Source organism: Thunnus maccoyii, chromosome 20, assembly GCF_910596095.1.
Source record: "Thunnus maccoyii chromosome 20, fThuMac1.1, whole genome shotgun sequence".
Lineage (NCBI taxonomy): Eukaryota > Metazoa > Chordata > Actinopteri > Scombriformes > Scombridae > Thunnus > Thunnus maccoyii.
The window spans coordinates 15,573,734-15,833,902 of record NC_056552.1 but is presented as its reverse complement, the minus strand read 5'-3'; the positions used below and the strand labels follow the sequence as shown (position 1 = coordinate 15,833,902).

Below are 260,169 nucleotides of genomic sequence, written 5' to 3'. Positions count from 1 at the left end.
CAACCGGCCTAGTGTTGGAGTTTCCCCATTGGCTGTTGCTTTTTCAAAATGAATCGGTGCAACAGCTTTCTATTACATCATTAGAAGTCGTTTACAGCTTCCACTGAAGAAGGGTCTATCTCATGGATGTATAAAAAGAGCTGGATAGGCACCGCTGCTCAGTCTCCTTGTCTCAGCCAATTTTTCCCTGTGGCCACTTGCAGTAGTGCAGTGAAAAATCCCTCTGCAGCCCAAGAAGCATTTTCCCAATAGACCACGATTGTAAAAGAGATGTCTGTAAAACTGTTCACAGGACACTTTGAACTGCAAAGAAGGTCAATTATGACTCTTTCTATTATGAACTTTTGATCCATGGAGGTTTTATATTTGTAAAACTTTCCTCATGGCAAGAAAAGCAATTTAAATATTTGTGACATCATCACAATGTAAAGTCTATGGCCCGAGCGGGAACTCCTGGGCAGGGTCAGTGGAGGAAACACTACTGCACATTTTCAGTGGGCCACACAACACAGAAGCAAACCCAGAAGCTAGAAACTTTTTTTGGCATATGCACCAGCCGAGCAGTTCCTATAGGACTGAATGGGTGCCATTTTTAGTCCGGTATCCAGCTCTTATAATACATCCATGGTTTATCTGCAGTCTTGCAGACCTACACAACACACCCACTTCACTACGTGACATGCCCCCCTGATCTCTAAGCCATCAGATCTCAATGCATCCTCAGTGCGTCTTGGGTGAGTTCACACCTGTGCTTAGAGCTGTCCACTTTTGATCAGATCACCCAAGACACATGTTAATGCCAGGTGCAAACATGGCCTAACCCTAAACATCTCACTCTTCATGCCCAAACCTAACCAAGTGGGTGTGTCATGTAGTAAAGTGGGTGTGTTGTGTAGATACTGCCAGTCTGTAGATAGACCTACTTGTTCCACTCACGCCCACGCACGGGAGTAGTATTACATTTTTAAAAGATCTGTATTGAATTTCAGAATAACATATAGAGTACATAAAGTGCAACCAGTGCCAAAGTGCAAAACATCCATAAGGTGCATAGAGTTCAGTGCTGTCAGTTCATAAATCCAAAATGATCCAGGGGAAGCACTGAGATTTATCCAGACTCCTCCTCCTCCTGAGGTCAGCAAGTATCTGTTTAATTACTGTGATGCTTTCGATTACAGTTTGTTGTATTACAGTACAAAATTGTTTTCCACAGTTTTAAACATACAATACATATAATTATCTGTATCAGCTCTGTATGTCTGGATGGCAGTTTATCTTCCATAATACAATACATGGCAGCTTTATACCATAAATCAAAATGTACACCATGTGTCTTTCAGTTTATATGCCCCCCCTCCCCCAACCGGCTGCCCCGCTCCCGCCCCTTCCCCTCCTCCGTCTGTGTTTTACTGGAATAATGACATTTCTGCAGCGCGACGCAGAGCGACTGCTTCCTGCTCTGAGCCCCTAGCTGCGGCTTGAAATACAGAAAAGTCGGCTGAACTTCTGCTGTATGTGTCAGTCATAACAGACACATAACAGCGTCTCCTCCTCTACCGCCAGTGTGATCGACTCTCTTGACTCTCTGGAGCTGAGTAGCCGGCAGGAGAGACGCCCAGCAGAGATGCCCTTTTAGATTTTATAATTGAATTAATTGAACTAATACCAGGACGCACACTTTTTATTTCTCTGACGTTTTCACACCACAAACGATGAACAACAGCATTAAAATACCATTTGAACCCAATGCTGCCAAAAATTTCATTTATAATTTCCACCACAGCCTCCAGATGAATATATAATATCCAGGAATTCACATTACGGACACTACCACTGATTATCCCTGTAACAAACTGGCCACAATTTTGCACACCCATACACCAGCCATATACTAGGTTTTGACCTAGTCTAGTTAAATTCTAAACATAGTGACTCAATTACTATACATGATAAATACTAAGACTTGAATATAAAGATACAGTGCACTACTTTACACAGCATCTATAGTTGCCTTATCAAGGGTTATCCTGTCATTGAGTGATATATTTGTTTAAATGTTGCAAAAACAAGGTCTTTCTTTTCACCTTTTTTTCTAAGATGGTCAAAGTTGTATAAACTCTTTGACCATCTGACAAGATATATACTCATGGCCGACAGCTTTAAAATGGTTAACTTCCTTTAATGGATCTGTTGAACCTCAGGCAGACACTTGCAGATGCATATGAATTAATTTTGGTAGCCATTAAATTTCAAAATGTTCTAAAATGACATCATGTTATACTTTTAATGTCACAGTCTTTCAAAAATAAAACAAAAAAACCCAGTAAATGCATAAAAAAATAATAATAATTTTATCATCACCCTCAAGTTCTGCTTTTTCTACTGTGGCTTTTATGGATTCAGGAAGACAATTACAGAAAATACTATATTGTAGATTTTATTTGTTAGTGTTAACCTGTTCATAGTTACCTATCATTTAGTTCATGTCATCCAATTCTTTTGTGTTTTTACACAGTCTCGATCATACTGCAATATATATATAGCATATATATGTATTATATATATCACCAAGGGGTTTGCAGGAAGTTTGTTACTGCCCTCCTACATGGCAACTTGTCACATTAGATACAGTGTTCTATAAAAACTGTTGAAAATTTGCATCAGCTTCCTTCTGGTGAATGAGATAGATAAGTAGGATGTGTTGTGTTGGTGTCTGATATGTTTCACAAGTTGTATACATTCAGCAAATGCTATCATGTTAACTTTCGAGAGCTGAGTAATGTCTGTTGCAGTATTAACAATTCAATTTGAATTCAAACATAATAATTTAGGATGTCTGTGTTTATGTGTCAGCCCTCTGAAAAACACCACCTTCAGTCCACCTTGCAAGCCTGCACAGGATGAGTAGGATATATATAAGAAATGAATGGATTTGATAAGAAATGTGTGGGGGGGGGGAGGAACTAGTATAAGTTTTAGGTGTAATTAGCGCCATATGAAGCACTTTGTCTGAGCTCCTGAACCATGAGAAATAAAAGTTAAGTAAAGCTGGATTTTGTAGACTGAGACAAAGACAAATCTGTGCAGTTTTATCTCCCCCCCCCCCCCCCCCACGCACACACACACATACACACACACACACACACACACACACACACACACACACACATTTTGTCTCACCTGAGAAGACTAATGTTGTAGATATTTTCCAGTCCATTGTGTTACTCCCATGAAAAGCACTAAAAGTATGACTTGGAGGGAGATGTCGAAAGTAAAATGCAGAAACAATAAGGTGTGTTCAAAGCCAAGGTAACCAAAACTTTGGGGGTAGGAGGGGTTACAATGTCGACAAACACTTTCTGTTGTATGTGAGCACATTGTATATACACATATACATACATACATATATATATATATTATACACATACTAGATTAAACCCAGAATGATGTTTTGGGTACTGATGCTCATTCTGATGTAAGTCTGATGAATAATGATTAAAATGATAAATAGCAAAAAAAACTTTACCACAAACCACAGCTCTTGTTGGCAGGCATGGCACTACATTTGTCACTGAGAAAAAACAAGAGGATGTCAGATACCAGTGTGAGGAAGTTTTATTCAGACCACGAAAGTGTTTTCAGACTTGAACATGTTTTCATCACTTTAAATTCGAGCAAGAAGGCTCACTGGGCATACAGTTGTAGACGCTATTGAGGGAAAATGCCAACGCAAATGGCACGTTTTTCTTGAGATATTTTTATGGTTCCCTTCTCCAACAGTGCTGTTGATGTCTTTGATTTCCTTCTGACATCAGCCAAGGAGAGAGGAAGTTTAAATTTCATATTACAAACACACCAAGTTTTACTATGTGGTCCAACTTCACCATGGGCAGATAAACACCTTCAAAGGCACTGTTTAGACAATCCTTCTCATGAAGGAAAAAATCTAAAAATAAAAAGGTCCATTTCTCCTTTCCTGCTGGACTTCCTCTGTGCTCTCATCCCATCTGCGTGCATCGGTGTAGTGTGCCATATAGAGGCAGACAGCATGAGTTGGTGGATCATAATTGGATTCAATCTGATAAATAACTTTGTCTCTATTGTTGGCTGTTTATTTGTATTTTTGACATTTAAAAACATTATAGATGTTTTTTGGAGGTACCTACTATATGTACAATGACTCTAAAGTTTTGTGTTATGGTGCCACAGGTATTTCACCTATCTAAGGAAACAAATAAAAGTCTGCTATATCAGAATCTCATTCTTCTTCATTAATTAGTTTCATCACAACTTCATCTGGAAAAAAGTTTTTTTCTTCTTCCTCTTATCACAACTATGCACATTGTCTCACTGAGGCCACTTAAGGAAGTGAGCCTGTTTTGCTGCTACTGCATACCAGTGAATTACCTCAACCCTAAAAACCCAATGCTCTGACCACGTCTGGTGCAAAATTTCACATCCTTTCACACGGTGTGACTTGTGTTTTCTGGTGAGCAATCTGAGTAAGAAAATTAAACTGATATATAATATTCATAGTTTTGTCATTTAAAAAAACATTGTTTTTTGGAGGTACCTACTGTATGAAGTGAATGTCTTTTACTGCTACGGCTCACCCCAAAAGCCTAATGCTCTGAGCACATATGGTGCAAATTTTCACATCATTTCTCGATAAAAAAATTAAACTGATATATAAGGCGTGCTTGACAGTGTGCTTGTGCAACCTGTGCAGTCACAAAATGGGTTTGAGGAAATGGATCTGCGTATTGGCTCCGGAAAGCCTTTTTTAAAAAAAAATTTCTTTGTCATTATGTATCTTTCTATCAAATGCCATATCATAATTTATTAATCAAATTTCTGTTTTGATTTTGTGATTACATCAATTTAAAGACCGTTGTATTTAATTTGAAAATGAATGCTGAATCACCTTTAAACCTTCACGACTCCCAGAGCAGGAAACAAAGGTTACAATATTGTAACCCTAGTTCTATAAGCAGCGGATGGGAAAGGGGTGACAGGGTCCATAGGTAGAGGGTTCCATCTGTGGTTATAGAACTAGAGTTACAATATCATAACCTTCATTCTATCTCACACAGGCTCTGCCCTCTACTGGACTCTTTGGGTACAGTAGGCAGAGTCCGATCAACGTATGCCTTGCCGCAACATGTCATCAGACTTCCTCACTGAGTCTGACTGGATAAAGGTTAGCCGCCGCAGCTCTTCTACTACTTTATAATCTAGCTGCTTAAGTGGAGCAGTAGGGGGCCCAACCCAGTCCAGTTAACATGGACCTGAGCTGAGTGAAAACATGGCCTAACCTCGCAGGGGTCATAGGTCATACACCAAACACCCTGCACACCCCATTTCCTGAGTCATCTTTGATCACAGGAGAATGCAAGTGTATAATTTCCCAGGGGGGTCAGGTGTACCACAGCTGACACTCACACCACCCTTTTCACAAGTCCTGAGTCACACCTGTGAGCATGGACCTTGAAAAGGAGCCTGTCATGTCTAAGAAATAGAACTTTATGAATGGACAAGGCATAGACCAGGACGCTGCCATGCATATGTCCTCGACACTCACCCCACTGAACAAGGCTGTCGACGCTGCCATGGCATGTATGGAATGTGCTCAGACCGCAGCAGGAGGTCCTTATTTCACGAGGGGGTGGGCGAAAATAGGTCTGTCGCCAAAACCCTCATGACAGGAGGAAACAACTGCTGCATACACTTAAACAGTGGCATAATACAGCCCCTTTTCCACCAGATATTGTAGAAAGGAGATAACCTCTCCCACTGCACGTCAGGGGGTACAGTCTCCTTTCCTCACACCAATAATGGAATCCCAACCACTTTGCCTTGTAGCAAGCAATGGTGAATCCCTCCCTTGGTCTGCAGCATCTGTGCAGACAGTCCAGCCTGCATCAGCCTGTTCCTCTCAGGAGCCAAGCCTGGAGAGGTTGGCCTAATGTGGGGAGCTTGCCTCCTGGGACAGAGCCCCCCACACTTGCGGGAGTGACCAGGGCTGCGCGCCAACATCTGGGTCTCTCTGCATACCATGGCACCAAACGGTGGTCCGGAGCTATCAGGATGATCGACAGCCACTCTTGTCTCTCTCGCTCCAGCAGCAGGGGAATGAGAGGAAGAGCAGGAAAGGCATAAAGCAGCCTCTTTGGCCAGGGCGTGTGTGCAAACTCATCCATCCTCAAGGGTGGATCGTCTTGCAGCGTCAGGGAGAACCTTAGCGGGCAGTGGGTGTTGTTTTGACTGGCAAACAGGTCCACTTCCGCTCACCCGAACCAGTCCCAAATCTGCTACACCACCTCAGGGTGTAGCACCCACTCGTCTGGCAGAAGGCTGCCTCTCAACATGAGGTCGGTGCCCCTGTTCTCCAGACCCGGAATGTGGAGGGCTCTCACAGACAGGAGGTGTTCTGAGACCCACACCAACAAGTTCTCCGCCATCTTCAACAGGGCTGCGGAGTGGACTGGATTTATTTCCCTACAGCCCTAATCCAAACATTGGGGACTGGAGTGTGTTTCTTGGCCTGCAACTAGTGGATGGCTCAGAGGAGTTTGAGATCTCAACGGTCTCAGGCTGTTGTGAAAATTACAGTGACCAAAACAGCTACAGTGATCTGGCATTGCTAATGTGTGTGTGGACATTAGCAATGCCAGATCTTCCCTGCTGGAAGTCAACGCTGGATGGCAGGCTGGGGGACAGGGAGCAAGAGCACAGGTAAGGTTAATATTGTTTGCATGACAAGTTTAATTTCCATACATCTTTGAGAGTTACTTTGTACTTTGTTGACTGTTTGTATTCACATGAGTAAATGGGATTCTTTTAGGCAGTGACAGAGCTTGCACAAGTCTTCATGATCTTGAAACCTGAGTAACAAATTGTGGGAATGTTTCTAACTCGGAGAGCATTTGCACGTATACCATGGATATTCAGCAGGTTAACTACTTTTTCCCATCCACCAGTTTCTAAACTCTGTTTTTCATCACGCCAAAACTTCAAGATTCGGGTCATTTTTAAAGGAGAAAGTGGACGACATGACATCTCCTGCTGCCACAGGAGGAGCACTAAGTTTCTCATTCCTGTCCTTCTTTTTCCCCATTACCTCTATGCTCCTGTTGTCAAGCTGTTAGGTCTTTTGTTAAAGGGATGCTTGAAGTAATTCATGATTGCACTTAAAAGTCAGGTTGATTGACAGTTTTAAACTGTAGGGTGAAGTCCCTGCATGTTTCGAAGGCAGACCGCAGAAGCCTCAGGTGACAGACCAGCTCTTTCTTCAATCCCCAAAGAATGCTGATAAGTGAGAGTCCCAAACTCCTCACAGACCAAACTCCTCACTGACCAGACCATCTAAACAACCTTGGGCTGGCACCAACTTTAATCCCACTGTGGATTTTGATTCTCAGGACTTGACCCAAGAACTGATCACTGGGCAAACCAGCACAATATGCCATGCCCCAATGACATACAGACACTCACAGACATTTACCAGAACACACACACACACTCAAATAGCATGGACCCCTGCTGTTTGCAGTCAGATCAAAGAGAACAGAGGACTGTAAAACCCATAGACTTACAAATATAGTTTTAGATTTCATGTAAGAACAATTAATATGTTAGTATGTGTGTGTATATCATAATATGTGTCGTTAGACTTTTATTCCACGCCTTTAACCCCCCCCCTTCCTACATAAAAATGTCATGATGAGCTTTGTATAAGGTCAATTTTCAAAAATCTCATTTTAATCACAAATGAAATAAACACTGATGAAGCATCAAATATGTCTTTTTACATACTTTCAGAACACAACATTGCACATTTTAAAAGCAGCTCACATAGGTCAATAAAAGTCATATCAAATACATGTTATCTTACTCTAAGCAAGTAAGATGCTCGCTCTTAAGTGTTCCACCTTGTATTTCAGCAGATTTACAGTGTATCACGTGATGAAAACCAGACTCCAGAGGATCATACTGTATTGAATTATTTTTCACTTAAAAAAAATTACAGATTAACACACATGGTTTGCAGGGATATCAGCACAAATATTTCATCGTAGACCAAGTAAGCAATTCAGTTCAAAATGTGGATTACAAAATCAGTTTTGAAGCTCTAAAACTCTTGCCACTCTATGTATGCATCACAAGCTCTTTTTCAGGTTAATCAAATGAAAGTGGTTGCACAAATATATTTTCCATTCAAATATCTATTCATGAAAATGGCAACATATTTATATATTTTCTATTTAGGACAAACTTATGGTACAACAACTTATGGTAAAGATGAAATAATCCAAGATAACAAAGCCAGTGTAGATGTTGGAACAGTTTTGGTGTTTTCTGGCTTGTATCAGCTTGTCTGTGGGACATCAACTGACTTCATGTTTGTCACTCCGGTGTGGGTTCGCCTCCCTCAACCCCCGGATCAGCTGTTTGTTCCTCATTAATCATCTCCTTGTATTTACTCTTGAAAAATCCAGCCTGAGAGTACAAAACAAAGGAAGTTAGATAAAAACACTGCAATCCTGCATTAGAGATGCACAATAAAAACATAAAAAGAACCAAACCAAATGAGAGAATAATGAAAATGTAAAGATGCCGCATTCAAGTTTTGTCACTGGGTGTATTTTGTGATAAAGGGTGCCCAATACCAGACTTCCATAACGCTGTGTAATAAACTGAAACAGTGCATGTAAAGTATCTCACCTTGTACAGGCCAGCAGTGAGTAAAGCCAGCAGAGCCAACCCTCCCAGAGATCCTCCAACAATCTCTTTGGTGAAGTCTGGTTCAGGATACACTTCTACCTCTGCCACAATCTGAGATGTGCAGTGACAGATTTTGGATCAGATCTCCATTCAAGCTCTTTTCAAACACAAATAAACAAATCCGATGTGTAATTACCTTGTGAATGGGAGGATTGTTATTTGACTGCACTGAAAAGAAGATGTACTGGTTTCTGTCATACTCCAGACTGGCCATGCTGGTCAAGAGGAATTTGGCAGAATCAAGTCCAATCTGTGTAAGAAAAACAGGGGAATTGGACATTTAATTTAATCTTTAGGATTGTTCATTTTCATTAGAACATTATTATTTTTAATACACACACATTAGTTACCTGCTTTATCCATTCAGAACTAAGGTTGGCAGAGATTGTGTACTTTTTAATCTCCAGAGGTCCCGTGAATCGATTGCACTTGAACACTCTGCAACTGGCTACAGAGCAGTCCTGTGGGTGATTAAAAGGAGGCCTAAATTTATTGCTGGAAACAGGGAAAACTCATGTTGTGTAATGCACTAAAATACCATACATTTCTAAATCTATATATGATTAGATTAAATTCCACCATGTACAGATGGTAGAGCCTCTGATACTTACCACTGACTTATTTTTCTGTATCTGAGCAACAAAATTTGTGACAGTGGGTTTTTCATCTTTATCTCTTTGGCAGTCTGGAATCTGAAATAGAGCTGATTCATGTCAGTTTAACGGAGAACAAATTCATCCACAAGGCTTTAGTTTCATAAAAAACAGCTACATTTGAGACATGTGGGGTCTCAGTAACAATGAGTTCCCACATGTTACCTGCAAACTGCTCGAATCCACCCAGATGTCTTTATTACCAAGCTTTACTGGCACCCTGATCACCACAGTGAAATTCAGTGCTCTGATGTCATTCACAACCTAAGAGCGGAGAAAAGAAAAAGACCTACTGAGCATTAAAGTCAAGTGTGAATAAAGTTAATCAACCTTTTTAAAAAAAAGTGATATTATGATAGGATAAGATTTTTTACCTTAATTGATTGTTGGACTGGTTTCTGCAAATTACTCTTGCCGTAAGTGAAATTGCTGTAGCTGAGGGAACTGAACAGAAACATTGAATGTTTCATTATCATATTTCATTTCATTAAGCTTCACAATGTCACTTTAAATTATTTTAAAATCTTTTTAAACTTATTAAATCACATGGAACACAAACCTTTCAATTGTCATAAAAATGCTGTACTTCACATCAATCCCTTTCATTTTGTAAAGTTCACTTGACTTGGAGTGCTCGTTCCCACTAAGAGAGGTGAAATTAATTGTACACATGAGTAATAATAATAATTGTCACATACACACATGTACAGTGATGTGCTTATAGGCTGGAAGATGAACACAACAGTACCTGGTGGCATTTGCAGTGATGAATAACTTCCTGTCAAGTTGACTGTTGCTTTCGATCCCATAGGACACAATGAAGAGCGCCTAAAACAAAACGAATGACAGAGATCAGATTGTCTCCTCTCTCGGTTCAGCTGCAGTGAGATGAGATGCTTCTGTACACACTACAAACCTTAGCGTTACTCTTGAAAATAGGCTTGTCAATAGTGCAGTCTGTCTTTCCCTGAGATAAGCCGGCTCCACTGTCCAAGGAGTTGCACTCAATTCTTCCCTTTATTAAAAAATAAATTAATTAAACAAAAGCACACATAATCCACAATCACTGCGTAACCTCAGAGAGCAGCTGACTAGAGTTGAATTGAAACAGACTTGATCCTCACCTGCAGGCCTGTAAACTTCCTGTAGGAGAGCCCAGGTGGGTACGTGAGAATGACATGGCTGTTGTAGGAGTTTTCCTCCCTGTTTTCCACTGACACAGTGACCTCCAGCAGTTCATCAATGCCTACTTTAACCTCTGAGGAACTGATAGAATAGGAGAAAATGGAAAAGTGAAGGTAGGAAAAAAAAAACATTGCACAAAGATGAAATTGTAACAAAGAGAGTCCGGGTGCATGTAACATTAGTCCAGCATATACAAAAAGAGTAACATGCCAAAAGCTATGCTTACAGAGTAAAAAATTAAAAGAGCATGCTGACCAATTTGGGAGTGCAAAGAGAAAAGTTAAACATGTCACCTGCCCACCAATAGTAAATCCACAGATAATACAGTAGATCCCAACACCTAAGTCAGGCTTCACATTTGAAACTCAGTCTCACCTGGTGAAGTTGAAATCCACTTTCAGGTTATCTATACAGTTGTTGTCATTGCCGCAGTTGATCTCAAAAGGTAACTGTTGAAGACAGTATTTAGTAAACCATTTTGTTCAGAAAGTGTAAGAGCAAATGGCCAAGACAGACATGACAAATGAATAGAATTACAATTGAACATTATTCAGAAAGCATGATGACGCCTGAGCATTTCATAGTACTGGAGAGCTCTTCACATAGTACCTAATGGTCAATTATGTGGTGATATCTGTCATGACCTGGCAACCATGTAATTAATCACAAAAAGTATTGTCAACATGTGACAAACATGAATCAGAAAGTCAAGTTGTTTTTCTTAACTTCGCAACCCTTGACCTTTATTGTTCAATCTTCAGTTCAGTTGAAATTCTGACAGTCAGTGAAGACCACATGTGAAAAGTATGAATTGAACTGGATCATTTTCCCCATTAGTGTGATTCTTCTGGGCAGATCTGAACACAGTAATCGTACTCAGGTGCAGACCAAAACAACTGCACCGAGACCATTTGAGGATATGGTCTCGGTCCAGTCCCAAACAAACTCTGGAGTGGTTTGTTTTTGGTGGGAACATAATGACGTAGCCAGACATTCTTCAGGAGTTTCTTTTGTGTTTATGTTCTTGCTCCCACCCCAGACACATGTAAGCAATGAGAGGAGTGAACGTTCTCTCATGGCTTGTAGTGATTTTTGGTTGGAAATCAAACCAACGGGAAAATGTACCAAGTTGACCAACTCATCCACTGATTCGGACCAGAGCAAACAAATACAGGTTTGAAAACACCCTCAGTGTGAAATAAAACTGACCAATAAATGAGGGTGTCTTTAAAGATTACTTACAGGATGAAAGGTTGTTGTCTGAGCCTGTTGGGCCAGACATGGCTTGAGATTTTTGTCAGAAGCCAAACCGTCAAAGGTGAATCGGAGCTCGTTGTCAAGTGGATTCAGAGCATCTTCTGGACAGGCCTGTGAGAGGAAGGTACTATTATGAATATCAAGGTAGTGAGGGTTGGTTGTATGAAAAAATATGTTTTTCACATTGAAGCTGTGTGGGTTGTAGTGGGTTTTCCTGATGTTATTAGGTTTTAAACAACTCACCTCAATGTGGAAGCTCACATCGAAGCATCGTTTCTCTAAGCCAAGAGTTATTGATCCACTCTGCTCTCGCTGTTTCTCCGTGATGTAAGCTCGGTTGTTTGGGACCTTACGTGTGGCATCCAGCGTTAAAGTATAATTAATCGTTGCTATAGCTGGAACAGATTAGAGTTTCATTTAAAGGTTACTCATGTACATACATACAAGTATGGACGGACAGTGGGTCTGTGGTTTAGAAACAGTGAAGAGAATCAGTGACCTTTATCTACTGTAGAGCGTCCGGTCATGGTAAAGCAGATTCTAGCTGTGTTGTCCAGTGGTTTTGAGCAGTCTGAGTTTTGAGTTTGGATTTTGTTTGGGTTGAATGTCACCGCAGCTTCTACCATTACTATAGGCTTTGATCTGGATATGGACAGAGTAGGAAAATACATATGAAAATTGTAAAGCAGTATACCAAAATGACAACTGGTAAATCTTATTTTAGCTGCCTGATACAATCCGCTATTGGTGAACAGTTCTGTCCTAAATTAGTAACAAGAGACTTAAAATCGTGTTACTGCGAAAGGTGGAAACCTCATGGTTATAAACCTTATGGTTGTATGATTATGTTGACACAAATGAACACAAATGGTAGAATTACATTTGGGAGTAATAATGTGTGACAGGAGCATCTTACCTGAGTAAGACAACTGTTCCCTTTGAACCCACTGCTAAATCAGGCAGATTGTCGTTACTAAGGTCAAAAGACGACTGACTGATCGACATGCCAAAGAACTTCAGTCCTGGCTGGACTTCAGAGGAAGCGATTCTCTACATAAATGAAAATACTTGAATCAATCAAAAATACATTTTGTCTAGATTATATATTAAATACAGTGGCAAACAAAAGGCCATACATATCATTCGAATCCTCTTGTTGCTTCTTTGTTCTCGCTCACCTGTGAGTAAGTAGGACTAATCCTTCCTCCTCCTGTTTCGCCGTGGAAGATGTAGATGCTACCTCGACCACCATTCTCCAAAGGTGCTCCAACTGCCAAATCATTGAGACCATCACTGTTAAGGTCAGGCAATACAGCGAGAGAAGACCCAAACCTTCCTTGGTCAGATGCATCCCCTCTCAGTACTAATGGATTATCGAAGCGACACTCAACTCTCTGGTGGAAATAGGAAAAAGGATGAGAGTCAATGTTTGAATTCTCATTGAAGAAATCCAATAGATTTTGGATAGAACTGTCATTTACCACATTTGATAAGCTGCAAACATAAACTCGTCCTTCTCTATCAATGTCCATGTACATAGGGGCAGATATGAGGACTAGGTCAGTGTACGTGTCACGATCCACATCCATGGCACAAACCACTGCACCAAAATATTCACCAATCTGAAACTGTGTGAGCAACAAAAAACAATTAGTAAAGTGAGAAAACAACAACCTTTAATTTAAGATTAAAAATATTAATTCTTTACATTGTCTTAATTGTGAGCACACACCTGCCAAGCAAGGGGATCAATTTTTTGGTCAATGCTGTCTTCAAAAACTGACATCACAACTCCTCTGTGTTGATATCTTGGAGCACCAACAATTGTCAGTGTGCCAAACCATGTTTTGGCGACTGCCATGGAGTAACCTAGAATTTAAGAGTCAAGCTCATTAGTATACAAAGGCTAGACCAACTGAGGACAAACTGTATCTTTTACTGATTTTTTAAGTGTTAATTACATAACATCATCATTATCTTTGTGGGAACAATCTTTAAAATTACTAATTTTCAGTAAGCTATTAATTACAAATAAGCATTATTTATTCTTTGTTTGATCTAACATTAAAAAACTTGCTTTGGGTCACCACCTACACACTTTTCCTTGCAGAATGCTTCTAGTTCAGAATATTCTTTGCTTTTCTTGTGTGCATTTAAATCTGGATACCATGAGGAGCCTTCACTTTGGTCTTCCCTGAAGACATTTTAAAAACCATCACAATTTCTATACAAGCTGTGCCTCCAGGATTTGTTGATATCTTACTGGCTTCTGCACAACTTTTAATCATAGTTTTCACTCCTTAGTCCTCATTTGTTTTTTCCTGTCCCTTTCCCAAAATCTTGTGTTTTCAAAAGATGGGAGGAAGGATTACAATACAACAGTGTAAATACACCATTGTTTGTACTGTAATATTCATACCCAGATAACTGTCAGGTTCCATATTTGAAGGCTCATAGGAGATCCTCTTCTGGCCTGTGCTTGTATATTTCTGGTAACCTCCCTTCCACTGGTTGGCACCAACAATACCCATCTGAATCCCCTGCAATTTAGACAGAAATGTATAGAAAATGTGTTTGGCACAAAACATTAGCCAAGGAAAGGAAAAGGCTAAATGCATCATACATTCATCATCTGGACCTTATATAGCTATATGCTTTTCAGCCACAAGGAGTAACACACAGACGTGTGTGTGTGTGTGTGTGTGTGTGTGTGTGTTTGTGTGTGTGTGTGTGTGCGTGTGTGTTTCTAAAACTATACTGTCCAGTGAGGGTCTGGTGTTTTTAATTACCCCAGGTACATAAGCTGCACTGAATCCCATTTGAGCCATTTCCATTTTCAATGACTCTCCACCAGTTTGAGATCCTGTAACAGCAACATAAATGAGTTAGTATACAGATTTGAAATTTGATTATAGCTCTGAGTTGTAATTATAAAGTATTTGCCAAGATATTTATGTATTTTTTTGTTAAAACAGTAAGTCTATATTTTCTAATATTGCCCATGTCACTTCTAATGACTGGCAGTTAAGTTTAAAATGGCACTTCGTAATAAATGACATAATAATTGTTTACTTTGGAACTATAACAATATCACAATGAAACACAAAAATGATGTGAAGCTGTCATGATAAGGTTACATATGTACCTTCAATAGAGAAGATTTTGTCCTGCAAATTCTGCCGTATTTGTTCAAGAGCGTCAAAGTTTGATACTTGAAACACATGATTTGCTGAGGGTTTAGATGCAATGGTGGCCAGTTCCTGTTTTGCTCTGTAATTTGTGAATGCACCCCCCACCTAGGGATGTTGAGAAAACATGTTTGAGGTGTTGTACTGTGCAACAAAATCGATTTGTATGCACAAAAGTAAAATATTGGCTCCATTTATATTACTGACTCTCAAATTGATTGTTTTCAGTACTGCTAAAGGTTTGTTTGTCAATGCCTGTAAATTTTGGAGTGTAGAAAGTATATAACTATTTTGGATTATTATCATTTTTCAGAAACACAAAAGGCAATTTTATAGCTATACCTGAAACTCCTAAATTATGGTTGAGAGTACAATTTGAATTTATATGATCAAAAAAAGAAAGATTTTGCCTTTAATGTGGACAAATAACATTTTGTGACATTTCATTTTTAAAACCCACAGAAAACAGAGTATAGGTAGCTGCTGTCACCTGAGCTGTATGTGATGTGTTAGTCAGATGTGCTTTAACTTTTTAACATGTTAACACAATACAGTATAAATGCAACTTACCCCAATAGCAAATCGAACAATCTTTTTCTTTTCAGCTGAATTTACTGCATTTTGCAAATACGCCCGGTCATGAGATTCTCCATCTGTAATGACTATTAAAATCTTCTTCACATCTAACCTGGAGCCTCTGCTTGCCGAGAAGACATAGTTGCTGTCAAAAGAAAAATCTACTTTTAATACATGTTCTTGTGGTACATTTTTAATGAAAGAAAATTAAATGTCTTTATAGGTTAAGAAATCACTTGTCACTTACCTCAGTAGCATCAAGTCATGCAAATAGTTTTGGTTTTATTCGTACAAGCTTTGAGATGTCTCTCTGAGATTTCTGAGTAACATGGACATTGTTTCTGAAAACATGTTGCTGGTGAATTTTTAACTTTTTAGTGCTATGAGCACAGAAAACAAAATCCCATACACTCTCCATTGAGGCAGAAATATCAGATCCTAGGCAAATAAAACCAAAACTCTCATGGCTTAATACCACTAGCTGTGCCATTTAATGGCTGTCTTGTTGCCTCTCAACAGTGTGCAGGCAAAACAATCCCTCAGGTGTCCAAACCCCAATTTAATATTTCCCAGATTAACCAATAAATATAATAGTGAGTGGTGTGAGATGTACTTAAAGTACTGTAAGTACTGTACTTCTAAAAAATTATTTTTCTGTATGTGTTGAGCTGATTTTAAATTACACCATTATATGTTGTGTTATAATTAAATTGGTAACAGTAGATTTTGGAGTATTTATTTATAGAAATGTTTTGAAAAAGTTTTGAAAGCCAGTTTAGATGTACTGCTGCTGATTTGTATCAAACTGGGCATGACTGTTGAAAATCAATATGAACAACATATCATAACACGATAGGAAAACTCTAAAATCAAAGAAAAACACATCGTTAACTTCTGAGGATGGTGTCACACATTAGCATCATGAAGGCACTTACACAACGTGTTCGATGGCTTCAGCTGTGTAAGTGGATCCACTTATCTGTCTTATTCCATCAATTTGAGATTTCCAGTTATTAGTATCAAAAGTATTAAAGTAGTAATGGATGGTGGGATTTGTGGAGAACTGGGCAATGGCAAACTGGAAAAAAGAAGAAAAAATGGAAATATGTATGGATATAAATTGAGATATGTATTCAACAGTCAAATAATCAAACAAGTTACATGGAGGGCTGAGGTATATTTTGAGTACAATCCTACCTTTGTATCCTGTCCCTGGAATGATCCGACCAGATTTTTCACAAAAGTCTTCATTCTATAAAAATCCTCTGCATCTACGCTGCCTGAGCCATCCAACAGAAATGCAATTTCTGCTTGGGTTCGACACTCTGTCAAAAAGGAGAAATACATCTGGATAATTATATACAGTTTCCTCTTAAGCACAGTGATTTAAAACATTTATGTCATCCTGTTGTGAACATTACACATTGCTATATTGTCTGTCTGCTTGTTCCAGTGCTCAGGCATACTGTTGTGCTGATCACTCCAGAAAAGCCTCTTGGCAATGTGAAGCAGTATAATACAAATAATCCACTGCTCAGATTTCTACCAATATGCATGTTGGGTTGTGTGTATGAAGTGATAAGTGTGTGAAGTGGTGCTCAAATATTACTAGACCTTTTTTATCACTACCTTTGAGATTGTAAAAAAAACTCAACCTGTGTACCTTCAGAAGAAGAAGGCATAGAGTGTCCAACACGATTATGACTGGATAACTGCAAGCATACACCACTATACAGCGTGATACTTTTGCAGTCCTTTGGGATGGTTGGACCACATGCCTGAAAAGAGACAAGGCCAAGTCCTGATTAATAGATGATTATTTTGCTGTTTTTAAAACAATACATGTTCAAGCTGAAAAAAAAATGGATTTACTGGTAAAGATACAAACCTCTGCATTTTTATCATCAATGACATGTAAATCTTTGCACTTCACAAACTTACCAGAGTGTTTTGTGTGGTGGGATCACTTGTCATTGTCAAACCAAGGGACATGTTGACTGCAAATTCTGGCACTGCATAAAAACATCAGCCATCAGTTATGTTAAAATCATCAAGATACAACACAACTACATGCTCAGTGACCAAACCACAGCCACCACTAGTAAAATATTTCCCTATCTGATCTGATAACTATTACAACATTACCCAGTCATGACTGTACAGCAGTGTCTCACAACTATGCATATTTTGTGCTTATATAACCAATTTACCACAAAATGGAATACAATCTCTATCTTAACAAGTCATTTTGTCAATTATTGAGTCCTAAAATTTTTAAAAAAACAAAAGGAAATGTTATGGGAACAAGTAGAATAACGTTATTATATTCAATCAGTTGGCAAGTAAGCCAGTAAGGATAAAGAAAGATGCCCCAGTATCTGTCTTACAAATCCCCTGAAACAATATCTATCAGATGACAAAAGCTAAAGAATCAATAAAGCATTTTGAAATGAGTAGTTGCTCACCTGGTACTGATACTTTCGTGCAGGATTCGGTGGAGCACTTAAATATTTGGCCTCTTTGACTTGATGAATATTGTGCAAGGGGGGCACTGACCAGCAAACTGAGGAAATAAAACCCAACAATCAAGTGAGAGCACCCGTCCAGGGAGTACAGTGTTGCTAAATAAATCCCACATTTTTAATATTAAGCAATGTTGCATGCTTATGACCTCATAACTGTGAAACTGGCATATGACAGAGATGCGGGCTGGGAAAAAAACCCTATCATAGCAAATTTGAGGCAGCATGTGCAAATTTCCCTGCTCTTCCTCACCATCGGGCAATCTAGGCACGATTATCAAACGGATCCAAAGGACTGTAACGTCACTTGACATGTTCAACTCACAAATTCAGCCGTCGTTCCTGAGAAAGATTGAATGAATGTGTGCCAAACAGTCATCAGTGATTTCTCTATTGTGCCTTAATTAAACTGTAAGTGTTAACTTATGCATCACTACACATTGTTGATAATTATATTAATATCAGACTGGTTAAAAAATAGCTTACAAATATATACGGTTCATTAATAGACTGTTTAAGTAGTTTTAGTGTTTTAAGATCTCTAGTTAAGAACTTATATTCTCTGTTCTGAATGTAATTTCAAGTAGATTGTCACAAATAGGTGGTGTGACTAGCCAGTAAAGTAAATGTTCAATGTAAACGTCGCTTGTTGTGCATTCCCTTCATGCTGCTCTCAGCGTCGATATACAACGGTGTGCTGTATATCCCTAGTAGCGGTCGAGAGAGACCCCTTGTGGTCATTTGGAGTACTGCTTATACAACGGTGAAGCTGACTGTTTGCAGCAGAGTAAGCTATTACGGTAGGTATTTCCTTGATTGTCCAGAACAGTTTGAACCCAATTATATATTTGTTGTTGCTTATGTTCCTTCAGATAACCACAACTTCAAAACTTGATGATTTGCTGTTTATCCATACTGGATACAGGACTCAGTGTACACATCTGCTTTTACTCATGTGGGACATGATTAAAGATCGTTGACTGAACTCCTGGATTGCCGCAGTTTTTCTGACAGAAGACTAAGGCCAGACCTGTGTATGCCAGCATTCAATCTAAATATATATTTCACACAGCAGATACAGTTACTGTAGACCCATGATCAACCACACTTACTCTGATTGTCTTTGTACCACCTGGTATCCAAAACCTGCAGCAGAGTTACTCAGGGACTTCCAAGCCACAGGATCAATATTGAAACAAAGTGCAGCTTGTAACACTGAGGAACAAAGAAGGAAGAACCACACAATTTATCTGATTTAAAGCCACCATGTGTAAGGTTATAGTATCTTTCAAGTTATTCTCATGTTTTTATGTGCAGGAAAAGGAGACAGTCCTGGTGAAAATCTGCAGTCTGTGTTACTTTCAGTCTATACAGTATATGAGGTGTAGTGTATGAAGTGTTGTCTTTTTTATACAACCACTGGCGGGTGCCAAAGTCAGATTGTTTTTTAAATTCTAAACATAGTGGATGTGAACAAATTACTCTACATGACAAATACTAAGACTTGAATGTAAAAATACAGTACACTACTTTACACAGTATCTATATTTGCCATCACAGGGGATATCCTGTCTTTTGTTTAAATGCTGCAAAAATAAGATCTTACTTTTGACCTTTTGAGGTTTTCTAAAAACATGAGGTTTTCTAAGAATGGTCCAAGTTATATAAACTCTTTGACCACCTGACAAAATATGTACTCATGGCCAACAGCTTTAAAATGGTTAACTTCCCTTAATGGATCTGTTGAACCTCAGGCAGACACTTGCAGATTGATATGAATAGATTTTGTTAGCCATTATATTACAAAATGTTCCAAAATTGCATCATGTACTTTTAATGTCACAGTCTTTCAAAATAAAACAAAAAACCCAGTAAATGCATAAAACAATAATAATTATTTTATCATCATCAATTTTATCCTCAGGTTCTGCTTTTTCTGCTGCTCTTAGATGATTGCGCAGTATCGGTGAAGCTATTTTTAAGACTGAGTTGGTCACATACTGAGGCAGGAAGTTTGACTCACAAAGGATGAACCATAGATGTAAAAATGATCATTTAAATTTTTTTTTCTAGATATTATGGAGAAATAGTGATTACAGTGATAGATAGTGATTACAATTATTGATCTATTATCCTTTGTGTTTTTTAAAATAAAACAAATGATAATTTATGATTATAAAAGTTATTATGATTGCAGTATGTTATAGAAACATAAATGCTGAAGATGTATATAAAATAAGATATTAAATGAAATGGCAGGATCCTATTTTCACTGCTGGCACAAAAACTCATAAAGGGACAATGAAAAACAAAATCAGGATGTACAAATTTTGTCTTACCTGACAAGAATAATGTGGTAGATATCATCCAGTCCATTGTGTTACTCCCATGAAAAATACTAAAAGTATGACTTATTCTCTGAGTTGTACAAATTAAACTATGGAAACTGTTTCTACTACTGAAGCTGTGATGGAGGGAGACGTCGAAAGCAAAATGCAGAAACAATAAGATGACCGTTCAAAGCAAAGGCAATCAGTTAGAGGAACTTTTATGTAGGAGGGGTTACAGTATTGACAAACACTTTCTGTATCTTACTATATATATATATATATATATATATATATATATATATATATATATATATATATATATATATATAGAAAGTGTAACATATTTTTCAAAGACTTTCGAAGTGTATGTCTAACACTTCTAAGACGTAGAGGCAAATTATTTTCAAGTTAGTTTCAGGGCAACTAGATTAAACCCAGAATGATGTTTTGGGTACTGATGCTCATTCTGATGTAAGTCTGATAAATAATGATTAAAATGTTACATAGAAAAATAAAACATTACCACAGCCCTTGTTGGCAGGTATGGCAACACATTTGTCACTGAGAAAAAACAAGACGATGTTGGACACCAATGTGAGGAGGTTAAATTTCATATTACAAACAACCTAGTTTGATTAGTTTGTTCAGGCAGACAAACACCCCCAAAGGCACTGTTTAGACAAGCCTTCTCGTGAAGAAAAAAATCTAAAAATAAAAAGATGCATTTCTCCTTTTCTGCTGGACTTCCTCTGCACTCTGATCCATCTGCGCGACAGAAATCTTTTTAGTGTGCCATATAGAGGCAGACACCATGAGTTGGTAGAACATAATTGGATTCAATATCTGATAGATAACTTTGTGTGTATTGTTGTCTGTTTATTCATAGTTTTGACATTTAAAACATTATAGATGTTTTTTGGAGGTACTTACTGTATGTACAATGACTCTAAAGTTTTATATTATGGTGCCACATGTTTTTCACCTATCTAAGGAAACAAACAGTCTGCCATATTAAAATCTCATTCTTTTTGATTAAATTAGTTTCATCACAACTTCACCTGGAAAAAAGTTTTTTTTCTTCTTCTTCTTCTTCTCATCACAACTCTGCACACTGTCTCATTTAGACTACAGCCTGTCTTCAGAAAATTCACCTCTTTTCCTGCTACTTCTCACCCCAAATGTTCTGACCATATATAGTGCAAATTTTCCGAGCCTTTCTCTGTAAGAAGCAGATATATAAAGCATATAAAGCAACCTTTGCCGAGTCACAAAATGGCTTTGAGGAAATAGATCTCCGTGTTCACTCCAGCGAGCCTTTTATCTGCAAGAAAGTCACACTTAGATCGGACCAACCTCTTTGTTGAGCTGCAGATGTTGTCAAAGTAGTTTAATATATAAGAGCAGCCTATTATTTAATCCTATATGTTTTTAAATGTCATATACAGTATTGATTTACCTACAATAAAATGTGTGAGCCTCCACATAATTCATTGTTTTTGTGGCAGTGATTTAAATATGGGTTTTGTTATTTGTATAATATCTATTTTGACTTATTAATAGTTATCACACATTTGGAGATCTTTTATGTAACATAATAAAGTAAGCTACTGGTTAACATGGAAACTTCACTACTTTTACTATAACTTTTTATGTTTTCCTTTAATAAATGAACATATCAGCATCCAAAAAAATTATTTTATTAATTTTCTTGGTGCATTGAGATTTATTTGAACATTTATAGAGGGCTTTGACATTTAATCTTTGTCATTATGTATCTTTCTTTCACATACCATATCATAATTTATCAATCAAAGTTCAATTTCGTTTTTGTGATTACTTTAATTTAAAGACAGTTGTATTTAATTGGAAAATGAATGCTGAATCACCTCTAACCTTCACGACTCCAAGAGCAGGAAACGAAGGTTATGATATTGTAACCCCAGTTCTATACGCACAGGCAGAGCCCTCTAGTGGACTCTATGGGTAATACTCTCTTCCTATCACTCGCACACAATCAACCGCTGAAATTTGCTTGTATGTAGCCGGCCAATCAGGACGCGCCTGCCGATTATGTGTGTCTTGCACACTATATAAGCAGTCCATAGGTTGAGGGCTCCGCCTGTGCTTATTGAACTAGGGTTACAACATCGTAACCTTCATTCTATCTCACACAGGCTCCACCCTCTATTGGACTCTATGAGTACAGTAGGCTGAGCCTGATGAATGTCATCAGAGTGCCTCACTGAGCCCCTCCTACTACTTTATAATCTAGCTGCTTAAGCGGAGCAGTAGGGGGCCCAACCCAGTTCAGTTAATATGGACCTGAGCTGGGTGAAAACATGGCCTAACCTCACAGGGGTCATAGGTCATACACCAAACACTCCGTCTACCCCATTTCCCGAGTCATCTTGGATCACAGGAGAATGCAGGCATATAATTGCCCAGAGGGGGTCAGGTGCACCACAGCTGACACTCACACCACCCTTTTCACAAGTCCCGAGTTGCACCCGTGAGCACGGACCTTGAAAAGGAGCCCGGATTGTCTAAGAGATAGAACCTTATGAACAGACAAAGCATAGACCAGGACGCGGCCGTGCATATGTCCTCGACACTGAACACTGAACAAGGCCATTGACGCTGCCATGGCAGGTGTGGAATGTGCTCAGACCACAGCACGAGGGTCCTTACTCATCTGCTTGTAAGCTTGGGAGATGCACTCTCAAAGCCAACTAGCTAGGCGCTTCTTGGATAGGGCTTTACAAGCCACTCCCTCTCCATAAGCACACAAACAGCTGTTCAGTGCACTGAAAGGGAGATGTGTGTTCAACATAACATGCCAACGTTGAAGTCTGGTTGAAGCAGCGGGTGTTGATGGTGCTCATGCCCTCTTTCACGCTGTGATGTTGCGGCAATGCACCTCGCCACACACCCAGACAGAATATTTTCTCAAAATAGTCCAGTGTGTCTCTGTCCTGCATGAGCGGAGGCTGCGGTTTTCTGCTCGCTGCCCAGCCCATCGAGTGGGGAATCAGTAGGGTCTCAAGGGCCTCTTTCAGAGGGAGCAAACTGGAACAACCTGACTCTGTGTGGCCCTGCACTCTCAGGAAGGAAACCAGTCCCGCCACTGGTGTCTTTGTTTTCAGCAGCTCCTTCCAGGACACTTCCACACACTACCAGATGTCCGGGAGAGGAAGCAAAACGAAGGCAGGTTGAGCCAGATGAGATCGATCTCGAGTTCCGGTTCGCTCTCATCACAGCAGAGTGAGACATAATAACACTCAAGTTTTCCTCAGGTTGACTCAGGAGGTCCAATGGTGAACAGGCAAGGCTCCATCTGGGTCCAGTCTGGAATTGTTAGTTTTGGTTTTGGCTGTGCTCGGCCCAATCTACCGGGAGTCTCTGCCGAATGTCCAGTTCAACTCCTTGATCAACTCCTTCATCACATCTGATAAGCCAGGCTTTGTCCAGTTCACCTCCAGTGGGCTGGATGCTGACAGCAGCTACATGTGTCCTCACCTTCCAGCTTCACCAACAACAAGACCAAGTACACCTACCCAAATTATAACTAGTCCGGCAAGTGAGTGTCTTTTATCAGCTCGAAAATAATTCTTTGAAGGTGAATTTTTCCATCTTTTACTTTGTTCTTGTGCATGTGTATTTTTTTGTCTCTAATTTCCTGCATTTTCTCATAAACGGTCAGTGTGTGGTCTTGTTCCTATGAACAGTCATGCAGTAGGTGATGGTGGTGTTGTACCTGGGGGAATGTGGCCCCGGATTGTGAGTCTCCACAAAAATGGGGTCTACACTTGTGGAGGAACCCTCATTGCTGACAACTTTGTCCTCACTTATGCCCAGTGCTTCTCTGCGTAAATATGCAGGATCTTTGTATTCTATATTTATATAAGACATTAATAAATGGACATTTATTTCTAAGGGTGCCATTTATGCTCCCTAGAGCCCCAATCCAACTGTCGGGGGGAGTGTGTTTCTGGACCCATGACTAGTGGATGGCTCAGAAGAGTTTGAGATTTCCCAGGTCTTTGTGGAAATTACAGTGACCAAAATGACTAGTTCTAATATTGCACTGCTGCAGCTAGCTAAAACAGTCAGCTACAGTGTGTGTGTAGACATTAGGGGTGTGCCCGAATACAAGTACGTTATTCGGCAAAGCACAAATAGTGTTTGTTTTTTTTTATATTTGTTTCATACAAATATTTTAAAAATAATTTGTTTTCAGGAAGAAAAAAAAACGTCAAATACCAGCACACAGGTCGGTTATATTGCTATCTCAGTCTCTCTCCTCTGCTCTGCTGTATCTATCAGCAGGTCTCAACAAGGGGAGTCACATCCACCTGCTACATGACGTACATTTTCCTAATTTGTAAATGCGGTCTGTCTGCCATGAGGTGGTGAGTAAAGTTTTAGCCCAGGAGCAGCGCAGTCATCTATGATCTTGGAGACTCCAGTTTGAGACCCGGTGTGGGGCCCTCCTTTGTAAGGTAGTTTATTCATGAACACTTATTTTAACACTTTAATTTTCTAAAAATTAAAAGCATAATAAGAACAAAAACAGGATATTTAAGCCTCTTTCCACTTTTATTTGAATACAAATACAAATAATTTTGCTGCTTCAACAAATATAGATACAAATATAAATACTGGGCTCTCTGCACATCCCTAGTGGACATTAGCAATGCCAGCTCTTTCACTGCTGGAAGTCAATGCTGGGTGACAGGCTGGGGGACTAGGAGCAAGAGCACAGGTAAGTTCATATTGCTTGCATGAGAAGTTTAATTTCAGTAGATCTTTGAGAGTTACTTTGTACTTTGTTCACTGTTTGTATTCACATGAGTAAAAGGGATTTTTTTAGGCACTGACAGAGCTGGCACAAGTCTTCGTGACCTTGAAAACCGAGTAACAAATTGTGGGAATGTTTCTAACTCAGAGAACATTTGCACATATAACATGGACAATAAGCAGGTAAAATAATTTTTCCCATCCACCAGTTTCTGAATTTTGTTTTTCATCATGTCAGAAGTTTGTAGATGTTAGTTTTCAGCTTTGGATGATCGATGATCATGTTTCTATCTGTTTTTACATTTACAGGGTGATCAGGGTGGCCCTCTGCTATGCAAGTCAGATTCATCTTGGTTCCAGGTGGCTGTTGTATCAACAGGTGGAAGCAAATCTCTCTGTGCATACGTTCAGATCTTTGCCAAAACTTCAAGATTCGGGTCATTCTTAAAGGAGACAGTGGGCGACATGCCTTCTCTTGCCGCCACAGGAGGAGCAGCAGGTTTCTCCATGTCCTCATTCCTGTCCTTCTTTTTACCCATTACCTCTATGTTCCTGTTGTCAAGCTGTTAGGTCTGTTGTCAAAGGGATGCTTGAAGCAATTCATTATTGCACTTAAAAGTCAAGTTGATTGACCACTTCAAACACTCCTCATAAGACTCACTTAAATTCTGTAAATGCACATACAGTAACGCAGGTCAAATAGAAGAAAAATGTTGAAGAAAATGTTGCATCATAAGGCCAAAGATGTTTATATTTTTTAACAATAAAATATATTTTTATGTGATATGATGAATTATTTTAAAAGACAATGTCATTTCCAAAATGTTCCACTGAATCCGCTTAAATGCAGGACAACCTTTGTTATTTATGCTCAATACTCATTTATACCTTTGTTTTCTTCCTACATAAAATTGTCATGATCAGCTTTGTATAAGGTCAATTTTCAAAAAAAAACTGTGATTTTAATCACACATGAAATAAAAATTGATGAAGCATCAAATATATCTTTTTACATACATTCAGAACACAATGTTGCACATTTTAAAATGTAATTAAAAACAAGGCAGCTCACATTGTCAATAAAAGTCATATCAAATACATCTATATACATCAAAATACATAAAATATATCTCAAGCAAGTAAGGTGCTCACTCTTAACGTTCCACTGTGTATTTCAGTAGTTTTACAGTACATCATGTGATGACACCCAGACTCCAAAGGATTATACTGTATTGAATTATTTTTCACTTAAAATAAAATGTACAAATTAACACATGGTTTGCAAATATTTAATTATAGACCAACAGTAAGCTATTCAGTTCAAAATGTGGATTACAATATCAGTTTTGAAGCTCTAACACTCTTGCCGCTCTATGTGTGCATCACAAGCTCTTTTTCAGGTTAATGAAATGAAAGTGGTTGCACAAATATATTTTCCATTTAAATGTGTATTCATGAAAATGGCAACATATTTATATATTTTCTATTTAGGACAAAAACGCACAACAATTTATGGTACAGATGAACTAATCCGAGATGACAAAGCCAGTGTAGATGTTGGAACAGTTTTGGTGTTTTCTGGCTTGTATCGGCTTGTCTGTGGGGCATCAACTGACTTCATGTTTGTTACTCTGGTGTGGGTTCGCCTCCCTCAACCCCCGGATCAGCTATTTGTTCCTCATTAATCATCTCTTTGTATTTACTCTTGAAAAATCCAGCCTGAGAGTACAAAACAAAGGAAGTTATATAAAAACACTGCAATCCTGTATTAGAGATACACAATAAAAACTTAAAAAGAACCAAACCAAATAAAAGAATAATAAAAATGTAAATATGCCACATTCAAGTTTTGTAACTGGGTGTATTTTGTGATAAAGGGTGCCCAACACCAGACCTCAAATTGTTGTATTGCCCCCATGATGTTGTGTAATAAACTTATATAGTGCATGTAAAGTATCTCACCTTGTACAGGCCAGCAGTGAGTAAAGCCAGCAGAGCCAACCCTCCCAGAGATCCTCCAACAATCTCTTTGGTGAAGTCTGGTTCAGGATACACTTCTACCTCTGCCACAATCTGAGATGTGCAGTGACAGATTTTGGATCAGATCTCCATTCAAGCTCTTTTCAAACACAAATAAACAAATCCAATGTGTACCTTGTGAATGGGAGGATTGTTATTTGACTGCACTGAAAAGAAGATGTACTGGTTTCTGTCATACTCCAGACTGGCCATGCTGGTCAAGAGGAATTTGGCAGAATCAAGTCCAATCTGTGTAAGAAAAACAGGGGAATTGGACATTTAATTTCATCTTTAGGATTGTTCATTTTCATTAAAACATTATTATTTTTACACACACATTAGTTACCTGCTTTATCCATTCAGAACTAAGGTTGGCAGAGATTGTGTACTTTTTATGCTCCTGTATTCCCATGACACGATTGCACTTGAACACTCTGCAACTGGCTACAGAGCAGTCCTGTGGGTGATTAAAAGGAGGCCTAAATTTATTGCTGGAAACAGGGAAAACGTATGTGTAATGCACTAAAATACCATACATTTCTAAATCTATATATGATTAGATTAAATTCCACCATGTACAGATGGTAGAGCCTCTGATACTTACCACTGACTTATCTTTTTGTATCTGAGCAACAAAATTTGTGACGGTGGGTTTTTCATCTTTGTCTCTTTGGCAGTCTGGAATCTGAAATAGAGCTGATTCATGTCAGTTTAACGGAGAACAAATTCATCCACAAGGCTTTAGCTGCATTAAAACAGCTACATTTGAGACATCTGGGGTTTCAGTAACAATGAGTTCCCACAAATGTTACCTGCAAACTTCTCGAATCCACCCATATGTCTTTATTACCAAGCTTTACTGGCACCCTGATCACCACAGTGAAATTCAGTGCTCTGATGTCATTTATAACCTAAGAGGGGAGAAAAGAAAAAGACTAACTGAGCATTAAAGTCAAGTCTGAAAAAAGTTAATTAACCTTATTTAAAAGGATATTATGTTAGGATAAGATTTTTTACCTTAATTGATTGTTGGACTGGTTTCTGCAAATTACTCTTGCCATAAGTGAAATTGCTGTAGCTGAGGGAACTGAACAGAAACATTGAATGTTTCAAAGACATTAAGCTTTACAATGTCACCTTAAATTATTTTAAAATCTTTTTAAACTTATTAAATCACATGGAACACAAACCTTTCAATTGTCATAAAAATGCTGTACTTCACATCAATCCCTTTCATTTTGTAAAGTTCACTTGACTTGGAGTGCTCGTTCCCACTAAGAGAGGTGAAATTATTGTACACATGAGTAATAATAATAATTGTCACATACACACATGTACAGTGATGTGCTTATAGGCTGGAAGATGAACACAACAGTACCTGGTGGCATTTGCAGTGATGAATAACTTCCTGTCAAGTTGACTGTTGCTTTCGATTCCATAGGACACAATGAAGAGCGCCTAACACAAAACGAATGAGAGAGATCAGATTGTCTCCTCTCTCGGTTCAGCCGCAGTGAGATGAGATGCTTCTGTCCACACTACAAACCTTAGCGTTGCTCTTGAAAATAGGCTTGCCAATAGTGCAGTCTGTCTTTCCCTGAGATAAGCCAGCTCCACTGTCCAAGGAGTTGCACTCAATTCTTCCCTTTATTAAAAAGCACAAATAATCCACAATCACTGCATAACCTCAGAGAGCAGCTGACCAGAGTTGAATTGAAACAGACTTGATCCTAACCTGCAGGCCTGTAACCTTCCTGTAGGAGAGCCCAGGTGGGTACGTGAGAACAACATGGCTGTTGTAGGAGTTTTCCTCCCTGTTTTCCACTGACACAGTGACCTCCAGCAGTTCATCAATGCCTACTTTAACCTCTGAGAAACTAATAGATTAGGAGAAAATGGAAAAAGTGAAGGAATGAAAAAAAACACAAAGAGAGTCCAGGTGTATGTAACTTTAGCATGTAGAAAGAGTAACATGCCAAATGCTCTGTTGAAAGAGTAGAATTAAAAGAGCATGCTGATCAATTTGGGAGTGCAAAGAGAAAAGTTAAACATGTCACCTGCCCACCAATAGTAAATCCACAAATAAAACAGTAGATCCACACACCTAAGTCAGGCTTCACATTTGAAACTCAGCCTCACCTGGTGAAGTTGAAATCCACTTTCAGGTTATCTATACAGTTGTTGTCATTGCCGCAGTTGATGTCAAACTGTAACTGTGGAAGACAGTATGAAGTAAACCATGTTTGTTCAGAAAGTATAAGAGCGAAGAGCCAAGACAGACATGACAAACAATTAGAGTTACAACTGAACATTATTCAGAAAGCTTGACGGACAATTCCTGAGCATTTCATAGTACTGGAGAGCTCTCCACATAGTACCTCAAGTATGTGGTGATATCTGTCATGACCTGGCAAACATGTAATTAATCACAAAAAGTATTGTCAACATTTGAAAAAACATGAATCAGAAAGTCAAGTTGTTTTTCTTAACTTCACAAACCGTGACCTTTATTGTTCAATCTTCAGTTCAGTTGAAATTCTGACAGTCAGTGAAGACCACATGTGAAAAGTATGAATTGAACTGGATCATTATCCCCCTTGGTGTGATTCTTCTGGGCAGGTCTGAACACAGTAATCATACTCAGGTGCAGACTAAAATAACCATACAGAGACCCTTTGAGGATATGGTCTCAGTCCAGTTCCAAACAAACTCTGGAGTGGTTTGTTTGTGGTGGGAACATGATGACGTAGCCGGACATTCTTCAGGAGTTTCTTCTGTGTTTATGTTCTTGCTCCCACCCCAGACACATGTAAGCAATGAGTGGAGTGAACGTTCTCTTGTGGCTTGTAGTGATGCTTTTTAGTTGGAAATTCAACCAACAGGAAAGCACACCAAGTTTACCAACTCATCCACTGATTTGGACCAGAGCAAATGAATATAGGTTTGAAAACACCCTCAGTATGAATAAAACCGACCAATAAACGAGGGTGTCTTTAAAGATTACTTACGGGATGAGAGGTTGTTGTCTGAGCCTGTTGGGCCAGACTTGGGCTGAGTTTTTTGTCAGAAGGCAAACCATCAAAGGTGAATCGGAGCTCATTGTTAAGTGGATTCAGAGCATCTTCTGGACAGGCCTGTGAGAGGAGGGTACTATTATGAATATCAAGGTAGTGAAGGTTGGTTATATCAAAAATGATGTTTTTCACATTGAAGCTGTGTGGGTTGTAGTGGGTTTTCCTGATGTTATTAGGTTTTAAAGAACTCACCTCAATGTGGAAGTTCACATCGAAGCATCGTTTCTCTAAGCCAAGAGTTATTGATCCGGTCTCCTCTCGTTGTTTCTCCCTGATGTAAGCTCGGTTGTTTGGGACCTTACGTGTGGCATCCAGCTTTAAAGTATAATTAATCGTTGCTGTAGCTGGAATTAGAGTTTCATTTAAAGGTTACTCATGTACACACATATCTAAATGGATGGACAGTGGGTCTGTGTTTAGAAACAGTGAAGAGAATCAGTGACCTTTATCTACTGTAGAGCGTCCGGTCATGGTAAAGCAGATTCTAGCTGTGTTGTCCAGTGGTTTTGAGCAGTCTGAGTTTTGAGTTTGGATTTTGTTTGGGTTGAACGTCACCGCAGCATCTACCATTACTATAGGCTTTGATCTGGATATGGACACAATACATATGAAAATTGTAAAGCAGTATACAATTCAAGCAATGACAACCAGTATATCTTATTTTAGCTGCCTGATACAATCCGCTATTGGTGAACAGTTCTGTCCTAAATTAGTAACAAGAGACTTAAAATTGTGTTACTGTGAAAGGTGGAGACTTCATGGTTATAAGCCTTATACATAAATTACATAAATGAACACAAATGGTAGAATTACACTTGAGAGTAATAATGTGTGACAGGAGCATCTTACCTGAGTAAGACAACTGTTCCCTTTGAACCCACTGCTAAATCAGGCAGATTGTCGTTACTAAGGTCAAAAGACGACTGACTGATCGACATACCAAAGAACTTCAGTCCTGGCTGGACTTCAGAGGAAGCGATTCTCTAGGTAAATGAAAACATTCTAATCAATAAAAAATAAATTTTGTCTAAATTGTATATTAAATACTGTGGCAAACAAAAGGCCATACATATCATTCGAATCCTCTTGTTGCATCTTTGCTCTCGCTCACCTGTGAGTAAGTAGGATGAATTCTTCCTCCTCCTCCTCCTATTTCGCCGTGGAAGATGTAGATGCTACCTTGACCACCATTCTCCAAAGGTGCTCCAACTGCCAAATCATTGAGACCATCACTGTTAAGGTCAGGCAATACAGCGAGAGAAGACCCAAACCTTCCTTGGTCAGATGCATCCCCTCTCAGTACTAATGGATTATCGAAGCGACACTCAACTCTCTGGTGGAAATAGGAAAAAAGGATCAGAGTCGATGTTTGAATTCTCATTGAAAAAATCCAATAGGTTCTGGATAAAACTGTCATTTACCACATTTGATAAGCTGCAAACATAAACTCGTCCCTCTCTATCACTGTCTATGTACATAGGGGCAGATATGAGGACTAGGTCAGTGTACGTGTCACGATCCACATCCATGGCACAAACCACTGCACCAAAATATTCACCAATCTGAAACTGTGTGAGCAACAAAAAACAATTAGTAAAGTGAGGAAACAACAACCTTTAATTTAAGATTAAAAATATTAATTCTTTACATTGTCTTAATTGTGAGCACACACCTGCCAAGCAAAGGGATCAATTGTTTGGTCAAGACTGTTTTCAATAACTGAAATCACAACTCCTGTGTGTTGATATCTTGGAGCACCAACAATTGTCAGTGTGCCAAACCGCGTTTTGGCGACTGCCATGGAGTAACCTAGAATTAAAGAGTCAAGCTTATTAGTATACAAAGGCCGGGAACAATCTTTAAAATTACACATTTCAGCAAGCTATTAATTACAAATAAGCATTATTTAGTCTTTATTTGATTTAACATTAAAAAACTTGCTTTGGGTCACCCCCTACACACTTTTCCTTGCAGGATGCAAGTTCAGAATATTCTTTGCTTTTCTTGTGTGCATTTAAATCTGGAGACCATGAGGAGCCTTCACTTTGGTCTTCCCTGAAGACATTTTAAAAACCATCACAATATCTATACAAGCTGCGTCTTCAGGATTCGTTGATATCTTACTGGCTTCTGCACAACTTTGAATCATATAAGATCCATCAACATGATCAGTACTGGGTGTGGTATTTGGTTTTTGATTTTCCCTTTGATGGAACTTTGGTGATTGATGTATTTTCTTTATTTAGAAGACATTAAAGTATAGGATCATCTTTTGCAAAAAAAATCAAAAACAAAAAAACTGTCCTTTTTGGCATTACATGCGATATCAAATATGTTGCTGTAAAGTTTTCACTCCTTATTCCTCATTTGCTTTTTTATGTCCCTTTTCCAAACTCTTGTGTTTTCAAAAGATGGGAGGAAGGATTACAGTACAGCAGTGTAAATACACCATTGCATGTACTGTAATATTCTTACCCAGATAACTGTCAGGTTCCATATTTGAAGGCTCATAGGAGATCCCCTTCTGGCCTGTTCTTGTGTAATGCTGGTAGCCTCCCTTCCACTGGTTGGCACCAACAATACCCATCTGAATCCCCTGCAATTTAGACAGAAATGTATAGAAAATGTGTTTGGCACAAAACATCAGCCAAGGAAAAGGCTAAATGCATCATACATTCATCATCTGGACCTTATATAGCTATATGCTTTTCAGCCACAAGGAGTGACACACAGACGTGTGTGTGTGTGTGTGTGTGTGTGTGTGTGTGTGTGTGTGTGTGTGTGTGTGTGTGTGTGTGTGTGTGTGTGTGTGTTTCTAAGACTATACTGTCCAGTGACTGTCTGGTGTTTTTAATTACCCCAAGCACATAAGCTGCACTGAATCCTTCTTGAGCCACTTCCATTTTCAGTGACCCTCCACCGGTTTGAGATCCTGTAACAGCAACATAAATGAGTTAGTATACAGATTTGAAATTTGATTATAGCTCTGAGTTGTAATTATAAAGTATTTGCCAAGATATTTATGTATTTTTTTGTTAAAACAGTAAGTCTATATTTTCTAATATTGTCCATGTCACTTCTAATAACTGGCAGTTCAGTTTAAAATGACACTTCGTAATAAATGACATAATAATTGTTTACTTTGGAACTATAACAATATCACAATAAAACACAAATGATGTGAAGCTGTCATGATAAGGTTACATATGTACCTTCGATAGAGAAGATTTTGTCCTGCAAATTCTGCCGTAATTGTTCAAGAGCGTCAAAGTTTGATACTTGAAACACATGATTTGCTGAGGGTTTAGATGCAATGGTGTCCAGTTCCTGTCTTGCTTTGGGGTCTATGAATGCATCCCCCACCTAGGGATGTTGAGAAAACATGTTTGAGGTGTTGTACTGTACAACAAAATCGATTTGTATGCACAAAAGTAAAATATTGGCTCCATTTATATTACTGACTCTCAAACTGATCATCATGTCTTTAGTATGCAAGCATGCAGCATTAAATCATTTGTTTTTTCAGTGCTGATAAAGGTTTGTTTATCGATAATGCCTGTAAATTTTGGAGTGTGGAAAGTATAAACTATTTTCAGAAACACAAAAGGCAATTTTCTAGGTATACCTGAAACTCATCAATTATGGTTAAGTGTACAATGTGTACAATAAGAGTTCTTAAATTCCACAGAAAACAGAGTATAGGTAGCTGCTGTCACCTGAGCTGTATGTGATGTGTTAGTCAGATGTGCTTTAACTTTTTAACATGTTAACACAACACATATTTATACAGTAGAAATGCAACTTACCCCAATAGCAAATCGAACAATCTTTTTCTTTTCAGCTGAATTTACTGCATTTTGCAAATCATCCCGGTCATTAGATGCTCCATCTGTAATGACTATTAAAATCTTCTTCACATCTGACCTGGAGCCTTTGCTTGCCGAGAAGACATAGTTGCTGTCAAAAGAAAAATCTACTTTTAATACATGTTCTTGTGGTACATTTTTAATGAAAGAAAATTAAATGTCTTTATAGGTTAAGAAATAAAAGGTTGTCACTTACCTCAGTAGCATCAAGCCATGCAAATAGTTTTGGTTTTATTTGTACAAGCTTTGAGGTGTCTCTCTGAGATTTCTGAGTAACATGGACATTGTTTCTGAAAACATGTTGCTGGTGAATTTTTAACTTTTTAGTGCTATGAACACAGAAAACAAAATCCCATACACTCTCCATTGAGGCAGAAATATCAGATCCCAGGCAAATAAAACCAAAACTCTCATGGCTTAATACCACTAGTTGTGCCATTTAATTGCTGTCTTGTTGCCTCTCAACAGTGTGCAGGCAAAAGAATCCCTCAGGTGTCCAAACCCCAATTTAATATTTCCCAGATTAACCAATAAATATAATAGTGAGTGGTGTGAGATGTACTTTAAGTACTGTAAGTACTGTACTTCTAAATGATTATTTTTCTGTATAATGTGTTGAGCTGATTTTAAATTTCTCTATTATATGTTGTGTTATAATTGGTATAATTGGTAACAGTAGATTTTGAAGTATTTATTTATAGAAATGCTTTGAAAAAGTTTTGAAAGTTTGCCAGTTTAGATGTAACGCTGTTGATTTGTATCAAACTGGGCATGACTGTTGAAAATCAATATGAACAACATATCATAACACGATAGGAAAACTCTAAAATCAAAGAAAAACACATTGTTAACTTATGAGGATGGTGTCACACATTAGCATCATGAAGGCACTTACACAACGTGTTCGATGGCTTTAGCTGTGTAAGTCGCTCCAGCTAACTGTCTTATTCTATCAATTTGAGATTTCCAGTTATTAGTATCAAAAGTGTCAAAGTAGTAATGGACTTTGGGATTTGTGGATAACTGGGCAATGGCAAACTGGAAAAAAAGGAGAAAAAATGGAAATATGTATGGATATAAATGGAGATGTGTATTCAACAGTCAAATAATCAAACAAGTTGCATGGAGGGCTGAGGTATATTTTGAGTACAATCCTACCTTTGTATCCTGTCCCTGGAATGATCCGACCAGATTTTTCACAAAAGTCGTCATTCTATCAAAATCCTCTGCAACTACGCTGCCTGAGCCATCCAACAGGAATGCAATGTCTGCTTGGGTTCGACATTCTGTCAAAAAGGAGAAATACATCTGAATAATTATATACAGTTTCCTCTTAAGCACAGTGATTTAAAACATTCTGTTGTGAACATTACACATTGCTATATTGTCTGTCTGCTTGTTCCAGTGCTCAGGCATACTGTTGTGCTGATCACTCCAGAAAAGCCTCTTGGCAATGTGAAGCAGTATAATACAAATAATCCAATGCTCAGATTTCTACCAATATGCATGTTGGGTTGTGTGTATGAAGTGATAAGTGTGTGCAGTGGTGCTCAAATATTACTAGACCTTTTTTATCACTACCTTTGAGATTGTAAAAAAAACTCAACCTGTGTACCTTCAGAAGAAGAAGGCACAGAGTATTCAACATGATCATAACTGGATAACTGCAAGCATACACCACTATACAGCGTGATACTTTTGCAGTCCTTTGGGATGGTTGGACCACATGCCTGAAAAGAGACAAGACCAAGTCCTGATTAATAGATGATTATTTTGCTGTTTCTTAAACAATACATGTTCAAGCTGAAAAAAAAAAATGGATTTACTGGTAAAGATACAAACCTCTGCATTTTTATTATCAATGACATGTAAATCTTTGCACTTCACAAACTTACCAGAGTGTTTTTTGTGGTGGGATCACTTGTCATTGTCAAACCAAGGGACATGTTGACTGCAAATTCTGGCACTGCATAAAAACATCAGCCATCGGCTATGTTAAAATCATCAAGATACAACACAACTACATTCTCAGTGACCAAACCACAGCCACCACTGGTAAAATATTTCCCTATCTGATCTGATAACATTACCCAGTCAAGACTGTACAGCAGTGTCTCACAACTATGCATATTTTATGCTTATATAACCAATTTACAACAAAATGGAATACAATCTCCATCTTAACAAGTCATTTTGTCAATTATTGAGTCCTACAATTTTTAAAAACAAAAGGAACTGTTATGGGAACAAGTAGAATAACTTTACTTCATTCAATCAGTTGGCAAGTAAGCCAGTAAGGATAAAGAAAGATGCCTCAGTATCTGTCTTACAAATCCCCTGAAACAATATTTATCAGATGACAAAAGCTAAAGAATCAATAAAGCATTTTGAAATGAGTATTTGCTCACCTGGTACTGATACTTCCCTGCAGGATTCGGTGGAGCACTTAAATATTTTCCCTCTCTGACTTGATGAATATTGTGCAAGGGGGGCACTGACCAGCAAACTGAGGAAATAAAACCCAAAAATCAGGTGAGTACATTCCCACATTTTATCTGTTAAGAAATGCTGCATGCTTATGACCTCATTACTGTGAAACTGGCATATGACAGCGATGCGAGCTGGAAAAAACCCTATCATAGCAGATGTGAAGCAGCAGATATGGTTACTGTAGACCCATGTTCCACCACACTACTTACTCTGATTGTCTTTGCACCACCTGGTATCCAAAACCTGCAGCAGAATGACTCAAGGACTTCCAAGCCACAGGATCGATATTGAAACAAAGTGCAGCTTGTAACACTGGGGAATAAAGAAGGAAGAACCACACAATTTATCTGATTTAAAGCCACCATGTGTACAGTTATAGTATCTTTCAAATTATTCTCATGTTTTTATTTGCAGAAAAAGGAGACAGTCCTTGTGAAAATCTGTACAGTCTGTGTTACTTTCAGTCTATACAGTCTATGAGGTGTAGTGTGTGAATTGTTGTCTTTTTTACTACCACTAGAGGGTGCAAAAGTCAGAAATTTTTGGATGGACTGCAACAGTAGGGCTTGAACAGCCCTACACATGCAGTGAGTGAGTGACTGAGTGAGTGATGGAGTTGCACCATTGGTCAACCGGCCTAGTGTTGGAGTTTCCCCATTGGCTGTTGCTTTTTCAAAATGAATCGGTGCAACAGCTTTCTATTACATCATTAGAAGTCGTTTACAGCTTCCACTGAAGAAGGGTCTATCTCATGGATGTATAAAAAGAGCTGGATAGGCACCGCTGCTCAGTCTCCTTGTCTCAGCCAATTTTTCCCTGTGGCCACTTGCAGTAGTGCAGTGAAAAATCCCTCTGCAGCCCAAGAAGCATTTTCCCAATAGACCACCATTGTAAAAGAGATGTCTGTAAAACTGTTGACAGGACACCTTGAACTGCAAAGAAGGTCAATTATGACTCTTTCTATTATGAACTTTTGATCCATGGAGGTTTTATATTTGTAAAACTTTCCTCATGGCAAGAAAAGCAATTTAAATATTTGTGACATCATCACAATGTAAAGTCTATGGGCCGAGCGGGAACTCGTGGGCAGGGTCAGTGGGGGATCCAGCTCTTATAATACATCCATGGTTTATCTGCAGTCTTGCTGACCTACACAACACACCCACTTCACTACGTGACATGCCCCCCTGATCTCTAAGCCATCAGATCTCAATGCATCCTCAATGCGTCTTGGGTGAGTTCACACCTGTGCTTAGAGCTGTCCACTTGTGATCAGATCACCCAAGACACATGTTAATGCCAGGTGCAAACATGGCCTAACCCTAAACATCTCACTCTTCATGCCCAAACCTAACCAAGTGGGTGTGTCATGTAGTAAAGTGGGTGTGTTGTGTAGATACTGCCAGTCTGTAGATAGACCTACTTGTTCCACTCACGCCCACGCACAGGAGTAGTATTACATTTTTAAAAGATCTGTATTGAATTTCAGAATAACATATAGAGTACATAAAGTGCAACCAGTGCCAAAGTGCAAAACATCCATAAGGTGCATAGAGTTCAGTGCTGTCAGTTCATAAATCCAAAATGATCCAGGGGAAGCGCTGAGATTTATCCAGACTCCTCTTCCTCCTGAGGTCAGCAAGTATCGGTTTAATTACTGTGATGCTTTCGATTACAGTTTGTTGTATTACAGTACAAAATTGTTTTCCACAGTTTTAAACATACAATACATATAATTATCTGTATCAGCTCTGTATGTCTGGATGGCAGTTTATCTTCCATAATACAATACACGGCAGCTTTATACCATAAATCAAAATGTACACCATGTGTCTTTCAGTTTATATGCCCCCCCTCCCCCAACCGGCCGCGCCGCTCCCGCCCCTTCCCCTCCTCAGTCTGTGTTTTACTGGAATAATGACATTTCTGCAGCGTGACGCAGAGCGACTGCTTCCTGCTCTGAGCCCCTAGCTGCGGCATGAAATACAGAAAAGTCGGCTGAACTTCTGCTGTATGTGTCAGTCATAACAGACACATAACAGCGTCTCCTCCTCTACCGCCAGTGTGATCGACTCTCTTGCTGACGGTGGAGCTTAGTAGCCGGCAGGAGAGACGCCCAGCAGAGACGCCCTTTTAGATTTTATAATTGAATTAATTGAACTAATACCAGGACGCACACTTTTTATTTCTCTGACGTTTTCACACCACAAACGATGAACAACAGCATTAAAATACCATTTGAACCCAATGCTGCCAAAAATTTCATTTATAATTTCCACCACAGCCTCCAGATGAATATATAATATCCAGGAATTCACATTACAGACACTACCACTGATTATCCCTGTAACATACTGGCCACAATTTTGCACACCCATACACCAGCCATATACTAGGTTTTGACCTAGTCTAGTTAAATTCTAAACATAGTGACTCAATTACTATACATGATAAATACCAAGACTTGAATATAAAGATACAGTGCACTACTTTACACAGCATCTATAGTTGCCTTATCAAGGGTTATCCTGTCATTGAGTGATATATTTGTTTAAATGTTGCAAAAACAAGGTCTTTCTTTTCACCTTTTTTTCTAAGATGGTCAAAGTTGTATAAACTCTTTGACCATCTGACAAAATATATACTCATGGCCAACAGCTTTAAAATGGTTAACTTCCTTCAATGGATCTGTTGAACCTCAGGCAGACACTTGCAGATGCATATGAATTAATTTTGGAAGCCATTAAATTTCAAAATGTTCTAAAATGACATCATGTTATACTTTTAATGTTACAGTCTTTCAAAAATAAAACAAAAAAACCCAGTAAATGCATAAAAAAAAATAATAATTTTATCATCACCCTCAAATTCTGCTTTTTCTGCTGTGGCCTTTATGGATTCAGGAAAACATTTCAGGGATAAGTGGCTAGAAAATGGAATAGGTCAACCACATGCTTGTCATGATTTTTTAAGGGGGTCAGATGTATGCAGGGTGGGGCAGAGGAGGGTGGAAGGGTCTCTGACACTGGATCCGCTGTGCCACTGCATATTGTGCCTGGGGGATAATGTGCAACCCCAGCACATAAGTGCCTTATGTCGCTGCAACAGTTATAGCTGCAACAACTGCAGTCACACTATCAGGACACCAGCTCATATGATTTTTTTTAGGCTGACAGACATACATAAGACAGGAAAGAGTCAAACCATACAAACAGGATCTCATTTAACCACTTCTCCCACAGTCAAACTAATGTTCTGTCTTACTTCCATCAGTCAGGTTCTCACGTATTCAGAAGACCACATTCTCAAATGTCAAACTTTGCAACCTGAATGTTGTTGAACTTTTGCCCTTGCACCTCTGTATAATTTTGACCCTGAGTATTCCCTATGAAAATGTTACCTATTTATCTCATCCTTTGTCTTCCTCCTCCTTCTACACAGTGTCAAGATGCCTCACGCATTCCCCTTCCTCACTCCTGAGCAGAAGAAGGAGCTCAGCATGGAAATTACAGTGACCAAAATGACCAGTTTAATATTGCAATGCTGCAGCTGGCTAAAACAGTCAGCTACAGTGTGTGTGTAGACATTAGGGGTGTGCCCGAATACAAATACGTTATTTGGCAAAGCACAAATAGTGTTTTTGCTTGTTTTTTTATGAATATTTGTTACATACAAATATTTTAATAATAATTTGTTTTCAGGAAGAAAAAAAATACCAGCACACAGGTCGGTTATATTGCCATCTCAGTCTGTCTCCTCTGCTCTGCTGTATCTATCAGCAGGTCTCAACAAGGGGAGTCACATCCACCTGCTACATGACGTACATTTTCCTAATTTGGAAATGTGGTCTGTCTGCAATGAGGTGGTGAGTAAAGTTTTAGCCCAAGAGCAGCGCAGTCATCTATGATCTGGGAGACTCCAGTTTGAGACCCGGTGTGGGGCCCTCCTTCGTAAGGTAGTTTATTCATGAACACTTATTGTAACAATTTTCTAAAAATTAAAAGCATAATAAAAACAAAAACAGGATTTTTAAGCCTCTTTCCACTTTTATTCGAATACAAATACAAATAATTTTGCTGCTTCAACAAAGATAGATACAAATACAAATACTGGGCTCTCTGCACATCCCTAGTGGACATTAGCAATGCCAGATCTTTCACTGCTGGAAGTCAATGCTGGGTGACAGGCTGGGGTACGGGGAGCAAGAGCACAGGTAAGTTCATATTGTTTGCATGATATGTTTAATTTCAGTAGATCTTCAAGAGTTACTTTGTACTTTGTTCACTGTTTGTATTCACATGAGTAAAAGGGATTTTTTTAGGCACTGACAGAGCTGGCACAAGTCTTTGCGACCTTGAAACTCGAATAACAAATTGTGGGAATGTTTCTAACTCAGGGAACATTTGCACATATAACATGGACAATAAGCAGGTAAAATAATTTTTCCCATCCACCAGTTTCTAAATTTTGTTTTTCATCATGTCAGAAGTTTGTAGATGTTAGTTTTCAGCTTTGGATGATCGATGATCATGTTTCTATCTGTTCTTACATTTGCAGGGTGATCAGGGTGGCCCTCTGCTATGCAAGTCAGATTCATCTTGGTTCCAGGTGGCTGTTGTAACAAAAGGTGGAAGCAAATTTCTCTGTGCAGATGTTCAGATCTTTGCCAAAACTTCAAGATTCGGGTCATTCTTAAAGGAGACAGTGGGCAACATGCCTTCTCCTGCCGCCACAGGAGGAGCAGCAGGTTTCTCCATGTCCTCATTCCTGTCCTTCTTTTTACCCATTACCTCTATGTTCCTGTTGTCAAGCTATTAGGTCTGTTGTCAAAGGGATGCTTGAAGCAATTCATTATTGCACTTAAAAGTCAAGTTGATTGACCACTTTAAACACTCCTCATAAGCCTCACTTAAATTCTGTAAATGCACGTACAGTAACGCAGGTCAAATAGAAGAAAAATGTTGAAGAAAATGTTGCATCATAAAGCCAAAGATGTTTATATTTTTTAACAATAAAGAGATATTTTTCTGTAATATGATGAATTATTTTAAAAGACAATGTCATTTCCAAAATGTTCCACTGAATCCGCTTAAATGCAGGACAACCTTTGTTATTTATGCTCAATACTCATTTATACCTTTGTTTTCTTTCTACATAAAATTGTCATGATCAGCTTTGTATAAGGTCAATTTTCAAAAAAAACTGTAATTTTAATCACACATGAAATAAAAATTGATGAAGCATCAAATATATCTTTTTACATGCATTCAGAACACAACGTTGCACATTTTAAAATGTAATTAAAAACAAGGCAGCTCACATTGTCAGTGAAAGTCATATCAAATACATCTATATACATCAAAATACATAAAATATATCTCAAGCAAGTAAGGTGCTCACTCTTAACGTTCCACCTTATATTTCAGTACTTTTATAGTACATCATGTGATGACACCCAGACTCCAAAGGATTATACTGTATTGAATTATTTTTCACTTAAAATAAAATGTACAAATTAACACATGGTTTGCAAATATTTAATTATAGACCAACAGTAAGCTATTCAGTTCAAAATGTGGATTACAAAATCAGTTTTGAAGCTCTAAAACTCTTGCCACTCTATGTATGCATCACAAGCTCTTTTTCAGGATAATGAAATGAAAGTGGTTGCATAAATATATTTTCCATTGAAATGTGTATTCATGAAAATGGCAACATATTTATATATTTTCTATTTAGCCAGTGTAGATGTTGGAACAGTTTTGGTGTTTTCTGGCTTGTATCAGCTTGTCTGTGGGACATCAACTAACTTCATGTTTGTTACTCTGGTGTGGGTGCGCCTCCCTCAACCCCCTGATCAGCTGTTTGTTCCTCATTAATCATCTCCTTGTATTTACTCTTGAAAAATCCAGCCTGAGAGTACAAAACAAAGGAAGTTAGATAAAAACACTGCAATCCTGCATTAGAGATGCACAATAAAAACATAAAAAGAACCAAACCAAATGAGAGAACAGTGAAAATGTAAAGATGCCGCATTCAGGTATTGTCACTGGGTGTATTTTGTGATAAAGGGTGCCCAATACTAGACCTCAGCTTGTCTTATTGCCTCCATAACGCTGTGTAATAAATTGAAACAGTGCATGTAAAGTATCTCACCTTGTACAGGCCAGCAGTGAGTAAAGCCAGCAGAGCCAACCCTCCCAGAGATCCTCCAACAATCTCTTTGGTGAAGTCTGGTTCAGGATACACTTCTACCTCTGCCACAATCTGAGATGTGCAGTGACAGATTTTGGATCAGATCTCCATTCAGGCTCTTTTCAAACACAAATAAACAAATCCAATGTGTAATTACCTTGTGAATGGGAGGATTGTTATTTGACCGCACTGAAAAGAAGATGTACTGGTTTCTGTCGTACTCCAGACTGGCCGTGCTGGTCAAGAGGAATTTGGCAGAATCAAGTCCAATCTGAGAGAGAAAAACGGGGGAGTCAGACATTTAATTTAATCTTTAGGATTGTTCAGTTTCATTTAAACATTATTATTTTTACACACACATTAGTTACCTGCTTTATCCATTCAGAACTAAGGTTGGCAGAGATTGTGTACTTTTTACCCTCCAGAGTTCCCATGAATCGATTGCACTTGAACACTCTGCAACTGGCTACAGAGCAGTCCTGTGGGTGATTAAAAGGAGGCCTAAATTTATTGTTGGAAACAGGGAAAACGTATGTGTAATGCACTAAAATACCATACATTTCTAAATCTATATATGATTAGATTAAATTCCACCATGTACAGATGGTAGAGCCTCTGATACTTACCACTGACTTATTTTTCTGTATCTGAGCAACAAAATTTGTGACGGTGGGTTTTTCATCTTTGTCTCTTTGGCAGCCTGGAATCTGAAATAGAGCTGATTCATGTCAGTTTAACAGAGAACAAATTCATCCACAAGGCTTTAGTTGCATAAAAACAGCTACATTTGAGACATCTGGGGTTTCAGTAACAATGAGTTCCCACATGTTACCTGCAAACTGCTCGAATCCACCCAGATGTCTTTATCACCGAGCTTTACCGGAACCCTGATCACCACAGTGAAATTCAGTGCTCTGATGTCATTTACAACCTAAGAGGGGAGAAAAGAAAAAGACCTACTGAGCATTAAAGTCAAGTCTGAAAAAAGTTAAATAACCTTTTTTTTAAAAAGTGATATTATGATAGGATAAGATTTTTTACCTTAATTGATTGTTGGACTGGTTTCTGCAAATTACTCTTGCCATAAGTGAAATTGCTGTAGCTGAGGGAACTGAACAGAAACATTGAATGTTTCAAAGACATTAAGCTTTACAATGTCACTTTAAATTATTTTAAAATATTTTTAAACTTATTAAATCACATGGAACACAAACCTTTCAATTGTCATAAAAATGCTGTACTTCACATCAATCCCTCTCATTTTGTAAAGTTCACTTGACTTGGAGTGCTCGTTCCCACTAAGAGAGGTGAAATTAATTGTACACATGAATAACAATAATAATTGTCACATACACACATGTACAGTGATGTGCTTACAGGCCGGAAGATGAACACAACAGTACCTGGTGGCATTTGCAGTGATGAATAACTTCCTGTCAAGTTGACTGTTGCTTTCGATCCCATAGGACACAATGAAGAGCGCCTAACACAAAACGAATGACAGAGATCAGATTGTCTCCTCTCTCGGTTCAGCTGCAGTGAGATGAGATGCTTCTGTACACACTACAAACCTTAGCGTTGCTCTTGAAAATAGGCTTGTCAATAGTGCAGTCTGTCTTTCCCTGAGATAAGTCAGCTCCACTGTCCAAGGAGTTGCACTCAATTCTTCCCTTTATTAAAAAAATAATAATGAATTAAACAAAAGCACACATAATCCACAATCACTGCATAACCTCAGAGAGCAGCTGAGCAGAGTTGAATTGAAACAGACTTGATCCTCACCTGCAGGCCTGTAACCTTCCTGTAGGAGAGCCCAGGTGGGTACGTGAGAATGACATGGCTGTTGTAGGAGTTTTCCTCCCTGTTTTCCACTGACACAGTGACCTCCAGCAGTTCATCAATGCCTACTTTAACCTCTGAGGAACTGATAGATTAGGAGAACATGGAAAAGTGAAGGTAGGAAAAAAAACATTGCACAAAGATGAAATTGTAACAAAGAGAGTCCGGGTGCATGTAACATTAGTCCAGCATATACAAAAAGAGTAACATGCCAAATGCTATGCTTACAGAGTAAAAAATTAAAAGAGCATGTTGGCCAATTTGGGAGTGCAAAGAGAAAAGTTAAACATGTCACCTGCCCACCAATAGTGAATCCACAGATAAAACAGTAGATCCACACACCTAAGTCAGGCTTCACATTTGAAACTCAGTCTCACCTGGTGAAGTTGAAATCCACTTTCAGGTTATCTATACAGTTGTTGTCATTGCCGCAGTTGATCTCAAAAGGTAACTGTTGAAGACAGTATTTAGTAAACCATGTTTGTTCAGAAAGTGTAAGAACAAACGGCCAAGACAGACATGACAAATGAATGGAATTACAATTGAACATTATTCAGAAAGCATGATGACGCCTGAGCATTTCATAGCACTGGAGAGCTCTTCACATAGACCTACTTCACATACATAGTACCTAATGGTCAATCATGTGGTGATATCTGTCATGACCTGGCAACCATGTAATTAATCACAAAAAGTATTGTCAACATGTGACAAACATGAATCAGAAAGTCAAGTTGTTTTTCTTAACTTCACAAACCCTGACCTTTATTGTTCAATCTTCACTTCAGTTAAAATTCTGACAGTCAGTGAAGACCACATGTGAAAAGTATGAATTGAACTGGATCATGTTCCCCATTAGTGTGATTCTTCTGGGCAGATCTGAACACAGTAATCGTACTCAGGTGCAGACCAAAACAACCGCACCGAGACCATTTGAGGATATGGTCTCGGTCCAGTCCCAAACAAACTCTGGAGCGGTTAGTTTGTGGTGGGAACATGATGACGTAGCCAGACATTCTTCAGGAGTTTATTTTGTCTTTATGTTCTTGCTCCCACCCCAGACACATGTAAGCAATGAGAGGAGTGAATGTTCTCTCGTGGCTTGTAGTGATGCTTTTTGGTTGGAAATCAAACCAATGGGAAAATGCACCAAGTTGACCAACTCATCCACTGATTTGGACCAGAGCAAACAAATATAGGTTTGAAAACACCCTCGGTGTGAAATAAAACCGACAAATAAATGAGGGTGTCTTTAAAGATTACTTACAGGATGAAAGGTTGTTGTCTGAGCCTGTTGGGCCAGACTTGGCTTGAGATTTTTGTCAGAAGGCAAACCGTCAAAGGTGAATCGGAGCTCATTGTTAAGTGGATTCAGAGCATCTTCTGGACAGGCCTGTGAGAGGAGGGTACTATTATGAATATCAAGGTAGTGAGGGTTGCTTGTATGAAAAATTATGTTTTTCACAATGAAGCTGTGTGGGTTGTAGTGGGTTTTCCTGATGTTATTAGGTTTTAAACAACTCACCTCAATGTGGAAGCTCACACTGAAGCATTGTTTCTCTAAGCCAAGAGTTATTGATCCACTCTCCTCTCGCTGTTTCTCCGTGATGTAAGCTCGGTTGTTTGGGACCTTACGTGTGGCATCCAGCGTTAAAGTATAGTTAATCGTTGCTCTAGCTGGAACAGATTAGAGTTTAGAGTTTAATTTAAAGGTTACTCATGTACATACATACAAGTATGGATGGACAGTGGGTCTGTGGTTTAGAGACAGTTAAGAGAATCAGTGACCTTTATCTACTGTAGAGTGTCCAGTCATGGTAAAGCAGATTCTAGCTGTGTTGTCCAGTGGTTTTGAGCAGTCTGAGTTTTGAGTTTGGATTTTGTTTGGGTTGAACGTCACCGCAGCATCTACCATTACTATAGGCTTTGATCTGGATATGGACAGAGTAGGAAAATACGTATGAAAATTGTAAAGCAGTATACAATTCAAGCAATGACAACTAGTATATCTTATTTTAGCTGCTTGATACAATCCGCTATTGGTGAACAGTTCTGTCCTAAATTAGTAACAAGAGATTTAAAATTGTGTTACTGCGAAAGGTGGAGACTTCATGGTTATAAACCTTATGGTTGTATGATTACGTTGACACAAATGAACACAAATGGTAGAATTACACTTGAGAGTAACAATGTGTGTCAGGAGCATCTTACCTGAGTAAGACAACTGTTCCCTTTGAACCCACTGCTAAATCAGGCAGATTGTCGTTACTAAGGTCAAAAGACGGCTGACTGATCGACATGCCAAAGAACTTCAAACCTGGCTGGACTTCAGAGGAAGCGATTCTCTACATAAATGAAAATATTTGAATCAATCAAAAATACATTTTGTCTAGATTATATATTAAATACAGTGGCAAACAAAAGGCCATACATATCATTCGAATCCTCTTGTTGCTTCTTTGTTCTCGCTCACCTGTGAGTAAGTAGAATGAATTCTTCCTCCTCCTGTTTCACCGTGGAAGATGTAGATGCTACCTTGACCACCATTCTCCAAAGGTGCTCCAACTGCCAAATCATTGAGACCATCACTGTTAAGGTCAGGCAATACAGCGAGAGAAGACCCAAACCTTCCTTGGTCAGATGCATCCCCTCTCAGTACTAATGGATTATTGAAGCGACACTCAACTCTCTGGTGGAAATAGGAAAAAAGGATGAGAGTCGATGTTTGAATTCTCATTGAAAAAATCCAATAGATTCTGGATAAAACTGTCATTTACCTCATTTGATAAGCTGCAAACATAAACTCGTCCCTCTCTATCACTGTCTATGTACATAGGGGCAGATATGAGGACTAGGTCAGTGTACGTGTCACGATCCACATGCATGGCGCAAACCACTGCACCAAAATATTCACCAATCTGAAACTGTGTAAGCAACAAAAAACAATTAGTAAAGTGAGAAAACAACAACCTTTAATTTAAGATTAAAAAAAATTAATTCTTTACATTGTCTTAATCATGAACACACACCTGCCAAGCAAAGGGATCAATTGTTTGGTTACGACTGTTTTCATTAACTGAAATCACAACTCCTCTGTGTTGATATCTTGGAGCACCAACAATTGTCAGTGTGCCCAACCGCGTTTTGGCGACTGCCATGGAGTAACCTAGAATTAAAGAGTCAAGCTTATTAGTATACAAAGGTTTGGCCAACTAAGGACAAACTGTATCTTTTACTGATTTTTTAAGTGTTAATTACCTAACATCATCATTATCTTTGCTGGGAACAATCTTTAAAATTACACATTTCAGCAAGCTATTAATTACAAATAAGCATTATTTGTTCTTTGTTTGATTTAACATTAAAAAACTTGCTTTGGGTCACCCCCTACACACTTTTCCTTGCAGGATGCTTCTAGTTCAGAATATTCTTTGCTTTTCTTGTGTGCATTTAAATCTGGGGACCATGAGGAGCCTTCACTTTGGTCTTCCCTGAACACATTTTAAAATCATCACAATATCTATACAAGCGTCTTCAGGATTTGTTGATATCTTACTGGCTTTTGCATAACTTTGAATCATAGTTTTCACTCCTTAGTCCTCATTTGTGTTTTTCCTGTTCCTTGTGTTTTCAAAAGATGGGAAGAAGGATTGCAGTACAGCAGTGTAAATACACCATTGTATGTACTGTAATATTCTTACCCAGATAACTGTCAGGTTCCATATTTGAAGGCTCATAGGAGATCCTCTTCTGGCCTGTGCTTGTGTATTGCTGGTAGCCTCCCTTCCACTGGTTGGCACCAACAATACCCATCTGAATCCCCTGCAATTTAGACAGAAATGTATAGAAAATGTGTTTGGCACAAAACATCAGCCAAGGAAAAGGCTAAATGCATCATACATTCATCATCTGGACCTTATATAGCTATATGCTTTTCAGCACCAAGGAGTGACACACAGACGTGTGTGTGTGTGTGTGTGTGTGCATGTGTGTGTGTGTGTGTGTGTGTGTGTGTGTGTGTGTGTGTGTGTGTGTGTGTGTGTGTGTGTGTGTGTGTGTGTGCATCTGTGGGTGTCTGTGTTTCTAAGACTATACTGTCCAGTGACTGTCTGGTGTTTTTAATTACCCCAGGCACATAAGCTGCACTGAATCCCATTTGAGCCATTTCCATTTTCAGTGACTCTCCACCAGTTTGAGATCCTGTAACAGCAACATAAATGAGATGAGTTAGTATACAGATTTGAAATTTGATTGTAGCTCTGAGTTGTAATTCTTAAGTATTTGCCAAGATATTTATGTATTTTTTTGTTAAAACAGTAAGTCTATATTTTCTAATATTGTCCATGTCACTTCTGATGACTGGAAGTTAAGTTTAAAATGACACTTCGTAATAAATGACATAATAATTGTTTACTTTGGAACTATAACAATATCACAATGAAACACAAAAAAGATGTAAAGCTGTCATGATAAGGTTACATATGTACCTTCAATAGAGAAGATTTTGTCCTGCAAATTCTGCCGTATTTGTTCAAGAGCGTCAAAGTTTGATACTTGAAACACGTGATTTGCTGAGGGTTTAGAGGCAATGGTGTCCAGTTCATGTTTTGCTGTGTATTTTGTAAATGCACCCCCCACCTAGGGATGTTGAGAAAACATGTTTGAGGTGTTGTACTGTACAACAAAATCGATTTGTATGCACAAAAGTAAAATATTGGCTCCATTTATATTACTGACGCTCAAATTGATCAACGTCTCTCAAGCATGCAGCATTAAATCGTGTTTTTTCAGTACTGCTAAAGGTTTGTTTGTCAATGCCTGTAAATTTTGGAGTGTAGAAAGTATATAACTATTTTGGATTATTATCATTTTTCAGAAACACAAAAGGCAATTTTCCAGCTCTACCTGAAACTCCTAAATTATGGTTGAGAGTACAATTTGAATTTATATGATCAAAAAAAGAAAGATTGTGCCTTTAATGTGGACAAATAACATTTTGTGACATTTCAGATTATAGGTAGCTGCTGTCACCTGAGCTGTATGTGATGTGTTAGTCAGATGTGCTTTAACTTTTTAACATGTTAACACAACACATATTTATACAGTAGAAATGCAACTTACCCCAATAGCAAATCGAACAATCTTTTTCTTTTCAGCTGAATTTACTGCATTTTGCAAATCATTCCGGTCATGAGATTCTCCATCTGTAATGACTATTAAAATCTTCTTCACATCTGACCTGGAGCCTCTGCTTGCCGAGAAGACATAGTTGCTGTCAAAAGAAAAATCTACTTTTAATACATGTTCTTGTGGTACATTTTTAATGAAAGAAAATTAAATGTCTTTATAGGTTAAAAAATAAAAGGTTGTCACTTACCTCAGTAGCATCAAGCCATGCAAATAGTTTTGGTTTTATTTGTACAAGCTTTGAGATGTCTCTCTGAGATTTCTGAGTGACATGGACATTGTTTCTGAAAACATGTTGCTGGTGAATTTTTAACTTTTTAGTGCTATGAGCACAGAAAACAAAATCCCATACACTCTCCATTGAGGCAGAAATATCAGAACCTAGGCAAATAAAACCAAAACTCTCATGGCTTAATACCACTAGTTGTGCCATTTAATTGCTGTCTTGTTGCCGCTCAACAGTGTGCAGGCAAAAGAACCCCTCAGGTGTCCAAACCCCAATTTAATATTTCCCAGATTAACCAATAAATATAATAGTGAGTGGTGTGAGATGTACTTTAAGTACTGTAAGTACTGTACTTCTAAAAAATTATTTTTCTGTATAATGTGTTGAGCTGATTTTAAATTACACCATTATATGTTGTGTTATAATTAAATTGGTAACAGTAGATTTTGGAGTCTATATTTATAGAAATGTTTTGAAAAAGTTTTGAAAGCCAGTTTAGATGTAATGCTGCTGATTTGTATCAAACTTGGCATGACTGCTGAAAATCAATATGAACAACATATCATAACACGATAGGAAAACTCTAAAATCAAAGAAAAACACATTGTTAACTTCTGAGGATGGTGTCACACATTAGCATCATGAAGGCACTTACACAACGTGTTTGATGGCTTTAGCTGTGTAAGTGGTTCCACGTCTCTGTGTTATTCCATCAATTTGAGAATTCCAGTTATTAGTATCAAAAGTGTCAAAGTAGTAATGGATGGTGGGATTTGTGGAGAACTGGGCAATGGCAAACTGGAAAAAAGAAGAAAAAATGGGAATATGTATGGATATAAATGGAGATATGTATTCAACAGTCAAATAATCAAACAAGTTACATGGAGGGCTGAGGTATATTTTGAGTACAATCCTACCTTTGTATCCTGTCCCTGGAATGATCTGACCAGATTTTTCACAAAAGTCTTCATTCTATCAAAATCCTGTGAATGTACGCTACCTGAGCCATCCAACAGAAATGCAATTTCTGCTTGGGTTCGACACTCTGTCAAAAAGGAGAAATACATCTGGATAATTATATACAGTTTCCTCTTAAGCACAGCGATTTAAAACATTTATGTCATCCTGTTGTGAACATTACACATTGCTATATTGTCTGTCTGCTTGTTCCAGTGCTCAGGCATACTGTTGTGCTGATCACTCCAGAAAAGCCTCTTGGCAATGTGAAGCAGTATAATACAAATAATCCAATGCTCAGATTTCTACCAATATGCATGTTGCGTTGTGTGTATGAAGTGATAAGTGTGTGCAGTGGTGCTCAAATATTACTAGACCTTTTTTATCACTAACTTTGAGATTGTAAAAAAAACTCAACCTGTGTACCTTCAGAAGAAGAAGGCACAGAGTATTCAACATGATCATAACTGGATAACTGCAAGCACACACCACTATACAGCGTGATACTTTTGCAGTCCTTTGGGATGGTCGGACCACATGCCTGAAAAGAGATAAGGCCAAGTCCTGATTAATAGATGATTATTTTACTGTTCTCTTTTCTGTTTTCAAGCTGAAAAAAATGGATTTGGTAAAGATACAAACCTCTGCATTTTTATCATCAATGACATGTAAATCTTTGCACTTTACCAACTTACCAGAGTGTTTTTTGTGGTGGGATCACTTGTCATTGTCAAACCAAGGGACATGTTGACTGCAAATTCTGGCACTGCATAAAAACATCAGCCATCAGTTATGTTAAAATCATCAAGATACAAAGCAACTACATTCTAAGTGACCAAACCACAGCCACCACTAGTAAAATATTTCCCTATCTGATCTGATGATCTGATAACTATTACAACATTACCCAGTCAAGACTGTACAGCAGTGTCTCACAACTTTGCATATTTTATACTTATATAACCAATTTCCAACAAAATGGAATACAATCTCCATCTTAACAAGTCATTTTGTCAATTATTGAGTCCAAAAATTTTTAAAAACAAAAGGAACTGTTATGGGAACAAGTAAAATAACTTTATTTTATTCAGTCAGTTGGCAAGTAAGCCAGTAAGGATAAAGAAAGATGCCTCAGTATCTGTCTTACAAATCCCCTGAAACAATATTTATCAGATGACAAAAGCTAAAGAATCAATAAAGCATTTTGAAATGAGTAGTTGTTTACCTCGTACTGATACTTCCCTGCAGGATTCGGTGGAGCACTTAAATATTTTCCCTCTCTGACTCTCTGAATATTGTGCAAGGGGGGCACTGACCAGCAAACTGAGGAAATAAAACCCAACAATCAGGTGAGAGCGCCTGTTCAGGGAGTACAGTGTAGCTAAATAAATCCCACATTTTTGCTATTAAGCAATGCTGCATGCTTATGACTTCATTACTGTGAAACTGGCATATGACAGAGATGCGGGCTGGAAAAAACCCTATCATAGCAAATCTGAAGCAGCATGTGCAAATTTCCCTGCTCTTCCTCACCATCGGGCAGTCTAGGCACGATTATCAAACGGACCCAAAGGACTGTAACGTCACTTGACATGTTCAACTCACAAATTCAGCCGTCGTTCCTGAGAAAGTTTGAGTGAATGTGTGCTAAACAGTCATCAGTGATTTCTCTATTGTGCCTGAATTAAACTGTAAGTGTTAACTTATGCATCACTACACATTATTGATAATTATGTTAATATCAGACTGGTTAAAAAATAGCTTACAAATATATACGGTTCATTAATAGACTGTTTCAGTAGTATTAGTGTTTTAAGATCTCTAGTTAAGAACTTATATTCTCTGTTCTGAATGTAATTTCAAGTAGATTGTCACAAATAGGTGGTGTGACTAGCCAGTAAAGTAAATGTTCAATGTAAACGTCGCTTGTTGTGCATTCCCTTTATGCTGCTCTCAGCGTCGATATACAACAGTGTGCTGTAAATCCCTAGTTGCGGTCGAGAGAGACCCCTTGTGGTCATTTCGAGTACTGCTTATACAATGGTGAAGCTGACTGTTTGCAGCAGAGTAAGCTATTATGGTAGTTATTTTCTTGATTATCCAGAACAGTTTGAACCCAATTATATATTTGTTGTTGCTTATGTTCCTTCAGATAACCACAACTTCAAAACTTGATGATTGGCTGTTTATCCATACTGGATACAGCACTCAGTGTACACATCTGCTTTTACTCATGTGGGACATTATTAAAGATCGTTGACTGAACTCCTGGATTGCCGCAGTTTTTCTGACAGAAGACTAAGGCCAGACCTGTGTATGCCAGCATTCAATCTAACTATATATTTCACACAGCAGATACAGTTACTGTAGACCCATGATCAACCACACTTACTCTGATTGTCTTTGTACCACCTGGTATCCAAAACCTGCAGCAGAGTTACTCAGGGACTTCCAAGCCACAGGATCAATATTGAAACAAAGTGCAGCTTTTAAGACTGAGGAACAAAGAAGGAAGAACCACACAATTTATCTGATTTAAAGCCATCATGTGTACCGTTATAGTATCTTTCAAATTATTCTCATGTTTTTATGTGCAGGAAAAGGAGACAGTCCTGGTGAAAATCTGCACAGTCTGTGTTGCTTTCAGTTTATACAGTATATGAGGTGTAGTGTATGAAGTGTTGTCTTTTTTATACAACCACTGGCAGGTGCCAAAGTCAGATTGTTTTTTAAATTATAAACATAGTGGATGTGAACAAATTACTCTACATGACAAATACTAAGACTTGAATGTAAAAATACAGTACACTACTTTACACAGTATCTATATTTGCCATCACAGGGGATATCCTGTCTTTTGTTTAAATGCTGCAAAAATAAGATCTTACTTTTGACCTTTTGAGGTTTTCTAAAAACATGAGGTTCTAAGAATGGTCCAAGTTATATAAACTCTTTGACCACCTGACAAAGTATATACTCATGGCCAACAGCTTTAAAATGGTTAACTTCCCTTAATGGATCTGTTGAACCTCAGGCAGACACTTGCAGATTGATATGAATAGATTTTGTTAGCCATTATATTACAAAATGTTCCAAAATTGCATCATGTTATACTTTTAATGTCACAGTCTTTCAAAATAAAACAAAAAACCCAGTAAATGCACAAAACAATAATAATAATTTTATCATCATCCTCAGGTTCTGCTTTTTCTGCTGTGGCTTCAAGAAGACAATCACAGAAAATACTATATTGTAAATTTTATTTGTTAATGTTAACCTGCTCCATCATTTAGTTAATGTCATCCAATTCTGTTGTGTTTTTACACAGTCTCAATCGTACTGTAATATATATCAAACTGAAATAAACCACCACTAGCAGAAAATATCATAAAGGGGGTAGCAGGAAGTTTGTTACTGCCGTCCCACATAGCATTTACATCAGCTTCCTTCTGATAAGTGAGATATATGTAAGATGTGTTGTGTTGGTGTCTGATATGTTTCACAGGTTGTATACATTCAGCAGATATGATCATGTTAACTTTCGAGAGCTGAGTAATGTCTGTTGCAGTATTAACAATTCAATTTGAATTCAAACATAATTTAATAATTTAGGATGTCTGTGTTTATGTGTCAGCCCTCTGAAAAACAATGCCTTCAGTCCACCTTGCAAGCCTGCACAGGATAAGTGGGTATATATAAGAAATTAATGGATGAATTTAAAATAATTGAGGCTCTTATAATCAGTTAGACAAGACACAGGTGGGGGACAATGAACCAGTATTTAGTTTTATAATTAGTGGCACTGTGTGGCTATTTATAAAAAAAAAAATTAGATGATTGCGCAGTATTGGTGAAGCTATTTTTAAGACTGAGTTGGTCACATACTGAGGCAGGAAGTTTGACTCACAAAGGATGAACCATAGATGTAAAAATGATAATTTTAATGTTTTTTCTAGATATTATGGAGAAATAGTGATTACAGTGATAGATAGTGATTACAGTTATTGATCTATTATTCTTTGTGTTTTTTAAAATAAAACGATAATTTATGATTATAAAAGTTATTATGATTACAGTATGTTATAGAAACATAGCTGCTCAAGATGTATATAAAATAAGATATTAAATGAAATGGCAGGATCCTATTTTCACTACCGGCACAAAAACTCATAAAGGGACAATGAAAAACAAAATCAGGATGTACAAATTTTGTCTTACCTGACAAGAATAATGTGGTAGATATTATCCAGTCCATTGTGTTACTCCCATGAAAAATACTAAAAGTATGACTTATTCTCTGAGTTGTACAAATTAAACTATGAAAACTATTTCTACTAATGAAGCTATGAAGGAGGGAGACGTTGAAAGCAAAATGCAGAAATGGTATGGTGACTGACAAGACAAGTCAGTTAGAGGAACTTTTATGTAGGAGGGGTTATTCACACTTTACACTATACACTTTCTGTTGTACATGAGCACATTGTGTGTATATATATATGTGTGTGTGTGTGTGTGTGTGTGTCACCTATCTAACACTTCTAAGAAGTAGAGGCAAATTTTTTTCAAGTTAGTTTCAGGGCAACTAGATTAAACCCAGAATGATGTTTTGGGTACTGATGCTCATTCTGATGTAAGTCTGATAAATAATGATTAAAATAATAAATAGCAAAATAAAACATTACCACAGCCCTTGTTGGCAGGTATGGCAACACATTTGTCACTGAGAAAAATAAGACGATGTTGGACACCAATGTGAGGAGGTTAAATTTCATATTACAAACAACCTAGTTTGATTAGTTTGTTCAGGCAGACAAACGCCCCCAAAGGCACTGTTTAGACAAGCCTTCTCGTGAAGAAAAAAATCTAAAAATAAAAAGATGCATTTCTCCTTTTCTGCTGGACTTCCTCTGCACTCTGATCCCATCTGTGCGTCAGAAATCTTTGTAGTGTGTCATATAGAGGCAGACACCATGAGTTGGTAGAACATAATTGGATTCAATATCTGATTGATAACTTTGTGTCTATTGTTGTCTGTTTATTCATAGTTTTGATATTTAAAACATTAGAGATGTTTTTTGGAGGTACTTACTGTATGTACAATGACTCTAAAGTTTTATATTATGGTGCCACAGGTTTTTCACCTATCTAAGGAAACAAACAGCAGTCTGCCATATTAAAATCTCATTCTTTTTGATTAAATCAGTTTCATCACAACTTCACCTGGAAAAAAGTTTTTTTTTTCTTCTTCTTCTTCTCATCACAACTCTGCACACTGTCTCATTTAGACTACAGCCTGTGTTCAGAAAATTCATTCATTCTCTTTTCCTGCTACTTCTCACTCCAAATGTTCTGACCATATATAGTGCAAATTTTCTGAGCCTCTCTCTGTAAGAAGCTGATTTATAAGGCATTATGGACCATGACAGTGTGCTTGTGCAACCTTTGCCGAGTCACAAAATGGCTTTGAGGAAATAGATCTGCGTGTTCACTCTGGCGAGCCTTTTATCTGCAAGAAAGTCACACTTAGATCGGACCAACCTCTTTGTTGAGCTGCAGATGTTGTCAAAGTAGTTTAATATATAAGAGCAGCCTATTATTTAATCCTATATGTTTTTAAATGTCATATACAGTATTGATTTACCTACAATAAAATGTGTGAGCCTCCACATAATTCATTGTTTTTGTGGCAGTGATTTAAATATGGGTTTTGTTATTTGTATAATATCTATTTTAACTCATTAATAGTTATCACACATTTGGAGATCTTTTATGTAACATAATAAAGTAAGCTACTGGTTAACATGGAAACTTCACTACTTTTACTATAACTTTTTATGTTTTCCTTTAATAGATGAACATATCAGCATCCAAAAGCTTTCCCTTTTAATTAGCATTAATATTTGTAATTTAGATGATTTTTCTCTTAGAAAAACTATTGTTAAAGAAGTTATTGTCCTGGGCAATATATTCCATCTATACATACTAAGTTATTTTATTAATTTTCTTGGTGCATTGAGATTTATTTGAACATTTATAGAGGGCTTTGACATTTAATCTTTGTCATTATGTATCTTTCTTTCACATACCATATCATAATTTATTAATCAAAGTTCAGTTTCGTTTTTGTGATTACTTTAATTTAAAGACAGTTGTATTTAATTGGAAAACGAATGCTGAATCACCTCTAACCTTCACGACTCCAAGAGCAGGAAACGAAGGTTATGATATTGTAACCCCAGTTCTATACACACAGGCAGAGCCCTCTAGTGGACTCTATGCGTAATAATCTCTTCCTATCACTCGCACGCAATCACCCACTGAAATTTGCTTGTATGTAGCCGGCCAATCAAGACGCGCCTGCCGATTGTGTGTCTTGCACACTATATAAGCAGTCCATAGGTTGAGGGCTCCGCCTGTGCTTATAGAACTAGGGTTACAACATCGTAACCTTCATTCTATCTCACACAGGCTCCACCCTCTATTGGACTCTATGGGTACAGTAGGCTGAGCCTGATGAATGTCTTCAGTGTGCCTCACTGAGCCCCTCCTACCGCTTTATAATCTAGCTGCTTAAGCGGAGCAGTAGGGGGCCCAACCCAGTCCAGTTAATATGGACCTGAGCTGGGTGAAAACATGGCCTAACCTCACAGGGGTCATAGGTCATACACCAAACACTCCGTCCACCCCATTTCCTGAGTCATCTTGGATCACAGGAGAATGCAGGCATATAATTGCCCAGAGGAGATCAGGTGCACCACAGCTGACACTCACACCACCCTTTTCACAAACCGGACCTTGAAAAGGAGCCCGGATTGTCTAAGAGGTAGAACCTTATGAACAGACAAAGCATAGACCAGGACACGGCCGTGCATATGTCCTCGACACTGAACACTGAACAAGGCCGTTGACGCTGCCATGGCATGTGTGTGTCCTTACTCATCTGCCTGTAAGCTTGGGAGATGCACTCTCAAAGCCAACTAGCTAGGCGCTTCTTGGATAGGGCTTTACAAGCCACTCCCTCTCCATAAGCACACAAACAGTTGTTCAGTGCACTGAAAGGGAGATGTGTGTTCAACATAACATGCCAACGCACATACTGGCCACAGGAGGTACAGTCCCCACAGGGTGGAGGACAAAATGCCTCTATCTGAATAGTTTTTGACCTTCAGCGGGGGACTGCACTCCACGGTCGTGTGCGGGCCGGTGCTGCAGAGTCTCCGTTGAAGTGGTTGAAGCAGCGGGTGTTGATGGTGCTCATGCCCTCTTTCTCGCTGTGATGTTGCGGCAATGCACCTCGCCACACACCCAGCCAGAATATTTTCTCAAAATAGTCCAGTGTGTCTCTGTCCTGCATGAGCGGAGGCTGCGGTTTTCTGCTCGCTGCCCAGCCCATCGAGTGGGGAATCAGTAGGGCCTCAAGGGCCTCTTTCAGGGGGGGCAAACTGGAACAACTTGACTCTGTGTGGCCCTGCACTCTCAGGAAGGAAACCAGTCCCGCGACTGGTGTCTTTGTTTTCAGCAGCTCCTTCCAGGACACTTCCACACACTGACAGATGTCCGGGAGAGGAAGCAAAACGAAGGCAGGTTGAGCCGGATGAGATCGATCTCGAGCTCCGGTTCGCTCTCATCACAGCAGAGTGAGACATAATAACACTCCAGTTTTCCTCAGGTTGACTCAGGAGGTCCAATGGTGAACAGGCAAGGCTCCATCTGGGTCCAGTCTGGAATTGTTAGTTTTGGTTTTGGCTGTGCTCGGCCCAATCTGCCGGGAGTCTCTGCCGAGTGTCCAGTTCAACTCCTTGATCAACTCCTTCATCACATCTGATAAGCCAGGCTTTGTCCAGTTCACCTCCAGTGGGCTGGATGCTGACAGCAGCTACATGTGTCCTCACCTTCTAGCTTCACCAACAACAAGACCAAGTACACCTACCCAAATTGTAACTAGTCCGGCAAGTGAGTGTCTTTTATCAGCTCGAAAATAATTCTTTGAAGGTGAATTTTCCATCTTTTACTTTGTTCTTGTGCATGTGTATTTTTTTGTCTCTAATTTCCTGCATTTTCTCATAAACGGTCAGTGTGTGGTCTTGTTCCTATGAACAGTCATGCAGTAGGTGATGGTGGTGTTGTACCTGGGGGAATGTGGCCCCGGATTGTGAGTCTCCACAAAAATGGGGCCTACATTTGTGGAGGAACCCTCATTGCTGACAACTTTGTCCTCACTTATGCCCAGTGCTTCTTTGCATAAATATACAGGATCTTTGTATTCTATATTTATATAAGACATTAATAAATGGACATTTATTTCTAAGGGTGCCATTTATGCTCCCTAGAGCCCCAATCCAACTGTCGGGGGGAGTGTGTTTCTGGACCCATGACTAGTGGATGACTCAGAAGAGTTTGAGATTTCTCAGGTCTTTGTGGAAATTACAGTGACCGAAATGACTAGTTCTAATATTGCATGCTGCAGCTGGCTAAAACAGTCAGCTACAGTGTGTGTGTAGACATTAGGGGTGTGCCCGAATACAAATACGTTATTCGGCAAAGCACAAATAGTGTTTATTTTTAATGAATATTTGTTTCATACAAATATTTTAAAAATAATTTGTTTTCGGGAAGAAAAAAAAACATCAAATACCAGCACACAGGTCAGTTATATTGCTATCTCAGTCTCTCTCCTCTGCTCTGCTGTATCTATCAGCAGGTCTCAACAAGGGGAGTCACATCCACCTGCTACATGACGTACATTTTCCTAATTTGTAAATGTGGTCTGTCTGCAATGAGGTGGTGAGTAAAGTTTTAGCCCAGGAGCAGCGCAGTCATCTATGATCTGGGAGACTCCAGTTTGAGACCCGGTGTGGGGCCCTCCTTCATAAGGTAGTTTATTCATGAACACTTATTGTAACACTTTAATTTTCTAAAATTTAAAAGCATAATAAAAACAAAAACAGGATTTTTAAGCCTCTTTCCACTTTTATTTGAATACAAATACAAATAATTTTGCTGCTTCAACAAATATAGATACAAATACAAATACTGGGCTCTCTGCACATCCCTAGAGGACATTAGCAATGCCAGATCTTTCACTGCTGGAAGTCAATGCTGGGTGACAGGCTGGGGGACGGGGAGCAAGAGCACAGGTAAGTTCATGTTGTTTGCATGATAAGTTTAATTTCAGTAGATCTTTGAGAGTTACTTTGTACTTTGTTCACTGTTTGTATTCACATGAGTAAAAGGGATTTTTTTAGGCACTGACAGAGCTGGCACAAGTCTTTGCGACCTTGAAAATCGAGTAACAAATTGTGGAAATGTTTCTAACTCAGAGAACATTTGCACATATAACATGGACAATAAGCAGGTAAAATAATTTTTCCCATCCACCAGTTTCTAAATTTTGTTTTTCATCATGTCAGAAGTTTGTAGATGTTAGTTTTCAGCTTTGGATGATCGATGATCATGTTTCTATCTGTTTTTACATTTACAGGGTGATCAGGGTGGCCCTCTGCTATGCAAGTCAGATTCATCTTGGTTCCAGGTGGCTGTTGTATCAACAGGTGGAAGCAAATCTCTCTGCATACGTTCAGATCTTTGCCAAAACTTCAAGATTCGGGTCATTCTTAAAGGAGACAGTGGGCGACATGCCTTCTCCTGCCGCCACAGGAGGAGCAGCAGGTTTCTCCATGTCCTCATTCCTGTCCTTCTTTTTACCCATTACCTCTATGTTCCTGTTGTCAAGCTATTAGGTCTGTTGTCAAAGGGATGCTTGAAGCAATTCATTATTGCACTTAAAAGTCAAGTTGATTGACCACTTCAAACACTCCTCATAAGCCTCACTTAAATTCTGTAAATGCACATACAGTAACGCAGGTCAAATAGAAGAAAAATGTTGAAGAAAATGTTGCATCATAAGGCCAAAGATGTTTATATTTTTTAACAATAAAAGATATTTTTCTGTAATATGATGAATTATTTTAAAAGACCATGTCATTTCCAAAATGTTCCACTGAATCCGCTTAAATGAAGGACAACCTTTATGTTATTTATGCTCAATACTCATTTATACCTTTGTTTTCTTCCTACATAAAATTGTCATGATCAGCTTTGTATAAGGTCAATTAAAAAAAAAAAACGTAATTTTAATCACACATGAAATAAAAATTGATGAAGCATCAAATATATCTTTTTACATGCATTCAGAACACAATGTTGCACATGTTAAAATGTAATTAAAAACAAGGCAGCTCACATTGTCAATAAAAGTCATATCAAATACATCTATATACATCAAAATACATAAAATATATCTCAAGCAAGTAAGGTGCTCACTCTTAACGTTCCACTGTGTATTTCAGTAGTTTTACAGTACATCATGTGATGACACCCAGACTCCAAAGGATTATACTGTATTGAATAATTTTTCACTTAAAATAAAATGTACAAATTAACACATGGTTTGCAAATATTTAATTATAGACCAACAGTAAGCTATTCAGTTCAAAATGTGGATTACAAAATCAGTTTTGAAGCTCTAAAACTCTTGCTGCTCTATGTATGCATCACAAGCTCTTTTTCAGGTTAATGAAATGAAAGTGGTTGCACAAATATATTTTCCATTCAAATATCTATTCATGAAAATGGCAACATATTTATATATTTTCTATTTAGGACAAAAACGCACAACAATTTATGGTACAGATGAACTAATCCGAGATGACAAAGCCAGTGTAGATGTTGGAACAGATTTGGTGTTTTCTAGCTTGTATCAGCTTGTCTGTGGGGCATCGACTGACTTCATGTTTGTTACTCTGGTGTGGGTTTGCCTCCCTCAACCCTCAGATCAGCTGTTTCCCCCTCATTAATCATCTCCTTGTATTTACTCTTGAAAAATCCAGCCTGAGAGTACAAAACAAAGGAAGTTAGATAAAAACACTGCAATCCTGAATTAGAGATGCACAATAAAAACATAAAAAGAACCTAACCAAATGAGAGAATAATGAAAATATAAATATGCCACATTCAAGTTTTGTAACTGGGCGTATTTTGTGATAAAGGGTGCCCAATACCAGACCTCAAATTGTCGTATTGCCTCCATGATGCTGTGTAATAAACTGATATAGTGCATGTAAAGTATCTCACCTTGTACAGGCCAGCAGTGAGTAAAGCCAGCAGAGCCAACCCTCCCAGAGATCCTCCAACAATCTCTTTGGTGAAGTCTGGTTCAGGATACACTTCTACCTCTGCCACAATCTGAGATGTGCAGTGACAGATTTTGGATCAGATCTCCATTCAAGCTCTTTTCAAACACAAATAAACAAATCCAATGTGTAATTACCTTGTAAATGGTAGGATTGTTGTTGATGTACTGGTTTCTGTCATACTCCAGACTGGCTGTGCTGGTCAAGAGGAATTTGGCAGAATCAAGTCCAATCTGAGAGAGAAAAACGGGGGAGTCAGACATTTAATTTAATCTTTAGGATTGTTCATTTTCATTAAAACATTATTATTTTTACACACACATTAGTTACCTGCTTTATCCATTCAGAACTAAGGTTGGCAGAGATTGTGTACTTTTTATGCTCCTGTATTCCCATGACACGATTGCACTTGAACACTCTGCAACTGGCTACAGAGCAGTCCTGTGGGTGATTAAAAGGAGGCCTAAATTTATTGCTGGAAACAGGGAAAACTCATGTTGTGTAATGCACTAAACTACCATACATTTCTAAATCTATATATGATTAGATTAAACTCCACCATGTACAGATGGTAGAGCCTCTGACACTTACCACTGACTTATTTTTCTGTATCTGAGCAACAAAATTTGTGACGGTGGGTTTTTCATCTTTGTCTCTTTGGCAGTCTGGAATCTGAAATAGAGCTGATTCATGTCAGTTTAACGGAGAACAAATTCATCCACAAGGCTTTAGGTGCATAAAAACAGCTACATTTGAGACTTCTGGGGTTTCAGTAACAATGAGTTCCCACATGTTACCTGCAAACTGCTCGAATCCACCCAGATGTCTTTATCACCGAGCTTTACCGGCACCCTGATCACCACAGTGAAATTCAGTGCTCTGATGTCATTTACAACCTAAGAGGGGAGAAAAGAAAAAGACCTACTGAGCATTAAAGTCAAGTCTGAAAAAAGTTAATTAACCTTTTTAAAAAGGATATTATGTTAGGATAAGATTTTTTACCTTAATTGATTGTTGGACTGGTTTCTGCAAATTACTCTTGCCGTAAGTGAAATTGCTGTAGCTGAGGGAACTGAACAGAAACATTGAATGTTTCAAAGACATTAAGCTTCACAATGTCACCTTAAATTATTTTAAAATATTTTTAAACTTATTAAATCACATAGAACACAAACCTTTCAATTGTCATAAAAACGCTGTACTTCACATCAATCCCTTTCATTTTGTAAAGTTCACTTGACTTGGAGTGCTCGTTCCCACTAAGAGAGGTGAAATTAATTGTACACATGAGTAATAATAATAATTGTCACATACACACATGTACAGTGATGTGCTTATAGGCTGGAAGATGAACACAACAGTACCTGGTGGCATTTGCAGTGATGAATAACTTCCTGTCAAGTTGACTGTTGCTTTCGATCCCATAGGACACAATGAAGAGCGCCTAACACAAAACGAATGACAGAGATCAGATTGTCTCCTCTCTCGGCTCAGCTGCAGTGAGATGAGATGCTTCTGTACACACTACAAACCTTAGCGTTGCTCTTGAAAATAGGCTTGTCAATAGTGCAGTCTGTCTTTCCCTGAGATAAGTCAGCTCCACTGTCCAAGGAGTTGCACTCAATTCTTCCCTTTATTAAAAAATAAATAAATTAAACAAAAGCACACATAATCCACAATCACTGCATAACCTCAGAGAGCAGCTGACCAGAGTTGAATTGAAACAGACTTGATCCTCACCTGCAGGCCTGTAACCTTCCTGTAGGAGAGCCCAGGTGGGTACGTGAGAATGACATGGCTGTTGTAGGAGTTTTCCTCCCTGTTTTCCACTGACACAGTGACCTCCAGCAGTTCATCAATGCCTACTTTAACCTCTGAGGAACTGATAGATTAGGAAAACATGGAAAAGTGAAGGGAGGAAAAAAAAAAACACAGAGAGAGTACAGGTGCATGTAACTTTAGTCCAGCATGTACAAAAAGAGTAACACACCAAACGCTCTGCTGAAAGAGTAGAATTAAAAGAGCATGTTGACCAATTTGGGAGTGCAAAGAGAAAAGTTAAACATGTCACCTGCCCACCAATAGTGAATCCACAGATAAAACAGTAGATCCACTCACCTAAGTCAGGCTTCACATTTGAAACTCAGCCTCACCTGGTGAAGTTGAAATCCACTTTCAGGTTATCTATACAGTTGTTGTCATTGCCGCAGTTGATTTCAAACTGTAACTGTGAAAGACAGTATGAAGTAAACCATGTATGTTCAGAAAGTGTAAGAGCAAACGGCCAAGACAGACATGACAAACAATCAGAATTACAACTGAACATTATTCAGAAAGCTTGACGGACGATTCCTGAGCATTTCATAGTACTGGAGAGCTCTCCACATAGTAGCTAATGCTCAAGTATGTGGTGATATCTGTCATGATGTGGCAACCATGTAATTAATCACAAAAGTATTGTCAACATGTGACAAACATGAATCAGAAAGTCAAGTTGTTTTTCTTAACTTCACAACCCTTGAACTTTATTGTTCAATCTTCAGTTCAGTTGAAATTCTGACAGTCAGTGAAGACAATAGTGAATGAATAGTATGAATCGAACTGGTAAATTTTCCCCCTTGATGTGATTCTTCTGGGCAGATCTGAGCACAGTAATCGTACTCAGGTGTGGACCAAAATAACCATACCGAGACCATTTGAGGATATGGTCTCAGTCCAGTTCCAAACAAACTCTGGAGTGGTTTGTTTTTGGTGGGAACATGATGACGTAGCCAGACATTCTTCAGGAGTTTCTTTTGTGTTTATGTTCTTGCTCCCACCCCAGACACATGTAATCAATGAGAGGAGTGAATGTTCTCTTGTGGCTTGTAGTGATGCTTTTTGGTTGGAAATTCATCAAAGCACACCAAGTTTACCAACTCATCCACTGATTTGGACCAGAGCAAATGAATATAGGTTTGAAATAAAACCGACCAATAAACGACCAATAAACGAGGGTGTCTTTAAAGATTACTTACGGGATGAAAGGTTGTTGTCTGAGCCTGTTGGGCCAGACTTGGGCTGAGTTTTTTGTCAGAAGGCAAACCATCAAAGGTGAATCGGAGCTCATTGTTAAGTGGATTCAGAGCATCTTCTGGACAGGCCTGTGAGAGGAGGGTACTATTATGAATATCAAAGTAGTGAAGGTTGGTTATATGAAAAATTTTGTTTTTCACATTGAAGCTGTGTGGGTTGTAGTGGGTTTTCCTGATGTTATTAGGTTTTAAACAACTCACCTCAATGTGGAAGTTCACATCGAAGCATCGTTTCTCTAAGCCAAGAGCTATTGATCCACTCTGCTCTCGTTGTTTCTCCCTGATGTAAGCTCGGTTGTTTGGGACCTTACGTGTGGCATCCAGTGTTAAAGTATAGTTAATTGTTGCTCTAGCTAGAACAGATTAGAGTTTAATTTAAAGGTTACTCATGTACACACATACAAGTATGGATGGACAGTGGGTCTGTGGTTTAGAGACAGTGAAGAGAATCAGTGACCTTTATCTACTGTAGAGCGTCCTGTCATGGTAAAGCAGATTGTAGCTGTGTTGTTCAGTGGTTTTGAGCAGTCTGAGTTTTGAGTTTGGATTTTGTTTGGGTTGAACATCACCGCAGAATCTACCATTACTATAGGCTTTGATCTGGATATGGACACAATACATATGAAAATTGTAAAGCAGTATACCAAAATCACAACCAGTATATCTTATTTTAGCTGCCTGATACAATCCACTATTGGTGAACAGTTCTGTCCTAAATTAGTAACAAGAGACTTAAAATTGTGTTACTGTGAAAGGTGGAGACTTCATGGTTATAAACCTTATACATAAATTACATAAATGAACACAAATGGTAGAATTACACTTGAGAGTAATAATGTGTGACAGGAGCATCTTACCTGAGTAAGACAACTGTTCCCTTTGAACCCACTGCTAAATCAGGCAGATTGTCGTTACTAAGGTCAAAAGACGACTGACTGATCGACATACCAAAGAACTTCAGTCCTGGCTGGACTTCAGAGGAAGCGATTCTCTAGGTAAATGAAAACATTCTAATCAATAAAAAATAAATTTTGTCTAAATTGTATATTAAATACAGTGGCAAACAAAAGGCCATACATATCATTCGAATCCTCTTGTTGCTTCTTTGTTCTCGCTCACCTGTGAGTAAGTAGGATGAATTCTTCCTCCTCCTCCTCCTCCTATTTCGCCGTGGAAGATGTAGATGCTACCTTGACCACCATTCTCCAAAGGTGCTCCAACTGCCAAATCATTGAGACCATCACTGTTAAGGTCAGGCAATACAGCGAGAGAAGACCCAAACCTTCCTTGGTCAGATGCATCCCCTCTCAGTACTAATGGATTATCGAAGCGACACTCAACTCTCTGGTGGAAATAGGAAAAAAGGATGAGAGTCGATGTTTGAACTCTCATTGAAAAAATCCAATAGATTCTGGATAAAACTGTCATTTACCTCATTTGATAAGCTGCAAACATAAACTCGTCCCTCTCTATCACTGTCTATGTACATAGGGGCAGATATGAGGACTAGGTCAGTGTACGTGTCACAATCCACATCCATGGCACAAACCACTGCACCAAAATATTCACCAATCTGAAACTGTGTGAGCAACAAAAAACAATTAGTAAAGTGAGGAAACAACAACCTTTAATTTAAGATTAAAAATATTAATTCTTTACATGGTCTTAATTGTGAGCACACACCTGCCAAGCAAAGGGATCAATTGTTTGGTCAATGCTGTCTTCAAAAACTGAAATCACAACTCCTGTGTGTTGATATCTTGGAGCACCAACAATTGTCAGTGTGCCAAACCGCGTTTTGGCGACTGCCATGGAGTAACCTAGAATTAAAGAGTCAAGCTTATTAGTATACAAAGGCTGGGAACAAATAAGCATTATTTATTCTTTGTTTGATTTAACATTAAAAAACTTGCTTTGGGTCACCCCCTACACACTTTTCCTTGCAGGATGCTTCTAGTTCAGAATATTCTTTGCTTTTCTTGTGTGCATTTACATCTGGAGACCATGAGGAGCCTTCACTTTGGTCTTCCCTGAACACATTTTAAAAACCATCACAATATCTATACAAGCTGCGTCTTCAGGATTTGTTGATATCTTACTGGCTTCTGCACAACTTTGAATCATATAAGATCCATCAACATGCTCATTACTGGGTGTGGTATTTGGTTTTTGATTTTCCCTTTGATGGAACTTTGGTGATTGATGTATTTTCTTTATTTAGAAGACATTAAAGTGTAGGATCATCTTTTGCAAAAAAAATCAAAAACAAAAAAACTGTTCTTTTTGGCATTACATGCGATATCAAATATGTTGCTGTAAAGTTTTCACTCCTTAGTCCTCATTTGCTTTTTTTATGTCCCTTTTCCAAACTCTTGTGTTTTCAAAAGATGGGAGGAAGGATTACAGTACAGCAGTGTAAATACACCATTGCATGTACTGTAATATTCTTACCCATATAACTGTCAGGTTCCATATTTGAAGGCTCATAGGAGATCCCCTTCTGGCCTGTTCTTGTGTAATGCTGGTAGCCTCCCTTCCACTGGTTGGCACCAACAATACCCATCTGAATCCCCTGCAATTTAGACAGAAATGTATAGAAAATGTGTTTGGCACAAAACATCAGCCAAGGAAAAGGCTAAATGCATCATACATTCATCATCTGGACCTTATATAGCTATATGCTTTTCAGCCACAAGGAGTGACACACAGACGTGTGTGTGTGTGTGTGTGTGTGTGTGTGTGTGTGTGTGTGTGTGTGTGTGTGTGTGTGTTTCTAAGACTATACTGTCCAGTGACTGTCTGGTGTTTTTAATTACCCCAGGCACATAAGCTGCACTGAATCCTTCTTGAGCCATTTCCATTTTCAGTGACTCTCCACCGGTTTGAGATCCTGTAACAGCAACATAAATGAGTTAGTATACAGATTTGAAATTTGATTATAACTCTGAGTTGTAATTATTAAGTATTTGCCAAGATATTTATGTATTTTTTTGTTAAAACAGTAAGTCTATATTTTCTAATATTGTCACTTCTAATGACTGGCAGTTAAGTTTAAAATGGCACTTCGTAATAAATGACATAATAATTGTTTACTTTGGAGCTATAACAATATCACAATAAAACACAAAAATGATGTGAAGCTGTCATGATAAGGTTACATTTGTACCTTCAATAGAGAAGATTTTGTCCTGTAAATTCTGCCGTATTTGTTCAAGAGTGTCAAAGTTTGATACTTGAAACAGGTGATTTGCTGAGGGTTTAGATGCAATGGTGGCCAGTTCCTGTTTTGCTGTGTCTTTTGTAAATGCACGCCCCACCTAGGGATGTTGAGAAAACATGTTTGAGGTGTTGTACTGTACAACAAAATAGATTTGTATGCACAAAAGTAAAATATTGGCTCCATTTATATTACTGACTCTCAAACTGATCATCATGTCTTTAGTATGCAAGCATGCAGCATTAAATCATTTGTTTTTTCTGTGCAGTTAAAGGTTTGTTTATCGATAATGCCTGTAAATTTTGGAGTGTAGAAAGTATAAACTATTTTCAGAAACACAAAAGGCAATTTTCTAGGTATACCTGAAACCCCTCAATTATGGTTAAGTGTACAATGTGTACAATAAGAGTTCTTAAATCCCACAGAAAACAGAGTATAGGTAGCTGCTGTCACCTGAGCTGTATGTGATGTGTTAGTCAGATGTGCTTTAACTTTTTAACATGTTAACACAACACATATTCATACAGTATAAATGCAACTTACCCCAATAGCAAATCGAACAATCTTTTTCTTTTCAGCTGAATTTATTGCATTTGGCAAATCATTCCGGTCATTAGATTCTCCATCTGTAATGACTATTAAAATCTTCTTCACATCTGACCTGGAGCCTTTGCTTGCCGAGAAGACATTGTTGCTGTCAAAAGAAAAATCTACTTTTAATACATGTTCTTGTGGTACATTTTTAATGAAAGAAAATTAAATGTCTTTATAGGTTAAGAAATAAAAGGTTGTCACTTACCTCAGTAGCATCAAGCCATGCAAATAGTTTTGGTTTTATTTGTACAAGTTTTGAGATGTCTCTCTGAGATTTCTGAGTGACATGGACATTGTTTCTGAAAACATGTTGCTGGTGAATTTTTAACTTTTTAGTGCTGTGAGCACAGAAAACAAAATCCCATACACTCTCCATTGAGGCAGAAATATCAGATCCTAAGCAAATAAAATCAAAACTCTCATGGCTTAATACCACTAGTTGTGCCATTTACTTGCTGTCTTGTTGCCTCTCAACAGTGTGCAGGCAAAACAATCCCTCAGGTGTCCAAACCCCAATTTAATATTTCCCAGATTAACCAATAATTATAATAGTGAGTGGTGTGAGATGTACTTTAAGTACTGTAAGTACTGTACTTCTAAACGATTATTTTTCTGTATAATGTGTTGAGCTGATTTTAAATTACACCATTATATGTTGTGTTATAATTAAATTGGTAACAGTAGATTTTGAAGTATTTATTTATAGAAATGTTTTGAAAAAGTTTTGAAAGTTTGCCAGTTTAGATGTAATGCTGCTGATTTGTATCAAACTTGGCATGACTGCTGAAAATCAATATGAACAACATATCATAACACGATAGGAAAACTCTAAAATCAAAGAAAAACACATTGTTAACTTATGAGGATGGTGTCACACATTAGCATCATGAAGGCACTTACACAACGTGTTCGATGGCTTCAGCTGTGTAAGTCAGTCCAGTTAACTGTCTTATTCCATCAATTTGAGATTTCCAGTTATTAGTATCAAAAGTGTCAAAGTAGTAATGGATGGTGGGATCTGTGGAGAACTGGGCAATGGCAAACTGGAAAAAAGAAGAAAAAATGGAAATATGTATGGATATAAATTGAGATATGTATTCAACAGTCAAATAATCAAACAAGTTACATGGAGGGCTGAGGTATTTTTTGAGTACAATCCTACCTTTGTATCCTGTCCCTGGAATGATCCGACCAGATTTTTCACAAAAGTCGTCATTCTATCAAAATCCTCTGCAACTACGCTGCCTGAGCCATCCAACAGAAATGCAATGTCTGCTTGGGTTCGACACTCTGTCAAAAAGGAGAAATACATCTGAATAATTATATACTGTTTCCTCTTAAGCACAGTGATTTAAAACATTTTTGTCATTCTGTTGTGAACATTACACATTGCTATATTGTCTGTCTGCTTGTTCCAGTGCTCAGGCACACTGTTGTGCTGATCACTCCAGAAAAGCCTCTTGGCAATGTGAAGCAGTATAATACAAATAATCCAATGCTCAGATTTCTACCAATATGCATGTTGGGTTGTGTGTATGAAGTGATAAGTGTGTGCAGTGGTGCTCAAATATTACTAGACCTTTTTTATCACTCCCTTTGAGATTGTAAAAAAAACTCAATCTGTGTACCTTCAGAAGAAGAAGGCACAGAGTATTCAACATGATCATAACTGGATAACTGCAAGCATACACCACTATACAGCGTGATACTTTTGCAGTCCTTTGGGATTGTTGGACCACATGCCTGAAAAGAGATAAGACCAAGTCCTGATTAATAGATGATTATTTTACTGTTCTCTTTTCTGTTTTCAAGCTGAAAAAAATGGATTTGGTAAAGATACAAACCTCTGCATTTTTATCATCAATAACATGTAAATCTTTGCACTTTACCAACTTACCAGAGTGTTTTTTGTGGTGGGATCACTTGTCATTGTCAAACCAAGGGACATGTTGACTGCAAATTCTGGCACTGCATAAAAACATCAGCCATCGGCTATGTTAAAATCATCAAGATACAACACAACTACATTCTCAGTGACCAAACCACAGTCACCACTGGTAAAATATTTCCCTATCTGATCTGATAACTATTACAACATTACCCAGTCATGACTGTACAGCAGTGTCTCACAACTATGCATATTTTATGCTTATATAACCAATTTACAACAAAATGGAATACAATCTCTATCTTAACAAGTCATTTTGTCAATTATTGAGTCCTAGCATTTTTAAAAACAAAAGGAACTGTTATGGGAACAAGTAGAATAACGTTATTATATTCAGTCAGTTGGCAAGTAAGCCAGTAAGGATAAAGAAAGATGCCTCAGTATCTGTCTTACAAATCCCCTGAAACAATATCTATCAGATGACAAAAGCTAAAGAATCAATAAAGCATTTTGAAATGAGTAGTTGTTCACCTGGTACTGATACTTCCCTGCAGGATTCGGTGGAGCACTTAAATATTTTCCCTCTCTGACTTGATGAATATTGTGCAAGGGGGGCACTGACCAGCAAACTGAGGAAATAAAACCCAAAAATCAGGTGAGAGCACCTGTTCAGTGAGTACAGTGTAGCTAAATAAATCCCACATTTTATCTGTTAAGAAATGCTGCATGCTTATGACCTCATTACTGTGAAACTGGCATATGACAGCGATGCGAGCTGGAAAAAACCCTATCATAGCAGATGTGAAGCAGCAGATATGGTTACTGTAGACCCATGTTCCACCACACTACTTACTCTGATTGTCTTTGCACCACCTGGTATCCAAAACCTGCAGCAGAATGACTCAAGGACTTCCAAGCCACAGGATCGATATTGAAACAAAGTGCAGCTTGTAACACTGAGGAATAAAGAAGGAAGAACCACACAATTTATCTGATTTAAAGCCACCATGTGTACAGTTATAGTATCTTTCAAATTATTCTCATGTTTTTATTTGCAGAAAAAGGAGACAGTCCTGGTGAAAATCTGTACAGTCTGTGTTACTTTCAGTCTATACAGTCTATGAGGTGTAGTGTGTGAGTTGTTGTCTTTTTTACTACCACTAGAGGGTGCAAAAGTCAGAAATTTTTGGATGGACTGCAACAGTGGGGCTTGAATAGCCCTACACATGCAGTGAGTGAGTGACTGAGTGAGTGATGGAGTTGTACCATTGGTCAACCGGCCTAGTGTTGGAGTTTCCCCATTGGCTGTTGCTTTTTCAAAATGAATCGGTGCAACAGCTTTCTATTACATCATTAGAAGTCGTTTACAGCTTCCACTGAAGAAGGGTCTATCTCATGGATGTATAAAAAGAGCTGGATAGGCACCGCTGCTCAGTCTCCTTGTCTCAGCCAATTTTTCCCTGTGGCCACTTGCAGTAGTGCAGTGAAAAATCCCTCTGCAGCCCAAGAAGCATTTTCCCAATAGACCACCATTGTAAAAGAGATGTCTGTAAAACTGTCCACAGGACACTTTGAACTGCAAAGAAGGTCAATTATGACTCTTTCTATTATGAACTTTTGATCCATGGAGGTTTTATATTTGTAAAACTTTCCTCATGGCAAGAAAAGCAATTTAAATATTTGTGACATCATCACAATATAAAGTCTATGGCCCGAGCGGGAACTCCTGGGCAGGGTCAGTGGAGGAAACACTACTGCACATTTTCAGTGGGCCACACAACACAGAAGCAAACCCAGAAGCTAGAAACTTTTTTTGGCATATGCACCAGCCGAGCAGTTCCTATAGGACTGAATGGGTGCCATTTTTAGTCCGGTATCCAGCTCTTATAATACATCCATGGTTTATCTGCAGTCTTGCAGACCTACACAACACACCCACTTCACTACGTGACATGCCCCCCTGATCTCTAAGCCATCAGATCTCAATGCATCCTCAATGCGTCTTGGGTGAGTTCACACCTGTGCTTAGAGCTGTCCACTTTTGATCAGATCACCCAAGACACATGTTAATGCCAGGTGCAAACATGGCCTAACCCTAAACATCTCACTCTTCATGCCCAAACCTAACCAAGTGGGTGTGTCATGTAGTAAAGTGGGTGTGTTGTGTAGATACTGCCAGTCTGTAGATAGACCTACTTGTTCCACTCACGCCCACGCACGGGAGTAGTATTACATTTTTAAAAGATCTGTATTGAATTTCAGAATAAGTAACAATTACATATAGAGTACATAAAGTGCAACCAGTGCCAAAGTGCAAAACATCCATAAGGTGCATAGAGTTCAGTGCTGTCAGTTCATAAATCCAAAATGATCCAGGGGAAGCACTGAGATTTATCCAGACTCCTCCTCCTCCTGAGGTCAGCAAGTATCTGTTTAATTACTGTGATGCTTTCGATTACAGTTTGTTGTATTACAGTACAAAATTGTTTTCCACAGTTTTAAACATACAATACATATAATTATCTGTATCAGCTCTGTATGTCTGGATGGCAGTTTATCTTCCATAATACAATACATGGCAGCTTTATACCATAAATCAAAATGTACACCATGTGTCTTTCAGTTTATATGCCCCCCCTCCCCCAACCGGCTGCCCCGCTCCCGCCCCTTCCCCTCCTCCGTCTGTGTTTTACTGGAATAATGACATTTCTGCAGCGTGACGCAGAGCGACTGCTTCCTGCTCTGAGCCCCTAGCTGCGGCATGAAATACAGAAAAGTCGGCTGAACTTCTGCTGTATGTGTCAGTCATAACAGACACATAACAGCGTCTCCTCCTCTACCGCCAGTGTGATCGACTCTCAGGAGAGACGCCCAGCAGAGACGCCCTTTTAGATTTTATAATTGAATTAATTGAACTAATACCAGGACGCACACTTTTTATTTCTCTGACGTTTTCACACCACAAACGATGAACAACAGCATTAAAATACCATTTGAACCCAATGCTGCCAAAAATTTCATTTATAATTTCCACCACAGCCTCCAGATGAATATATAATATCCAGGAATTCACATTACGGACACTACCACTGATTATCCCTGTAACAAACTGGCCACAATTTTGCACACCCATACACCAGCCATATACTAGGTTTTGACCTAGTCTAGTTAAATTCTAAACATAGTGACTCAATTACTATACATGATAAATACTAAGACTTGAATATAAAGACACAGTGCACTACTTCACACAGCATCTATATTTGCCTTATCAAGGGTTATCCTGTCATTGAGTGATATATTTGTTTAAATGTTGCAAAAACAAGGTCTTTCTTTTCACCTTTTTTTCTAAGATGGTCAAAGTTGTATAAACTCTTTGACCATCTGACAAAATATATACTCATGGCCGACAGCTTTAAAAATGGTTAACTTCCTTTAATGGATCTGTTGAACCTCAGGCAGACACTTGCAGATGCATATGAATTAATTTTGGTAGCCATTAAATTTCAAAATGTTCTAAAATGACATCATGTTATACTTTTAATGTTACAGTCTTTCAAAAATAAAACAAAAAAAAACAGTAAATGCATAAAAAAATAATAATAATTTTATCATCACCCTCAAGTTCTGCTTTTTCTACTGTGGCTTTTATGGATTCAGGAAGACAATTACAGAAAATACTATATTGTAGATTTTATTTGTTAGTGTTAACCTGTTCATAGTTACCTATCATTTAGTTCATGTCATCCAGTTCTTTTGTGTTTTTACACAGTCTCGATCATACTGCAATATATATATAGCATATATATGTATTATATATATCACCAAGGGGTTTGCAGGAAGTTTGTTACTGCCCTCCTACATGGCAACTTGTCACATTAGATACAGTGTACTATAAAAACTGTTGAAAATTTGCATCAGCTTCCTTCTGATGAGTGAGATAGATAAGTAGGATGTGTTGTGTTGGTGTCTGATATGTTTCACAAGTTGTATACATTCAGCAAATGCTATCATGTTAACTTTCGAGAGCTGAGTAATGTCTGTTGCAGTATTAACAATTCAATTTGAATTCAAACATAATAATTTAGGATGTCTGTCTTTATGTGTGTGTCTTTTAGGTGTAATTAGCGCCATATGAAGCACTTTGTCTGAGCTCCTGAACCATGAGACCTAAAAGTTAAGTAAAGTTGGATTTTGTAGATTGAGACAAAGACAAATCTGCGCAGTCCCCCCCCCCCCCCCCCCCCCCCCCCCCGCGCACACACACACACACATTTTGTCTCACCTGAGAAGAATAATGTTGTAGATATTTTCCAGTCCATTGTGTTACTCCCATGAAAAGCACTAAAAGTATGACTTGGAGGGAGATGTCGAAAGTAAAATGCAGAAACAATAAGGTGTTCAAAGCCAAGGTAACCAAAACCTTGGGGGTAGGAGGGGTTACAATGTCGACAAACACTTTCTGTTGTATGTGAGCACATTGTATATACACATATACATACATACATATATATATATATTATACACAAACTAGATTAAACCCAGAATGATGTTTTGGGTACTGATGCTCATTCTGATGTAAGTCTGATGAATAATGATTAAAATGATAAATAGCAAAAAAAAAACTTTACCACAAACCACAGCTCTTGTTGGCAGGCATTGCACTACATTTGTCACTGAGAAAAAACAAGAGGATGTCAGATACCAGTGTGAGGAGGTTTTATTCAGACCACGAAAGTGTTTTCAGACTTGAACAAGTTTTCATCACTTTAAAGTGATGGAAAATGCCAACGCAAATGGCACATTTTTCTTGAGATATTTTTATGGTTCCCTTCTCCAACAGTGCTGTTGATGTCTTTGATTTCCTTCTGACATCAGCCAAGGAGAGAGGAAGTTTAAATTTCATATTACAAACACACCAAGTTTTACTATGTGGTCCAACTTCACCATGGGCAGATAAACACCTTCAAATGCACTGTTTAGACAATCCGTCTCATGAAGGAAAAAATCTAAAAAAGGTCCATTTCTCCTTTCCTGCTGGACTTCCTCTGTGCTCTCATCCCATCTGCGTGCATCGGCGTAGTGTGCCATATAGAGGCAGACAGCATGAGTTGGTGGATCATAATTGGATTCAATATCTGATAAATAACTTTGTCTCTATTGTTGGCTGTTTATTTGTATTTTTGACATTTAAAAACATTATAGATGTTTTTTGGAGGTACCTACTATATGTACAATGACTCTAAAGTTTTGTGTTACAGTGCCACAGGTATTTCACCTATCTAAGGAAACAAATAAAAGTCTGCTATATCAGAATCTCATTCTTCTTCATTAATTAGTTTCATCACAACTTCATCTGGAAAAAAGTTTTTTTCTTCTTCTTCTTATCACAACTATGCACATTGTCTCACTGAGGCCACTTAAGGAATTGAGCCTCTTTTGCTGCTACTGCATACCAGTGAATTACCTCAACCCTAAAAACCCAATGCTCTGACCATGTATGGTGCAAAATTTCACATCCTTTCACACGGTGTGACTTGTGTTTTCTGGTGAGCAATCTGAGTAAGAAAATTAAACTGATATATAAGGCGTTGTGCAACTTGACAGTGTGCTTGTGCAACCTTTGCAAAGCTTGCCAGTTGACCCTTTAATGCCAAGCAAAGAGGATTGAGAAAGGTCATCAAAAGGTCAAGGATCAGCACACTGTGTTGATGTCTGGATTGGATTTCTAAGGGCAGGTTAGCAGTGTTGTCACATGCTCTGCAAGCCTCTGTGTGAGAGTGTGTGCGTGTGTGCGTGCTGTTAGTACATACTATATACACCGCACTTCAGAGTTATCTTCCTCTAGATACGTTTTCAAATGACCTCTGGGTGCTGAGATGCTCTTTACTGTTGAGACAGCAAATTCTAAATTAACTGACACTTCAATATCTAAGATCTATGCTATTTATGCTAGGCTATCTATAAGATCTATGCTTCTATTTGTCACAATATAAAGCTGAAAAAATGCTTAAAACTAGAATCTACAGGGTGCCAGTATGTGAATGGAATATGCATAATTTTATAGCGGACGCTGACGTCAAAGTGAAGCTAATTCCCTCATTCAAATATTTCTGGGAAATGTTCTCTATCTATCTATCTATCTATCTATCTATCTATTTATCTATCTATCTATTTTGTGCTATACTTCATTCTCATCTACTTCACTCTCATCTTCATATGTCTTGTCTTTTCCCTATACCTCCCATCTTCTCTGTCCCTCACTCTGTTGCTTTCTCTACTAGTCACTGAAACACTCTTTGCCCTTTCACTGGCTGCTCACCACCACGTTACTCCAGCTCCAGTCTCTCTGAATGTCACGAGCTGTCTCTGGTTGCGTCCTGTTCTTTTTATAGCTGGGCAGCTGAAATGTGAGGGGTCACAATGGGAGGATAAATACAAGGGCCAGCGGGCTGAAGGGGTGTCGCAGACGAAGGCCGGATCTCTACCATCCCTCTCTCTTCTCCCAGCACTCCTCCTAACCTCAAAGGTAAAAGAACTGAAAACTCGATTGACAAATACATGACTTCAGTTGACTTTTGTGCTACTTTTTGAATATTTTGTTCATAGCAAGAGGTGCATGGCTTTCCTCACACACTAGAGGTGAAAATCTTCACCTATTCTCATGGCTCGAGCAAAGTTGTGGTTACTGTGACAGCTAGAGTGTCATGAGACACATATGAGTGAAACATTTAACCCAAAGACACATTTCCTCTCATTTACTTCTGATACACTAAAATAGACATTACAAAATATTTTCACTACTACATTCACTATTCACTATTTGCACTTCTCATCTACGCTATGCATGACAATTCTCCCTCTGCATTATGTATTTACACAACACACTTATTTCCATGACTGAATACTTTAGCTCATCTGCTATCAGTGCATTACTGGCAGTTGCTATGACCCTCTTTTTTTCTGATGCAAGTTTCCATTGCACTGTCTCTGAGTAGGCGGTGTTGACTGAGTGGTTTGTTCTTGCTAAAAACCATGTGTCTAAATTGGTCCAGGCTTGCTGGTTATTAATATTGCTGTAGAATACATGATTTCTGAACAGTAGGGTGTGAATTGCACAATTCTCTTTTATATAACGCCTTCTTACTGAGCCATAGTGCTCCCATTGCTTTACAGTAGTACACTGTGTATATTTAGTTCAGCCTGTTGATAGGGGAGGCACAGCCAGGGGACATGTGGTGGGGGGGAGGGTGAAAGAGGAATGCAATAGAAGAGCAGGGAAGAGGAATGGGGAGGGAAGGGGGCTGTGAAGAGGAAGGGAAGGGTCAGGGATAAGAGGCTAGAAAATGGAATAGGTCAACCACATGCTTGTCATGATTTTTTAAGGGGGTCAGATATATGCAGGGTGGGGCAGAGGAGGGTGGAAGGGTCTCTGACACTGGATCCGCTATGCCACTGCATATTGTGCCTGGGGGATAATGTGCAACCCCAGCACATAAAGTGCCTTATGTCGCTGCAACAGTTATAGCTGCAACAACTGCAGTCACACTATCAGGACACCAGCTCATATGTTTTTTTTTAGGCTGACAGACATACATACAGACAGACAGGAAAGAGTCAAACCATACAAACAGGATCTCGTTTAACCACTTCTCCCACAGAGTCAAACTAATGTTCTGTCCTACTTCCATCAGTCAGGTTCTCACGTATTCAGAAGACCACATTCTCAAATGTCAAACTTTGCAACCTGAATGTTGTTGAACTTTTGCCCTTGCACCTCTGTATAATTTTGACCCTGAGTATTCCCTATGAAAATGTTACCTATTTATCTCATCCTTTGTCTTCCTCCTCCTTCTACACAGTGTCAAGATGCCTCACGCATTCCCCTTCCTCACTCCTGAGCAGAAGAAGGAGCTCAGCGATATCGCTCACAAGATTGTGGCTCCCGGCAAGGGAATCCTCGCCGCAGATGAGTCCACCGGTAAATTAATTATTTTTCTGTAGGTAGAAAAAATCATTACTCGGTCATTCATCTGAAAAGGAAGTGTAACAGATTGTAACAGGTTAAAAGTCTAAAAACACATCAACAGAGTCAGTATATAGTGTCCTAATGATGATTTATTCAAAATCTGTGTGAAATAATGAATATAGTTATGATATGAGTGGCTAAAATGTACATTTCTCAGAACTATTTCTTTAGGCACAGTGTTATCATATTGATGAGAAATTACTATCTTGATATGTGTTGTTAATGTCATAGCCTAATTGCAGAGGTTGGTCAGACTTAAAACTTTGAAACCATCTGCAAATCCTCGCACAAACACACCACGTCAGTCCACAATTGGATCCAGATTTCATCTATCTTATCTGTCTCCACAACCTGCAGGCAGCGTGGCCAAGCGCTTCCAGAGCATCAACGCTGAGAACACTGAGGAGAACAGGAGGCTGTACCGCCAGCTCCTCTTCACCGCTGATGACCGCGTCAAGCCATGCATTGGTGGCGTCATCCTCTTCCACGAGACCATGTACCAGAAGACCGATAGTGGCAAGACCTTCCCCGCATACCTCAAAGAGAGAGGCATGGTGGTGGGCATCAAGGTTGACAAAGGTGTTGTCCCTCTGGCCGGAACCAACGGCGAGACAACAACCCAGGGTGAGACAAGAGCAGATTTAGACACAAAGAGAGCAACATTTTTGATTACCTGTACCTAACTTATCCAATGTGTCCTTCCCTTTTTTGCACAGGTCTCGATGGACTGTATGAGCGCTGCGCCCAGTACAAGAAGGATGGTGCTGACTTTGCCAAGTGGCGCTGTGTGCTGAAGATCACCTCCCACACTCCCTCAAAACTGGCCATCCTGGAGAATGCCAATGTCCTGGCCCGCTATGCCAGCATCTGCCAGATGGTAAGAACCAACAGACCAAATGAGTGTAGTGTATAGTTTTGTAACTTTAAAGGACTACATGGCAAACACAGACCTGTGTAAATTATGAGTAGAAAAAAATGTCGCTTTAACAGTCCATGTATCTCTTTGCTTTGCAAATGTGAAACACAGAAATGTCAGTTCAAAAGACACTTCAAATGATTTGTTGATATTCCCAAAAGCTATATCACCTTCTATTACATCCACTTAGTATATCATGAAAAAAGCAGCATCAATGGTGTTTTTTGTTTCATGTGGCATATATTATGTCACTCACTTGCTGCATGGGTTTTGAGGGGTCATAATAAGTTATTTAAACCATTTGAACTTTCAAAACAAGCCACCACATTTTAATGTTTTGCACTATTGAAAGAAAAGTTATTTTTCTGTTATTTTTGCATAGAAAGTTCAGTATACTGTAGATAATAATGCTGATTAGGGAGCATGAAACCTCTTGTTTGTTTTCAAATGTGGACACAGTTTAGAAAACACTGAAACAATGAAGACATATTAAGTAATATATACAGTATGTCCTCACTGTGATTCTTATTTTAAGCCTCCTTCTTATCAACTTGCCTGTGTTGCTAACACAATCCTTGCCTTCCTCAGCATGGCATTGTCCCCATTGTTGAGCCTGAGATCCTCCCCGATGGTGACCACGACCTGAAGCGCTGCCAGTACATCACTGAGAAGGTGCTGGCTGCTGTCTACAAGGCCCTGTCCGACCACCATGTCTACCTGGAGGGCACCCTGCTCAAGCCCAACATGGTTACCGCCGGACACTCCTGCTCACACAAGTACACCGGCCAGGAGATTGCCATGGCAACTGTTACTGCCCTGCGCCGCACTGTGCCCCCTGCAGTCCCTGGTGAGCTGGATGCACATAATGATAATATTCTCTTGTTGACATGTACACTAACGTTATAAAATGCTGAATTCTTCATTGTGTATGACATTTACTCAAATGCCTAAAGTGGGGCATTGCTAAACTCTTACACTCTTCCTTTGCAGGTGTCACCTTCCTGTCTGGTGGCCAGAGTGAGGAGGAGGCCTCCGTCAACCTGAACCTCATGAACCAGTGCCCTCTGCACAGGCCCTGGGCCCTGACCTTCTCATACGGTCGTGCCCTGCAGGCCTCTGCCCTCAAAGCCTGGGGTGGCAAGAAGGAGAATGGAAAGGCATGCCAGGAAGAGTTCATTAAGAGAGCTCTGGTACGTGTGAATGTAATTAAAATGTTAATATAACAAAGTAAAGTGTGTTAATATATGGCAATGCAGCTGAGATTTCTGTAACTGTTAGTCTCAAAGTAAGTGGTACAGTATTGAATTGTGCATTCAATAATACTGGCCTTTTTTCCTCTTACAGGCCAACCACCAGGCCAGCGAGGGCAAATATGTGTCCTCTGGAGCCAGCGCTGCTGGTGGAGAGTCACTGTTCGTGGCTAACCACGCTTATTAAGCATGGAGACTCACCATTTTCCTTTCCATCACCTCCCCAATATTATTACATCAGTATGGAAAGGTTATGCCTGTGAAACTGTCTTACTGCTATTGAACATCAGCACTTAAACAGCATCTTGGTAGAAAGTGAAGGAGAGAGATGGAGATTAAAAAAGTCTTCTTTTCGGTTGTTGCCACAGCAACATGAAACTGAAAATGTTCTGCCTCCATTCCCTTACCTTTTATTTTTAAACACCTGTTTCCCACACTGTTTTTAGACAACTTTTACTTTTTTTCCTTGGTCTGACTCCACCAAATGCAGTATATGATATATGCTGATACCATGGAATAAAGTATTTACCCTAACATGTTGGTTTATGTCCTTTTTGTGTCATTGCAACAGTAACAAGCCACAGCCATTCTAGCCTGAAAACATAATACTCTGAGAGAAGTACCAGCAAAAGAAAAATACAAAAACTTACGTATAAAACAGAGGTACTTTTTCCCCTCATGAATACATTAAAAGTAAAACAATATTACTTGACTAAAGAACAAGGACAACGTAGACACTATGAGGAACTTAAATTATAGTTAGCTGTTTCTCAAAATGTGTTGTTATAAGTTCCTTTTCCTTCCTTTTTTCCTTTAGTAAATAAAGTATATAGATGATTCTCAACTTTAAAATTAGACTTTTTGTTACAGTGAGATGAAAAAATGAAAAATGAAAACAGCTGCCCTGTGCCCCTCACTGAGCATAGAATAGTATACTATTAATTATTTTGGAAAACATGGGGTTATGTTAAAAGAAAACATATATTAAGTCATGCTAGCAGTGGGGTTAGGGATAGCAATGTCAGGTAGATGATCTTTGACTTTGAGATAGCATTACTTGACATGTAGAGTGGATTATTGCCTTGTATTTTTATTCAACGTCCCCAGAGGATGAATCATGATGGCTTTAATGGGCCCCTGACTTTTCATCTAGTGTCCCTAACAGGTTAAACTTTATCCAACACTCTAAAACTAACATTAGCTAAAGTAACTGCATGCTAACGTCTGCTTGTCAATACACCACCCAGAATGAAGAATATGAAACACTCATCTACGGTTGGCTTAAAAGGTAGCTAACATATACGTTAACGTTAGTTCATTGTAAAAAGTTGTGAATGGAAAACAGCTTTGGTCAGCTGTCATGCACAATGGATTTCAATAATCGTAAATTCATTGTGCATTAATCCACTTAATGCACTACTCAGATGTCAATCCAGTAGTGTTATGTACATAATAAAACCGTAATATTTGTGGCGAAATATGGATAAACAGGTCTCTTATGTTTTATTCATCACACATCCATTGCACGTGTTCTTTTATGCAGTTACAGCCATGCATGTATTAAGTTAATTCAGTGTCATGTGCTGAATGCTTATATTTTATTTAATGATTTTTTATTAAATAATGTATATTTAAGTGCTGCTGGCTGTTCTCAGCAGCAATGTGTTCCACAGGATGGGAAATTTCACCACAAGGAGGCATACAGCTGTTGTGTCTAAAGATGCAACAATTAGTCTGTGAGAAAGCCCCTTGAATATAGACACTGGTAGACTTATGCTGCCCTCTACTGGTCACAGAGTGCTGAGTCAGGGTGGTAACCACATCATAATTAGTGCTATGGAGGAGCTAGCTTTGGCCAGGGACATATGCTCTCGCTGACTTTGCTTCTGAAACATCATGCATGAATGCCAGAAAGTCAGTATTGGACAACAATTCTTGTTTACCTCATATCTAAAAGCTATATGTAGCACTGGACTGACTAAACTGTAAATAATTGATGTTTCTAGATTTCTCTACTAGTGAATTACTGATTGTTCTGTTCATCTAAGCTAACTGAGTTAGGATATTGTTAGTAGGTATGCTAGACATTATGTTAATAATCCCTTTATCAATCTGTCATTTACTGAAGCAATAATCTACCAAATTTTCCATTTTGAGTTGAGGTCATCTGTATAGCAGTAGCACATGGACAAGCTCTATTAATGGCCTTATTGATAATAATTTGTGTTTGCTTTATGGTAGTTTATACCCGTACTGAGTAAGTTTACTTGTTGGATACAGACTTACTAGTTATCATTTATCGTTATTGTTTCCAGAACCACAACCACATGTGTAAAGTCCTGCACCTGGTTACATGTAAATGTAACAGTGATACAGCAAGAGTGGAAATTGGTTGACCAACAAAGGGCTAAACTGTAGGCCTGTTCCTGTGATTCTCTGCCTGGATTCGTACACCCATAATCTTCATCTATTCGAACCAGTAACCTCATTGGAGGATCCCTCATCCTTCATTATATGGTCCTTTGAGCCAGATTGAGTTACCAACCGAAGATATGGACCCTAATGACACAGAGCCCCCCCAACCACCTTTATGAGTCAGAGATTGAACATTAAACATTATTGCTCATAGCCAAACCTGTAACCAAGGCGCAATAGGATTCTGAAACTAAGTTTGCCCTACTTTGATAGTGGCTGTTAGAGTGACTTTGCTATCCTAAAAATGGGTCTAGACAATTTATTGAACCAACATAGTCATCTCACTGAGCAATATAAGTATCAGGTTCTTCTAGGACAAATAATAAAGGATAAATAAGGATAAATATGGACAACCACGCCAGCTTGTGAAATATGAGCTTGGTATAATCCTCAACTCCCCTGCTCTGAAATTTGGTGATGCAGAAGCCTTTGACACATTTGCCCTCTCTTTGTACACTCTGTGGGAATGTTGAAATCCCTTTAAAGACAAAATAGCTATGAACTAAGATGTGGATCCCATGCAGACCGGCTGTTTAGCAAGATGCCACCCACTTACTGAGAAGGCTTTGTTGAATACTGCCTGAACCGTGGTATCCTTCAGAGCAGCACAGACCAGACATACACCTTACCTGATCTGGATGCATGGTTGCAGATGAAATCACAGGCTAAACATATACCCAGCAGGGCAGCTGCACTTTATCACAGTGAGGTGCAGAAAAGACCAAGATCCATCTACCAGGCCAAAGGAGAAGCCTTCTACCTTCCTCTATAGCATTGGAGACGGACCCTGCAACTCAGAACCTACGGGCCAAACTAGGTCCACTCTTAAGCTGAAAGCGTATTGTAATAAGAAAGACCATTTCCTGAATGCATATGCTGAGTTCAAGAAGTTAACCACAGAGCAGGTGCTTAAGTGGATCCAGGACGGACAGCTTTGTTTGAGGTGTGGTTGGACCCATGCATCAGATGCATGTACACTCAAATAACCCTGAAAAGTATGTAAAGAGCAGCATCTCACCACCCTATGAGGTAGCTCAGCATAAGCAGAGGAGCATACTCAGGGTCTCTGCACCTACCACAAAGGTATATCTGGACAGACCAAACCATTCAACCAAGGTCATGCTCAAGACTTGAGATCTATGTGGTTCTAGATGATGGGTCAGGGAGGAGTATCATCCTGCCTCAAGCCATCAAACAACTGAACCTTCCACAGGAGCCAGAAACTCTTGCAGTCCAAACTATGCATCAAGAGGTTGTGCAACTTGATGGAGCTGCTGTTAGTCTGGTGGTGTCTTCCATACAGAGACCAGCTAAGAAATATCAGATATACAGGGCATTCACTGCAAAAAGCTAGGGCATTGCTGAACACACTTATCCTGTGGCTTCCATGCAAACCTGATACAAGTACCTCATTCAACTACCCTTTCCACAGATTGACCACGCACAACCACTTGCTGATAGGCTCAGATCTGCCTCATCCGATCACCTCTATCCAATCTGTGCAGACTGGACCTCAGGGAAGTCCTGTCATCATATGCACCAGACTTGGCTGGACTCTCCAAGGCCCAACAATCCTTGATGATCCCTTACATTCACAGCATCAATGTATGCACATCTCCACCATCTCTCCCTCGGTAGAGCTGCTCTAGCATGTAGAACGGTTCTGGCAGGTAGACAATCTCCCCTACACCCCTACATCAACAAGAAGCTCACCACATGATCAAAGTAAGACCAGAAAGCTCTGCTACTCCTGGAAACCTCCACCTCTCTGATTGAAGTTAATGGTGTGCATCATTATGCTGCCACTTTGCTTTGACATGCTGAAGCACTTCCCCTCAGGCTCAGAAGGATGCAGTAATGCATAGCCTCCGCAACATAGAAAGGAATTTGGCCAAGGATCCCCGATGTGCTGATCGGTATTACAATTAGATGAGGAAGCCAGAACAGGCAGGGTATGCAGCACGCGTGACACCTGAAGAAGCAGAACAGTCTGTTTAATCCTGGTATATAACTCACTATGTGGTGTCACATAACAACAAGGACCAGACTGTATTTAACTGCTCATTCCAACACAAGGGACAGTCACTCAACAATCTACTTCTGCCAGGATCTACATTAGGGCCATCACTCCTCGGTGTCTAGATTCCGCTAGCATGCTGTCACCATCAGCGGTGACATAAAAGGCATGTTCCATCAAATCTGCTTTTTGCCAGCTGAAAATCCCATGCCTCGTTTCCTGTGGAGAGATATGCAGTAGAGTGAGGAACCAACCATCTACTAATTGCAGGTGTTGCCATTTGGTACTACTTGCAACCCCTGTTGCACAATATACACTGTGACTCCCTATTGGAGAAATCTGTGGAGTAGTTGTTCTATGTGGACAATTGCCTTCACCCATTCAGTTGAGGAAGCAAAACATCTCATCAATGTTCTATGCCATTTGTTATCCATGGGAGGATTGGAAATCTGCCAGTGGGCCTCCATTGTACCAAAGGTCCTTGAGCATCTCCCACCCGAGGCCCGATCTTTTAGCACCAAGCTGTGGCTATCACAGCATAGCACAGACCTCCAGGAGTTAACACTGGGGCTGCATTGGAATTGTCTCCAAGACTCCCTGAGCTACCGACCTCAGAAGATAGAGAGATATTAACTAACAATGTGGAATGTGTACAAGGTCCTTGCCTGCCTCTTCAACCCCTTAGGTACTCATTCAAGACCTTTGGATAGGGAATACCAGCTGGGACAATGTGATCCATCCACCTGAGCTGCTAGAGAAATGGCACTCCTGGGAGCAAGAACTACCAACTGTTGAACACATTGAAATCTTCAAGTGTTATAGTATCGATGGATCACATAATACCTTCAGCCTCCACATATTCTGCGAAGCCTCCGAACACGCATATGGCTCTATAATCTACTTAAGGATGGAGAACAGCACCAAGCAGGTGTTAATCTCCTGTGTGCATACCACGTCCAGAGTGGCCCCAAAAAAAGAGTCTCTGCTTCTGAGCAAGACCGCATGGAGCTAAAAAAAATCTGCCTTTTGCAGTCAGATAACTATCGGTCCCATGCCCAAGCTTCCAGACATCAGTAAGTTCACCACCTGGAGGGAGCTTGTCAGTGCAACAGCTAGATACCTGCATGGGGTTGGGCCCTCACTCAGTCAGTACAGCACCATATGTAGCAGTTTCTATAGCTGCAGAGAACCTCCTTTTGGCATGAACATGAATCCTTCCCAAAAGAGTTTTAATGTCTTAAATCCAACAGACTGTGCCCTCCAACAGTCGTCTGGCATCACTGGCTCCTGAATATGAGGAAACCACTGGTCTTATTAAAGTAGGAGGAAGACTACGTCAGGCGGAACAGCTAGATATCAATGCCATCCATCCCACCGGATTGGACACACATCATGCACTGACTAAACACATCATCCAGGACCATGACGCTACTCTCCTTCACCTAGGTCCAGCACACCCCATTTCAGTGGGGTTTGGGAAAGAGTGGTCAAATCAATCAAAACTGCCCTTATAGTCATACTCAAAGAGCAGACTGAGACAGAGACTGTTGTCTGCACTGTGAACAGAAGTGGAAGGCATCCTTAAACTCAAAGCCATTAGGATACCTTTCCTCAGACATCGCAGATTCTGAGCCAATTAACCCAAACATTCTGATCATGGGTCGTAGACACTCATCTTTGCCCCAGGTTATCTATGATTCAACCAACCTCTTAGGTAACCATAGAATGAAACACAGCCAGGTATTGGCTGACCAGTTCCACATCCCCCCTTTGGTCCCAGGATTGCACCTGACGTGTGATCCTGGGAGCACAAACATACATGTACTGTATGTCCACAGTTGAAATAGTTCATTTGTCAGTTCATTCAAGTTTGTAATGTCTGGGCAGTGGTCGACACTATCAATCTTGGCTAGGCAAGAACAGTCAGAGTTACAAAACAAAAATATGACAGAAAACATCAAAGGCATAGTCCTAAATACACAATCTGTTTCTCATTACTCCTTGGGGTTAGTGAGAACAGGAATGTTAGTGGTGTAAATTTGTTATGAGATGCAGAGAGAGTGACACCTAAAATGATAAAGCCATTTCTGGAGTGTCCAAGAGTGTTTGTTGTTTCACTCATTGGATCTGATGACAATACTGAGTACTCAGTGTAGTAGTCTGATCTTGGCAGACTTTACAATTTTGTCCTTCAGGCAGGTGTTGCTGCAGAAGGATGTCATCGCATTTCCAAAAATCCCAAAGTCTTAATGGCTGTATCATTTTGTTTGGCACTATGTTAATGTCCTAAACTTGTGGTGGGTGAGGACATGTGTATGACTACTTCTGAAAGTACATAATAAGTTTCTTGAGCTAGTGTTTTGCAAAGTTTTGCATAGTCCTATCGACAAAATACTACCAAGGAGTTGATCCAATTGTCCAGTGGTGTCTGAGCTGAATTATAATTTAGGCTTTTCTCAACTAATAGCAGGCTGTCTGGCTATTACTGAGTTCAGAATTACTGAGGTTGCTACTGTTGCTAACAAACCCAAGTTTGCTTATGTAACTGCAGGAAAAGTAAGACACTGGTATCTGGCTTACTGTCAGCACAGGGGTGGACTGTGTTGTTATCTAGAATCGTGAGAAGTGAGCTCTAGAGCTCTTGTGCCTTAAGTTTTTAACTTGTGGCTCAGGGCTGTAATGCTCCGTGTAGCCAGAGGGAGAGAGACAGTCAGAGGCACTGTCACTGTCTGATAGATGGTGACCATGTACTGAACTGTGGTCAGAGATGCTGTGGTCATAATCTGATCTGTCCATTGTCTGGTCACACTTCTGGGCCAGAATCTCTGCGTATGGCCTTCTAAAGCTTCTACTGTGTGAATGCTGAATCTCAACACAGTTGGTGGACATGGCGGTTATGCTCAGTGTCCCTATGCTGCCTTTTGTCAACCCCCTTTGGACTGTTATAAGGGTGATCTTTTGAGGCAGCAGACCTGTATGACGCTTCAGTGTTTGAGCTGGCAGGCTCAATTGTTTTCCCTCCTGTTTTGTAAGTGACAGCAGTTTCCCAAGCCACCTGTGTCATCTTTCTTATCTCACGCAGTGAGGGGTTACCTTGGTGCGTCATAAGTACAACGTGAGTGCGTACGCATGGATGAAGGTTCTGCAATAAGATAGATAGAATAAGGACTTGAAGGTGGGGTTTTCTTCTAAGCCTGGTGCATTCTTGCCCTGGAAGTACGCATGCCTCAAATGTTAGTAATAATCCCTGGGATGCTCACAACGGGAATCTTTAATTTGGAGGGCTGCAACCATTGATGTGGTCTCGTCAGCAGGAAAAGAGAATTCTTCTACTAGTGCTTGACGGAGCTCTTGGTAGTCATTTCTGACTCTGGAAGGTTGTGATTGTATAAACTTGTGTACAGCTTTAGAGCTGGTTTTCCACACAAGTTTAACTTTCTCACTTTGGGTTGCATGGGGCAGGTCAACTAGATTGTACTCTAGTTCTCTAAAGTAATCTTCAGTGTGGTGATTACAGCTGTCTGGGTCAAAATGATCAATGTCCTTAGCTATAAGCTCAAGCACTTTAAGGCGGGGACACTGTGAATTCATCTCTGATGAAGACAAGACTAAACTAGCACTATCATGGACATGTGCATCACGTGCTACAATTCTCTCCGATTGAAGGGCAGGGGCTGAACAACTGTTATCACTTTCCATAGAATGAGTGCAGAGGAGAGGCTGAACAGTTCTGGGATGTTATAGTCCCCCCTTCGGAAGGATGAGCACGGATGAATGAATAGTGGTGGCTGAGAAAAACACTGGGCAGAATATCTTCTAGAGGATAAACCACATCTCTCTTCAGTGTCTGTTTCAGAGAGATGGGAAGTCAGGTGGCTGTTAGCTCTGTCTCTCAGTGGAGGTTGAGAAGCTGACTTAATTCCCAAGAACTTAGGGTCGGTTGGGAATTGTTCCCATCTACTGAGTGGAGAGGGAGTTAACCTTTCATTATGGGAGGAGTGTGAATTGGAGTAACTGGAATCACATTGGCTGAATGACTGTAGTGGGGCAGGACGTTCTGACCTAAGCCTTAACAATCCCTCCTTGTGTGAGCAGAGATCTAACTCTGCTGAGTGCAGGTCTTCTAAATAGCGCATGGATTTCTTATTGGTCGTCTGAACCTGGTCGAGGAGGCAAGCATTTTGCACTCTAAGGAAATCTATCTTCTTTTCTAGGGCTGCTTTGCTCTGACAGGCAAGGCTGGTTTGCCTGAGGAAGTTCAGAGGCAAGCATAATAATGGGTCTTTGGATGCGGTCTGTGCATCATTCCTATCTTTGAGTAGTGAGTCTATCTCTTTCCTACACTCACTGAAATTCAACCTGCTGATGAATTCTGGGTAGCCAGGTTCTAGGCTCTGTGCTAGGGAAGAAATAAACTGCTCTACTCAGGGGTTCTCCATTGTTGTCTCTGGAATGGAGGGTTAGATTAAACAGTTGACTATTACAACAAAACAATGTGGTTGGCTATGGTGTTGCATGGCAGACACTTTGTAGTGTAGTTTGGGCAGTACACTAGCCTAACCAAATAATGAGGTGGCCTACACTATGGGGGGTAGCTTCTTGTAGAAGAGTGGTAGCTACGGCACCGTCTAGTGGCTCTAGTGTGCACAACAGATTTTAACATGCACTAACAGATTTTAACATGCACTAACTTATCAAAGATAATCATTAATTATTAAAATCAATAAAATTATTAATAAGAATTAATAATAACGGGGCACCACCCTGGAGTCAGAGAAAAAGATAGCCAATTCAGTCTCAAAGTGTACTAATCTATCAATTTGAAACTTTTATTAACAATTAACTTAATAACTATAAACAAAATTACCGTATCAATAGCTGGTTAAGGTTGAAGGATTTTGGAGTTCTTTGCAGAGCAGAGGTTGGCAAAACTCATTCTTGTGCTACATGAAAACAGACAACAGGTATATCCAAAAGCATTTATTTAACAAAAGGTAAAACAGCAAAACACACAATTTTAAGGTAGCTAAGTGTACCTATATACAAGTGTATGTGTGTGAGTGTGTATGTGTGTGTGAGTGTGTGTGGAAAAGTCAATGGCAAGATGGCTGCAGTCACTTGGTGACTGAGCACATGGCATGCAGACAATAGGGCTGACAAAGAGAACCAGAGGGACAAAAGGCCAGACCATGTGGTGTCTTGAACCACATGTGCTGCCTGAACCAAAGTTTGCAAAAGTAGGTTTAAACCTCTTAACTGTGTGGTTCTCTGTTCAAGGCCAATTGGTGTAGGATCGAGGTGTCAGGTTAGGAAGAGGTTAGTTGCATGCAAGGCCTAGTTACTGGATGTAACATGTGTTAAGCATGCTAACATTAACCTAGCGGTGTGGCTATGCAATAACCTGACTATGCAACAACAAGGACATCACAACGATAGCTCAATGAATATCCTTAGCCAATTCAATACATATACAGTATATTGATTAAGTTAGACACTCTTGCTTAGCTGTGCTATGCTTCACTATGTTGCTAGGCTATGCCCAAATTTTACCAGTCAATGAAGAAAGAGATGCTTTGTGGTGCTCTGCTTCTTAGCTGGTGAATCCATGGAAGAGACAGGCTGAGAAGAATTTGGCTCCAAAGCTGAAAGGATGCAGAATTTGCTTTGTAGGTCTGGTGCTCCAGTCGTGCAGGTCAGAGGTCCCAGGTCCAGTCCTTTGTGTAGAGTTAGTGGCAACTAACTGTTGTAAACCAGCCAGCAGACTTGTGTGGTAGCTGCAGGCACAAGAAAACTTAGTTTCTGAGTCTTAGGCAGGCTCTCACATCTTCTGCCGTAAAGAAAGAGTTCTGTGTGTGTCTGCTGTGAGTAGGCCACACAAGAGAGCAGAGAGCTGTGAGGAGAAAAGAGGAGCTGAGAGCTGCTCCTTCAGCAGCTGGAGGTGAAAGAGAGCGATAAGAGGGGGATCTCTAGTTTTGATAACCTGGATCCATGGGTGGAGTTTCTTGAGGACTCCTGCTGTTTCTTAGTCTTGAAACATGTGGTCAGCTAGTGAGACCCAACATTATGATGGTATGCCTGTGGGCCTTATTCAGTAAGACTGTGTTTCTTGTCCTTTGAAAGCCTAATTAACATTATGAAAACTCTCAGACCTAGTAACTTGTAGTCACCATCTCGATAACTGACTTTAAATTCTTGATGCTACATAGATATGTTTTCATGAATGTAAAGCCAAGCTGAAGTATTCTATTGGATGTTTGTAGTGTTTTAACTAGGCCTACATTAATATCAGTTTATTACACAGTAGGGGTGTGCCCGAATACAAATACATTATTCGGCAAAGCACAAATAATGAGTTTTATACGAATATTTGTTTCCTACAAATATTTTTTAAATTTTTGTTTTTGGGAAGAAAAGTAAAGTGTTAGCTCAGTAGTCAGCGCAGTCATCGATGATCTGGGAGACTCCAGTTCGAGACCCAGTGTGGAGACCTTCTTTGTAAGGTAGTTTATTCATGAACACTTATTGTAACACTTTCATTTTCTAAAATTAAAAGCATAATAAAAACAAAAATGGGATTTTTAACCTTCTTTCCACTTTTATTCAAATACAAATACAAATACAAATAATTTTGCTGCCTCAACAAGTACAGATACAAATACAAACACTGGGCTCTCTGCACATCCCTATTACACAGTATGAACTTTATGTTATGCATGTCATGTTCTCCAGTGACTCAATTCCCCCAGGGATCCATAAAGATAATCTCCATCTTATAATGTTGAATGTATAATTTGTATTATAAAAGTCAAAATAACATCATCATCCCACATAAAGTAAACATCTCAGACATATTACGCAACTGATGAACCTTGCTGCACTGCTATCTTTCATTTTCATCTTGGAAGTCTGAAAAATCATATGAGAACAGTGTTTGCAGGAAAGGGTGGACTTGTAAGGTACTTATTAGAAGATATTCTGGTCTATACTTCTCCTTCCCCCACCAGATAGGTTGACACACCATCACAGATCTACCACAATATACCCATAACCTTGACCTGCTGAGTGTCTCCATGTCGCCTAGTAGGTAGTAGGAGAAACTTTTTTAGCAGGTGCAATTTTAAGGTGCTTGTGCTTTCCATTTTGTGCTACTTAATACTTGTACTTCACCACACTTGTACTTCGCCCCTAGCTACTCCTTACAGAAAAGATTTTTTGCAACAGTAATGTTAAGTTAATAGTGCAGCTTGTACAAGTTGTTAGTGCAAAACTGTGCTACAGAGCTAAAATGTGCTGTAGGAACAAAGTCAGCACGATGACAACAAATGACAATTCAGTGGCAATGGCTGATGCTGTGTTGGACGGGGTTGGAGCCGTTGTGTTTGCAGTGCTGAGACAAACAAAGCTGCTGTCTTGGTCGGCACCACTGGAGTTGAATGTCACAAAGTTAACCTTTGCCCCTGCCACTTGATCTGTGACCCAAGTCTGGTACTTGGACACTCGAGCGTAGACCTCAGGGAAAGCAGCCAGGGCACAAGGTACTCCAAAACTGGTAATGCCCGCCTGGATCCATACTGAGCCTTGTTTGCATTGCAAAGGTCCACCTGAGTCCCCCTGAAATGGAAAGGCAAAACACGAACTGTTGATTGATAATACTGGTAACATGCACCGAATAAGACTTGCAAACCACACAATCTCACTTACAATAACATTTTAATAGCAAAATATAAAAGTTTTAGTTTTGTTATCTCCAACGCATACATTGTGGTGCTAAAACTATCAATGAAGAACAGACCAGAACATAAGACCAGAGAAGTATTTTAACTGCATGTGTTAGGAGTTTCTTCTCATGTTCTGGGACTGTCAAGTAAGGAAAAAACTTTTAAAAAAAGTCGGTCCTGCTACTTCAGAAATTACAACAATAGGTTATTATTTAACCTGACATGTTCCTTTGTTCTCTTGACCCGCACAAATCATGTTGTTAGTGATGTTTGCAGATGGTACTTGGACATAGTTACAACTGCACTGCTTGTTTCCAATCACAGGAATCTGAACCTCCTGCAGTCTCTCAAAGGCTCCCATCGGCTCTGTGGGAGAGAGAGGGAAATCCTTTAATCATTCAGGTTCAGAAATTCCGAAATATTATTTATCACAAGATTTATGTCTTACAAATAAAATGATAAAAACACAAAATTATGACAAAATTGGTTCCATAGCTCTTCTTTTTTTAACAGCAACACGTGTTGCAGAGGCAACACACTATTTATTTCCTCCTTTTTTTGCACAGTTTTGAGGGGATATCTTTTTTGGGGAAGGCTGGATTTGAGTGAATTTTCTCTCAACAGAAAACCTAATGAATCACTCAAAGAGATAATGTCTGATTGTTCTGCATCTGTGAGAATCTTTTGGTATACTGCAGAAGGTATTAGTGCACTGACAACAACTTGCAATGAGACTATGGAAAGAAGAATTCAAACATCATCAGTACAGTTTCATAAATGTACTGTGTTTCCAAAATGATAAAAAATTTAATTTACAAAAAACAAAAACAGGTGTCTTCCCTGCTCCAGAAACGCTCCATTGGCTGAAAATAAATAAAAATGATGGTTTTACTTTTTCTCAAAAAAGTAACTTTTATTACTTTATTGTTAATTGATGATTTTTCATCACGCTAGCAGAATGGTATCGAAGACTAGATGGTCATACATAAATAAAATAGGCAACTAGAGAAATAAATCACTTAATAAATTGACAATGAAATAAATAAAAAAAATGTAATGAAATACAGTAATGAGAAAGATTGTAATTACATTTTTAAACTCTTAAACTTGTTTCATATCTGCCCTGAGGTAAACAAAACAAGAACAATGCAGTACGGTAGTTCCTGCACCATAAATTAATACTGATGTGTTTATCTGACAGTACAGCCCGTGCTGACCTGGCAAAAATTCAGTAGAGAAAGATGGGTTTGGTTGTGGAGGATTAACTGTCAAGAAGAAACTTAATTCAACAAATCAGCTAAACAACAACACATTTTAAAGGGAGACATTAAAAGCTAACTTGACAGGATACTCACCATCCTTTCCAAGTCTGCCCCAGCCAGTGGCCCAGCATGGGGTAGAGTTGTGGAACTGGCTGGAGTTACTTGCTAGGCAGACAGGTCTGATGTAGTCAGTGAAAGTGACAGGGTTGCTCAGCTTCATCAGGGCAATGTCATTGTTATACAAGGTGTTGTTGTAGTCAGGATGGACTATAATCTGGGTCAAAGTGCGGGATTCCTCATGAACATTAGTGCCAGTCTGAGTCAGTCTTCCGAAGTAAAGAGTCCATGAACCAGGAGAGTTTCTAGATTTTAAAAAAAGACTCTAATTTATTAAATCGGTCAGTGAATGCTGATTACATCTTTTGCCTAATTTATGATATAAATAATATCATATTTTCTGTATTTATCCAATGGTCCCTTTATGAGCATAATTGAAAAAAATGCTTTTTGATGAAGAACACTGTGGTCCAGTCAACTAGTGTGTGTTCAGGGGCAAGGACAATTCAATGATCACATTCTCACTGAGTTAGATAAACAATGAATGTGGCTGAATAGCTGAGAATTCAGTTGAACTTCCAGCCAAACCATTATATGTCAATCAGAACAAGCTTGAGTTTAGTTGGCCATGCCTGGCCATGCATCAAAGAGCATGAGATGTAGAGACAGTATGTCGAGTAATTTGTAGACTCCAGTTGTATTGGGTAACTTTGAAATTCAGAAGTGCCTGCTCAGACACAGCACAGAAGTGAGATGAGGTATTAGTCATATATGTGAGGGTGATTCAGTGTGGCTGTGTCTTTGGCAGCTATACACAAAGGGGGCGTTTGTTTTAGCTGTCGCGCTGTGTATTGTTTTCAAGTTATTCAGACTATATATGGTTAAGTTAAATCGGCAGACTGGTGGTTTGGCTGTTAAATTTCAGTTCCTCAGTTAAGTACAAGAAGACAAAATGCAAGAGTCTAAGCCACACCCACAGTCTGAGCCCTAACCCAAAACAAGAAACACACATGATCTGAGCTGTCCTGAAACATGTCTCAAGTGCACTTATTCAAGTTCTCATTCATTTCAGGTTAGGTCAGACTCAAATTGCTACCAGTTGTGGGTCTATGCAAAATTTGGAACAAAATCAACAGATACTGAGCTCAACGCAAGAAAAAGTCAGAGTAGCATTGTGTGTTCAGTCATGCAGTGTATTCCTCCACCAGCAGTTGGTTGCGGTTAGGTCCCCTGTTGCTTGTAGCTACCCTAACTGACACAGTTCATTGCCAGTTCATTTTGTCAGATATTTGACCAAGCAAATACTGACAAGTATCTGTTTTCCATCCCCCAAGTGTCAGTGTTAGTTATTCAAATATGTCCTCTTTTGGTTATTGCTGTTCTGTGACTGTTGATGTAACACCAGAAGAATTAATGTTAATCAAGGTAACTGTCAATTATTGTTGGGCTAACCTGTTATGTATTTTACTGTTTTTACTTTTACTCTTGTGGACTCAGTGTATGTTTACTAAAGAAAATACCATGCTGTATTTCCTGTAGGGACTAATCTGACTGATTGTCTATATTTTTGTGAACCCAGTTTCCTTGTTACTGTGCCAGCTAAGCTAATTAATTTTCCAATGCCCTTGCTCTAACTGTTTTTGTGGTATCATCTTTTTGTGATTGTAATCTTTCTGTAATATCTACTTTTTTATTGAATTTGTTTTCTAGTTCTGGCCATCTGCTGTCTTCAATCTTAATTAGGAGTACATTTAGCCCCCTGCACAGGCCTTACAAGGACAGACAACAGTAAAAATGCAACAAATTAGTGACTTGAATGTTATTTTAAAAGCATTGAAGACATGCTGGCTATAGATTTTCTTTCTGTAAGAATATACCTGCAAATTTCATTATAGGCATTTACATATTTGTGTGCTCTTTTTTTGTGTGTTGCTACCATGGAAAAAACAATACTGTTCTAAGAGAGAAAAGTTAGACTCCTGTAATGCTATATAATATAATAATATAGGTAATAATAATATTAGCTACAATAAAGAGGCAATCTTTTCTTAATCATAGGGTTTCCCATCTGGTACAGAGCTTTATAAGGCAACAGATGCAAATGGTGACTGTTCTACACTTTTTCTGGACTTTGGTTCATTCAGGCTTAGGTTTCTGTCCAGTCCAATCAGATTCAGGTCTATATTTTTGTAAACAGACGGATCCATAGTGAGTTCAGGAGAGAAGTTTAAGCACAGGAAATGAAGCAAGAACAAAAGAGAAAAATATCAGGGAATTTGAGGGTTTTATGAATTTGTCTTACGTTATGATGCAGTGGGCTGCCGTGAGTACCCACTGGTCACTGATAAGTGTCCCTCCACAGATGTGAGCCCTCGCATTAGTAAGGTGCACACTGACCTGCCAGGGCCATGACCCAGCTGTGGCATTCTCACCACCCACTATCTTTGTGTTCAGAGGTGCCACTCCGCAATCTGAGAGAACGTAGATGACTGTTTGTCAGTAGATACACAGTAAAGTTAGGATGATTCATGTGTGCAGCTAAAACTGTTTCTCATTTGTAGCTGTAGTTAGGGTTAGTTCTGTCATAGATTCAGTGCATTTCTTGATCAACAAGAGTATTTACATGACTGTATGAAATATATAAAATGTGACTGTACTTACCCTGAGCTTCTGACCCTGTAGGAAAGAGAAGTGAGAAATTTACTTTCATCTGTATCCCTCAATTTGTGTGTGTGTGTGTGTGTGTGTGTGTGTGTGTGTGTGTAATTACTTTAACCATTTTTTTAAAAATATGTTATTCTCAGTTTTCATATTTAATAAATCAATAAAGAGGGGAAGATGGGCAATCTCCTGTAAAAAAAATGAATGATAAAGATATCTCTTGATATATAGGTTCAAATTTCTACAAAATAGAATAGTCAAAGAAAAGCCTCCGAAATTAATGTAGCTGTTAAATTTGTATAATAAAATAGTATAATCTAATTTAACCATTTTAGAAAACAGGGGGAATCTAATGTTTTCCAGTTTTATATATAAATACATAAATACACACATATATGTAATTGTAAAATACACCTGCCATTCAATAAGCTTCATAAAGCTTATATTCACATCATATTTAGAGGTGTTTCTTATATTCTGTACTGTTATAAAAGGAAAGAAAAATGTTAGACAGACATTTCAACATATTACAGTCTAGAGCAACACCGCCACTAACCACTTCCTCAAAAATGACCATAACATTGAATCAACAGCTCCAACACAGAAACTAAAAGCTTGAAAACAGAGGATTTATTGCAGGGCTAATGTGTTGGTTTGCGATAGATTGTACAGGTGTACCTAACAGATTCAGTGTAAAGGCTCACCCTGCCCAGTTAGGACTGTATACATCAAGAGTGTCCATGCAGTCCAGAGTGCCATACTGTTCTGTCACCAGCTTTTTTCCTTCACCAAGTGCAGAGTGTTGCTTTACTGTATGTCCCATGACACATGCTCTGTTAATAAACCACTACCATTACCACTCCCTCTCCAAACCTGTTTTTCTTGATACCTGAGGCATCATGTTAACCAACCCAGTCCACTAAAGCCCCCATGTACTGTGATGTCTCAAAATAGCCATTAATCTGTCTGCATGAAATTGTAAAATCTTTATTTCTAGATACCAATGCACAGCAGGCCTTTTGTTGGATTTATTACTGACTCCAGCAGATTCTATACATTTGATGAAAAACAAACATTGAAAAAGTGGAATGAACAGAATTCGTGCATGGCTTTCTTTATTGTCTTACATAACCAGCCAATAGTTATTCTGTTCTTTATTCTCTTTGGTAAGAAACAGTTGGTAACAGTTTTTACTATAAGATGCAGCTTTCCTGTTAAACATTCTTCTCATTCTTGTGCCGTCTGTAATGATGGCTATCTGCATTATTGCACCGTTTGTGACTGGTGAATATGTGTAAGTTTTATTGTCATGCATTTTAATTTATTATTTTATTATTCAATTTTTGGTATTGTTGCTTTTAAGAATTGTCTCTGTTGTTTTACTTTATGTAATTTTGTATTGCGTCTGTGTGTTTTTGTGAACCTCTGACTAATGAATTTCTTTCTTTGGATAAAGATAATTCTATTTGATTATATCAAACTAACACTGCTTAAATGCCTGACCATATCATTAACCACCATGTTTACAGTAGCAGATGGCAGGACATACTGTAGGTTGAATGCATCCTTTGGTTTTCTTTTGGATTGAGGTTATTCATCTTTGGACTGAAAATGTTGTTCTTTGCATCATGAATAGTTCTAGTGTGAGCAGAACATCTGAGGTTTGATTAACCTGCCAATCTGTAAATGTCCTCTTGAACAAGACAGTTCTTCACCCAGATTGCAACACCCATGTGTTTTCATCACTTCAAATACACTACATTGACTTACATTAATTTCCTGCAGACTTACACCAACCCCAACCACTTCTTGCTGAACCCTAACATTAACCTAATCCCACGTCCTTAACGTTGAATCAGGTCTTCACCCTAAAATGTAATGGTTTACATTAAGGGAACTTGCTTTTTGACCTCAAAAGTGAGCTGAGTCGCCACCATGTGACTGTATAAACACATTCATACTTGCAATATGAGTAATACCTTTTACACACACTCACTTCCTGCTCTACTCCTTTTGTCATAACTGTGTTGGCTACTAACCTGAAATACCTGGTAAACTAACAACAACCAGCATCCACCTCTCTCTATTACACATCTTAAAGGGAAACACATTCCTCAAATATTGTATGTATACTGTAAATGTATGTACACAACATTGTAAATGAATATAACTGTTTTTTTTACAGTCAACCCAAAGCACTCCCCAATACTATTGCTTCCTGTTCATATCAAAATTTTAGACAAATGTCTATGTCATTTTCAGATCATTCTTAATTTGAGTGTAATTATTGAAATGGTTAAAGTGAAGTAAATAATACAGCTTGGAAACTGTATCAGCCCAACTGACGAGGTTAGCTGAGGTTAAATTGTTTAAGTTACATTCAAGCCAATGACTCTCCTTGCTACAGATGCCCCACCTTGTTAGTCTCATTACTTCTTTACGTCAGTTTTAACTGAGGTATGACAAAAAGATTTTCAGACGTTAAAGATGTAATCTGTAAACAGTATCAGTTTATTTAACCTGTTCTTGAATGCAAATTGTTGAACATTTTACCGTAGGGTAGAGAAAATGAGAGAATTTGTCAGTGTGCGTGTGAATACTAAGTACCAAACACAAACAGGGAAATGGAAGACATAAATCACCTGTTTTAACCCCCTTTAAGTCTCACTTTTGTTTCTACCTAAAGCAAAGCATAGCACAGAGGGAAACCGTCATAACCCCAGAATTCTTTTCAAACCATTGAATCCGTAATTAATCCTCCTAGCCAACAAACTGTAGCCACCCCCATGATCTGTGAGCAATTTTTATCCCTCTTCACAAACAAAATAAATTAAATAAAACTCTAGATTGGTCATGCCACCAGTGACCCTTCTTCTCCACACTGGAACCCCTCTGCCTTGTGCCATAACTTTGAGGCCCTTTCATTGTACACTTTAAAGGACACAATTAAGGTCATTAAGGTCAAATTAAAGCCTTCATCGAGTCCTTCAGATCTTATGCCTGCCAGATTTCTCAGAGGTTTTTAACAGTGTTGGTCCCATTATTTTATCTATTGTAAATAGCTCTCTGTTCACCAGCTGTGTTCCCTCTTGCCTTAAGCATGCAGCAGTGCACCCACTGCTCAAGAAACCTAACCTTGATCCTACCAATTTAAAAAAATTTTAGACCCATTTTTAGACCCTAAATTACCATTTTTATCAAAAGTTTAAGAGAAGAATGTCCACTCAGTTGATTTCTTTTATGAATAATTATGACATTTTTGACAAATTTCAGTCAGGTTTCCATGCACATCATAGTTCCAAAACTGCTCTCATCAAAGTGACAAACACCCTTTTACTTACGGCTGATGCTGGTGATTGATTGGTGATTAATTCTTCTTGATTTGAGCTCTGCATTTAACACTGTGATCACTCTATCCTATAGGATGGCCTTCAAAAGTGGGTTGGCACTTGTCTACAATCCTTGTCTACAAATATCAAACCTGCAGCCAGAAACCTGGGTGTAATATTTAACAGTGACCTTTAATTTGAAAAACAAATTACAATCGTTGTTCAATCATGTTTTTATCAATTAAGGAGCATCTCAAAAATCAGGTCTTTTCTTTCTTGGTCTAATCTCTAGATGCTTTTATTTCATATCAGTTATTTTACTGTAATTCATTGTATTCAGGGTTAAGCCAAAAAAATGATCTCACACCTTCAGCGGGTACAAAGTGCAGCTGCTGAGCTTTTAACAAATACTAGAAGACAAGATCACATCAGCCCTGTTTTAGCCTTTAGGTCACCAGTAAGTTTTAGGATTCATTTTAAGATTTTACTGATCACATTTAAAGCACTTCATGGTTCAGCTCCCAGCTACATTGCTCCCATATGAGCCAGAGCGTGGCCTCAGATCCTCAGGCAGGGCTATGTTGGCTGTTCCTAAGTCTCAGTTTAAGACTAAAGGTGACCAGGCTTTTGCAGTCAGGGCCCCTCAGCTCTGGAACTCCCTGCCCGAGAATCTAAGGCTTGCAGGATCAGTGACATCTTTTAAATCACTACTAGCCAACATGTCATCTATGCCTTGAAATGACAAATGAACTGTTGAATGAATGATCTTTATTGTCATTATATCCAAGAACAGTTAAATGTTGCAAGGCTTCTCCCAACAGCAGTACCAGAAAGCAGCAGTAATAGCAGTATAATGTTTAATGTTGTACATATTAACTTGGTGCTTGCTGATTTCGATAGCTGAGTTTCATTCAGTTTTGTGTTCCCCATTCACCAAGAGATCAGTCAAAAGAAGCCAACTCTGCTGTTGAAGATATTTCTGTTCAGCTGCTCTTTTTCCTTCTCTAACTGCGTGTGAAATCCTCATCTGATGGCTCTATTTCAGCATCCATTTGTTGTTCCTGTTGTTTTGTGCCAATAGTCTGCTGACAACGCAGAAAATGTATCTATAAGTAAAGGATTTCTTCACTGATCACATCTGGACATCCAATGATTGAGCTACCTGTGTCTTCAGCGTAACTCATTTCATTTTAATTTATTGGTTAATTTAAAACAGGGACAGTGTACAATAACTGTATTGCACCAGATATAGCACAATGCTTTTTTTCTAACTGTTGTCCCTGGACATGTATACATGCACATATAACATAACAAAGTGATAATTCCACATGACACTAATACATAAACCTGTGAAACATTTTTAAAGCATTGTAAGGTATTTGTGGTTCAATCAATAATTGGGCTTGTGAGGGTTTCCCCCTATCCCATTTTCCACTGGGCATCATATTGAATTCAGTATACAAGATCATCCATTTTTCATTTATTGTGTGCCTTTTGAGACATATGATAAAATCTTTAAATGGGTGCATAACATTGGACCAAATTACAACAGCCAGTATTCTTTTCTGAAGAACCTCATAACAAAACATAGTACATCATGTTAAAAAACTGACTTCAATCAGTAAATCAGTGTAACATATTAGCATTTTAATATCATCCATTGACAAGTGAAAAACAAATTAAGATTTTTATTAATGAAAAATCATAAAATAAATAAAAATATTCACCCCGGGATTGAAAATTCTTCCTTGGATTATATAATAATTAACATCAGCCTTCTTCTTCTTGTTTAGTGTGCTTTAGCAGCTCTGGAAAATAAAAAAGGGAAAATGCATTAATAAAGATTTAAAATATTTAAGCTTGCAACAAAATGAATCTACACTAGGATCTTGACATAAGGTGAAAAAGGTGGTGATTTTTAGAATATGGTTGAATTGTTTTACAATGTTAAATTACTCTGGATTCAAGCTATAGCAACATTGCCTTCATAGCCAAACTGCTGTATCCCTGTTGATATGTTAAACAATATTACATAACAATTGTTAGGAAAGACATTATACAACATTACTCTGACCTAATAATCCAACTAAAACATGAGTTTATAGTAAACACCTCCAATTCTTTCATTCAGAGCCCAACTATTCCCCTATGTACTCATTACTGAGGTAACTATTTGATGAGTGGTACAGAACAGATGATATTCTTTTCAAAGCCAGATCATTGCAGCATGTTTCCAAATAATTTGCAATAAATAAGATGAATCCATAGGAACGAGTCATACCTTCTTTCAGTCTCTGTATTTGCTGTTCAAGCACGATGCAGTTGGCACAACCTGCAATACAATTTTATTTATCGCATTACTGAGGACAAATAAATATTACTTTTTTTTCCCATTTACTGTACATCCGACTTGGGTTAACATGGGCAACTACCAGATTTATAACTTCCCTATCATAAGTATAATGCTGCTTCCTATGTGGTCATGGATGGCGATGCTGGTCAGTTGTAATTATCCACAGAATTTATTTTAATCTTAAATCTTAAACTGGTCTCTACTGTGTCATACTGTAGCAGTTTGACTCAGATGTGTTCATCTTACCATAATTTAAATAAATGACACTGCCATATAGAGTATGTTATGTTTGTGTCACTCTAACACAGACAAGCAAAACTGATGTAAACAAGAGTTTTGTAGCATCAGAAAACATGAAAACCCTTTATTTAGTTGTTGTTTATAGTTAGTCCTTGTCTCAAAAGAATTTGCAGCAGTGAAAGCAGGACTACTCTTGTTTAGATTCGGATCAAGGACTGTACTTTAACATCTTGAGCCATCACTGAACATTGTGATGGCTTGTAAAATGGCTGCTAAATAAAACATGTTTGATTAAATTAAATATCAGCAAGAAAGAGCTCTAATTCAGGAAAAAAAAATGTAACCAGCTTTCACCAAACCTAAAGATGGACACCTAACTACAAGATCTTAAAATGCAGATAGTCAGCCTGTACATGGAGCCTACCATAAAAGTCCTATTACAGCTGTCCATTTTGGCGTCTCAGCACTCCCAACTTACCATGGCCCTGGGCTTTAGCTAGTGTAGCTCTCTGGCTAGTTGCAGGCTGTTTCAGGCTTTTGTTTCGACTAGGAGCATCACAAGAGGTTGACTTTTCAGCTGTGCTGGCTGGCACTGCAGGATCGGAAAAGTCAGAAAGTCAATGTTACTGAATTCACTGGACCCATAAATCCCTCCAGTGGCATAGAAAGTACATTTTGGCATCACAAAATAATATTATAAAATCCAAACCTACCATCTCTTTGGATGTTAGATGTCAAAGCTCTCTGACCGGTTGTAGGCAGTTTCAGGGTTTTGGCTGTGTTTGCAACGTTACACACAGATGTTGAGGCTTCAACACAACCAGACGACAAGGGAGCATCTGAAAGGATGAGATAAAGAGCCTGAGGACATTTTCAGCTGTAAGGTGCAAGAATAGGTAAGTCATCTCTATTTAATGAGCTTAGAAAAGTCCAAATTTTGAACACAATTACAATAGGTTTTGTACAGTTTTGGTTGAAGGTGTCATCAGTTAGCTTTTGTGGATATTATAACCACAGACATCTTAAAAAGAAACAAAAGAAAAGCCCAATGGCAACAACCAATCTGAATGATTACAGTGTTCCTTTGCAGTGTTTGGGGGTAAAAAAAAAGCTCAGTATTTACCCAGCTTCTTCTTCTTCGCTGTTGGCAGAGTTTCACCTCTGGTTAAGAGGTGCTTCTTTGTTTGTGAAGTCTTCATCACAGGGTTAGTAGCTGTTTGTGTGTTTAACAAAAGAAAAAAGAAAGAAAGAAAGCAGATACAATATATTCAATTCAATTAGTATGCATGCCGGACAAGACAGTCTAATCAGTGATTAATTCCACAGTGCAGACAACAGATCACATGGGCTCCCAGTCCTCATTAAAGCATTTATTTGATTTTTTTTTTTTTAACGAGTTACATGAAAAGATCAATATCCTGATATGTCTGTTAAACATGAAGATACAGCCAGTTAGCTTAGCATAAACATTTTTTAGTCATATTTAAACTGAAAATAGATTACATCAGATTTTTTTTCAAGGTGAAGATGGAACATCTTTAGTCCTCATTTGAACCATTTGTAGTTAAAAAAGGTAAAATCACTAATATTTTAATCTTTTCACAAAATAACCATAATATATTACTAGAAGACAGGTAAACAAACGGTGATGTAGCTACACAACAGTACTCTCAAGGTGTTTTGCTAGCTGTTTCTTTTCCATTTCATGATTATTATCAGGGTTCAAAAAGACAATTACATATAAATATCACACATACATACAGCCAGACCCAATTTGAACTCTGTATTGTCAGATTTATTTTTCATATTTGCAACTAAAGACCAGAGTTAACAGTCAAAACATAAAGTCTGACTGTGTATGTACCTGTAGGTCCACGTAGTTTGTCAATATTTGAGGAAGCTGGGGCGTTGCTTCTTGCTGATGGCGGCCTGAGACCTGGTGCAAATCTCTGGATGCCTGACGGTATGCCACTCAACTGCGTTTTCCGCAAGCCAGAATTGGGCAGCTTGGATTCTAATGTTCATACAGAGGGAAGACAAGACTGTGTGTATTGTGGATACTATGCGCACACAGCATTATACTTAACTTCAGTCTTAATTTTAGCTAAGAACAGAAAAAATTCAGTAAAATAAAACAAAACTAAAACCTTTGTATAAAAATATTACATGAAACTAATTTTTAACTTTAGTTCATAGAGTGTACTGATGCTTACAATTCCCCTCACAATCTACCAACCCTTTTCTAAAAACAAGAACACACACTGCCTACCTGTTGTTGCAGCACGTAAGTTGTAGGAGCTTGATATTCCTGTGGTCTTAAATACACAAAAACAGATGAGGTCACATATAGGCCGTTATCAATAGATTCAGGCAAAACTTGTGTCAGTTACAAAGGTTAGAGTTAATTTAATCTATGTCATTAACTAGCAGATACTCTGAACATTACACTCAGAAGATAGAGAAAAGAGGAAACATTTCAATCCTACCTGCTGGGGTGCATTAGGAGCAGCTGCATTTCTTGAAGCTTCAACTTTAGTTCTTTGTCTCGTCATGGGCAGACCTGATAGCTCAAACCGTCCTGGAAGTATGGAGGCTGGCTTGTATTTCAACAGCTGCGATGTTTTCGAGGACGGCAATAGGGATTTAGCGGCAGGCTGTGTCAAGAATGTCTTTCGGTCACACACAATGTTCGATGGCACGTCTGGCGGCACCTGACCAAATGGCTTACTGGGACCATACAGTTTTTTCTGTGCCGCTATTGTTTTGCCCTCATCTCGTTCAATGTTCAAGTTGACAGTTTTGCAGTTAGTCATTGGGGTTGAAGTAATCAAATAGTCTGACTTCAAATCTAGGGTGTCATCCAAATTGAATGTGTTTGCTTTGTTGTTGTCCATATGCATGCTTTGATGACCCAAAGAGTCAGAAAATCCATCTGCCATAGGAAGACCTGATGAGGAATCATCCTTGGTCTCACATTGACCAGCTCCAGAGGCTACCTCTGCTGCAGGATTAGCTTCAAAGGTGCTCTCAGGAGGGTCATCCATCTTGGCATTAGTGTCTGTACCAGCTGGTGTCCCACTATGTTTTGACAGTTCAGGAGAGTGGACTTCAGACTTGTTGTCCTTTGGACTAGTGGTTGCATTACAGACCTCGGGAGGAGAGGGCTTATCTAAAGTGTTCTGGTGACCGTCACTTGAGCTAGTTTCTGACAAAATTATTGTGCCATTCTGTTTAGGAAGAGGTTTACTGTCGAAAGTGTTGTTCTGGAGGGAAAAGCTTGCCGCACCAGCTTCCCCTAAAATGGTATTACCACTGGATTTTTGAAGAGAATGCCTATCAAAAGTGGCATTCTGAACATCACTCGAACTGCTTGCCTTTACAGCTGCGCAATCCTGGCTCATATCAAAGGAAGGTTCAGCTGTGTTTTTAGGGACTGAACATGCCTGACCTGTCGCCTCACTCTCCACTGTGGGACTGCTAACATTTGATGGGGGAAGATCCAATGTTTTATTCTGAAGGCAGGACATTTGAGCAGAAGTGTTTAAATCGGTGGAGGTGCTCAGCTGGGAGGGCTGGAGAGTGGTAAACGTGCTGTTCACAGATCCAGTTGTTTTTAAGAGTGGCTGTGCCACCTTGCTGGTTAGTTCAGCATCATGGCTGGTGAGCAGCTCTTCATTGTTAGCTTCCACAGGATCAGTGGTCTCAACAGGTTCAACAGGAAGCTCAGACGAGACAAGCTTTGAACTGGTGTTACACTGCATACCTGAAGTTGAGAACTGTGACGCAGCACACTGAGCAGACATGTCACGAGAGGAGTTTATGTCATGAGTAACATTAGCAGGATGGGTAGTGAGTGTGTCCTCAATCGGTGTTTGAATCCTTGCCATGTCTTTTCCACTGAGCTCCAGTGAAGGCCTGCTGTTTTCCAAAACACTTTCCATAGAAATATCCCGAGTTACTTCCAAGCAAGCTTTCACCGTGTTTCCCTCTGCACACTTGTCAGATTGTTCACTAAATGAGCTTATGGTGTGGGTGACATTGCCATTAAGAGTGCTTGACAACTCTTCAGTTGAAATTTGAATCTTGTCCAATCTGCTAGTCTCTGCCATGATTTGTACACTGAGCTCTGAGGACAGTTTGTTGTTTTTCAAACTATCCACTGGTGAAATATCCTGAGTGACCTCCAAGGAGGATAATTCCCCTCCTGACAACAGCACTGAACTTATCTCAATCTTTGGGGTTAAAGTAGAACTCGTCTTAGAGTTTGGATTCATATCAGCAACCTGCTCTGGCCTCCTGACCAACTCCCTTGCAGATACTGGTGTCACAGACACACCGTCAGGAAAAGCTAGTCCATTACTAGTCAGCTCCATTGTGGAATCACATGTAACATCAAGGAGAGTAATTTCTGGGAAGTATTCCTCATCCAGCCATTGCACACGAGGGTGTGTGTCACCAACTGACCGCCCAGAATGGCTACTGGAGAAATCTGAGTCAGGATGTTGGGTGGCACTTCTGGTTGTTTTTTGACAATTTGCTGTGGTGTTGCCAAAGGGAAAAAAAGGCACAGTCTGACGAGGATTGTTTCCGTGTTTTAAAGGTTCTGGAGATGGACATTTCATGCCAATATGTTTTTCATTCAATTTATATATATCATAAAAGTATTTTAAAGTCGGTGTAAGACCAGTGATCTGTGAATTTGCCTGGACTCCACCCTTGTTTCTTGCTGGAGTTGCAAAGGTACACATGTCAGAGAGAGGCTTGTTTTCTCTACTTGGTTGTGCAGAGGAATATCCTTCCACATCTCCTCCTTGGACCTTGGGTTTCGAAGTCCGAGCTGCAGCGGTGGCTCCGGGTGGAATATTTTCAAGGCATTCGTCGGCCTCATGACTTTCCTGAATACACGAGGTCTGCGCTGTTGCCTTTTCGGCCATGCTAGACTATTTCTTGTGCTTTCACACAAAATAAACCGGAGTGTCTTGTTTTTTTTGAGACAGGGCACAATACTCAGACTCCTTGGCAAATATTTGTTCAGATTTTCTCAGATTCTCAGTGCCTGCAGCCTGTGAATGAAATGATTTCATTAATGCAAAACATCTTTACTCTTACATTACTAGATCATGTAAACTTACATTGGTCCAATATGTCATATTTGTTGCCAGCTCTGAGATTAAAATATTTTTAGCACTGTATTATGTCAGTGGCATTTGAAGCATAAACTGACGCTACTGTTTACCATTTTTATGTATGGACTACTTTATAAAAATGCCAAGCGGGTACAAGTAGACAAATCAAAACACGAACCGTTTCTAATCATAAAATAAAGCCAACTGATGACCTCTAACCACGTCATGACATTAAGCACTTTCAGTATATTATGAACTAAAACCATTAACAGACCGTTGCGTATATTGGCTGTTTGACTAACGTTAATTAACAGTAGCTAACATCACTGAGTTTTGTTGGGTCGAAAACATAAACTTTAGCAAGCAACGAGGTGTCGCAGACGGCCTAGGTAACATACACAATACGGAACAACATTACACACCATGGGAGTTTAAAAATATAATTAACCAACGTTGACTGGAAAGGTTAAAGAAAAGGAAATTTAAACTTATTAAAACATTTCGCTGCAATGTCACTTACGTTGCTAACTCTTTTCCAATGCTAGTTTGGTACACTGACACTGACTTACCCGTCCAAACTGGCACTGCTTGGTGGAGGTTTGTGTTATGTTATATCGGGCTTTTTTAGAGTTCAGGCTCTGTTGAATTAAAGATACATCCTCTATTGTTAACTAAATGCCAAAATAACCTCAAGAAAAGTCATACTATCGCCACCTCCAAAGCGCCGTTCTAGTTTGAATGTCAGCTCTCTTCACTCATTGGATAGAAAATTCCAACCAATCACAGCTGAGAGCTTCTTCTTCGTGTGTTTATCCATGCAATGTGGTGGTAATACTCCCACCTACTGTTATGAAAAAATCATTTCTGCAATATATTTTTCATTACTATTATTATTTTCCATTTCATCAAACTGTAGATACTATAAGCAATGCAGTCCACACATTTCATCATAATCCCCCCCACCCCAGGCCATAAACAAACAAACAGCAAAATCCCCCCCCCCCCCCCCCCCCCCACACACACACACACAAAAGAAAACAGTGCTTCGTTTATAAACAATTTACAACAAAGCTTTAAAAAAAAACAAAAAAAACTCTTTTTTGCATTTTGCATTTTCCAAATACGAGATAGAAGCTGACTAAAAATTTTACAAAGCATGTCCACAATTTTTGCTTTCCAATGACAACTTCTCTAGGGGAAGAGAATAATATATTTGATCATTAAATAAAGTGAAGTAGTTTTGTCTTTCCAACACAACAAAATCATGTTATTTCTGTCCTGTGCAAACTGTAAAATACTATTTATCGTAATCTTTTCTCTCTTATTCTACTATCTATTTACTTTCCACAATCCACAAATCGGTTCAAAAATTTTTTCTTCACTTTTGCTCAATGTAATGACCCTGAATTCCCATCTGATGCACATAAATAGCTTTGAAGCTCACACGCATCCCCTGATCATGGGCTGCATAATGGAGTATGTTTGAGGCTCTGAGCACATCCAAAGTATCAATGCTTTCTGCTCCTCCACACACATGCAGTCATGAACCCAGCCAACTTCAGTTAATTCTGTTTGTGTGCTCCAATCCCATAGATCTCCCTGTTAGAAATGAAGGTTATAAACTGAAGATGACATATTCACCAATAAGTGTCTCTGACATCAAAATATTAATACTAATACCAACATAGAAATGTTTCGCAATTTTGTGTTTTACTTATTGAAAAAATCGTTACAATTGGACATGGTCATGTTGTGAAGCAGAGTAAAACTACATTCATATTGATTATTATTATAGTATGGATGGCAAATTAAAGGAAAAACATAATTGAGTGGAGAACAAGCATCTTTTGGAAGAATCAAGGTCATTCCTCCTTTTAATTTGTTATCAATTTGTAGGACGTATAAATTGCAGGTCCCTGTAGAAATGTTCAACTTAGTTTTTTCCATGTCATTTCATTATCTCCTTTCAGTTTAATGTACAATCATGTGGGCCCAAGACTGTAGAAATCACCTCACTCTCTATCAGATTAGTTTTCTTTAGCATTATCAGTTATGTTGAGACATTTATTCAGCAACATCTGTCAGCATCTCTTTTCAATAATGTCTATCTACCAACATAGAGTGTAATTATTTCCTCAATCTGTGTGGTGGTTTAATGGGCTCTATTCGCATTTCAACAGCAAATTACTTTTACCAACAAAAGCTGTGCTTTTCCTCTTTTTTTAACCTCTTGTGTATTGCTTTCTGTTTGGGATTTGATGCAATGATGATTGTGTGTGCTAAAAGCCCAAAGAAGCCAGGTATAACCACATTTTGCACAGCATGACAACACCATTGCTTTCAGTTACAGTTTATTACAAAAGTTAAACAGCGCAATATATTGAAATGATAAACAGTTCATTACTATATTCAGTTTGATAAATACACCAAAAAGAAATTATTTTTAATAATACATTCAGATATTTACACAAAGCATTACAATTCATCTTCCTCTCACTCTTTTGTGGTTTTCTTCAGTTTGGTCTTGAGCTCAGACATGAGTGGATTTCCAAATCTGCGGAGAAAACACAGAGAATGAAGAAATGTCTGAACACAAGATGCATTTCTTGTGCTGAATAAAACAATGTCAATACTCTGACAGCTTGTCTGTCTTCTTTTTTTACCCTGGTTGTCTTGGTGGCATCCATTTAGGTTTTTGTTGTGCCTCATCTTGTTTGGGAGTGTCATCCTTCTCCTCTGGTTTTGTCTCAGATTCCTGTAGATATTGTGACATTTTAATGATGCATATACTTCCACACGAGATAAAAGTAGCATTCAAAGGTTATCAATAGTACCTGTGATGAGGTTTCAGGGTTATTTTCATCTCTCACAACCCTTGGTGTCTTTTTTAAAACAGGAAAACCAGTGCCAAGCCCTAAAAACAAACATGAGTATTATTCACTGACTTTGAACAATAACTGGTCATAAAAGACACAAGATAGTGGCTTTCCACATGTTGTAAGTGACCTACCGGGCAGTTTTATTCCAATGCCCAAGCCTCCCAAAGGCACACCTGCAGGCACTTTGACTGGCAGACGTGTAGAAGGCATGGGTTCCACTGAAGGCATATGCAGAAGGGAGCGGGGATCTTTTGGCGGTCTCACGTTAGGGTTTTTCACAGCAATCCTTGACTTTTGAGGGGTGAAGTCCAACACAGGGACATCTACCTGCAATGACGGAAAAAAGTGTAGGTTATGAATACTGTCATATTTACTTTATTGAGACATTTTTATGGTTAAATATGTTAACTGAGAAATGATACCTCCATCTGATCCTCAGACTTTGTCCTCGACTGTTCTGCCACCTCAGCCCCGTCCAGCCCAGATGATGATTCAGCGATGTCTTCTGACCACAGGGCCTGTGGTTTGTCCAGTGAGGGCAGCTCTGCTAACTTTTTCTCTGATTCAACACAGGTTTCATCTTGTAAATCAGAATCTGTTGACACAATTCCCTCCTCTAACGAAGCCTCTGAGTCATTTCTAGATTGTTCTGAACCGATTTCATTTAGAGAGTCTGACACGTTTGTCTCAAGGGGCTCGTCTTGAACGTTTGTTTGCTCTACATCATCATCTTCATCTTCAGGGTTCCTTACTTCAGCATCAATCTCTCTCTGTGATGCAGCTCCCATCTCAACTGATTCAACTCTTTCTTCTACTGTTTTTTCTTGCAATTTATCTGATTCCTGATCAGTGATCAATTCCTCCTCTTTCAGATACGATTGCCCTGCCTCAGCTGTTACTTCTATCAATAAATCCTGGGGTTCAGATGCAGGTTGTTTTATAGACAGTTCAGAGACGTTTGCTGATTCTGACATACTAGCCAACATGTCATCTGTGCCTTGAAATGATTCAGTGCTAGATGATTGCAGTAGCTGAGTTTCACTGTTTTCTGTTCCCAAATCACCAAGAGATTGGTCTAAAATTCCTGACTCTGCTGTTGATGAAGATATTTCTGTGTCACCCACTAATCCAGATCCCAGTGAATTTGACTCCCCCAACTGCTCCTTCTCCTTCTCTGACTGCATTTCTTCTTGTTCCTCATTTGATGGCTCGCTTTCAGTGTCCATTTGTTGCTCCTGTTGTTTTGTGCCAACAGTCTCCTCTGACAATGCAGTCTGTATCCACAAGTCAAGGATTTCCTCATCGATCACATCTGGACGTCCACTTACTGAGCTACCTGTCTCTTCAGCGTAACTCCCACCTGATTCATGCTTTTCCAGTTCTTCTGTTGACATTGTAGTCAAATGTTTTGGTCCTAACTCAGCTCCCATCGAATCTTCAGCTGTTTCAGTGTCTGTTAATACTTCCCCCAGTGCTTCACCTGATACTTGAACTTCTGTCTCCAACGTCTTAACTTGTAGCTCGGCTTTTATATGTGTAGATGATTCCAATCCTGCAATAGGAGTTTCTTTTTCATCAGTGTCTGTGGTTAGCTCAGTTGCCATTTCCACCACCTGAAGATTTAATATTTCCGTCTCATTTTTGTTCTGCGTTTCATCTTCTGCTACCTCCGCCTCAAACCCATAGCTTGTTTCTTCCATATCTATCCCTGCATCTTGCATTTCAATTGTTGCATCCTGTAATTCCGCAGTACAATCCTCAAGTAATTTAGGCTCCGTCTCAACTGACTGTTTCAGGAATACGGATTCAGCAATATCTCCTAGGAAACTGAAGGTCCCGCTGGTGGAGTTTATGGCATTTACAGATTCATCATAGAAACTTATCCTCTGTTCTTCAGCATCAAGAAGTTTTAAAGTTTCATCAGCCACATCCTCATCTGCTCCTGTTGTCTCATGACCAACTCCAGCAGCGTCAGCTTCTCTGGAATCACATAAACCTTCATCTACTTCAAATTCAACCAAAAACTCTTCAGTCACATCTTGTTGCTCTTTTGTCGTCCTATCATTTGCTGAGCCAACGTGTGTCTCAAATTCCTTTTCTGAGATCCCCATCTTCATTGAGCTGTCCAATAATTCTGCTTCCTCTTGCACAAATAAGTGCCCTGATTCTTGAATTACTGGTTCAGCAAGTGGTTTCTCTGATTCTTGTGCATCAGTAATGCTCAGTATCCCAACATCCTCATCAAAGATATTCTTACTCTCCTCTGTTGTTGTAAGTCTTGAGTCGTGTTCCTCCTCCATACGCTCCCTCAACAATAAATAGTCAACCCCACTGCTGCTGCCACTGTTCTGAAGGATCTCTGGCTCCTCACTCTCCACCTCTTCTGGTAATTGGGTGGTCTGAATTTCCTCGTCATCTCCTCCTTCCAGGATCCTTTGTATTGTGTTTTCATATGGCCTAGGCTCATTGTTGTACTCAGGAACTCCCTCTTGGGTTTCCTCGCATGTTATAGAATTTAGCTCCTGCGACACAACAGCCCGGCCTTCAGATATACCCGGGGGAATATTTTTAAACTCTCCACTTATTTCCTGTCCAACCTCACCATCAGGTTTTACTGTAACTGCAGCGGTTGCACATGCTATTTCCATGCAACCTTCATTGTTGTCACTTGCACTGAAACGCCTCTCCTGTTCTGCTTCAGTTTTATTCCTGTCTACATCAGATTTTCCATCGATCACTGTCTCGTGGCTTTTCGTTTCCATATCATCTGTCTCTCTTGTTTTTGTTTGCACTTCAGTATCCTCAGCCACATGCTCTTGTTCTCTGTCTGTGAATTCAGCTTTGTGCAGCTCTGTTGTAGTGATCTGTGTGAGGTCCTCACTGCATCCAACACACGCAGTTATAATGTCTTCTTGACTGTCGTCTGTTACTGTGTCTACGTCATTTTCCTGCTCTGGGACTTCATCTGTTGTCTGGTTGTTTGACGTCTCTGCCAACTCATTGACATTTTCTTCCTCAATAACAGCACTATGCTCATCTTCATCCACTGCGCTCTCATCTTCCTCCTCTTTCTGATCCTCAGCTTTATCATATGCATATTCTTCACCTCTATCAGGCATCATCTGCTCTTGTCCAACAACTATTTGATCATCCTCTGACACAATGCCACTTTTGTCGTAAGCCATTAGCGCAGTGTCTGATGAGACCACGCTTGTGTCTCCTTCAAAATCTCTGTCAACATCTGACAACTCTTCACAGACAGAGGGCAGATTTTCAGCTTGTCTGTTGTTTTCATTTTCAGTGGCCAGCTGTAATACACCATCACTGTTTTCTACTTCTTCAGGTGTCACCGTTGTCTCCGCCTCTATGTGTGTGTTATCCTCCTCTTCTAGACTCAAGTTTACCTCAGTTTCTTCTGCCTCCATGCTGCAAACAGCATGTGAGTATTTGAAATCGTGCTCAACCTCACCCTGCATTTTACTGTCTTCTTCCTGTATTTGGATATTTGTCACCATTTCATCCATTTTTTGTTGATCCTGTTGTGTCATTGCCCCATCAGTCTCCTCTTCAGCACCAGCCTTTCTTCCACTTCCCTCCGTGTCTTCACTCATTGCATCATCCGTAACGTTTTGTGACACGGTGTTTGCATGTCTTTCATATCGATCGTGCCCAAGAGTGTCCAATTTCCAATCTTCATTCTCTTCTTGTTCGTCTTCTCTTGTTCCTGCATCTTTAGCAATGAGCGAGCATGCATCATCATTTCCTGTTTTGGTAAACTGTCCCTTACTCATGCACTCACCTTCCTCAGATGCTTCGCCCTCAGCACCTCTACTCAGTAGGGTTTTATCCTGCATATTTTCTTCATCTGGCCCTAAGTCGATTTCTGTGGTGCAATGTTCCCAGGCAACAAGTGGCCGAGATGAGCTGAGCAGAGACGCTGCCACAAGAGGCTGTTCTTCATCAACTTCCCCTCTGCAAGTGTCCCCCTCTGTGAGACCACAGTTAGCAGGCTCACTGTCAACTGCGGATTCCTGGAAGGAGTTTGGGTCATTTCTGACTATGTCAACGGGCTCTGGTCTGAGGAATCTGTTCACAGCTCCAGTTATATAGTACTGAGAAAGAGACAGGGAGAGAGAGAAGAAGACTTTTGATTTATTTGTTATCGAATTATCAACATTTGGTTTATATGTTCTCTTTTCTAATTTTTAAATAATATGTGCCTTGTGTAATATACTTTCTTACTTTATTTCACTATAGTTAATCACGTATTAATGTGCATACTATTTGTTGTATTTCTCTTGAAAAATTCTTAATTATCATACTTACAATATATAGTCAGAAGTATGTGGACATATACTATTTTGTACTGCAGTCTAAGGCTGATTTTCGTGGTTTTGGGTAGGGCCCTTACTTCCATTTAAGGAAAATCTTTATGCATACAGCATATGAGGCTATTTAAACAATAGAGAGCTTCCAGCTTTGCAGCAACAGTTTCCTTTCCTGTTCCAGCATGACAATGTCCCTGTGCACAAAGTGAGGTCCACAAAGAAAACGGGAAAGACTTGCTCTGACAACAACAACCAACACCACTGGGATGAAGAGACATGTTTTTCACAGCAGATATAAATAATAACATTAATGATGGTAATCTGCAGCGTTTCATTTAATATTTTTTTGGACCAACTGGGGGCAAAGTAACAAGCTGTAGTCTATGCACAACACTGACTGTTTATCAACTTATAAAGTTAATATGATGAATGTATTATCCAAGAGTTCCCTGTTTACACATTCAGCAGCAACACCAGCGTTCATTATAATTAGTCTTCCAGCCATCTGTCCAATGTAAGACCAAAGTTCACTCTCCTTTTTGCTCAGTTTTGCTTCTCCACCAACTCCTGATGGAAATATCTGGCTCTTAAACTGCTCATTTCTCTACTATGTTCATCAGCTTGTCACAGACTTTGTTAGTCTGATCCTCAGGCTAGCTAACAGTGGTTTTATGAGAGCTTTTCTTTGGAAACAGGATTGATGAGAGCAATGAGAGGGAACCAAAACAGTGAAGTTGTCGGCAGCAAAGCAATTCTCGTTTGTCACTACTGGTGACACCTTTCATATTACATGTAGTCATATGACCCATTATTAACATAAAAATTGATTAGAGCAGCTTTAAGTATCCCAGTAAACCCCCAAAGTTAGTCACCCTGCATAATACCAGAGGCTTATTGGCCAACATCAGTCTCCCTGTGGCTAGTTTAAAAAATCTAGAGGAAAGCCAGTCACATATGTATTGTTCAAGTGTCCACATACTTTTGGCCCTATTGTGTACATTTAAAACCTTGGGTAACGTGCTTTGGAAATAGTTACCTAATTATATTTGTGCCAAGGAAGCAAATCTGAACTTGGTTGAGAAAGAAATATCAATGTACAGTGTGTGTGTGTGTGTGTGTGTGTGTGTGCGTGTGTGTGTGTGTGTGTGTGTGTGTGTGTGTTTAGCTATGTGCGTAGCTATGTGTGTGCGCGCGCGCAGGGGGAGGAGGTAGGAGAGAGGTGGAGGGAGACGGGAAAGATGACTTAACATCCACATTTCACTGATTAAAATCTAATACATCATTTATCTCATTAGACGCATTGGTTCAGATATTACAGCGGCTCACCCATACGCTCCAGAAAGTCCTCTCAACCCTGGTAATGGGACTGGGACTGTCCGGATCCATCGTCAGATTTCCTCCTTGTTGACTCTTTGACCATCTGACTTTTTCTCTGGATGTGTTGACAAATCAGACCAGCTCAGTCCAAGCGTCCAATTTACCATCAACCTGAAACCGCCCAGGGAGTTGACATCTGCGTCAAAACGCGACAAATGGTTTCAACACCACTTATGATGATAGTCATAGTTCAGTTCCTTATACGGACAAATGCCCGGTGCATCATTATGAGGAAGAGGGTGATTAACACAGATGAGTCGCCAGAGCATCTACATCCGTGTGTTGCAGTTTGCGGATGTGCGCACACACAGCTTCTTATAAGTCAAGCCACCACAGTGTGCTGGTTTCTGAGCTGATGGGTGACAAACCGCTGTTTTTAAAATAGGTCTGCTTTCTCACAGTACGGGGTTGATGCATATATTCCTCACATTAGTAACAATCATGGTGGAAAGCTCCCATTTTGGAACATTTCTTCATAAATAATTTTGTAATGGTGAGGCTGTCATTAGACCAACTTCCCCAAGCAAACACACAAACAGATCTCAGTCCTCAAGGCAACCCCTTATAATTAAGTCTCTTAAATCTTTATTGGTCAGTTAAGACCCTTCTTTTAGATTTATTTATCCTTTATTTAGCCGGAAAGGTCCCATTGAGAGACAGTATCTCTGCCAGGGAGGCCTGGTCAAAAAGGCAGCAGAAAAAAAATAAAAAGGTTTTATATAGAAATACATATGAAGACAGCTAAAGTCATAAAAAAAAAAAAAACACAAAACGTATAGGGATCAGGAGCTAAAAACATTGTTCTGTAAAAACTGATTTTAAGATATTTTTAAACAAGTCAAGAGATGGTTAAGATTCCAGTAAAGATATCAAGTTAAGTGTGCCTTGCAGCTCATTCCAAGCTTGCAGGCCGTGAAAGGAAAAGGCAGATTTACCCGGCTCTGTTCGAGTGGTTGGGACCATGAGGAGGATTTTCTCTGATGATTTAGTGTTATAGCTACTGGAGTAATAGTTCAGTAAGCTGGATATGTACTGCGGTAGTTTAGATATGTTGCAAATTTTTGTATTCATGTAGAATCATAATTGTTGAACCTATAATTTTGGCTGAAATCATAATATTTACTACAAGATTATTGATACAAACTGTATCTCCATGACAGCCGATGAGTATGTATGGATTTTACAGCATCACTGTGTAATCATAGCATACGGTAGAAAGTACACTGCTTGAAATATGTATTAAAGTTGCAACACAAGCTAGGCCTACACAAATCTAATTTCTAATTTGTTTCTAATTTTCAACATTACATAGCCGTGTTAGACGTCCTGCACAGTAGAATTTAACTTCTAAACTAAACAACATCTTCATTGCTCAGTATAACCATGCAGCACCTTCTCTATGCAACACTATGAGGTGACGATCCTGTGGTCTGGGTGCAAAGAAAAAGAAACAAAAACAGAAGTATATTTCGAAATGAGAACTTATTTCAGATCCCGTGGTTGACCAGCAACACATATCTGTTTTGCACGCAACACTTAACAAAAGAGAAGTACACCTACATTAACTCCCCTTGACACAGTGACTCATTTTCATTTAAGACAAAGACAAAATCCAAAGAAACATCACTCCCAAAAAATGTATTTAGATTTTATTTTCAAATGCTGATCCACATAACTGGATTATTATTGTAAAACATCTTTATACAAAAATATGAACATTTGTCAAAATCAAGAGGTTGGAAGAAGAAGTAAGAATGACATTAAAACATGAGGTAATAAATAAAGAGCACAAATGTTGCATGCGAAACCACACTTGTTGATCACATAAAAGAGCCTAAAACATGACTATTACTTTATATTTACTATAAAGATATATATTAGATATATTAAATGAGATGTATTAAACAAAGAGACACGCACTCTGGCGGACGTCAGGGTTTTCATGTAGATGCAATTTCCTCATTGGGCTCTAAAAGAGAGGACAGAGGGTCAGTTTGAAGAACTTAACATGAAACTTCCTGTTTAGTGGCAGATTTACTTTATTCCTGCCCCACTGGTTATAAAAACCAATAAGACTGACTGTGTGCATTTTGTGCATGCAAAAAAGGCATTCAAGTTGCAGATGAGATGCTATATTCACTAAATTTATTTAGTGCCTAAAATCTTTGTCTCTGTTTGTATACAGGAGTGAGTTGTGGGTGTTGCTCATGGTGCTGCAGTGTCTTACCTGTCCAGGTTCGGTAAACAGGAAGCTTGAGTGCAGGGTGTGTGATCTCTACACACACTCTCAGACGTGTCCTCTCATTCTCTCTGCGACCTTTGGTCAAGTTGACACGGTTTATGTGCAGTGCACCCGAGTCTTCCTCCCGTTCCTCGTCACTGTCCTCGTACAAATCTGACTTTGTTTCCTCATCCCTGTCGATGTTGTTATTCTCTCCATCCACTTTTTCATCGATGTAATCTATTCCTTGAGTGTCGGGGTCTGTGACGGCAGCTTTTGTTTCTGTAACAAAACACCAAAAGAAAATGATAAGACATCACCTGTAATAGCACAGTGTTGTGAACAGAATAAAATCTAAAAGAAGTGTACGTTTTAAGACAGAGTAAGGAGGATTAATGTTATGTATACACTTTACAGAGCGTGATTTGAATTTGGCTTTCTGCTTATCATACCCCTCCTCTACGACAGACAGTATGCATTTGAAGTATTTCATATTTCATCGGTGAAGTCAGAGTGTGTCTGCAGGAGTGCAACACCAACACACCAAATTCAGTAATTTGCAGAAAGATGTTTCAGAAGGAAGTGGGATGACGATGTGAGTTGAGTTTCCACTTTCAGCACAAAGGATATTCCACATCTCTTAACAATTACAAATCAATCAATCAGTTTTGCACACCAGACAATTTCGGAAGACTGCTGGAGGAGAATGTAAATGAGTCCTCCACCCTCTTGAAAATTATGTAAAGGGGTACTTTGGCAATTCACTATTCCACCTACATAAAATTAAGAAACTCGCGAGGGACAGTTCATCAAAAGAACTGTAAAAACAGATGCAACAGAAGTTGAGAGATCTTGACTTTTAAGTCCCTATGGGTCAAATATTTCCTACACTTCCCATAGTGCAACAGGAACACCATGTTTCATTAGACTTTCCCTACCTGCAATACAAACTGGAGGCATGTCTTTTAAACACCATGCCCCCGGTTTATAATGTAGGCTTCACATTATAAATATACAGACTTCAAACCCAAGCCAAGATTTTTCTCAGAGTTTGACAGTATTTTGAGCAATTCTGTGTTTTATTGAGCAATTTTTGTTTTATTTCTTTTAAAAATTAAGATTTTCTGAAATAATATTCACCAGTATAGCAGAGGACTCCAGTTCATGTTAGACATTCTATGTATAGAAAAATCAGCATCATGTTTCAGTTTTTAGAGAGACAAGTGAAACAGGCAAGTGAAATAGAGGCTGACTGGAAAATGGGCCCTGAGCACTAACTGCCAATCTTTAAAAGCATACATATGAATATATTAATGACAGTTACTTATTGCATGTCCATTCTTCCGTTTCTCCAGCTGTTTGTCTGTCCGACTTGGTGGGCGTGTAGACCTCTCCAGGGCACACACACTTTTCAGCTCCCTCTGCCCATCGTCTCCTATCTCCTCCGTCTCATTGGACACCAGCGGTGAGAGGGTGGGTCCACCTGCTGCCCAGAGTAATTTAACCTTGGGGTGACCTCCCTTCAACAGGAGAGAGAACACACCCACTCCTTCGCTGCTCCAATACACCGAAATGGATGCAGGGATGGAGGGAGCAACTAAGAGAATGAAACACAGATACAAAGTATTAAGTATAAACTTGTAGGAACCTGTATGATTTTGTCTATCTATCTATCATCTAACACAGAAAGCTAGCTGTTAGCAGTAAAAGTGCCTACAATCATTCATACCAATATCAGCATTTCTCCAGTGTCTCTCAATAGGTTCTTGTAGGGAACAGTGCTCCACTCTACAAACAATCCCTCCTCCTCTCTCCTTTTTCTCCTGAATTGTTGGCCTCCTCATCAGAATGGCTGTAGCCCTGAAGAGTCTGGGATGTGTCTGCATGGGGCCCCACATCTCCCCTCCCTCGATCACCTCCTCCTCTCTGTCATCTCGCTCTCCCTCTCTCAGTTTCAGCCAGGTGACTGTTATGTCCGGAGGGTAGAAATCTGTGATTTCACATCCCAGGGTCAAAGCCTGATCTGGGGAGGAAGTGGAGCGGACAATCTCGGACACACACGGCCTCTTGATGAAGCCTATTTGGAATAAAGTGGAGAATTAATCACTTATTTCTCAGTATTAAATGGAATACTCATTCTTTCCCTTATTCTTTCTTACCTCTGGTCTCACATGTCACCGGCTGCTTCAGGGCGATGTGGTGGACACTGACCCACACTTTGGTGCCCCCCATTTCCAGTTCACTTCGGGGGAGCTTACACTGGCTGGAGGCTGAGAAGAAGCCCTCAGAATTTGGTCGTGGGGAGGACGAGGCCTGGGAAGCCACAGGGCTCAGCTCACCTCCCTGGCAGAACCAGCGGAAGGTGATGACGTCCGGGTGGAACTGGGACGCCTGGACAGTCAGACTGATGACATCTGGAGGACAGAAATTGCAAGGATGCGGCTTTTTATAGCCAGATATGTTCAGATCTGTATGTCTGGGAATCTAGTATATTTTGTTTTGGGGGTTTTTTGTTAACCTTACCAGGGTCATTTGGTGTCTCTGCCAGCTGAATTTCTGATACCTCTGGAGCAGCTGAGAGAGAAAATATACAAATATGTCTCTTGCAGAATTTGTTAAAATCATAGAATGATAGAGGCAACGCGAATAACACAAAATCTTTTCTTACACAGAATTGTAAACTTCTCAGAGACCCTCTCAACCACAATCTTCTCCTTGCCTGCGTAGGACACCTGACACTTGAAAACAGCCCCCTTGTGGATTGAAATCTGGGGGATGAAGGTGAGCGAGGAGATCAGCTGTTGAGTGCCACTTCCGGAGGAGTGCAGTGGCCCCTCAGTGTGCAGCTTGTAGTAACCCATCTGTGCTCTGGAGGGCAGGAGAGGACCTTTCTCTGATACTGGGGAGGTGAGGGTTAGACCGTAGGGCAGATGGATGGTAGTTAAGGGGTTATAGAGGCAGTTAAAGTTAGCTTTGGAGGTTCCTTTGTAAGGTATTTGTAAGGTTGTAAATTGTTAGCAGAATTAAAGTGTATAAGAGAAAACACAATACACTTTAGGAGTAGCTGCAATACAAATAAAAAACATTCAATGTACCCATCATTCATTTCACTGTATTCTTATAAAATAAATTCTAACACATTTTATTTCCTAGCCCCTGTATTTATTAATCATTTAAATCCAGTTTCCCCCTTTTATTCCCTTAAGTAGCTTTAATGGAATCGTTTTTGGAAATACACTTATTCGCGCTCTTGCTGAGAGTTCTCTATGGAGAATGTGCAACTCTAAAGCTCACATTTAACACAATATTTCTCATTTGTGTAAAGGATAACTTCACAAATTTTCAGCTCTGTCTTAAAACAACAGTCTGGTGTCCAAATGAACATTGACACATTTTTTCTTGCTGTAATCATTCCTCCTGTTCATGCTGACCATTAGAAGATCCCTTCACAATGCACTTACAATGTAAGTGATGGGGGACAAAATCCACAAGCCTCCCTCTGTGCAAAAACTTATTAAAAGTTTATTTGAAGCTAATATGACGCTTCAGTCATCCATATTAGTCAAATCAAGTGGACATCTTTCAAGGTTACAATCTTCTTAGTGCCAAATTCCCACTTTTTGTTACAACCTTTCCATCACAGCTCAACAGGAAAACACTGTCCATCGAGACACAAGACTGCAACTGTAGAAGATATCCATTTGTTTTGATTAACTCAGACAGCTGAAGCTTCATATTATCTTCAGATCAACTTTTAAATATATATTTTTGCACAAAACGTTGACCGTGGATTTTGTCCCTCCATCATTTACATGGTAAGCACATTTGGAGGGAATCTTTTAATGGTCAGTATGAACAGGAGGGATGATTACAGCAACAAAACCTGTTTCCGTGTTCATTTGAGCACCTGACTGTTGTTTTAAGACAGATTTGAAAAACTGTGAACCTATCCTTTAGATTGTACAAACACCGAAAGGTAAAAATGAAAAAGTCGTGGTTTTATGAGGGGTTGTGCGCCGCACTTTCATTTCTTGATTGGGACTGGTAACTTTACAGTCATGGGCAGAGTTTGTCTAGCTGTTTCCCCCTGTTTCCAGTCTTTGTGCTAAGCCAAACTCCTCAAACAGGCTGCTGGCTCTGACTACATACTTACAATTCAGACATGAGAGTGGTACCAGTCTTCTCATCTAACAAGCAAGAAATCAGAACCAAACAGAACCAAAACAGCTTTGTTCTAAATGTCTTGTGCATCATTTGATACACGTTTCCTCTAAGTTCAGCCTGAAACATCTGTTAACTGTGACGATCTCCAATAAAATTTTATGTTCTGTGAGTTTGAACATTGTTTGGCGTGAGTTTGTAATGACTGAACCAGGTCAGTGAGGTTAAATAATTATTCACCAGTAACGTCTAGTTATCTGGATGTGTATAGGATCTCCTACCTGTGAGTGAGGTGTCGGAGATAGGGGTGTCATTGAGGAACCATGCAGTCTGGACTCGGTCCACCCTCCTGCCTTCAATGCTCACTGTCACCCTGCCCTTTTGACCGACAATCACATGTGGAGGGAGGATGATTCCTGACACACTGAGAGATTTCTGTTTCTCTGAGTGAGGAGACAAAGAGTGGAGATAAAGAAAATAAAAGAGTCAGTGGGAGGAAAGAGGGGCAGCTATTGTGCAATAAATAAAAGGTTTGGTACATTGTTTTGAGATCAATTGAGAAATCCAATCCAAAGCACAAATTCCTCATAACCTGCTCTGAAACCCATTGTGTATAACTCTGTGTGTTTACAGTTTAGTGAACTTAATATGGTAGTATATGGAAAATGTGATGTACCAGTTAAGAGCAGAAGTACCTCAAAAAAGGAGGCATTGTTGCGGTTTCAAGCTTTTGGCTTTACTTTACGCCGTCAAAGTAAAACCTGAGCTTGAAACTGCAATAATGCCTCTGTCTTTTTTTGGAATTACTTATATTTCTTTAAATATCAGTGGATCTCCTGGCATATACCAGTGGGGATCAACGCGGGGATCAGGGGTCAGCGTGGAGTCCAAAGTTGAATCAGAGGTGACACAAGATGATTAAGAAAGGTCAAAATCTCTCACACAAAATTACAGTATATTTATTATATTATATATGTTGTATTTTCTTGCTTCTCTCTCATTTTGTTTCTTGTGAAATATTGGATACTTTTTCATTTTTAGGCTTCCAAAAAGCCGAATTAAACAATCAAAGACGGAAACATCTCTAAGGACATACCCTGTGATCAAGGGTCACAAGGGTCACAAGCCGAAAATGCTAGAAACTGTACCACTGCCTTAATTTGCACAGCAGGTTCTAACTCACCATCCCTTCTCCTCCAAGAGAAGCCGAAGCAGAGGAGGAAGACGAGCACCAGAGAAATACACATCATAGCCACAGATGCTTTGGCTGATTTCGTCAACACTGGAGCCTCATCTGTGGGAGAACAGACCGAGACAAGACACATAAGCAGGAGTCCTAGACTTGACTACAAGGTATTTACAATAAAAGACTGTTGTGACAAGATGAACAAGTTGCAAACAATTGTGCAACTGCCTGCAAAAGTAGGACAGCAGTAGATGGTCATTAGGCACTTTTTGTCAGACTGTTCCAGACCAGCATCTGATTTTACTGACTTATCCATCAAACTGTCATTCAAAAACCAAAAGTGTTTGCATGTCTCAGATGGATATGATCTTGTGAATTGTACCAAGAAAAATGTCTCTGCTAATGAGAATGTCACAAATCCTGTCTTATGGGTCGTGTCAAATCATCATATTAAAATCTCACCTCGGGGAACCATTTCATTCAGGTACATTGAGCTACGAGCTGGCTGCTTCACCCCAGGTTGGTTTACTGCACACTCCACCTTCCCACCTTGCTCCCTCTGCTCAGGAGTCAAAGTATAATAGCGTCTGGTTCTGTAGGTCCCATCAGGGTTCTGCTCAGTGCCGGGAGGTTCGGGGAGGACCGTGCCGTTTTGAAACCAGGACACAGACACCTCCTCTGGGTAGAAACTTTCCACGTCACAGTAAAGTGTGAGAGGAATGTTGTTGGAGGACGAGGGCACGGTAGAGAGTTTAACAGAAGGGAGATCTGAAGAGAGACGGGGAAACAATAATTAAATCTTGTGTCATAGCTTCATTAATTAAATGTGTACCATAGTGATTATCTGAAGTGCCCCTTCTAGGTCTGCAATTGAAGAAAAATGCAGGGTATGTGACTCATAACAGATGATGATTTCTGTGCACAGAAAATGATGTAATGTGTCTTTGTGTCACTCACAGGTGATATTGACTTGAAACTCCAGCTCTTGATAGCTGCCACTGTGCAACACTTTGCAGCCAAAGGTCACATTCTGATCCTCACGGGAAGGGTAGAAAGTCAGGTTGCCCACAGCCCTGTAGTACCCAATTGCAGTCTGTTCACCGTCTACCTGGTAGGCAGGGTTAATCACTTGTCCATCTCTGGTCCAGGAGAAAGAGACAGGAGGAGGGTAGAAACCATCTGCATGGCACTCAAGCTGGCTCTCTGTCTCTAACACCACCCACTGCTCAGGGATTGAGAGAGTTGGGGAAGCTAAAGAGGGAGAGAAGCAGGAAAATGGAGGGAAAAAGAGAGAGAGAGAGATAAAAAGCCAGCTTTGTGCCCGTTTTAGGTTCAGCTGAGTACTTAGAGCTCAAATCAAATCACAACTGAGCAAAGACATACCAAGGATACTAAATGTAACATTGCTGGAGTGTAGTGTTGTGGAGTTCTCGCTGACTGTGCATTCATACACTCCCTGCAGGCTTAGACTGGCTCTGAGGATGGTCAGTGAAAAGTCCCCATTGACGAAATCACTGGTGTTCCAGCTGAAGCCCTCCTTTATTCGGGTCACTGCTTTTCTGAATGAGGCAATGTCAGAGCCGTTGCTTATCCAGCTGACTTCGATGAGAGACTTGTCTATTTCAGAGGGAGGTAATGTCACATTGCAGGAGAGGGTCGCATTTGTATTTGGGCTGGCATGTATTTCAGTTGGAGACACTGTAAGCAGAGAAAGAAAGTTGTAGATGGAGAAGAAATAAATAGCTTTTACTGAAAAGTAGTCATTGACACTCCGTGAACACAGGCACGTTGGTAAGATTATAGTGACGAGATTGTGTGAACTTTTGGTGAAATGTTCCTTTAATATTAGATGTCCTCTCAGTACAAAGGACGGCTTAAATAGTTTTGCTTTTTTTACAAATATCATAAGCTGAGTCAAGCTAACATGTAGTTTAAGCCATCTATAACATTGTGAGGCTCTTTTGAAACATTTTCTCCTCATGAAAGAAGAAATAACACAATCTCTCTCAAATTTAAATTTGAATTCATGAGAAATGAAACCCCACTTTGCTCAAAACAGGAACTCTCATGGCAGGAACACTCAGGACCAGTAGCTAATGGTAGCTAATGTTAGCTATTGTGAGGTAGATGTTGCTGTTTAACTCTCATAATGTCAGTTTGTCACTACACATTACATGTAGCCTAGTCATGTGACCCATAGTTAATATGAAAATATTGATTAGAGCAGCTTTAAGTTTCCTTGTAAGCCTTCCAAGTGAGCCAGTCCGCATAATACCAGAGCTGACTGCATGCAGGTCTAATCGCACAACATCAGTGTCAAACCACACTAATGCAGTTGTGGTTGAATTGGCACAAAACCCTTTAAGCCAGGTTCAGAAATGTAGTGGAAAGCCAATCACATATGTGTGTATTGTTTAAATGTCCACACACGTGTGTGTACTCTCAAAACCTCATATATAGCATTATGTAGCACTTGTCAAACAATATCATCTTGTGAAAGATGAAATGACTCAATCTTCCTCAAATTAAAATGTCAAAAATTCATGAGAAATGAAACCCAGCTTTGCGCAAAACATTAACAGCATACAGGGGTTTCGGTGGTTCAGCCTTACTTGGTCTGATATGAGCAGAAGCTAATGGCTGTAACTGACATTACTGAGTCACTTTGCTAACTGTGTCTCTGCTTTAGCTACTGTTACACTGTAACAGATCACAAATAAATATATCACTGGTTTTTATCAGAAAAGTAAAACAAGAAGTAAACACAACATGCCGATTTGTGATGTAATTTCCACTTGTAGCCACAGGGGATGCTGTTTAGAACAAAACATTACAGAAACAAACTACAATACAACTGCAATAACAAATATCTGTATCAGTGTGGGCAAATAGTATTGTTTAAATGGGCATGTCATAAACCTGAATAAAGAGTGATGTTGGAATTTTGAGACAGAGCCTTTGAGTTTCATGAAATTTTCCACCTCACATTCTTTCTTTTCACCCCTAATCGTAAATCAATAACCTCAGTCTACCTCCTTGAATCAGAGTAAATATGAAGCCTTTCAGTCAGGTCTGTCCGCCAATCAGATTAATTAGTAACTAGTACAATAAATACTTCTCGGCAGGTATAAGGCCAAGCAATGGAAAACTTTCTTCATCAAGTGTTTATCGTGTTGCACCTATTGTTATGAGTGATAGATGGGCCGATCATAGCAGGTTGACAGGAAGGAAAACAATGAGAGACATGACTAATGCTCTACTTTGGGGGGTGGTTGTCTAGTTTCGACTGTAAAGGTATAAATAATCCAAAAGAGGAAACAATTTTTTTTTCAAATTCACACTGTGGTCCAAGCTGATCGAGATGGTGATTAATATAAAGTATTTAAAGCATTCAGAACATTTGAGTCCAAATTATTTAAAAGTGAAAGAATGATATGACTGAATATACTTTTCACAGGTGGTGAAATTGTAATTATCGTTATCTAATGTACACAGTATAAGTAAAGTAAAGTGTATAGAGAAGAGTGTCAACTTAACAACATTAACAATGACTTCACTCCTAAACAGTTACTCAAAGTGATCTAAACAATTGCTTTGGTAATTATTCTTAGTACATGTGAGTATTAGTTTGCACTCGAGGTTTGACGACATGAATAAAATCTTTATCACTGTATATGTAGCCTAATAAATTTACATTTCAAAATCATGTGCCATATGTCATCATATATTTTGAGATAAAGTACATTCTTTAGAGATTCAATTGAGAGACATTTTGCATAATAACCTGACTGGAATATGTAGTCTTGGTTGAATCAATACCTGACATATTAAGACACTTCATTATGCAAAAATCTTATAAATCCAATACTGGCATTAAGCAGGCCTGTTCACTGATTTGCCTCATTGCTCACAATGTCAATATAAATGGTATAGCGAAATCTCCAACATCTCACAGTATGCATTATCATGTTGGCCAAGCATATCACACTGTGTACATTATGTTGCAATACCTGCTCACTGGTCCTTATATACACTCTGAAGGTCAGGTGCATGTTGTTACTGACATGTCTTAATATGATCACTTTCACAATTCTTTTAACTCCTACCCAGTACTCCAGTATGAGATCAACACAAACTAATGATTTGCAATGTTACCTAAAACATCCTTCTTTCAAAATCAATCTGAGATAGCTCTGCATCAATATTTGCAATTTCACCTGTTCAGCTCAAACTTGTGCCAAACTGGTCATTAGGTGAAGAAACAGCAAATTCAGCCTTTGTAGCTGGCCTGTAAGCGTAATGACACAATACTCACCATGCTTTATGAGAGTCAGGAGGACGACATAGACGAGGACTTTACACCGCATGGCCAGGCTTGTCTTGAGACCAAGTTCTTATCATCAGGCCCTTTTGCTGTCTTATATAGAGCTATGAGGTGACAGTGGGCGGGTTTGTCCTGCCAGATGGGAAATAAGAAATATTGTCCCTGGGCCTCACAGGAGTGAAAGGAGGCCCTTGATATGTGTAAGTCCTCCTAAATAAGCGAGCCCTAGAGGACTGATAGAGCGAGAAATAGAGGAAAAGAAGAGGGAGATGTGTTAGGACACAAGTGCAGGAACCGGTCACTTAAAATTCAGATGGGCCTCCGGCCAGCGTTTTGGGGCTACTTTACATTGGTGCAGTGTTGCCATGAACAAACAGCGAGGGCAATCCTGCTGAGCTTATGTGGGCAAACACTCAGGCGAGACTACAAGTCTTTTCTATGTGGGGAAAAGTTAGTGTGGTGTTGCATTTTGGAGTGAAAGAGGATAAAATCAAGAGAATGTTTTTTTTTTTTTATTCCCCCTCTGAACAGGCCCACTATCTCTCAGTCAGCTCCTGCTATGATCGTCCCTCTGATTGAAGTTAATGTTTAGCCAGAACAAGTGCTTGATGTTTCAAGTAAAAGGTATTTTGTCCGTATCAACCCCCTCTGAATATTCATTAACTCGATTGGCTGATTGTTTGACTTCGCACTTTAATTAGTCTTAACACACATCAAATTCAGTTCTTGTTTGGGGATCACACAGGGTATCTGTGTCACTGACAGTCATTTGTCGGAGTTGAAGTGTCGTATCTGACAGTTTTCCTTTAACTTGTTCCCTCTCTGCTATGCTTTGCTTTAGGTAGAAACAAAGGTGAGGCTTAAAAGGGGTTAAAAGAAGTGATTTATGTGTTCCATTTCCCTGTTTGTGTTTGGTACTTTGTGTTCACACACAGCTCTTACCGATTCAATGCCTTGTTTTCTCTTCTTTCTTTTTCTGACACTCTTGTTCCTTTCATCAGGGTGAAAGATTGAGTGCACCTCCGGAGGGTCAGAGAAGAGGAGGGACATGAGGGATTGATGTTGTGAAGATCTTTTCATGACCTTGGTGCCTTGACTCAATATGTATAATCATGGCATCAATGTCAAAATGCCAATATATATCTGAGTTGAGAGGAAGTGGTTAAACAAACTGATTCTGTTCACTGATTACGTCCTTAAAGTCTGAAATTCACTTTGACCTACATCTTATTGTCATGTTTCAATTAAAATTTATGTAAAGAAGTAATGAGACTAACAGGGTTGGGCATCTGCAGCAAGGAGTATCATTGTATGGTTTGAATGTAACTTAAACAACTTAACTTCAGCTGAAGGATTCGATTGCTCCATCACAAGTAAATCTGAAATGTCACTCAAAAAGGCAGCTTTCATTTGTCTCTCAAAAAGAAATTTACAGCTTACATTGATGAATTAGAATAATGTAATAATAATTGTGCTTCCTGGGAGTTTCACTTTATGTATGGGCACACTTCTAAAAGAAATATCAAGACTTTAGAGGTCCACTACTTAAAAAAAAAACATACTCATATGTTTTAAAACACTTAAATCTCAAAAACCTTTTCTTAACAGTTGGGCTGATACAGTTTCCAAGCTATACTATTTACTTCACTTTAACCATTTCAATAATTACACTCAAATTAAGAAAAATAATCTGAAATTTGATATGAACAGGAAGCAATAGTATTGGGGAGTGCTTTGGGTTGAATGTCACAAAAAACAGTTGTTGAAAGCTGTATTGATTTACAAAGTTGTGTACATACATTTACAATATACATACAATATTTGAGGAATGTGTTTCCCTTAAAGATGTGTAACAGAGAGAGGTGGATGCTGGTTGTTGGTTTGTTTACCAGGTATTTCAGGTTAGCAGCCAATGCAGTTATGATGACGCCAACAAGAGGAGTAGAGCAGGTATTACTCATGTTGAATGTCACATTGTGGTGACTTGCCTCACTTTTGGGGACAAAAAGCAAGTTCCCATAATGTAAACCATTACATTTTAGGGTGAAGACCTGATTCAAAGTTAAGGGCGTGGGGTTAGGTTAATGTTAGGGTTCGGCAAGAAGTGGTTGGGGTTAGTGTAAGTTTGCAGGAAATTAATGTAAATCATTGTAGTGTATTTGAAGAGATGAAAACACATGGTTGTTGCAATCTGGGTGAAGAACTGTCTTTTTCAAAAGGACATTTACAGATTGGCAGGTTAATCAAACCTCAGATGTTCTACTCACACTAGAACTATTCATGATGCAAAGAACAACATTTTCAGTCCAAAGATGAATAACCTCAATACAAAAGAAAACCAAAGGATGCATTCAACCTATGGTATGTTCTGCCATCTACTGCTGTAAACCTGGTGGTTCATCAACCCAGTACCACACCAAATCATGTAATACACCTGCCAATCCACTAGAGGATACCACGAGTATACAGATCTACTATGTGAAACAAAATGTAAAAAAGTAATGAATCTAATTAGAGCTATTTCTGGATACAACTTGGGAGCAGATAAGCAGGCATTACTTGATATATATAAAGCATTAATGAGATTAGCAATCGATTATTGCTGTTTTGTAATGGGGCAGCAGTCAACTCTCACCTAAATAAATTTGATTGTATGCAAAACAAAGCTTTGACACTTTGTATTGGTGCAAAGAGGTCAACTCCAAGGAATGCTGAATTGGGAGAAACCTCTCTAGAGCTCAGAAGAGATAAACTTGCATTAACTTTTTAGATTCGTCTCAGAGGATGTGGGAATGGCATCCTAAACAAATGTTGGGAGTATAATAGATTTAAAGGAAAGGTTTTTTTGTTTTTTTTTTAATTCCCCCACTCCCGTAAGTAATGTTTCCCCATGGCTCTTTCCGAAGATTAACATTGATTTTAGTATTATGGAGCTAAAGACCGATCAGGTAGGAAACGAAATAGGATACTGTGCAAACCAGTATATAAGGAATAATTTTTATAATTTCTTACAGATATTTACTGATGGCTCAAAAGACCAGAAAGATCATGTGGGAACAGAAGTCTGCATCCCACAATTTCAGATTCATATAGCAAATAGAATTACAGACAAGTTATCAGTTTATACAGCTGAGATGATGGAATCAATCAGAGAAGATTTATTGTTTGAAATTTTGCAATGTCAATTTAGAATTCAGAGAATGAGGATAGTGGTATAATTTTGTTGGGTACCTGCACATATGCGATTAAAGGGTAATGAATTTGCGGATAGTACGGCAAAAACAGCATCAGATATGAGACATATAATGGACATTTGGAAAAGGAGAAGGTAAAGCACTAATTAAAAAGAAATTATTGGAACTTTGGTAGAAAAAGTGGGATGAGGACAGTAAGGACAGAAAATACTATAGGACACAAAAAACAGTTTGAGCACAGAGTGTTAAAGGAAGAAATATAAGAGAGGAGGTAGTGCTATCCAGATTGATTAAATAAGACACTATTTCTATTTGGAAAAGTAAATTCACAAGCATGCACGCGTTGTAATATAACTGAAAATGCTGAACACGTATTAATGCACTGTGTCAAATATAATGAAGAAAGAGTTAGGGTTAGGGAGAAAGGGTGAGAGACTCCAAACTGGGATGGGGATTGGAAGGGATACTAGGAGAATTCTTAGTAAACACCGGATTGTTTAACAGAATATAGTAGTTTTTTCTTTTGTTTGTTTTGTTTTGTTTTTTGAGTAGGCTATTGTAAACTGATCTAGTTCTACATACTCCGGTAGGTGGCGGTATGCACCTATAATTTGGTATTGCAATCCACCAATAAATGTAAAGAAGAAGGACAACGCTGCTGAGTATACAGATCTACTGCGAAGTGGAACAATCCTATGTTTTGTTGATCTACACGTCACTTCCTTTCCTGACGCAAGTGCCCGGCAAGGCTGCAGCACGCCTTTATTCGTGGCCGCTGTTACAGCAAAACTGGATTTTAAAACGATTCAAAGTAGACAGACACACCACAGAATAACCTTCACAAGGACGTAACGTTAGGTGAGTCTGTTTCAATAATAATCGATTATTCAGCGACGTGTATTTACCGGTTAGACATGCGGGGAGGCCCGGCGCTCCCCCTCAAGCGACATGTTAGCATTAGCTTAGCATCAGCGCCACGTTAGTTAGCCAGTGAGTGTTAGCCTTGTATTATCAGATAAAACGTTAATTCGGCGATAGCTGGATAAGTAATAAGCTACGGCATGTGCCCACGCTATCTAAATTTCTAGAAAATTAAAACTTGTAAGAGTTGTAGTTGCAGCTACAGTTGGGTGTTTAGTTTTAATGGCTAACGTTACTTGCTATACATCTGTCAGCTAACTTCCACAGTGTCGTTACATCTGTCAAAGCTAACTTCCACAGTGTCGCTAAGTAGCGATTAGCACACACGGACGCTGGCATCTTGCAAAGCTAAACGATGTTTATTGTTGTATAAAAGTTTTTAACGTGTGCGCTGCCATGGCAGAGTGAAGTAGCCCGTTTATTATTGACTGTTAGGTGCCTAGTGACATTGAGGCTAACGCTGGCAAGCTAAATAAAAGCTTGCTAGACAAAATACTTGAAGTCATGTTAATGCCTCCGTTATATCTCTCACATCAGCAACACACGGTGGTGCCATACAATCGTACTCCATTAACCATATGATAGACGGTAATTACACTGTGTGGCGCTTCTCAAATGCATTACACAGCACCAGTACCATGAATGGGAAAGTTAAAGTCCGCCTTTACAACTGGAGGTTTACTTTAATTGAGGCATGTCATTTTATCATTCGTTCATGAGCATCATCGAGTGATTCTGGTCGTTGAAAATTAAGTTTTCATTCATGTCCAATTAATAATAGTAAGCAAAATAGTTTCCTATAGATTCAAATGTTCACAGTGCTCAGATGTGGACTGATGTGATGTCATCTCTTTCATACAATGCCTAACTCATGTCATTTTATCTCTGCAGATTGACAGCTACAGCAATGTCTCGTTTCTTCGCCACCGGGTCTGACAGCGAGTCAGAGGAGTCCTCATCCGCCGACGAGATCACCCCTAAAGCACCCGGGACAACTTTCAAGCAGTCAGTGCCATTTATGCTTACTACCATCATTACATCAGAAATTCTGCTGTTTGGAGTGATCTCACACGTCAATATTGTTTTCATAGGTCATTGCTGCTTAGTGATGATGAAGAGGACACCAAGAGAGTGGTGCGCAGCGCCAAAGACAAAAGGTTAGTGAGGCTGTTTGTTGAATGCCAACTTGTCAAGGTATCTTTTAAGCAACATGTCACTAACACTGCACAGATCGTCTTGTCAGTTTTTGTTTTGAATGCATTTATTCTTAAATCTTAGGTTTGAGGAGTTGACCAATCTCATCAAGACTATCCGCAATGCCATGAAGATTCGAGATATGGCCAAATGTCTGGAGGAGTTTGAGCAGTTATGTCGAGCGTTCCTCAAAAGCAAGAATATAGTGGATAAAGAGGGTGTTCCCTCTTTCTATATCCGTCTCCTGGCCGACCTGGAGGACTATCTGAACCAGGTCAGAAGTCTTTATGAACTCTTATGAACTGAATTTTAATATCATAATGTAGTGGGGGGGGGTTTGCAGCAAAAGAATATTGATCATCTTAATGAGTGCAGTCTGACACGCTAATTTCCCAGTCAACACTTTTCTTTTCTTTTTTTTAAAGCAACACAATTAACAAATATTTTATTTTCAGCTTTGGGAGGACAAAGAGGGCAAGAAGAAAATGAACAAAAACAACGCAAAAGCCCTCAGTACACTGCGTCAGAAGATCCGCAAGTACAACAGGGATTACGAGACAGAAATCGCTGCTTACAAGGAGGTAAGCAAGGATATTTCCTCTCTGTGTCCCTGTGTTTCAAAAGTTGCCGGTTGAGAGATATGAATTACGATTCTGAATTGAAGTCAGTGTTGTGACCAAAAGTCAGCTGCTTCCATCTGCAGGATAAATCTTAACCCACAACCTCTCCAGTAGCGTTGGATAAGATTGGATTTTTACTGGGCAGCTTTTAGGTGTAATTGTTGACTTGTTAGTGCATCAGGGCATTGCTGCAAAAGAGGATCCTGAGAAAACAAAGATAAAATAAAATTTTCAATGTCTTCTCTCTCTCTTTGTCTCCGTCTTAGAACCCACAGGAGTCTGCAGATGAAGAGGAGGAGAAGGGGCCCGAGGATTCTGGTAAGCTTGCTGTTTATACATGTTTAATATTACATTACCACATTCTCAATAAAAGTGTACAAGAAAGTAAACAAACTGCAAAGTTCAAATGTTCATCCCAACACCAGTCGATGGAGGAAATACATTTATGTATAGAATAGGCTTAAAGCCATTAAGGATCTTGAAGTGCACTGAACCACATTATAATACATTAATCATACAAGTTTAAGCACAGCTTTGTGTATCAAGATTGTATTTGTTCACAAATGGGAGAAGTGTTCACATTACAAATTGTGAAAGCAGCTGCATTTATAAAGATGGTAACAGCATTTAGACTTATCATCTCAAAAAATCACATGAAGAATGTATTTATTTACATCCCTAAAAGAAAACTTAAATACTATATTCCATATAGCAGCTGTTCATTCTGGACTAAACTCTGTCACAAACAATTGAATAAAAGTGTATTTTTATGCTCATGTTAAGATCACAGGTGGGACATAATAATGATTGTGTTGAATAAATGCGCTCATCATCTCATCCCCATTTTTTTGTTCTGCAAGGCTCCTCATCTGATAGCGATGGTGAGGGCGGTGATGATGGAGTGTCAGCCAAGTCCTTCTTGAAGAAAAAGCCTGAGGCTTCCTCAGAGGCCAGCAAGTTCCTCAAGTCTGCCAAGGGATCCGGGGTAAGTGGCCAGCATGACTACAGCATTTTATTGACCAAATGATTGATTCATTGAGAAAATAACTAGTGAATGAATAGACAATGTAAATTGTTTAGCAGCAGGTCTATAAAAATACAGAAAGAAATGTTGCACAAAAGACCCAAGGCTCATATTAATGAACTACTGCAGGAGCTAATGTGCTGGAGTTCTGTCTCCCTCTGACAGGATGAGTCGTCTTCCAGTGATGATGATGAGGATGACGAAGACTGGGGCTCAGACACCGTAGACAGTGGCAGCGAGAGCTCTGATGAAGGAGAAGGAAAGAGCGCTTCTCTGGCCATGGTCTTCCTCAAGAAGTGAGTCTTCCTCTGCACATCTTTGGTTTTTGTTTACAACAGAGAATATTTCTAAATCCTGGGTTTTGACTGTTTGTCGGACAAAATAAGCACTTTGTTGGCATCACTTAGACTGTGGGGTTTTATGGAAATTCAATAATTGATCGACTAACTAGCAGCAAGTAAGTTAAGGACAGTCAAGCAATTACTTTCCCTAAACAGTACATTAAATAAATTGTAAATTGTACCATATCAACACACACTCTGTGTTTCTCTTCAGAACCCAGGCGCCCGAGAAGAGCAGTGAAAAGGTTGGGAAAAAGAAGAAGCCCAAGAAGAAAGAGCGGCTGGAGGAGGAGGCTGAGGAAGAGGGCGGCGAGGAGGTTGAGGGAGGCTGGGAGAAGGTGAAGGGAGGAGTCCCTCTGGTCAAGGTAAAGAAGTGATGATAATGAAAGCCTTTTTGATTTATTGCTGTCATGATTGTCTTTGCTGAAAAAATATAGAACCATAGATGGTGCCCTCATCCAAGAGTGTCATCATCACAACGCTGTTTCAGGCCCAGAAAAAAAGCCTTTTTTTCTCAGGGCATTGAAGTTAAATTTGTGTAATGAGCTATATAATTGTCAAATATATTTGTGCAAGTCATTAAAAGTAACACCAAACGATATTTATAAACAGGTTGGTTCAAAAGAAACAACCACATAATGTGAATCAATACATTATGTTTAATCTTGACATTGTTTTGTCATGTATTCAATCTCTCAGGAGAAGCCCAAGATGTTTGCAAAGGGCACAGAGATCAACACAGCAGTGGTGGTGAAGAAGCTGAATGAGATCCTGCAGGCAAGAGGCAAAAAGGGCACAGACAGGTAACACAGCATCGTTCAGCAAAGACTGCACATTCCACTCGAAATGAATCCGTGAAGCATGTGTCATGTGGCCATCTCATGTCCCACACACACCCTTTTGTACCTTCTCATGTCTGTAATTTTTTATCAAGTGTTGTAAGTTGCAAAAGAACATATGTGGAAAAGGCTTTGTTCAAGCAAACTTATGATATGTAGTGCGGAAATATCTGATTGGTTACAAACTTCTAAAAGGATAACAATAATAAAGAAACTATAGTTCTTAAAATGGAATTTTTAAGAAGATATATTAGATATTCATGACATTCTCTTAACTGTTTTTCCCCCCCTCCTTTGTTTTACCTCTGTGACAGAGCTGCCCAGATTGAACTGCTGCACGCTCTGTCGGCCATTGCTAATGAGAATAACTTGGGCCAAGGAATCCTGGTCAAAATTAGGTTCAACATCATCGCCTCCCTCTATGACTATAACCCCAACCTGGCGGCCTTCATGAAGGTAGGAGTTTTTCTAAATGTTACAAAATCTGGGCTTATACCTGGGAAAGTCTGGGAAATTAATATACAGGATTCTGATCCTGGTGTTTTCAAATGGAGTCATTCAGACTTTGTGTCCCAATCAGGCGGACATGTGGAAGAAGTGCCTGGACTGTATCGACGAGCTGCTGGACATCCTCTTTGAAAACAACAACATCTTCATCGGGGAGAACATTGCAGAGGACAGTGAAAACCTTGCCATTTCAGATCAGGTATCCCATCCTATTTTCTTAACATAACTTTTGGGGCGGGGGGGGGGGGTTGTTTGTTTTTTAGCTTTCAGTTTACATTGCTTTTATTTTTGGGTGGCAGTTTGTCTTGTTTGATGGGAGACTCGCCCAAATCTGAATCCCTGTCAGTGTCTTAATGTCTGTATTTTTTATGTCTGTATTATTTTACTTCAATGCAAGTATCATTTGTATATTTTTAGTCTTCTAATCCCAGGAGTACATTTTCAATAACAAAAATATAAATTGCTTTGCTTCTTTGTGTGTTTGTCAGCCGTTCAGGGTGCGTGGTTGCATCTTAACGCTGGTGGAGAGGATGGATGAAGAGTTTACCAAGATCATGCAAAACACAGATCCCCACTCACAAGGTGAGTTATGCCCGAAAACAGACTCAGGATCTAGGGTTGGGGCGGATTCTGGTACAAGCTTAAGCCGGATTGATTTTATGCAAATCGAGTGAACCGGCATTTGTCATTATGAGACATCAAGCATCTTGACACAGACAGGGCCGGCTGCAGCTGAACACTGAAGATGAGCTGGAGGAGGTAGGCAGATCTCATTGATCCGCCGCTGCACTCTCATTCATGGGCTCTCAGTGAAAGTGAATTATGAATGTCTGAATAATGGATAGAATAGCACCCCAAAAGTAGAAAAATAAATTGTTAATGCAAGAATCCCATAATTCTGTTGCTGTATTATTTCTAGTAGCTCATTGCTTTCCTCTCCACTCTCCTTTCAGAATACGTCGACAATCTGAAAGACGAGGGCCGAGTTTGTGGCATCATTGACAGGCTGCTGGACTACTTGGAGAACAAGGGCAGCACAGAGGAGATTTGTCGTGTCTACCTGCGCAGAATCATGCACACCTATTACAAGTTTGATTACAAGGCCCACCGGCGCAGCCTGGGCCTCCAGGGAGAATCCAAGGTAAGAAAAGCACAGAATTGTGAGCGAGAAAGACACTTTATTCAAGTAGCAAAAAGGAAAAAGTAGTTTCTTTAATTGGTGGACATTGACAGAAATAACTAAATAAAACTAAAACTAAATAAATAATTCCTTGACTTGGTCGTTTTTTTTTTTATTTTATTTTTGAATTTGTTTATATGTGCATACAGTTTCATGTCATGAGCCGAGTGTGACGTGTCTCCCAATTGCCTTCTAGTCCGAGCAGGACCAGGAGGAGAGTGAGGGCGAGGACAGCGCTGTGATCATGGACCGTCTCTGCAAGTTCATTTACGCCAAGGATCGCACCGACCGTATCCGTACCTGCGCCATCCTCTGCCACATCTACCACCACGCTCTGCACTCACGCTGGTACCAGGCCCGCGACCTGATGCTGATGAGCCACCTGCAGGACAACATCCAGCACGCTGACCCGCCCGTGCAGGTAGGCAGGCAGACACAAAGCCACCACAGTAAAATAATATAATATATTAACTTCTAATGATTAAGGCTAAACTGAACTTTTTTTCTCCTAGATTCTGTACAACAGAACCATGGTCCAGCTGGGCATCTGTGCTTTCCGTCAGGGCATGATTAAAGATGCCCACAATGCCTTGCTTGACATCCAGTCCTCTGGCCGTGCCAAGGAGCTCCTAGGTCAGGGTTTGCTCATGAGGAACATGCAGGAGAGGAACGCTGAGCAGGAGAAGATTGAAAAGAGGAGACAAGTAAGTCCTAAAAAAGCAGTAAACTCCTATCATCATCAACAACAATCATGTTAGGTGTGTTTTTCATGTTGGTAACGAGCTGCGTTTCATCAAACATTCCAAATAACTCGAGTTTGATGTGACAGATGACCTCACCCAGAAAGAATTTAGTAGAGCTTCTCCATCACAGTACAATCAGTTGTATTGGTTAGAAAGGGCACTTTAGGCTCAAGTAAGTGCAAGATAGCTTTGCAAGAACTGTCCACCAAACCAACTGGTTATGAACTATCACAATGAAAATCTCAGTAGAGCTACCACATGTTGGGACCTGATGTGTTCTTAAGTAGTCTGATCTAAATATTGAGAACACTCCAGACTTCATGTCAGGTTTTACAGAAGTTGACAGCAGCTATTAAAACGTGGCTTTGACATCCGTCACAGGTGCCATTCCACATGCACATCAACCTGGAGCTGCTGGAGTGTGTGTACTTGGTGTCCGCAATGCTGCTGGAAATCCCCTACATGGCCGCCCATGAGTTCGATGCCCGCCGCAGGATGATCAGCAAGCAGTTCCATCACCAGCTCAGAGTGGGAGAGAGACAGCCACTGCTGGGTATGCAACATGTTACCTCACAATGCTTTACACTTCAATCCAAAGAAGAAACCAGAGGAGATAACTGTCGTTTTCTCGTTGTCCTCCAGGACCCCCAGAGAGCATGAGGGAGCATGTGGTGGCGGCCAGCAAGGCCATGAAGATGGGAGACTGGCGTACCTGCCACTCATTCATCATCAATGAGAAGATGAACAGTAAGGTTTGGGACCTGTTTCCTGAGACACAGCGAGTACGCGAGATGCTTGTCAGGTTAGTGTGTATCATTATCATTCATTGAGTAATTCAATTACAAATGTGCATGCTTGTCATTCTTATCGATTTTTACCTGATACTCGAAAACATAACTCCTCCGGCCATGGCTGCCATCGACACGTAGGCGTTATGTTCCATCCCATTCTCATGAATGAGATATCTCAGGAACGCCTGGAGGGAATCCAAATTTGGCACAAATGTCCACTTGGACTCAAAGATGAATTGATTAGAATTTGGTGGTCAAAGGTCCAGTTCACTGTAACCTCACAAAACACGTTTTTGGCCATAACTCAAGAATTCATACACTAATTATGACAAAGTTTCACACAAATGTCTAATAGGATAAAATGATGAATGAAAGTGATGACATTTAATATCCAAAAGGTCAGAGGTCAACTTCACTGTGACATCATAATGTTCTGCAAAAACACTTTTCTGGCCATTATTCAACGTCATAACGATTGTGACCGTATTTCACATTTGGTCGGATACTGAATTAGTGACACTAATCTTGGGTGCCCATCTTGAAACTGTGGTGATTGTGTAGCTCTTCTGTGCTGCTGGGTTGAAGATGTGTGTGAAGCATTCACGTTTTAGAATTTGTAGCATCTTCGCATTTTGCTTTCCCAAGATACTTGTATGAGTCTACCTCTTTCACTTCCTCTCCCTGGATGACAACCAGGACAGGGAGCCTCCTGTTCCTCTTGTAGTCCACCTAAAGCTCATTGGTTTTGCTGATAGTAAACTTCAGGTGATTATCGTTGCACTATGTGACGAAGCTCTCTTATCAGTCCTCTGTACTCCTATATAGTTTCTAAATGAAGACAGCATGTTTCTCACTGGAAGTTATTCACTGGAATCATGCATGTCAATATAGTGATAACCTCCATTTTGCCAAAACATACACTTAATGCCTTTTATTAAATTCCTCTCCAAGTCTTCACAACAAATAATGAGTCTGGACAGACATGGATGTAAATTGCAACTTGACTGGTTGGTGGAGGCATACAACCGCGAGGCAATATTTATAGTTATATCATAGTTTCTCGATTAATTTAGTCTGGCAATTAAATCTTTATAAACACTGCCCTACACAGTACTATATTTATGCACTGTCTGACTGAAATTGCTGTTGTCTTCTGTAGGAAGATCCAAGAGGAGTCACTGAGAACCTACCTGTTCACGTACAGCAGTGTGTACGACTCCATCAGGTAAGCACAAGATGGAAGTTTTTAAAGGAGATTTTATGCATGCGATCTGTGATGATCTGTCATGTTGTCTCTGCCAACTGGTTTTAATTCAAATTCAATTTTTCTCCTCCAGCATGGAGACACTATCTGAGATGTTTGAGTTGGAGATACCCACAGTTCACAGCATCATCAGCAAAATGATCATCAACGAGGAGTTGATGGTAAGTTTCATGGCTTCTCTGCTACTCTGTCAGGACTAAATTGCAATTATAAGTAGATGAAAAAGCAATAAATGTCCCAATGAAATTTTCACTTGTACACATTTAGTTTCTTTTTATGTATTTTTTTTTTTTAATTAAATGCACTTCTGTCCTCTTCCTAACAGGCATCACTCGACCAGCCCACACAGACAGTGGTGATGCACCGCACAGAGCCCACCTCCCTGCAGAACATGGCCCTGCAGCTGGCTGAGAAACTGGGCAGCTTGGTGGAGAATAACGAGCGCGTCTTTGACCTCAAGCAGGGCGTATATGGTGGCTACTTCAACAGAGGTGAGTTTAGACCTCATGCATACCTCACAGTATGCCTTATACTGTGTTTACCACATGTGTTTGCATGTTGTTCACCTTGTCTGTCAATGAGCGAAGGTCACATTAAAGTACTTCTCCAAAGCTGTGAATGCTACACCTTGTATTCCTGGAACATCTCACATGCTTCTGTTGCTATTCCAGGCTGAGCTGTGCTTTCTTAGAAACAATGCTGACTGGTTGTCCCTTGCATTACAGATCAGAAAGGCGGCTACCAACAGAAGCAATCCTACCAGAGAGGTATGTAAAGCCACGCTGATGTTGTTCTTCAGATGCAAAAAAAAAAACCTTTCTGACCACATGATGACCTTCTCAAGCCAACATGCCTCTGATCCTCTGCTGAGGCTGTTTTGTCATGTATTCATTGCTGTAGTGATGATGCTGACTGAGTTTATTTGCATTTAACTTACTTTTAATGTATTAAAATTGTTAGATTGAGGACAAGATATTTTTAAATTGTTACATTTGAAAGTTTCAAAAAGAATCCTCAGTAAAGTTATGTTTTTTATTATTTGATTAAATGTTGCCATGTTGATACTGATGAACAATCTTTGCACGTCCACAGATCAGAAAGGTGGTTACCAGCAGAAACAAGGGGGCTACCAGCGAGGCGGCTACAGAAATCAAAACCAAAGCAACTACTGAGCTTTGAGCGAGTGGATCCCAGTCCCCCCAATTTGAGCTAGTCTTCATTCCATAACGACAACCACCACCTGGTTTTCTTTGCTTGGCACTTGGCTGTGTGCTGGTCAGCTTCATTTGACTCGAAATTGTTTTCAGCTGCAAGTCATCGCAGCACAAGCCCTTCTCACTGCAACTGCATAGTGTGACATTTCAGTGCTGCCATCTCCTTTGGATAAATGTGAAGAACTTTTAAAGTTATTGCTAGTAGAAGATGGTATAATAAAGGCATTGCGGTGTAACGGGCTTTTGGCAGTTCGGTCAGGTGACAAACACGTCAAGAATTGTTATCAATAATCTATCTAATAAACAATAATAAAAAGTGTGTTTTGAGCCTTCTTTTTGGACAATTGTGACGATAAAAAGACCCCACTCTTCTACTAACAACTAATACATCAGTGAAAAATGAACATTAGATCCCAAAAGCCACCCAGCATAACTTTTATACATTCAGAAATCAGTATGTCAAGTACAGACCCAGTAAATTCATGTAGAAACAGTAGGAGGGTCTCTTACTCATATGTCCCATCAGAATTAGTAATTAAGATCAAAAAACAGGGAAAGAACTGAGAAAACTCAGCAAGAAAGGTCAGGATCTGTCTTTACTTAAGTATTTATGAATGCTATTTAGTTCTTAGCTTTGCATTTTCACAACTAAACTCAGATTTGAAGTAATTCCCATGTATCTCGTGACTTTTTACAGAGGTGAGAGTGATCAATCTGGTTCTGAATAATGTTTTATTGGACTTTACTCATTTAAACTGTAGCATGTGGAGACCAAACATTCTCTGCCATTTACATTTAACGTTACATACAGACTGGTTGATCTGAGGGGAGCACTGGTAGAAAGGGAGAAATAAAATGTGCAGATGTCTTTAAAGAGAAATGATTCCCTGACACGTTGTGAGGTTATCAAGCAGAGTTTGTGCTTTAATAAAGTGACAAATTTTAGCCTCCAAAGAAAGGCTTTGACAAATACATTCTTCCTGAGAACTGAGTGATATTTCTGAGAATGTTAAAGGAAAAAAGACCAGTTTGCTGAATATCAGTAAACACACAAGAAGAGTTGAAAGATGAACCGGTCAGATATCAGTGTGTCTCAGGGAATGACTAACCGTCAACCATCAGACATGTCACTGTTTCACCACTACTGACTCTTTTTACTAATCAGTTGTTACTTCAGCGCAGCTTAACTAGCTCTGGCAAGTTTTTGCTTTTGACAACTGATTGGAATCTGTCAATTAAAACTGCATTTTAAAACAAAGACCCACTTTCAACCTCTCCAAAAACTGTCAAAACAGCTTTCACTGTTGTGTAGAGCTGCTGTGATACGGATAACTGACAAAATGTAGTCATCATGCCATCAGACTGAGACACTTCCTGCTACAGCAAAAAACATGAATATCAGGTTTTACTGTCATTTCCTCAGATATTAAGAACTTCAATCCAGTTTTTTTTTTTAAAGTGCAGACAATCAGTCTGAGCAGCTTTGCAATATTAACAGTTTCCCTCTATTTTTAATTGTTTGCAGTAAGTGTTGTTTCAACCCAGCAGGCAAAAATGAAAATAAGTATTTTATTACTACAAAAACATAAGATATTGACAGTTGTAATGTACAGCAGAAAAAATTATAATGAAAGTAATTTAAATGCACATTTTTCTACAACTTTTCCAACAAACAGCATATATTGTTGCAATTATTGCTCTCAGTTGTCATCAAACCACTGAATAGTTTCATGCTTCAGTTCTTCATCAGTATACAGTAGGCTATAGCTTTTATGCAAGTGTACATGGATTTGATCTTTTCTTTGATGCAGTGTTCCCATGCGGCTTCCTGATTCTACTTAATATCCTGATTAGGATCCTTGTGTGTGTTCAGTTGTTCAGCGGGCGAGTTCATACTGATCTCTCTTCTCTGTTTCCCCTCTGTGCTGGTGGCCCATTAGCTGCCTCCTCTCAGCCTCAGACGGAGTCTTCTCTGGAGCTCTTGCCTCAGTAGATCCCTTTCCTTGCGGATTCCCTGCAACACAGTGCGATTCTCCTGAGCCCGTCGCACCAGGTAGGGGAGCGTGTCGTCCACTGAGCCGTATGGCACTGACTTGTACACGGCATAACCTTCCTTAGCTGGAGGGAGGTGGAGAGGTGACATGAGGAGGCAATTTAAAAGAGAAAAGATGGAGACAAAGACAGGTTGTGAAAAGTGTTGAATATAATGCAGACATTTTATCAGAAAACAGATTTATGTTTAAAAACCAGCCCACTCAGTCCAGCTTCCCACACACTCCTTACTGTTTTATAAGACACAGCAGTTAATTTATTACTTAAGGTTTTTTTGTTGCTGCCCATGTGTGGAGAGAATTTCCAACCCATACACACCTAATACTAGAATTAGCTTTGAGCAAATTAAACAGGGGAAATGTAAGACTTTGCAATTCAATGCAGCTCCACTTCATGATTTTGGGTGGTTCATTTTCCACAACAGGCATGTTGCAACACATGTCAAGCTGTCCTGGAATAAGACACTGAACTTCTTATTGATCATGTGTTGTAGTTTGTTCTGGATAAAGGCTTCAACTAAACACTGAGAATGTAAGAAATGAAAGTTGAAGCACAGCTCACCCAGAGTGAGGGAGACATGGTCACACATGCCCAGCAGCTGGCCAAAACACACTGAACCTCCATCTTTGTCTATCCCCAGTTCTTCTATCCTGAAGATACATATTAGTGATACATAGTGATACATATTAAATACATCATCAAGTGACAATGAAATGATGGTATGGTCATTAATAGATAGATAGATAAACACTAATTTCACTTTGACAACAAAACAAAAGAAAAAACTATGAATTACTGGAGACTTGCTACCAGTGACTACAGCCAATGTTTGCCTGTTTATTTATTGGTGTTATTTTGGCATTCAGTTGCTTGAAGCTGAATAGTTACAACCTACATGTCTCATCAGGTCCTTCTCTTTCACTTAGGCTACAATAGTTTTAGCAGCAATTTTAACGTTTTTTTAAATAAATTTTCATTTTCATTTTCACATTTTCATGGTCTAACCGTTTGGCGGCTCGTCTCACTGACTCTTCGTTGTGCGTGGCGACTATGATCCTGTAGCGCTCAGGATTCTGGGTGATGACGTCCAGCATCACATCCAGCGAGCCGTTATAACTGCACAAACACAAGTGAACAGAGTAAATGGGTTTCACTGTCAGAAATGATCTGTGTGTTTTCCAGAGGGTCGAGTTTAGTATTTGCTACTAGCCTTGATTTGATTTTAAAGATCCCATCCAGTCATGCATTAAGACATTTAATATTACTCTACTTTGAATTATAAATTGTGTCGAATATGTTTTGTCTACAAAAAAGTGAATTTAACTCATTAAAATCAACTTTATTACTTTATTTATTTTGAGTAGAGGGGGATTTTAAACTGGATAAAAAAGACTTTAATATAAGAGGACTGGTAAAATTGTCCAAATGGGTTTCTAGTTTTATTTGATAGTTATGATCCCTGCCACTTATCCACCTGTCATTAGTATCCTCCCAGCACTTATGGATGGGGTCTAGGCGACTCTCTTTCTCCGCCAGCTTCCTCTCTTTGTCCATGTAGGCTCCTCGCACCAACTTGACTCCAAAACAGAAACCCTCATTCTTAGACAGATGCAGAGCTTCTAACAGGAGAGACCTGGACTCCTGACACACACAGACAGAAAGGGAAGTATTTGATCATTCCTCTCTATCTTTTTTAGAAAATATTTACTTAATAATACTAATTACAGTATTCTGCTCTGATATTTCAAAAAAAAAAAATGAGTGGAGAAATAAAGACAGCTGCCTTCAGGTAACACTGGTATGTGTTCCAGATCCAGGCACCATCTTTGTTAAACTTCTTCATCATCGCCATGGTTACAAGGGAGAGGGCGGGGTTCATGTAGGTGTACTCTGCATCAACCAGGACTCGAACTTTGTTGACACTGGCCTAAGAAACACCAAATAAATAGCTAGTGACAATAATTCAAGTAATCCAAAACTGAGAACTGAAATACTAACATCACAGTGAAGCTGTTCTCCTTCACGCCTGTACCTCTGCTATTCTGTTGAGTCTCTGCAGGCCACACAGGAAGTGTGCAGCTTCACCTTCACTTAAACCAGGGAAGTTTATCGGCTGAAAGAGGAAGTTTCAGGCAAAGGTCAGAGGTCATATCACATCAGAATCACCCTCATCCACATTGTAAATTAATAAATGAGCAACAAGCAAGGAACTCATTTGAAAAACTGTGTTATTGAGGTGGACTGTGGACGTACCTCTCCATCCATAGCTCTGACAAGGAGATTCACGTCATATGGTTGTTTTGCAATGAGGGTGGTGAGTTTCACCTTGATGCAGAGCGGACAGATTCATCAATGAGAGCAAATACACAATATCTGCACTAAGTTAAAAGACACAATAGCTGTGAGGGGAAAAACTATATACACCACACAATACATAGAGCACTCAAAAACAACCTGCAACAGCATGTGTGACATCACATGCTCAAGATGTGTATCCTTATCTTTTTTTCTCATGTATTTGAACCACATTCAGACACTGTTTGGTTCAGCTGCAGTACACCATGTGTCAGGTTCTCACATGGCCCCAGAAACCTTGAACTTACACAACTTGTTCTCCTTACAACCAAAATGCTCTAAAATATCATAAAATATCCTGGTAAATGTCATTAATGTCACAAAAAATCTAAATTTAAAGCCCAGATGGGCAAGAATTTACATTTCAAAGTTAATTAATTAATTTAAAATGTCTTTCTTGACATTTCTTGTATAATTACATCTTATTTACAGTAAATATATGAATTGTTTCCTATAGACATTATGAGTGATGACTCTGAGATAGAAAGCACTTACACACAGCTCTGGGCTGAGCAGGGCTGTGATCTTCAGCTGCATCATGGGATCTTTGCTCCAGGCGTTGCTGTGGGACATTCGCACACATTCCAACATGGCCTCCATGTTGTCATCATATCTCTTCTCTCTGGAGGTGACAAACGGCAACACGAGGCTGTAACACACTTTTGGATCAAATCTGAAGTTTGCACGTTTCCAGTGAAGCTGAAGTACTTTAATGTTTGGCTAGATGTTCTTACACACTGTGGGTGAATCCCAAACACATCACAAACATTTGGTAGAAAATCAAACTTTTTTGCTGCAATGTGCAGAACATCCTGGCTGCACATAGTTTCAGAAAGCAGCAGCTAAGCTACTGCTGAAACAGCATGCAGAATGTCTTTCTGCTAGTGGTGATTCCTGATTTCATATTCCTGCCCTCTTACAGGACTGCTGGCAGCTGCCACAGCTACAACACAAGCAGACACGTGTATGTTTCATCCTGTCATTATTTCACAACCACACATCAAAGTTTGGTAAATGCAATAAATCCCAGGAGGGTGAAACCACATTACTGTCATAGTTACTACTTCTTGTTCTCTGAGAGTAAAATTGACAGCATCAAGTTAGGATGTGCAAATATATTTTAGATTTTTTTTTGTTGTTGTTTGTTTCTTGTCATGTTTTCTGTTTTATTCATTCATATAGTGAAGTTTCTCACTTGTTTTGTGGAATCATTGTGCATCCACCTGTTACTTTTTGTGAATATTTTTACATGTTTTTGTTTTGTTGATTTATTCTCTGAAATGTTGTGTTTTGCAATTCAGAGCCCAACAGTAAAACCTTTTATTTCTAACATCATAATACAGAGAAAGTATTATGAGTCTACACACACTATGTTAGACTTTAAAGACCCCTCCAGAGATGTTTTAAGATGAAAATACAATACTCTACTTTCAATATTCATTTGTTTCTAATGTGGTTTTTAGTTTAATTATCTCATTGAAATCCATAAAATTACATCTACTTCTTCTCCCACATTAAAAATTCCAGAATCTCTGAATATGCAAATATATTTAATTTCAAAAGTGAAACTACGGGTCACAAGATGTCTCCTACTTCACTGAAAAGTCCATTCTCAGTGTTTGTGCACTGGAGGCTTCAAGTTTCACACTTGTGTAAGTTGAATATTGGATAAGGATTGGCTCCAAACTATTTGTGATGTCACAAATTATGCTCGAAAGTACGCAAGAGCACAGAGAAACTTTCTCTCAGCAGATGATTGTGAAAACAGCTTTCTAGTGTCAAAATCTGCACAGTGACTACTCAAACACCCAACTGAAGTGACAATAAGCAAAACACATTTTTTAAGCGGAGGGGGGCTTTAAAAATGAGCCATACCCAATGCTTTCTCCCAGATCCTCCTCGATAGGTACCGCCAGCATGGGCCTCAGTCCCAGCAAGCTCATCTTCTCCATGGACTGAGAGATCTCACTCTCATTCTCTCCGGCCACAAACTGGGCATACACCGTGGGTCGCAGCAGCAAGGAGAACCCCCTCCTGCCCAGTAGAGTGCGTGCTACTGACATCAGCTGAAAGAAGAGGAAGGAAAGGGGGCTGGAGCTTCATAAGGTGAGGTGTGTGACTTGGTCTTCACACCTACAGTCCTGTCTAATTTTATACATTATTTAAATCGGACAGACGTAAAAAGTGTGCAAGATTACAGCCATGCATCGCTAAGGCTTTTTTCCATTCACTCTTCAATCTTATTCACTTCATCTTCCTCCAGACAGTGACCATGAGTTACATATTCAAGTCTCACCTTCCCACAGTGATTAACCAGCACAGGGAAGGAGCAGAAGCGGAAGATGCTCAGAGCACGTAGCAGTTCGCCCCAACTCTTCACCCTGAAGGCACTGGGATCCTCAAAGGCCAGAGTCGCTGAGAGAAGGTCTGGCGCCTTGGCAGCCACCATCCTGGAGGACGCTGTACCCAGCAGCCTCAGCGACAAGAGGTGAGGAAGTGAGGGACGCAAACGACAGCACAGCATCATCATCCCTGGAGAAGAGTGTGTTTGAGTGCTTGTATGTTATTGACTCTGCATGCAGGAGGAGTTTGAATTGTCCAAAATGTCTGTGTTAATCTTCCTTTGTTGTTGTTGTTGTTTTTTTTAAGTGTGTGCTGACTGCTGAGGTAGCTATATCTGACATGTGTGTTAAATAGAAATGCAACGATCCATTATCATAGCCTCTAGTCAGAATCTGTAGGAAAAGGAGAAATAAGTGTGCATGCAATTACCTGCTTCCCGTGAAAGTGACAAGAATGAAGAGTGACAATGACAGTGTCACTTAAAGGAAAAACTTCTTTTTGAAAGATAAGCAACACAAACATATTACGAAACACCTTTAAGGAGATTAATAAGTAAAAGTTAGGAGTCAGGACAATGTAAATCAAATTCTAGTCATTTCTGTCATTGAAATAAGTAGTAACACCTTACCTTACGTCCTGAGAATGGCACTCATATGACCTATATGATGAAAAGGTGAGCAGGTGTAATTTCAGGGTTTGTGTGTGGATCGGTAAAATTCATCATCTTTTGGCTTACTCACTGGTTAATAAGTGACTACTCTGAGATTTGAGTAAACATCAAGTTGACCCTTAGCATCAACCCACAAGTGTTCCCTTGCTTGGACAGCAACCAAATGGACATTAAAAGCTTCCTATACCATGTGTAAAATCATTTGTTATGTTGGATCTGCTTTTTGCCACCACATTTAAATAAATCTGGCTGTAAAAGGGAATTCTAGCCAGCGCCCAAAGATTCAGATATTACACCCATCTAAATCATTCAAATACAATTATCAGTCTTCATCTCACTGTGTTTAAAATCACAGTTACAATTATGCTTTATTATAATTATATTTATTATAATTAATTTTGAAGCAGAGCTAAAGCTAAATTGTAATCCAAGGTTTTATTAATGCTTATACAACATCGTATAACCTAAAGCAAAGTACTTGTTTAATACAAAAATCCCTCAGTGACCCAGAAAGATAAGTAGACACACAATAAATGCTCTGGAGAGGTTGGTTATATTTTGAGAGGGGTTTAGTTCAAATGTCTTACACCAAAAAGACCAAACAGTGCAGGAAAGGAAATGATTAACTGCTGCCTGCCACCATCATTGTCATCTCTGACCTGATAGACTGAAAGTCCTCTAACACACACAGGCCACTCAAACCTTTGCTATGCAGGCACTGCTAACCAACCAGGCCTGGAAATACTCATTTTTGTTCACAAATTGATCCTTGAAACTGACAGAGGCTGAACTGCTTCTCATTTCGGGGGGGTTAGGATCCTCAAGTGGTCATGCAGACATGAAGGTCCAAAGCGATCAAAACAATCCTTTTAAAAAAAGCTTTTACTTCATCTGGTCTGCTGTCAAAAACAGCATTAGGTAAAAGGGGTAAATGACATGAAAATGAGTCAAAGTATTTTCTTTCATCAAGGAGATGAGAAGAGAAGGGTGATGACAAAAATCACAAGAGAGAAACACAGGAAGATGCAGCTCTCTGTCATAGTTTGACTGTTTTTAGTCCAGATGTTTAAAGGAATAGTTCTGCATTTTAGGAGATTCACTTTCTTGCCGAGAGTTAGATGATGAGAAGATTAATACTACTCTCAGATGTGTAGTAAAGTCACATCTCGTTTGTTTAATCCATACAAACACAGAAGTTGTGATATCTGTGTGTGGGGGTGGTGGTGGTGGTGGTGGTGGTGGTGGTGGGGGGGGGTTACAGAGTTTAATGGGTGCCAGAATTTGGAGCAATATCAGCCAAGAAATAGTCCATACATAGCACATACCTCTCATAAAACTGCAAAAACAGAGGGTCACATTGTTAAACACTCACTTAACAAATGTTAATATTTCAGTTGAAAAGAATTGAATCACAGAAGCTGAAAGATGAGACTTTTTTTTTAATTTTTCACACTGGAATGGATATTTTAAAAGAAAATCTTCCACAACTATTTACAAATACAGATCAATTTCATCAGTCTGTTTCTCTGCTGTATTCCTGGGAAGACGCATACACACACATACACACACACACACTCTGACAGAACAGTGGGCTACTTGATCTAATGCTACTCATTGCTAATACCCCTAAAAGCGCTATCCAAAAAATTTCATCAACATCAACATTGCTTTATTTTAAAACATAGCTCTTGCGCTCATGTCCAGGTAGGCCCCCTGAGGGTGAGCGTGGCCATGCTGGTGTTGCCTGTACAGATGCCTGAGTGGGATGGAGAGGGATGAGTGAGGGTCCTGACAAAGCCGGAGAGGGTAGGATGAAAAGGCAGGGTAGAGAGTTGGGGGAGCAGCGGAGGAGGGAAGACAGGAGGGAAGGGATGGATCGAGCTGAGGGAGAAGGGACGGGTGGTGCAGCATCATCTCTGGCCGATAGGGTGCAGGGGGGTTGAACTGAGGGATGGTGCCTATTTCAACAGAAGGATACGAGGAGGTGGAGGAGGTGGACGAGGCAGCAGGGGCATTAGGCAGGTTTTGAGGGTGGGTTGCTGGTGGCAACGAGGGAGCAGAGGACTGCTGGAAAGAAGAGGAGACAGCCAAGCAAGAGGAGGGTTGGAAAGGAGGGTGAGGAAGGGAGGATGAAGGATGAGTGAAGGAGGAGGGGGGAGGGAAGGCAGCAGCAAGGGCGGGAGCTTGGGCTTGGTGGCTCAGATTTGGGAGGTGTAGGGTGGGGTGGGCAGAGCTGGGAGACACGTTTGGAAATGACAGATTCTGCATGTGCGGTGGGACAGAGTGGAAGGGGAAAGATGTAGAAGCACCGTGAGTGGGCAGAGAACAGGGCAGTGTGGGAGCCGGTGGTTGGTTTTGGTTGGGGAGAGGTTGAGAATGAACTGGAGCGGGATCAGGATTTGCAGGCAGGATGTTTGGATAAATAAATGCTGCCGAACTTTGATCATTGGGTGAATTATTTCCACTAGTGATAGGTTCGCCTTGGGAGAGCAGAGAATGAGCTGACATTTGATCCTGCAGCCCTGACTGACATGAGGAAGAGGGGGGAGGAAAAGAGGTGTCAGTGGGTGTGTGGGGACTGATCATCTCTGGGTTGGGGGGAGGGATGGTGTGATAGGTGTTGGAGGAGGGGGAGGAGGAGGAAAGGAGTGGCTGCGGCGAGGAGGAGTTGGAAGGGGGCGGGGTGGGGAAGGTGAAGGAGGTCTGCTGCAGCGAGGGAGAGGAGGAGGCGGAGGAGAGCGTGGGAGAGGAGGAGAGGGTGGAGGGATAGTCAATGGGAGGGATGGAGGGCTGAGGATCGGATGTATTCGAGGAGTCAGGGAGGGAGGAGAAGGAGGCTGACTGAGGAAGAGATGCTGAGGGGAAGGAGGAGGAGTTGGCCGGAGCAGCAGGGAAGCTGGAGGTGTAAGCAGGGTCACCCATAGTGTCTGATCTGTGAAGGAGAAGAGAAATAATAAATAATTAAACTTAAACGACTAGTTGATGGATTCATTTGTTGGATGAAAAACAACTTTCATGAAAAATGAATCATTCCTATACTAATCTATACTTACATTTTATGGATTAAATGATTCATCATAAAAATAATTGACAGATTCATTGATAAGGACAATAATCTTTAGTTACAGCTCTCGTATAATCCACAACATGCTGGGAATATATAATAATTTCTGTTTTCAATGGAATACAACTGTTTTAGCTGACAGTAGCTTGAGATTTTGGGAAATACACTTCTCTGCTTTCTTGCAATTAGCTTAGCTTAGCATAAAGACTGGAAACAGAGGGGAAACAGCTAGCTTGGCTATGTCTAAAGGTATCAAAATGCATCCACCAGCACCTCTTAAACTCACATTATATCTTGTTTGTTTAACCTGTGCAAGGACTGCCTTGTAAAAATGACAAATTGTGGTTTTACGGGGTGTTACAAGCTAGAACTTTTTATTGGCCAAGCCCTGCTAGCTTAGCTTACCTTCTCCTGGCTATAGCTACATATTTAGTGCACAGACATGAGAGTGGTACTGATCTATTCATCTAACTCTTGGCAAGAAAGAAAGTGCTTTTCCCAAAATGTGAAACTCTCCCTTTAATATTAGGTATGAGTGTAATATGTGCAGTTTTTATGTGCTAATATGCAAGTAATACACATTGTAAAGGTGTTAAATTGACATAAATAATAAAATTGCATGACATAAAATATGTGAGTCACAGTATTTACACTGGTCATGTCTGTATGTATCACTCTGTATATCCACCAAAAAGTAATTTGCAAATGAATTTAGCCTGACAAGATGAAATTCTCCTTTTTCTGCACACCTACCTTTCAATGATACTGTTTGCGACCTCACTTCCCGGTGTGTCCTGCATCCCACTGGTCATGGAGATGCTGACAGGCATCTGGGATGAATGCATGAATGCCTGGCCAAGGACCAGAGGCTGCTCTGGAACAAGCGTGTCCTGGTAGGGGGCGTCCTCTGGTCTATACCCACAGGAGGGGTCAGGCAGTGGTGGCAGAGAGGCCAGGGCGAGGGCCTGGAGGTCTGTGCTGGCCGCGGGCTGCGGCAAAAGCTGAGTGGAGTCACATGGATCACAGTTCACTGAGGGAGACGGATAAAGAAGTGGAGATGTTTTAGGAGAAGAAGAAGTAACAGTAACGTCAAATATATTGTTCAGTCGACTGATTTAAAGTGACATCAGTCTGGTAAACCCACTTACCTATATCCAAAGTTTCTGTCAGGGCAGAGATTTTGCGCTTCTGTCTTGCATCTCTTTGTCTGCAGAGAGAAAAATATGTTAGAAACCTTCCCATGATGTATGCACTGATGTGAAATGTGCGTGTTTCTGTGCTCGTATTTATTGTGAATTACTTTTTGCTATTCATGCCATCCTCTCTGAAGCCTTTAGCAAACGGGTTAGAATTGATCTTCAGCTCTGTGATCTGAAAACAAAGGACAAAAATTTTCAAGTTGGAATCTACTATTTTTCTTCTTCTGTCTTCTCTTATATTTTATCTCTTGCATACAATGTAGAAATGTAGTCTAATCTTGAACTGCACACATTGCAAGTCATTCCATACTGAAAGATTAGTCTATTTCTTAATTTATAAATGTAATATTGTGGTACCTTGTTGTTCTGGTAGGCAGTGACAGTGATAAACTGGGTCTCAGGGAAAACGAAGGAGTGCTGCCCTCCGCCCCACCTAAGCACGTCTCTGGCTTCAATCACATGAACTCTGGGCTGGTAGCGATGCAACGAGTGGAGGATGATCTGCAAATAACATAAATAAAAAGAGGTTGATGCTGAAGTCTACCAGTGGAGGTGATGTACTGTCTCTACGATAGGTCAATCAGTCTGCAGTACTTACATGTCCCTGCGAGTCCAGTGTGTTGTTGGTGAGCTTGGCGTAGTGAAAGGAGATGGTGCGGCTTTGCCAGTGAGCACCAGTGGCAGGGGAATCTGGGTGTATGAACACCCGGTCCGGTAGCCTGGCCTCGGCCCCGCCAACAGCCTGCCAACCACCGCCTTGGAAACGATAGCGTGAGTTGTCCACGGGGATGATGTCCAGGAGAAGGATGTAACGAAGAGTTGGATTCAGGCCCGACAGCTTCAACCTCAACCCAGGAAACATCCGCCTAAGAGGAGGTGAACTGAGAGGTGAGTATGCGAGGATCAAAAGGTCAAAGGTCAGCAGCCATACATATCTATTCACTCTATTCCCTCACCTGCCCTTCTTTGTGATGATCATCTCTGTGCCCACTGAGCTGAACTGTTTCCATAAAGACGCGTTCTCCAGCTCCATCTTCACCTCATCTTTTTGGGTTTTGGCGGCAGGCTCGTTGGGGACAGGGGGAGGGGCCAGAAGCCTCTGGGCCACATCACAGGCGGGAGGGAACAGCGGCATGTGGGAGGGGGGCTCCCGGTCTGTGGGAGCAGAGAAATCCAGAGTAAAACTTAGCATGAATAGCAGATATACAGCAAAAAGTCAGTTCTACAAACAAATGAACCAATCAATGTTCAATCAGTATCAAATTTTAGTATACTTGTGTAAAATTTCAGTGCCTTTTATTTGTTAAATGAATCATACAACCTAAATGAATGACATTTCTGAAGGTGTAAAGTTTTCCAGCCACAACTCTCTAACTCCAAAAGTTTTCTCAGAGCATCGCTAATCTGAGAGCTGCTTATAAATCACCCTTCATGCCCCCTGACTTTGCAAAATGATAGTTTTTAGCTTCTATTACAGATGCACTGAGAGAGAGCTTGAGGAGCAAGAATGAACTAGAGTCCATTTGAAAAGTCCAACATTAATTAAAATCTCGGAAGACTTTTAAAAGCAACAATGTTTAAAAGCATTAAATCCCATGTTTTCTTTCACCGACATACACTCACACACATGCATGCACACACTCTCTTACCTCTGTAGAAGCAGTCTCCGATCCTCTGAGGTCCCAGAGCCAAACTGGGGAACATCTCCACGCTAAGCATCCTGCTTATCTGTGTATGTCTCTGTACTCGTCCTCTTTACCTGCTGCAACACAGTAACATGTCACTCCTTAACTCTTTTTGTCTCTTTCTCTCTGAATATTACTCTCCTGTTGCACTGCAGACTTCTTGCCTCTATATCTCTGCTCCTATCCTTCTGCCGTCTTTAGCTCCAAATGCCCACAGTGGTGATTTGCTCTGTTAAATAGGTGTGTTGAGGGTTCACACATTAAGGCCAAATGGCCCCATTTTCTCACAGCTCTTCATTTGCCTCCCTGTCTCTCCACACTATCCCCTCTCTGCCCTACACGGCCTTCTCAACAAACACAAACAATCATATCAAGAGGTGACAGAAGAAAATCTGGGTTTGTTTCAGTGTCTGGAAGGAACATAGATGTGATTTGTGCTATTTGTGTCAGCAGAAGTGAAATAAATACCTTTACTTATTTGTACTTAAGCATTTTAATTTTATGCTGCTTTATACTTCTACTTCACTACATTTCAGAGGCAAATATTGCACTTTTTACTTCCATACAGTAAGATTTTAAATATAAAACATATGATCAGCTTATAAAATATGACACCTTGCTTTCTAGGAGTTAAACTAACCAACAACCCACCAAAAAAGTGGTTGAAATCTGCTGCACCTCAACCCGCAACAACATCAAAACATTGCTTACACATTAATGCATCAAAAATTGATACTTAAAGTTCACTAATATTTCTGTACTTGTACTTAATTAATAATTTAAATACAGGATACAGTTCAAATTGAGCATTTTTATTGTGTGCCATTGCTACTTTTGCTTGAGTAAAGGAAAAGCAAAGTAAAACTGGTATGCATGCTATTCCACTTTGAATTCTCTTACATAATCATACACATAAATCTAGTAGTTTATTGGCAGGTCCCCTGTGGCTGTTTGACGACTTGATGACATGTTTCTTCCTCTCAGCAGTCTGCCTGTTAGGCTTTCTCAGCAGGGAGTCAGGCCTTGAATGAAGGTGGAAGAGGAAGACAGTTTGGCCGATGGCTGCAATTTGGCCAATATAACAAACACGAGTATCTAGAAGTTTATATCAGAGTTTGAAATAAGACATAATCTCAGTATTACAGTTAAATGTGGGCAATATTTTCTGGAATATTTAGGAGCAGAACTGTTAAATGAATCAATTCATCAAAGATTTCTTCTGTCGTCTGAGAGAGAGTTTGGTGAGCAGATGGATATTTATAGTTTAAGCACAATAAAACACAGAATTCAGACCACACAGACAAACGTCTGTTGGTTGTACCAGACAGTCAGTTGGATACTATGAGCAGTGGACATTCAGATCCTTCACTTCAGTAAAAGTAGCAACAACATAATGTGAGAATACTCCATTACAAGCAGAAGACCTGCATTCAAAATGTCACTTAAGCAAAAGTACATTGTTTGTTTTATTAACAAAATGTACCTTAAGTATCAAAAGTAAAAGTATTCATTATGCAGCAGAAGCACTCATGTTAGTGTTATGTCATTATTTATTATATCAGTGGATTATTGATGAATTGTAGCTGGAGGGAGCTCATTTTAATGACTTAAAGGACGGTTCACAGTTTTTCAAGTCTGTCTTAAAACACTAGTCAGGTTCCCAAATGAACATTGTAACAGGTTTTGCTCACTGTGATCATTCCTCCTGTTCATACTGACCATTAGATCCCCTCCAAATGCACTTACAATGTAAGTGATGGGGACCAAAATCCAGTCACTGTACTGAGCAAAAATGTAATTAAAAGTTTATCTGTAAATTATATGAGGCTTCAGCTGTCTGATTTAATCAAACAAAGTGGATATCTTTTTACAGTTACAGTCTTTTTTAGTAAAAAACAATCCCTCTTTGTGTCTCAATAGACAGTGTTTCCCTGTTGAGCTGTAGTGGAAGGATCATAACAAAAAGAGGGACTTTGGCACTAAAAAGAAACTAACTTTGAAAGATATTGATTTCATTTGAGTAATCTGGGCAAGTGAAGCCTCATATTGGATTCATTGTAAGTGCATTATGAAGGGATCTTATAATGGTCAGTATGAACAGGAGGAATGATGACAGCAAAAAAAAATTGTGGCAATGTTCATTTGGGCACCTGACCATTGTTTTAAGACAGAGTTGAAAAATTGTGAACCGTCCTTTAATGTACTGTCTGGTTAACCTATAGCAATGTATCATTTAATTACAAAACTCTTATTTAGCTTTTAAATAAATGTAGTGGAGTGAAAAGTACAATATTTACAACTGAAATGTAGTAGAGTAGAAGTATATAGTAGTATATAATGGAAATACGTAAGTGAAGTATAATAACTCAAAGTTGTTCTTCTATTAAGTAGGTGTGCTTATTTACAGTCCACCACTAGTTGCAATACAGTTTGAGATGTCTTCAGCTAAAGCAGCTAAATAATTCAAAAGGGAGAGAACAGGACAAATAGCATTGCTCTTCCTCACTACTGTCTCTCAAAAACTTAATTTTGAGGCAGTTCATTTACATATTGTTCTCAATAGGTTCCCCATTCTGCTTCTGCTGCTTAAACTTGAACTTGTTGGCTGCAAAAAAATCCTCATGAGAGATTTTAATATGCAAGAACTGGCAACAATGATATGGTGCTTTTTGGAGGACCATGGGGGCTCTTTTGTAGTGGATTACTGTTAAATCATAGAGCTTTTACTACTTGAATGATCAAACAGGATCAATCACATGGCTTTTACTTTGTGTGGTTAATTTCCTGTGAAGGATCAATACTTAGGAAAGAGAACTCTCAAACTGACAAAAATCTGACAAACAGGACCCAAATCTACCTGCTCGTAGACATTGTAGCCAGTATAATAGTGGCAGCTGGAGTCATTTAGCAGGAGTGAAGTATAAATGTTGTTCTAGTTGTTGTTTTCCTTCTCCATTTGTGTATGTGTGTGTGTGTTATGGCGGGGGATAAAAGCCAGCGGGGACTGAGGGGAAGTGGAGGTGTGAACACCATGCCGAGAGAAAGGTCATTACCTTGATGGGGGCAGCGAGGTGTGTGCAACATCTCTTAATGTTTTTACGAACTGACAGGTGTGTGGCAGGCGCTGCAGCCAGCAAACTCTGTAACAGCCGATAATGAGGATTGTTACTTGTTTTGTTTTTTTTACCATTACTACAGCGGGGGCAGGTACTGACAGTGCATTAGGTATTACCACAGCCCTGCTCTTTGACGTGTATGTGCTAAGTGGTTTGATGTGCACCTATGTTTGCTCACTGAGGTCTAAAGGTCAGAAAACACTTGATTTGCTCTTTGATGAGTAGCGATGATAATTTAATGTTATGATAGCTTATAAGTGCAGATGGTATAAGTGTTATCCATAAATAAATCCACATGCATTCTGATTACTTGCTTTATTTTTGGCTCTCACTGTGCATTTATGGGCCGATTATATTTTGTTTTACCCAACATGCATACAGTCCATTTTTTTGATCAAGCAGGACCCAATTTTATTAAGTCCTTGCCAGAAATACATGATTAATAGTACAGCTTGTATCAAGGAAGCACTTTTCATAACAGCATGAAGCACAGTTTGATGCTGTCAGACCTTTATATAACAGAGCTTGTGCAGACAATCTGTTTCTTTATGCAGTCACAAACACATAATCATTTGAATCACTCTGTAAGAAAAACAGACATTGCTTTTGTAATGTTATTGGAAACCGATCCAATAGACTGTTCTTAGCGAGTGCAACTGCAGCTCAGAGTTGGTCAGACAACCTCCAGAGGGTCTCTGTCAGCCTTCGACACCACCACCGTTACACTGTCGGGAAGACGCACTGCCAGTCTCTCTCTGAACATGGCCAGAAAACCCCGCTCACTGTTGCTATGGTCACTGAGGAGGACGCTGGTTCCCTTCGCCACAGCGTCCAGAACTTCATGGTGGGACATCTCACCTAAACAATGGATATAACAATGACCTCTGCATGCGTAATCAAACAGCAACAAATAAGTGATGACAGGTAAATATGATTGTTTTGTATAAAGACTGAACTTTTTACCTGTGATGTAGAGGTCTGCTCTGATTCCATTCAGTACTGAGGCCCCAGATCCAGCACACACAGCCACAGTGCACACAGAGGACTCTGGCAAATATAAAAATAGTGATTTACTAACACACACACACACACACACACACACACACACATTTACATCTCAGGACCATTTCAACAAATATTTCAACAAGAGTTAAGGGGCATTCAAAGCTCTCTTTGAAAAAACATTTTAACTGATAATGCCAGAATAATAATAATAATATGTAATAATAATAATAACAATAACAATAACAATAATAATAATAATAATAATAGCCTATTGTTTGTGTTTCTGTGCATCTTCACCTTGCGTGTGTCCCACTCCCAGAGCCAAACGGAGGTGACTTAACCCCAAGTGGGACTTCATTTTCTGGATGGCTGTTGCCACAGTTACTGGCTGGTCCAAAACACTGAGTCGTCCTTGACCATGTCCCAGGAGAGGGGGCTGTGGGAAAAGTAAGGTGGAACGTTTAAAAATGTAACTACTATACATAAAACAGGATGTCAGCATATATTTCACTATTACTATCCATGGCTTTATAAAAATGTAAAGGGTAGCTTTTAAAAAGGGACCAATGTAGTTTCACTTCTTTTTTTTCTACTAAACTTTCCACCTTAAAGGAATATGTTTATTGTCCTTCTTGTGTTTCTACAGTAACTTTTAACTATACATGTATAACTACAAATGGTTTTCAGTGAATGAAACCCAAAATAAAATCTAAACAATTTATTTTTTGTTTTATTATTTCATGTGTTTCAGTTCATCTTCTGACAGTGATGTGTTGACGCTGCACCTTTTCTAACTTCAGGATACTGAGGGACTGGCAGGAGGCGCTGTGTCGTAACAGAGTCTGGACACTGGGGGTCAGCGCTGAGTCACAGCAGGTTAAGCTGACATGGATCCCACTGCTGTTGGGTCTGTTACAAGGGCAAATCAAGTATTATACACCAGTGCATCAAGGTCATCGCGGTCATACTTGTGTATTCGCTGCTTAGCATGTTCCAAAACATACCATAACGTACCCTAAACCATTAAGTTCTATCTAATTCAGAGTGTTATAAAAGTCAACTTTAGGACTTGAAACTTGCTTTAAATACATAAATAAATACATAAATACATTAGAGTTTCCAACTTTTAGTGTGTTGGCAAAGATATGTTATCACAGTGGTGTAAAGGAGCAGATAACAGGGACTGTTGTAAAAACCTGCTTTCATGAAACTGGGTCCAAGATTTGAAAGTTGGCAGAAGACAATGAGTAAACATGACATTGTGAAAAATGCAAACCTTGCAGTGGGTCATTTCTTAATCTAGTCATTTCTCTTAAAAGTTTTTGTCAGCTGACCTTTGCACAAGCACTTGCAAACACTAAGGACGAGTGTTCACATCAGTCTAACTGCTATCCGCTGCATAACCACACAAAAATATAAAGTTATGAAAATGATAAACATATAGAAAAGAAGGCAGACTATCTATCGCTGTGATTGTCTCTGCAAGTTGACTTCAAGCTGCACTGAAATTAATGGAAGAAAAAAGAAAATCAATCTAGACTTATTGTATGTTGTCGGTAGTGAGTAGCAGAGTTTACACTTTGTGGTTGGAGGCTGAAATGATCATCAAGCAACATGCTAATTCATACAGAAATCCTTTAAAACATGTTGTTAGTTCATAAAAACATGAACACGACCTGCTGACTGAATGCTGTAGTGTTGTTCCACTGTCACAAGCCTTCAGTTCCTCCATAACACCATTTAATTCTTCGGCACTCCTGACTGTGAACTCCAGTTTGTGACTGTGGGAGGCGCTGCCATGCGTCTGATTCAGCACAGACACCTGACCGCTACCTGAGAGTCAAAGAAAGACAACAGAATTGGAAAAACAACCCTCAGGGGACCAGATGGAGGGCATTTGGTCAGAATAGTCAGCCAGTGGTTTAGTGTCGAGTGTAACTTCATTAAATATGCAAGCGACACACTGTACGTCTATGTGACACATTTTCCATTCAGAATGACCTCTTACCAAGTCCGCCGACTAGCCAGTCGTTTACTCCTCCTTTAACAGTATCCCATGAAGTGTGGGGGGAGAAGACCGCCATCCCGGCCTCCACAGCCCGGATGGCCAATCGCTGCTTCCAGTCTTTCTGAACCAGGCGCTTGATTGGCCGAAAAAGCGGAGGGTGATATGATATTATAAGATCGCAGCTCATGTTCTCTGCTTCCTCCATGACAGCATCTGTGAGGTCATTGGTTAGCAGGATGGTTTTAACAGGTCGAGATTTGCTCGGCTCGACCAGCAGGCCAACGTTGTCCCATGACTCAGCCAGCGACAGAGGAGCCAGCTGCTCCAACACCTGGAGAACTTCCTTTAGCTCCATCAGACCGGGACAAAGAGCAGAATGAGAAAGGCGGCGGGTGGGAAAGAAGTGAACAGGTGGATGTAGAGGGAAGAAGCTGTGACCGTTAGTGGGTGAAGGTTGAGTCAGAGGGATGGACGAAACTGTTGAGGTAGAGGAGCAGAGAGAAGTCTGTGAGATGAAGCTCCTCCTGGTACGAACACGTCTGTAGGTGAGAAATAAAAATGTCCAAGAAAGGTTTCTACATCCAGTCAACATCAGTGGAGACCTGCGTGCACAAAAGAAAAAGAATTACTGAAGAGGACAAGTGTACTGAATAATACATCATCCAGAGGTCATCATTCTACATGAGTGTCAGATTCATGTCTCATTTATGTGCAACTGGTATTGAAACATTAATCAGTTAGTCAGAAATGTAATCACACAAAAATCTGGTAATTGAATCATTAAAGCATAAATATAAGAGCTGCAACGGCAGAAAATTAACTATTTTGATCAATTCACCATTTTGTTTTGTCAGTTTTCAAGCAAAAAAGCTAAACAATTGATGGTTGCAGTCTCTCAAATGGGAGAATTTGCTGTATTTTCTTGTCTTACATTGTGGCTAATTTAACATATGATAATTTAATATAGTAAATTTCGGTTCAGTTATTCACAAAACAAGACATTTAATGACATTGCTGGCCATTTTTCAATGTTTTCTGCTGTTTTATAGACCAAACAACTGATCAATTAATCAAGAAAATAATCTGAAGATTAATCAATAATAAAAATGATCAATTAATCAGTTGTAGCCCTAAAACTTCACAGATTTTAGCTTCTAAAATGTGAGACTTTGTTTTGCTGTTTTGTGTTTTGGTTGGACAAAAGAAGCAATTTGAAGATGTCACATTGGAGTTTTTGGAAATTGTCAAAATGCATTCACAGTTTTTTGTTAGCATTTTACAGATTACACAGTAATAAAAATAATTAAATAAATCTGTAAATTGTGCAACCTGTTCCTTAAAGAAGGAGTGCAGACTATCAATATTTCCAAAAAGCTTTTCATCACTACTCAGACAGAACATTAAAACCAACTGGTGAAAAATTGTCTCCTTTAAACTGATTCAGGTTTGGTGAATTTTCCAAACTGGACGCCCTGAAACCCTGAAAGAAGTTCTGAGCCGTAATTTGAAACCTTATTTATAGTTCAACATGACCTACTAGAGTTGAAGCACTGACTGCAGGCAACACGCAGCTAACAGCAGAGCTAACGTTAGCTGTAGCTAACATTAGCTACACACTAAACCGACACTGCTCCATTTAAAAAACACGTTGTAAACATCATAACAGCTGCATGAGTGAACTTATCATACTTTCGCTTGCCTTGCACTTAAGAGAAAGCTATGTTTCAGAGCACATTTCTCCCGGTGTGACAGAATGAATTGCACTTACTGGAGAACTTGTAAAAAATCCCCTTCCGTCTTCCGTCTCTCAATCCCACGCTTTTGATTGGACAGTTGAAATGTCACTATGGTAACATTATCATTAGCGGAAACACCAGATGTAACTAAAATCTACCTAACATTTAACATTTTAACATTTAACTAACATTTTAAAAGGACTCATTTAAATCTGCAGATTACAAGACTGCTGTAAAAAAAAACAAAAAAAAACAACAACAACAATTAATGCACAAACAAACAACTTTGATTAAAAAATATCTGTATGTACGATAATGAGACTGTTCCCATGGCAAAAGTGATTCCAGGGTTACCATAGAAACCAGTTATTCATCCTCCTCACCCATATTTTTTTACATCAAAAAAGCTGCTCATTTCTAATATTTTGTGGTTTTTACAATAATTTTTTTTTCTTTTCCAGCCAAAAGCTACAAATGTTCTGTGTCATTTTTATTCTTGACTGGATGGAAACATAAAACCCCATTAAAATGCAATTAGTCTCAAGTCTCAACTGAAATATTACATGTTAGTGAAACTGCTAAATATTGGCACGTCTTTATGACACAGTGATATACTTCACCTAACTTGTGATGCATGACATTCTGAGATACAATACTACTTTCTATTTATCTGCAAAACCATGACTGGACAGTATCACAAATAAACAAGATATGCAAAGAAAGAAAACACACTTTCCCAAATGGTTTCAATGTAGTTTGATATAGAGCCCTGATTCTGATCAGGCTCCTCTTTTTTGTGATCTGTAATGACACTAAATTCTTATTCCCATCACTTCCTGTTGCCTATTGACACTTAAATCATGTTTTGCAGGAGCAAATTAATAAACTTTAATTCTCCATTAAGTTAAATTCTTAGATTATGGTTTTTTAAAATTGTAATTGGACTGTTACTAATACATCAAAAATTGCCGTAATCCTTTCAAACAGATGATTAGTCCTTTCATTTACACTTCTGATAACTTAGATGAACATTGTGTCAGTAGTCTCATAATTTAAAAACAAAAACTCGAGCATCCCACAGTGCCAGGACAAAAATCACATGACACAAGTTTTTGTATTAAGCTGAATTAGCAGAAAAAAACATTTTAAATGGGTAGCAAACATTACTGTAGCTGTTGGTGTTACATAACACTGTTCACATGTAATGTTATAAAACAAATACAGAGATTAATGTGAACAGGAAAAGACAAAATGACTTTGATAAGCTGTATTTATTCCTGCAGGGCAGGTGGTTCAACAGAAGATACCCGGTTTTGCATCCACCACTTCTCAGAAGGATTACTGGGACTTGTGGAATAAATAAATGAAATCCGCACACAAAAACAAACAAAAGAAGAAGAAAAAAACAGAGTGGTGGGTTATCAATGGTGGGGGATGATTGCAAAAAAAAGTGTTAAAACCGCATCTCTCATTCTGAGCAAGCTGCTGGGCCGAGTGGCTACCTCGGAATTGAGTCAGAGAGCGACCGAGAGAGAGATTATTCTGGATTAATGCAATAAAGGTCGATGCTGGATGTTGGAGGGATCAGGAAAGGATCAGGGCAAAGGCCAGGCCACAAGCATTACATCATCTGCTTCTTGCTTTAGCTTCATCAACTTCTCTGTACAACACCCCTGAGTTTAAATGTGACCCCTGCCCACCCCAATAACACTTACATTATATATAACATGTGGCAATGAGAGCAAAGAAACAACATCAATGACTCTTTCATCTCTTGTTTTCTGTCTGCCCAGACAAAAGAGCAGTTATTTACAACATATAAAAACAGAAAATGTATCCATTAAACATATTGGCACAGCTATCACCCCTTGTAGCAACAGTTGTATCCAATCTGCGGAGTGCCATTGACAGATGTGCTTTGAGTAATTAGGTCTGTGTGTTCAGAGAGAGAATGGCTTCACTTTTGTTAATTGGTACTATAAGCCCTTGTGCCCCATCTGTCCGTCCGCTTGAAGTTCTGCCCGGTTTGTCATGCAACAACATCTGTCTGGCTGATGTGCCCCAACTGTTAGGACGCACCACCGTGTTCCTTTCCTCATCCTTAAATTCCCTCATCCAAACAGGTATTTAATCTCAGCTGTTTACTGGCTCTGGATCAGCTCGACACAGTGTTGGAGATGAAGACAAATTTCAGGGTGGGAAGAGAAATTCTGGTGCAAATTTGACATAAACTTGTTTTTTCAATTGTTGTGTTGACTAGAAAAACTTGCAGAAGCTGCTTTTCCAGATCTGGAAATGAACAACCAGGACTAACTGATTATTTTGATTGTTTCTGGTCACGTATTTTTTATAAGCTGCTAATTTTCTTAAAATCCTCCTGACATTTTACACCTTGTACAGAGAAGTTCAAAATTTCAACAAACAGCTCAGACCATGCTCTCTAAAAGGCAGATTTCTGGGACAAGCACATCTTTTTACCCCCCCCCCCCCCCCCCCCCTTTTTTTTTTTTTACATTTAATACGTAGAAATCTGTTAAGCATGAGTTGTGATGTCAGAATTTTGACATGATGTTTTATCAAATCATTGGTCCTTTTTTTGGTCACACAATCTCTTTATCCTGATGTAACCTTCGAAAAGCCAGGGCAGAGAAGTTACTCAATCATCGACATTTATACTCACGATGCAGCAGAATGTTTCGGGTTCATAAATCCCTTCTTTGAGAGATGAAATGCATAGGTCATTGCGTTGAGTTATTATACAACAGTCAAGTTGTGTATTATTATGCCAGTTGGTTTATTAGGGAAGTCATGCTGAAAATGTCTTCCACATTTGAAAAGAGAAATGCATTTTACTTGGATAAGTTTACCTCTTTAAGCAGAAAGACTTCTGGTTTGAATTAAAATGTGCTGCTGCAGATTTTGTATCATAAGTAAATTGTTAAGTCGTTTTACTTTCTGTTGAATTTGCCAAATTACAAAGCAGCCTCATAGTCTTACATCTCATATGTGACAAAGCCAAAAGTCCAATTCACGCTGACCAATTTTTGAATGATAAACAGTGTCCTTGGTTTCTTCTCAGGTGTCACACATGACATCTGGCATTTATTAAAACAAACTCCTGTGCCAACACATATTTATATATTTTTTATTTTGCTCTTTGCCAAAGATAGGCGGTTACCAGGATTTAACATGTTGAATTTCATCCATAAATGAATGATGCGATCCAGTGAATAACATATTACAGCAAATCCAGGCTAAATACTGTATATGCGCTGTACATGTGCACAGTCACTGTTTTAGGAAATGCTTCATAGCTCTACATCCAATTTTGCATTTGTGATAAGAATGATACAATACTGTCAGATTAATTCAACTAGGAATAAATATATTCCATTAGCAATTCATACATCTCAAAAACAAAACAATCCCAAATGACTTCCTGTATATACATTACACACGAATCATCAAACAAAACAATATAATTCCAGTTGTTTACAAACCTTTTTCTTACATCAAAAATTATAAGATTTTTAATCTTTGCATAGCAGTAAAATTCTCTTTGAGAATGACTTTATATTGCTTGACTCTTCTTTGCAGCACTTTATTTTAATCTTTTTTTAAAATATTACATGTATATGCTAAATATATACAAGTGAATCTGTTGAAAGGGCTTTTGAGGAAGACCGCATTAATATTATTGCATGTCTGTTGGGGTGAAAAGGTACTTTCTCCATCAAACTTCTCCTGGACCGCTGGACCGTCATTGATGAGACATCATTCTGACAAATTCTGCAGAGCAGAAAAAAGAGTTGAATCAGTTAACTGTGCAGTGTGAAAAGTATGAACAACATCATTGTAATCATAGTTGTTCTAAACTTGATGAATATCACAATAAGTGATACATAAACTCTATAAATTAGACAATTTCACCTGCAGCACTTTATGTCACTGTAGCTGAAAGACAATTTGTACCTTCGAAGTCTACTGTGCCATCACCGTTGTCATCTGCTTCTTTCACGATGGTGTCTATTTCTCTTCGGCTCATGTGCTCTCCCATTAACTTGGTCATGGCTGAACGCAGCTCCTCTGTTGTGATTTCTCCATCTCCATCCATGTCGAACTAACCAGAGAAATAAAAATCAACAAGTTGTTTATCTTTATAGTGAGTGGGGGACTAGTCAGTAAAATCTGACATTGACTGGAAAGCTGCTTCATTTTCTTCAAAAAGATCCTAGTTTCTGAATGTTTGACTCTCACCTCTTTAAAGGCATCTTTGAGCTCCTTCACGCCAATCATCCCAGCTGTTTCTGCCAGAAGCTTCGGGGCCATCAGTTCCACAAAGTCCTCAAAGTCGACTCTGCCACCAACTGGAAGGAAAAATGAGAAGAAAAGACACAGAAAATGAGAAACATCCATCATTCTTTGTTAGTGCTCACTCTGTATCATCTGCCTGTGTATCCCAGTTTCATGTTTGTGGGATTTCAGGGTTTCATTAATTCCATTCTGTGTTAGAATAAAAAAAATCAACAACAACACTCTTTTTATATATTTTGTTAAGTGAGGACTCACGGTTCATGTTGATGTTTTGGCTCAGCTCAATCAGCTCCATCTCAGTGGGCATGTAACCCATTGTCCTCATCAGGTTCCCCAGATCCTTACAGCTGATCAGCCCATCCTTGTCTTTGTCGAACTCATTGAAGGCATCACGTAGCTCTGCAGAAGTGTACAGCAGACCACACAGTCAGGTGCTACAGTCAGTATAAAGGTTGTGTGGCAAAATGCAAAATATAAAGATTCGGATTAAAAATGAAACATTAGTGCTGAATGGACAAGTGCATAAAATGGACGAAGTGTAAGATTGTTTAGGTAGGTAAGCAATTAACTTACCGTCAATCTCATCATCCGCCAGTTCTCTTGACTGCACAAAAGAGAAAAAAACTATTTGTCAGCTCCAGTGTAGTATGGAAATTCATAATACACATTGTGCCCTGTAATACAATGCTATCATAAAAAAACAGCAGCTGGAAAAAACATGAAAAACATAAAGTAGTGCTTTTCATATAATATAAAATATAAAAAATCGCCACCAACTCATCTATCAATCAAGTAAAAAATGTAATAGTAAAATTACAATAGTAAACTGGAGGCACAGAGAGAGATTTGTCTACAGTGCATCATTCACTCTGTGGTGTATCTCATTTTATTCTGCTACCTGCGGGGTTATAATCCAATCAGCCCTTCATATCTGTTTGCAAACATCAACACAAACCCATCAAAAATGAGAAAAGGCCACCAAAGCTGTACTTACGATGTTTTTCCCTCCCCGCAAGAAAATGCACGCTGCCCCAAAACTCATTTCTGTAAGAGGAAATAACAGAGTTTGGTATTAAGAATTCATCAGTTTTATCATTTCCAACACACCATACAGAGCTGGGCGGTGTTTGTCAGAGCCAGAAAATTGGGATTATGACAGATTGAGTCGTCTGTGTTCCCTCTGAGGGGTTGAACACTATGTCCAGTGTGTGTGTGTGTTGATTTTCTGACATTATGAAAACATTTCTCAAAATTGTAGAAGCATTCAGGAGAAAATTGACACTATGATACTTATAAGAAGCACAGTTAGAAATACAAACTAGTTCAATTACATTAAACAACTGTAAGTCTAAAACATTTTTTTTTCCAAAAAGACTCTTTTCTCCACTAATTTAAACTGATCAGCGATCTGCAAAATACAGAACACGTAATTCACATAATTTTCTTATGTGAATTATCTAAATTAAGAATTGTAAAAGCACAAAGTGGGGTTTGCTCTCACCTTCGTTTGGTGATTTCTGGTCATCAACCAATAGCATCATACACGACCTCTGAAGCAGAGACGTGCTGACCTTGCAGTGCAAAAAGCTCTTCTTCCCTCTGTTTCTCCTCTCTATGAGTTTTGTCCCTCCTCAGTCTGGACAGCAGCGTGCAACTCAGCGTGTGGCGACCCTGTGTGCCCAGCCGGGCGGGATGCTCAGAGGTTGTATGAGGGGAGGAGCGGCTGCATCCAGGGTTGTTTGCTTGCGGGGAGGAGTCAGTGGTGTGACTGGAGGACAGCAGGGTGAGTGTTGACATCATATTGTAAATTATACTGCCATCTGAACCTGACAGAAATAGGATGCTATTGGTTTACAGGTTGCGGGGTAGAATTGCTTGTTTAAAGTTTCTGTTCTTTTGTTTATTGTGAATTAACTACTTGTCCTGTTGACTGCAGAAAGTCCAGCCCTTTAATTACAGTATAAAAAGCTGTACACCTGCAACTTCAACAATTTTCTTCATCAATTAATCTGTCAAAAATCCATCACATTCTTAGAAACTTAGATGACTGCTTCAAATAGATTTTTTGACCGACTTACAATTGAAAAACCCAAAGAAATTTGAGTTGCATTGATATAAAAACAGGGAAAAGAAGCAAAATCTGTACATTTGAGAAGCTGGAACCTTTTGCTTAACGGATTCCTTGAATAACTAATTATTAAAATAGATGACAGTTACTTTTCTGTCCCTCAGCTCTTTGTTTTAGCACTAAAAAGCACAACATCTTACAGAATGAGTGTCATTAATCAGTATTTTTAAAATCCAGTTGAATATGTCCACCAGGTTTTTACACCAAGTCAATATTGTGTTGCATTTTGTCATGTCTCTGCTTCCCCCGATCTTTTCTCACTTTCTGCATCACCTGACAACTATCTAATAAATGCAAAAATGCCCCAAAGTTATCTAATAACATGACCAACCATAATAGTATGACATGTTTTACTTTCACAATTCCTCAAATGTCAGATATTCTACTTCAGAAGTACAGTTTCCTAATGATGATAAAAGGTTCCAGCACAGTTAATATATAGTCTTATGTCTTTATAGTCATGATAAAAATTCCACTTAATGTATCTTTTTGTAGAGGAACATGTGCAGCAGAAATGCAAACATGTCTTTGGACAAATACCCATAAAACAGATGTGTTTCTTGCATCAGCTGTTATTTCTGTTAACAGTTGTATCTTGTTAAATGTTTCTGGATCAGGACACTTATTAATTCTTATAGGGACGACTGAATGACACCTACTGGGAAAAGCAAGAGTGTGCTTATGCAAATTATTAACGTTAAATTAATATTGACAATTAAAATTGAGCACTCCAAATAGCAAAACAGATGAAAGTGACACTACAAAAGTGTCCTTTGCTTTGGCCCCTATTGTTTTCAAAGACATGGCAATAAAACAGATTTTTGATGTATTAAAAAGTCACAGGCCGATTACAGCTAATATCCCAGTGTGTGATAATCTGCATGAGTATTGGTTACATTTTCGTGAAAAAAAAGGATTATATCTTCTATGCAATGACCTGCTGACAATGTCCAGGATTATGTCCTCTGTTGGGTCAATCTATACTTCCTGAAACAAGGATGTAAATGTTGAGTCTGAATTAACTGGCTGAGCTGAAACACTTCAGCGCCCGGGTCTTGATGGTATGGTGTGTATCATCTGCTCTGACCTTTTCCCCTCTGCCTGCTTCCCTGTTATGTAAATTCATCAAAAATCTGTTTGCATAAGAAGCATAATCCGCTGGGCTATGCAATGTGAACTAGTAACAATTTTATTATCTTTTTTTTCTCCTCCCTTTTGTAAAAGGCTTAAGATTCTGCTTGTCCTTTCTTCATCAACTTCAACATTAACTGAGGATGATGCAGAAAGTTGCAGAAGAAAGGTGTTCGATGTTGTGCCATTCTATCGGTTATGTGTGTGTGTGTGTGTGGTGTGTCCGCTAAAAGTGCACACCATAGAGATTACACTGAGTGGATTATGAGAGCAAAGGCTGGGCCAAACAAGACATATGTGTGATTGTGATGACACGTATGTGTGTGTGCCATCAAACCAACCTCACATAAAGACATAAAACAACTTTAAAATACTTTTACATTAAAGGCATGTTACAAAATAAGTACACTAGGGCTGCAACTAATGATTATTATTATTGATTATTCTGCAGATTATTTTTCATTTGCTCTATAAAATGGCAAAAAAAAGGACAAAATATCCATAAAAATTTCCCATAATGCAAGACGATGTCTTCAAATGTCTTCTTTTGTCCGACCAACAGACCACAACCCAAATATATTCTATTTACACTGCTGTAAAACAGCCGCAAATCCTCACATTAAAGAAGCTGCAACCAGAGTTTTTGCTTGAAAAATAACTGAAAATAGTTACTGATTAATTGTATATTGTATTGTATATTATATGCTGGTCATCTATGGCAAGTAATAAGTCGGATAAGTCCTCGGTTATTTCTTTGTTTGGTTTCCAAATATACAATTTTAAAGATAAAGCAAATCTCTATGTAGATAAACATTGGTAAATCGAAATCACTGCAATTTGCAAAATAGCTGATAGTGCTGTTAGATCATGAATATATATTTTACAAAAAAGGCAGGTTTGTTTTTATTTTTTGAGGCATCATGAAATAGTCAACAGGAATCTATGGCATATTTATTTCTGAGCAAGGATTACATGATAATCTGTCATCCCAAACATTGTTAAAACAGATGCGTTCCTGTCTTGTTTGTATTTGTCGAGATATTTTCCATCACTATCGTCTCTAGTGTCACTTTGTCAAGTTGAACTGGTTGTGTGTTTTATTGTCAGACGGTGAATCATCGTAGAAATCATTTCCTATGATGACGTCATTGAGAACAGTTTACTTTCTAATAATTTGGAGAAATTTTCTTTTTCATTCAAGAAATTCTTGTCTTGCTCACTTTCATACAGAAGAATACAGAACAGACCCCAGCCCTCTATTTGAATAAAGTTTACACTAAACATTACAAGCCACCCCAACCTGTCACAGATTGACAATTATATTTCAGTTACATGGACTGCATCAGTATCAGACAATCATGATTTACTCCTGTATGTATATTTTTATTTAACCTTAATTTAACCGGTTTAGATTAAATATCTCCTTTTCAAGCATGTCTTGGCTAAGATATTGAAAGACAAATCATGAAAACACCTTTCCTTTAAAATCTTTTTCACAGTGATATCCAAATTAGATTCAGTTATAGAATAGAATAGAATAGAATAGAATAGAATAGAATAGAATAGAATAGAATAGAATAGAATGCCTTCATTGTCATGGCACAGCTGTACAACGTAAAAAAATATATATATAAAAACAAAACACAAGCAGCAGAATCTTCAGCAGATCAACACACACATATGCACTGCATATTTAAGACTACACACATAAATAACTATAAAAAAACAAGTATGAATATATTTTAAAAATGTGGATTGATAAAATTGTCTATATATTGCATTTAGTTCCAGAAATATGGACAGAGTTCAGCTCAGTAGTATATTCTATTGTTGTACCCAGTCCGAGAGATATTAGACAGTCCTTCACTGAGTTATTCAACAGAGTTCAGTTCTTTGATGGCAAAAACAGGTAAACATTTTTTAGAAGTCTGGAATTGTGGGTCTTGGTAGACCTGTAGCCCCCTCCAGAGGGCAGCAGAGTGAAAAGGTGGTCTTCTGGGTGAGATGAGTCCTTGACGATGCTTGTGGCCCAATGTAGACATCAGGTTCTGGATATGTCCTCAAGTGAAGGTAGCTGAGTGCTGGTGATTTCTGTGCTGATTTGATGACTCTCTGAAGAGTTTTTTTGTCAGACACAGTGCAGCTGTGCAAGATGCTATAAGTTAGTATGCTTTCAACAGAGCAGTGATAGAAGGACAGGTTAGCTCTCCTCAGTGTCCTTGGGAAGTAGATCTGTTTCTGTGTCTTCTTCACCAGAGAGGTTGTGTTTATAGTCTATGTGAGGTCGTGGGAGATGTGTGTGCCTCGGAATTTGAAGCTAGTCACTCTTTCCACTTTGTCTCCTCTGATGTGTGAGGGGGCAGGTTCCTTTTTCTGTTTCCTGAAGCTGATGATCAGTTCCTTTGTTTCAGAGGTGTTGAGTATCAGGTCGTTGATAGGTTTGTTTGTTTTTTTATTGGTGATACTGTTGACAAGACATAGTGGAAAGGAAAAAACAACAACAAATCAAGCAAATAAACAAACAAACAAAAATAATGACAAACAACAGCAATGACAACATCATATTACAATGAAAAAGATATTAAATGTAGAAAGCAACTAAGCAATATGGATTGATTGTGGGAAAGGGGAAGGGGGGGTGAGTGAATGAAAGTGAGAAAAGAAGAGAGAGACAGGAAGGGGAGAAAGAAAAAGTGAGAGCGTCAATAATTATTATAATAATAATGATAATAATAACAATACAATAATATAATGTAATAATGATAATAGTCTTGTTTGATAGTATGCTGTGGCGGCGGTAGCGGTAGAGGCAGCCACAATAACAGCAAAATGGGTTAAATAATTAGCTATTTATATTAATTTATTTCAATTTATATCTATTTGAGTGTATATCAATTAAATTAATTTAATATGGCTATGGGGGGTGGAGCCAAACACACAGAGCCCAAGGAGGGGAGGTCGTTGATAGGTTGATAGGCCTTATAGGCCATGGATGTATAAAGAGAACTACATTCTTTACAGTTCGCTTTATACATCCATGCTATAAGCAGACTCATCGTTCAACTCATTTGTTCAGCAGAAAGATGATTATCAGTGGTGAAGAGTAAATGTATTTATTTTATTTATATAACTGTACTTATAAATACAATTTGGAGGTACTTGTACTTTACTTAATGATTTCCCATTTTATACCACTTTATACTTGAGCTCTTCTATATTTAAGATGTCAAAATGATACATTTCTTTATCTGACAGTTTCGGTGACTTCTTATTTTGCAGATGCAGTTTTTATATACAAAGGATATGATCATTTACCAAATATGATGCTTTAATATAGACTAATCTACCCAACAGAATATAAATCAGTTAAAATATCTCACATGGGGACATTTTTCTCCTTGAGTGTTTTAAATTTTATTCAAGTCAAGCATCAAAGTGAAAATGACAAACCCTGAAACAAAGAACATGGATAGATAGTGATAAGTTGTTCACTGCCAAATTGTATTCTACTAAAAATGTGGCCATAGCTGTTTATTTTCATTCAACACTGAGGCTACTGCTGAGTTTAAAGATTCCCTCCAGACATGTTTTAAGATGTATATAAAACACTCTACTTTGAATAATCATTTGTGTCTAATTTAGATTTATCCACAAAAAAAAGTGTTATTACCATGTTTAAATCCTTAAAATGACATCTACATCTTCTCCCTCATTAAAAATCCCAGAATCTATGAATATGTAAATATATTTCATCTCAAAAGTTTAACTGCTGGACATCAGATGTCTCCTACTTCACTGTAAAGTCCATTTTCAGTGTTTGTGCACTGGAGGCTTCAAGTTTTCACGTCACTCTTGTATAAGTTGAATATTGGTTTAGGATTGGCTTCCAAACCATTTGTGATGTCACAAATCATGCTCGTAGGCCCGCAACTTAAAATTGTTTTTCAACAAGCACAGAGAAAATTTCCACCTTCAGCAGATGAATTTGAAAACAGCCTTTTAGTCTCACACTCTGCACATACATCATTCTGCACAGTGAAGCTCAAACATCCAACTGAAGGAACAAGCAGAAAAACATATTTTTGAGTGGAGGAGGACTTTTTTTTTATTAAGGTGGCACACTTACTCTCTGTGTAAAAGAACACAAGCTGAACATAGTGTGTTTTTGTTTGGTATTTGCTTGGAAATGTTCCACTCAGATTAATACGACCCATTTGTGTTGTCTTTTTCCCAGAATCACATGCTCAGCTTGATGGTAAGTTTCCACTTCAGACTCTACATTTCATCTGTATTTCACTGAAGTTTTCTATGTGCAACTGTTAATGAGTAATGAGATTTATTAGCCTTAAAACAATTTTGATCTGCTGTTTCAGTGACAAAGTGTTTTTACTTTTTGGAATGTGTTTTGTGTGTTCTTCTGAAGTCTGGCCTTACTGATCTCTTTTCCAGTATGTGGCATTGCTCCACTGAACGCCAGGATAGTTGGAGGTGAAGATGCTCCAGCTGGAAGTTGGCCCTGGCAGGCTAGTCTGCAGAGATTTGGCAGCAACGGACTAACTCTGCACATACATCATTCTGCACAGTGAAGCTCAAACATCCAACTGTAGGAAGAATAAACAAAACACATTTTTGAGTGCAGGGGGATGTTTTTTTTTTTTTTCTCTCCACTTTATTGAGTACATGAATGAACATGAGGCACATTCTTGGGAATAAATGCCAGCTGGGTTCACAAACAACACATAAGAAATAGAAAATTTTAAAATAATAATAATAAAGAATGAAAATATTGAATAAACAAAAATACATAAAATAGATATGACAGCAGAATATAGTTAAATAAAGTCATTAAAAACAATACACTCATTAACTGTTTTTACAGCCTTCTTATCAGTGCAAGATGGTCTGTAAGTTCTGCTCACATTCTTTATGAAAACTGAGAAGAGAGTTTTTTTTGTTGTCAAAATTACACATATGACTATGAAACTTAGCTTAGATAATTATAAGGTTAATGATGTATGCTTGTTTCTCATTCTGTCTTTTGTAACTTATTTTTATTTTGTTCCCATCTCTTTATTTATAGAAACCATCACTTACAGCATGTGACATTAAGACGATAACAGAAAACAATTAGGCATCATAATGAAATAAAAATAACATAACAGGAATGACTTCACTTTCAGTTGGTTGATACTTTCAACATGCAGGACATAGGGTAAAAGTAATAATAGTAGAATTAAATTTAAAAATACATATATAAAAAATAACAGAAAAGGTAGGCAATAAAAATCAGATTTCTTTGAAAAAAAAACTTGGAGCATACTAACTGCATGTGCACATTTCTTACTGTTTATAAGTTGGATAGACTCAAAATACTTTCTAAATTTAATCATGAAAGGTTCAAACAATGGGTGAGACCTCAACTTGGATTTATGGATGTGAAATTTCCCTAGTAAAGTTAATAAATTGACAGTCCATTGAACTTTCTGGTTTTGTTTTCATTTTTACAAAAATCACATTAATTATTGATATCCACAAACCTTCTCACCCACCCACACAAGCACACACACCTACCCTAAATCTAAGCCAAACATCATGCCCTCTTTTTTTTTCGCTGATAGTTTTTTCTGTTTTGTTTCGGTTTGTTTGAGTCTAGTTCTCCCTCTTCACTTGTGCTGTGTCATATGTTTTTGTTTGTTTGTTTGTTTTTGTTGGTTTGCATGTTTGTCACTTGTATTGCATCGTAAACAAATAAAATAATTAATTGCACAATTGCACAATTTTGTAATGTATTTGTTGGGGCTTTCTGCTGCACCAGCAGCTTGGCGCGCTGTCGCTGTTCGCCTGCCCGCTTTCTGAAGCGTCGAAGAAGAGCACTTCCGTTTTCCTTTCGGCTCCCCGCCCCGCTCCGCCATCATGAAGTCCTGAACAAAAAAACGGACGAGAGTCGAGTAAAAATGGGGGATAACACGAACTGGAGATGAAATACGCCGACAACACTAACGTAATGACAGCGCAAAGTGGAGCACGGAGCGGACCAGTTGAAATTAATGAATCAAGTCCCCACTGAAAACGTCGCAGGCAGCTCCTGGCGTGACGTTATTTAGTTAGCGGTGTTGCTAACAGCAGCTAAAGCCAGCCTGTGGGTTTCTGTGGGAGACTCTCTCTCTCTCTGCTGGCTGGCAGGCGGCAGTCAGCTAGCTGTCACTTTAATTGACTGGCACTTTTACTCGTGTCATGTCGTGCAGACGTGCTAGCTGTCCATACTAACTGGGAGCGTAAGGATGGAGAGGAGTCCGAGTAAAACCATCGACAGACAGAATGTGGTTTATTCGTGTTGAATAGACACCAGAGCCGAGGAAAGAGGAGTGAGACCAATAATTTCCAGCCAGGCCAGTCAGCTAGCTCTACAGCTAGCTACAGTGGATCCCAAAAGCCACGGTAAGACATGTTATAAATCATTCAGTGTGCTAAAGCAGCCGAGTGCGCCTCTCTTATCCTCCTCTGCAGGCAAAAGCCCAGCTGCAATAATGGACTACATCATTTGCAGATGTTGGAGACGTTGACATTGTCATTGGCCTGCACCCTGAACACCCAGTCAGCCTTGGGAGTTGTTGTTGACTACTGTTGAATGCATTTCTTTGGTGAGCCAGAGCAAAGATTAGCCTAATTGACCAGCCAAGTGCAAAAGCCATCCGGCTTGCTCAGCTGAGATGCACACTGTACATGATACTCATAGCAAACATACATCAGATAAGATTCAAGATTCAGCTTTTTTCAGCTTTTATTCACATGCATAGAAGATGGCAACATTGAAGGCAGTGAAATTTGGCTTCTTCAAGCTCTAGTTCCAATTAGAGTCTATAATAAGAGAGAGGAGGGAGAGAAAGACGAATTAAAGTTAAAATATATACAGTGTGCATTATATACCACAACATGTACAAATATACATTATATTGCACGCTGGTGAAAACCGTAACAGTTACTCCTCTGTCTCACCAGCTGAGGACAATGTGTATTTTGTTTTCATAAATATGCCCTATAAAATTTAGTTTAGTTAATATCTTGGCGAAAACCACATAACGGCAGCATTTGTTGCTTGTCTTGAATGACTTATGACATGGATCGGGTTCCTGTAATAAGTGGATTGAAAGCTCGCTTCAGGCTTGGTTGCAATATTTAAAGAACTTCTCATTTTTCAAAAGGAACCACATTGCTTCCTCTTTAACGGCAGCAAAACTGACCATGAAAGAAACGTCTCATCACGTGTATTTTCATTTTGTAGTGTTTGTGAATAAGGACATGAATGCCAAGCTGTGTAGATACAGACCACTTTAAGATATGGAGCATGTGTTGCATTTCCACATTAACCCCCCACCCCTCCCACCCCCTTTTTTTTTTTCAAAATCCCAATGACTCCATGATATACTGATATCGCCTGCCAGGCTGGTCAATGCATCACATAAATGAGCATATTCATAGTCTGCAGCACAGCCACACTTTCAAGCTACACTGTGTATAATTACTATATTTATATTTTGGAGTAGTTTAAGTATCTGTCCCCTCCTTTTAAAATGGGAGACTGTAATGGTAATCTACTAAATTTAACAAACATATATATATATATATATATATATATATATATATATAGTTTGCAAATAAGTATTTTCTTAATGTTGCTGGTTGAATTTGCATCCAAAATAATGGGGAATAGGGTTTAAAAGGCTCTTACTATGAGTAAAATTGTATGTGTTTTATACAGGCCTTTGGTAACAGCAAACATATTGTGTGGACTTTCCAGGACAATAAATTGATAATCCCAAATAAAGTTTATACTGTATTTAATAAGGATTTGTAATGGGGATGAAATGGAAATGTCATATAAACCAGTTTAGAAACAAAATACTATAACCAAGCCATTTTGATGTAATAGATGAAGTCAACTTGTTCTTGTCGATTGTGGAAGTTGACAAGTTTCAATTGTCTCATGGTGTATTTCATGTACTTCATGTAGGACGCTAAACAAAACACCACATTAAAGCACAGCTATCATGCAGGTTATATATTCTTAATGCAGAGCTAATCACTTGTCAAATGTCATTGCTGAACAGGCTGACTCTATGAATTTTAAGGAAGCCTTGAATACAGCTGTGTACTCTGTAAGGGTATCATGTTGGAAAAATAACAGACCAGATATGGTATAAGGTGGATAGTTAATATTAAATGATCCTCACTGGGTGAGAGTGGCGGGGGGTGGGGGTACTTTATCGGAATATCACTTTTTATGATATTAAATTCAGTGATGGGTCTTTAAAAGCCTGATCTGAGTTTCCACTAGCCACATATTTGTTACAGAAATTTAAAGTGGTATTTAAGTTAGCCCTCATGGCTTCTTCCCATTACACACACCGCTCCTTTGGCTCTGTTTTTTCCATTTAAGACTCATTGTTGGTCAGGAACATCTGATTAGCTTTTCAGAAAGACATCCAACTCTGTAGTGGTTACAGGTTCTTGTGGTTTAGAAACAAAGGTTTAACATTTTGGTCACTCTGTTTGCACATATGAGCCTGCTAAACCTGTTGGCAGTTTACTTTTATCTTGTGAAGTTTTTCCTGTTGTCTGCTGTTTTTCAGAGAGATGTCTTTCTTTAAGCCTTTAGTGCTGGATTCATGATTTCTCCTCATGACCATGATCTAACCTTTCATTGGTATATTTCTCTTGGGCTGAACAATATTTTGTTTTATTGTCAACTAGGACTAGAACTAACGATTATTTTTTATTATGTACTAACAGAGCACAATTAGCACCAGCTACCGGCCAAAAGCTGGTAAAATATGCAAGGGGCTGGTAGATTTGCTTCACTCACCAGCCAAAAAAAGAATGGTAATCTATTGAGTGGCTGGTCAAATTTGAACATTCACTTCGCCATTTGACCAGTGGAAAAAAAAAGTTAATTTTGCACCCTGTGTACTAATCTGCTAATTATTTTCTCTATCAATAATTTGGTCTATAAAACGTCAGAAAACGGCAAAAAATATCCATCACAGTGTTCTTCTTTTTTTGTCTGACAAACAGTCCAAAATTTTTATTTACTGTAATGAAAGTACCATGAAAAGCAGCAAATTCTGACATTTGAGAACCTGGAGCCATCAAATTCGCAGCCACACGTTTCTCCGTTCTCCACTTCCCTGTTTAGCGTCGTCAGGTTAGGCTAACCCATTGTTGCTAACTTCAGAGCTAACCCCCTGCAGCATTTATTAACTGACACACTGTAGTCTGTACTGTAAAAAAAGATGAGAGAAAGAGAGAGAGAGCACCAGTGAGAGAGCAGCAGTGGTCGAGTGAGCTAGAGAGCGAATGAAGAGAGGGAGCACTGGTAGAGAGAATGCCAATGAATGAGATCAAAAAAAGTTATTTTCTGATTGTTTCACAGCGGTTACGTTCTGGAGGACAAATAAACACGCCCACACCCCCACACACCTGCGCTTGACCCTGCGGCTGAACGCCGCACCGCCTGATTTGGTCTGAATACGGCCTTACTGCTAAACTTTTCCTCTGCTCTGCTCACATTCACCGTCACTTTTCTGATGTCCGCTGTCTTGCTTAACCACTCGCTCACTTACGTGGTGTTCTATTCCTTAAAAGAAGCTACGCTACCTGCAGTTTCCCGGGCAGTGATGCAGATGTTGACTCGCGTTTCGAAACAGTGCTGCTCAGAGGCTCCCAAACGCTATTGATTTTCAAATGAATGGATATTTGGCATTTAAAAAAATATTTTTTGGCCTGGTGGGGGTTCTCGTTGACCTGGCGGCCCGCCAGGCCTGTACTATTATAGGGGAAACACTGACGATGGTTAACTATATAAACCACTCTGCTGCTTCTTAGAAAATTAAAACAAGCAAAGGTTGTGCTGTCATAACTAAGTTTAAAGACAAACAGAATAGTCCATCTGAGATTTTACATTTAGTTCCTATGGTTACACACACACACACACACACACACACACACACACACACACACACGTGTGCACACACTGTCGGTGGCCATGTCTTGACTGTGTGTGTAGGGAGCCTGAAGGGCCCATCAGAGTCATTGATAGAGAGGTGTTTTGTTTAGTATACAAGGACATTTAGGGCTTCAATGATTATTTGATGAGTCCATCAGTCAATTGACAGAAAAATTAATCAACTATTTTGATTTGCTGGTTTCAGTTTCTCAAATGTGAACATTAGATGATTTTCTTTGTCATACCTTGTAGCAAACTGAATATTTTGGGGTTTTTGGACTGTTGGGCAGACAAACGAAGACATTTGAAGACATCATCTTTGACAGTGAGAAATTATAACAGGCTTTTTTTTTTTTTTTTTTACCATTTATTGACATTTTATCACATTTTATATTTTATATACATTTTATTACATTTTATACACAAAAAAATGAAGATACCCTGTGCACAGCAGTGCCTCTCTCCTGGGTGCCAACTGACGCAGGGCAAATTACAGAAAATCAAAAAAGTATTTCAGCACACACCAGGATACTAGCACAGACGCTATTTTATTAGGGGATTACAATAATAAAAAAAAAAAAAAACAGGAGCAAACTACACGTACAATATAAGAGTTTGTGTAGAATTTTTAAATCTCACTTTAAAATGAGGAAGATGAAAGAAACCATCAGAGAGAAGAATTTCTGGAGGAAAGAAATCTATATCTGCTGTTCTCTATAAAGACAATAGTATTCAAAAACAGCTTCTCCTTTCCATTAGGAGCTATAGAAGTTAGTAAATGCATAAACTGTATCTGGTGAAATAATGGTATTGACCTTTCTAGATTAAACGCATTATATATTGTAAAAACTAGCTTGTTTTTTGCCAGTATTCTTCTTCAGCCTTACATGTCTGTTAGGGAGACAGATGGATGGATGAATGGGTGGGTGGCCATTTGAAGCTGATATTTTTCATCTACATCTGCCAAATCACATTTGCATTTTTGTGTTCTTACAGTTTAATTACAGATGTAGCACAGGATTCTCTTTTTTACACATGAACCAAAGTGGCTCGACGTTATGAGCTGGAAAAGTGAGCGCTGCCTTGAGCTGCAGATCGGTGTGTTGATTTGTGGTGGGATCAGCAGTACAAGCAGCCCTTTGACATTACAGCATGTAACTCGGTGTTAAAAATCCAAATAACATATCAGTGATGTTAGAAAAGACCTCTCTGACTGTCAGAGAGACGCTGGGACTGCAATATGTGACAGACTGGACCATATACCCAGGGCAGTTCATGTTTCCAACACAACATGGACGTTGGTAATCTCTCCAAATAACAGGCGCTCACACAGTGTGTCCCTTTCCGTGCTCACCAGGCGCTGGCCATGCCGTCGAGTGTGCGGGCCGGGAGCCTGAAGGACCCGGAGGTGGCTGAGCTGTTCTGCAGGGAGGATCCTGAGAAGCTCTTCACAGACCTGAGGGAGATTGGACATGGGAGCTTCGGAGCAGTCTACTTTGTGAGTTACTTTCCTTGGCCTTATAGCCTCTAACTTAACTTAAATTAAGATGCTGGTCAACTCCTGTAGGTCTAAATTATATGTCTTTCATCTCTGTCAGCTTGCCTAATGATATGGACACACTAAACATTTAAAAAAATGAAATGTTAATATTTATTAGGCATGGAAATTTGGTGACTGACCAATGATTACAATCAGGTCATTTTAATATGTCAGTAAAGTTTAGTTATCAGCTAAAACTTTGCTGACAATACATCTGTAAATATGGATATGTGTGTCTGATAATTAACTCTGCTGATCTTGTTCTTGAATTCTGGAGTAAGGACAAAAAATGGTTGTTGTTCAGTGACATACATTCGCAGACAAGATCTTGAAAGTGTTTTGAAAGATTTTCTCCAACTTTTGGTACTTTCTACTCTTTAGTGATTTCAGATTTTTGCAGTATTGCTTTTCGTCCATATTCCACACCACTAGTACATGATAAGGAGCACAAGCCCTTGAGCCGGAGCCGCTGTAAGACGTTTGGTGCTAAACTGACAAGTCAGTTCCTCACATACTGTATCTTCTCAAAAAAATCAACATATCTGATTCAATGAAAACATAACCAATGATGGAAATAGTTGTTGATTGCAGCCCTGATATTGATTGATAGTTGCAGCAGCTCTAACACTATAAGATTGATGTCACAATACTCTGCTCTACTGATGTGGTTAAAAAAATTTTTAAAAACACCATAGATGTAATGAATATATCACTATCCATGAGAAAAAGCTGCACATTTAACTTGAGATCCCATCACTGAAATGTACTCACTGTAATGAATATAGCCAGAGGCAAAGAGGTTGATTGCAAAAAAAAAAGTAAGCACAGCAAAGGAGAAGGCCTGACAGACGAGGGGGAGCGTGATGATGTCTCTTGATAGACAGGAGGGAAGATGATAATGATGGTACTACCAATAAGAACACAAGGTGGATTAACCTATCAGCTGAAGAGGAAATGTGGCAGGGAAGAGAAAAAACATGGACAAAGGACAACTCACAAGTGGTGGATGAAAAGCCCTGTTTAATGAAGGGTGAACAGGAGCTAGTCATGGATGAAGGGACGGGAGAGGGCAGGAGTGGAAGGAGGCTCAGCAGAAATCTTTGTTTTATATAACGGTGATTTCAGATGTTAAAATGGCTGATAAAGCTCAGCGCTACAAGGATCTTTTGAGAATATGTTGCATTGGCGTTGTCAGTGATGCTTAAACTTAACTGGAATGAGCTACTTGCAAAAAAAATTTTTTTTTTTTTAAAGTACAAGGCAACATTTCTTCTGTATAAAGAAAACTAAAGGCTGTTTAGAGTTTAAAGTAATTTAATCATCTGTTTTCCCCGACCTTTCCACATTAGGCTCACGACATCCGCACCAATGAGGTGGTGGCCATCAAGAAGATGTCCTATAGTGGCAAACAGTCCAATGAGGTAGGAACCGGCACCTCTTAAATGCTTCATCTATTGATTGTCATGTTTGCTCGTTAATCATCGTGACCCTGCTCACGTTTCAGAAATGGCAGGATATCATCAAGGAAGTGAAGTTCCTCCAGAAACTGCGCCACCCCAACACTGTGGAGTACCGCGGCTGCTACCTGAGAGAGCACACAGCATGGGTGAGAGTGTTTTCAGACATGGTTCACATCCTAATTATAAATAGATTGTGCAGTAAACATCTACAGCAGCTCTGCAGGCCATTTATGTCACATTTGTGAAATGCATTATTTTGTAAGCACAGAGGATGCTTCTCATTGATGCTGTTACTTAAGTCCTAGTAGTACACTTTCTTTTTAAGTCTAGCCTGGGAGTGTACTTCCTTACTTAATCCTCTTCATCCCTTGTGGGACATAAAGCTACAATGAGCTCTGTATCGTTTACTATTTTTGGCAACATGTTAAGTTAATCATGGCTAGCTTGACCATCACGTCTCTGTGCAAGGTCGTTTTTGGTCTTCCGGGTTGTCTTCTGCCTGGAGGTGTCCATCTTGGCACATGTCTGGGAGTGACATCATTTGGTAGCACCTTCAAACTAGGTGCATTACTTGTTAGAAAGGATTCATAATAAGATGGTTTTCACCCAACAAACATCGTCAGAGCTTCCATTCGCACCACAATGATTGAAGTAATCGCTCCAATCAAAGTGTGTTCATACACTGATATGTACAGCACAGTTTTTTTACTGTATATAATGACAGATGACTCTAACAGGACATATTCAGCCAGTCATGTTGATCAACTTCTAGTGTGTGGAGCAGTTTGCTGCAGACTCCCACAGATGCTCCAGTGCTCACTTGGAGCAAACCTCAGACCTCCATTTTGATGCGGACATGAGAACGCTTTTCTGTGCTGTTCCTCAGTTCGACAAGTTTTTACACTTATATAAATGTACTGAACTCTCAGGGAAAACTACCTCAGGTCCCAAAAAAAATCTCTCCATACGGGGCGAGTGTGAAAAAGTCCTTAACGGCGTGTGTGCTCTTGGGGTGAGGCTCCCTAAAATAGCCTACAGTTAAACACTCACTGTGTCTCTCTCCTAGCTGGTGATGGAGTACTGCTTGGGCTCAGCTTCTGACCTTTTAGAAGGTAAGTAGGAAAGAAGTATTCGTCAAAAATGAGAAATGAATAATAAAGAAACACGAGTGAGTTACACGTCTTGGTCGGTTGTTGGCATAGATGCAGTCATCTAACACCCAAAGCCTGATCTCCTCTGATATCTGTCTTCACCCAGTCCACAAGAAACCCCTCCAGGAAGTGGAAATAGCTGCCATAACCCATGGTGCATTGCAGGGACTGGTGTATCTTCACTCTCACAACATGATTCATAGGTAAGCCCCCCCCCCGTTCCTTATCTCACTATCTTTTCGACTCTCCTCCCCCACACTTCAGACAACAGACAAAACGAATATGGGGGAGAAAAAGCGCAAAGTGTGCTGCCTAAGATGCAGTAAGCTTATGCAATAGTGTTTGTGCTCACTTACTGTGCAGCAACACATCTGAGTTCATCTCGCTACTCCCAAGCCTCTAACAATACATATATCTCCCAGTTTGTTTTTGTCATCCTCACAACATTCCTGACTCATCATTTTCTCTCTCTTTATTATTATCTGACTTCTCTCTTTCTCTCTCAGGGATGTGAAGGCAGGAAACATCTTGCTAACAGAGCCAGGCCAGGTCAAACTGGGAGACTTTGGCTCTGCCTCCATTGTTGCACCAGCCAACTCCTTCGTGGGAACGCCTTACTGGTAAGACAACAAGCTTTTCAGGCATAACAGAATCATCCTCATCATAAGTTTGAGACCAGTTGCTCTTTGTAAATCTGTAGGAATTACACCAAACTGTGACGCCTTCTTCATGTCCATATTCATCAGCTACAAATAGTTTCCGCTTTAAAAAATGTCTATCTATATATCCTTAAGATGCACCAAGACCAATTTAAAGTACTAGGAGCTTTTTTTAAAGTCACATTGAAAGGAAAAACAACTTAACACCTTTTGCAATTTTCTTAGTTTAAACATGTGCTATTTTTTATTTCCTCCTTTATCAATACTTTGACTTCCCAGAAAACCTTATGTCATTGATTACCTTTAAACCCAAATCACAAATCCGCTCATACCACTAATGGCTTATAAACATGCAGGTTGTTTTTTATGCCAAGATTTTGCAATTTCGACTGCTGAGATGTTTGCTTGCACCCAAACATATTGGAGGTGAATGTTTCTGTTGCTCAAACCATCTAAAAATTACATTTCTAATACTTAGTATGTAGTTAAAATCAGTGTTCTGTTTACATGGAATAATCCACAGACCTTGTTGTGAAATGTCTCTTAAATCAGCATCAACACCATCACACTCCTTAGCCAGAATTCAAAAGCTTCCCCAAGAGCCAGCTGCTCTCAAAATATCCAACTATTCACTTCTGTGTGTCTGATTGTGACTTCATTTATCGTCACACTTCTGAGGTGAAAAAGGGTCCCAACAAGGGGCGGCTGCCTGAGAGTCAGATTTATTCAAAGCATGCAGAATGGAGTTCAGACTTAGACCTGCAAGGTACCCAAGTATTTCATTTCAAGTTATTAGAACCCAAAGTGATGTTTTAATTGACACACTGATATTTACTCACAAATATAGGAAACAGAAAAACAGCAAATCCTCACATCGTTGGAGCTGGAACCAATAAATGTTTATTATTTTACTGCCAATCAGTTAATTCAGCATCACCCGGACATGTTTCAGGTCATCAGTCAAGTGTAGGAGGGCATCAGATTTCACTATAAGCAGCTGCTGGTTACTGTTGCACATGAGGCAGCCTGACCCTTCTTGTAATGTTCATGTCTATTCATGTGGTGTAAACGTTGGAAATGACCCAGAGGTGGTGTTCTCTGTTGGTCCCGCATCAAAGGACAAGAGCTGGAAATGGCTGAATGCTTTGTTGTTTCCTCCATGCAGGATGGCCCCCGAGGTGATCCTGGCCATGGACGAGGGTCAGTACGACGGGAAGGTGGATGTGTGGTCACTTGGCATTACCTGCATAGAGCTGGGTAAGAGATGGTCATAAAATGCTCCACAAGTGCGTTTTTTTTGTGTTCACAAAGCTGAAAGCATCTAACCCCTTTGTTTGCTCTCCCCTCTCTCTTCTTCTTCTTCTTCTTCTTTTTTTTTTTTCCTTGCTCTTTATCTGCCACTCGCTGTCTCTGTCACGCTATGTTGTGCTTTGTCACACTGTAGCGGAAAGGAAGCCTCCTCTGTTCAACATGAATGCTATGAGTGCCTTATACCACATCGCCCAGAATGAGAGCCCTGTGTTGCAGTCTAATCACTGGTGAGAGATGGTGAAACTTCCTTAATGCTCCTTTTAGGCTAATAAGACTTTTTAATGAGACACTGATTTTTCAGTTAGGATTTTATGTGCAGTGTGGACCATTTTTATGTTGCTTGAGATTGTTTTATAAATGTTGTTTTTTGTTTTTTATCAAAGAGCTTCTAATATTATTGAGGCTCTCTCTACATAATGTTTGTGAAAGAATGGAGAACTGATCTTATGATTCTACATACAATTATCAGTGAGTTTACCAGGAGTGGGAGGTGAATTTTATGGATTTTTAGGAAAACTGGCTGACAAATTAAGAAACTCTGGGAAATGAATGCCAGAGTTTGCAGCTGCAGTGTGTTGCACCTAGAAGACAAGAAACAATAGCGTGCTATTGAATCAAGAAGCCCACACTGAATGGTAACAACATGGGTTTTATAATTTCAGTTCATTGTAAACAAAACCCACAACACTTCCTCTGTCGCACCACTGTTTCACACCAGTTTGTGTTCCAGTACACCATAAATTAGAATAGACAGATCTGAAGGGTCTTAAGTGGAGCTAAATGCTTTGACATCCTGTAATAACAGCAAAAATTAATATTCTACCATGAGAAATCATGTAGCTTTAAGAAGATTATAAAATTATAAATTATACATCTTTGTTGCAAATGAACAACCCTTCCAAGCAGCTTTCATTTGACAGTGTCAATGATGCCTTTATAATGACATTTTTATCATTTTCAGGTCGGATTATTTCCGCAATTTTGTGGACTCCTGTTTGCAGAAGATCGCCCAGGACAGACCTACCTCTGATGTGCTGCTCAAGGTACAAGACGTCAAAAGAAGTGTTTGATGTTGTAGATTCTCACATTGTTAATGGCGTTGGCTTCATGGTCAAACAAAAGGGAATCTTGTGTAAGAAGAGCTGTGAAATTTGTTTAAATTGCGCAAATAAAATATAATTTGTATCTTCTAATAAAATAACGTAATGTACATTTGGTGTAGAGCACAAATTGTGTTCTACAGTCAGTCATCTACATGGCTACATACACAGTCATATATTACTGTGTAGTTTTCATGACCAATAATCAGGTTCAAAAGTTTTAAATAATAAAATTTAATTCTGTTTTGACACTAGATGTTCTAAATTAATTCAGTTGTTTTTAAAATGTAAGTGTTCCCCTTTCTCTCCAGCTACAATCAACTGTTGGATGTTTAAATACACTATAAAGTCTTAGTTTATATTTGTCTTTTGGCTCAAGCATGCACTGACATAACAAGCAGATCAGCTTGTTTTTGTTTGGGAAAAAACAAATAATTTGCCTACTCTTCAACTTTAAAGCAGATTTTCCTGCTTTGATACAGCAAAGTAGTCAGTGGTGGTGCAAGTGTGAGGTATAAACAGTAGTTGTCAACAAGGAGCTTTCAAAGTCAAGCAAGGCAAAGTACTTTAGTTGATGTGTCACTTTGTATTAGAAAAGCCAGGAGAGCCACCTGAAGCTAACAATAATTACCATAAGCATCATAGGAACTAAAGGCTCTAATATATTATGTTTTTGTCAGTTGAGTTGAGTCAAAACAAAGAAAGAAAGATGTATTTTATTATCTTATCAATGTCTGATTTGTATTGTGTGTTATAAAACAAATAGAAAATTCTTAAACTTTTCACATTTTCCAGAATTGCACAGTTGCTTGGTGAAAATTTCTGGAAGCGTTATTTTTCCTTCTTATCAATTGAGTAATTAAAAATGTTCCTGAGCTGAGACAAGACTGCACACTCCCCTCAGTTCAGTAAAATAGGCCTGAAGTTAACGCATGCGAGCAATGTCACCTTCCTGTCACTATAAATTCTTTTGAACTAATTATAATATTCAGCATCAACATCTTGTCTATATTCAGCCAGCTTCAAAACTAGCACCCCAACTCCCGTGTAGGTTTCACATTTGTTAATCTTAACATACGGTGATGTTGAGCTCAGACCTTCAGAGTCTTGTCATAATTGAATCGTTCACCCTGTCTATGTCCATTTCTGTCCCCCTTCTCTTAACCCATCCATCTTCCCAGCACCATTTCCTATGCAGAGAGCGTCCCATGACAGTTGTGATGGACCTCATTGCACGCACCAAGGACGCTGTCCGCGAGCTGGATAACCTTCAGTATCGGAAAATGAAGAAAATTCTCTTCCATGAGGCCCACAATGGTCCCGCTCCAGAAGGAGGTGATGAGGAAGAGGTAAGAATGGATCAGAGGAGGAAGAGGCTAAAAGAGCTGCAGGGAGAGTTGGTTTTGCATTGCCTCAAAGTGGTGCAATGTGTCACCATGTATTGCATTTCCTGCTAGACACAAGCGTGCAACAAGAACCCTTTGCATCAATGAAAAGACTGTATATAGTCATGTTTTGTTCATTACTTCACCCTTTTCTCGTAGAAGAGAATTTGGAAATGCAGGTTCTAAAACCTTCAGAAGCTCAGCACAGAAAAAAAACAGCTGGTAATTGAATCCATCCTGCCTTTGTATTGTATTGCTCGATAAATATTCTGAACGTAGGACCTCTTCCTCTCCATACAAAGGGCTTTGTTCCCATCAGCATCTAATTCAAGTTGGCTGTTCCCCCCCAAAAGGAAATGAAGGAATTTAGAAAATGTTGGGCTGCACATTTCTAGAGTGTACAGTTTGTCTGCATAGAAAGGTGTTTCATAGCATTTTTTTGTACTTTGAAAACCGCTAATACACACACCGAACTAAACACTAAACCTCAATCACCATCTTTCCCCAGAACTGTTCCCAGTAACCTATTCGACTAAAGTGCCTCTTTTTCCTCTCAACCAGGATGTGGAGCAGTATATGTTGCGAACAGGCACAGTCAACAGCATGGAAAGCTCCCATTCTCTGCCATCCATGTCAATCAGCGCCAGCTCCCAGAGCAGCTCGGTCAACAGCCTGGCAGACGGCTCAGATGACAGCGGGGAGATGGCCATGATGCAGGAGGGAGAGCACACCGTCACCTCTAACAGCTCTGTCCTACACAAGCCCCTGGTCAGTCCAAATGTTCTCTGTCTCTTGTTTCAATGCACTCTTGCTTTGGTCTTTTCTCTTTATTTTTAGAAGTTTTTTACACTTACCTTTCTTCAATACTGGAGTTATTTTACCATATATTGGCTGCAGACTGCAGGGGAAGCGGTTCTGTCATTGTCAGACCAGTTCTACACACGCACATCTGCGTCACCTACAGGAAAAGCGAAGTAATTGCAGCAGCAGTTTAGACTTGCAGATGAACAGTAGATATAACCGTGTTGCTACAAAGCATGGTGGCACGCTCACATACACTACACCTGACAAAAGTGTCAAAATTTAAGTTTTTGTAGTTTAACTGCACAAGTGGATCCATTAATCTTGTTTGTTGAGTGCTTTGAAGCAAAACTTTGCCAAAACCCCAGTTTACTAGTTAGTCGTCCAAAAACTCACATTCTCTCTTCTATTTTCTCCTCCACCTTTTCTACAGAGCCATGACAATATCTATGATGACCCCTATCAGCCAGAGATTGACTCACAACGAGAAGCTTCATCTGCTGGAGGCGGTGGTGGTGGAGGAGGGGGAGGAGGAGGAGGAGGGGGAGGAGGGGGAGGGGGAGGGGGTAGGCGTCGTCGAGGCCGAGACCACTTTGCCACCATCAGGACAGCCTCACTTGTCACTCGTCAGATCCAGGAACATGAGCAGGGCTCAGCCCTGAGAGAGCAGATGTCTGGGTAAGGCTACAGTGTATGACTTATGTTCAGAGTCAGAAATGGGAAACAGGTTTATTGCCAAGTAGGTTTACACATACAAGAAATTTGCTTAAGTAAGAGGAAAAATACCACAAAAGATGGGTATAATATAACTATATAAATACAAATTTACAGTTAAAATGTGAAATATCATGAATACATTAAAAAATATATTCTAAGTGAAAAGAGCTATGGAATTGTACAAGATATTGACCAGGAATGTGTAAGAGTTCACAGTATAAAAATGTTGTATAATAAACATATAGAAAAGTAAATGTTGCTTTAAAAGGAAGAGAAATCAGCCAGCAGTCAGGTTTATTTGTGTAGAATGTGATCATAGTTTGGAAAGGCTTTACAGTACCCATTTTATAAAGCTGTGAATAAACAAGACATCTCATGATTTACCTCAGTGATATTTCAGTCAAATAGTGTCGGTGTCTTCTTTCTATCCAACTTCCTGTCCTGCTTCTCTTCACAGGTACAAGCGCATGCGGCGACAGCACCAGAAGCAGCTGATGGGTTTGGAGAACAAGCTGAAGTCAGAGATGGACGAGCACCAGCTGAGACTGGACAAAGAGCTGGAGAATCAGAGGAACAGCTTCTCTATGGAGGGAGAAAAGCTCAATAAGAAGCATCAGGTTATCCTGGAGAAGGAGGTGAGCTAGTGGAGGAGGGATGAGGAGAATAGAGGGATGGATGAATAAGAGATAGGAATATATGTGAAATTTACCAAATAGTCAAGTGTGGTTCACAGTAAATGGTAAAGTGCTCTTTCTTTTGTTTTTCTTTCCAGACTAAAGGAGTCATGACTGAGGAGAAGAAGTTCCAGCAGCACATACTGGCCCAGCAAAAGAAGGAGTTGACCAGTCTGCTGGAGTCCCAGAAACGACAGTATCGACAGCGCAAGGAGCAGCTCAAAGAGGTGCTTATATGTTCCTGTTTTGCATCTCTGCTCCATTACACATTTTACAGACAATGTTGATCTTTAAGCTTGATGACATATCAAATCATCTAATACCATTGTGCAATTTTTTCATGTTTCTCTCACTTAAGGAACTGAACGAGAACCAGTCAACGCCAAAGCGGGAGAAACAGGAGTGGTTGGTGCACCAGAAGGAGTGTCTGCAGCAGCTGCAAGCAGAGGAAGAGTCAGGCCTGCTGCGGAGGCAGAGGCAGTATTATGAGCTGCAGTGTCGCCAGTACAAGAGGAAGATGTTGCTGGCACGCCACAACCTGGAGCAGGATCTGCTCCGAGAGGTATCATTCCTTTATTTTGATGGGTATATCAATATCAGATCAACAATTCAGTTCTCCTAAAATGCCTTTTAAGCAGCCAACAATTCAGTAGAAATCAATGAACCTGTAATTGATGTTGTATAATACATAGAAATGTGCAGCCAGATTCCTAGAGCCACTTAAATAACTGTTCCAAGTTTCCTCTTATGTCAAGTTTCCATCTTTATGATACAAACCATAGAGGGTCTTTGTAAGTATGTTGAGTATTGTATAGTTATTGTCCTCCTGTTAGAGTTTTTCTTTTTAGTAATGTGGAGTTTGATATGTGATGCAGATTCACATGGTTGACAACACAGGCAGAGACACTCTTTCAGTCTCAGTTAACAATGTTATTACATAGTAAAATAAAAAACATATGCTTGTTATTGGGCCTTTCCAACAGAGTGAGACCTGCTTCAGGTTGTCATAAATACTGTATGTGCTTGTCTGTAGCTGCTACCTCAGTTTAGTGATCCCCTGAGTTTTTCTGTTGCGCCACCACAAGGTTAACATTTGTGGTTCTGAGTGAAATGTCTCAACAACTATTAATTGGAATACCATCAAATTTGGTTCAGACATTCATGCACCTCTGTCCAATAATATGGTTTAATTGACATTCTCATCAGCCTCAGCTGTACTTTATGTTTAGTGCTAATTAATGAATGTTAGCATGCTAACACCATAAAATAAGGTGTTGAACAATGTAAACATTAGACCTGCTAAACATTGGCATGTTAGCATTGACATCGTGAGCATATTAGTGTGCTCATATTAGCATTTAGCTCTTGTTAATAAGAGTTTAACAGAAAGGTGGAATTAGTTTTCAGTGTTTCTCATGGATCAAAACTATACTTTGTTGCAGAAACAAATACTTGACAATCTTATTTTGGGAATGGCAAAAAATTATAAACATCTTTCAATGTAAGGCGCTCTAATACAACAACACTGCTAACTACATCCTTAAAAATGACCACAGAGTTTAATTAACACCTCTCATTCGTTGGCTGGCAGCCCAATTATAGTCTGTGTGTGAAAACCTCACATTTATCTTAAAATTTGTTCAGTGATGAATGTCCTCTCCTCACAATATTACAACAGCCTTCCTGCCTCTTTCTCATTTCCTTTTCTTTTCTGAACCAGGAACTGAACAAGAAGCAGACTCTGAAGGACTTGGAGTGTGCCATGCTGCTGCGCCACCACGAGTCCACTCAGGAACTGGAGTTCCGCCAGCTAGGTTTGGTGCAGCATACGCGGGCTGAGCTGATCCGCACGCAACACCAGACAGAGCTCACCAACCAGATGGAGTATAACAAGAGGCGTGAGCAGGAGCTGCGTCAGAAACATGCCATGGAGGTCCGCCAACAGCCCAAGAGCCTCAAAGTGAGTGAGAGCACCAGCACCCAGAGCCAGGGTTCTCCTGAGGAGGGAGAGAGCCAGACAACAGAGGGGCTGAGCGGCAGCTGGGTGGGGGACGCAGGGGAGGATGAGGTGGATGGCGAGTTAGAAAAGCAGAGGAAGGCCAAAGAGATATTTGATGCTGAGGATGAGCTTAATGGAGGAACACAGGTTTTTACAAGAGTAGAAAAGGAAGAGGGTGTGAGCGTCCCAGTGGTTGAGAGGAACGATGAGGTAGACAAGGACGACAGTAAACTGAAGGGACAAGAAGACAGAGAGGATGAGAAAGAGGAGTGGAAAATCAGGGAAGGAGAGACAGAGGTGAGGGAAGTAGAGGGAGTTCAGTGGGAGTATGATGACGGTCATAGTAAAACTGCACATCTAGACACCGATGATGATGAAGAAGAGGAAGAGGGCAGGGGTGTAGCCGATGGTTGTCCGTCAGAGCTCTTCTCCTCTCTGTCTCCAGAAAAGAGACGAGTCCGCGAGCGAGACACCGATGAGTTATCTGAGTTTTACTTCCCCGACACTCCAGAGGAGCTGGAGCCCATACCCGCCCTTCCAACTCCTCCACCCCCCCCTCCCCAAACGTCTTTCCCGTCACTCTTCTCTCACGCCATCTGCCTCCTCCTCTCCCTCTCAGCTGCTGCCCAGCCCTCCAACCTCACTTTGCTGCTGCTCACCATCTTCCTCCTCTCCCTCCGTCGCTCACCGCCCCTGCCCTCAGTGGCCTCTGTCGTTCTCTCTGCTGAACTCGCCCTCTTGGCGCTCTTCTTCTCCTACCTCTTCCTTCGCTCCTGCTGCTCTCTGTCTCTCTCCACCTACCTGTCGCTCAGCCTTTGGGCCAGCGGCCTCTTCAGTCTAGGACTCTCCCTTAGTCTGGGGATTTATTACATCCCCATGATTTTGATCTCAGCCTCCTTCCTCAGCTCTCCCTCGCTCTTCCTCTCCCTCTACTTGGTGGTGGTGCTGATTGTCAGGCCGGCCCGCGACTTCCTTCAGCGCGCACCCCGCAAAGTCAACCGCCTGTGCATGCGTTTCCTTTTCCGCCTGCCCCGGCCCCTCTTTGCCATGTGTCAGTCAGTCCTGGGCGGTATGGCAGAGCGTAACCTTTATGAGATGTTTCCCAAAGCAGGGCGCAACTGGGGTGTACGCCAGTCCAAAATCCCTGTCTCCCTTAAGAGCTTGCCTTTAGAGAATCAGGCTCGCTGCACTAACACCTCTCCCTTGGCCAAGGGCCTCCTCTGGGCGAGGCGTTTCAGTAGACGGCCCCTTGGGGTCCTGGCAGACCTGGCTAACTCCATTGTGTTAAAACTAGCTAGACAGGTGGTTAAAAAGCTGCCGCCCAGTGTCCGGATCAAATTAAGAACCCTGGGCCTCTTGAAGAAGGAGTTCCCAAGCAGGCTGCCCCGACTGCTGCCGAGGGAGGTCAGAGAGAGGAGACTGAAGGAGAGGAGGAGGAGAGAGAGGGAGAGACAGAAGAGGGAAGAGAGGGAGAGGATTTTTCGTGAGGAGGCGAGGTGGGAGTGCGGTTTGAGGCGAACTTCATCAGGAAGGTTTGTCAGGGGGAAAATTCGGCCGTGGAGATAGCAAGAGTGTGAGACAAATTGAAAGGAAAGAGAGAGAAAAGTATGCTGGCGGTTTATGTGTCTGAGCGTGATCGTGCTCACGTTCTTATGTTCCATTTGTCAACCATTTGTTTGTGTGTCTTTTTGATTTGGGCCCACGTGTCTCTCTTGTTACATAATTCCCAAACTGGTTTTTGGTCACATTTCTTAAAGATGAGGTGTATTTTACCCCGCACACATACATCTGTACGTCTGTGTGCCCTGGCTGAAAGGAATTTTGGCTGTTGAAGCTTTTCCAAAAATACTGTTGAATCAGTGGGGGTCTGCGGACGTAAACATGCAGCTAAACCCACGGTTACTGTACCAAACCCAGTGAAGCTTTAACATTTAATTATTGTGCTTTTTGTAAAAGTTCCTTAAAATTTCTTTAATTTTATTATTTTGCTCTTAATTTGTAAGACAAATATTTTTATGGTTATTTTTAAGACCATGTTTGTGCAATCGTTTGTTTTTCTGTTCTTATTTCATAGGCTGCACTGTGACGTCAGTGCCGAGAACAAATATTACAGTGTTGCATAGCTTCACGGCTATAATTTCACTCCCCAAACCTCAATACTGTGAAAAAACCCCAATAATTTCACTAACAACACCCTGAACACTAGCTCTCAATCAGTATAAAAGTGCAATAAACAGCTGTGCAGAAATATGTGGGACCACTGTAGGACAAGCAATATCATTTAGTAATGGTTTCTATGTTTAGAGGTGGGAGTTGAAATACGGTCTTACTTTATAGGACTCAAAATAATAAAGTGTGGGGCCATTTAGGTTGATTATAAAGCCTATACAGATAATCTAGACTAATGATACCTGCTGTAAATTTTTTAATTTACAGCTTGGGAAATGATCTTTCATATTCTAGCTAGATAAACTATTTTTATCGTGCTTTATGTGATAATTAGTTATGATTTACCATGTAAACATTTAGATATTTTCTTATTAATAATCATATAATCTACAGCCAGTTGAGTGCCTAGTTACAACAACAGTTTGCACGAATGTTAATCATCAGTTGTGTGGCAACATATCGTAAATTTATAGTAGAAACATAAGAAAACAGGATATACTTTGAATAGTAAAAGTATGATATAATAAACCTATTTAATATTTCATTGTAATTTATATGAAGCCATATAGACAATCTTTTGAGACAATTCTAAAATTTATAAAGTCCAAAGATTGACAAAACTACTGAATGTGAAAGTAAAGATTGAAAGATTCACAATCAAATGAAGAGAAGATAGATATAATAGCAGACATCTGTTTGATTTTGCACTGTCACAAAGCGACCCTTTAAAAAAAAAACAAAAAAAAAACAAATATGGGAGAACAGATCAGTCGGACCAAGAAAGAAACTTGACATTTTAAAGATGCAGGTTGAAAACTGCAGCATCTCAAGTCGATGTGAATTTGATGACTGAAAACAAATGAGGTCAAATGAACCAAATGAAGGTAGAAATTTGCAGTTGTGACCTACATATATGTAGAGATTTAAAGATGTGTAAATGTGTAAGGGAAGTCTGATTTTATATATATATATATATATAAAGAGCCCTGCATGTCACAGAAGGACATTTGAGCCATCGATGTTAAAGAGGATTACAGAGGAGGCCGTGATACAGTGAAAAGAGGAAAGCTCAATCTTAACTGTATTTTTGACCCAGGGGGGATAAAAAGTAGAGCACTGCTTTATTTTTTTTATTTTTTATTTTTTTTTTGTGACCTGCATTTGGGGAGTCTAGCTTTAAAAGAGACATTTCACAACATTTATTGTTTTATTTGAATGTAACTTATTTGCCATTGATTTACATTTGTGTTCCAGTTTTTTCCTGTTCCTCTGTGTATGTTTACATGTTTGTATTCTGGGTTTTTTTTGTGTTTGTTTTTTTTTTTTGTGACACCATCTGAGTGTTTCCACAGAGTTATGTCACCTTGAGTTTTCTATTTAATTTATGCAGTATTTATAAGACTAGTACTGCATTCTGTTTGGCGGCCATTTTGTTGTCCTTTTATTCTCATTCTAGCTGCATGAGTGTTGGCGTACTGTATGGCTGTGTGCTCCACAAGCATAGAAACATATTTTGTCTTACTTCAAGATTTTTCTTAACACAGAAATAAATTCTTTTGTGTTAAAATCATTGTCTTGTTTGTTTTTATGATTTGAGTTTCCATTATTACCATGTCTTCATTTGTTTACTTTCTCCCCAATTTATTTATTTACAGAAAGTCTTACAGTGTTTTATACAAAATTCATTTCAATATCCTTTATTTCATCATCATTCCTCCTGTGTCATCACACACTTTTGTGTCTGTCGTGCCCCTCCCTCGTCTAACATCCACCAAAAGTGATGCCGGCGGGTCCTGTGACTTTGGTACTACAGTATATCAGAATACATGATGTGGAAATATGTATCAGGGTGTGAACTGATGGGTATGTATTCATTCACAGGCCTCACAAGTGGGCTGTGTTATTTAAATACTGCTCCTGTTTGCCAAATCGCAAGCTTAACATTGAGTTCATTAAAGTAAAGAACAGGAATTTTTAATCATCCCTATATTTTTTCTTCTGGACAAGTTTTTGTTTCAAGCTTTCACAGTCAAAAAGTTCACTCCTCATTACACAGAAATGTTTGACTATATTAAAAGAAAGGTACTTAAAACTTTCAAAATAAGAGTTAGTAATGCTTGTTAAAAGTAGGCTTATAGGCCTGTTATTTCAACCTCTTAAATTTAAAGAGTCAAAAACTGTTGATTGGGAATTTAAACATTAAACATAATTTAATTGTAATGTTATCTTTTCAAGTCCTGTACCCATATGATTAAAAATGGTCTTAAAGGTATTTATTAAGAACAAATTGCATTGCAAAAAAATAAATAATTGGGTTTTTACCCACTTTTTGTTACAGAAATCCACAATAATCAAACACACTGAATCACCACACATTTTAGACTTGGTCCCATTGAATTAAAATCAAGTATACAGTATAATTTATTAGTTGCTACTGAAAGAATCTGAAAGAAAGAAGCATCAGAAGCATTATTGTTGCAACTTAAAGCTTTATACTTCCATGCAGTTTACAAATGTATACATCCTTTGACTTTCTGCAAAATGTGCAACAAGGCAACACAAATATGCATTTAAAACAGAATGATTCATGTGTAAAATAGTGTAATTGGTATTATGTATTTACACTTTTAAGTTGTAATTATACTGATCAGAATCACTCCATATTTTTCCAACAAAACTGATAGCAGCTCAATACAACATTTCTAAAAAAAAATGTTTATTTAATTACATTTAATATTATTTTTTTTATACATTTCATTTAAATTTGAGTAATTACTGTGTAAAATGCATAATGTGTATAAAGTCAACATGTTTTTTCCTGATTTTTACACTTCAGTGTGTCCATCATATTCAACCACAGGAGCTCTTTAGCCCAGCTGGTTCCATCTTTCTTCTCTCTCCTCCAGTCCAAAGAGCTACAGATTAAGCGTCAGTTCCAGGACACCTGTAAGATCCAAACCCGTCAGTACAAGGCCCTGCGCAACCACCTGCTGGAGAACACGCCCAAGTCGGACCACAAGGCCGTGCTGAAGCGGCTGAAGGATGAGCAGACTCGTAAGCTGGCCATCCTGGCCGAGCAGTATGACCACTCCATCAATGATATGCTGTCCACACAGGCTGTGAGTAAGGCAAGGAGAAGTCGTTCACTTCACACTCGCACCACACCACCACTGACTGCTGTGCCTGGCCCGGGGCCCTCCTGCCCACCTGCCTGCCTGCCTACCTTCCTGTCTGCCCGCCAACCAGCCTCCTACTGGTCCCTGAGTGTTAATGTTCACCTTAACCCACGTTTCCCAGTTTTGACCAAAACCATCATCAAAGTCCTCTTCCAAAACATCCCCTTTCCCCTTGAATCTGTGGGAGAAATCACTATTATGTGGTCTGGAGAGAAAAACTAAGCGGTGATGACAGCTGTAATGAAATTAAACATCTCAGTTCAGATGACAATCTGTTAAAATACTGAAAAGAAAGAAAACATGTTTGAGGTTCAGTCTCAACATCAGGCCTAAGAGCCACATAATAAGACTATAAACAGTCCCTTTTATCTTTAAATAGCACAGAGGTTATCTTTCCAATTATTCATGGCATGTTACATGGCCTACAGTCCTTGTGAGTGTCACACAGTTTGATATGAAGATAGCAGCAACCTAAGATAAGCCTATTTCTTTTCCTTTCAGGGACTGTACACAAGTTATTAAAGGGGGAGGCGGTGTCACATAAAGGGATAAAGAGTTATGTATTTTTTCATTTTACTGAAGGGAGAATAGTCTGATTTTGTGAAGAGAACCGGGGAGGGTATTTTGGGTTTTTTCTTGCCTCAGAGTTATATTTTATTTTATATTTTTCTTGTAAGATTTACTGAAACTTAACAGTAAAATCAATAGTTACATGTATGTCCAAAAAAGATTTTGTTTTGTTTGTGCCAAAAAGGTGCATTTTGCCATATGCAAAGGACAACAATCATGTCATTGGAGCTACAATATAATGTTCACCTCAACCCTACATGTTCTACTAAGGAAGTGAAAATATTACAGTGCTGAAGCTTATGCCCCTTTTATAATAATACGTTTGATTTATACAGCGCTTTTAAAGGCACTCAAAGTCACTTTACATAGATAACAAATTGGCAAATAAAGTTACACACAGCAACAGAGCGACAAAGAAGACAGTCAGTAAATTTTTATTGGTATAGCCCACTATCACAAATTACAGATTTACCTCAAGGGGGTTTTACAATCTGTACAGTAATACAACATGGATATGTTGCCAATATGGAAAAACTCCCTAAAAAACAGGGGGAAAATGGAAAAAACCTCAGAGAGCAACAGAGGAGGGATCCCTCTGCCAGGACAGACATGCAATATATCTTGTGTGTACGGAACAGACCAAGAAAGCAAAATTACAGAAATACAGTATGGACAGACAGCATGACAAAAGTATAGATGGACTGTAGTTTGCAGTTTAGCAGCTGGAAAGCTTCCTAAACAGGATGCACATTTCTTATGTTTCCCATAATTTTGGCAATTCAATTTCTAGTGTACAATTCGGGCAATGTAAAACATATTAAGCTTGAAATCTGAGTTTTGTTTTTTAACTAGCCAAATATAAAGTTCAGCCTCTCTCCCCACCCCAGTAATTTTCATACACTCCCTGAAGCTTAAAATCATCCACTGTCCTCATAACATGGGATTCATTCATACACACATAAATCCCAGGCTTTTAAATGAATGAAACATAGTAGGAAGAGGCTAGGACGTAACAAAATGTCTTGTTCCCTCCAATGACATAACGCCCTGTGCTACTTTAATTACCACACATGGTAGCGTGCTACGTAAGCCCGGTAAGCCAAATCCCTGCTGCCCTTGTTTGCCCGCACATCTACTCAGGCTATGGTTAAAGACTCTTTGGGAAGGTTTCCCAGGTACTGATTAAACTCAGTCCTGAAGCCAAAGAAAAAAAAAGTGTATAAACAAAATTTAAATGAAGAATTTCTTTTGGAATAAGATTGTATCTGTTTCCTGGAGACAAGCTTTAAGACATTCATCACACACATACACACACGGGTCACAGAGTAGTTCAACTGCTATGCAACATTATGCAATATTACACTGTTTTATCCAGACTTATTTAATATATCTTTATTATTTGAGTTTCTCATATCCTATTATTTATCAGAATATGCACTGAAGGAATTACATCTTAGTTTTGACAATTTTTCACATATACACACACGTTTATGTTTCACTCAACTTTATCTTCTTGAATATGACATACAATAAATGCAGGCATAGACTGATCAAACTTGTGATATCCAGATAAAAAACTTCACCCCAATTTAACAAAACTCTGACCAATCTGAAGTTCACACTCCTGATCCTCACCCTCTCTCTTTTCTTTGTCAAACTCTCCAAACTTCTCCTCCTCTGCCCTTGTCAACACTAAAGCAGAATTGTTGCCTTTACATTTGTGCCACATCCAATTTTTTAAAATCACACTTCCTCCTTTTTTTTCCCATCTCTTAGCTGCGGTTGGATGAGACCCAGGAAGCGGAATACAAGGTGTTGCGGATGCAGCTGCAGCAGGAGCTGGAGCTGCTCAACGCCTACCAGAGCAAGATCAAGATCCACACCGACACGCAGCACGAGAGAGAGGTCAAAGACCTGGAACAAAGGGTGTCCATCCGCCGCGCCCTGCTGGAGCAGAGGGTTAGAGTCCTTTGGCAATCATCTCTATAAAAGCCAATCTCTTTAAGAGTGTACTGAAAGCATTTGGTGAGTTTTAGGAATCTGTTTAGGCTTACAAAGAAGATTGCAAAACGGAAGTCATTCATTTTCAAAGCAAGGTAACAGTCGACTTAACTTTTTGCTGTCCTACGTCACTGGATGTTGATCCTTCAACAATTTACTTTCAAATTTCTGCATAACCTGCTGCTATTTTGTTCATAATTTACCGTAGTTGACTAAAACAATCTCACCACCAGGTCCACTCAGTAACTGTTCTGGAGCTTATGATCATATGACATGATCTTCCCCAGCAGACTTCTCGTCCATGTTAGTTTAAAGGACATGACATATCATGCTTTTTGTGATTTTGTCATTTATATACTGTTATAATGTTGAATGTCTATGTAACACATGGTCAAAAGTCCAAAACTTGAGGTGAACATATGTAAAAATGCTCCCTGCAAGTCAAAAGCCCCCATCAAACTGACATCAGATTGTTTGTACATGCCCTCAAATGGCCATCTTTGCAACTAAGGTTGTTGCACAGGCCATTTGCGTTGTCCAATCGCATATTGGACATGCATATTTCGGATGCGTAAGGATGCGTTTGAGAGGTTGACATATTGAGTAAAGAATGAGAAAAAGAAGTGAAATCCGACTGCTACCGTTTGTTTATGTAGCCTCCGGAGCCAGGGGAAGTCAGCCGAGACACAGCTTCTGGGAGCTGACCAATCAGAACAGAGTGGGCTCATCGGGAGGGGGGCCTTTAAGAGTCAGGAGCTGAAACGGCCTGTTTCAGACAGAGGCTGAACTGAGGGGCTGTGTAAAGAGCCAGGATAAGATAAATAGGGAGGTTTTTTTTTTTTACTGTAAATCATGCAAAGATAAACTAGTAGAGGCCCAGAATATATAAATATGGACCTGTAAATGTGCCTGATATGTCCTCTTTGTAAGTTGAGACTGAAAGTTCATTCTCTACCCTGGAAACAGCAGAGATCACTAATTAGCCGTTCTGGAGCTTTCAATCGTATCACATGATCAGGAGTAAACTTTCAATCTCATGATTTACAGTAATTAAATGGGTTCTTTAATGAGTTTGCAAATGGTAAATCTTGATGGATTCGGTAAATGTTCAAAGTCCTTGGAAGGTTTAAAGAATACCGACCAAAATGGATTTAAAATTGGCACAATTTAAAAATAAAGGAAAAATGTTTTTTAATGGGTTGTCATAGTTGCCTTGTTGATAAAACGCAACGTCCCCAGGACCTTTGTTGTACATCATCCCTTCCTCTCTCCCAATATTTCCTTTCTGATTTTTGATTATATACTAAAAAGATGTGTTTTCATGTGTGTTATCCTGTTTGTCCTAGATCGAAGAGGAGATGCTGTCCCTGCAGAATGAACGCTCAGAACGCATCCGCACCCTCCTGGAGCGGCAGGCCAGTGAGATCGAGGCCTTTGACTCGGAGAGCCTGCGTCTGGGCTTCAGCAACATGGCGCTGACAGGCATCCCTAGTGAGGCCTACTCTAAGCAGGGCTACTCCAATGCCCCACCCTCCAGTTCCCGCTCTGCCGGCCACTGGAGCCACGGCATGCACCCGCAGAACGCCCCGTCGCAGCAGCACTCCCGCCGCAGCCACAACAGCAGCAGCAGCGGCATCAGTAGCGGCAGCGGAGCAGGGGAGCGCAGGAGTGACTCCTCTTCCTCCCACGCCCTGGGAATGGCCCTGGGGCTTGGGCGGGATGGGAGGGAGATGCACCACTCGTCCCGCTCCTCTGCCTCCTCTTCCTCCTCCTCCTCCTCCTCATCTTCTTCCCACCACCAACGCCACCACCTGCCCCACAACTACCACCACCAGAGCACGCCGCAGCTCTACCGCGAGCGGGAGAGGGATAGGGATCGGGAGCGGGAGAAGGAGAGGGAGCGGGAGTGGGCTGGAGTGCGAGGCTCCGGCGGCGACCTGGCCCACCCACACCCCCTGCCCTTCTCCCATCACCTGCCCTCACGCTCCTCCTCTCAGTCCCTGGCCATGCTACCTCCCCCGCCCCCTGCCCCTCCTTCCATCTCCGGCCCGTCCTCCTCTTCCTCCTCCTCCTCCTCTTCGCAGGGGGGGATATACGGTGGAGGCGGGCTGGGTGTGCGCGGTGCCCCCAGCCTGATGGCCCTGAGAAACAGCCCCCAGCCTCTGAGGAGGACGGCGTCTGGCGGGGGGCCCGGAGGGGCCGGAGGCAGCGACGGCGTCTTGAGCCGAAGCACCTCAGTCACTTCTCACATTTCTAACGGCTCCCACCTCTCCTACTCTTAGACAGCAGGAGGAAGAGAGCGGATGTGGTGGTAACAGGAAGGGTGGGAGTGATTTAGGAAGGTAGCTATCACAGGTTGCATCTCAATACTCTCAGCTTGCCGCCTTGCCTTGTATCCTTTCTCGGACTGATGCTAATCTCAACTTTCAGAGTAGCTGAAATGCAGAGGATTTAGGGATATCACCCTTTCCTCTTTATGCACAGAAAGTCAAAGATATCAGTCGACATCAGAGGCAAAGAGAGGACAAACTGACACATTATTGAGTTGCATCCTGCTTCTTTAGACTCAGGGTGGGTAGAGAGGTTTTCTCCCATTCTCACAGGTATAAAAGAGGAGGGAGGAATGTAACCACCTGTAATACCACTGGATTAAGGTGAGCTTAGATTTAAAAAAAGGAGGAGATTTGTGTTTAATGTTTTTATCTTTGTTACCGCCTGTATAAAAGTGAGATAGGAAGCGTGAAAGGAAGGGATATTTAGCCTTTTTTCCCTCCGGCAGCCATGTCTTCTTCTATGATGTTCTGTGCTGGAATGGAGAAAGAGAGAGGACAGGGGGAGGAAAAAAGGGAAATTACGTTTTTTTTGCATTGTGTACGTACTTGTATGTAGTCTGTAGTGTCCAGATATATCTAGCAAGCACTTGTAACTCGGGTTTCAGAAAGGGAAAAGGGGGGGGAGAATCACAAAAGATGGTTTGCTTTAGTCTCCGGCCTGCTGGAGACTGAAAAACACTTTTTATTGATTTACAACTGATATTTGTTGATGTTTTGTTGATATTTTTTGTATTAAGTGTATGAAAAAAAAAAAACACAAAAACAAGTTGCTTGGAACGTCACCAATGCCTTTAAGGGGTTCTTAAAGGGATGTCGTGCCATCAATTTTTTTTTTTTTTTTAATTTGATGACTGCGAGATGATTTAAACCGAGTATGAATACACAGAATGTTTGTAAAGACGAGAGACTCTGTTCTGAAATGCAGCTGAGATGAGGAGAAATATTTGCGTTGACGTGTACAAATTCAAAAGGAAAAAAAAAAAAAAAAAAAGCTTTCTGGCATCCATGACATATTGAGTATCTAAACAACATAGGTGTCTACGGGAGTCACTCCAATGCATGAGATAGAAACATTTGTAAACATGACCAAACACATTTGAAATGTACCGTACCTGTCCAAGTTTCACTGGCATTTAAGGTCACTCGTCCCACGTTTTTGATCTTTATTGTACATATTTATGGGAATATTAAAAACACAACGAGTCATTGGTTTTATAGAGTAACAAAGATAATGATAGTAATTTTGATATATTCAAATGAGTATTGAATTCAAGATTTAGAGCAACAACTCCGACTGCATTTTCTATAGGTGTCAATATTACCATAACTAATCCTGATGTAATTGTTGTTGTAATCATGTTCACATTTTTCTTGCGAGAAGAAGAAAAGGGCCCACTTTTGACCGCGGGAAGGGGGAGGGAAGAGGGTGTTGGAAAGCTGTTTAAAAAAAAAAGAAAAAAAAAAGAATTGTTAATGATTTATGTATGTGTGTGTCGAGTGGTAAAGTCTAGTTATATTGCCACTTTTTTTTTTTAGACAACAAAACAACTGAATTTTAAAAAGACACTCCTACAACAGCAAACACCCCACTGAAGAGAGGGGGACCGGAAAAAAGAAGCAACACTGATTCATGTGAACTCTGACCTCCTCCTCTGGACTCGTATTGTAAAAAAACAAACAAAAAAAAAAGAGAGAGAGAAAGAAACTTTGATTTTTAAAATTGGCCACTGGAATGTAAATGCTGGTTTTCCTTTTTACTTCTTTGTTTTCAGTTCAGGAATATGTTTCCACACGCACACACACACACATACACACACACAAAAAGAAGCGAGACGCGCACAATCCTGATAATCGTACTGCTGATGGGGTGCAGCAAGCTGGAGGTGTGTGATGAAGAAGAAGAAGAAGAAGAAGAAGAAGAAGAAGAAGAAGAAGAAGCAAAAGGATGGGCCTCGACTGAGCTGCTGTGATTGTGCACCCTCTTGTGCTGGCACAGCAGCAGTGACCGGAGCAGCCCGTCCTCACAGACTGAGAGACCGATCAGTGTTTCATGAGCGTGGTGCACATGTTGCTGCTGAGGCCCAAAAGCTTCTGTCTCCCTTCTTGTGGGCTGCCGATTAATTGAAGGAGATCAGACTGGACTTTTTTTTGTTGTTGTTGTTTTTATTATTTTACTAAAAAGGAAAAAAAAAGGAAAAAAGATAATCACCCTGCTGTTTGTATGACTCAGAAACACCAGCTCAAGCCAATTCCCTGTATAACCTACTACTTTATGCTTGGTTGGAATCTCAGTGCATGCATAAACTCCTTATATAAACTATGACTGGCGGGGTTCGGGGCGACCTCACCGTGGCAACATGCTCGTTTTTGTGTTGGGGAAATCAGTGTGGTAGTGTTTGTAGACGGGTTGTTGTCAAGTGTCAGAGGTCAGCAAGAGCAGGGGGGGTCTCAATCCCTGCATCACGCCCAGATGAAGGATGAAGAAGAAGAAGAAGAAGAAGAAGAAGAAGCAAAACAGGCTCATCTGTGTTTTGCAGAGTTTTTTGTGGTGGGGGGAGGTGTGTGGGGGTGGGAGGGGGACAGGGTGTTGAAATCCTTATTAAATATTCAAATCAAGCAATTACAAGCTTGAGGAGGAGAAGGACGAAGGGTCTTACCATGTATTGGAAAAGAAATGGGGTGCTTTAAAAAGTAATTTAAAAAAAAGATAATAAATTGATATTAACACATTAACTCGTCTTGATTTGATGTACTTTACTCAGATGACATTATTTTTATAATTAATATGATGTTTATGATCAACAGAAAAAACAACTTACAACTATTTTGATTATCGATTAGTCGTTTCAGTCATTTTCAAGCAATAATAGCGAAAAACTGCCAAATATTTCTTTGTTTCATGAGGCAATTTGCTGCTTTTCTCTGTTTTTTCTTATATCATCCTAAATTGAATATCTTTGGGTTTTGGACTATTGGTTGGACAAAATAAGACACTTAAATATGTCAGTTTTAAGGGGCATTTTTGTTGATATTTCACAAAACAATTCATTGTAGGAATGCATATTCCCAAAGCCCAAACTGACATATTTAAATGTCTTAATTTGTCCCACTTATAGTCATAAACCCAAAAATATTCAGTTTACAATCACGAGAAGCTGGAAGCAGTGAATTTTATGGATTTTATTTATTTAAAAAACGATTAACTGATTATCAAAATAGTTGCCAATTAATTTTAAGTCAATCGACTCGTCAATTAATTGACATTAATTCTCACTATTTGGATGTATAAATAGGTTAAGAACACTAGCCTATATATATATTCTGTATATATATATTTTTTCAGGGACAAAATTTCAGACTCAAGACCAGTTAATTGGGGACGGCTTGTCCAACTGGGGACAAAAACCGTGTCCCTAATTGGTTAAACGCTGATTTTTGGGTCAGTGGTTAAGGTTATGTTTGTGGTTAGATTAAGTCTTCAGGAAATGAATGTAAGTCTATGTAATCGCTCCAAAAGTGACCTAGAACAACATGCGTGTGTGTGTGTGTATTTATGTTTTTTTAACTGCACATATGCAATGCCAACAGCTATTCTCACCTATGTCTCATCTGTTCTGTGCATCCTGAGCTGCTACCCGTCCTGTGTACTATATCTGACTCTGACATCATTATTATAGGCTGACTGGGAGGATCTGTGCGCACTGCCCTTTAAGAATCGTCTGTCATTTCGCCGTTAATAGAAAGTCATTCTGGCTGTTTTCTGCGCTGCAGGAGATCTGTTCCAGCTGGCCTGAAGAGAAAAGAAAACACACACACACACACACACACACACACACACACACACACACACACACACACACATATACACACACAAGTGCATTTTCTGTCGGCCGAAACGCCCAGGAAGGAAGGGGAGAGGACAGGCTCCGCCGAGGGAGACGGAAATGAGAGGGGGGTGTCCAAAGAGGAAACCCTATCCCTTTAAGAGCAAGTGGGACATAGCGGTGCGAGAAAAGGAGAGGAGGGGGAGAAGAAAGAGGAATTAAAAAAGAAAAGGAAGAAAGAGACAGGGAGGGAGGAGGGAGAGCGGGCGATAAAAAAAGAAAGATGACATCCTCGCAGCTGAACGGCCGAGGTGGAGCGATAGGCTGCGGCCCGGCGAGAGCGCCGCTCGCCGGGGTCAGGGCTTGAATCCAACAACGAGGCTTCGACAAACACCCGATTGGCCTATTGGGGGAAATCGGAAAAATAGATTCATAAATTAAAAACAAAGCATGACCTGCTGTGCTACCAGATACGCGTGTTATAACCCATATTTGTTCTCGTGCGTAAAAACGCATTTATTTCACGTAGAATGGTTAATGTTTATTGCTAAAGTGTAATACTGTAATATGCGGGTTTTTGGGTTGTTTTTTTAAAAGCAGTTTGTTGTGTGATGTTGCGTTTTAGTTAGATTAATGTTTAAGTAATTAAACTTAGAAACCAAAGTCAAAGAAAAACAGGCCATTATTTGGAGCTGGCCTGCTCCACTCCTGCCTGTGTACCGCAGCCTGCGTTAGTCAACAGCTGCGTGCATTTTAATTGACAGCATTATGCTACCTCAATGAGAGAAGAAAAAAACCCGTTTTTGCAGCCGACTTTGTTCGCGTTTTTTTTTTTGTTTCAAGAATATCCAGACGCTCGTCGTTTCTGCTACAGGACAGGCGACTGTGCGCGCCTCAATCATCGGTGTGCCGATCAAAACCATGCAAAGGCTGCTCTCCTCGATCTCAATCAGCAGCTGACTTTATAATCTCCATCGTCGTGGCGCAAAATGGATGCTGCTTGGAGCAATTTTCTCTTCCAGGTAGGCTTGGTGAGCAGCCTCTTATTTTCAGCTCTTAATGTTACTGCGCGCATTTCTCCTCACACACAGGCCTCTCTCTCATGTGTGTCCAGTCACATCTTGTATTACAACGTAGCACCTCAAGATAATGCTGTGACTTGTGTTTACATTTGGTGATGGCCTTTCTACTTGCTTCTCCAGAATACTCCCACCCAAAACCAAGTGGAGGGGAGCCTCCAATCAGAGCTCATGCCAGTGCATACGAGTTCTCCCCAAACCCCACCCACAGAGCACATAGCACAGCCTCCTTCAACTGTGGACACTGCTGCTCTCAGTGAGGAACCCCTGCCTGGTGAGGGACACTGCATTGCACTCATCACACTCACCTGTGGAGATGGAAAAAATGATACACAAGTCTAATTGAGATAATCCAGTGACCCACAGTAAACTCAGTCAGGTGATGCAAACCCAGTCGAAACATTTGTGAGGGTTAACGATTGTGAGCGATGGTTCAGCAGCATCTCAATATCTTTGAGTAGTTATTTGTTTAAAAAAACAAGTTGTAATTACCTTTATTAAAGCTTAATAAAGGTAATGTGACCAGTTTTATTTCGCCACACTCAGAACAGTCACTTCTGAAATGATTTAAAAACCACAGTTACATATAACCTACTGACATCTAAGAAACTCAACCAAACTAGATGAAACTATGAGCAATAATTCAGGATAAAAGCTGATTAGTCAATTAGACAATCAACAGAATATAAATGAGCAACTATTTTGATAAGTGATTTAAATCATTTTTAAAACAAAAACGCCAAAAATGTATCGCTTTCAGCCTCTCAAATGTGAATATTAGCTGGTTTTCTCAACCTTCAATGTTAATGAACTGAATATATTTGGGTTTCTGAGTGTTTTTCAGGCAAAGACAGCAAAATGAAGAAGATGTCACCTTGGCCTCTGGAAAATTATGACATATCTCACTGTTATCTGTCATTTTATAAACCACACAATCCATAGATTAATCAAGAAAATAATCCGCAGATTTATCACTAATGAGGATGATCGTTAGTTGCAGCTCTCCTTGTGTTTATTTTTGATTATTTAGCAATTAATCAGTTAGTGTTTAATCCATTGAATGTCAAAAAATTGTAAAAAAAATTCCATCACAAGTTCCCAGAAACTAGATAGGCTTGCTTTGTCTGACTGAAGGATATTTGATTCACAGTGATGCAAAACAGACAGAAGCGGCAACTTTTTTCAGAAGCTGAAGACAGTAAATCTTTGGCATTTTGATTAAATCGATTATCAAAAACTGTTGATTAATTTTCTGTTAATCAACTAATCTTTCAGCACCAACATTTAGATGTGTTTTCACCTGCAATTTACCAAAACAAAGTTGACTGGTATGAAGATCTCTTGACCATCTCAGACTAACATGTAATAGTCACATGATACTTTAATATCAGCACTAGATGACCAAACATTTATTATATAAACCTCTTTTTCTAATCATGTCATATTATAGGTCCTTATTATAAAATGATGCATTTAAAAATGCAGCATCACTTCTATTGAAACTAACCATTCTCTCTCTTTCTGTCTGTTCTCCTGCCTCGCTCTGGTCCAGTGAAGCCAGTGTCTCGGCCGGCCCGCGTGCCCCACATCTGTGCCATCTGCAACAAGCAGTTCAAGAACAACTACAACCTGCGGCGGCACCAGTCGGTCCACACTGGGGTACGCATGAAGGACAGGGCCAGAGAGCAGGCGGAGGGGGCAAAGGAGGGAGCAGCCGGCCAGGTGGCGATGGCGGTGGCGGCCCCGTCGGTGATGGCGGTGGGGGCCGGAGGGAGGGCGGAGAGGCCCACTGTTCCCCTCTCCCTGCTACACCTCTCCGCACCTCCCCCTCTCGCCCCTCCCGGCGTGCTGGCGGGGGCCCAGCAGCCTCACCTGGGTAGTCAGGATGGTGAAGGGGTAGCCATGCCAAACGTAATGGCTAGTGTTAACCCCCATGCTCCGCCTCCTGCTGCTGTCGTCATGGCCACAGGGGCGACAGTACAGGTGGGTCAGGGCCGTGTGGAGATGGCTGTCGTCAACCCCAAAACCTTCAAGCATGTTGTTTCTTAAGCTGCCTGGCCACAGGGATGGTTGAGCCATCTTCTTTTACTGTTTGGAACATGCAAGCAGTTACTGTACATCACTTGATTCCTATTTTTGTTAAATGACTAAATGTCTGTGTACAGTAATCAGCTCAGGGACCAGTTAAATCCATCCCAGTGTTTGGCGCTGGTCCCCTGACTTAAGTTTGAAAAACACGTGCTAGAAGCCCCCCACGCTCCCCTGCATGTTCTCTGTAACACAAGCACCGCAAGAGCAGATAAAAACTTCAGCGAGAAGTAACATGCAAACCAACTGTTAGGAATATTTGGCAACAAGGGACGAAATGCAACTTTGTGGTACAAATCGCTTATTTCATTGGTAAAAACTGATTTTTGCATGGTTTCAACAAAAGATACTGAAATAGTTGACAATAAGTGTAATTTCCCCTGTGTGTGATCCTGTGTTGGAAATATTTTCCATCTAAACCCTTTAGTGTGTTTTATCCGCTCGTCTGTTTTTCCTCAGCGGCCCGCAAACCCCAACCCCAACCCGGTGAGGAAGAACCACGCCTGCGAGACATGTGGGAAGGCCTTCCGTGATGTCTACCATCTCAACCGCCACCGCCTGTCCCACTCAGACGAGAAGCCGTTCTCCTGTCCCATCTGCCAGCAGCGCTTCAAAAGGAAGGACCGCATGAGCCACCACGTGCGCTCCCACCAGGGAGGTGTGGAGAAACCCTACGTCTGCCCCCACTGTGGCAAGGCTTTCTCAAGGTGATACTATGGAAAGGTTCAAGTCTAATGACGTTACTGTCAGGATCGATTTAAGTTCAATGCAGACACAACACTCTGTCGTTACGAGCACATGTGAGTTTCTTAACTTTAAGTATTGCAGGTCATAAAGTTTTCCAAGATACCAAATGTGTCAAGCAGAATTACAAGGAAACTTGTTTTAAAATGTTGCACAATTAGGATTTTTCAAGCAAATAGAGCAGGGATAAAGTATATAGCAGTATAGGAGTAAATATGTATTACATGCTAGAACAACACATATGTAACATTGTCATGCAGTGTGAGAAACTCTAAGAAGTTAATGTTTTTATATTTTGGGAAACACACTTATTCATTTTCTTGCTGAAAGCTCAGTGAGGTGATCGATACCAGTCTCATGTCTGTCCTGAAGTCTCTGCTGGTTGTGAGGCAGCGTCATTGTAACAACAAGACTTCAGGAAGTCACTGCTCCAAGAAATAGTCCTGCACATAAACCCCTGGTACAACCACAACTTGTTGTTTTTACACTATGGTTTTTGTACGTATTAAACAAACGTGCGTAAGCTTTATTTTGTGAGCTTGAAAGGTGATGGTGGGTAGATTTTGTTACATTTGGACAGAGCCAGGCTAGCTGTTTCCCCCTGTTTCTAGTTTTTATGCTGAACTAAGCTAGCTGCTTCATATTTACTGCTTGTCATCTAACTCTCTGCAAGAAAGCAAATGAGTGTACGTGTCAATTCCTTTGAACGGCTCCTTCGACTTTCAATCCAAAGCATTAAAGGAGACAAAAAACCCTCTTTTAACACTTCAACCATTAAAAAAAACACCCATTGGCTATGTACATTACATTTCTGCAGCCATTTTTATTGTGATATATTTTATTTATTCATCTGATTACTGGCCAAAGATAGATGAAGTAATGCGACATTTCCAGAGGTTCATAACACAAGTACAGCCACGTTCCCAACAATCAGACAGGGACTTTTAATTAACACTTAACATAATTTAAGTGTGAAAACTTGAAGCATTGCCTGGTCTCAAGTCAAGTCAATTTGATTTGTGTTGCCCAATATCACAAATCACAAATTTGCCTCAGGTGGCTTTATAATCTATATAGCAATACAGAGTCCTATATCCTTTATGCTGTTCTAATATGTTTACTCTCTTTCTCTCCCCAGGCCCGACCATCTCAACAGTCACGTCAGACAGGTGCACTCCTCGGAGCGACCCTTCAAATGCCCGGTACATAATGTTTACCCTGTGTAATATCTTCACTTAGCGGCTCCCCACAGCTTCTGTTTTCAGTCCATTCATGTTAACAATGACCGTGTTTACATGCACACAGTGTTCCTGATGACTCAAGGTTACAGTCTTATACATTATGGCTCTCACATCTGTATATTCACCTGCCTCATGCAAATATCTGTTCACATGAATAAATGAACATTGAGAATATTACCATGGAAACTGATACGGATGAAGTACATGTCTTTTTGAATCAGGAGGTATCTCATTGTTATTGTTTTGTTGACATGAATCAGCCCAAAGCCTGATATTTACATGAGCATGACAAATATACTTCATCACATACTGCACATTATGTGTGTGTATTACATACATACGTGGTTATTTTCCACAAAAAAGTGGCAGAGCATTGGTTATCTTAAATTGGGTCTTAAAAACTGGCTGATGCTACTTAATAAGTGTAATAACTACAAGATGAGAAGGTGTGAAACTGAAAATAATATAAATCTGACACTTATCTAACGCATTTTCTAGCTTTTCAAACTGTTAAAGAACACATATGTGTGCATAGGGTTTTACTTTTATATATTTCTCCATAATCACTCATTGATTCCCTCTTCTTCCTTCAGACCTGTGAGTCCAGCTTCGCTACGAAGGATCGTTTGCGTGCGCATATGATTCGCCATGAGGAGAAGGTCCCATGTCACATCTGTGGCAAGCTCCTGTCAGCTGCTTACATCACAGATCACATGAGGGTGCACAACCAGTCGCAACACCATGCCTGCCATCTCTGTAACCGCAGTAAGTACAGATGCTTTGCTTTGGCTAGTTTATTATGAAAGTAATGCTGTGATCCACCTGTAATTTCAATGTCTTGTCGCACAGTAGCTTTGTGTAAAATCATTACATAAACATTTTGAGATTTTATTTTTGTCCTTTAGTGGCCAGTTTTTATGACTCAATCCTCTGCCTTTGAGACCTCATTTACACCAGATGTTAACACATAGATAAGGAAAAACGCATGTTAGTGTAAGGTGTAAAGCACTCAGAACGCATTGTGATCAGAATCGTGATCTGATCGTTCACATCCGGAAGTGTTGTGGCTTGCTTTGTGAATAGATCTCAGTCAGGTGTCATTATCAGGGTCGTCATCTAGATACAGATCACATGTTAATACTGGCAGTAAATGGGGTCGAACTTTCTTGTTACCTTTCAGACGTCAGTGTGTCACTTCTTGTTTTATTGATTGTGTGGTTTCAAATTAGTTTGGAGCTTTGTTTAGGGCTGAATGAACCTTTGTTATGACATCTCTCTAACTTGCTGAAATAACTCAATGTCACTTGTGCTCTTTCTTCCTTTCATACCTCAGGCTTCACCACACTGACATACCTTCGTGTCCATGCCCAGAAGCACCATGGCCAGGAGTGGAAGGACAGCCCGGGGGGTTTCGGCGGCACAGCCTCCGGTGGCGTTCTCGTCTGCCACTTATGCGGCGTCCATTGCAAGACACCTACCCAGCTCCAGGGGCACATGGGCACCCACACCAACAGCCAGGGCGCCCCGAGTCCCGTCACCTCTAACGTGGGTGCCAGCAGCTCTGTCTCCCTTAGCAACATGGTGACAGCGCCCACTGTCTATGTCGCTGGTAATACGGTGGTGGACCTGCTTGTCACAGACTGCTCTAGCATTGCAGCGCCACAGCCCCACAGTTAGCATTAGAGAGCTCAGCAATAATAACCTCAGTCCCTTAACAGAGGGCAAGGTTAGAGAAGGTTGAAGGTACGTGTAGATGCTGATCTGGTTTCAGTTAGGTTAGGATTGGTGGTGGTGGCGGGGGGTGGGGGTGGGGGGATTAACACCAGTCAGCACTCAAGGGCAGTATCACCTCAGAGCTGCAGAGCTGGAGCATCAGAAAAAAAGGAGAAAAAAGGAAGTGCAATGACTTTGCTTGATGACATTCAAGTCGTGGAAAGAGGGACGGGTGTGGCTGCAGTAGGTTCATTGACACTAACGACAAACATGGATGTGTCGTCTCAATATTCCTGAATGCTCTCGTGCATTTAAGACTCCAATGAAACTGTGGTATTGTGAGCATCTACTGTATTACTCTCCCCTCTCTGCCCTCTCTCTCTGCCCCTCCCCTCTTCCCTGGCATTGGCTGCTCTCTGCAAGTGCACCAAGTACTGTATATCTCACACCAGCTCTGATCTTACCTCCATTTTGCAGCTCACTTACTAAGAATCCTAATGGCTTGCGTTATGAAGTAGTAAAGTGAGAATAGCTCTCAGAAAACCTAACAAAGGGGGAGAGTGTATAAAAACTAAAAATACATTAGAAGGGACGTTGTGTGTGTGTGTGTGTGTGTGTGTGTTTGGGTGTGCGCAAGTCAGGGCTTCTCTAGCATGTTAGCTTGTTTGTTCACAAAAGTAAAATCAACATTTGATTTTGCGAAGCTGTAATGCTAGTTTATTAAGTTTCTAGAGGGCTGTTTCTAGATCAGGAAAGACGTACGGAGTCGTGGGATGTACTTGTTCATTTATTTCCTAAAGGTACAGAGATAAGATAAGGATAAAGTTGTGTTCAGGAGTGTCAAGCACCTTAAATTGTTTGATTCAGTGAGGATCAAAATGGAAATCAAAATGGGTTTGAAATTTCTTGGATTTTCTTGCTCTGAGTCTTCCTCTCTGGGTCTGGCCATTAAAAAAAAAAAACAACAGCATACATACAGCAACAGCTAATCAACACTTCAGCTTCTGACATGGCAATTCTTGCACCTGAAAAACTACCTTTTGCATGAAAACAAGCTAGCTCAGTCATGCTTATTGTTAGGGAGCTGTCATGACAAAAGAAACTTTAAGCGGTTCCACTAAGTTAGTTGGCTGTAAACGATAATATTTATAAAAGAGTTGATTTTATTCAAAGAAAAAAAAAATTAACATTGTTGGCCATTCATTTGATTGTAACTGTCATTGCCATAGTTCTTTTTTGTTTTCTCTACGTACCAGTCCAATGAGTGAAACTTATGCATTAGATTTAGTCATTTAACACTCTGTATAGCACATAATGTTCTGAACGCAAGTCATTATCGTTCTACATTAATCACGTGAAGAATGGTCACTTGTCCATTGGATATTTTTGGTTGCTTTGAGTTATATTGTGAGTGACGTGGTGTCGAGGAGGGGCTTATCATGTCATAAGTCGGGCAAATAAGTACAATGGGAGTTTGACTGCACCACTTGGTATGCTGTAAACAAATCTGTACTGGAGTGCTTTTTTCAGTTTTGTGTTAATATGTTACCTTGAAATCTGTAGAGTTGTTTCTTTCTTCCTTTTTTTTTTTCGTTGGAAATGTGTTCTTCCTGTTGAGAAAAGTAGTGATTATTAAAAATTAATTTTAGGTTTCCTCCATTACACTAAGAAAAAAATAATACCTCTCTACTCTAGGATTCTGTACAGCTCTTGTGATACATCTTAATGCCTTATCGTACTCAACTGCATTTTAATTCTTTTATGATGAAATATTTCAAATCTTAGTCATGGATTCATTAACAATATTAATGGGATGTATTTATATTTATATTTTTATATTTCTCAACAGTATGCATGTCCAAAAGGTTGTTAAAGCAAAAAAAAAAAAAATCAATGATGCTTACTACAGTCATAAATATTATGTTATTTTGTAGATGAAGTAGAGATCATGTTATTATTTTGTAATTTGGACAATTTAAAGTAAAATGAGTAAACAGGAATTGTGTTGTGTGCTGATTTGTTCACCTTTACGTTTACGCCACGGTTTCGTCATTGACACATCCGCAACTCCAAGTGATTGGTACCGACACAAACAGCTGGTTATTCAGGATGTAGCCAGTTGTTTTACCTGCATGTAGTGATTCTGTTACACAGTTGTTTTTGTCTCAGGTGCACCTTTGGACCAACCGGACAAAAGATGAAAAACAAATCCATCCTTAAACACATGAACACTGTTTGTGAAAAAAAAAATGTCTCCACTGATAACTGGCCAAATGTGAACAATGTGACTTCACATCAAGATAATTCTGACACAGCTGAAAGAAAAGTTACAAGTAAGTTTTCCAACAATTAAACAGAAATCAATGGTAAGCATAGAGTAAGGTTTTCATGTCAGCCTTTTAATATCAGAGAAAAAATCAGCTCCCACACTGTCAAACTTTTGGCAAATGTATTCAATAGCTACGTTTTGAACAGTTGTGGTGAATTAATTGAATAGTTATGTTTCAGTGAAGAAATGCCTTTAGTTTTAGTTTTTTAATTTACCATGTATCAACAGTGTGCAGGATCTGCTTTTTATGTTGACTCATTAGTAATGAGTCATTACTTATTCCCTTAAGCACCGGTTTGAATACAAGTGTGCAGAGATCTCTTTCCCAGTATGAAGTCTTTCTAAATACATCATTTTGCTCCACTGTTTAAAGATCATACAAACTAATTCTCTCTAACTACAGTAGCCTAAATAGACTGCAAAGAAACACATACTAAGTGTCGGGTTAAGGAGCACAACTCTCACTATTTCTTTACTTGTCAGACTAGTTATCTTGCTCTTACTATATAGGACAACTGAACATAAAAGGTTCAGGCACAGATTGCTCTACAGATTGTTGAAAGTAACGCTGGGAAATATAAGAAAACACTAACTTAAGTTAAAGTAGGTACACCAAAATAGAGTTGATTCTAACACTTGATCACAAAATAAGTCAAACAATTATGTTATAAAGCTGGGCAGATTTTCCTTTTATATCGACTCTCCATCTTTTAGAGACAAATGTTCTCTTCAGTTGTTGTAAAACTCTTTTCATAGTCTTCTAATTTATGGCAAATGTACCAAGTGTTTCATTCCATCTTACAGTCCAGAGACGAGGCTGCTCCTTTTTCAACCTCTGAGCTGGTCTGCTGACCAAAACTGGAAAATTATACTTATAATTTTGTCTTACTGAAATGTAGTTTGACTTTTATACTACACTCCCTAAATATTAAATGACATCATTAAAAGTTACAAAAATTTGTATGATCTTGATCAAAATTGCTGACCAGTCATAAATGGTCCAATGGTGAATCCTTGGCTTTGCTTCGGTATATTTTTTTATTAGTGCTACGTCTATTAAATATATAACTTGAAAGGGTATATCTCCCACTGTGAAGCTGACTCACTTGCTCAAGTTTATGCACTTAGAAGATTTTTGCTTTAGTATATATGCTGATTTATGTTCTTATTGCTTCCCTGCACAAAGTTTGAGTAAACTACTAGATATGAACAATATGCAATTTGTCTGACCATAGCTAAACAAAAGGAGATATTCTACTGACCCATGTTCCACATTTAAGTTACAAAAGAATGAAATCATTATAACTCAGGCACTGTGCAATAACCCTGCAACACTATAATACCCACTGCACCCACAAATTATACATATTTATTTAGTTTAAAATACAAAGTGTGCAAAACAGTTCACTCATTATTGTATATTTGAACGGGTTATACTGTATATAACCACCTACTGTATGTACTTTATATAAAGTAACGTGTCTTTTTTTTACCATTTATTATTTATCTCAGCACTCTTCACTTCTTCGCACTATTTGTATCCTGTTTACAATTCACAGAAACGGTTTCACCTGTATATCGTCATTCATTGTGTATATTTCCAAAGATTGTTCAGTTGTTATTCTGTGTAAGTACACACAAATAATGGTGGTTCTTCAGTGGTTTTTCAGTGATTCTTTGGGGTGCCTACTGGACAGTAGGAGGTATTTAGGAAGTCAGTTGAATACTCAAGCTCTTCTCCCCAAAATTATGTCTCAAAATTCAATAAAAAGGCTATGATTATATTCATATATTAACTGTTATGAGTTATTTATGTAGTCAGTCATTCCCATTTTGGAAGTTTTGAAAAATATTCTCAAAAGAGATGATGTTTTTCATTATGTTGTGGAGGACAGTTTTTGACGAAGAAACACTTCAAGACTTCACAGATGGATTAATTTTTTAACAGCATGCCTTTTTTAATGGCTCTGAGACAAAGTTGAGTCTCCTGTTATATACTGATGAATTTGAAATTGTAAATTGTTTGGGATCCAAAAAGCAAATTCACAAAATTTCAAGTGTCTACTTTGTTCTTGGAAATATTCCTCTGAAGTATCGTTCCAGTCTTCAAAATAAACATGTGGCTGTACTTGTCAGAAACCAATGGCTTCAGAAGTATGGTTATGAGCCAATTTTGCATCCTTCTTCATGACCTTTGTGAACTTCAGTGCCATGGTGTATCAGTTGACTTTGAAGACCAGTCCCATGTTCTCAAACGCCCTATGATTTCCATTTGTGCTGATGATTTATCAATCCATTCTTTGGCCAGCTTCAATACTTGTTGCAGTTGGGGACAGATCTGCCATTACTGTCTGTGCCACCACAGTGACATTGGTAACAAAACTGAGGAAAGTGAGTGCATTCTCTGACAATCTCCGACTCCTGACAGACACCATAGACATTTACAAGTGCCAGATGGTAGATCTTTGTATGGCATTACTGGATGCTGCCCTTTTGATAAACTGCCTCATTTTGAGATTACTGAATCCTTTCTGCCTGACTTGATGCATGATATTCTTGAAGGGGTCATCCCACAGATCCTGAAATTAGTCTTGCCAAAGCTTAGCCATGAAAGACTGGTAACACTGCAACAGTTTAATGACCAGCTACAACAGTTCCCCTTTGGACAAAATGATGTCACTCACAGGCCTGTTTTGCTGAAGCCATCAACTCTGCAGCAAGGTGTCATCCCAGGGAAAGCAATTGAAAAACTGACCCTTTTTCGACCTTTTTTTATTGGAAGCTTCGTCCCTCAGGAAAACACTTACTGGGGTCTCTATTTGCTGTTTAGATCTATATGTGACATAGTTCTTGCACCTGTGATCAAAACAAGTTGGCTGAGTCCACTGTCTGCTCTCATCACAGAATTTCTGAAGAGTTTTCAGAAGCTTTTCCCTGACAACTTCACTCCGAAGATTCACTTTCTGGCTCACTATCCTCGATTAATCAAACAGCACGGTCCACTGAGAGCACATTGGTGTCTAAGATAGAGGCCAAACACCTGTACTTTAAACACCTTTCATCAATTGTAAACAATTACCAGAATATTGCAAAGACTCTGTCAAGGCGCTATCAAATGCACCAGTGCTGGGAAGCACAATCAACTGGAAACCTTGGTTCAGAAGATGTCCCATACTCTTTAATAGATACCTTTGCGTGCACTACCCTCTGAGCTTAGAGAGATTATTGCAGAGGACACAGCTGAATTGAGTGAGACACTTTGAAAAACTACACAACTGCTGTACGACAGAGTCAAATACACCACTGGAGACTTCTTAATCCTTGACCTTGTGCATGCTGAGGAAATCACAGTTTTTTTAAAAGTTATACATATTGTGAAGTACTGCAGTCAGTGGAAATTGTGTGGAAGACTGCATGCTTACAGTGTCCAATCAACAACTCAGTGGTTGGCCGTTACACCTGGGGAGGATTGACTTCCACGCCCTTGATGCATACACGAATCAAGAGGACAACCTGTACATCACACTGCTTCATCGGCCTGTGAGATATACCAAGTTATTTGCAACCTCATATTGATTTAATATTAATAATCTGTTTGACTGCAGTGATGAACAGAAAGAAGTGCACTATGAATTTGCTTTGATGCCAATGACACATGATAGGGCTGTGCGAATATGTAAGGGACAAGGTGTCAATTATCAGGGCTTAGTGGATGACAGGGAGTCCATTAAAGGTTCTGTATGTAGGAATCAGAAATTCCTTCTCATTAGTGACATCTGTGGCTGTTAAATGTGGTGCAGTCAACATCCTGGTGCTCGCGCTGGCATGCTTGAAGCGTGAGACTATTGCAGGTGATGTCTTTTTCCTCACTTACACTTCTCATAATTACATAAAAGATCTCTCACGTTGTGTTTTGCACCGTGTTTCAGCAAAGCTGTGTACCTACGCTTGCTCACTCACACAGACACACACACAGAGGCTTCTGCTGCACTGTGGCCGTTGACCAGTGAGAGCAAAACCACACTGCCCAACACATGCAAATATGCGTTAATCAACCACCCAAACCTGACCTCACCTGCAAACCTACTTTTTTTTTACCAACCATGTTTACACCGGTAGGCTCAGTGAGCTGTGGCTGGGGATCAACGTGCTGCGGCTGGGGAGCAATAGGTTGTGGCTGGGGAGCAACATGCTGTGGTTTTGTTGTGAAATGTGTGCTCATTATGGTCCTTCACATAAAAATCAGTCCACAGGCTGTTACAGACAACTGAGAAAGTCGGGGAAGGTCTAATTTTTTATGTTACATTACTACCCATTCACTCATTGCAATAAAAAAACAATAATATAGAAAATTGCTTTATAATGGGCATTATCCCGCTTATGCCATGGTCACCCCCCCCACCCCACCCCCCAAAGATAAAGACCATTAATTTATATTTTCATATGTTTTGCAATCAAAATCTAAAATTTTTCACAAGCCATAACTCCGTTTCTCTGGGGACGCCTGAGGGTTTGACTAATACCTGGAACAATTATTACCATCCCATAAAGTTCTTACACATAGAAATGTTCACTACTCCAGGAAATAGGACGAACCTTAGATACGACTCGGAAACGCAAACTATTTCTAGTTCGCTCAGCTCATAGAAGCCTATGGCTCAGTTATGAGCCAGAAAACTAATGTTATGCTAGTGTTCAAAGTCAATAACACTGGTACAGTTCACAAACAGTAAAAGCAAAAGATGGACAGACAACAGGTGTGGTATGGCGTGGCGTGGCGGGGGTGAGACACGGACCAAAAACTATTTATTCATTGACAAGTAAAACCTCATAACAGACAGTATATGGCATACATTTAACTGCATGCTAACATAAATTATATGATAGTTAGTTCAGACCTTGTTTTATGATTAGCTGAGCTATATTCTAATGAGTGCAAAAATCTCCTGATAATGCACTTGTAACCTAGCAATTGATTTTTCAGCTATTGATTTGTCTTTATTTTTGGCATTAAAGAATATTTTTTGGCCTGGCGGGGGTTCTCGCTGTTATAATCATAAGAGAAACACTGATTCAGTAAACATTCAGTGTGTTCAGTAAACGTTCAGTAAACATTGAATACAGTTAGACCCAGCAGTCTCCATTTGGTTGGGGAGTTCAAAGTTATGAAAACAACAGGAGTATTTTGAATACACCCCCGTTTACACAGGTAATTTGTTAGTCTGCCCCCCCCCCCCCCCCCCCCACACACACACACACACACACACTCATTTCAGCCATTTTTCGATTAACACCTGTGGTGGAAATCTGAAAACACAAAGCTGACAATGACCAAATTGTCTTTTTGTCCTTTAATGAAGAACCTTGCAAGGGATCAGCATACAGTCACAACAGAGTGTAACTGCAGACTGATGTCAGTTACAAAGTGTACATACTCTTTATAGGCGAGGAGTGTGGTAAACATATTAGAATTTGAGTGGGGTGCAGTGCTGGATGTCATCAAAGCTACCAACTCATTAAAAAAGAACTGTAGCATGTCAAAGATGAGGCTACTCCGTACTCTGATCCCGTGTCAAAAATAATGAGCAAAGATGGTTACATGTTCCAAGGTTAAACAATATAAGTTGATGAAAAATGCAATAACTGTTTGTGTGATGCAGAGGATACAAAGTGTGGTTTTTCCATTACATTTTCCTCCTTTTGATCATACCTCATCACTTATTAAGGAAAAATTACACAAGATTAAACCGTAATAAACAATCATCCTTACATATGGCAACATAATAAGGAAACATAATAGAGTGATAAAAAAAATCTGTAATGTTACCTCAGTCAAGATTTAAAACATTATGGTATGGGGGAATCCAATCAGGAGTAGTTAGCCGAGTCATTTGATGAGAGACAGATTTTTCAACCGTGCGGACAATCAAACTTCTGATACATAGGATTAAACAACAGCCACAAAATACAAACACATTGAACCTCACAAACCACACCATCCAGGATGTCTGAATTGATGCCATGGCCGTCATTCGGGTTCCATCGTTGATCCCACAATGGTGACACTGAGATTCACTAAGCATGTCACTTAGTTGGAGCCTGGCCTGCTCTTGTTGGACAGTATGCCAATACTCTTACTTCTACTTTTCTTCCTGGTCTATGAGTGGATGTCTTTGTGTTGGTCACCTGAGATCAGTGATCCGTCTCTGGTGGAGGTGGAACTCTTTTGCAGTGGCTGGCATGGATCCAGGTGACTCTTTCAGCGACCTTTACTGTTGTCTGTGTGGTCAACAGCACCTGGAATGGGCCCGTCCACTGCTTAGAGTGCCAAGGCTTTCTTCTCATGTCTTTCACCACTATCCAGTCACCAGCCTGCAGGACAGAAGAGGTCCTGTGGCTTGAGTTGGTACTGCTTCTTTCACTTGTTTTGCTGTAGGAAAAAACTTCAATCCACTTGGAAAACATGTCAACAATTACCAAACAATATTTCTTTCCTTCACTGAGTGTTAGTTCAATGAAATCGATCTGTAAGTGATCAAATGGTTTTACTGGTGGAGGGCGTGCAGCTTGTGGTGTTTGAATACCTCTGCCAATGTTGTTTGTGGCACAGATAACACATGATTGACAACATTTTTGGGCATATTTAGTAAAACCTTTTGTGAACCAGTGTTGTGAAATAGCATCCATCATCCCTCCTCTTGAGGCATGGTCCAACCCATGACTCAACTTTGCATAGTAAGGAAACAAATACTTTGGCAAACATGGTTTGTCATTGGGGCCGTACCACACCCCATCTTTGAAAACACAGTCACTGTTTCTCCACTGAGTCTTCTCAGTCTGAGTCTCAGGCTGTGTCAGAGTCATCCTGCAGAAAAAATTCACACATTGTAAATTCTTGCCGTGCCGTGGCCTTCGCAGCTGCGTCTGCTCTGGCGTTGCCCTGTGAAACTGGGTCAGTGTTAGAAATGTGAGCTTCACATTTACACACAGAAACCTGTTTTGGGAGTAGAATCCAGTAGCATCCAGCAATTGTGACACAAGAGTGTGGTGTGCAATAGGTTTGCCAGATGATGTCAAAAAGTTTCTGTGTTTCCAAATTGTGCCAAAATCATGCACAATGCCAAAAGCATATCTGCTGTCTGTATAGATATTCACTCATTTGTCCTTTGTCAGTTTACATGCTTCAATGAGAGCTATTAACTCTGCTGCCTATGCAGACAGTGAAGCAGGAAATGGTTGAGTGTGTCATATGCAGTTACCACAGAGTAACCAACTTGATTTCTTCCTGTGTCAGGATTGCGTGATGCTGATCCATCCACGAACAGTTCAACATCTGGATTTTGCAAAGGTGTTTCTTACAAATCTGGTCTGGGGGAACAAATTTCAGTTATTGTGGCAATACAGTTGTGTTTTTCTCTATCACCTTCTGTGGGGAGAAGAGTCACAAGATTAAGAACATTACATCTTTTCACAGTGATGTTAGGCATTTCAAACAACACAGTGTTGTAATGGAGCCATCTTGCTGCAAAAAGATGAGATGTTTTCTGTTCGAGCAAAATCAGTGAAACAGCATGTGGAACGAGCAAAGTTAGGTCAGAATACCCCACTATGTCTCTGGAAGCCATTACAGCTTTTTCTGCAGCCGCAACAGCTCTCAGACATGTAGGAAGTCCTGCAGCTACAGGGTCAAGTTTAGTTGAGAAGTAAGCTACAGGTCTCTGTCTGTCTCCATGGTCTTGGAGCAGCACTGAAATCATGCATCCTCCCTTTTTGTCAACAGTCTGGGTGAAAGGTCGGCTTGGATCAGGTAATCGAAGAGTCATAGTCGTTTGAAGAGCAAGTAACATCATCAGTGCATGATAATGGAGTTGTGTATTTTTCCAGAATTGTGTCACCTGATGCCCCTACAGACTTCACGCATCTTCCGCTCATCTCTGGAAGTGTTGAAAAAGTGTCAGCTCTAATAACAGAGTGTGTTGCTTCAGAATCAACAAGAAATGTTACATGCTTACCATGTACAAGGAGTGTGTGTGTCGGCATGCCTGCATAAGCATCAGTTGAGTATTTAGCATATGTGCCTACAGGCTGTGTGTTTGCTGTTTCCTGCTTCTTCTCTAACTGAGCTATAGCATCATCAATCAGTGTGTGCATACGTGTGTGTATGTGTGTGTGTGTGTGGTGCAATCACCCTCCTGATGTGTAGGTTGTCTCTCATCGTGCGTCGGTGTGGTCAAAGGTGCTGATTCCTCCCCCTCCTGAGCTGCCGCCCCAATCGGCCTTGTGCTTGTAAGTTGGATTTTTCTTTGGGCAGTCTTTGGCCCAGTGTCCTCTCTCGCCACAGTGAAAACAAGCATCTGGATCAGTCATGCGTTGTCCTCCACGGCCCCCTCTAGGTCCACCTCTGCCACGGCCACGTCCGCACCCTCTGGCATGTCCTTGGAACATAGTCAATGCAGCCATGTGCATCTCTTTCTCTTTCTTTTCTCCTTTCCTCTTCTGGCTTTCTTTGAGGATTTTCACAGCGTGCACAGCATGTGCTTCAATGAGGCTTAATTTGCCTGAGTCCCAGGTGATGCATATACGTTTCACCATATTGGAAATATCAGGTTTCAGTCCATTCAGGAAGCTTTTTCTCAAATGTGCTTCCCATGCTGTAACAGCATTATTATTTAGGTCAGCTGGAGGTGTCAGGCCGCTGTGTGTGTTGTGAACTTCTGTCAGACCAGTCAGGTAGTTGTGAATGCTCTCATCATCTTCTTGTTTACATGATGATATTTTGCTCATGTCCAATCTCACAGGGAATGCTGCTTCGATGCGTTCACAGAAATCTGTGATGTGTACTCTATAGACTACGTTGTCGTTATGAGCCCAGTCGGGGTCAGCCAGTCTCACATCATTCTCTGGATATCCCGCTGAGATCTTGGCCCAATTATTTCCCATCTTTACCATCAGGAGCCGTCTCAGTTCAGAGGTTGCTGGGCGGAACTCTCTGCAAAACACAATCAGTTCAGCGGCAAATTTCGCGCCACCTCCATCTGATAGTGATGAAAGGTGAGTCATGGCCTGTTTAACATCCTCCATACTCCATGGTCTGTGAATTAACATTGCATGTCCATCTGCACCTGCTACCTCCATCATGGGGAGATTCAGGATCCGGTGCATGTTTCCCTCTGCCAGGTCTCACTGGAGATGGGGGGATGATGAATGGATTTTGAGATCCTTTGAATACCAGACCAGACCTGGTATGAGAGGGAGAGGCAGCTTTGTCCTGTTGATTCTTTGTTGCTGTGTCCTCATCAAAAGTTGTCATAAGCCAGATGTATCAGGGTAGATGAGGGGAACTGGAGATGGGGGAAAGTCAGAGTTATATGGCGGTGGTGCTCTTGGCCGTGGATCAGGCGTCTGACGAGCTTGGGCTGCTAGTTCATCTTGTTGTTGTGGCAGGTTGATGCGTCTCCTGGGCGGCACCCAGTCGAGTTCAGAATCCTTGCCTGTGTTCTCCTGTCCCTGTTTTGTGCTCTTTTCATCCATAAACTAAAAGCTTTCCAATCTGCTATGAACTTACTCTTGCCTTTTTTATCCTCAGTCTCTTTTTCCTTCTCCTGCAGTCTTTCTCTCAGTTGATTTAGCCGTCTGATGCTGAATCTTGCTGTACTCGGGAAGCCTCATTCAGTAATCCAGATTTTTATTTGTTTCACAGATGAATCACCATAGTTTACTCTCATAAAATTTATTTTTGGACCGGACAGGTCCACATTATCATATTTAACCTTTGTTTGATTTTTTCTGTTAACACTACCCATTTTGGCAGATTAAAAGAAAAAAATTTAGTAAGAGATTTAAATTATGTCTTCAACTAATCTCCAAAGTACACCCGTTAAGAATATCAGTTAACTAGCAATGTTAGTATACCCAAAATAATGTGACCAATTTCAGTGTGGTGTCTTATTACTGTCAAATTCTCACATTTTTTTTTTTTTAAACAAAGTGATCAGAACTTATTACCTAGTAATAATTCTTCCACACACTATAATGATTACAGTGAAATCTCTTTAAGGTGGACTCATCAGTGCACCTCCAGGTTTCTACTAAACCTTGGTTAAAAAAAACTGTCGGGACTCTTTCCCGATCAGTGGATCAAAATCTCTTTCTTATTTCACCATTAATATTTTCAATCTTTTTAGTACCCTTTTTTTTTTTTTTTTTTTTTTCTAAGTCAATTTTCAGATTCTCACCAGTTAGGATTGTTGATCGCAGCACTGAGTGATCCAGCCTCGGGTCTTGGGCCCTCCATCTCACCCGTCTTTGTGGGGAGGTTGAGGCTGAGGATTTGGCTTCAGGATCTATAGTTGCCTTTGACTCCGGGTACAGACACCCTCAGTCGAGCGATCCCACTTCTGACAACAGATTGTGGTAGAAAAAGCTGACAATGACCAAGTTGTCTTTTTGTCCTTTAATGAAGAACCTTACAAGGGATCAGCATACAGTCACAACAGAGTGTAACTGCAGACTGATGTCAGTTACAAAGTGTACATACTCTTTATAGGCGAGGAGTGTGGTAAACATATTAGAATTTGAGTGGGGTGCAGTGCTGGATGTCATCAAAGCTACCAACTCATTAAAAAAGAACTGTAGTATGTCCAAGATGAGGCTACTCCCTACTCTGATCCCATGTCAAAAATAATGAGCAAAGATGGTTACATGTTCCAAGGTTAAACAATATGAGTTGATGAAAAATGCAAGGGAAAATCAGACACCCTTTTCATTTCAGCCATTTTTCGAGTAACACCCAATCTTATTAATTTTACCCATTTATCGATTAACACCCACCCCATATTCATTTTATGAAGTTTTCCGGAAAATCGGACGCCCTTTTCATTTTACCCATTTTGCAAGTAACACCCCCCCCTTACTCATTTTAGCCATTTTTTAACTAAGACCCAAACTGACTAATTTTACCCATTTTTCGATTAACCCCCACCCCATGTTCATTTTATCAAGTTTTCGCAAAAATCAGACGCCCTTTTCATTTTACCCATTTTTTGAGTAACACCCCCCCCCCCCCCCTTACTCATTTTACCCATTTTTCGATTAAAACCCAATCTTATTAATTTTATCCATGTCTCAATTAATACCAACCCCATATCGATGGCCGAAGAGCAATTTTAGTGCTATTCAGCACCATTTTTTTAGTGTGTACATTGAGAGCCACTAAACCAGAGGCAAATTCCTTGTATGCGTAAACATACTTGACCAATAAAGATGATTCTGATTGTGAAAACAGCAAGTGCAAGCAGTTCTGTCATGTCCTCAGCTTTGAGGACAACACTGGGTAATCACTGTAAAGCCTGAACAGTGTTGCATTGATTGGTCTGTAATCTGCAAGCCTCCAATCATGTCAAGGTTTGCAAGACAGCAAAATATCAGGACCATGATCCCACAAGCATAGCTGAAAATGTGCAGCTAAGGGCTGATCATTTATCAGTTTATCTGCAAATACTGCTCTATTCAAAGGTCAAATGAGTAACCTGTCAAAGATAACCACTTCTGTAAGTCTTAACAGGCACGACTACATGAATGATTAGGCAACTATGTGGCTGTTTAATTCTTAAAATAGCAGTTATTTTCTAATTAAACACATAAATGCAAGGTCCCTTTGCTTGCATGTACATGTACGCATTCTTAAGTGGACAGAGTGAATATTGCAAACTATGAATGCAGCTGGAATAGATGGCCTCCTTGTGAGGAATCCATTCAACGTTTCCCTGCATGGAGAACAACAAAAAACCCAATTTACAAAATGCAGTGCGGTGACTGGTGCAAATTTCTCGTCATGACACGAGCTGCTGCCTGGACCTGTAGGAAGTGGCTGGCGCAGCAGAGCACAGTGTTGAGTCAACGTTGCATCTGCGAGGCTGAAGCATCTCTGCTGTAGCGAGACAGATGCGATGACATAGCGGCTGGGTCGTGCTAACGCTACCTTCACTCTTGGATCAGTCATTGTCTTGTCGTCGGTTTACCGCCTTTTAATTAGATAGCTGCTTTAAGCTGGCTACATCGCAAGCTAGTCACCAATGCTCTTATTGAGCTGCCCTCACATAGATTTTGATCTAAGTTGCTGCAAGCTAGCGTTAGCTCGCTGCTGCTACCCTCCAGACATTGAAGTGGCCACATAAACATGCGGATCATCGAGGCGGAGACCCCCGGGACATCTCTCTACGCTTTCTGCAGGACACGAGCTTCAACTGGCCGCTGACTGGACTCTGCAGAGCCTCTGTGTAAATGTTGCTTTCAGATGTTTTTTTCATTTGTTCTAAACATTGTGTAAACTCCAATCAGTTAGCCTGGTTAGCCACGGGTGTCGGTTTAGCCGCTAACTGTGCTACAAACAAATAACAAGCTACCAAAACAGGCGAACGTCATCGTAACGTTGCCACGAATGATTGGCAAAAGACGGACAATGGCACGTTCATTGATGAGCTGTCGTTTATTGGGTGTTATCATCATGCTAGCTATCGATATTTAAATGTGGCCAAGACGAAACGGTTGCTAACTAATGCTAATCCCGGCGGTTACTGACTTTCAGTGAGAAGCTAACGTCTCTAGCGTCATTGTTAACGGCGCAGACAGCTGGTCATAAGGCGAGGGGTTATATTTAATGTTAGCAGTATTGTCTCTCTTCGCTAAACCTGCACACTTAAATGCTGGCCGTGTTTTTTTCCCCTGCTAACAAGCTGACAACCAAAAACAGCAAAGACCGTTCATGTACGTTACCTGTGAGCAACCTTAGTGTTACTGTTGACTCAACTAGTTACGTTAGCTGGTGTATTAGATAGAGAGCAGCTAAGTTAGCTGAATTTGACATTCCGGATTTTGCACAATCTTAAACCAATGTTAACATTAATGGTTAATAGTTATAGTCACCATAGTCTGTATGTTAACCTGCAGTCATTCTCAATTATGCTTATTTGGTGCCTGCCAAAGCTTTACCAGTAACTGGTTTCTCCGACAGGTAACATCAGACTAACGTTGTCGCCAGGAGCTATGAGCGCCAACTAGCCCTCTCTTATATCGATATCATCAGGATTTTAAAAATAGCGCAATGCGTATTTTTCGCTAATGGACTTCAACTTTTTAATGAGTCAGCTAGTCTAGTGTAAGCAAACTGCAAAACCGCATGGAGCTACCACATGGTTGCCCCCAGGAATAAATGGGAACGTGAATAAGGCTTACAAGGCTTACAGCATGCTGCACAAAGGGGCCTCCTATCTGATATTCTGCCCCTGTACTCAGCAATTATGTAGTCTCCCTGCCTTTGATTCCATGCACTGTCCTCTTTAACCTTTTTTTACCACATTGTGTGTGGACTGTTTGATACTCCCTCTCTCTATCCTACTTTATCTTTACTGTAATCAAGGAAGCCTTTAAATGAGTTAGAATAGTACATCGCCACATATGTTGGACTTTGATGTTGTGTTATCTGTAGTACGTGCAGACAAGTACCTATACATGGTGAGATCAATATGAACTGTGTATTCACTGTTTGATTTTTGTGTGTGTGTGTGGTTTTTTTTTTATCAGAGAGGAGAAAGAGCGACAAATCTCAAGGACCAGATTGCCCGCTGAACTTTTTGCCTCTCAGACACATTGCCAGGGACCATGCTGACCATCCTAGCTGCTGGGTCTGTGTTCTTTCCAGGCCTTTTCCTTCTGTCCAAACAATGCCTGAAGTCCATCCCAGCACTGAGGTGGAGCGAAGGAGATGCAGTCATCGTATCTGCCAGGTGAGACCTTCTAAAACTTGGTTTTTCGGTTTCTGCGCGGTTGATACAAGGATATTCTGCATGTTTCCTCAAAAAAATTCGAATGGCGTTACCGTCTTAGCATGCCTTATCTAGACAGTCGAAAGCCTTTCATCACATTTGCTTATGAGACTGCGTCAGCCTTTGTTTACTTTCCACTCTCTGTTCCCAGGTTGGTGTCGTCAGTTCAGGCAGTCATGGCTTCTTCAGCTGGCTACATTATTGCTTCTTCCTGCAATGACATCCTCGAGGACCAGTGAGTCAAGAAATAATCATCTGAATATTTTCCATCTCATGTGATTAGCCAATACTGTCTTTAAATGGGACAGACATCTTAACACAGTATACTGGATTTTTTTACCTCAACTAATCAAATGTAAACCATAAATTAAACTTTCCTTCAGTGTCTTGACATGTAGCCACAAATATCCGGTGCTGTGCAAGAGTGTATAAACAGTTTTTTAGTTCAGCTGTTCCTGAAGGTTTTTCTCTTTATTCACATTTAAAGTATTTACTCACTTTTTTAGATGGCTTTAAACTTAGGTGAGATGGTTTCTATTGAACTGTTTCCGTATCACAGGGGAAAAACGCTGTTCTTTTCTTTAGTGAGGGTGGTCACAGCGCTGGTTATCATAGATCTATCGTATTGTGTTTTCTCAACAGGCAAACATGGTAGCAGAAAAGTTTGTTTGAAGTCATCACTTGTACGGTTTACCTGAAATCTATCCTTTTTGTATTTAATAGCCGGCTTCTCCTCCTCTCCACACAGGCACTGGCTGACCAGCTCTTACATCATGTTTGCCGTTCCCTACTTCGTATACGACATCTACGCAATGTTCATGTGCTACTGGTACAAGCTACGGGTCAAAGGGCACGAGGAGGCATCGGCAGCGCCCCAGCAAATGAGCACGGCACTGACCAGCTACTTGCGCCGCGAGTTCCTCATGGTGCTGCACCACGTTGTCATGGTCACCGTCTGCTTCCCTGTTTCTGTGGTAACTGTCACACATTGCTCTTTCTGTTGGGCTGAGATTGGAGTCAGGTTAGGGCAAAAACGCTGCATTATATAATAGTCTATTATATGTTTCATTGTGTTTTAAAGGAACAATGTGGTCATGAGGGAATTGTACTAGTTTTTTTCTATTTTCTAAGAATGAGACAAACTAAATAAATATCTTTATATCTCAATGTGCAGCATGAAGGTATGTTAAGTTGTGCAATTCACCTTGCCTGAAAACCTCTTTTTAAAAGCAAGGAAGTGAACTTTATCTTAGATTGAGAGTTAAACTCTTCATACAGAGTGTTTCCTGTTGTGTAAATGTTTTGTAAGCACATACCAAATCTTAAAAAGTATAGTTGGGATTACTTTTCCAGAATAATTATATAGGTATTTATCCTGCTGTGGCAGTGCATTACAGCTATGTGAATGAAAACAGCAAGTGGATCAGAAAGCCTGATATAATTTCCATATCAGACTAAGCTGTGCAAAGCCATCCAAAAGTTTATCTGACTCAGAAAGCAGGAGTTTAGTCTTCAAAATCCTTTACTTGTTGACTCCAGCTAGATAATAATTTACAGTGCAGTAATTGTTTTCTAGACAAATAATCACTCCTCTCTTCCTCTCTCTAGTTTTGGCGACAAGGAAAGGGAGATTATTTCCAGGGTATAATGTTCATGGCTGAGCTCAGCACTCCATCTGTCTGCTTAGGAAAAATACTCATCCAGGTAAGAGCTTCTGTTCAGCCTCAGAGAAGATTCGAGTGCGTTGTTGCATGTGCACGTGTAACACTAAAGTTCTTCTGCACTCTCCACTTCTTCTCCCCCCCACCCACACCCCCACTTTTTTCATTCCACGGAGAATACATTTCCGGTCATCCCCGGCATGCGGCTTGTTCACGCCCATCGGCTCCCGTCGACTGTGTTTTAACATGAACAGAAACATCAGTCGTTAATTGGTAACACAGTTTGCTTGAGAACATAATGTAGGAGCTGCACCACCCTCCCCCCTCCACTGTATTTGTTTTAGGTCTGTGTGAATGTGTGTATAAAGTTTTCCCTCCATTGCTCTCTGCTTGTCCCCCCATCTGAGGCTCCCACAGCTGTTGGCCTCTGAATATAGCCCTTAGTATTTAGACTGGATGTTCAGCAGATACAATATCAGCTCGTCCCTCCACCCTCTATCACTCAGCACCCTGCCCCTCCTGTCCCTGACAACAGTGCATGTGGTAAACAACAGAGGGCTAAAAGCTGTGGCCCTCTTTTACCTATAGAGTTTAAAAAAAAAAAAAAAAAACATGAATAACAAGGAAATGACTGAGTTTTCAGTGATGGGATGCCATGCAAATTATACGATAGGAGACAAGTGAACGGGTAAGAGGAAAACCTTTTTAGGGAAATGCTTCTAAGCCCCTTGTTAGTGTTATCTCACTGAAGCAGGTTGATTATTCAGATAAAAGTTCAGTCAACCGCTGTAAGCAAATGAGGCACACACACACACACACACACATACACGCTGTCCTACCGCCGCCTGTAGAAACCAAGCAGTGTCCCAACCAGCTGCATGGCTCTCCATCGCCACTTGTTCAGTTCATGCAGATAGTAATAACAAATATAACAGTATTAACCATATAACGATGGCAAACAAAGATTAACCCCGTCAGCTTTCACCCAACTGTACTGCTTGCTTTTCTTTCTCCTCTCTCTCTCTATCTCTCTCTCTTTGTCTCTCTCGACCTCTCCCTCTGTTTTTTTTTTCCCGCTCTCAGTACAAACAGCAACACACTCTCCTGCACAAAGTGAATGGGGCTCTTATGCTGATCACTTTTTTCGTCTGTCGAGTCCTCCTCTTCCCTTACCTCTACTACGTCTATGGAAGGTATGTCTTTCTTTTCCATCTCTGTTTTTCTCATGTTCTGAAGTCTCGCTGAGCTTGGGTCAGTAACTTGCCACCGCCACATGATGAAATACGGTCCAGAACTTGTGTTTGCAACCCTACAATCCTTTTATGTCTCCTCCATTTGGATCCAGGTATGCGTCCATTCCGTTCCACATGGTTCCCCTGTCGGTGCCCTGGCACTGTAACCTCGGTGCTGCTCTGCTCATGGCTCCCCAGCTCTATTGGTTTTCCCTAATTTGCAGAGGCGCCCTGCGACTATTCACAGGCTCCTCCCGCTCTCAGACGCCACGCGCGACCTCTTCCGCGCCCAAGGAGCGCCAGACGGATGACAACGCGCTGCCCCAGCCCGCCAACGGCTACAGCTCGCGCTCCACAGAGCCCGAGCTGGCCACTCACTGAGAAGAGTGGTGGGGAGGGTGGGGAGGGAAGGAAGGCGAATGTACCAATGAGTATGTAAAGTAAAGGAAAGTTATGAGGGAAAAGTGGAGCAAGTAGCAATATGAAGAAAGCTACAGACGATGGCCTCAAATAGCGCTTAAGTCTTTGTGGCCAGCAGTCAAAACTCTTAACAGCTAAAAAGATTTGCTTGCTGGCCCTCAAGCACTTCAGCTTCTCAATATGTAGGAAACAAAAAAGGAGTGTTAGAGCACTCAGTATTTAAAGATGTCATCGGGCACTGTGACAGATAGGAACATGCACTGACCTGAGAGGAATTTGCCTGGATGTATAGCAAGCATAGGTGGCCATTTCCCTCATGTAGATCAAATAAAGTCCTCTCTGCCTTGTGATATAGGAAGAGCAGGATAATAGGAATGTATTATATTGTATGTTAGTACATTTGCTGTAGATGAAAGGCCTAATTCAGTTTAGTAATGACAAAGACCTTCAAAAAAGAAAAAAATCCCGGCTAAGCAGTATTTTGACTTGTTAGTGTTTATTATCTGTATCCTCTATGTAGTCACTGTCACTCTAACAAAATGTAACCAACCTGCAGACTGACTCATCTTTTAGAAGGGAGATAATCTCATTAGACTGTATTCTGCTGCCTTATCCCTTTTCCTCATTCTTTGCAGTTTCTTTGCATTTTTTTTTTTTTTTTTTTTTTTATCCTCGGAGGAGAAGGAAGAGGCTTTCCTTGGACAGAAAAATGTGACGGGTGTACATAGCTGATGTAAAATTGTCCTTATTTCCATGTCAGTATTAGGTCAGTGTTGATTTTTTTTTTCTTTTTTCTTTTCAGTTTATGTCTCATTTCTGCATCCAATGTTTCTACAGACGTTTTGAACAATGACATTTCAGCATCAACACTAAACATGTCACAGTTTTCCAGCTTAGTGTATGCAAACCTCCTCTACCCCAAACGTTAACAGCAGTGCTCCTCATTTCAGTGTAGATATGACTTCATTCCATTTACTGGTATCACAGTGTTTTGTTTTGTTTTGTTTTTGCATTTTGCATACAAGGAAGTGATGCAGTCACTTTAAAAATGAATTTACATGTGTTTTGTTATTCTAGTTTGATGCGGATTTAAATCTCAAAATATCCATATTTGATTGGCTGGTATACTTCACTAAAGGATCCATGAGGCTTGAGTATTTTTTTAGCATTGTTAGGGGACTTTCAATGTTCGAAGGGAAACAAAAGACAGTATTGTAGGGAAGCATTCCCTTGTGATTGACATGCAGCACATTTGTCCATGGCAACTTAGTTTCATGTCACTCATTAATCGTTTTTAACCATTACTTGAGTCTATTGGTTGTTTTTAAGTATTTTACATTGTATGAATTGATCATTGAGCCATTTATTTGAGCCGCTGGTTCTATGAACCTTCAGTGAACAAACTGGCTTGTTTTTATCATTTTATGTTTGTTGTTAAAGCAGCTACACTGTCCTTGGAAATGGGTCAAGAAAAAAAAATAAAATAAAACAAAAGCTCAGAAACCATGAAGTCAGGGCAGCGTGTGCCAAAAACATCTGGACAACTGTGGGCATGTTGAACACTGAATATCCATTCCCCTGCTCCGTGAACTCATAAGGTACTGCTTCTTGACAATACTAAAAACATTTCAACCGATGTACTGTATATTCCACAAAATGCTCGTTATTTATTTGTAAGTATTTATTTATTTATTTATTTGGTTTGTGGTTTTGAATGCATATTTATGCATACATATTATACTCTATGCTTCTGAGCCTCATGTGAAGGCTGTATTGTTACTCAAACTTAGCTAAAATATACTTCTCTGTCCTGAGCCTGTCTTGAGTGTGTTTTTTTTTTTTTGTCTAAGTTTCATCAGTGTTGGAAATTATGTTTCATCAAATGTGTTTTTTGCATCATAAACCCAGTTAAAAGTGGGCAACTAGTGGAGTTCATGATTGTAAATGTTTAATGTCACTGGTTTCTGCCCCAGCAATACACCAGCTGCAACATAAAAAGGCCTTTAATGGGAAGTCTTATTGAGGAAGTTTTGAATATTATTGTCGAAAAATGGTTGAAAATGTAAAAAAAAAAAAAGCTGAGCCAAGAAACATCATCCCTGCCCACTTCCGGTTGTGACATATGACACTATACAGTGAGACAATATAAAGTTGTCTACTACCGAAAGTTTACCATACATTTGTAGTGTGGTAGTTAATCTTTTCATATCTCATGCTGTATTAGGCCATTGTTGGCAATGTTCTACATTAATGAGCAGCACTTACTTACAGCAAGTATTGTAAATAAATGTTTGCACCAATGTTCTAATTTAAATTTATTCATCAGGGTATTTAAATTATTGCATTAGTTAAAAAAATGACATTTGACTTTCTTGATATTTTACACATGAAGTTTCAGAAATATTTTCTGGAAACTAGGAACACCTTTGCAATTTAATGCAATCCAATACAACAGCTCCTATTATTGTTTCCTAATATTTTGCCCCTAATTTTCAATCTTCAATACAATGCACTCCTGTACACTACCGCCACTACGACCTCATAAGTGGAATTATCATCTTTCTGATGATGTCTGTCAACATCAACTGAAAATGTAAAAGCTTTGTAAAAGAATTTATAGCAGAACTGTTGTATTGCATTAGATTGCAGAGATGTTCCTAATAAAGAGCTTGGCCAGTGTATATATGGATATCTTTGCTTTCCATACAGTAGCAGTCAAAAGTTTGGACATTTTCTCATTCATTTGAATGGGAGGATGTGTCCAAACTTTTGACCAGTACTGTAAACTGTAGCAGAGGATTCATCCATATTGCACACTCTTATTGCACACTAATAGCAAAAAAAATCAAGTTCTCCAGGGTTAAAATGTTTATTGCCGTTATACAAAACACACATAGAAAACATACAAAACTCGTTACATAAAAAATTCAAGTTTTGAGAAAGCCTCGGAAAGCTCTTGGCCTTATTTGCCTCTGGGCAAGTCCTCATCTCTTAATACTTCAGTATCTCCTCTGTCTCGGGGAGAAGATAGTGTTGGGGTTGCTGTCTCGTTCCCTCTCCTTCTCCCGCTCCTTCTGACTGTTAGGAGACAGGGCCTCCTCCAGCTTCTTCTCCGTCTTGAAGAGATCTCGCCCCGTGCGCAGGATGTGCTCCTCAATTTTGCGGTGGCGCTTCATGTCCGAGAGTACTTTGTCCAGCCGGGCTTCCCGTTTGACAGAGGAGCGAGCTGAGGATCCTGCGAGAGAGAGAGAGATAGAGAGAGAGAGGGGAAAACTCATTACACAGAAACCATCACACCATCACTTTTTCTTTGCTTTCAGACGATAATAAAACCCAACAGTGAGGAGCTAAGAGACAGAACACACTACATTTAATTTAGCTCGTAAAGTGTGTCAGCAAATTTTAAAACTCGAGTCTCAGTGGTTGTTGCTCTCCACACCTGGTGTTCTGCGTCTGTTGATGAAGGCATTTTTTGGAGTGGCTTGCATTTGCTCCTCATCAAAGTCAAACTCAGTTGGAGTTGGAGGCCTGCAAAAAAAAAAAAAACAACAATAAGGCATTTCCTTTCTATATCCAGTACAAGAACACAACCAAAATCTTAGAGATGTAATGACTGACTTGCGCTCCCTCTCTTTCCTCTCCCTTTCCTCTGCCTCATCTTCCTCATCATCTCTTTCGGGTGAGGGGGTATGTTCAGGGGTAGGCGGCCTCCTACGAAGGGGCACAAAGTTCAATTCCAGCATCTCCCCTTTAGCAAGGAGCTCATAGAGTCTTTTGATCTCAGCAGGAGGAGGCATCCAGTTTTTGGGGTCCTCCATTTCCTCGTCACTGTACGCCAGCTCCCATTCACCGTCAACTTCCGCTGCCTGCTTTCCCTCCTCACCGTCGACCACCGCATCAGCCTTAGGTTCCTCCTTGTTTACGTCTCCTTCCACTGCATCTGTCTCTCCATCTGAAAAGGCAGAAAAAAGATGTAGGAAGTCAGTTTAACAAAAGCTGTTGACTGATAGGAAGATTAATAGAAGGAATAAAAGAACAAACTTATGTTATAATGCATTATACAGAATAATAACACTCCAGTATTACATGATACTGCGTGTACTAAGTATACTGTGTATATATATACACAACTCTATACAGATCAAGTACTGGGTGAAAGTCTTAAACAACTTGGGGAAATTATTTAAGCTATTGATGAGGGAAAACAAACAACCAGAAAGATTTCACTGAAGGATTACCTGATAAACACTAGTCTACCAACAGAATTGCATACTATTATAATTATAAGGAGGGCTGCATCAAATACTAAGTAATACTGCTTTACACTGACAAAGCTTTTGTACTGTTGAATTGAAATGTATGACTGGGCAACATTTTCAAGGTAGCGAGCAGCAGCCTAAGATTTTTAACAGAAAGATCATATGGAAAACTAAATCCATCACAGCTAATCCAGACCATCCTCTCTGTAAGGAATGTGACATCCTCCCATCTGGTCAGAGATACAGGAAAATTAGGTGCAACAGGTTCCAGTTTTCACATATCCCATTTGCGGTAAGTGATTTCAATTTAAATAAACCATAAAATACCTATTCAATCCCTGTTACTGTTGCTGTTGTTCAGGCTTTTATCAGATACACCTTTTGTTGTGTACTGTGTTGTATATAGTACTAGCACTCTTCACTTCTTCAGTTGTCTTATTTTGCATTTACTTTTCTATATTTCTATACTTGTGCTTCCTTGCTGCAAAAACAATCCTCTTGAGAGACAATAAAGATCTGAACGGATCATTTTCATCATTAGTTGTGCCCTGTTTTTAATCTCTGGGTATTCTATTAGAAAGTTATTTTCTTTCTATGTATGCATCTTTATGGAGTTACCTTTCTCTTCCTTGGTTGCTGAGTCCTCCTCTGTTGCAGCTGTCATTTCAGTGTCCTGTTGCTCTGTGGTGCCCTCTTCCTCTTTTCCTGCGGCAGGTTTTTCTGTGTCCTTCACACCCAGAGCCTCTATGCCCTCTCTCAGCGACGAGTCAGTGGCCTCAGCCTGCATCCTTCCTTCTGCGTTTATTGCAACAGATCTGCTCAAGACAAACATCATTTATGAAGAACTAAAACCACTTAAGAGGTCATTGTGAGAGATAGTCAAAACTAACCCCATACCTATAACGTTTAACAGGTAGCCTAACTAATTGTCAACTTCGCTGAACTATATTGATGAGCAGACAACATGAATGAAGCGTAATATTATCCTTATTTGACCAAACTGGCTGGCTAACATCAGGCCTAACCGTCAGCTTTTTCTAAACAGCAAATTACAATTAATGCGCGTAAGTAAATTGTCATTACCGAATGTCCGGTTTATCCACACTATGATTTAGTGTTGTTGTAGCTAAATGTTAGCCCAAATTATCTTCCCCGGTGAATAAAATCACCAAAACTCTCCATGAGGCTTGCTAGAGATAATAAACGGTAATGCAGAGACGTAAACATAGCGCCATTTTGGACTCAACGCACTGTGTGACGATCTGCTCGGGTCTGTTACGCTTTTGCATTTCCGCTGATTTAAACAGCATGTGGATAATCCATCGACGGCGCCGCTAACGGACAGCATTGTCATCATGACGAGTACAGATCTACGTTCGGCACGACTTCCTGCGCGGCGTGTACGGGCGCCTTTTTTTCCTAGGAAGGCGACGTCATAACCCGCCCACTCTGCCTCTGATTGGCTAGCACTCATTGTCTTCGTTGGTTGGGTTGGTTAGATTTAGGCACGAGGAGCGGGATTGGTTAGGGTTAGCAGGGTAAGCAAATCAGAGGCATAGTAGGGCGGGTCTTGACTTCACCATCCTAGAAAAATAAAATATTGCGTACAGGACTGACTGGGCGGGATTTTAATACAGTCTTTGCTTCATTATTCACGTAATGATTTACTTTATAAAAACTGTACAAAAATGTGAATACACCATGACACTGACTATTATATTCGATTAATGAGTAGCCTAAATATTTTAAATAAAGACGCGGCTACACGTTAATTAGGCGCCAGTTTCTGTGCGTGTTGTGATTGGTGGATGGTCGTTTCCGGTTGCAGCGCTACTATTTGAAAAAGTGTATCGGTTAGAAATACGGTCTGTCCGCCATTGTTAAAAGACTACCTCCGCAATGTCGCTAAAAGTAATAATTAGGGAATAACAAAGGTTTATTTTGCAGGAGACCACATATATAAAGGTAAGTTAAGCGATAACGAAATATTGTATCATAACCTCGGTAAAGGAGTAACCAACTTTAACTTGGCTGTTTTTTAAGAAGCAGAAGTAACGTTAACGTTACCGTTTGCTCGATTGCTATCAGTCGACTGAAACAACCGTTAATATATAGGTTTGGCTATTATTACAATGCTTTGTTCGAAGGAAATCACAATTTTATTGAAACTTAAACGACTTTGTTATGAGTATGTATATTAAATCTGCCTTTTCACAAAAGAAAAACAGTGTATACGTGGCTAACTTGGCTCATGTTGTTATCCAGGCCTTTTCCTGTTAAGAGCTCAAAGATGGCTCAGCGAGTAGCGGTACCAGACGGAGGGAGCAAGAAGACATCCAGGGTTCGGGTAGCTGTTCGTCTACGACCCTACATGGGCAAACAAGATGAGAAAGGCGAGGGCCCGTGTGTGAGAGGCCTGGACTCCCAGAACCTGGAGATAATCAACTGGAGGAATGCTACAGAAACAGTGAAATACCAGTCAGTGTCATCAGTATAACTAAACCGTTACTCATTTCTTAAAGTTCAGCAATATATTTTAATAATTGTCCAGCAGTTATGTACACATTACATCTATAGCATGTCTGTCCGTCCTGGGACAGGGATACCTCCTCTACTGCTCTTCCTGGTTTCCTGGTTTCTTCCATTTTTTCCCCTGTTAAAGGGTTTTTTAGTTTTTCCATATTAGAAATTGCAAATTTGTGATTTGAGTTATAGGGCTTTACAAATACAATTGACTTCACTTAATTTCTAATAATGCTGTCGATGTTATTTCAGTTTCGACGTTTTTCATGGTGAGCAAACAACACAGCAAGAGGTTTTCCTCTCATCAGTGAAGCCTATTTTACCGCACATACTGAATGGACAAAATGCTAGTGTCTTCGCCTACGGACCAACAGGAGCTGGTATGTTGCAGCAATATTTTGTTTATTTGGTTGCATATTAAATATGGTAATTATGACATCCTGTCTTAAACATTTCTCCCAATCATGTAAATGACTATATTAACAGAGGGATTTATTGTGGTTGCTGAAACACTGTGTACACATATTATACAGCCTCATTCTCAACTAGTCCTGCTGCCACTAATAATGTCCAAATCTCTGGACTAGAAGCTTTTTGTTTTAGGAAAATCACTTTCTCTTCACCAAAATGTGAACTTATGCTGCATGTTGCAGAGATCCCTGTTGGCTCAGTGGATAAACACTGTTGTCATGGTCAGTGTCCCCGTTTGATTACGATGACCTGAGATCGATCACTGTTCAGGGTAGCACAAGACTGCTGTTATGAACGAAGTTGGTTGATATGCTTATTATTCACCATCATGCTTGTCAGAGCTGCAACCCTTATTTTTTTGTGCAGTTAAGTCTATGAATATGAATCAGATCTTGCTCATGTTTAACTGTCAGCCATGTTAGCTCAGGCTGAGCACTGCCATCTCAGACACTAGGTTGTAGATTTCATCCCACCTGCAGGCAACGCTTATCTTGGTAGAATTTCAATATGATTCAGCTTTCAGCAATCACACATAATTTCTTCTGAAATTGCATTCTCTAGATTCAGTTTAATATTTTGAAATCATCAGACACTCCGGAGATCACTCCAATTTGTATATAAATTGCTCTGATCCCCAAATGTATATTTTTTTTCCCCTGCTAAATCGCCACACCGTCTTTCACAGGTAAGACCCACACCATGTTGGGCAGTTCAGAGGAGCCAGGCGTGATCCCTCGAGCCGTTCGTGAGGTCTTCAATCTAGTCAGAGCTAAGGATGAGGAGGAGGGATGGGACTACAGCATTGGCATGTCTTATTTGGAAATTTACAATGAGAAGGTATGATTTGTTGGCTATTACAGTAGTGTGACCCAGTAGTTTAATGCTTTCTATCTAACTTGGCTTTTTGGCATTCGTATCACGGCTAGAAAAAAGGCTTACATTTGTAATTGTTGACACATCTCTGCAGCATATATAAGCGTCTTGTCTGTATAAAATGTGACATTTCCTGTTCAGTTAAAGGGGAGCTAAAGGCTAGCTCTATATTTTTATTCTGGGACTCCACTAGAGTAGCTTTGCTTGATTCACAGTTCAAAAAACTCCTTACTTATCTTATACTGGCCCTTTTTTATTCAGCCCCTCAGTTCAACCTCTGTCTCTAACGGGCAGTTTTAGCTCCTGTCTCGTTCTAGTTAATGTTTAAAATAAGCACTTTAAAACATACGTACTGTATATAAACAATATGGGTAAAACCGGTCTCCACTGAACCTTTCCCTTTTCAGTTCTCAAATCATTTATACAGGCGAATGAAAATCTTCAGTACACACAGAGCTCCTCAGCGTCTGCGCTTGAGACCATATCACTCAGTTCTGAGAAAACATCCATTCTTCTCAATTTAATTAAAATCTTTCTCATAACTTTGGCCTCCTCCTATGTCCCTAAACTTCTTTTCACCTTTTTTAAAAAAAACTACCTTTTCCATCCAACTCTATACTGCCTTGATTGTTGCAGGTCCTATTATGGTAGTAATACTGTAGGTTTCAAGAGCTATTATGCATTTTCAGTGTCTTCAGCATCTTTCGATATGTGATAAAATGTTATGTTATGATTGACAGACATTGTGCAATCCATCATTGTCGTCTTTCTTTATCTCACCCAGGTTCTAGATCTTTTATCGCCGAGCTCCCATGATCTACCAATCCGAGAGGACAAGGACAAAAACATCCTTATCCCTGGCCTCACTCACACAACAATCTCCTCCTTCTCCGACTTTGACAAACACTTTGTCCCCGCTAGTCTCAATCGTACTACAGCCTCGACCAAACTGAACCAGCGCTCCAGCCGCAGCCATGCTATCCTCCTCATCAAGGTTTGATATGTAATCTAAACAACTTGGGAATGGAGTGTTCTTTTTCTTCATTTATATATTTTATTTTTTCGTTTCATTGAGCTAGTCTGTGCATGCATAGCCACTGGATGGTTGAACAGCATCTTAAACAGGTCGTGGCCTCCGAGCAGTAGGTCAGGATTTGGTAGCTGGTGCTAAAATCAATTCTCTCTCGCAACACTCCCACTAGCAACATCTGGGCTTTCTGGGACTTCTCTGGGAGAGATACAAACTGATGTCTGTCATCCTATTTCTACATTCTTACTAAGGCTGCAACTAACAATTATTTTCATTATCAATTCATCTGTCAGTTTTACTAATTAATCAATTAGTTTTTCGGTCTATAAAATGATAGAAATTGTGAAAAATGTCAATTGATGCATCCTAAAGGTTTTTGTTTTTTCCGGACCAACAGTCTACAACCCAAACAAATTCAGTTTACTGTCATGAAAGACTAAAGAAACCAGAAAAGAATCACTTTTAAGAAGTTGGAACCAGAGAATTTTAACATTTGATATTTCTCTTTTGTCCTCCCTCCTCTGTGTTTCCTGTCTGACCTCTGTGTCGTTGCCCGTCTTCAAATCTTGACCTTTTTCATGATCTAGGTTGTGCGGACTCGGCAAGCTCTGCCCCACCGACAACAGATTGGCAAGCTGTACTTGGTGGACCTGGCCGGGTCTGAGGACAACCGCCGCACTGGCAACCAGGGCATCCGCCTGAAGGAAAGCGGCGCCATCAACCTGTCTCTCTTTACTCTCAGCAAAGTGGTGGACTCTCTTAACTCTGGCACAGCCATCCGTGTGCCGTACAGAGACAGTAAACTCACACGGCTGCTACAGGACTCTCTGGGTGGCTCCGCACACTCCGTCATGATCACCAATATTGCGCCAGAGTACAAGTACTATTTTGATACATTTACTGCACTGAACTTTGCCGCCAAATCCAAGCTGATTGTGAACAAGCCCTTCACCCGAGAAACTGTGGCTGTGCTGCCAGGTGAGTCAGTGTGCAGTAAGATCTACAGTTAGGAATATATCAGACTTTTATTTACAGATATTCATTCCTTTTTTGAAAGTGAGTGAGGAAAAACTCACTATTTCATTCAGAGGGTTTACAAGCATAGAAAAAACATAATAGGCAGAGAATTTGATCCAAGGCCAGTAGGGGGCACCCATATCACATCCCAGAGCATGATGACTAGGACTAAACGGCCAGCTGTCTCTGTGCATGCTGGGTGTAATCTTTTATGTTTTTTTAGTTTCTAACACCTCTGACATTTGTTGTTTTGATTCATTGTCTGAAATACATTCCTGATGGTTAGATTTTGCTCTTCCTTTGGAATTAATTCAGGCATTGCATGCAGCCCTGACTGATGCTGTGCCATCTTCATCGGAATTGCTTTGCACACTAGAGAAGCTCACAAACACTGTTGCTCGAGTGCACTGAATACCAAACTGCTAATTTCCCTTCTGCCTTCATCTCCAGTGAAGCGGGCCAGAGAGGACCACGAGGCAGGGGGTTCTGGCACTGAGCCACAGAAGAAGAGACAGAAAGAGGACAAGAAAACAGAACAATATGGTTCCTCACCTCACAGGTTAAAGACCACACAAACACACAGACTTATTGATGAATCATCTGGCTAATCAAATGTTGGAACTGTGATGTTTGATTGTGAAGAAAATACCTTTACATCTGCTCAAAGCTACCACACTAAATGAATAAACTACCCCCATTACTGTTTCTTGATCTGTTCTTCTTGTTTGTCTCCTTCAGTCTTTCAGAACCGTCAGTGATGGACAGACTAATAGCTCTGGAGAAACAGATGATGAGCTGCAAGGACAAAGATAGAGTCAACATGCTGAAAGATGTGGCCCAATATCGCAAGGAGATCCAGGTGAAAACACACACCTACATCAGTTTGTTTGTTCATCTCAGTGATTGATGGGAGCATTTAGGGGAAAAACGTAACCCTGCATAATAGACTGCAACAAACACTTATTTTCATTCTCAGGTAATCAAACAATTATTTTCTCGATTAATTGTTTTGTCTATAAAATGTTAGAAAGTAGTCTTGCCTGTTACATTTGGTAATGTCACATTTTATCTGAACAACAGTTCAAAACCCAAAGATATTCAGTTTACAATAATGTATGACAAAGAAAAGCAATAAATCATCACATTTGAGAAGCTAAATGCTGCTTTTTTGGCATATTTGCTCAAAAAAGTGACAAATGATTATTGAATTATCAAAATTGTTATTAATAGTTACCGTTTTTTTAATAACGTTGATCAGTCGTTACAGCTTTACTACATAATTTAGGTCTTGATCATTGAAATGTGCACCTGGTCCAACCATCTGTCTCTCCTGTCTGTCATAGTTTATGTCTACGTGGTTCTCCAGACACTGATACTATCAGATCTTTATACTGATCGATCAACTTATCTTCTTCATGAATATTTGATAGCCAACCTTCACACTTTTTTTTTTTTTCTCCACAGGAGCTCAAAGAGAAGCAGAGGGAGTTTGAGAGCAAGACCAAGCTACTGAGTCGGCTTGCAGGAGAAAAGTCCAGTACCAGTCAAGAGCCCAGCTTCAAGAAGAAGATGGCTCCTCTGGAAAGAGGGTCGTCGACTGCCTCAAAAGCCAACAAGCAGCAGGCTGTGGTCCAACCCCTCCAGGGTCAGTTTGAAAGTACACATATTACATTAATAGCACAAATTTACAGGGGTGGGGAAATAAATTGATTCTAAGCTTCATCCCAATGCGGACGTGGATGATTCTACATCGATTCACAAATGTCAAATCGATTTTCTAAATGTTAGTTAATAACGTGATGTTGACGGAATGAAAAGGTGAAACTCAACTGCGAGGGGCAGCGCAGCTCTTCACAAAAGGCAGCGGCTGTAAGCATTTTTAGATGTAATGACTAAATAATTACCCTTGCAAGACGAACATGAAGTATATTGTGAACTTTCTACGCCGTCACTCAGAGATTAATGTTAGCTGAGCAGAGCAGCAAACTCCAGCAGTAACAAACAAGCCAGATTGACCAACACACACTGCAGCAATAAACAACTTTAATCAACTCTGAGGTGAAGAAAATAACTCTGTGCTCAGTCTGTTTCACCACAAACCCAAACATCCTGCGCCTGTTCAGTGACTTGGACAACGATGGCTTTCCCCAGAGCTTACAGTGCAGCAGAGAGGCTGCTCTCCACCGCTGGAAACATGACGTTAATAACACAGAGGAGCACTCCACCTCACGCTTATTTTGTTATTCTCATACAGGCAGGAGACTATAAGATGTTTTCACATAATTCATTAATTAATGCGGTTAACTTTTTTTTTTTTTAAAAGGAAATGGTTGCGGATCATTTATCTTACCTACCAGTTATGTTTCATGTTGTATTTCAGTGGACTAAAGACACCAGTGAATGATTTGGTGCACAGTATACTCGAACAAGAGACTGAAAACAGCCCCCCACCACCGAGAACCGATTCTGAATCAAATCGTGAGATTCCCAAAGATTCCCACAGTGATAAATTTAGGTTATACACAAAAATGAGTGCAGGGTTGGAATGTCACTATTTAACTGTTAAAGAGTCTTTGAAATACTATGTGAAAGAATGACCTTGGCTTTTTTGTGTGTGTGTAATTTGTTGTTCACGCTTCCCTAAAGAGTACTCACTCACTAATTCTGTCATGTTGAATCACTGGAGATATTGATGAGCTGCAATGTGATATAAGAGCTCAGTCTACAATACAGGAGCCAGAAAATGTATCGAATGATGATGAGGAGGAATTATTTTTACGTCCTTCAGCAGCTTGGAAAGTGAGCCTGATAGATTTCCTTGATACCTGCGTCATGCCTTCGGCCGTTAAAACAACACTATACTGCTGCATCCCAAACAAAATACAGACTGGTGACCATTTTAGAGCAAAATTGTAGTGTCGTCGTCCACCAGTGGGAATATGTGCCTTGTTAACTGAGTGTTCTTTGTAGAATTAAATGAGTTAAACAATAATTCAATGTGTTTTCTTTCTCCCCATCAGTGTCCCAGCAGCTTGCAGTCGTCAAAAAACAGTCCGTGTGCGTCAAGAAGAAGGAGAAGAGGCTTTCAGACCAGGTTGAGGTCAGCATCAGAGTCTCGACCATGCTCTGCTGAGCGTGACACATCTGCAGAATTGCAAGATACGAGCTGACGTAGCACATTAGCTTCAATTTGGTTTTTTTTGACTTGACAAACTGCAGGACCTCAAATTTGTAGGGTCAAAATTAACCTCCTTTAAACACTGGTAAAACGTTTGTCAGCCACTATGACTGTAAAATATATACTTTATTGTCAATATTGTAAAAAAATAACTTCACACTATATTTTGGGGCTGCAACTAGTGATCACATTTTATTATTAATTTCAGTTATTAATGTTGTTTGTATATAAAATGTTAGAAAATTATGAAAATGCACAAACATGACAATATCCATTAATTCAAAGTCACGTCTTCAAACAACAGTCCAAAATTATTTTCATATTAGACACAGAAAAGCAGAAAACTGTCACATTGAAGCAGGAAACAGAAAATAATTTGCTTGAAAATTTACTCAAATCATAAATCAACTATCAAAACACATTGATTTTATTTGCATCGAATAATCATTTCAGCTCCACTGTTTATTTATTTTCTCTCTCTCAGCCTCCGGATGGTAAAGAGAACAAGATGCAGAATGGTTGGGAGTCCCAGCTTGACACATCGGTGCTGGAGCAGTCCAGGCAGAAGATCCTGCAGATCCTCAATACCGGATCCCTCAAAGACCTGAAAGGCCTGCAGCAGATCGGCGTCAAGAAGGCCAAACTCATCCTGGGCTGGAGGGAGATCCATGGCGACTTCACAAAGGTCAGTAGAGGAAATAAAATAACCTACACCTAGTTTTATTGTTTAACTCAACCATTAAAAACACCAGACATGTTTGTGTTGACTTCATGATTTGTTGTTTTGCAGGTGGAAGATCTGATTAAAGTTGAGGGGATGACAGAAAAGAGATTTTCCACATTCATGAAGGTAAATCCTCAGTAAAATTACAATTTCTCAACAATTGGATGGAGTGAAGCAGAGTTTTGTACAGACATTCATGACATCCACAATATATTTAGTTGATCCCAATGAATTTGGTCATCTAGCGTCACCATGAGTTGTTTTTGTTTTTGAGTGAAACGTCTTAACTGTCATTCAGTTTTGCACAGCCGTTCATGTCCAACTTCAGATGAATTGTATTTTTTTTTCTTGTAGCGCCACCATCAGGTCAAAATTTCAGTTTGTCCAGTTCTTAAGTTTATGACAAAACACCTTGAAATCTAAAACATTTCCGTCATCCTCAACTGTACTTTGTCTTTAGCTAATCAGCAAATATCAGTGTGCTAAACTAAGATGGGGAACACGGTAAACATAACTACTAAACATCAGCATGTTAGATGTTGTTGGAGCTTGATTTCATTCAGTGTTAATTTACATTTCTTTGTTTTTCTTCTTTTTCTCTTTTCAGGCAAACATCCTGAGTGCCTTGGGAATGTGATCGTTTCTTTTTCTTAATCATACCTGCATCTAATGTAAATATTATTTTATCTAAGAAATTTTTATCTCCATTTTTTTGTGTTTTGATTTTGCTTTGTTTTATGGTTTTGTTTTTATGACTTTGTAGTTACCACTGTGCTCCACCTGATGGCGCACTATTGCTTTTTTAATAAAGGACTCTCGTGTCACTAAATGTTTGTGTTTATTTCCTGATGATAAATAAATCTGATGGCCACTTTCACATACGATTAAAAAGTCACCCACCCTGACTGGTCTCAGGTCACGAACCACCGTCTCTTTGGGCAGTTTATCGACACATTTCTGGTTTGAAGCCTTAATTGGGCTCATTTCTGAACTGAGATGGAGGCAGGAGGACCCCTTTTTTATTTACATGCTGCATTAATGAACATTATTCAGTGTTAGGTGGTTTGAGGTTGAAGAGAGGAGGATGCTATTAGTCCACCTCCCCCCTCCTCCTCCTCCCACAGCACGTAGTCTGGTTGATTTCACTTTTCATTTCACACACACCCCTCCTCCCTGATCCTTCCTGCCGTCCAGGAGGAGACTCCCCATCCCAGCACTGCGCTGGAACCAGGCGCTGCATCCGCCCTGCTGCTGCTGCTCCTCCACCTCTCACACACGACAAACGGATACTATCGAAATTTTATGCAAATTGTATGTTTGCAACAACATTATGGCTGCAGAAAAGATGTTTGGTCGCGTCTGATGTCGATTTTTCCACCTGAGATTACCGCGATGTTAAAGGCAGGGACGCTCCGGCTGGATTAAAAAGGTCAGTTTGATTTATTTTTACAGCCACTTTTATCCCCCCTCCCTCCCCTCGTAGTGTTGATTGATTAAAAGAGCCAAGTCATTCAAAATTGCTTGTTTGCTTTAAAAGCAAGAATCCAATGAAGCTGCATGTGTTGTTTTTTCTGCTTATCATTGCAATTTAGCAGCTCACATCCACTGAATCCAAATTACCAGCAGCAGCTAATTAACGAGCTCCTCCTTCACTCATCTATCCGACTGTTTTTTTCCGCCTTTGTCTCCATCCTTTGACTGCTCCCTATTGTTCTGCGCCCAACAACCGGCCACCGTTTATGCTCGTTAACGCTTGTGTACACATGATGAAATAATGGTATGTACACACCTGCACGGAGACTATGGCTGCTACCATCGTTTCAAAGGAACCTGCCTCCATCTGCCATGCCTTTGTACTCCTCATGTCATTGTGACCTGCTTTCTCTTATAGGAGGAAGCTCATCTGCTATTTAAATAAGATCTCTGAGGCACAGATGAGGCCTGATTTCCAGTTGATCATGATCTGTTTACCTTGAGCCTGTTTATTTACTATTCAACGTGGCTTTAAGACTGATTGAATCTGATTATTTACTATTCAACTGTGGCTTTAAGAGTGATTGAGCCTGTTTATTTACTATGAGAGTGATAAAAAATGAGGATAAATGTGGATTATAAAGAGGCTTTGAGCTCCAGATTCTAAATCAGCTCAAAAACAGATAGGAGAGAGTAGTCTCTGTTTACAAAACCATTTTCTGCCCCCCCTCCCAGGTGTAACTACAGGAAGCACTAGCAGGACTGGACCACAAACAGAGGCTTCATTTTGGTGTCAGCATGGCTGTGAACATGATGCCAGCTCCCGCCATCTGGCCAGGGGAGGAACAACCGTCGCTGCTGGATCAGGAGGGCTCTCTGTCGAGCCAAGCCCCCGTCTCCGTGCCGTGCCCGGATGTCAGAGGTGAACAGCTCATCCACAGCGGCAGCCCGGACAGCACGAGACCCCCCCGCAGCAAATCCAAAGGAGAGCTAGTCATAGTCATCAACGAGAAACTGAAGAACAGTAAGTGACTGAGTTTGACCTTGCATTAAAGCAGCGGCTGGTTGGCGGAGAGAGAGAGAGAGAGAGAGAGAGAGAGAGAGAGAGAGAGAGAGCGGGAGGGAGGTGGGGGGGGAGTGGGGTCACACAGATGCTTTGTCAGCTCACTCAGGGAAAGTAAAATTCCAGCGCACGCACACGTTTAGTCCTCCCAGTGTTTCAAACATTTTTCTCGCCCCCTTTTCATCCCTCATGTGTAGGTAACGGGATCCACCCGGCGCCCGCGGACACCGCCTCTCCTGTCATCTCCTCTCCTCCGAGAAGACAACACTCCATCTCCTACCCCCATCACAGCAAGACCAGGAAGGGAAGCAGGGCGAGCTCCATCGGCTACACCGCCTTTTCGCCCAGGCCGTCGCTCTCTCGTCACTCCAGCATCGCCACCAACCCACCCTTGGACCGGACCAAGGTTAAAGACTACCTCCTCCTGTCCGTGCTGGCCTGCTTCTGCCCTGTCTGGCCTATCAACATTGTGGGATTTGTCTACTCAATCATGGTAAGAACTGGGATCTTTTCTCCAAACTCTTTAACGTGTGCAACCGGAACGATGCTAACAGATGGTTTGATCTTCTCTCGCAGTCCAAGAACAGTCTCGAGCAGGGAAACCTGGATGGCGCAGTGCGTCTGGGACGTGTGGCCAAGATGCTCTCCATGGTGTCACTAGTAGGAGGGACGGTCATTATCATCGCCTGCATTGTCAACCTGGCCAGTGAGTGTCCCAAATCTGACCTATAACCCTTAACCTCACCCTTTTACCCGTGTGTTGTTGTGCACAGCTGATCCGTCCCCCTGAACTCCTCCTTTTTTTGCCTGTGAATTGACAACTAAGGATTTGTATTAATATCTCTGCGACCACTGATCCTCCTGAGACCCCGCCCCCCCCCCCTCCAAAAAAAACACCTGCTGTTTATCCCGTCAAAATATAACAGTTCAGCTCTGTCTGCACAATCTGACTGACTACTACCATTCATGTTTTTGCACAATATTTTACTAGCTACAACGCCTGCACAAGTCTTCACACACTGCGGCACTTTAGGAACTATGTCAACGCTACGCAAATACCAGAGCATATTAATCACATTTGCATCAGATTCAATTTTCTGTCTCCCATTTGCACGGGTGGCCTCCAGCCTCCAGCTGTAACCAGACTGCATGCCAGAGAGCCGTGTGTGTTTCTGTAGAGTGATTTGTGTAGTCCGCTGTCTGTTGTATGCCTTGCACTGTTTGCTTGTACAAAATGTCTTGTTGTCCCTGTACCATATATGTATATCATGTATGTCGGTGTGTTGTGAGTTGTTGACGTGCTCACAAGACAAAATATCTGTACATTTATTGTACCTGGCAAATAAACAGATTCTGATAACAGATCAGTGATGATTTCAGTGACTTGAAAAGGAAGGAACTGTCTTTGTACGTTACTGTAAACACATTAATGAGGGCTGCAGTCAGTTAAATGATTCTTTGCCTTTTCTCTTCAAGCAGATACTTATCTGTGCTGTTTTTTTGAATGCACACAGTGGCAGCCTGTTGGGTATCATTAAGCCAAGAGATGTCCTAATTAACTTAATGTCTGGAAGAGCAATTGAACACACAACTTGAGTTTAAGGGCTCTGGGACTCAACAACCCTTGTTTTTTCCTCATTATATAACTGTCTTCTGTGGTTTGTGAAAGTTTATACATCCATATTAAGTTGCAGATTATATAGCTCTTCAACTAATACGCTTCCTTTTCTTTTTTTAGTAAATGTGAAAACCTGAGTTTCATCCCAGGATGAAACTGGATAAGGGAACTGACCGTCTGGCCCGCACCTGCACCACCGTCTTTACCGCCTAGTCATTACCTGGATGTGTGACAAAAATGCACCCGATATTCAGTGCTTACTTATATTTCTGTAATCTATATAAATCCCTTTTGGCTAATGGAGGAAAATAAAATATGCAGATATTGCTGCTCTGAGTCGGGGGGTGGGAGGGGGGGGGGTTTATCCGTCTGATGTTAGATGGAGAAGGGAGTCAGACTAATCAGTCCCTTCGTATCCTGGTCAAAGCACTCAGAACGATTCTCGGTATAAGACATGACTCCTCAAGAACGCTACGATCACTCGCAGAACTGACTCAGACAAGGTGGACTATAAAAACATGGGAGACCAGCAGAGGTGGTTACAAAAAGGTGACACAGGAAGGATTGCCTCCCAGCTTCAGCGCCACATGCAAGTCTCAACAAAATGCACTGCAAAGTCCATCCTTCACTGCACCGACGACAGGATGCATCAGTTTGCTATTAAATCCCCTCGGACACGCGGAGAGAGAGAGAGGCTCTGGGATTAGTGTTGCAGAAATCCATCCCTCAAAGAGAAGAAACACTTTCAATCACAACGTTTTCCTTGTTTCAGACTCTTTCTGTGATTTTCATGACTCCTGCCATACATCTTGTGTTAGAGAGCAAGCGTACGGGTGGCAAAAGAGGCTTACCAAGGACTAGCTATGGGTGCTAAAATGGAAGGGATTATGGAAAGTCTTGCACAGAAGGCACACTTTATCACTGCAAGAAGGGGGAAAAAAAGTGCCAAAAAAAGAATTCAGGAAAGTTTCTTGCTTTGTGAGGTCCCACCTCTGATCGCAGAATTGTTGTTGCAGAGGGGGAACATCAAAAGTGCAACTGCAACTTCACACTTGTTCGACACCACTAACCAATGTGATCCAGAGAAAAAAGGGTACAAGAGAAAGAAGCAGCAAGATACTTAAAACATTCATTTTACAGTAGAGGCTAATTACGCCACGTCACCTATAACCTATCTTTTGATAACGTTTGTAAAAGATCATTTTGGAAAAAGGAAATTTTGAACCACTAATTTCATAATGTGATGCTGTTTGAAGTACTGTGCCACAGCTGACAGATGGTGGTAGTATCGTGTGCATATGGGCATCACTATATTTGATTAACAAATTAAATAGCTTGTGATTGCAGTCAAAGTTGTGGACCAGCATCCACAGATCCCTTCAAACTAGACTGATTCTTTTAAAAGATGTATTCAAATCACAGCTGATTCTTACCCTTTATAAATCCTACACTCCCTTTTTGTTGTCACAAACAGTCGGATGCTGTCTTTTGCTGGATTATTTGTAAAAACACTGGTTCAGAAATGGTTTATTGGTGTGAGATATGAATAGCAGTGTGGTAGCTTAACTTTTCAAAACTAATTTCTAAATCTGATTTATTATTGTATCCTCAAACTAACCTCCAATCTGTCTCACTGTGATCTGAAACAACTGGGTTTCATTCAAGACTGGATTAAATTCTCTTAATTTATTATCTGTATTAAACTGGATTCCAAATTTTGTACAGAAATGGCTCAACTCCTGAGCCTCATCAGTCCACACCTGCAGCCAATTTTCTGTTATGATTATTAATATGGCGTTTTTCCCTCTGTTACTACTTAATGTGTAAATTTAATTGTAATCAACAGTTGGTGTACTCTGCTGATATAAATCTCAATATTGTGATAATTCTCTAGTTTATGAGTTAGCATTAAGTAGTCATAATCTAACGTAGGCACAGAAACTGTCAGCTAGCCTCCTGACAGTCGTTGTATTACCACCGGGCTACTATAATATTTGTGGTTATTGGCATGCTGTGGCATTTTTATTCATGTATGATGATGATAGAAGTTGAAAATGACAAGATAAGCTGGCACTTGGAATATTATACTTCTGCGGCACATTCATAATAAAGACACAATGCATGTGAAAGTGTTTTCAGTGTTGTTTTGAACAGATAAAGAGCAGCAGCAGTGGGAGATTTAAAGCGATTGTGTTTTTGTGTGAGTGTCATAAGTGAGAGATGTCCAGAGAGCTTTAGCCATTGAGGAGATTATGTTTTGTAATTTAGCAGATGAGAGCAAAAACAAAAAAACAAAAAAAAAAAAACAAGAGGAAAGTATTAATGTAGTTCTCCATGCTGTGATGGTTTGTAAGCTGCAGGGATGGAAAGAGCCTGCTGTTGTCAGGGAGTGAAGCGCAGACAGCAGGAAGAGCAAAATGCTGAAGGGAGATGCCCGGAGCCAAGGAAATCCACTGTAGGAGGTTGTAATGAGAACTAAAGCCTCAGATGACTTCTGAGGAATCAAAGCAAAGTATCACTCATTATTTCCTCTGGAGTTTTTAACCTTCTATTGGTTGCACAAACTCGTATAATAAGAACAGTGATTTTGCAAAATTCCTTTTTTTTTGGGAATATAATGAAGAAAAATCTGGTTTTTAAAGTGGATTCTTGCATCCAAATTAGCCGGGAAATGAAAATTTGAATGAATGAATGAAATTTAAAGGCTATATTGTGCTAATAATATTATTAATATACTAATATTGTACTATATTGTACTGTAAATCAATACGTTGATCTTCAGGAGATTAATCAACAACTATTTTGATAATCAATTGTCATTTTTCAAGAAAAATGGCAAACATTACAAAGTTCCAGCTTCCCAAATGTGACATTTTGCTGCTTTTACTTGCCTTACATTATATTAAATTGAATACTGGACCTATTGATGAGAAGAAACAAGCTATTTGAGGACATAAACTCAGCCTCTAAGGCACTGTTCACAGTTTTGTTATGTTTTATAGACCAAGTGATTTATCTATTAATTGAGAGAATAACTGGCAGGTTAATTAATAGTGAAAAAATCTTTTGTTTCAGTAATTTTAACATAATAGAAATCACAACTGCTTGGTTATAATATGTTTAAATGTGTCCCATTGAAATATATAAAGCTGTGAAGTGACAGCTCTGTTGCAATAATGAACACAGGAAATTATACTGTACATACATAAACATGGCTATATTCAGCATAAAAAAGTAATCACGTCACAATTCCCTAAAAAAACAAAAACTAGTGTTTACACGGGAGCGTCCAGAGTTCACAGAATAAATCTACTGCATTAGCAGAAATCCAAAAGCACTCACAACATCTGAGACCAGCAGAAATCTCCTTCACCAATGTTAACATTTTTGACAGCGAAAGATATTTTTTCTTTGCACTCAGCTAATTTAACAGTAGTCATACAGTACAGGGAGGCTCACAAGGGGATCAGTATACCAGCCAGAGTCACATCCAGATGCAGTAAGTGGGTCAGGGATTATCCAGCTGGGTCACATAAACACAGAGGATGTGAGTCAGCTTGGCAGTGTTTGGATGCATCATGATCATCCTGTCAGTCTGCATAGGAAATCACAGCATAATGAGATATACTGACCTGTGGCGATGCTCTTCTATTAGCGCCTGATTAATTTGCAAAGAGAACTGGGGCTGAAAAAAATCAGTGTGAATTAATGCGTCTGGTTGTTGTTGCAGCAGTCGTTGTGGATTTTCAGTTGTTTTTGAGACTTATAAGGTGAAAAATTAACTTTAAAAAAAATATATAGAATCACATACTTGTGGAAGTTTGCACATCAAACAATCAGTCTGTGTTATTAGCTCTTTTTTTTCAGACTCCATCCTGTTTCAGCCGCCTGCAGTTCCCAGTTAATGAGAGAGTTTCACAGCTGCTGTCGACACAACAAATTATCCGCTCCACTTTCTATGATGGCAGATTTTTTTTTTTAAAATGACAATTACTTTATCTGAAAACCGTTGATTGAAAAAACACTTTCACAGTTTATTTGTCAAAAACTGTCTTACTGTGTTTCTAAATTAACAATCTAACTTTTTCATGGCAGACATTCTGACTTATCATAGCAGGAAACACACAGGTGGTTATTATAACTTTAATCACAGCTGATCTCCATTTACATGCTTTAATTGCAGCTCACACTTGCATCATTAACTTTATCATTTATACATGTGCTTAAAAAAACCTGTTGTTGACTGTTGATATTCAGTTTTTAAATGAACTCTTATGGCTTTGCTGTGTACATGAAGTGAGGTTATCATCATATTTCTTTGGCTCAGATGTTTTCAAACATTATTTACATTTGGGGTTTTTTCTTTACTGACATTATTAATAATTAATACAGTCTGTCATCAGTGAATAATTTTCCGTAAAGCACCATATGTTTGTCATCTTCAGAGACTTATTAATTGAGAGGTTCTGAGGTTCTGAGTCAGTCTAGTTGGGGTTCCCTGTCAAGTTTCAGCTGTGTGTGAGTTGTTTGCAGTTTCACTAAAGACACATTTCCCCTTTAAACATCTCACTTGGTTTTATTTAAATAATCATCAAAGGCACAAAGATGTAAAACTCTCCAATGCATCAGTCACAGGGGACATTTTCCTGCAGAACAAGGACTTGAACATGTGATGCTTCATGTCCATTTTACTGAAAACACTTCTGTTGTTTTACATAAAGTATGCTTTTGAATGCAGAGTTTTAACTTGTAACAGAGCTTTTTCTACACTGTTGTTTTGGTACTTTGACTTAAGTGAAGAATCTCAATACTGTCATAGAACTGTAGGTTTTCATATTTCCAGATTTGTTTAAGAACTTAGGATTTACTCTTGTTTGGACTTTACATTCCCATCTTTAAAGTGCTCTCAAAGAACATATACAGTTTTAAGACAACAGGGAAAACTCCAGTTGATGTGGATCATGGGCCACAATCGAAAGCTCCAGACTAAATAGATCTTGTGGTGAGATTGTTTTGTCAACACATTAATTATTTAGTTATTTATTTCCATGTGTATTCTTAACTAAATGCACTTTTTACCCGGTAAATTGCCACAAAAATCCCACACTAATAATCATGTTAAAGTAAGAAGAGCAGGACATTTCTTGAAATCATTCAAACTCTACAAACTGGGTTATCAGTGAATACCTTTATAATATTCACATAATTGTAGCTTAATTGAATTGGGATGTGAGCTTCAGGCTCATATTTGACCCGTTATCACTGCACAGCTCTGCTGCTACACTTCCTCTGCCAGCTGCTACCTTTAACTTTCCATCACAGTCCTGGCTAGGTGGCAGTAATGTGCTCATTATTGTCTCTGTAATGAAAACTACTCATCATCGCAGTGTGGATTCAGAGCTCTGTCCCTCTTTGGTGAAATATGACTGTAATATTTCGATTGTTGCTGCCAGCTTTATTGTTATGAAATGACCATGTGAAGATGACTTTAGCTGAAGTGAATATGTGTGGTTTTAATAGAAAAACCAGCAGCTGCTCAGTACATTTTGTTATAGACAATCTTGACATTGTTATGTAATGACATTATTAAGTAACCAAATTGTAAAGTGAAAGCCAAAAGCCTTTCAGAGCAACAGACAGCCAGATGGTTGCTGCTCAGATACTCTACACAAGTGACTCTCATCATTATCCGTTATGTGTTTTCTCAGTCGGCAGATGTTAGCGCTGGTCCCTGCAGAGAGGACAGGGGTCTGGGTTTAAATAATGTTTGTGGTTTCACAGAAATCTGCTGGATTAATCCTCCCTGAGCAAACATAACTACTATTATTCTTTTAATGGCTATATTAAACTCAGTAGTAAATGAGTTTGTTGCACAGTATGTTATGACATTTCATTTCTCTTGTACGAGCTATATAAAGGTCATTACTCACAGGGTTGGGCTGTAGTGCAGGCTGTGTCCTGATGAGTCCGGCTTTTAGGTTTAACTGCGCGTTTTGTTTTTAATTAAAGATCTTTATCACTAGGTGAGCATCTCTCGTGTTGTTTGAGATGCAGATCTGCCTCAAAGAAGCTGTAAACTGAATGTTTAATGTCCTCCAGTGTACCCTCTCATGATTTTATTTTACAGTACTCTTTATATCTTTGCACAACATCAACAGTCCAAACCCCTAATTCCTGCAGCTTCATAAAATGTATAGATAATTTTCTTTTTATCTGCAAAGACTCATCCGTGCTTTTATTACTTCTTTGCCTGGACTGTATCATAAACATAAACTCTTTCAAAATTGCTTCTAATCACAACACCAAAGACTTTTCTCTAGTTCCAAAAATAGAGTATGTGTAATATCCATTTTACTATCTTGCTTTGCTTTTCAAATTTAATGTAATATTAGTATTACTGTAGTATCTCAACATGTTTGACGGATCTGCAGAGGACAGTAGAAGAACACAGAGAGGCACAAACTGGGATGAAACATTAGTAGCCGTCTTTGATTTCTTTCCCACTCAGGATATACACAATAAACAGAAAACTGCACAGCTGCAAAGAGCATCAAGTGTTTTTCTGAACCCTCCTTTTCTGTCTAAAATCGTCTTTGCCAACGTCCATGACTCTGCCGCTGAGTCAGACAGTCGGTCAGCTCGAGGTAAGCCTCACAGCATGAGGCTCCATCCAGGCATACACTGGGCAGCAGCGTGTTTACCAAAAACATCTTGATTTCCTGACGCTGACCTCTGACCTCACTGTCATTTAATTTTGTGGTAAACATATACTGTAATGATCAATCTTATATAATAGTAATAATTTTATACCTTTATTTAATCAGGTAAGTCCCACTGAGATCAAGGGAGACCTTGTACATATGTACTGCTCATATAAACTTCCCTGTGTTAACATGTCGATGCTTTTTTGTGTTAATCATGTGGAAGCAAATCATAGTAATAATAATTTGATTCTTACAAGCAACTAAGTAGTTAAGTGTGAAATGTAATCACTGCTTAATGTTGACATTTAAATACCACTGACTTTATGGCACTGAGTAAACTTTCTGAATCCATATGGTGAATCACATAATTACAAGT

General features: G+C 39.7%; 22 protein-coding genes across 33 annotated transcripts; 8 read left to right on the top strand and 14 right to left on the bottom strand.

Moving 5' to 3' along the window:
* Window positions 1-7,785: 7,785 nt before the first annotated feature.
* Window positions 7,786-20,707, bottom strand: LOC121886941 (integrin alpha-M-like). Its single transcript, XM_042397369.1, has 30 exons — window positions 20,505-20,707; window positions 19,278-19,380; window positions 18,109-18,206; window positions 17,585-17,655; window positions 17,307-17,421; window positions 16,841-16,968; window positions 16,579-16,721; window positions 15,638-15,788; window positions 15,025-15,175; window positions 14,669-14,742; window positions 14,299-14,419; window positions 13,612-13,748; window positions 13,361-13,507; window positions 13,058-13,273; window positions 12,796-12,929; window positions 12,379-12,521; window positions 12,123-12,274; window positions 11,865-11,990; window positions 10,998-11,071; window positions 10,562-10,703; window positions 10,354-10,452; window positions 10,186-10,265; window positions 9,997-10,080; window positions 9,812-9,881; window positions 9,603-9,701; window positions 9,396-9,476; window positions 9,135-9,245; window positions 8,921-9,034; window positions 8,725-8,835; window positions 7,786-8,499 (listed from the first exon to the last, which is right to left on the bottom strand). Exons 1-30 carry the CDS (start codon window positions 20,539-20,541, stop codon window positions 8,407-8,409), a joined length of 3,405 nt encoding a protein of 1,134 aa, XP_042253303.1. The 5' UTR covers window positions 20,542-20,707; the 3' UTR covers window positions 7,786-8,406.
* A 5,654-nt stretch (window positions 20,708-26,361) lies between these two features.
* Window positions 26,362-37,026, bottom strand: LOC121886946 (integrin alpha-M-like). Its single transcript, XM_042397377.1, has 29 exons — window positions 36,951-37,026; window positions 36,660-36,757; window positions 36,147-36,217; window positions 35,867-35,981; window positions 35,410-35,537; window positions 35,147-35,289; window positions 34,192-34,342; window positions 33,598-33,748; window positions 33,244-33,317; window positions 32,861-32,981; window positions 32,058-32,194; window positions 31,807-31,953; window positions 31,497-31,718; window positions 31,235-31,368; window positions 30,829-30,971; window positions 30,578-30,729; window positions 30,320-30,445; window positions 29,451-29,524; window positions 29,047-29,188; window positions 28,858-28,956; window positions 28,690-28,769; window positions 28,502-28,585; window positions 28,329-28,398; window positions 28,124-28,222; window positions 27,916-27,996; window positions 27,658-27,768; window positions 27,447-27,560; window positions 27,255-27,365; window positions 26,362-27,011 (listed from the first exon to the last, which is right to left on the bottom strand). The coding sequence occupies exons 3-29, from the start codon at window positions 36,195-36,197 to the stop codon at window positions 26,919-26,921; spliced, it is 3,153 nt and encodes a 1,050-aa protein (XP_042253311.1). The 5' UTR covers window positions 36,198-36,217; window positions 36,660-36,757; window positions 36,951-37,026; the 3' UTR covers window positions 26,362-26,918.
* A 3,806-nt stretch (window positions 37,027-40,832) lies between these two features.
* LOC121886942 (integrin alpha-M-like) lies at window positions 40,833-55,602 on the bottom strand. The gene is made up of 30 exons (XM_042397370.1): window positions 55,364-55,602; window positions 53,538-53,640; window positions 52,371-52,468; window positions 51,841-51,911; window positions 51,572-51,686; window positions 51,106-51,233; window positions 50,844-50,986; window positions 49,897-50,047; window positions 49,263-49,413; window positions 48,902-48,975; window positions 48,477-48,597; window positions 47,805-47,941; window positions 47,553-47,699; window positions 47,249-47,464; window positions 46,987-47,120; window positions 46,564-46,706; window positions 46,301-46,452; window positions 46,043-46,168; window positions 45,153-45,226; window positions 44,719-44,860; window positions 44,508-44,606; window positions 44,340-44,419; window positions 44,151-44,234; window positions 43,978-44,047; window positions 43,769-43,867; window positions 43,563-43,643; window positions 43,305-43,415; window positions 43,094-43,207; window positions 42,898-43,008; window positions 40,833-42,654 (listed from the first exon to the last, which is right to left on the bottom strand). Exons 1-30 carry the CDS (start codon window positions 55,398-55,400, stop codon window positions 42,562-42,564), a joined length of 3,405 nt encoding a protein of 1,134 aa, XP_042253304.1. The 5' UTR covers window positions 55,401-55,602; the 3' UTR covers window positions 40,833-42,561.
* A 5,740-nt stretch (window positions 55,603-61,342) lies between these two features.
* Window positions 61,343-75,459, bottom strand: LOC121886948 (integrin alpha-M-like). The gene is made up of 30 exons (XM_042397379.1): window positions 75,396-75,459; window positions 71,964-72,066; window positions 71,642-71,739; window positions 71,120-71,190; window positions 70,851-70,965; window positions 70,385-70,512; window positions 70,123-70,265; window positions 69,172-69,322; window positions 68,578-68,728; window positions 68,228-68,301; window positions 67,863-67,983; window positions 67,095-67,231; window positions 66,844-66,990; window positions 66,531-66,755; window positions 66,269-66,402; window positions 65,869-66,011; window positions 65,613-65,764; window positions 65,355-65,480; window positions 64,491-64,564; window positions 64,078-64,219; window positions 63,870-63,968; window positions 63,702-63,781; window positions 63,513-63,596; window positions 63,340-63,409; window positions 63,135-63,233; window positions 62,929-63,009; window positions 62,668-62,778; window positions 62,475-62,570; window positions 62,279-62,389; window positions 61,343-62,035 (listed from the first exon to the last, which is right to left on the bottom strand). Exons 1-30 carry the CDS (start codon window positions 75,430-75,432, stop codon window positions 61,943-61,945), a joined length of 3,396 nt encoding a protein of 1,131 aa, XP_042253313.1. The 5' UTR covers window positions 75,433-75,459; the 3' UTR covers window positions 61,343-61,942.
* A 2,081-nt stretch (window positions 75,460-77,540) lies between these two features.
* On the top strand, window positions 77,541-81,839 carry aldoab (aldolase a, fructose-bisphosphate, b). Its single transcript, XM_042396299.1, has 7 exons — window positions 77,541-77,639; window positions 78,973-79,091; window positions 79,497-79,763; window positions 79,856-80,016; window positions 80,644-80,902; window positions 81,046-81,245; window positions 81,400-81,839. Exons 2-7 carry the CDS (start codon window positions 78,980-78,982, stop codon window positions 81,490-81,492), a joined length of 1,092 nt encoding a protein of 363 aa, XP_042252233.1. The 5' UTR covers window positions 77,541-77,639; window positions 78,973-78,979; the 3' UTR covers window positions 81,493-81,839.
* Window positions 81,840-93,069: 11,230 nt separating this feature from the next.
* On the bottom strand, window positions 93,070-98,254 carry zgc:123217 (uncharacterized protein LOC641414 homolog). The gene is made up of 6 exons (XM_042398106.1): window positions 98,200-98,254; window positions 97,496-97,510; window positions 97,137-97,305; window positions 94,871-95,139; window positions 93,733-93,881; window positions 93,070-93,408 (listed from the first exon to the last, which is right to left on the bottom strand). Exons 1-6 carry the CDS (start codon window positions 98,252-98,254, stop codon window positions 93,070-93,072), a joined length of 996 nt encoding a protein of 331 aa, XP_042254040.1.
* A 3,351-nt stretch (window positions 98,255-101,605) lies between these two features.
* LOC121887481 (mucin-3A-like) lies at window positions 101,606-109,310 on the bottom strand. Of its 4 annotated transcripts, none has more exons than XM_042398271.1 (10): window positions 109,113-109,309; window positions 105,904-108,480; window positions 105,687-105,732; window positions 105,282-105,431; window positions 104,541-104,630; window positions 104,131-104,256; window positions 103,896-104,009; window positions 103,106-103,156; window positions 102,552-102,632; window positions 101,606-101,909 (listed from the first exon to the last, which is right to left on the bottom strand). In XM_042398271.1, the coding sequence occupies exons 2-9, from the start codon at window positions 108,349-108,351 to the stop codon at window positions 102,595-102,597; spliced, it is 3,063 nt and encodes a 1,020-aa protein (XP_042254205.1). In that variant the 5' UTR covers window positions 108,352-108,480; window positions 109,113-109,309; the 3' UTR covers window positions 101,606-101,909; window positions 102,552-102,594. The 4 variants fall into 4 exon arrangements, with proteins under 4 accessions (XP_042254205.1, XP_042254207.1, XP_042254208.1 ...); XM_042398273.1 differs by having other exon boundaries at window positions 101,606-101,906; XM_042398274.1 differs by lacking the exon at window positions 101,606-101,909 and having other exon boundaries at window positions 102,292-102,632; window positions 105,282-105,433; window positions 105,692-105,732; window positions 109,113-109,310.
* A 1,582-nt stretch (window positions 109,311-110,892) lies between these two features.
* si:ch211-136m16.8 (microtubule-associated protein futsch) lies at window positions 110,893-117,410 on the bottom strand. The gene is made up of 6 exons (XM_042396349.1): window positions 117,077-117,410; window positions 111,845-115,534; window positions 111,554-111,749; window positions 111,378-111,457; window positions 111,207-111,298; window positions 110,893-111,097 (listed from the first exon to the last, which is right to left on the bottom strand). Exons 1-6 carry the CDS (start codon window positions 117,134-117,136, stop codon window positions 111,037-111,039), a joined length of 4,179 nt encoding a protein of 1,392 aa, XP_042252283.1. The 5' UTR covers window positions 117,137-117,410; the 3' UTR covers window positions 110,893-111,036.
* Window positions 117,411-118,874: 1,464 nt separating this feature from the next.
* si:ch211-180a12.2 lies at window positions 118,875-129,062 on the bottom strand. The gene is made up of 13 exons (XM_042398105.1): window positions 129,011-129,062; window positions 126,079-126,312; window positions 125,653-125,946; window positions 125,158-125,463; window positions 124,693-124,803; window positions 123,791-123,952; window positions 122,017-122,247; window positions 121,872-121,922; window positions 121,508-121,762; window positions 121,078-121,425; window positions 120,673-120,945; window positions 119,355-119,630; window positions 118,875-119,096 (listed from the first exon to the last, which is right to left on the bottom strand). Exons 1-13 carry the CDS (start codon window positions 129,060-129,062, stop codon window positions 119,068-119,070), a joined length of 2,622 nt encoding a protein of 873 aa, XP_042254039.1. The 3' UTR covers window positions 118,875-119,067.
* Window positions 129,063-132,905: 3,843 nt separating this feature from the next.
* On the top strand, window positions 132,906-143,170 carry eif3c (eukaryotic translation initiation factor 3, subunit C). The gene is made up of 23 exons (XM_042398189.1): window positions 132,906-133,071; window positions 134,026-134,139; window positions 134,226-134,291; window positions 134,413-134,602; window positions 134,784-134,909; window positions 135,215-135,266; window positions 135,809-135,933; window positions 136,138-136,268; window positions 136,528-136,678; window positions 137,013-137,116; window positions 137,467-137,608; window positions 137,733-137,858; window positions 138,148-138,241; window positions 138,613-138,800; window positions 139,036-139,260; window positions 139,352-139,543; window positions 139,964-140,135; window positions 140,225-140,384; window positions 141,533-141,598; window positions 141,711-141,798; window positions 141,963-142,128; window positions 142,363-142,404; window positions 142,730-143,170. Exons 2-23 carry the CDS (start codon window positions 134,042-134,044, stop codon window positions 142,807-142,809), a joined length of 2,784 nt encoding a protein of 927 aa, XP_042254123.1. The 5' UTR covers window positions 132,906-133,071; window positions 134,026-134,041; the 3' UTR covers window positions 142,810-143,170.
* Window positions 143,171-144,048: 878 nt separating this feature from the next.
* Window positions 144,049-149,934, bottom strand: prodh2 (proline dehydrogenase 2). Its single transcript, XM_042397939.1, has 10 exons — window positions 149,555-149,934; window positions 149,134-149,324; window positions 147,754-147,880; window positions 147,157-147,228; window positions 146,936-147,016; window positions 146,687-146,830; window positions 146,378-146,544; window positions 145,909-146,019; window positions 145,465-145,553; window positions 144,049-144,969 (listed from the first exon to the last, which is right to left on the bottom strand). Exons 1-10 carry the CDS (start codon window positions 149,786-149,788, stop codon window positions 144,788-144,790), a joined length of 1,398 nt encoding a protein of 465 aa, XP_042253873.1. The 5' UTR covers window positions 149,789-149,934; the 3' UTR covers window positions 144,049-144,787.
* Window positions 149,935-151,724: 1,790 nt separating this feature from the next.
* Window positions 151,725-156,253, bottom strand: tbx6 (T-box transcription factor 6). Its single transcript, XM_042397694.1, has 8 exons — window positions 156,184-156,253; window positions 155,491-155,689; window positions 155,133-155,400; window positions 154,892-155,035; window positions 154,636-154,706; window positions 154,484-154,542; window positions 154,089-154,365; window positions 151,725-153,203 (listed from the first exon to the last, which is right to left on the bottom strand). The coding sequence occupies exons 1-8, from the start codon at window positions 156,251-156,253 to the stop codon at window positions 151,946-151,948; spliced, it is 2,346 nt and encodes a 781-aa protein (XP_042253628.1). The 3' UTR covers window positions 151,725-151,945.
* A 3,382-nt stretch (window positions 156,254-159,635) lies between these two features.
* Window positions 159,636-164,209, bottom strand: nif3l1 (NIF3 NGG1 interacting factor 3-like 1 (S. cerevisiae)). Of its 4 annotated transcripts, none has more exons than XM_042397345.1 (7): window positions 164,117-164,209; window positions 162,349-162,950; window positions 162,017-162,173; window positions 161,126-161,249; window positions 160,638-160,776; window positions 160,299-160,382; window positions 159,636-160,193 (listed from the first exon to the last, which is right to left on the bottom strand). In XM_042397345.1, the coding sequence occupies exons 2-7, from the start codon at window positions 162,938-162,940 to the stop codon at window positions 160,009-160,011; spliced, it is 1,281 nt and encodes a 426-aa protein (XP_042253279.1). In that variant the 5' UTR covers window positions 162,941-162,950; window positions 164,117-164,209; the 3' UTR covers window positions 159,636-160,008. The 4 variants fall into 4 exon arrangements, with proteins under 4 accessions (XP_042253279.1, XP_042253278.1, XP_042253277.1 ...); XM_042397344.1 differs by having other exon boundaries at window positions 164,048-164,129; XM_042397343.1 differs by having other exon boundaries at window positions 164,038-164,124.
* A 3,588-nt stretch (window positions 164,210-167,797) lies between these two features.
* Window positions 167,798-169,967, bottom strand: cabp5a (calcium binding protein 5a). Its single transcript, XM_042396961.1, has 7 exons — window positions 169,900-169,967; window positions 169,393-169,442; window positions 168,972-169,002; window positions 168,654-168,797; window positions 168,342-168,451; window positions 168,057-168,204; window positions 167,798-167,873 (listed from the first exon to the last, which is right to left on the bottom strand). Exons 1-7 carry the CDS (start codon window positions 169,937-169,939, stop codon window positions 167,845-167,847), a joined length of 552 nt encoding a protein of 183 aa, XP_042252895.1. The 5' UTR covers window positions 169,940-169,967; the 3' UTR covers window positions 167,798-167,844.
* Window positions 169,968-170,012: 45 nt separating this feature from the next.
* On the top strand, window positions 170,013-176,250 carry LOC121886731 (serine protease 33-like). Its single transcript, XM_042396962.1, has 3 exons — window positions 170,013-170,181; window positions 175,892-175,912; window positions 176,107-176,250. The coding sequence occupies exons 1-3, from the start codon at window positions 170,013-170,015 to the stop codon at window positions 176,241-176,243; spliced, it is 327 nt and encodes a 108-aa protein (XP_042252896.1). The 3' UTR covers window positions 176,244-176,250.
* A 1,264-nt stretch (window positions 176,251-177,514) lies between these two features.
* Window positions 177,515-205,351, top strand: taok2b (TAO kinase 2b). The gene is made up of 21 exons (XM_042398104.1): window positions 177,515-178,095; window positions 183,018-183,158; window positions 184,550-184,621; window positions 184,705-184,806; window positions 185,727-185,772; window positions 185,918-186,014; window positions 186,318-186,431; window positions 187,636-187,727; window positions 187,915-188,008; window positions 188,743-188,824; window positions 190,063-190,230; window positions 190,828-191,034; window positions 191,501-191,584; window positions 191,627-191,745; window positions 192,242-192,419; window positions 192,557-192,685; window positions 192,817-193,020; window positions 194,179-194,418; window positions 199,533-199,745; window positions 202,149-202,331; window positions 203,720-205,351. The coding sequence occupies exons 2-21, from the start codon at window positions 183,027-183,029 to the stop codon at window positions 204,653-204,655; spliced, it is 3,492 nt and encodes a 1,163-aa protein (XP_042254038.1). The 5' UTR covers window positions 177,515-178,095; window positions 183,018-183,026; the 3' UTR covers window positions 204,656-205,351.
* A 3,074-nt stretch (window positions 205,352-208,425) lies between these two features.
* On the top strand, window positions 208,426-215,471 carry mazb (MYC-associated zinc finger protein b (purine-binding transcription factor)). 2 transcript variants are annotated; one of them, XM_042398484.1, is made up of 7 exons: window positions 208,426-209,561; window positions 209,733-209,883; window positions 211,162-211,592; window positions 212,157-212,404; window positions 213,580-213,643; window positions 214,276-214,447; window positions 215,016-215,471. In XM_042398484.1, the coding sequence occupies exons 1-7, from the start codon at window positions 209,520-209,522 to the stop codon at window positions 215,357-215,359; spliced, it is 1,452 nt and encodes a 483-aa protein (XP_042254418.1). In that variant the 5' UTR covers window positions 208,426-209,519; the 3' UTR covers window positions 215,360-215,471. The 2 variants fall into 2 exon arrangements, with proteins under 2 accessions (XP_042254418.1, XP_042254419.1); XM_042398485.1 differs by having other exon boundaries at window positions 208,428-209,552.
* A 7,589-nt stretch (window positions 215,472-223,060) lies between these two features.
* LOC121886413 lies at window positions 223,061-227,925 on the bottom strand. 2 transcript variants are annotated; one of them, XM_042396348.1, is made up of 2 exons: window positions 224,509-227,925; window positions 223,061-224,096 (listed from the first exon to the last, which is right to left on the bottom strand). In XM_042396348.1, the coding sequence occupies exon 1, from the start codon at window positions 226,884-226,886 to the stop codon at window positions 225,936-225,938; it is 951 nt and encodes a 316-aa protein (XP_042252282.1). In that variant the 5' UTR covers window positions 226,887-227,925; the 3' UTR covers window positions 223,061-224,096; window positions 224,509-225,935. The 2 variants fall into 2 exon arrangements, with proteins under 2 accessions (XP_042252282.1, XP_042252281.1); XM_042396347.1 differs by having other exon boundaries at window positions 223,061-224,589; window positions 224,984-227,925.
* A 903-nt stretch (window positions 227,926-228,828) lies between these two features.
* Window positions 228,829-236,121, top strand: tlcd3bb (TLC domain containing 3Bb). 2 transcript variants are annotated; one of them, XM_042396535.1, is made up of 7 exons: window positions 228,829-230,002; window positions 231,306-231,508; window positions 231,699-231,782; window positions 232,296-232,521; window positions 233,156-233,251; window positions 234,292-234,401; window positions 234,554-236,121. In XM_042396535.1, the coding sequence occupies exons 2-7, from the start codon at window positions 231,384-231,386 to the stop codon at window positions 234,819-234,821; spliced, it is 909 nt and encodes a 302-aa protein (XP_042252469.1). In that variant the 5' UTR covers window positions 228,829-230,002; window positions 231,306-231,383; the 3' UTR covers window positions 234,822-236,121. The 2 variants fall into 2 exon arrangements, with proteins under 2 accessions (XP_042252469.1, XP_042252470.1); XM_042396536.1 differs by lacking the exon at window positions 228,829-230,002 and adding an exon at window positions 230,047-230,489.
* Window positions 236,122-236,683: 562 nt separating this feature from the next.
* On the bottom strand, window positions 236,684-240,534 carry pagr1 (PAXIP1 associated glutamate-rich protein 1). Of its 2 annotated transcripts, none has more exons than XM_042396533.1 (5): window positions 240,371-240,534; window positions 239,738-239,934; window positions 238,479-238,812; window positions 238,300-238,388; window positions 236,684-238,095 (listed from the first exon to the last, which is right to left on the bottom strand). In XM_042396533.1, exons 1-5 carry the CDS (start codon window positions 240,427-240,429, stop codon window positions 237,860-237,862), a joined length of 915 nt encoding a protein of 304 aa, XP_042252467.1. In that variant the 5' UTR covers window positions 240,430-240,534; the 3' UTR covers window positions 236,684-237,859. The 2 variants fall into 2 exon arrangements, with proteins under 2 accessions (XP_042252467.1, XP_042252468.1); XM_042396534.1 differs by lacking the exon at window positions 240,371-240,534 and adding an exon at window positions 240,203-240,364.
* Window positions 240,535-240,920: 386 nt separating this feature from the next.
* On the top strand, window positions 240,921-249,764 carry kif22 (kinesin family member 22). Its single transcript, XM_042396532.1, has 13 exons — window positions 240,921-241,084; window positions 241,385-241,597; window positions 241,895-242,022; window positions 242,799-242,950; window positions 243,771-243,980; window positions 244,604-244,994; window positions 245,484-245,592; window positions 245,772-245,892; window positions 246,498-246,678; window positions 248,054-248,133; window positions 248,696-248,896; window positions 249,002-249,061; window positions 249,543-249,764. Exons 2-13 carry the CDS (start codon window positions 241,410-241,412, stop codon window positions 249,570-249,572), a joined length of 1,851 nt encoding a protein of 616 aa, XP_042252466.1. The 5' UTR covers window positions 240,921-241,084; window positions 241,385-241,409; the 3' UTR covers window positions 249,573-249,764.
* Window positions 249,765-249,824: 60 nt separating this feature from the next.
* On the top strand, window positions 249,825-255,218 carry prrt2 (proline-rich transmembrane protein 2). Of its 2 annotated transcripts, XM_042396538.1 has the most exons (5): window positions 249,825-250,364; window positions 251,144-251,432; window positions 251,669-251,964; window positions 252,048-252,177; window positions 253,210-255,218. In XM_042396538.1, exons 2-5 carry the CDS (start codon window positions 251,207-251,209, stop codon window positions 253,224-253,226), a joined length of 669 nt encoding a protein of 222 aa, XP_042252472.1. In that variant the 5' UTR covers window positions 249,825-250,364; window positions 251,144-251,206; the 3' UTR covers window positions 253,227-255,218. The 2 variants fall into 2 exon arrangements, with proteins under 2 accessions (XP_042252472.1, XP_042252471.1); XM_042396537.1 differs by lacking the exon at window positions 253,210-255,218 and having other exon boundaries at window positions 252,048-252,806.
* The last annotated feature ends 4,951 nt before the right edge of the window (window positions 255,219-260,169 follow it).

Coding starts and splice junctions, on each gene's coding strand:
- tbx6 (XM_042397694.1), bottom strand. CDS start 156,253: ATGCTTAGCGTGGAGATGTTCCCCAGTTTGGCTCTGGGACCTCAGAGG. Junction 154,543..154,635: donor GATGGCATGAATAGCAAAAA/GTAATTCACAAT, acceptor TTCTCTCTGCAG/ACAAAGAGATGCAAGACAGA. Junction 153,204..154,088: donor GCAAACAGTATCATTGAAAG/GTAGGTGTGCAG, acceptor TCTCCTTCACAG/ATCAGACACTATGGGTGACC.
- tlcd3bb (XM_042396535.1), top strand. CDS start 231,384: ATGCTGACCATCCTAGCTGCTGGGTCTGTGTTCTTTCCAGGCCTTTTC. Junction 231,783..232,295: donor AATGACATCCTCGAGGACCA/GTGAGTCAAGAA, acceptor CTCTCCACACAG/GCACTGGCTGACCAGCTCTT. Junction 232,522..233,155: donor TCTGCTTCCCTGTTTCTGTG/GTAACTGTCACA, acceptor TCCTCTCTCTAG/TTTTGGCGACAAGGAAAGGG.
- LOC121886413 (XM_042396348.1), bottom strand. CDS start 226,886: ATGCACCGGATCCTGAATCTCCCCATGATGGAGGTAGCAGGTGCAGAT.
- prrt2 (XM_042396537.1), top strand. CDS start 251,207: ATGGCTGTGAACATGATGCCAGCTCCCGCCATCTGGCCAGGGGAGGAA. Junction 251,433..251,668: donor CAACGAGAAACTGAAGAACA/GTAAGTGACTGA, acceptor CCTCATGTGTAG/GTAACGGGATCCACCCGGCG. Junction 251,965..252,047: donor GATTTGTCTACTCAATCATG/GTAAGAACTGGG, acceptor CTTCTCTCGCAG/TCCAAGAACAGTCTCGAGCA.
- si:ch211-180a12.2 (XM_042398105.1), bottom strand. CDS start 129,062: ATGCGGTGTAAAGTCCTCGTCTATGTCGTCCTCCTGACTCTCATAAAG. Junction 122,248..123,790: donor CTCCGACACCTCACTCACAG/GTAGGAGATCCT, acceptor TCACCTCCCCAG/TATCAGAGAAAGGTCCTCTC. Junction 121,923..122,016: donor TGAGAAGTTTACAATTCTGT/GTAAGAAAAGAT, acceptor TTTCTCTCTCAG/CTGCTCCAGAGGTATCAGAA.
- aldoab (XM_042396299.1), top strand. CDS start 78,980: ATGCCTCACGCATTCCCCTTCCTCACTCCTGAGCAGAAGAAGGAGCTC. Junction 79,764..79,855: donor CGGCGAGACAACAACCCAGG/GTGAGACAAGAG, acceptor TTTTTTGCACAG/GTCTCGATGGACTGTATGAG. Junction 80,903..81,045: donor TGTGCCCCCTGCAGTCCCTG/GTGAGCTGGATG, acceptor CTTCCTTTGCAG/GTGTCACCTTCCTGTCTGGT.
- cabp5a (XM_042396961.1), bottom strand. CDS start 169,939: ATGATGCTATTGGTTGATGACCAGAAATCACCAAACGAAG. Junction 169,003..169,392: donor TGCGGGGAGGGAAAAACATC/GTAAGTACAGCT, acceptor TCTTTTGTGCAG/TCAAGAGAACTGGCGGATGA. Junction 168,452..168,653: donor CCAAAACATCAACATGAACC/GTGAGTCCTCAC, acceptor TTTTCCTTCCAG/TTGGTGGCAGAGTCGACTTT.
- LOC121886731 (XM_042396962.1), top strand. CDS start 170,013: ATGAGTTTTGTCCCTCCTCAGTCTGGACAGCAGCGTGCAACTCAGCGT. Junction 170,182..175,891: donor TGTGACTGGAGGACAGCAGG/GTGAGTGTTGAC, acceptor TCTTTTTCCCAG/AATCACATGCTCAGCTTGAT. Junction 175,913..176,106: donor ATCACATGCTCAGCTTGATG/GTAAGTTTCCAC, acceptor TCTCTTTTCCAG/TATGTGGCATTGCTCCACTG.
- zgc:123217 (XM_042398106.1), bottom strand. CDS start 98,254: ATGGCACTCTGGACTGCATGGACACTCTTGATGTATACAGTCCTAACT. Junction 95,140..97,136: donor GCAGCCCACTGCATCATAAC/GTAAGACAAATT, acceptor TTTAAAATCTAG/AAACTCTCCTGGTTCATGGA. Junction 93,409..93,732: donor AGAACAAAGGAACATGTCAG/GTTAAATAATAA, acceptor TTTCCATTTCAG/GGGGACTCAGGTGGACCTTT.
- LOC121886946 (XM_042397377.1), bottom strand. CDS start 36,197: ATGTCCCTTGGTTTGACAATGACAAGTGATCCCACCACAAAAAACACT. Junction 29,525..30,319: donor AGACAACAACCTCTCATCCC/GTAAGTAATCTT, acceptor TGTCTTCCACAG/TTACAGTTTGACATCAACTG. Junction 27,561..27,657: donor GTTCTGAATGGATAAAGCAG/GTAACTAATGTG, acceptor TTTCTTACACAG/ATTGGACTTGATTCTGCCAA.
- nif3l1 (XM_042397345.1), bottom strand. CDS start 162,940: ATGTTGACTGGATGTAGAAACCTTTCTTGGACATTTTTATTTCTCACC. Junction 162,174..162,348: donor CTGGCTAGTCGGCGGACTTG/GTAAGAGGTCAT, acceptor TTTGACTCTCAG/GTAGCGGTCAGGTGTCTGTG. Junction 160,383..160,637: donor GGGAGTGGGACACACGCAAG/GTGAAGATGCAC, acceptor TATATTTGCCAG/AGTCCTCTGTGTGCACTGTG.
- prodh2 (XM_042397939.1), bottom strand. CDS start 149,788: ATGATGATGCTGTGCTGTCGTTTGCGTCCCTCACTTCCTCACCTCTTG. Junction 147,881..149,133: donor GATCTGGGAGAAAGCATTGG/GTATGGCTCATT, acceptor TGTCACCTCCAG/AGAGAAGAGATATGATGACA. Junction 147,017..147,156: donor TCAGAGCTATGGATGGAGAG/GTACGTCCACAG, acceptor TTCCTCTTTCAG/CCGATAAACTTCCCTGGTTT.
- LOC121886941 (XM_042397369.1), bottom strand. CDS start 20,541: ATGGACTGGATGATATCTACCACATTATTCTTGTCAG. Junction 19,381..20,504: donor TACCACATTATTCTTGTCAG/GTAAGACAAAAT, acceptor TTTGTTCCTCAG/TGTTACAAGCTGCACTTTGT. Junction 12,930..13,057: donor TTAGTCCTACTTACTCACAG/GTGAGCGAGAAC, acceptor TCATTTATGTAG/AGAATCGCTTCCTCTGAAGT.
- taok2b (XM_042398104.1), top strand. CDS start 183,027: ATGCCGTCGAGTGTGCGGGCCGGGAGCCTGAAGGACCCGGAGGTGGCT. Junction 192,686..192,816: donor GCAAGGAGCAGCTCAAAGAG/GTGCTTATATGT, acceptor CTCTCACTTAAG/GAACTGAACGAGAACCAGTC. Junction 199,746..202,148: donor ATATGCTGTCCACACAGGCT/GTGAGTAAGGCA, acceptor CCCATCTCTTAG/CTGCGGTTGGATGAGACCCA.
- eif3c (XM_042398189.1), top strand. CDS start 134,042: ATGTCTCGTTTCTTCGCCACCGGGTCTGACAGCGAGTCAGAGGAGTCC. Junction 136,269..136,527: donor GCCATGGTCTTCCTCAAGAA/GTGAGTCTTCCT, acceptor GTTTCTCTTCAG/AACCCAGGCGCCCGAGAAGA. Junction 138,801..139,035: donor GCCTCCAGGGAGAATCCAAG/GTAAGAAAAGCA, acceptor ATTGCCTTCTAG/TCCGAGCAGGACCAGGAGGA.
- si:ch211-136m16.8 (XM_042396349.1), bottom strand. CDS start 117,136: ATGGATCCGGACAGTCCCAGTCCCATTACCAGGGTTGAGAGGACTTTC. Junction 115,535..117,076: donor GGACTTTCTGGAGCGTATGG/GTGAGCCGCTGT, acceptor TCTCTTTCTCAG/TACTATATAACTGGAGCTGT. Junction 111,458..111,553: donor CATTGGAATAAAACTGCCCG/GTAGGTCACTTA, acceptor GTTTGTTTTTAG/GGCTTGGCACTGGTTTTCCT.
- pagr1 (XM_042396533.1), bottom strand. CDS start 240,429: ATGCTGTTTAAATCAGCGGAAATGCAAAAGCGTAACAGACCCGAGCAG. Junction 238,813..239,737: donor AGCAACCAAGGAAGAGAAAG/GTAACTCCATAA, acceptor CTGCCTTTTCAG/ATGGAGAGACAGATGCAGTG. Junction 238,389..238,478: donor AGGAAAGAGAGGGAGCGCAA/GTCAGTCATTAC, acceptor TTTTTTTTGCAG/GCCTCCAACTCCAACTGAGT.
- kif22 (XM_042396532.1), top strand. CDS start 241,410: ATGGCTCAGCGAGTAGCGGTACCAGACGGAGGGAGCAAGAAGACATCC. Junction 242,023..242,798: donor CTACGGACCAACAGGAGCTG/GTATGTTGCAGC, acceptor CGTCTTTCACAG/GTAAGACCCACACCATGTTG. Junction 246,679..248,053: donor TGTGGTCCAACCCCTCCAGG/GTCAGTTTGAAA, acceptor TCTCCCCATCAG/TGTCCCAGCAGCTTGCAGTC.
- LOC121887481 (XM_042398271.1), bottom strand. CDS start 108,351: ATGGCCGAAAAGGCAACAGCGCAGACCTCGTGTATTCAGGAAAGTCAT. Junction 104,631..105,281: donor CAAACTACGTGGACCTACAG/GTACATACACAG, acceptor ACACACAAACAG/CTACTAACCCTGTGATGAAG. Junction 102,633..103,105: donor AATACAGAGACTGAAAGAAG/GTATGACTCGTT, acceptor TTTATTTTCCAG/AGCTGCTAAAGCACACTAAA.
- mazb (XM_042398484.1), top strand. CDS start 209,520: ATGGATGCTGCTTGGAGCAATTTTCTCTTCCAGGTAGGCTTG. Junction 212,405..213,579: donor TGTGGCAAGGCTTTCTCAAG/GTGATACTATGG, acceptor TTCTCTCCCCAG/GCCCGACCATCTCAACAGTC. Junction 214,448..215,015: donor CTGCCATCTCTGTAACCGCA/GTAAGTACAGAT, acceptor TTCATACCTCAG/GCTTCACCACACTGACATAC.
- LOC121886942 (XM_042397370.1), bottom strand. CDS start 55,400: ATGGACTGGATAATATCTACCACATTATTCTTGTCAG. Junction 53,641..55,363: donor TACCACATTATTCTTGTCAG/GTAAGACAAAAT, acceptor TTTGTTCCTCAG/TCTTAAAAGCTGCACTTTGT. Junction 47,465..47,552: donor TTTGCAGCTTATCAAATGAG/GTAAATGACAGT, acceptor TATTTCCACCAG/AGAGTTGAGTGTCGCTTCAA.
- LOC121886948 (XM_042397379.1), bottom strand. CDS start 75,432: ATGGACTGGAAAATATCTACAACATTATTCTTCTCAG. Junction 66,012..66,268: donor GGAACAGTTGTCTTACTCAG/GTAAGATGCTCC, acceptor GTCCATATCCAG/ATCAAAGCCTATAGTAATGG. Junction 65,481..65,612: donor ATGTGAACTTCCACATTGAG/GTGAGTTGTTTA, acceptor CTCCTCTCACAG/GCCTGTCCAGAAGATGCTCT.